This window comes from Lacerta agilis, chromosome 10 (genome assembly GCF_009819535.1).
Source record: "Lacerta agilis isolate rLacAgi1 chromosome 10, rLacAgi1.pri, whole genome shotgun sequence".
Taxonomy (NCBI): Eukaryota; Metazoa; Chordata; class Lepidosauria; order Squamata; family Lacertidae; genus Lacerta; species Lacerta agilis.
In genome coordinates this window covers 14,900,937-15,179,038 of record NC_046321.1, presented here as the reverse complement: position 1 = coordinate 15,179,038, position 278,102 = coordinate 14,900,937, and the positions used below count along the sequence as shown (strand labels likewise).

At 44.7% G+C, this 278,102-nt stretch overlaps 11 protein-coding genes across 26 annotated transcripts; 5 read left to right on the top strand and 6 right to left on the bottom strand.

The window, feature by feature from the left end:
- The first annotated feature begins 34,554 nt into the window (after positions 1-34,554).
- On the top strand, positions 34,555-39,673 carry PEX26 (peroxisomal biogenesis factor 26). Its single transcript, XM_033162200.1, is given in 7 exon segments — positions 34,555-34,950; positions 34,952-35,121; positions 36,322-36,462; positions 37,290-37,606; positions 38,395-38,541; positions 39,241-39,264; positions 39,267-39,673. Coding segments are annotated over 7 exon segments (936 nt in total). The 5' UTR covers positions 34,555-34,890; the 3' UTR covers positions 39,344-39,673.
- Positions 39,674-42,263: 2,590 nt separating this feature from the next.
- Positions 42,264-49,066, top strand: LOC117053887 (tubulin alpha-4 chain-like). The gene is given in 7 exon segments (XM_033162198.1): positions 42,264-42,416; positions 45,475-45,592; positions 45,595-45,693; positions 46,303-46,451; positions 47,552-47,693; positions 47,696-48,231; positions 48,749-49,066. Coding segments are annotated over 7 exon segments (1,341 nt in total). The 5' UTR covers positions 42,264-42,413; the 3' UTR covers positions 49,043-49,066.
- Positions 49,067-54,608: 5,542 nt separating this feature from the next.
- On the top strand, positions 54,609-67,343 carry LOC117054055 (tubulin alpha-4 chain). 2 transcript variants are annotated; one of them, XM_033162495.1, is made up of 5 exons: positions 54,609-54,776; positions 61,050-61,272; positions 63,320-63,468; positions 65,027-65,707; positions 66,923-67,343. In XM_033162495.1, exons 1-5 carry the CDS (start codon positions 54,774-54,776, stop codon positions 67,214-67,216), a joined length of 1,350 nt encoding a protein of 449 aa, XP_033018386.1. In that variant the 5' UTR covers positions 54,609-54,773; the 3' UTR covers positions 67,217-67,343. The 2 variants fall into 2 exon arrangements, with proteins under 2 accessions (XP_033018386.1, XP_033018387.1); XM_033162496.1 differs by lacking the exon at positions 61,050-61,272 and having other exon boundaries at positions 54,610-54,776.
- Positions 67,344-72,632: 5,289 nt separating this feature from the next.
- On the top strand, positions 72,633-82,860 carry USP18 (ubiquitin specific peptidase 18). Its single transcript, XM_033163028.1, has 11 exons — positions 72,633-72,808; positions 74,348-74,518; positions 75,414-75,510; positions 76,418-76,563; positions 76,871-76,950; positions 77,822-77,968; positions 79,156-79,251; positions 79,755-79,922; positions 81,173-81,304; positions 82,176-82,225; positions 82,565-82,860. The coding sequence occupies exons 2-11, from the start codon at positions 74,356-74,358 to the stop codon at positions 82,617-82,619; spliced, it is 1,134 nt and encodes a 377-aa protein (XP_033018919.1). The 5' UTR covers positions 72,633-72,808; positions 74,348-74,355; the 3' UTR covers positions 82,620-82,860.
- A 4,679-nt stretch (positions 82,861-87,539) lies between these two features.
- LOC117054595 (aldo-keto reductase family 1 member C3-like) lies at positions 87,540-96,894 on the bottom strand. The gene is made up of 9 exons (XM_033163561.1): positions 96,771-96,894; positions 95,143-95,310; positions 94,232-94,348; positions 93,466-93,543; positions 93,156-93,278; positions 89,998-90,107; positions 88,940-89,105; positions 88,201-88,286; positions 87,540-87,831 (listed from the first exon to the last, which is right to left on the bottom strand). Exons 1-9 carry the CDS (start codon positions 96,855-96,857, stop codon positions 87,789-87,791), a joined length of 978 nt encoding a protein of 325 aa, XP_033019452.1. The 5' UTR covers positions 96,858-96,894; the 3' UTR covers positions 87,540-87,788.
- Positions 96,895-100,934: 4,040 nt separating this feature from the next.
- On the bottom strand, positions 100,935-146,861 carry LOC117054593 (aldo-keto reductase family 1 member C3-like). 13 transcript variants are annotated; one of them, XM_033163559.1, is made up of 9 exons: positions 133,460-133,666; positions 131,200-131,367; positions 130,160-130,276; positions 116,582-116,659; positions 104,744-104,866; positions 103,252-103,361; positions 102,325-102,490; positions 101,601-101,683; positions 100,935-101,230 (listed from the first exon to the last, which is right to left on the bottom strand). In XM_033163559.1, the coding sequence occupies exons 1-9, from the start codon at positions 133,544-133,546 to the stop codon at positions 101,188-101,190; spliced, it is 975 nt and encodes a 324-aa protein (XP_033019450.1). In that variant the 5' UTR covers positions 133,547-133,666; the 3' UTR covers positions 100,935-101,187. The 13 variants fall into 13 exon arrangements, with proteins under 13 accessions (XP_033019450.1, XP_033019443.1, XP_033019447.1 ...); XM_033163552.1 differs by lacking the exons at positions 101,601-101,683; positions 102,325-102,490; positions 103,252-103,361; ... (3 more) ...; positions 131,200-131,367; positions 133,460-133,666 and adding exons at positions 123,485-123,567; positions 124,244-124,409; positions 126,401-126,510; ... (3 more) ...; positions 144,675-144,842; positions 146,707-146,860 and having other exon boundaries at positions 100,938-101,230; XM_033163556.1 differs by lacking the exons at positions 130,160-130,276; positions 131,200-131,367; positions 133,460-133,666 and adding exons at positions 143,755-143,871; positions 144,675-144,842; positions 146,707-146,860 and having other exon boundaries at positions 100,938-101,230.
- A 2,442-nt stretch (positions 146,862-149,303) lies between these two features.
- On the bottom strand, positions 149,304-160,183 carry LOC117054102 (estradiol 17 beta-dehydrogenase 5-like). The gene is made up of 8 exons (XM_033162564.1): positions 160,078-160,183; positions 158,526-158,693; positions 156,355-156,471; positions 154,972-155,049; positions 154,726-154,848; positions 151,890-151,999; positions 150,187-150,352; positions 149,304-149,390 (listed from the first exon to the last, which is right to left on the bottom strand). The coding sequence occupies exons 1-8, from the start codon at positions 160,162-160,164 to the stop codon at positions 149,304-149,306; spliced, it is 936 nt and encodes a 311-aa protein (XP_033018455.1). The 5' UTR covers positions 160,165-160,183.
- Positions 160,184-163,755: 3,572 nt separating this feature from the next.
- LOC117053739 (biorientation of chromosomes in cell division protein 1-like) lies at positions 163,756-164,783 on the bottom strand. Its single transcript, XM_033161809.1, has 2 exons — positions 164,233-164,783; positions 163,756-163,900 (listed from the first exon to the last, which is right to left on the bottom strand). Exon 1 carries the CDS (start codon positions 164,781-164,783, stop codon positions 164,289-164,291), a length of 495 nt encoding a protein of 164 aa, XP_033017700.1. The 3' UTR covers positions 163,756-163,900; positions 164,233-164,288.
- Positions 164,784-165,702: 919 nt separating this feature from the next.
- On the bottom strand, positions 165,703-172,452 carry LOC117053737 (perilipin-3-like). Of its 3 annotated transcripts, none has more exons than XM_033161805.1 (8): positions 172,361-172,452; positions 171,028-171,121; positions 170,645-170,840; positions 169,908-169,990; positions 169,330-169,594; positions 168,082-168,278; positions 166,388-166,516; positions 165,703-166,308 (listed from the first exon to the last, which is right to left on the bottom strand). In XM_033161805.1, exons 2-8 carry the CDS (start codon positions 171,094-171,096, stop codon positions 165,961-165,963), a joined length of 1,287 nt encoding a protein of 428 aa, XP_033017696.1. In that variant the 5' UTR covers positions 171,097-171,121; positions 172,361-172,452; the 3' UTR covers positions 165,703-165,960. The 3 variants fall into 3 exon arrangements, with proteins under 3 accessions (XP_033017696.1, XP_033017697.1, XP_033017695.1); XM_033161806.1 differs by lacking the exon at positions 172,361-172,452 and adding an exon at positions 172,024-172,096; XM_033161804.1 differs by lacking the exon at positions 172,361-172,452 and adding an exon at positions 171,835-171,961.
- An 8,785-nt stretch (positions 172,453-181,237) lies between these two features.
- Positions 181,238-202,315, bottom strand: AKR1B1 (aldo-keto reductase family 1 member B). The gene is given in 11 exon segments (XM_033161808.1): positions 181,238-181,805; positions 184,101-184,183; positions 185,833-185,916; positions 186,591-186,672; positions 187,839-187,945; positions 191,288-191,410; positions 192,739-192,775; positions 192,777-192,814; positions 194,330-194,440; positions 196,221-196,388; positions 202,159-202,315. Coding segments are annotated over 11 exon segments (942 nt in total). The 5' UTR covers positions 202,225-202,315; the 3' UTR covers positions 181,238-181,762.
- Positions 202,316-206,477: 4,162 nt separating this feature from the next.
- Positions 206,478-220,757, top strand: BPGM (bisphosphoglycerate mutase). The gene is made up of 4 exons (XM_033162272.1): positions 206,478-206,538; positions 211,258-211,318; positions 214,444-215,099; positions 218,904-220,757. The coding sequence occupies exons 2-4, from the start codon at positions 211,299-211,301 to the stop codon at positions 219,083-219,085; spliced, it is 858 nt and encodes a 285-aa protein (XP_033018163.1). The 5' UTR covers positions 206,478-206,538; positions 211,258-211,298; the 3' UTR covers positions 219,086-220,757.
- Positions 220,758-278,102: the final 57,345 nt, after the last annotated feature.

Genomic DNA, 278,102 nt, shown 5'->3' with positions numbered 1-278,102 from the left:
GAGGAAAAACAGAATTTTACAATTCCACAGAACCTCCACATAAGAGTTTTAAGCCACCGCCTCTAGCAGCCGCATGTGATCTTGTTAGGGCATGTCTCTGTACACTATAGTTTGCTGACAACTGTCCTATATAAGGGAATATCTATTAATTTAAAAACTCTATATGGACACCTTCATATTTTTAAACCAGGAAGGGAAAGAAGAAGCTATCACCAAGGCATTATCATTCTGCCTGAGGAACAACCAGCTGTAGCTGACTAACTGTAGTCTAGGCAAACTAAGGCCCGGGGGCCGGATCTGGCCCAATCGCCTTCTAAATTGGGCCTGCGGACGGTCCAGGAATCAGCATGTTTTTACATGAGTAGAATGTGTCCTTTTATGTAAAATGCATCTCTGGGTTATTTGTGGGGCCTGCCTGGTATTTTTACATGAGTAGAATGTGTGCTTTTATTTAAAATGCATCTCTGGGTCATTTGTGGGGCATAGGAATTCGTTCATTTGGTTTTTTCCCAAAAAAATATAGTCGTTGTCCCCACAAGGTCTGAGGGACAGTAGACCAGCCCCCTGCTGAAAAAGTATGCTGACCCCTGCTGTCAGCCAAATGAAGGAGGCCTATGGAGGTTGCCCTTGGTTACAGACCAGGAGGAGGTTGTAGAGGTGAATTATTGGGGCCTTGTACTTAATGACTATTGAAACATCTCTATAGACTGGACCACGCCAAAGTAAACAGAGAAGAACATTAAGAATAAAACCTACATTCTAGGCTGTTTCCCCACTGCTCAGCCTTTTCACTGCTACCACACTTCATAAGATGATTTTTTTAAAAGCCAGAAAAGTGACAAATATATACAGCGCACTATACCAAAACACTAAATTCCTATTATGATTTAACGTTTTATTTTCTTGTTTTCCCGTGTTAATTGGCAGCCTCAACCTTTCTGTTCCCTACCCATCCATTATCTCAAGCCATCACATTGCCATAATAGATCACTAGTACCCGTTTTTCTCACTGTGGATGTCAGGCTTGTTGCACACTTACTTGTCTTGTGGACTGGAGGGTCACCTCTCTGAGCAAAGGCACCCACACAGCAATTTATAGTTTTAAAAACCAATACGGTTCAAAGCGATACAATAAACTAAAACACTCAGGTTTGCAGGAAAACAAAAATGATTGGGAGGGAGATGGGGGCAATTCTTAGTTACCAAGTTCTTATATGTATTCTTTCTAGCAGGGAGACAAAAAACAAACCTTTGTTACAGCCCCCCAGGTCCCAGGACATTAAGCCTGTAACCAAGCATAAGTATATGCTATTAAAATAACTGCATGTTTTTCATTGTTTACTCTTCCTTCCCCTTCCTTTGTTTCTTCTTTGTCAAATTTTGGATTTTAAGTTCAAGGCAGGGAGATGTCTTGACTAATGGCTCTATTGCTCTAAAATAATTACATAATTTTGAACCAAATAAGTTTGTACTCCCCACTCCAAAATTGTGTGTGTGTGTGTGTGTGCATATACACATAACGGAATTTAGACTTTTTAGTTAGGTTTAGGTACAGGTACAGCAGATTTCACCAATTACTACCTAATGGATTTTACAACATTAGATGATCCTGGAAAAGATATTTTAAGACTTCTGTAACTGGCAGACACATAGCTTTTTTCTGGGTTGTTTTTATTATTTTTTTAAGTGAGGTCTTAAAATAGCTTTCTGTGATAAATCTTTCTTTGTTACAAATACAGTGACTCATCATACCCTAATTCATGTTCAATAACAGGAAAATACTGAATGATTAAATTGTAGGATGCATGCCCCAGACTACAATAAGGAATTCCCCCTGACTCAGATTACCTTTGTAGAGAAAAAGGAAGAGGAGAAATTGATACAAAGCACAACAACTGTACACATCTGATACGTCAACAGAACTAGATTTTACCATAATTTTATTTTAAGCATCAAATATCTCCAATTTCTCCAGCGAAAATGCTTCAATTCTAAATTCAGTTTAGCATTTAAGACCATTTTATTCACTAGGTCAACATTTTCTTAGCTTTAATAGTTTTGATTAAATATAAATTCTGTGTTAGATTTCAACTCAACACAAAAGAGGTTAAATTTGACCCATCACCCTTTCCTACAAATGGCCACTCTCCCTTTCCCCGCCCACTCCAACCTATTACACATAACACTTCTCTCTTACAGCCCACCATGATGGAAAGAAACTCCTTCTTAGCACGACTGTTAAAGTCCTGTGTAGAATACTTATTTTGTGCAACCCGGCAGTTTTGATCCAACTAGCAGAACAATACTTGGTGTGTTACAGCCAGGAAAGATTATTCCTAATTTGACTGTCTAATGAATGCGGCGGGGGGAAATGATTGCAAACTTGCTCCCTTTCTGTATTAAAGATTTGCATGAATGCTGCCCATTTTGAAAGAGCACAAGGTTAACTTCTAGCAAGTAATAAAAAAATAAGCTCAGATGAGTTACATTGCCACCAGAAAGACAGAAAGAGAATGTACTGTATACAGGAGCTGCACTAAAGGATATAAAGCAAACAGAAGCCAGAGAAACAAACAACAGAAGAACACATCCTTTATCACAGACCATCGGTCCAAAAACAAAATTAAACTTTAACTACCTAAAGCTCCAGGTTTTGGAGGGTCCAATACAAGACCCCCTCCACGGACTCCTGTTTCTTCAGTGTGTGTGTCCACTACCTCATTGCTGCAGGTCCACTAAGCCCCTACTGGGGTGTAGGGCCATAGCAAAAGCATACCAACCCTTGACTCAAGCTCAAGTTAAAGATACAAAACCAAGATAGCTAAATTATACAATGCCAAGCCAAAATATGTTATCAGTGGCAAACAAGACAATCAGTAACCACGGAATAATACGACCGCCCCTTCAGAAATACAAGCAGGGAAAGCAAACATTGTTTTCTGTTTACCTTTTTTTTAAGCGAAGAGAAATCTACCTTTGAAACAAATCCGTTGGGGTGAAACAGATGCTGATTTGCAATAAACACTCTTCTCATATATTTTTCTTTTTATCACTTGGATTCAAATTCTTATTCTCATTACCTGTAGGAAAGGAAAAAAAAGTCTAAAACTACTAACATAAAAAGATGTAAAGGCAACCCCTGCTATTTTTGTTATCAAAACGAGCACACTCAAACTTCCTAAGGGGAGGGGAACTCCTTCCTTTGCCCTTTTAATTGATCCATACGAGCTGCTACTCTCTAAGGGGGTGGGGACTCACCAAGGGCTCAGGAAGACTCCACCCCTTTAAAGAAAGGAGCCAATAAACAAGATCCCTGTAGAAGCTGAATAAGGTTGCTTTATTGCAGAAAAGGGTTTCTGGTTCTGGAAATTAGAAGTCACAAACTGTAAGTACTTCCAAATTTCATGGAGGAGAATAAGCACACTCAATCATGTAACACACCTAATGTGCACCGACCACCAATACACATTGCTGAATATGGTTGTGCAGTATATTAATTGTAGCCTGCAATAACTTGGACAGCAATGGCTTCTTCTGAAGCAGGGCATGTTAGTAAACTGAACACAACAGTTTCCTTTTGTTTAGAATGGAAGAATGTTTAACAGAAGGCTCAGTCCCCCAGTGTACTTGCTTGTACTTATTATAGAAGCTGTGTGACTCAAAACACATTCAGCAATAACAAATAAAGAGTCTTGTGGTTGTTGCATAAATATATGCTGTATCGTAAAAACCAACACATTCAGCATAAGCTTTTGTGAACTACAGTCCCCTTCATCAGATACATGCAGTATTATCTGCAGCTGGCAGATATAAAATTAGAAAAACACAGTCATGTTTTTTATTTTTTGGCATTTCAATTAACACTGCTGCAAATGGTCACTTTAATTAACATAGCATTGACACAGGCTTTGTTGGCTCCAGTCTACCCCCAACCCCACATGAGCATCTGATGAAGGGGATTCTAGTCCACAACAGCTTATGCTACAATAACAGTGCAACCCTTGCCATGCCCATTCAGCACTAGGCTCCATTGAGTTCAATGGCGCTTAAGTAAATGTGTATAGGGTTGATATAGTGTTAGTCTTGGTGTCGTGTCGTGGGTTCTGGTAGCAAGAAGTCCAGCTACACGTCTTAGTGAAAACAGCTCTTTATTGTGGGGATTAGACAAGACTGGGGATAGGGGGGAAAGCTCTATTTATAGACACATTGGGACTGGGGGAAAAGATACATTTTAGTGGGAACCAATAATATTCAAACTTTCCGGCGGGACCCAATCAGGCTGTGGATTGTATTTGTACACTTCAAATTGACCAATAACAATACTTTACCCTGCTGCCAGAATATCTTATTTAATACACAACACTCCCCCGCACCCAGTTGATACTATACACATAATCTTTCAAGTGTTGCGGAGGTCTTCGAGTCCTACCGGATCGCCTAACCCCCGGTGTGTCACTCCTTGGACTGTCCGTGGTCAGACTTCTCTCCCCAATAACCTCGGGTACCTCAGCTGGAGCTGTGTCACTAGCTGACTCTCTAGGCTGACTAGTTGTCCCCGGGTTAGGTTCATCAGTGGTGATCTCGGTTTCCTGACTCTCTGAGCCCTCCACCTCCTGTGGCCCGGAGTCATCCTGACTAGACTGCTGCGATTCACTGGACGCCGGCAGAGTTGTGCGCGGCTCCTCCCCACTCGGGCTTACCCTGCTTGGAAACCGGCGCCTTAGCTGGTCAATGTGGCGGCGCATTACTCTGCCATCCTCTAACGTCACAAAATATGACACTGGCCCACTGGGTCGGGTGACCACCCCCGGCACCCATGCTGGTCCCCTTGCATAGTTCCGGACCCAAACCAAATCCTCTGTTGACAGGTATTGGGTTCTGTCACCCTCGGCAGCCGGTGGTTCTCTTGTATCGCGGCCCGGCACCTTGTCAGGGTGGACATAGTCTAGGATTGTGGCCAACCTCCTTCCCATTAATAATTCAGCTGGGGACTTGCCTGTGGATGCACACGGCGTTGTGTGCTGGAGGAACAACATCCTTGCAATGCGAGCAGACCAATCCCCCTCCAGCAGGCGTGCTATTGAACCCTTGGCCGTGCGCACCATCCGTTCGGCTTGTCCGTTCGAGGATGGGTGAAAAGGAGCAGAAGTTACCCCTCCAATGAAGTTATCGGCCAGGAATGCCCTGAACTCTTGGGACACAAAAGCCGCCCCGTTGTCAGATACTATGGTCTCGGGTAACCCATGCGTTGCAAACAAAATGCGCAGGGCCCTGATTACAGCAGCTGAGGACATGTTTGGAACAATTGAGACCTCCAGCCATTTCGAGTAGGCGTCTACTACAATTAGGAACACCTTTCCCTGATACGGCCCTGCAAAATCTACATGGAGCCGACTCCACGGTTTCTTAGCCCGCTCCCACCAATGCACTGGTGCCCTGGGCATTTCTGGGTGCACCTCCTGGCACGCTCGACAGGTGCGCACCCATTGTTCAATGTCCTTGTCCATACCTGGCCACCACACATAGCACCTGGCTAAAGATTTCATCCGAACCATGCCCGGATGACCCATGTGTAATGTGTCTAACACCTCATTCTGTAGCGACCTTGGAATAACCACCCTATCGCCCCACAATATGCAACCCTTATGGAGGGACAGCTCATTTTGTCTTGCCATGAAAGGTCTAAATTTCTCTTCCTGAGTCCCACTTGGCCATCCCCTCCCCACCCACACAAGAACACGGGCGAGGACGGGGTCCCTTTTAGTTCTCGCGGCGATGTCGACGGCAGTCACGGGTGGTCCGGGAAGTGTCTCCATCATCATGAAGTGCTCGGCCGGAGCTGGGTCGTCGTCGGCTGCTCCAGGTAGTGGTAGACGACTCAGCGCATCCGCATGGCACAACAGCTTACCCTTCACATGACACAGTTCGTATTGAAATCCATTCAAAAAAATGGACCATCGGAGCATGCGTGGGGACAAGATTTGGGGCGTTTGTTTATGCGGGCAGAACAAACCCAGCAACGGCTTGTGGTCCGTTTGAATTGTGAAAGGGCGGCCGTACACGTAGTCATGGAACTTCTTGATTCCTGTGACTATAGCCAGTGCCTCCTTATCAATCTGGGCATAGTTTCGCTCTGTGGGGCTCAAGGTTCTTGAATAGAATGAGATTGGATGCTCCGACCCATCCGCCTCCCTGTGACTCAAGACAGCCCCCACGCCATATTGTGAGGCATCACACGCCAACACCAATGGTTTAGCAGCATCATAGTGGGCAAGTGTACTTTCCCTTGACAGCACGCCCCGCAGCGTTTCAAAAGCTCTCTGTTGCGGTTGCCCCCAACGCCATGCACACTTCTTTTGGAGTAGCCGATGCAGTGGTTCGGCTATCGATGCCTTGTGTGGCACAAAGGCGTGATAGAAATTGACGAGGCCCAAGAAGGACTGCAGCTCAGCCTTGTTACTAGGTGTCGGTGCTGCGGCGATAGCCTTAACCTTGTCTTCCATGGGGTGGATGCCAGCAGCATCAATTCTGTACCCAGCAGGCTAGTGCGCTTCCCTTTTGCGATCACCAGCTTTAATACGGCCTCCCTCTCGCGGAACTGTACGTACACTGCGCACATCCCCAAAATGTCTATGCGGCCGGCGGAGTAGGATTGTAGAGTAGCCGGGAAGGGCTCCAATCTCGGAAGCTTACCTCTCGGAAATAACGATCTGGCCGTGTCCTCCGAGACGATGGAGAATCCGGATCCGGAGTCCACCTCCATGTTACACGGCTTCCCTTCGATTAGGACCCGCACAGCTGGTTTCCCTTGGGCTGGAAATTGCACAGTTCTGCCCTCGATTTGCGTGAGGTAGTTGCAATCGTCGAGTTGGTGCGTCGCTGTGGATGTCCTCTGACCTCTTGATTTCGCGGACCCCGATGTGCCACTCGACTTGCAGACCCTGGCTATGTGCCCCGTTTTCCCACAAGCATGACACGTAGCATCTCGGAACCGGCACTTCCTTCTCTCATGTGATCCGCCGCAGCCAGAGCAGACCCCCTGCCGACCTTTATTTGCTGTGCTCTCCTGTCGCACCATCTCTATTCCCCGCACAGGGCTTTGGTTGGGGCTGACATCCTGGTTGTCCACGGTGTTGGTTGACTCTCCAGCTCGCTTTTCGGCTCGCTGGCCCGGGTTTTGCTCCTCTCTCTCAGCGCTCTCTGTCGCAATGGCCTCACGGAGCGCTGTCGCGAGATCCATGTCTTGTTTTGCTGCAATCCGCCTGCGGCCCTTGCTGCTGCGAAGGCCGCACACAAACCGATCCAGCAGGGCCTCCTCCAAGTTGGCGAATTTGCAGTGTCTCGCCAGCTTTCTTAGTTCGGTAAGAAAAACTGCTACCGTCTCACCAGGTCGTTGTTGCCTCTTATGGAATTCGATGCGCCATGTCATCTTCGACGCTGTAGGATTAAGGTGACTCGAGAGGCGTTCCGTAATGCTCGCGAACGACGCCTCCCGCAGGGTTGTGGGGGCCAGAATTGCCCGAGCCAACTCAAAGGTCTCTGCCCCGCAGCAACTCAGGAACAACGCCTTTTTCCTCTCCTCGTCGGTGACCCCTTTTGCAGCCACGCTGAATTCAAAGCGCTCGAGGTAAGCATCCCAGGCCTCAGTTGCTCCGGGCTGAAATGGTTCCATGAACCGTGACGCAGCCATCTTAGTGGACTGATCTGTCCTGTCAGTCACAGGGAGTCTTGTCGCCAGAATCAGGTCGCTAGGGTCCACAGCCCTCAGCCGGCCTAATTCAATCCCATCCTCGTCGCCAGTATGTCGTGTCGTGGGTTCTGGTAGCAAGAAGTCCAGCTACACGTCTTAGTGAAAACAGCTCTTTATTGTGGGGATTAGACAAGACTGGGGATAGGGGGTAGGGAAAGCTCTATTTATAGACACATTGGGACTGGGGGAAAAGATACATTTTAGCGGGAACCAATAATATTCAAACTTTCCGGCGGGACCCAATCAGGCTGTGGATTGTATTTGTACACTTCAAATTGACCAATAACAATACTTTACCCTGCTGCCAGAATATCTTATTTAATACACAACACTTGGAACACAAGTTCTGATCCCTGCTGAAGTTCTCTGGATGGCCTTGTGCCAGCCTAAGCTATCTAGCAGTGATGGTGTGATGACGAGACAGTGGCATAGCCCCTTGTGCACTGTGCTAAGCTCCTTGGTTGGAACAGCAGGAAACAAGATGTGATGAATAAAACAAACAGAGCTGGGGAATGATGCAGGAAGAGACTTGGATTCAATCAGAACTGGCTTGCAAGAGTATCTGTTGCCTGGATTTGCTGAGCTTTCTTAAAAGAGACTGGGGAAAGATTAGTTTTGTGTGTCTGTTTGTTTCAATACTGAGCGGACAGGACTCCCCAAAAAGAGAAAGCAGATAATAATTCTGGAGCAATTTCCATGGGGATGGGCAAGATGAACAAATAATTCATGTCCATTTCTGATGTCTATTATTCTTCCACATTAGGCCCTCAGCCGTGCCAACACACACACAGACACGTCTTTATGCTGCTTGCACATTGAGGGGGCGGCTTTGGCTCTTGGTGCTTAGGGAATTTCATCTCGTGACTCCCATTAGCATTGACAGGAGTTATGTGCATACATTTCCCTTTTGTCCGTGGACTGGGTTGAGCTAGTCGACCCCCTTCTTCCCTTGCTGATCTGAGGTCTGATCTGTTTCAAACACTGAGGTTTTCAGCTGTCATGGGATCAAATATGGTCCATCCATGAGTAGAGAATCTCTGTTTCGTTATCTGATTTTTTTTTTTAAAAAAGTTTTATTTTGCTGCATATTTGGGATGCAGCCCTAAACACACATACCAGGCAGAAAGAACCATTTTGTACAATGCAGCTTATTTTTAAGCAAACAAGTTTAGGATTTCACTGCATATTTTGCAAACCACCCTGGAACCAAATTTGGTGAAGGGCATCTATTAACAATTTTTTTGAGGGAGGAAACCACGCAAAGAAAATGAAATATTTCAGTGTTTATATGTTTATGTATATATGGGTGCATATATAACTGTACTCATTCGCTCACAGTCAACTCTTGGCTCTGTCTTCTCTTTGTGTCTCCTTGCCTTCTACAATTAAGATTCTAAGTTCATTGGAAAAAGGTCCTGTCTTTTTTGCTATGCTACTCTGGAGTTATATGGGTGTGTGTGCAGGGAGAGTATTGTTTGGAGGATTGCCACCTGACTTGCTCTTGTGCCTTGATTTGTAGCAGGTAAATATTTTCAAGGCACAAAAATTAGAATGATCACCTGCCAGCAATTGTACCTGAAGTAAGGGACTACAGCTTGCTGGCAGAACACCTGTTTTGCATGCATTCAATCCCTGGCATCTTCAGTTTAAAGGGATCAGATAGCAGGTGATGGGAATAAATCCACCTTACACTGGAGAGCTGCTGCCAGGCGCTGTCATGACATTTCACAACACTATTTGGGCTGGAATATTTCCCACGTTGCTTTGAAAGCCCTGACTGTGCTTTACTATTCGCACACCTTTCCCCTTAAGAAGTGAACAAATGTAATGTCAAAAAGCTCGCCTGCATTTCAGACTGCTTCCAAAGAAGACATGCAAGGCATAAAACATGTAAAACTCCTCCTGTCTTTCAAAATTCACATTATGATACACAATGAGCTTTGCTCCAAGTTTCATAGCCACTGCAGGCAGGAAATAGACATATCCTGCTTTGGATCGCAGTGTTTTCCCTTTACTTCCCAGTGGGTTGGGCCACATCCTTCATGCACAGCTGTTAGGGACAAGAAGGCCCTCCAGATGGTGGCAGGGCAACACCACCTTGCCTAATCAAGTGATAACAGCTGGGCCAGGCCACTGGTCCACCTAGCAAGTCCAGTATCGTATTTCTCACAGTGGACAGCCAGATGCTTCCAGGGAACCCAAAGGAATGTCATGAAGGCAACAAGCTCTCCTCAACAACTAGTATCCAGTAGCATCTTATCTCTGGATGTATTTAGCTCTTGCGTCTAACAGCCACTGACAGACCTATCCTCCAGCAATGTGTCAAACTTCTTTTTAAAGCCATGTCATCAGCCAGGGGACATCACCGCATCCTTGGTAGATAAGTCAGTACATAAGCTATCCATTTAGTGAAGATGACCCAGGGGTGTTGGAAAGGAACAAAAGGTGGTGGTACAACTGCTTAAGCACAGAAGGGAGAGCACCCCAGGCCCAGCCATGGAACAGAGGCCGGCCTACCGTCCTGTACGTCTCTCCCATTTTGTACTGAACTCTGGTAATACAATCCTTAGCAGGCATGCCATCCCTTTGGAGCTTGTGCATGCTACAAGTCCATGCCTCTCTGTGTGCATGTGTGTGTATGCACATGAGAAGAACTGAGCGTGTTGCTCCTAGGAACAGCTGGCATGGATCCACGCTGGCATCCCTGGGTCTGTAAGGCACAAATCACTTGAGGCTCACTGTAACATTATCATGCTGGTATGAAGCAACGACAACCCTTTGTGCTTCAGTCCCAGTGAGCTGCGGCTATGCACTGCCACATAAGCTCTTTGATCTCAAAGGACACCAAAGAAATAAAATGCATACAGTTGAGGCTGGATGTGTGGACACCAGTACACTTTGGACTCTCGTATACACACTGCTGCAAATCCCCTAGGGCTGGGGTCTGCTCTCATCAGGGCTCCAGAAGCGAACTTTTCCTGGAATGGATAGCTATGGTCTTTAGTCCTCACAGCATACAGAAAACTAAGCCCAACACTGCAATAGTTTGCGTGTTTACTCTGTGTGCAATAGGTAAAGGTAAAGGTAAAGGGACCCCTGACCATCAGGTCCAGTCGTGTCCGACTCTGGGGTTGCGGCGCTCATCTCGCTCTATAGGCCGAGGGAGCCGGCGTTTGTCCGCAGACAGCTTCCGGGTCATGTGGCCAGCATGACAAAGCCGCTTCTGGTGAACCAGAGCAGCGCACGGAAACGCTGTTTACCTTCCCGCTGGAGCGGTCCCTATTTATCTACTTGCACTTTGACGTGCTTTCGAACTGCTAGGTGGGCAGGAGCTGGGACTGAGCAACGGGAGCTCACCCCGTGGCAGGGATTCGAACCACCGACCTTCTGATCAGCTAGCCCTAGACTCTGTGGTTTAACCCACAGCGCCACCTGGGTCCCTAGGTGTGCAATAGGACTTACTCCTAATAAGTTTGTTTTGCATTGCGGCCTTAACCTAAACACATTTACTATACAGTAAGCCCTGTTAAGCACAATGGAACCTGTTTCTGAATAAGCATGCATAGGACTGCATTGCCCCATAACCACATTTGTGTATACATAATATGTCCCCTGTTATAGCTGCCTTTGTCTCCCTCTGTCCCCTGTTTACTTGAAATTTAGATTGCAAAGTTATTGGGGCAGGGACCTGTCTCAGATTAAATTGGTATTTAAGGCACCATGCATGCATGCATGCATGCATGTGTGTACACACACACACATAATACTAGTGAATGTCCCTGCAAGACCTCTTCCCTTTTTAATGTTTTCTCATCCACTGCTGAAATGTGGATTGTATGCAAGCTTCAAAATACATACATTTACTTATGAAACTCTGTAAACCACAATACACATGCAAGTGTCAATTATCATTATCAAACCAACTCCAGCGTAGACCTCTAGCTTCCGTTTACAACACTGACTGTATGCCCTGACCCACCTCTTACAGTGTATTCACAGAATCCCTCCAACAAAAGGCATTATGCCCAATTATTCCCCCCCTAAAGTCACCAACACATGGAACAAGGCAATTAAACATTTTCAGCTTCAAAATACATGTGATATGGTCAATACTCACAGAACAGTGATGAAATCTATTTCTTCTTCTCGGAGATTAAAATCCTTGTCAGTAAGCAGAGCACTCACAATTGTTAACAACCTCTGACTTGGTGAATCTCCAGAACCATAAATTCCCCTGTTGCCTGCTTTTGTCCTCAGGCTCCAGCACTGCAAAGGTTCCCTTTGTGAAAACCTACAGGTACCATTTCCTCCCTTCACTTCTATTTGTGGGTGTGAAGCATGCTGAAAATCGAGGTGAAAGGGAAACGGTATTTTTGATGTATGTCTCCTTTGGTAAGCTTTTCCCAGAGCATCTCACCAGAGCATCTTGTGGAGATGGTGTGATGATGCAGCAGGCTGCCATTCGGTCACTGTTGTCATGACAACCAAGATGTGGTCCCCTGTGGTAGAATAACGCAGATGCAAAGGTAGGACAGAAATTATGTGCTGAGCATCCTTTTGGAAGGCACCAGAGACCTTTCCATTTACATACATCCTCCCCCTTTTTTTAATGAATCCCTGGAAATGACTTTCCCCCCTCTCAAACCAGGTGTCCTATTTTTGAGGCTCTGGAGCATCCCCTATCATTTGATACACAGAAAACCAGGCTGAACCCTGAGTGAATTCTCCATTTTCTTTGTGAGAATATTGCAGGTATCTGAGAACATAAATCTAAATATTTCTGGGTGAGAGGAGATCCCCATCGGAGCAGAGGAACTACTGTATTATTAACACATTAATAATATAAGGCAGCAATTCTATGCACAGTTACTTGGCTATTAGCCACAGAAATAAGTGAGGCTTACTTCTCCATTCTGTTTTGAGTACAGGAAATGGCCAATTGATGCACATCCAAAAGACATGTGATTGTGCATGCATGCACGCATGGTACCGGACTCCAAAGTGACTCGAAAATGTCACTCAATGTGTCACAAAAAGGGAGGGATGGGGGCATCTCTCTTTGATCCCCCTTCATGTTCCCAGCACACCTTGCTAAAGACACTCTTTTCCTGTCACCTCACACCATCACCTTGGCAACCTCTGCCACAGGCCCACGGATTCCTCTTAGATGGCCCATCAACACCTTTTGTCTCATTAAGGGCTTAGCTTATCCCCAGCTAGCTATGTGAAGCTGCCTGAGATTGTGATCCTAAACTAGGGGTAGACAACCTAAGGCCCACGGGCCACAAGCGGCCCACAGGGGTCGTTTAACTGGCCCACGAGCCGCCCCCGAACCGAACCACCCGCTCAGTGAGTCCCCGCACGCTGTGCTAAACCGGCGCAATGCGGGGACTCACTTCTGTGGTGCCAGAAATCACGTCTGCGCATGCTCAGATGCTGGAAATTGCGTCAGCGCAGATGCAGATGCCAGAAATCGTGTTGACGCAGACGCTGGGAATTGCGGTCGCTCATGCTCATTCGCGTGTGCGATCCAGCCCACGGAGGGATCTCCACTGAAGTGGACCAGCCCAGGCGAGGTAAACCTTGCTGACCCCTGTCCTAAACTTAAAGCAACACCACTTGGCTTAGTTTTAATTAACCAAACTTTGCTTACTTCATAAATGTATGAGTTTGCTCAGATTCTGAATGTAGAGATTATGGCGAGCCTGCCCCTCTGCCAAACTCATAACATTATTTTTTTTAAAAACCAGAGGTGTTTGGAAGTATGCATGATCACATACATGTACACTAATTGGAGAGCCAAGGTTGCTTGTGGCTGTTTGTGGTACATGCAGTGGCAAGCATGGGGTTTGTTGCTCTGCAATGGTCCCTAGAAACACTTTGGGCCTCCAGAAATGTTCAGGGTTCTCCAGCAGGTGGCTGGTGCCTGTGGCTCCCTCCCTCCCACATGCACCACCACTCTGTGGATGTTTTCTTGGCAGCAACAGCTCCTTAGCAGGCCCAAGGACCTTGCGGAGGTGGCTAATGGGATCAAGAGGCCTCATCTGCCCAGTCACTCACAAAGGAGGACATAAAAGTGACAGCTGCTAATGGCCGCCAACATTCTCATCAACTGCCTCATCAGCACGATTTCCCAAGCAAAAGGTTGTGGTGGCTGAAGGAGCAGAAGCGTCACTGAAGCAGCTGGCTCTCTGCCAGCAGCAGAGAGAAAGTGTGTGTACGTATGTAGATGTGTTTGCAGCCACAGGGCAGAAAAGCAGGGGTGCTTCCAAATATATATATATTTTTTCTTGCTTCCTCAAGTCCTCTGCTGCTTCCTCAACTTCTGCCCACATGGAGGAAATGAAATGCTAGGGGCTTAATCTGAATCAGGGTAAAGGCTCAGCACAGCTCAATTTGCAAAGCCCATAGTTTAGTGGGAGAGAGAGCCAGAGGTATAGTGGCCCATTACTATTTTTGCAGCAGGGACTCTGTCTTCAGTGTCCTAGAGTCGCCCAATCAGCAGGAAAGGGGAGCTTTTTAGCTGCTGAGAAGTCTTCTCACCCTCACGGGCATCACGAGAGGGGCGGCGGTGGGGGCGGTACGCCCTGGGTTCCAGGGGAGGGGGTGACACTTGGACCAGCCCCACCCTGCTGGCGGACCCAAGCAAGCCGCGGAGCGAAGCCGTTCCGCCCTGCAGCCTGTCCGGGGTCTGCCTGCCGGCACTACTATGGGGCTGCCGCGCACGAACGGGACGGGGAAGCCCCAGGAGTCGCGCTCACTCGGCGGGTCACCGCTGGAACAGCAGTGCTGGCGGGATGGACTGCAAATGCCCGGATTTCCGCGCATGCGCAGTCTGTCTTGACGCATGCATCGTGACGTCATGACGCATGCGTCAGGTCACCCCGCCCCCAGGGGGGTGCCTTGGCACGGCAATGCCGTCCCGGGCACCCAAGAGGCTTCCTATGCCTCTGCTCACCCTTTGTGCTGATTGGAGCTAATCAGAGTCAACAGAGGTTAGGATTGGCTCCTAGTGTGAAGATCACAGAGTGGGGTTTTCCCCCTGTATGCTCTGAAGTTACACATTTAGGAACACATATAATACAAGGTGCTTCAGTTTCAAGCAGTGTTCAAAACTCCCAATTGTTCTAGGTACATTTTGCAGCAGGGAATTTCATTAGCATGAGCAGTTTCTGAGCTCTGGGCATAGTACTGCGCCTAAGATTTCAGATTAAAACTGCAAAGTGGAAGGAAAGGAGGACCTTTTTCTGCCCCCCTCTTCCAGCTACTCTCTGAAGACTGGACAAAAGACCCTCTTAAGAATATTAGGGGGGTGGGCAGGGGAAGGACTAGACCATGTGAAAAATGAACATAATATTTTAGCTGCAGTTCATACATTTTCAGCTTTGATTCAATGTAATAAAAAAGTGTGCCTAGACATTCTGTTGTTGTTCCCATAGCCTAGGTTTAAGGTGCTATTTAGCTCCTAGCTTTCACATCTCAATTTCTAACACTGCTTTCAAGAGAATGGTGCGCAAGTTCTGTTAAACCCAGCCAGATGGGCGGGGTACTACTACTACTACTACTACTACTACTAATTATTATTATTAATTAATTAAACAGAACTGCAGTGAAAACACAAAGTAAGTCACCCTGAAAGATGATAATAATAATTTGCCCATGTATGTCCAGTAGATCTAGAAAACAGTAGCTGTAGCTGAAAGACAACACATGGAAATCTGCATTGGTTGTTGCGATGCATCCCTTATCATCATTATTGTATAATTATCAGATTATAATATACTGTTAGAAGAGAGTGTGACTGTAAGGGGATGTGGCTGTAAATACCAAGAAGGTAAACATGCACAATGTCCCAGGTTCAACAGATAACAGCAAGTCTCAAGCAACCCCAGTTAGCTGGCAGGACAGTAAGGAGGACCCACATCACTGAGTTTGAATGGACCACAGATCTGATTCATGCATCATTCCAGGACTTACTTAAGATGACTGAGGTATGAATTCTCATTCCTATCCACCCACATTGTCCTAGACCTAGGACACAGGTCTCTCCAGAAAAAGTGGCTTCTGAAAACAAAAGTTAGCCCATGTAGAAGAAGCAAAACTCTGATCCTAAACATCTGCTGCTTTGCAGGATATCTTCGGGAAGAGAAAAGTCTAAGGAGTAAACCCCACCCAAATCCGGAGAGGAGTCCCTAAGACAGATCACACCTTGTAGCTTTGTTCTAGCAACTCCTGCAGCTAAGCTGGTGCCAAACGTATTGCTCTGCTTTCCTTTGGACCACATCCTCGAGGCCAGGGGCGTTCCTAGCCCCTTGGCCGCCCGGGGCGGGAAGCCAAGAGGCACCCCTGGGGGCGGGGCATCGTGACGTGTGCGTGCGTCATGACGCCACGCCCCCAGCACGATGCCACGCCCCCTTCCCTTTCGGCTTCTTTCAGCGCCGAAAGGGGAGAAAAAAAGGAAGCGAAGCGGCGCGTTTAAGCGCCGGCTTTGCTTCCCTGGACCCTGCCCACTTTCTCTTTCGGCGGGGAAGGGGGGGGAGCAAAGCGGGCGCTTAAACACGCCGCTTTGCTTCCTTTTTTTCTCCCCTTTCGGCGCCGAAAGAAGCCAAAAGGGAAAGGGGGGGAGCAAAGCCGGTGCTTAAACATGCCGCTTTGCTTCCTTTTTTTCGCCTCTTTCGGCGCTGGCTGGGCTGCAGAGTCACAGCCCAGCCAGCGCCGAAAGGGGAGGAAAAAGGAAGCAAAGCGGCGCGTTTAAGCACCGGCTTTGCTTCCCCGCCCGCTTTCTCTTTCAGCGCTAGCTGGGCTGTGACTCTGCAGCCCAGCCAGCGCCGAAAGAAGCCGAAAGGGAAAGGGGGGGGGAGCAAAGCCAGCGCTTAAACGCGCCGCTTTGCTTCCTTTTTTCCGCCCCTTTTGGCTGCTTCTTTCGCCGTTGGCTGGGCTGTGACTACACAGCCCAGCCAGTGCCGAAAGGGGAGAAAAAAAGGAAATGAAGCGGCGCGTTCAAGCGCTGGCTTCACTTCCCCGCCCGCTTGGCCGCTGTTCGTCCGTCGCCCCAGGAGCACTGTGCGCTGCTGCTCCCATGGCGACGGAGCGAGCGGCGGTGCGTGGGGGTGACAAGCGGCGGCCCCTCCTGCCACTCCCCACGCACCACCGGTCACCCCGGGAGCAGCAGCGTTGCATGGACGGGGTGCTCGCGAGCACCCCGTCCATGCAGCGCTGCTGCTCCCGGGGTGACGGAGGGAGCGGCGGCGCGTGGGAGTGGCGGGAGGGGCCGCCGCTTGTCACCCCCACGCACTGCTTATCACCCTGTCAGTGGGGGCGTCCCGCCCCCACCGCCCCTCCCCTACGACGCCCCTGCTCGAGGCCGGTCTTGTCATCTGGGCAGCCCCACAACTCCATACACACTGCCCAGGCTTGCACCCCAGGGAGGTCACTTAATGCAGCAAAAACAATGCGGGAGCCGGAGGCAGCAGTTACGAGTTTGCAGTCTCTGTAGCCACAGCAGGCACTGTGATCTCCAGTGGTTTGACTTCCCCCCAGAGGCACACTCCATTGTCTCTTGAGACAGGTGGGCACCAACAACCAATAATATTAATATTAATATATTAAATTTATATACTGCCCTATATCCACAATAACTTGCCAACTTTGGAAGAGGGGGGTGATGTGAAGTGGATAAGTAGCTGCAGGGGGAGTGGCTAATAAATTATCATCATTTCCCCTAGTAGTGATTTGGCTGGGTGGGTGACTGCCAATCCTCATGCAGCCAAAACTGTACCACCCATACAAAAGAGAGAAGTAGCCTATCAGCAATCTCAGGGGAATCCCATGCTTTGTAGAAGTTGTCCAGGTTGGGAAAGGGAAGGCAGCCAGGGAAGGTCGCAGGCACCTCAAGTATGTCTTTCTTAACTCTTTTCAAATGCTCACAAAAGCTTGACCCTTTTGGGGGTTGAGCATCAGGGTGCCTGCAAATCCCTACTTTCACAGTAGCTTCCACTCCTGAGCCAGTCTGCATAATTTCTCAGGCTGCCCTTGCCTGGGGCCCACCTTGAATGAGTCAGTAAGCCTGGAAAGGCAAGATGATGCTCCTGAACTATTAATGTTGGAACTAGCCTGGCCATAACAACATCAAGATGTGTGACCGTTTGCTCTGCTGGGAGGATGGGTGAGTGCAGTAAACAGTTGGGCCAGAGATGCTTTGGATTTGTACAGAGAGACTGCACAGGCGAGCTCTGCTTTGGCTTAACACTGATTTGTACTGCTAAATAATAGGAGACAATCTCTTCTCTCCGATGTGTCTCTCTAGCGTCATACAGCTGTACAAATATTTTACCATGTGACTCTCGAAGCACAACACTGAGAGCCTCTGAGCTGTGCCAAGAGAGAAAATGCCCTGAAACAAAAGGCAGAAGCCTGGATGAGACCCGGCTGCCAAGATCCTCCATCCCCAACAGAGTTTGGCCAGGCTGAGCGCTCCGAGTAAGTTTTCCTTTCTCTTGCTGCAATAACTGTCTGCAGTGAGGGAGGGAATGAGTTCTCACCCTCTCTAGCAAGCAGAGATGTGGCAGGCAAGGCAATAGGCCGGACAACCAGCTCTTTGTTATGCTGCTGCGTTATCCAGGAAAGTTGGCACTATCTGTACCGCCATCTGCATGTATTGGTACTGCTTAAAAGGCCTTTTTTTTTCCTGGAAGCAATTTGAAGGGCCAGTTCTAAAGGGATGCTGAATCAGCACCAAGCTCAGGAGCCTCAAATTTCCCTGAAATATGGAAAAAAGCACTGTTGCCAAGTTTATATGGTTTGGCTAATTAGAATGATAAATGTAGTACCATCCAAGCTATCACCAGTGAAAATAGGCACTCTCTGGAACACTTCGAACATGTCTGTTATCACATCAGAAACACTCAGGGATGAAGTAAATATTGCAAGTTGTCCTCCAGTGTAACATTCTCCCGGTGCATTATGAAAGCTGCAAAAGGCAACTTCTGGAAACTTCAGTTGTGGAATATCTGTTGGTGCTTGCTTATTAAACTCTTTCCCAGTTAGCAGTTGTTCTGCTAAAAAAAGATGGCTTTCCTATCTTCTCTGTCTCCTCAGCATGGGAAAAGATACATATCTATTTCCCCACAAGTGTAACTAAGAAGAACCCTCCTGTGTCAGAACAAATGCTCTTCTAGCATAAAAATTATGTTTTCATCAGTGCTTTTTTTTCTAGAAAAAGAGGTGCCGGTACTCACCATGAAGTTGTTATAGTAACCGCCACACTTTTTAACCACAACGAAAAGAGCGACCGGTACTGTGTACCCTTGTGTAACCCCTGGAAAAAAAAGCACTGGTTTTGATAGATACCTATGGGAAACCCATAAGTAGGGCATGGGTGCAATGAACCTCTCTCTCTTGTGAGAGTTCAATTAAAACATAAATAAAATCCAGGAGAATGTCACACGTCTGCATGACATACATACATACATACATACATACATACATACATACATACATAGTTTGGCTGTCTGCCTGGAGATGCTTCTCTGCCTGCTTGTATATACTGTATGTATCTGCTTTGCAATAGCCCAATCTACACTGATTTAAGAGCAAACAAGACAGTTGTCTTTTTGGTTAAAGATTCACTAGAAAATTATAATGGCCTTATAATAAATGCTATGAGTAGTTCGTGGTGAATCTCATCAGCTGCAGTGTCTGAAATGGCAAGCTGTGTACTGACACGATCTGGTAAGCTGCATTCTTGTGCACATTTACCTGTGCAAATAAGGCTTGGTGGACACAATGGGGCTTCTCAATGGTTTGCATGGTTAGAGCTTGTGTGTGTGCATCATATTTACATACGCTGTAAACAAGAATAATAATCCATGCCCTTGTCTAATATTTTACTTCCAGAGATTTGATTGCTGGGGATGGAGCCTGCAGACAGACAACTATAGCAATTCATCCTGAGTTGAAACAAAAAGCTTCCCAACTGGCAAAATAAGGGCTGTAATTTATCAGGGGTTTGTACCAGAAAATCGGGTCAGAGTACATTTAATACTACTCAGAAGTTTGCCAAGTGACCTGCAAGTCTCATTATTATTTATCAAGCACCAGAACTACTTGATGTGCAAACAATATATAAATGGGATGGGTTAAATTGCTCAGTCATAAAGACTCAGAGAGAGAAATGGAATTTAACAGGGCAATCATATACATGTGTACTCAGAAGTAAGCTCCATTTTGTTCAGTGGGAGTTACTCCCAGGTAAATGTGTATGGGATTGCAGCCTCAGATATTAATGCCCAGAATTTTATTTTTACTAAACAACTGGATGGGTTCCTAGAAATACCTCAATGGATGAAGTTTTCAAGGCCTGCTCTTCCATTAGCATTGCAGAGTATATTTTAAAACTGCTTGAAAGCTGCAAAATGAAAAGGTCTCTTGCCCAATACTAATTAAGAGTATTTCCCTCCTGCTGCCAGGCTCAGGTTCCAGTTTTACTGCAGGTATCTGTTTTCAGAATCTGCACTTTGGTGACCAACAACAGGTGGAGACCGTCTGTGCCTCAGCATAATGACAAAAAGCAGGGGGAGCTGAACTCTCTCAGCACAAAGTAATCCTGACAGCCATTCTGGTTGCAAAATAAAGCCTAAGCAGGGCATTTATTCAGTGGCGGAGCTTCATGGTCTGGCACTGGGGGTGGGGAGCAGGTGGGGGCGGGGCGCGCTACCCAAAGGGCCGGAGGACGCATCCTGGGGGCATGGTGGGCTGCCCGCAGGGGCATGGTGAGCATTCTGGGGCGGAGCGCACCGCCCACAGGGGCGTGGTGCGCATTCTGGGGGCGTAGAATGCAGCCTGCGGCGGCAGGACACCCAGCGCAGGCGGGGGAGGGCAGCCGCGATGGAACCCCACCGGGATCGCGCTGCCCGGGGCGGAGCGCTCCCATCACCCCCCCTTCCTCCGCCCCTGCATTTATTACCGATATTGGGTATCTTTCAGGGCCTGTAGAAACCAGTTTTATTGACCCCCCCCCCTTTTCACATAGTAGAGGGGTTTTTTCCTTAGTGGCATAGTTTCTATCTCTTTGCCAGATCTGAAAGGCCTTCTTTTACTTGTCGATCATGCGTTAAATCTTACTGTCATTCTCATCAAACCAGTCCTGGTGTTTCTTGGTTTGGTATCCAATAGTTTGTTCACGGGCTGCAATAATGGATGTTTTTAGCTTGGTCCAGTGTTCCTCGATGTTATCAGGGAACTCTGAAAGCAGATGGTCCTTAGGAGTCGTTTGGAAGCAATCCCGCTTAATAGGATCTCCAGCACTGCTTGAGCTGTGCAAGCGCAGCTTTCTCCCGATTGACGTACAGAATGTTTGAGGACCAGGACACTCTCAGGGAAACCAAAATGCTTGTTTACAAAGCTATTCTATTACCAACTTTACTGTACACTTGTGAAACATGGACCACTTATAAACACCATTTCCAACTCCTTGAAAGATTCCCTCAAAGGTGTCTCCAAATTTTTTTACACATCACTTGGGAAGACAGACAAACAAATGTCAGTGTACTGGAAGAAGCAAAGATCACCAGTGTCAAAGCAATGATTCTTCAAGATCAACTTCATTGGACTAGTCATGTTCAGATGCCTGATTATTGTCTTCCAAAGCAACTACTCTATTCCCAACTTAAGAATGGAAAGCGAAATACCAGTGATAAACAAAAGTGGTTTAAAGATGTCCTTAATGCAAATAATAAAAAGTGGTATAAACAGGCATCCCCAACCTGCGGTCCTCCAGATGGTTTGGCCTACATGATCCCTAGCTAACAGAACCAGTGGGCAGGGATGATGGGAATTGTAGTCCAAAACATCTGGAGGGCTAAAGGTTGGGGATGCCTGGGTATAAAGCACTGACAAGTGGGAAACGCTGGCCTATTAGCACTCCAAATGGAGAACAGCCTTTACCAAACGTGTCATGGACTTTGAAGAAGCACAAACTCAGGGTGAAAAGGAGAAACATGCTAAGAGGAAGGCACGTTTGGCAAACCCTCACTGTGATCAACTCCCACCCAGAAACCTATGTCCCCACTGTGGAAGGATGTGTGGATCCAGAATTGGCCTCCACAGTCACTTACAGACTCACTGTTAAGACCGTGTTCATTGAAGACAGCTACAAGTGATCGCCAAAGAAGGAAGAATGCTCACTCACATTCCCTGGGTGGGGGTGGGAGATGTGCAGGAAGTGGAAGTCCCTTTTCCTGGGAGGAAATCCTTAGGAACAGCTGGTGACAGAGAAAGCTATCTGTAGGGTTGGTGGGAAGGGGTACAGGGAAGTGTGTAAGTTCACATTTGTTACACAGATTCAAATCTTGCAAGCAAATGCTTCATTGCAGTTTCCTGAAGCCATTTAAATAAAATAACTTACAACTTTTGCTCCAGCCATGAAGTTCATTGGGTGACCTTGGGCCAGTCACTGCCTCTAAACCTAACCTACCTCATAGGGTTGTTGTGAGGAGGAAATAGAGAGGAGGAGAACCATTGTACACCACCTTGAGATCTTTGGAAGATAAAAGTGGTATATAGATGCCATAAATAAAATATAATAAAATAATCTCTAATAAGTTGAACAAAGAGCAAAGGAGACAGTATCTTACCTGCTAGCTCAAGTATTATACATATGGCACACTAAGGTTGCAATCCTAACTCCTAATTTACCTGGGATTAAGCCCCGTTGAATTCAGTACTACTGAGTAGACATGGTCAGAATTTCACTAAGTCTTAATATGGATTTGATGCCTGGTGCCAGAGAAAAGAAAATTATTGTTAAGTGTGTAAATACACCTTCTGGACCAGGGGATGGACGCTTGTATCTCATTAATAATTTTCATGGGAGCCATACTAATAATGAAAAAAGAGACCACGGGTTGACCAGAGAGATGTGACCCCTTAATGGAATTTTCCCTTACAGAAGAAACTCCTTAAGAATATGGTGCTTAAAGTGATATTCCTCTTGCCCCTTCTAGCCCTGTCAGAACATCCTTTAAGGGTTAAATATGCAAAAAACGAGAGGTGTGATCCAAGTTGTAGTAATCCTTTCTGGGACAGTCTGAAAGAGTCCTGGCGGGATTCTCCGGAGGCACAGAAGCAGTGAATGGCAGTTCCAGACAGGATAAAACCTCTTAAAGCTGCTTTCCTCCTCGTCTGGCCCACTGCCGCTAACCCAAGATTAGTTCTGAGTTGACAAGTCAAATGGAAAAGAAATGAGCCAGAGCTGTCATTTTCTCACTCTCCCAGAGGGGAGAGTTACCACGACAAGTGGGACACAATTCCTAATATCATTATACCATACAGAAAAGTGTCAATAGCCTAAGAGGTCACAAGAGAAGGTTTGTTCTAATTAGCCCTGCCCCCAAGTTCCCCAATAATGCTATAGGCTTGTACACACACACACACACACACACACACACACACACACACCCTGAGCACACATAGAGAGCAGGGTTCGAATCCCCACTCAGCCATGAAGCTCAGTGGGTGACCTTGGGCCAGTGACCATTTCTTAGCCTAACCTACCTCACAGGGTTGTTGTGGGGAGTGAAATGGGGATGCGGAGAACCATATGCACCACCTTGAGATCCTTGGAAGATAAAGGTGATATAAGAATAAATGTAATAGATAAGAATAATGTACAAGTGTTTACGTGAAAGAGTGTACACTTATTGACTTGTGGTTTGCACAGATACATAGACTGTACACTCGTTAAATATTACATGTGAAAAACTATGAGTGTTTAGCTCAACTGTTTGCATACACAAATACATTACACACTCATGGGCTGTAATGTATGAATGTCACCATCGTCTCCCTTTAAGGCTCAAATTCTGTAAGGCACAATTTAGTTAACTCTACCACGGTGATGGATGCTGGCATTTAGCTTGTTGGGCCACACAATACGAGCAGGCCTCGCTTAAGGGCTGAACAATGATGGCTACAACAGGCTTTTCTCCTCATCCACTTAAAAGCACCACGCAGTCCATATTCACACAAAGTGTACCTGCCATGCAGGTTGGTCTGTTAGGGCAAAGGGGCACTGCCACACCAACTTTAGTCTGCCCCCACCTGCCTGCCTCCTTAAGTTACAACCACCAGTTGCACTGCCTATTGGCTTCTTCCTCCCTCGTTTCAGCCTTGTCCTTGTGCAACTCGGCATGGAGAAGGAGGACAAAGCCAGAATTAGTTGTCTCTGCCAAATGTTAGCTTAGGCTCCACCTAGTGTTGGTCTCCCTGACTTCCACTCCATCTGTCCAGACACTACTGGACCCAGGGCTAAGCATGAAATCCATACAGGGACCATTGAAGCCATACAGACACAGAATAATTTTGCTAGTGAATCCTTTTCTCCAACATGCCTCTGTGGCCTCCAGATCACATGGGTCTTTTTTCATGGCACCCACATTTCAACAGCCTTTCAAGGATATGCCTTATGGGGCTTCTTGATAAAAGGAACTAGTGCATGCAATGTTAAGTGTCACTTGACTGTCAGAGTGAGGCAGACATTGAGCATGAGCCCCGTACGGAAGCCAACACCTCCAGACTACTCAGAGCACTGTTTGAGAACTTCAGAACCATGGGCAACACTTCTCTGCCAAATGACCTGTTAACCTTCCTCCCCAATTTCATTTAAATTGCAAAAGAGCTGTAGGCATTTTGGCTGAATTTGGAACACAGGAAGCTGCCTTGTAGGCGAATCAGGCAATTTGTTCCGCCTACCTCAGAATTGCCCACTCTGATTGGCAGCTGCTCTCGAGGGTTGCAGGCAGGGGTCTCAACTTGCCCTACCAGGAGATGCCAGGGATCAAACCTAGGGGCTTCTGTATGCAAGGTAAACACTCTTACCACCTTGACCTTTCTGCTAAGCTTTGACCAGCGAGCTGCAGCTGTTGCCAGCTCTTACACTAGACCAGGCATGTCCAACAGGTAGATCATGATCTACCGGTAGATCACTGGATGTCTGCAGTAGATCACTGGTAGATCATTGGCTCCCTCCAAAGAAGCTGAACAACTGTGGCTCCCTTAAAAAAAGCTCAACATTTTACCTCCTTCCTAAAAAACAACTTTGACCTGCCTGAACCCCAAAAAAGGGAGTAGATCACTGCCAGTTTCTAACTCTGTAGTAGATTGCAGTCTCTTGGGAGTTGGCCATCCTTGCACTAGACTATTGCAATCACAGATATTGCTACTAAGCACATCACGAGAATCACAGGCTTAATTTTTATTAAAAAGAGCCCAGAAACTTTCTAGCCCTTAAGACTGCAAATATAACCTTGAAACTGTTTGGATAATAGTTGGATAATAGTTGATGAGATTTCAGGAGCCGGGGAGGGGCAGAGGATTGAGCGGGATTTCTAGCAGAGAAGGCGGGGAGGGGTATTCAGTCAGGGCAGTGTGTATTTGGCACTTCCAGTACAGCAGAAGCAATCTGAATTATGCAAAATAAGCACTGTTATGCAAACATGCTCTATTTGCATTATTTAGCCAAGGCTCAGAATTTTGGCTTCTTTTCAGAGGGTAGGATATTTTGCACATAATTCCATTCCTTTTAATGCACAGTATACAGAGGTATGCAGGAACCCTCTGTCCTTGAAGCTCAGGTTTCACTTACAGTTGAAAGGTAGGAGAAGAAGGTCAGGGTCAGATTTCTTGTCGCTGCCCTTCCCACCCCCACTGAAAAGTAAGCAACTGTGTGCAGAGACAGTTAACTAATTAGAAATCTAATCCCAGTTGCAGCTGTATCCAATTTTGCTCTAACACCTCTTGAGGAAAAAAGACCTGGGCGGTAAGGAGAAAGAAAGTGTGGTTTTACATGCCGAAGCATGCAGTCAAGTCTACTCAAAAGTAAGACCTGCTGAGTTCAAGGCATTTTATTTCCAGGTAACTGAATACAGGATTGCAGCCTAAAAAGAAAAAGCCACGTGGATCGTGTTTTACCTTCCAGTAAGCAAGCATGAAGGCTAGAAACTTCTTTTTGGTAGGTTTTTAAAAATTAAAATTAAGCCCAATTTTGAAGATGTACTTAGTAGAGCTCTATGCTTGTAAGAGCCTTTATAGGGATACATGCAAAATGTGACTTACAAAAATGAATAAACTACTTCCAAATATCTATTGCGTCCACAGGTTGAACACTACAAATTTTCAATCTGCCTTTAAGGCTGAAATCCTGAATTACCTTTCTTGAATCCCACCAGGACTTGCTTCTAGATAGCCATGTTTATTAGAACTGGGATACAGGGGTGAAAAAATTACTAACACAAGCAATACACAGCAGACGCATTCAGTAAATTACAGAATTCCACCCAGATATTCCCCAGCTGAAAACTTGAGTGACAGTGCCGTTGACCAATGGAACACGAATATAGAAACATTTCATCATTTCATCATCAGAACAATCTTTAATTAGCTGATCCTTCCTTGAGAGCAGGGCAATGTATCCTAGCAACCGCAGAGAACTGCCAGCTTTTGCAAAACAGACTTTCATTAACCACCTCAGGGTGGCAGACAGCAAGAGAAACAACAGTAAATAAAGGCAATAGTGGCTCCTGGCTCTTTCTTGGTTTCTGAGTTCTTCTAAGCTCTTCTGACATTCCATCTGTACAATGTAAATAAAGATACTACAGTACTAATTCACGCAGCCTGCCAATAAATCTGAGTTTAAAAGGAGGACCACGGGTGAACTTCAGTGAAAAGAGCCATGAAGTGGAGAAGTATATACCATATACATGACAAAAATTAAATAGTGGTGGCCTGCAGAGATTAGAAACCAGGCAGGAACCGGAGTATTATAGAGGGAAAGACTGGATGAAATTTCTACCAGATCAAATGGACTAGAAACTCTATAGGCTTAGGGAAAAAATGAAGGTTGGGTGGCTTTAAATAGGATTAGACACATTCATAGAGGACAAGGCTATCTGTGGTTACTAACCCTGAAGGATATGCTCTACCTTCCACAGCCCAAGACAGTATGCTTCTGAATATCACTTGCTGGGAACAGCAGGAGGGGCTAGAGCTCTTGTGCTCTGGTCCTGCTTGCGGGTTTCCCACAGGCATCTGCCTGGCCACTGTGAGAATAAAATGCTGGCCTAGATGGGCCACTGGCCTGATCCATCAGGGCTCCTCTTATTCTTAATCATACATGGATGAAACTGTAAGAATGCCAATGGGAACACAATTGGGAGTTGGCTAAATCTACCCCAATACATTCTTATTTTGCAAAACGAGAATGCATGCACACCAAGAATCTCTTAATAGTGAAGGCATAACTAATCCGTGTCAAATGATCCTGGGTGTACATTCTTGCTTTAAAAAGTGCCTTGCACTGGATTAGATTAGTGCAGCACTCTTTGTAAGAATTCCAGTGCTCGGTGGTTTACCAAAATCTGGCTCATGGTCTATCAAATCTATTGTTTACTCTGCCCACATCCTGATAAGACTTTGCCTTCACTATTCTTACTGTTTGATAGAGTTGGAAAGGTTTGTGCAGGGCATCCAATCCAACCCATGTAGAGTCTTTCCAGATGTCCTTTTTATTGTGCTGTCATGATTATTTGTACTCACGGTGATATCAGGCCAGTTGCATGATATCCTGCTTTCAATACTCTTAGCAGCTTCGAGGTTTTGGGACAGTCATACTGCTTTGTTCCCAATCAGTGCATCCCACCCACACCACAAATGTTCTGGGTTATTTTTTTATGTCCTGCTTTTGTTGTGTGGGAATATTGGGGAAGCATCACATAACAACTAATAAAGTGGAATGATTTGTGGGTGGTCCTGTATACTAATGCATTAATGCACTAGTATTGTGCCAATGTTGCAGGGTATACCCGCAAAACGAAACAACAGCAACAACAAGACAGAAAACAGTCAGGAGAGGCCCACACATAGAGTGGAAAAATGTAATTCCAAAGGCTGCACTGATTGGCTGCATTTTTAGCATGCAATGATAAATCATGGTTTAGTGCTACATGGATAGACCGTAACAAGCTTGAGGGAAGCATCAGGCTAGCATGCTCTCCCTCCCCTCTCCTCATCCCACATGGCTAAAAGGACATCTCCCAAGTTTAGCTGGGATACTTTAAAGTAGGTATCTCAGTTTAGCATTACAATTGAAACAGGGATCCTTGGTTTTTAAAAACAAACAAACATCACATCTGTTTTCTAATAAGCGTACTATAGTTGGATTATGAAATCAACCAGGAAGAAGAGTTTGGATTTGATATCCCGCTTTATCACTACCCGAAGGAGTCTCAAAGCGGCTCACATTCTCCTTTCCCTTCCTCCCCTACAACAAACACTCTGTGAGGTGAGTGGGGCTGAGAGACTTCAGAGAAGTGTGACTAGCCCAAGGTCACCCAGCAGCTGCATGTAGAGGAGCGGGGACGCGAACCCGGTTCCCCAGATTACGGGTCTACCGCTCTTAAACCACTACACCACACTGGCTCTCTACCACTACACCACTCTTAAACCACTACACCACACTGGCTCTTAAACCACTACACCACACTGGGAAGACAAAGAAGGGAAAGGAGAGGGGTGGCATATGAACACCTTGTTGGGCTCATTGAGCCTTCGCTGCCTAACGCTAAAATTTAGCTGCTAAATTATGGTTTAGTGTTAAGTAGTGCAGTGTTTTTCAACCACTGTTCCGCGGCACACTAGTGTGCCGCGAGATGTTGCCTGGTGTGCCGTGGGAAAAATTGAAAAATTCAAGAGAATTACTTTATATATAGTCAATATAGGCACAGAGTTAAATTTTTTTAACATTTTCTAATGGTGGTGTGCCTCGTGATTTTTTTCATGAAACAAGTGTGCCTTTGCCCAAAAAAGGTTGAAAAACACTGATGTAGTGAACCAGGCCACTATCAACAGCAAAGAAGGGAAGACAATCCAGACCCTATTAATTAATTGAACTTGCCTGCTGGTCCATTACAAGATGAAAGGCATAGTTGTACACTGTATGCCAAGCATGCGCTAATCACAATAATCCATTCTCATAGTTGCTGATGAATAACAATTAGGGTCTCCAATATACATCCTGGACTTCAGTTCAAAGAGCCAAAACATTCCAATCAAAGCGGAGATTTGCATTCAATGAGCTAAACATGCCTGCAAACTACGCAGTACAATTCCGTGATCCCTACCTGTCTTTCATGCTCATCTCAGATGGATTTAAGGTGTGCGACCCCTCCTGATGACATTGATATGGCTGCCTCTTCTTTTCAACATGAGAAGCTGTGACTATTTCTTTCTCTTCAAACTTAGCTGCATGGCCTTGCTCCTTCCAGCTCAGAGTATTAGTGTTGCTAATCTCTAATTAACAGCCCACTAACACAGAAGAGGCCAGGAGCTCGAAAGACTGCCCACCCCCAACCCCGTGGCCCTGTGACCGGTACTGTTCCAATCTGGATTAACGTTTGAGGTGATTTGTCCTAGAGGTCTTACTGCATGTGCCTATATTTCTAAATACCCTTGAGCTGCACTGGGTGATGGGGTATTATAAACCAAACCAAATGAGTGATTAAAACCACATACAACAATTGCACAGCAAAGGGTCAAGCTTTTCCTTCTACTCACTGGTTTCTTCGGTTACTGCACCTTGTGGCTACTTTGGTCCAAAGGGTTGGTTTTTTTTAGCAAAGATACTAAGCAAAATGCAAGATCACAAAAACGTGAGCAAGGGAGCGAGGAATGCCTTCTGTACACAGCAAGATGAAATGTTATTTTCTGCTTTAAAAAAGAAGCTACGGTTAAATAAGTTGAGAGAAATGTAAAACTAGTAACTTGAAAAAAATAACAAAAAGGAAGAACATATTTGGTAACACTGGAGGACTACCAATGATGTGGATGTAAAATAACAAGTTTTAAAGCTTTCTCCCCAGAGTACTGATAATCGGAACTTGCTGCTATAGAACCGGAAATGGTTAAGACTATAACTGGGTTAAACCAACTATCAGCAGAGATACTAACAGATCTTAAGAAATAATGATTATTATGTTGGAACAGGCCAAAGGCCTGTCTTAGTCCAGCATTCTTTTCTCACAGTGGTCTATTGACTAAGACCTGTGGTCTATTGACTAAGGTGGTAGCCTCATGTCTGGGCTGTAACACTTCAGATTGCAGGTTGGGACTCCTCCAATTATTAAGTTCTCTTACACAAATGTGCCCCCTGAAAACAGAAAAGGGTGTGAGGTAAAAGGGTTTTAGACTATCCATCTTGACATGCTTGTTTTCTATATAGAAGGGAGAACCACACAAATTTATGAGCTCCAAGCTGCAGATATAATAGCCCAAATACAGGGTTTGGGTTTTGTTTTTTAAAGTAAACATGAGTTTGCCACTTCAGTGAAAAAATAGGTAAAGCAAGTATATATTATTTTGTTGAGGAATGGACCTACTGATGTGAACTGGGAGTGGCTGAAAGAAAATGTCTTATTAGTGACCTTTGCTATACCAGTTGTTTTGGATCGGAATCTTACCTATTCCTGTTTTTTATGTATTGTTCGTATTTCACAAGCCCTCTCCATGAGCAGAAAATATAGTATGTGCAGAGTTTGTCCTTATTTTTAGTGAAAGCGGAAATTGTGTGTCCAAACAAATTTCCTTCTGCCTTCAGTTTCAGAAATATGTGTTGTGGGGAGGGGAAAGGAGGGGAGAATTCAGAGGCAGTAAAAAGCAATAACAAGTAAGCTATCCAAACCTAATAAGGAAATGTTGCTTTTTGGAATAAAAATATAATGCATAATTATATTTTGTGTGTCATACCCTGCCTGAAAAGTTGGAATTGTCTTATGCATTAAAGCTTTCTTTAGCCGAATGACACCACTCGTCTATCTATCCCAGGGATGGAGAACTGGTGGCCCTTCAGATGTTCAAAGTCCAGCAGTATTTGTTCAGTTCAAAGTCCAGCAGTATTTGTCTCTCCATCTCTGATCTAGTTGAATCCTGTCTACTCCAGCCTTTCCCAAACTGGTGCCTTCCAAACCATGTTGGCCTCCAACTCCCATCAGCCCCAATCAACTAATGCTCAAGGATGATAGTTGTTGTCCAAAACATGTGGAGAGTGCCAGGTTGGGGAAGACTTTTCTACAACAAATCTCTGGGCTCTCCAGCAGAGGTTTCCTCCCAGCACTTAGCACCGTTAAGTCCTTTTAGCTGGAAGCAATTTGGTATCTGAACCTGGGGATTTCTGTATCCAAAGAATAGGCACTACCGCTGAGCTGTGTATCCAACACCACAATCCAATAGCCAATTTAGCATGTGGGTTTCCAGTTCCTATGGAGAGCTTTGAATCCATGTGAGGTAGTCATCTAATTTTTCACTGCATGACATGTTGTTTCTCATGTACAGTGGTACCTTGAGTTACAAACACCTCAGGTTACAAACGCTTCAGGTTACAAACTCCGCTAACCTGGAAGAGTTACCTCGAGTTGAGAACTTTGCCCCAGGATGAGAATGGAAAATGTGTGCCAGCAGCACAGCAGCAGCAATAAGCCCCATTAGCGAAAGCACGCCTCAAGTTAAGAACAGTTTCAGGTTAAGAACAGACCTCCAGAATGAATTTAGTTCGTAACTAGAGGTACCACTGTATAGCTCAGTTGGTAGAGTTTGAGAAAGATTATTGCATTGCAGGGGATTGGACTAAATGACCCTTGTGACACCCTTTAACTCTACAGTTCTGTGATTCTGTGATTCATGTAACTTTCCTCTAAAGAGATTTTGAAAGCACATATGGGAAGTGGCCAGAAAATGACTAAATGATAAGTTTTTGTCATAGAAGGGCATAAATGCATTTTCTAGTTCACATATGAAAATAATTAATAGAACAGCTACAGAATGTTCCTATTATTTTATTCTCTTTGAGATAATTCCCTAGTCCGTTTTGTTGTTGTTGTTGTTGTTGTTGTTGTTGTTGTTTGTTTTGCATCAGGTTACCATACACTTGATTTTAAAATGAGCTCCCATACACATGTCCCATCCACATGAACGGCATTCCACAAATTACTTATTCCAGACTGAGGATACGGTTTATACACACTTACCAGGGAGTAAGCCCTGTTGAAGACAGTAGGCTGTACTTCTGAGTAAACATGCATAAGATTGCACTGCAAAGGGCATTCTTGTTGGCACTTGCTTACCTCCCTACAAAAAACATAGGTTACCAAAATCAGGATACTAACAACTTAGCTATTGCTTTGGTTCCCATGCAACTTGTTTTTTTATATTTATTTCAAAGTAAAAGCTCTTTGCTATTTTGCATGTGGTTGTGCATTAGTGATGGTTACCTGTTTGAATTCATATAAGCCTCTTAAAATCAAATTGCTGTTCTGGGTGGCAATCTTGGCAGTTGAAGATGTTGGCCTTGCATGATTCCACACTGCACCCTACAGGACACAAGAGCAAAGTACAAAAACACAATAAAAAAAATTCCTTCCAGTAGCACCTTAGATACCAACTAAGTTTGTTCTTGGTATGAGCTTTCATGTGCACGCACACTTCTTCAGATACCAACAAAAACACGTCACTATTAATTTCTCTTATAAGAGCAGGCTGTTCTGTTGCACCCTGGACTTGATTCCATGGACTTCTGTGGGAATGTTGCTGATATACTTACCAGTAGCTTTCTCCTACTGAAATAGGGTTAAATTAGAGGGGTTTATATGGACTATATTGTGTGTGGGGTTTGTGTGTGTTTTTTTACTAATGAAGAATGCAGTTTTTTGAACAAGAAACAAAAGGCTTGTGGTCAAAATATTTAATGCCAATGTGTAAATACAAGAGCTATTATTTGTACCGGGTGGCCCAACAACCAGTAGGACCAGACCGTGAGGCTCTGGGAACAGAACCACAGGCCCAACACAGTAGCTAGTACCCCCAGTGGCAGCCTTGGGGGGCTAGAGGAGGGAGGCGTCCCTACACAATCTGCTGGGAGACCCCAGAGGCATAGGATGCCCCCAGAAGGACTGAACCTGTGAATTAAGCAACAAGGACTGAGAACTGTGTTTGATTTACTCAAGAGTAGAAACTGTGGAAAACCAGCTACTACAACAAGAAGAGGGGGTGGGGATTTCTGCTCTTGGAACTGTGAACTGACCTACAAAGGGACTGTGCCTGCAAGTTCAACAATGACTTTGAAATGCTGTGCGCATACTGTGGTGTTGGGATAGTAAGGGCTTTGTTTCAATTACTCTCGTCAGGGATGTACTGATGAAAAACTGTTAATATGTCTGAGAATTGTTCTGATGAGGGGGTTGGACTGGATTACCATCACCTTGCATGCCAGGTGTGGGTGGACTGGGTAAGCTGCACTGGAATGACCAGAGCGGTGTCGCAAAAAGAAAGAAAAGCTTGGGGGAATCCAGGAAGCTGGGGGGCCGCTTAGAGAGGAACTGTTACTGTGTTTTTAAATGCCTTCTTGTGTTTTTAATGTAACCTCTGTTACCTTTCAAGCACAGTGGGAAGCTGGTTGTAACCAAGTTGGACAGTCATGGAAGACTGCTTTGCTAAGGAGGGACTGGTATTATAGAAATAGGGGATTTTCCCCTAAACTCTAGAAATTAATAAATGCTAGGATTTTGGGTTCTTTGTGATATTCAGGGAGAATGTAAGCTGCCAAGGGGATTCCTGGCTTGCCTTACTCAAACCAGCCTGGCTGGCCAAGGGAAGAGCAGAGCATTAAAATACGAGAGCCATTGAGGACAACTCCTTGTCCCGGGTGTGACCAGAGACAGGAGATTTGGAGGGTTGCCAGGGTAACTGCTCTGGGGGAGGGCAAGGGGCCTCTGGGAAGAAGAGGGAGAATGGATGACATCCATCTTGGCAAGGGTGAAGGAAAGACTGCCTGCTATGCTCTGGGCCATGCTGTAAGATCTGGACCCCCTCCATGCAGATGGAAGGTGTAAATAAGTGAATAAACCGTTTTGTCTTCTGTTCTCTGAAGGGACGCAGAGCCTGCAGGTGTGCCTGTGACCCCATGCGCTCTGGCCACTCCTTGGCAAGCAGGCGCCGGGCTTTTACATTAAAACCAGTTAGTGGGGTGGGGTGGGGTGGTAATGCCTTAAAAGCATCTTGAGTGTGGTGTTCCCAACCGAGCTGGGTTCACGTGTTCCGCGGCATGTCTGTGAAGAACACTTGCAATAACCTGAATTCTACATTCAGGTAGGTAGCTATGCTGGTCTGACGGGCAGTCGAAATAAATAAATAAAAATTGTCCAGTAGCACCTTTTGAAATTTATTTCGACCGAATTTTACATAAGTCAAATTGTAATACAATGTAAAAAAAGGAGGCATTAAATGCAATTACAATCCATTACGCATCTAGCCCAGAGCATTACAATTGCTACAACAGACAGGAGAAAAACAAATCACCAAGTTGTCCAACCAGAACCCTCAGAATTTCCAACTACCTACTGTATTAACGAGGAGGGACATTAAGAATTGAAGGTGGCCAAGGAACTAAGCTTAATTCCCCTCCCTCCTGCTCCCGTTACTTCCTGCCAGCGGGCTGCTTCCGGTTGTTGCAGTCCGGCCTCCCGTAAGTCAGCCTTTCCCGTCGTACTCTTTTTCCCTCGCGAGGACTACATTTCCCATCATGCTCTCCCGGCGGGGTGACTGTGGGCGCTCAGGTAAAGTGAGGAAGTCTCTGTTCGCAGCCGCATTTTTTGTTGCTCCTTTATGCAGAATTTGCAGGGAGATGATTTTGCTTCCTAGAAAGAAAGCGGGGTCTGCACTGCGTTGCTTTATAGGGCTTTATAGAAGGCGGACCCTCACCCGCAGAATCGCAGTTTGTGCAATTCTGCAGATCTGGACTTTCGGGATCTTCTGGATTCTGAAGAATGGTGCAACCGAAGACAACTTTTCTTTTTTACTTAGCTTTTTTCCTCCTACACCAGCCCTTCCGCTCTTTTCTAGCCGGTGGTCTGACTGCAGAGGGAAATAGCCTGCCTCTGAAGAAGGAAGAAGAGCTAGTGGGCCTAAAAATAATAAACAAAAACCCAAATTATTGAGTGCTGCATAATACTTTGTCCTGAAGCTGCTGATCGCGCGAGGCAACCAGGCCTATATAAGCGCAGCTCAGTCGGAGTGTTTAGTTTTAGAACCAGCACCTAGAGATGATGAGGAATGATCTGTCCGTGGCGCTTGCTGGCATCGGCGGGGCAGGGAGCCTTTTAAAGAAGCAGCGAGCCCGTGTCTCTGTCTCCAGTGGCGTCCCAAGCAGCTTCCTTACTGGAAGAGGCTGCAGATCTGCTGGTGATGAACAGGGACTTCGCGGCTGCTCTGGACAGGTGCGAGAAAGGCTGCGAGAGCCTCAGGAAGGACCCCGAGAATGAAGATGCTGACTGGTATGTGCTGAATTGAGGCAGAGGTAGGTGAGAACTGGGAAGAGTGGGATTGATTGATCAGTGCCAGATTTACGTATTTGCTAAACTATCTGCAGCCCATGATCTAGGGGGTGGGCTCATCCTCTTGCAAGAATTTTTAAAATAAAAAACCCAGGCAAATTTTATTATCTAGGCCCAGTTGCCTTAGTAATATTAAACACACAATGTTTTGTGTCTATGACTGTATAAGAGTTACACAATTGCGTACTTACTATTTAGTAAGATTGTGGAGGTTATAATGCTGCTCAGGATCAAATATAAAGCCAGCCATGAAGCAATACAAGCGTTCAGATCACTGTCTATCATTATAGAGTACATTTTGAGAACAAGTGAGGATTATAACATAGCTGTGATTCCCCTATGAATGTTCTGTGTGAATGTCTTCGATAATTCCATACCAGGGGTCAGCAAACATTTTCAGCAGGGGGCCGGTCCACTGTCCCTCAGACCTTGTTGGGGGCCGGACTATATTTTGAAAAAAAATATGAACGAATTCCTATGCCCCACAAATAACCCAGAGATGCATTTTAAATAAAGGACACATTCTACTCATGTAAAAACACCCTGATTCCCGGACGTCCGTGGGCCAGATTGAGAAGGCAATTGGGCCGCATCCGGCTCCCAGGCCTTAGTTGGGGACCCCTGTTCCATACTTTTGTAAACTTATTAAACTCCTAGCTCGTGGCCTCCAGTTGCTTTAATCCAGTCCTGGAATTGATGTCATTCTTCTAAAGGGAATTAACTAATGATAATTATTCCAGTACCTGTTAGCACAAATGGCAGAAGAATGCAGTTTCCTACAGAAAAAGATATTTTACCAAGTTACAGCAGAGGGACAGGAAAGGTAAAATGGCCACTGGCTGTGCTAAGAGACAGCAACTTCCTGCTGCTCCTCTCCTTGAACTTCTCCTATTCCATCCGGTTGTTATAAAACTTTGTAAATAATAATAACTACTGACTGTGTTTGCTCTCCCCCCCCTCCCTCCCAATGCCTTTTCCTTTTCAGTCATGCCTTTTAGATAGCCCTTGCCCCCAGACTTCCAATCTTGTTGCTGATCTTTGTATGGCACTCTGGGAGTCCTTTTCAGCAGCAGAGTGGGGTTAATTTTTAATAATAATAATAATAATAAATACATTTTGTGCATCTCTTTGCTGAATCAGCTCTGAAGAACTGAAATGCTCCTTATGCACTGTGGGTATCCAGGCCTTGGCTGAGATGAACCGATGGAGAGAAGTCCTCCCTTGGATTCTTCAGTACTATCACGATCCTGAATGTTGGCCTTCCAGAATTCTAGAGCTGTGGTGGGTTCTGCTCTTATAGACGCAGAGTTATATTATTGTATTTTGGGGATGGTAAGCCTGTTACTGGACTGTACCAGTTTAGGCTGCGGGTGGGGGCTTGCATAGCTGAATGCACCTCCATGCAGATCAGTTCCTTGCATACAGAAAACTAGATATCTGGGAGAAAGAGGCATTGCACCCTAGCCTTCTGCCACACATGCTAGTTTTCTGTGTGTATGGATTTTCTTTTTGTATGGAGATGCAGTAAGTCATATGAACTCTCGTGAAGGAGCTTCTCCACCCCTATCGTTCAACCTGGACACTGAGGTCCAGCGCCGAGGGCCTTCTGGCGGTTCCCTCACTGCAAGAAGCGAAGTTACAGGGAACCAGGCAGAGGGCCTTTTCGGTGGTGGTGCCCGCCCTGTGGAACGCCCTCCCATCAGATGTCAAAGAAATATACAACTATCTGACGTTTAGAAGACATCTGAAGGCAGCCCTGTTTAGGGAAGTTTTTAATGACTGATGTTTTAATGCATTTTTAATCTTTTGTTGGAAGCCGGCCAGAGTGGCTGGGGAAACCCAGCCAGATGGGCGGGTTGTTATAATAATAATAATAATAATAATAATAATAATTATTATTATTATTATTATTATTATTATATTATTGTGTCTGGGAAGGACATGTTGCTTGTAGGGTGTTCTGAGGGCCATAGAGCCCTGCACTAAATTATACTTGTTCCCTTTGTGTCAAGGGCTTTCTTGAGAATGCATAGGAAAAGTAGTATGCAAATATAATGGTGTCATTATAACAATATTAAAATGGCGGTATTGCTTTGTTTCCCTCTCAGCATCCTCCTGCATAGTAAAGTGGAAGAACCTCATGTGATGCTAGAAGTCACCAGGGACTGGTTACATTCCTCAGCCAATCAGCACCTGCCTAGTTACGGCCTCTTGGCTCAGCTGCACCTGTTCCATGTGCTGTTGCCGCTCAGGCTCTTTGCAGAGGCAGAGGAACTAATCCGAGGTTGCAAAGCATTGAGCAAAGAGCAACAGGTGGAGGCCTATGAGAGCATTAAGGAGAAGAGGCAACAGTGGCTGCAGAAGGAAGAGGAGGAGGGCCAGCTTCCTGAGGAGCACCCAGAAATGGTGTGGAAGCAACGGTTGGGTAGGCTTTTTTTTTTTTAAGCCATCTTATGTATTTTGTAGCTGAAACCATAGATGCCTGGAGTATATAAATTTTCTTGCCACCTAGTCTGGAAACAAAGCCTTATGAGTAGTGGTTTAAGGAGGTGGTTATGTTTAGCCTGGAAAAGAGGAGAACGTGAGGAGATATGATGGCCATAATCAAATATCTGAAGAGCTGTTACATGGAAGAGGGAACAAGCTTGTTTTCTCCTGCTCTGGAGGGTAGGACTCGAACCAATGGATTCAAGTTACAAGAAAGGAAATTCCGACTAAACATCAGGAAAAACTTTTTGACTGTAAGAGCTGTTCGACAGTGGAACAGTCTGCCTTGGGAGGTTGTGGACTGACCTTCCTTGGTGGTTTTTAAGCAGAGGTTGGATGGCCATCTGTCACGGATGCTTTAGCTGAGATTCCTGCATTGCTGGGGGTTGGACTAGATGACTCTTGTGATCCCTTCCAACTCTACAATTCTATTATTATAGTAAGAGAATTGCAGTCCTACAGCATTCAGACAGCTTAATTAAACTGTTGGGTGAAGGTGACACACTTCCAACAACTTCACTGGGTTTTACTGTCAGCATAGATAAAGCGTTTGCTAAGGGGCAAAAGCATTTCCTTGATCAGCCACAAGAAACTGTGGTGTCTGGAGAGCTTTTAAGGGAGAAAGGAGGTTATTTTTCATGGAATCGTCTCTAGAAATAACTTTTAAAAGTTTCTTTTGAGTGGTGCCTCCTTTCCCTGGCATAACGTCTTCCTTTCGTTTTGCAGGTTTGGTATCCCAAAAGGTGTTGACCATATTGGCACAGCTGGGTCGAGTGCTGGGATCCTTGGCAGGCCAGCTCTGTTCCATCTCCTACAGAAAGACACTCTTGGTTGCTTTCATGTTGTGTCTCATTGTCGTGAGACTTGACCCAGGTATACTTGAGAGAGGGGAGACAGTGGGAGGGGAAGGGAAAGGAGAAGTCTCCAGCTGTTACTGTGTGAAATATTTAACCTATGTGGCGATGTATCTGGAATGGCGGTGTGTGTGTGTGTTTTGACACACAGTGCTGCTTGGCCAAGATTGGGATTTCAGGAATGACTTGTAGCACAGACTATTGGGGATATGGTCAAGTCTGCCATATCTGGAGTGGGGTGGAATGAGAGCCCCAAATTCAACCAAGGTCCAGGAGCAATGGAGTAGAAGGCCTGGCAGGGAGTAGCTGCATAAGAACCAAGTATACGACAGCTTCTTGAGTTAGACTCTTGGCCGATCTAGCTCTGGCAATGGCTCACCAGGGTTTCAGGCAAGGAGTCTCTCTGGGAACGGTAGTTAGTTTTACGTGCTGGGAATTGTAGCTCTGTAAGGGGTCTTCTAACTACTCTCAGCTACCTTAACAAACTACAGTTCCCAGGTTTTTTTTGGGGGGGAAGCCGTTGCTGTTAAAGTGATACAACAGTGTTTTAAACATATGGTGCATGTGATACCTTAGTGGTTTATTTTAGTTGTATGAAACCCTTGGGACATTGGGGTGTTTACATTTGGAGGAGGAATGTTCGACCAGTGTCGTGAATAATATTGCTTATTGTTATGGGTAGATATGAGAAATGAAAGTCATCTTCTTCTCTTTCCAGCATCTCCCACTTCTCTCTTCCTCCTAACAGACTAATCCAGCTTTTCCATCAAGCCCGATTGGCTGCGTTTTCTCCACACTACAGGCCTCCAGTTCAAGACTAACTGACTCCACTGCCTTCTGTATGATGCTGAAGCAGTGCTTGTTGAAGGATCGTGGAGAAGCCACTTGCAAGTCAATGAAGGCGGCTGCAGCTGTTGAGAGAGCTCCTGCAGTGAGGCAGAGACTTCTTCGAGAATTAAGGATGGTGGCAGTGCAGTATCTGGGCGGGGCATCTGCTGTGTCATGACCACAGCAGTAGGACTGATAAAGCACTTCCATGATAGATAGCTGGAATTTAGTGGCTTTGTATATGATCACTTAGAAACACTTGCCAACTAGATATCTTTATGATTGAGTTCTTGGAGCTTCTGTTTAAGGCTGATTTTTTCCCGTATTTTGATTCTGTGGTATTGATTTGCGTATTATATTTATATATATTTGTAACATTAATTTTATTTAAATCACTTCCGTCTTGCTTTTTGGTCCCAGTTAGGAAATGCCCCTGTCCCCCAACAGATCGCAAGCTGTGATCACATCCACACCATTTGTTTAAAGCAGAGTTTCCCAAACTTGGGTCTCTTGCTATTTTTTTTTAAACTACAACTCCCATCATCCATAGCTAGCAGGACCAGTGGTCATGGATGATGGGAATTGTAGTCAAATAAACAGCTGGACACCCAAGTTTGGGAAGCGCTGGAAACAAACAGGTAGGCAGAGAAGACTGAACACAACTGGAGTTAATACCTGTAGGCTAAAAAATGCAAGTCTAGCTGCTGCATTTGGCACCAGCTGAAGTTTCCAAACACTTCAGCAGCCCAGCAAAGTGTGCTGCAGTCATCTAATCTGGATGTGACTAAGGCATACTTGATGGCAGCAGGATCTTCATCCAGGAAAGAGTGCACTTGCTGAAGCTGGTCCAATGGCACCACCACCAGGAGCAAGCCTGGATCCAGAAGCACCCCAGACTACAAACTTGGTTTTTCAAGGAAACTGCTATCCCTTCCAGTAAAGGAGTGTGTTTAATCTTGGATTGGCTTTCTACTGATCCAGAAGTGCCTCTGTCTTGTCTGGCTTAAAGTATCAACTCATTAGCCCACATTCAACCCACCGCTGCTCTCAGGTTGCAGTTCAGGATCTCCACACCCGCCCTGGACGGAAGGAAGGAAATGCAAGCTAGAGATGGGTGTCCGCAGCATATTACTGACACCAGATAACCTCCTAGCTGTTTCATGCGGGTGTGAAATAACACAGAGGACACACTGGAGTCCTTTGTGATGTAGGACAGAGGCCAAGGAATTAAACACGAATCCCTAAACACCATGTTCAGCAACTGACTTGCAAGGTAAGACTACAGCCACTGCAAAACAGCACCTCCCACCCCCAAAGGGATGGTCAATGGTATTAAAAGCTTGTTGCAAGGTCCAACTGGCCTGCTGTCCCCTTGTCCAGCTCACAGCGCTGGTAATCCACTAGTGTGACAGATATATCATTCCCAAAACCATACCGCAAAGGATAAAGATCATAAGTTTCCTCCAAGAAAGCTTCGAGTTGGAACACTGCTGTGCACTTGAGCCCTTTGCCCAAGTAGCATAAATATGAAACCAACCTAGGATAGTGGGATCCGATGAAGACTCCTTTGATAATGCCTTTCATCTTCTTCCTTCAGTCCCTATGGTACTTCACCATTCTTTACAACCTGCCCCATCCAATTGACCTGCCCTGCTGTGGCTGCCTTAAGGAGTCAGGACAGGCAAGGGCCAAGAAGACAGATGATCAGCCTAACATCTCCAAGCACCTTGTCCACATCCTCAGGCTGAAGGAGCTAAAACATACCTATTAAAACAGGATGAGCAGGTAACAGTATAAGAAGTGCCCTTGCTGGATCAGATCAAAGGCCTGTCTTAACTCCACCTCCAGTTCCCACAGCAGCCAACCACATGCCTATGTGAAACCTGCAAAAAAGTTATGAATGCAACAGCAGTACCAGATACAGCAGGGATAGCTCAGTCTCGAGAGCACGAGGCTCTTAATCCCAGGGTTGTGAGTTTGAAGCCCATGCTGGGCAAAAGATTCCAGCATTGACTAGATGACCCTAGAGGTCCCTTCCAATGCTACAGTTCTATGATTCTACCAAGGCTTCCATAGACTTCACATTGAGAACAGGATCTATTTTGAAACGAACATGAATTACTTTTCAGCAAGGTGCCTTGCAAACTGGTTGCTCTAGGCCAGCACAATGCCCTTTCCCCCCTCAGAATACTTACCCCTTGGAACAGCTCTGCTAGATGACAACCCATTGATAGGAAGATGGCAGAGAAAGCTCATGGCAAACAATAGGTGCTAGCTGAGGGATGGACAACCTGTGGCTTCCAGATGCTGCTAGACTCCAGCTCCCATCACTTCTGGTCATTGGCTGGTGGAGGCTGATGAAAGATGATGTCCTACAACATCTAGAGGGCCACAGGTTCCACATACCTATGTTTTGTTGGATTTGTGATGTCTTCCAAGGTCTACTCAGCAGATTCAATGTCCTGAACTCAGGAAAAAACCAGAGCATTCAGTAGAATCAAATGGGAAAGCTTTTCCATGGCCCCTACTACTTCAATATGCAGGTGGGTATTTGCAAATTTGAATTCTTCCCAGTGGGGGCAGGTAACTCCCTCTACATAGGAAACATTCAGCCCAGCTTCTTGGAATATATTCCCTGCATGCAAGGAACTCCCCCCCCCAAAAAAAAAACCTTGTCTATGGCAGAAGCATCAAACAAACCACCCCTACACAAAGCCAGAATGCAGAGTCCAGGAAAAGACCTGGTTCTGCTCAGAGAAAAAAACAGAGCCAAGAGGAAGAAGCTCCTCATTTCAGGTGGGAAGGGGCATGGGCAGATAGCTTCTGCTGAGCCCACCACCTGAGAGTGGGTGAGTGATGTAAATGGCAGGAGCAGGAAAGGGGAGGTTGCCAAGTGATTATGACCTTCCTCCCCTGCACTGTGATGCTCAATGGCACTCCCTGGGGTGGCAGCATGGCTTGGGTCCTTGGCACCCAGCTGCCTAGAGCAGACAGCAGTGGGAACATCACATCCACAGCTGCTGTTGCTTATCGGGAGCGAGAGTGAGCACTGCTTGAGGCACCATGGTAAGGGGAAGGGGAGCTTCCTCCTGCACATGGAAGGTGCCATGGGGAGAGAGGTTTTCCTTTGCCACTTGCTCTGCTTCAGAACTATTGAAAGGTAGAAGAAGATCAAGGCAGTTTGACAATACAGGATTGGTGTGTAGATGTCAGGGTGTAGATCAGGGTTGGGGAACCGCCAAATCCTGCTGGGCTTTAAGTCCATCCCCTGACCATTGGCCCTGGTGGCGGGACTGGTGGTGTTAGAAGTCTAACAACATCGGGAGTGGTGCAGGTTTCCCTTCCCTGATCTGCACCCTGACATTTTATCCACCATCACCACATCAGTTCTGTGATGGCAAGGTTGATGCTGCAGAAGCCAAGTTGTTCCAGGCCAGCAGCTGAATGACTGGATTGCATTTGTATCCCACCCTTTTCTCCAAGGTGCCAAGGAGAAGCCCACAAGCAGGATCTGAGTGCAATAGCACTCCTGACTCGCGATTCCAAGCAACTAGTATAAGACCTCTGACATTGGGGATAGAAGATAGCCAGCATGACTAGGAGCCATTGATAGCTTTCATAGAATCATAGAGTTGGAAGAGACCACAAGGGCCATCCAGTCCAACCCCCTGCCAAGCAGGAAACATCATCAAAGCATTCCTGACAGATGGCTGTCAAGCCTCCGCTTAAAGACATCCAAAGAAGGAGACTCCACCACACTCCTTGGCAGCAAATTCCACTGCCGAACAGCTCTCACTGTCAGGAAGTTCAGCTCTCAGGTAGCTTTATCCTACCTGAATTTATCTAACATTATAAAGGCATCATAGTTGGTAGCTATCACATCTAGCGAGTTCCATAGTTTAACCATGTTCTCCCCCCCTTAATTGAATTCTTTATTAAACATATTTTACAAAATTATACAGCAATATATTGCAATTTGTATCCCATCCCATACCGCAGAAAAATTTAAAATAATTTTTTTAAAAAGACCTTAAACAGACTTCCGATTGTTCTAAAAAACAAAAACTAAATTACACTTGTTCTGTTTTACAGTATCCTATTAATATATTTTTAAAATCTTTTTGATAACGAAAAAAAGAAAAAGAAAAATTAAACAAAAACATTAAGTTACATATATTGTCGGACTGGATGGCCCTTGTGGTCTCTTCCAACTCTATGATTCTATGATTCTAAGACTCATTCAAGATATACCAGGAGGTTTTTGCTGTCACAGTAGTTTTTCAGGTACTCCTTGAATATAATCCATTCTTGGTTTACTTTTTACATCATGTTCTACTATGATGATAAATGGGAGACAGCTGTCAAATTTGGTTAGGCTTTCAATCCCTCTCTGTTTTATTCAAACATTGCCAGTTGATGTTGACTGAAGCTTTCCCCTTGATTTTATTTATGCCAGCTGTCAAAAATGCACACTGTAGCAAAACAATGCCAACCACATAACTCTAATGGCATCTGAACTGGTCCAGAAAAAGATATTGGGGTTCAATATTGTTGTTTATCTATTGTATTATTATTATTTTTTAAAAAAAAAATCAATAAAAATTGCCTAAAAAGTTAAAAGTGATGGATAGCTTTATGTGCAGCAGCTGTGAAAAAGGTTATTTCCATGTTAGAGATCACAAGGAAAGCAACTGAAAATAAAACTGCAAATATAGCAACAATAAAAAGGTAAAGGTACCCCTGACCGTTAGGTCCAGTCGCGGATGACTCTGGGGTTGTGGTGCTCATCTCGCTCTATAGGCTGAAGTTTGTCCGCAGACAGCTTCCGGGTAATGTGGCCAGCATGACTAAGCTGCTTCTGGCAAACCAGAGCAGCGCACGGAAATGCCATTTACCTTCCCGCCGGAGCGGTACCTATTTATTGTATAGCAACAATATTGCTATACAAATCAGTGGTATAACCACATTTGGAATACTGTGTACAGTTCTGATCACCACCCCTCAAAAAGGAGAATGTAGAAGGGAAATGTTAGGAAAGGGCCACCAAAGTGATCAATGGGATGGAGTAGATCCCCTATGAAGAAAGGTTACAGTGTTTGGAGCTTTTCATTTAGAGAAAAGGTGACAAAGGGCGGATTTACACACAGGGGAAAAAAAACGCTATAAAGAAGTCAGAAATTAAATTGTTTTATAACAAAGAAGAAAAACCTATGTAAAAATCACATAGAAAATTTGTTTGCTCTCTGGCGCCATCTGGTGTTGCAGGTTTATAACACTTCAAAGTGTTGTTTTTTGACTAATGTAGCTGAGTCCTAAGTAGGGGACAACAGAGGTATAAAAATTGCATGGTATGGAGAAAATGCATAGAAAAAGGTCCCCTCCCCCCCCCAGTCTCATAAAACCAGAACTCGGGTTATCTACTGTATTTTGAACCAGTTGAAGTTTCCAAATTGTCTTCAAGGGCAGCCCTGTGTAAAGAACATTGCAATAACCCAATCTGGAAATTACAAAACGTGCAATACAGTGGCCAGGTCATTTCTGTCCAAAAGGAACTAGAGCTGTAAAAAGGCACTCCTAGCCATGGAGGCCACTCCAGTGACAGTGTTGAATCTAAAAGCACCCCAAACTGAGGACCTGCTCCTTCCAGGGGACTGCAAAGCTGTCCTGGGCAGGCTGCCTCCCCACCTCCTTGACATGAGAACTCGCAACACACAGTACCTCCATCTTTTCAGGATTCAGCCTCTATTTATTAGCTCACATCCAGCCCATTACTGCCTCCAAGCACCAGTCTAACACCTCAATTGCCTCTCCAAATTCAGATGGGACATATAGTGGAAGAGAGATGTCCCTTTGGGTCCCTTCCAACTCTGCAGTTCTTTGATTCTAAGACAATTCTGGTCCAGCGGTCTCAGCGAGCAAGCAACTAGGTCTAGCTACAATTTTAATTTGACTAAGTGCTTCAGAGTGACTCTGCATCAGGTTCATTGTGGGAAATCAAACTTAAAAAATAAACAAATCATTCCAAGCATTGCATGCAACTACTTACAGGGTGCAAAAACGAATTCACCTGTCCCAAAGAGTCTGTGTCGTGTCCTCTGACTTTACCTTGTTCTCCATTCTGTAGCGTGAGTGCATCTCCATTCACGTTGGCCAGGCTGGAGTTCAGATCGGCAATGCATGCTGGGAACTCTTCTGCCTGGAGCATGGAATTCAGCCAGACGGCACCTTCGCTGAAAAGACCATCTCAATAATGACGACTCCTTTGCTACGTTCTTCAGAGAGACTGGCAGCGGGAAACATGTGCCACGAGCTATCATGGTGGACTTGGAGCAAACTGTAGTCGGTGAGTTAAGTCTGTCTCAGGTCACATGAAATGCTTGGAAGATCATATAGGGGCGGGGGGGGGCACATTCCTCAATGGGCCTCAGGTTTCCGAGTCCTGAGATATTCCTTAGGTGAATAGATGAATCTTCAGTTCCATGTGTGTAGACAAGCCCTACTGAATTGCTCGGCTGTAAGAAAACAAAAGTTTTCTAATGGTATGAAGAATCAAGCTATTCAGCTCTTTAAAGCAACAGCTTTCTATGCAATGCCCCAGCTAACAGATACTTGGGAACTTGTAGCCCAGCAGATGTTGTTGGACCATCTCAGCATCTCTGACCATTGACCATGCTGGCTGGAGCTGATGGGAGTTGGAGTGCAACAGCTTCCTCACCACTGAGTTGAAATACCAAGCATGGTTTTCTAGAATCATAGAATCATAGAGTTGGAAGAGACCCCAGGGCCATCCAGTCCAACCCCCTGCCAAGCAGGAAACACCACCAAAACATTCCTGACGATGGCTGTCAAGCCTCTGCTTAAAGACCTCCAAAGAAGATTCAGAGCTGGGCCGTCCTTGTATTAAAACTCAGCTCCTTTTGGAAGGCCTTACGCTCCCTTTCCCCTTTCACAGATGAAGTGCGGGCTGGCACCTACCGACAGCTTTTCCACCCGGAACAGCTGATAACTGGCAAGGAAGATGCAGCTAATAACTACGCCCGTGGTCACTACACCATTGGGAAGGACAGGATTGAGCTAGCACTGGATCGCATTCGAAAACTGGTAAGGCACAATGGAACTGAAAGCATGTTTTGGTAGGCTACAATGTTTTATTGAATGGCACTTCAAAGAGACCAGAAACGCATTGGCTGGGTCCTGGAGAACCTGAGGACCAATCAAAAGAAGTCCACCTGAGTCAAACTCCACCCATCAGATATCTCTGTTAATTAGGAGATTGTCATAGCTATAATTTATTTGTTCATTCTAATGATTATGTTTATGTCAGTCAATATAAGTCATACCTTGGGTTGTGTTTGCTGCGGGTTGCGTTCGCTATGGGAAACGAATGCGCCGAACCTTGAAGTACCAGAATGGGTTATTTCTGGGTTTCGGCACGCGCGCATGCGCAGAAGTGCTCAATCGCACTTTGCACATGCGCAGAAGCGCTGAATTGTGCCACGCATATGTGCAGATACGGCGCTTCAGGTTGCGGTCTTTTCATGTTGCGAACGGGCCTCCAGAATGGATCCTGTTTGCAACCAGAGGTACCACTGTACCATCTTATTTTACAATAGATATTTATGCCAATCAATAGATTTATTGATTGAGATCTATGGGTATAGGATGATATACATATTTAACAAAAATTAAAATAAAATAAATACATAGAGACACACACACAGAGAAACGCACTCAAACATATGTATGGACACATACACCATCCATCCCTTTCTCCCAGCCACTTTCTGATTGGCTGAGAAAGGATGTGGAGAGGCCAGTTTGTACCACAGTAAGGAGACACCTGGGAGTTTCTTTAATTCAGATGGAGAAACATTTGTTTTATAGGATGACTAGATAAAATGGAGGGCCCTTTAATACAAGGATGGGGAAGCAGGACATGGATCCTAATATCACATTTGCTAATTGCATGGAAAGAAAATAAAAATTCCCTCACCTCCTAATGTTTTTGGTGCTGAATCTCCACCCCTCTGCCTGCCTACTTAAACAGACCAAAATACTTTTCACAATGTACAGTCCTTTCTGGACTCTAACATTTCAGAACTCAAGAGGGGTATCTTATTTATGCAGGATCGTCAGTGTAAAAAAAAAAAAAGCTCTCTGCATGTGTGAGGAAAGCACCTAAATGATTGTTCCCTTTACAGGCTGACACCTGTGCAGGGCTACAAGGATTCCTGATTTTCCACAGCTTCGGAGGAGGCACAGGTTCTGGCTTTACCTCCCTGCTGATGGAGCGCCTGTCTGTGGACTATGGCAAGAAGTCCAAACTGGAGTTTGCCATCTACCCAGCCCCCAGGTTTCCACTGCGGTGGTGGAGCCCTACAATTCTATCCTGACCACCCACACCACCTTGGAGCATTCCGACTGCGCCTTCATGGTGGACAACGAGGCCATCTACGACATCTGCCGTCGCAATCTGGACATTGAGCGCCCTACGTACACCAACCTGAACCGCCTCATCAGCCAGATTGTCTCCTCCATCACCGCTTCCCTGCGTTTTGATGGCGCCCTCAACGTGGACTTGACTGAGTTCCAGACCAACCTGGTGCCTTACCCTCGCATCCACTTCCCCTTGGTGACCTATGCGCCCATCATCTCCTCCGAGAGGGCTTACCACGAGCAGCTCTCCGTGGCCGAAATCACCAGCTCCTGCTTTGAACCCAACAACCAGATGGTGAAATGCGACCCCCGCCATGGGAAGTACATGGCCTGCTGCATGCTCTACCGAGGTGATGTGGTGCCCAAAGACGTCAACGTAGCCATTGCTGCGATCAAGACCAAGAGGACAATCCAGTTTGTGGACTGGTGCCCAACTGGCTTCAAGGTGAGGAGAGATTAATATTGCCATGAAGTCTGGGTCCCAATGCAATCATTAAGGTTTATCAAGAGAGGAATCTGGGGAAAAGATTCAGAAAATGGCTTTTTCTGAACACCTGAAGCTTTTTAGTTTAGAAAAAAAGCAAATTAGGGGAGACATGTGGTGTGGAGAAGGGAGACGCCATAGGAATTGCTGGTGAACATACCGGTGCCTGTGGTTTGGTGATTCCAGAAAAAGGCTAGAGTCACACTCCATCACATTACCTATTCATATTTCCCATATAAAACAGAACTGCCTTGCAAACTATTTCACCATAGGGTTGCCAACAAATAGAGGGACATCACTCAGTTCCCATAGAGAATTTTGATGGAAGGTATCAGTCTTTACCAGAAGTACAGGCAGTATGTCACCTCATTCTTATTCTACCTCTAAGGTTCCAATTTAAAGGTGGTTGCTTGAACTGATACTATCTCTCTGTGTGTCTATATGCTTGCTTTCTCCTCTTTCCTTCCAATCCTACCAGGTTGGCATTAATTACCAGCCGCCAACTGTAACCCCTGGAGGAGATCTGGCCCAAGTCCAGCGCGCTGTCTGCATGCTCAGCAACACCACTGCCATTGCTGAAGCCTGGGCAAGGCTAAACCACAAGTTCGACCTGATGTTCGCCAAGAGAGCGTTTGTGCACTGGTATGTTGGTGAAGGCATGGAAGAAGGGGAGTTTGTAGAAGCTCGAGAGGACCTGTCCGCCCTGGAGAAGGACTATGAGGAAGTGGCAACTGACTCGTTTGAGTCGGTACTCGACAGCGAGGAAATCTAACAGTTTGCTCCTCTCTGTGCACCACATTGTCTCTTGTCTGTTTCTTCCCTTCCTTTGGGCCTTTGTAGACTTTGTGGGAGAAATTCCCCTTGGGGGTTCCGTGTGGAGGCTCATGAAAAGTTCCCAATAGGTCAGACCTTATTCAGTAGTGCATTACCGGACAGAGTCAAAAGAGTTTGTGAGAGAGTTTTCTTATAGAAAACACTATATGTATCTGAAGAAGTGTGCATGCGCACGAAAGCTCATACCAAGAACAAACACAGTTGGTCTCTAAGGTGCTACTGAAAAGAATTTTTATTTTGTTTCGACTATGGCAGACCAACATGGCTACCCACCTGTAACTGGAACTATATACGAAAAATGTGTTGTTTTAGCTGTTTCAACCTCTAGCCCAACCACTTCCACTCCACCATGTTTTCACCCAACCACAGCCCTTGAAATGCAACTTTACCCAACCAGTTTCTTTTACTCAATATGCAGAGCCCTCCTTGTACCTTATGAGGAGTTGTTTTCACTCTAACAGTCAGTGTTATGTTCCTCCTAACTGGTTCCTACCAGTTTTGTGGTCAGGCCACACTCTTGCATACATGATGACAGGCATTCCTTTTTCAGGCATTCCACGTCAACCTTTTAGACAAGCCTGTGTAATGTGGGCATCCAGCATCATAATACAAGCCTACAGCGAGTCTTGAAATGGGTGAGCTGAAGAAAATTGGGCAGGGATTCAGCCCATGTGAGATCATCCTCCCCTGGCCAAAGGAGAGAATTGGGAGGCAGCCAAGGAAACCTCCTCCAATTGGGTGGCCAGAGCAGGTCAGGTGACTCCTATAAAAGCTTCCATATCAGGTTAGTTCTCTGAGCAACTAGGAGATCTGGGCTGCATATGCACCATACATTTAAAGCATATGACTCCCCCACAAAGGATTGTGGAACTGTAGTTGATTAAAGGTGGCTGTTGGAAAATGTAGATCTGTGAAAGGTAAACTGCAGTTCCCAGGATTCTTTTTTTGGGGGGGGGAGTGGAGCCGTGTGGTTTAACTGTGCTTTAAATGTATAGTGTGTGTGTAGCCCTGATTTTGTTGAAGACAAACCACCTTCTGAGTTCTGCTCTCAGCTCTACACAAATGGGGTCTGGCAGCCTGGCCTCCTGGCTAAAGCACAATCCACCAGGAAATTATTCAGCACAGGCCAGTTTAAATAAATGGGAGCCATTCAAGAGCAGCAGAACTGGTTTCGTGTTTCTAGGGACCCTTGGGCACAAGCTATCAGAGGACTCCTTGCTTTCCTCCTGGCACCTCATTCCTTCTTGGCCTCACTGCTTTAAAATGAAGCAAGTCTTAAGCAATATGGCAACCCCAATTGTCAAAGGAAAACAATAAGAAATGTTGAACTTTTGAAATGATAATTGCCATTTCATCATCGTTGAATGGATTCACCACTGCCACACATTTTAAGTTAAGCCCTGGGTCTCTCTACTGTAATCTCACTTCATACTTCATTTTGGAGATTAAAAACGTAACCTTTTAGTATAGGCAAAGTGAGTGTGTGTGTGTGTGTGTGTGTGTGTGTATATATATATATATATATATATGTGGTATTGTAGCAATATCCATAAGAACGTAAAAAGATGGATCAGGCCAGAGGCCCACCTCATCCCACATCCTGTTCTCACAGTGGCCAACCAGATGAGCCAATGGGAAGCCTGCAAGCAGGACCAGGTGTCACAGCACTTGTGATTCCCAGCAAATGGTATCCAGGGGCAAATTGCCTTTGATAGTAGAGCCTGAAAAAGCCATCACAGCTAGCAGGCACTGAGAGCCTTAATTGTTTATGAAATGTGAATTCTGTAGCATTCCAAACAACAAATTCATATATACATAACGTAAAAGTATGAGCCAAATACTCCACACATTCTTAAAAGATTACAATTTTAAGACTGCAATTTGCTGGAACCTGTCTTTGCATGCAGTGGAAGTCCCTAACTCACTGAGGGTTCGAGACCCATTCAGCTACAATAACGTATAATAAACAGAAGGCAGTGAATTTCATTTACTCCAAATTTACCCCAAATGTCAGATAACTTTTCCATTTTTGAACTGTTGCATGACATGATTATTTGCCTTAATTTCTTCATTTACTCCATTGAACAAAGAAAGCAAACCCCCGATAATCTTCTTTATTTCTGTAAAAGCCTTTAACCAAAATTGCTGCACTCCCACCACAAATGGAAATAGGTACCCTTGCTCCCGCATTCCCTCCAGCACAAAGGAGAGGAGATGGGAGTTATGTGGGAAAGCTTTTTTGGAGAATAATACTACATGTGGTGCTTTTTTAAAGCCAATTTGCATTCACTAGCAGAGAAATGTTCCAGAAGCGTTTGGAAAGAGGTACCATATTGATATGCTTATGCTATAAGCCTTCAAGCTGAGATGGATCAGCTGGAGTGCTTAGATTTCAATGACGTCATGGAACAGAAACCTGGTGGAATGGAGAGAACCAGTCAGTAGCAGGAAGAGAGAATTGGCACTTGCCTCACCAGCCACTGTTCACCAGCCACTTCCCAATTAACACCCATTGTTCAGTCCCCATTACCAAGGGGCTAAACTCAATTTGAGACACATCTCCTGACCTCATGGGCTTCTACAGAAACTGGGAGAAACTAGCCTATCATGGGGACTCCCAGCAGAAGAAACATTTCAGCCCCAGCAGAAAAAAGTGTCCAGGGAAGTTAAACAGATCTGCAAAGTTTGGCAGCGGGTCAGGTTGAGAGGTTTTATTATTATTTTCAAGTTTTCAACTTTCTAAAAACAATTCAAGAAGAACAACAAACCAAGAAATACAAAGAAACCAATAAATGGAACAACTTGCATATCTGTGGATCAATACATAAAACTGGAATTACAGTGGTACCTCGGGTTAAGAACTTGATTCGTTCTGGAGGTCTGTTCTTAACCTGCGGTACCACTTTAGCTAATGGGGCCTCCTGCTGCCACCGCACAATTTCTATTCTCACCCTGAAGCAAAGTTCTTAACCCGAGGTACTATTTCTGGGTTAGCGGAGTCTGTAACCTGAAGCGTCTGTGTCAGGGTGCTGCCCTCACCTCACGGCAAAGGGTTGCCAGGGCTTTCTCACTATCGCAAGCCCCCGCCCCACCTGCTCAGCAATTCGTCTTCCTCCAGTGAGGGAGGCAGTGATCCCTCTAGTGGGGAGGGAGAGACGGGAAGGGGAAGTAGGAGTCAGGGCTCTGACAGGGAAGGAGAGCCCTCACATCAAGCAGGGACTGGAGGTGAGGCGCCTCTTCCGTCTCCCCACTTGCGCAGGGGGGGGGGGGAGGACGCAGAGGGGGTAGGCGGGGGTTCCGCATCCCGTGGCATTTATGCTGGGCAAAGAACCGGAAAGAGTCATTCCCGGACTCTGCCGAAGGATGAGCTTGACGTACTTTTGTTGCTGCACAATAAAGAAACTTAGTTTTAGAAACCTCGGCATCAGGCTGGTTACTCATGAGCAATCACTGAAAACCCTTACAGTCTGTAACACGAGGTACCACTGTAATACCAACAGCGATTCTTGGATGATGTTATATTATCATAACATTGTCCAAATAGCTGCAATTGTTTTCATGCTATAATGCTGCAGGTCACTGTTAGATGCCTAGGTAATAAAGGACCACCAGGTGGCCTAAAAGGACTGTGGCCATTCTTTACCCTGCATTACTTGTAGTATATGGAGTGTAATTTTTTCAGCTATAGTTACTGACCAGACATTGCTATACCATGCAGATAGGTTTAGGTTGTTCAGAGATTTCCAGTGTCGGGTGAAGATCTGCCCCCAGCCGCTACCAGCAGAAAGGGTTAGGCTGAGAGTTGGTGACTGACCCAAGGTCACCCATCAGACTTCACGGCTTAGTTAGTGCAATAGAGCACATACAGGTTCAATTTTTAAGGGGACTTCACAGGCTCCATCTCTGCAGTCCCTTCTTCACAGTACTTTTCTTTTGGTTCAAAGATGACATTTGCTGGGAACTCTTGGTATCATTTTATGTCTTGCTTCATTTCATCATAAGACACTGGAGACTGTCTTAACTGGTTTTACTATCACAGATTACATCCTTAAATGACCTGGTTCTTGAAAATGCTTCTAACCATCCCCAGCTTACTTTCACAACAACCAGTTCTATGTTGTTGACATAACCTGCTTCTCACAAAGGGGCAGCTTAATTCCCCATGTGAATATAAGGCAACAATTTCTGTTCTTGTCTATATGTATCACAATCAGTTCTGTTTCTCTTCTGGAGATATGATAGCCATCTTCAAATATCTGAAGGGCTGTCACATGGAAGATGGAAGTGGGCTTGTTTTCTACTGCTCTAGAGTAAGACTCGAAACCAATGGCTTCAAGTTACAAGAAAGGAGATTCCGACTAAACATCAGGAATAACTTTCTGACAGTACGAGGTGTTCAACAGTGGAACGATCTCCCTGGGGAGGTTGTGGACTCTCCTTCCATGGAGGTTTTTAAGCAGAGGTTGGAATGTTGTCTGTCATAGAAGCATTAGTTGAGATTCCTGCATTGCAGGGGGTTGGACTAAATTACCCTTTGTTCATGTCCCTTCCAACTCTACAATTCTATGATTCTATGGTTCTATGATTCTATGCTGCAGTTCAGTTTCCACCAAATACTATGTTACTCATCCTTCTGCCTTCCATTTAAGGTACACAATGTAAAGAAAATGTCAAAACGATTATGTATTGTTTACAGACTTAAAAAACACACCACCACCACAAAACAACAAACAACAACAACTTATCATTCACATTGATGTGAATGAGTACCAACCATATTAGCTTGACTGATTTCCATTGCTGACCACAGACAAACACACAAACTGTAGCAATTTCCACTTCCATTTTCATCAGAATTCTCTGACATCCCTACATAAAGTCTATAACCCAATCTTATCTAATTTACAATTTAGCCCTTTCTTACAGGTTGTCAAAAAGCAGGTAGGTCTCTCTCTCTCTCTCTCTCTCTCTCTCTCTCTCTCTCTCTCTCTCTCTCCACACACACACACACACACACACACAAAACACCCACCCCCAAACCACAGAAACAACATGCTGCAGTTGAGGGCATGACAAGCTTTCCTAACTGGGTACTCACTAGGTTCTGATATATAATGTTTTTATATATGTTGGAAGCTGCCCAGAGCGGCTGCAACAACCCAGTAAGATGTGTAGGGTATAAAACTACCACTATGGAATGGGACGTCCCTATTTCGATAGGAGAAATGTTGGAAGGTGTGCTACCCATAGACATCGGCCCCTAAAGAGCCAGTGGAATGTATTCAGTCACAGCCACTAGCCACTGAAGGCCTTTAAAGAAGCAAAAGCCCAGAGGACAGGATCTTAATCAGAAGTCTGTGTGACATGCTGGAAAACACACAAAACGCACAGAGAGTAGAAGAGCAGTGCACCTGGGTTACACCGTTGACTGTTTATCTGCCTGGTGATGTAATCAGGCATGGGTTGTGCATGGTGGGAATTGTGACCTCTTTCCTCATCTGCTCTATGACACTGAAGGGCATGAGCAGGTGCTTGGTGCCAGTGCCACCTCTCCTCCTGCATTACAGCTCAAAGTGATACAGCAGGAGTAGGAGAGAGACGGAGAGAACAGAAACGAAGAGCCTTCTAACTGTTCACCAAGAAGGGAAGTGAGAATCAGTCAGAGCATTATGGTAAGCAAGAGGGGATACGAGGAAACCACAGAACAAGGGGAAACGAGAGTCTCTCTGCTGCCACTTACTTGGCTATGCAGCCGTGGCTATCAAGAGGCAAACTCAGATTTATTTCGGACAGGATAGCTTCTTCTGCAGCCCTTGGCTAGATTTCAGTGTTTCTGGCGCAGACAGCAAGCTGGAAGAAGTCACCGGGACTGCATTCCTGTGCGTCTTTAGAGGCTGGGTGGGTAGGTAGTCCCACTCAAATCAGAAGGCATTACTTCTGAGTAAACCTGCTTAGGATTGCACTCTAAGTAGCTACATTTTCACCACGAAGGAAACTGAGACACTAAAACCTGGGGTGCTTGCCAATACATTCATATACCGAGATTAATCATGCTTTCTTGCCAATTCAGCTGCGGGGGGCAATTTCTAAAAAATAGATGAAGTGTTTCATATTCTCTCCATTTTAGAGATGGGGCTGAAAGCAAGTGGCTTGCTGAGTCACACTCCTTGGTTATGGTGGCTTGGGTTTCCAGGTCCAAGTCTCTCAATCTTACCTTTGGGTCAGCTATGGATGCTCCAAAGCATTCTTTTTTTGGCAGAGCCAGAAATTGAACTAGGGCATGCCTATTATTATTTTATTATGTATTAAATTTATCAGTTGCTTTTCTTGCTGCGGGTAACTCAAAGTGCCTTTACAAATAAATGCAATGTCTCTACACTAAGACCAGTCTCACACCAGTTTAATAGTCATGGCTCACAATCAAATAAAAGTATAATCTCTCAGAAGGGGCAAGGGATCTCTTGCAAAGCAACAGAATTCTCAAGCCCCTTTCCCAAGATCATTTGGGCAAAGACGTAATTAAATTGGTTTCCAACTAGTTTAAATTTGCAGCCCAGAAGCGCCCTTGTGAACAATTACTATTGGAAAGGGCTATAGCTCAGAGGTAGAGCTTGCTTTGTATTCAGAAGGACCCAACTTTAACTCTTGGCATCTCCAGGTGTGGCTGGGAAAAAACCTCTGTCTGAAGCTCTGGAGAGGGCCTGCCAGTTAGTGTAGATGATGTTGAGCTGGATGGATATATGCTCAGACTGTTATATAGTTATGTTGCTTTGTTTGATGCTATCCCTCCTGGTAAGGCTAATTTTTAATCCCATCCAAATATTAACCGATTTAGATTGCGGTGTTTGTTTCATAGAATCATACAATCTTGGATCTCAAGGGTCATCTAGTTGGAAGGATCTCAAGGGTCATTTAGTTCAATCCCCTGCAATGCAGGAACTTCAGCTAAAGCATCCATGACAGATGGCCATCCAACCTCTTCTTAAAAACCTCCAAGGAAGGAAAGTCTACCACCTCTTATGGGAGTCTGTTCCACTGCTGAACAGCTCTTAATGTCAGAAAGTTGTTCCAGATGTTTATTCATAATCTCCTTTCTTGCAACTTGAAGCCATTGGTTGAAGTTCTACCCCCCAGAGCAGGGGAAAACAAGCTTGCTCCCTCCTCCATGCGACAACCCTTAAGATATTTGAAGATGGCTATCATATCTTCTCAGTGTCCTCTTTTCTAGGCTAAACTTACCCACCTCCTTCAAGCATTCCTCATAAGGCTTGGTTTCCAGACACTTGATCATCTTGCTTGCCCTCCTCTGCACACATTCCAACTTGTCAACATCCTTCTTAAATTGTGGTGCCCAGAATTGGACACAGTATTCCAAGTATGGTCTGACCAAGGCAGAATAGTTAAAGGTAAAGGGACTCCTGACCATTAGGTCCAGTCGCGGATGACTCTGGGGTTGCGGCGCTCATCTCACTTTATTGGCTGAGGGAGTCGGCGTACAGCTTCCGGGTCATGTGGCTAGCATGACAAAGCCGCTTCTGGCAAACCAGAGCAGTGCACGGCAACGCCGTTTACCTTCCCGCCGGAGTGGTACCTATTTATCTACTTGCACTTTGATGTGCAGAATAGAATGGTACTATTACTTCCCTTGATCTGGACACTATACTTCTGTTGATGCAGCCTATAATAGCATTAGCTTTTTTTGTTGCTGCATCACATGGTTGACACGTTAAGCTTGTGGTCCACCAAGACCCCTAGGTCCTTTTCACATGTACTGATAGTAAGCTGGGTGCCCCCCATCCTATATTTGAGCATCTGGTTCTTCTTGCCTATGTGCAGCAGCTTACATTTGTCCCTATTGAAATTCATTTTGTTAGCTTGCTTGCACCCAGTTCTCCAATCTGTTAAGGTCATTTTGAATTCTGATTCTGTCTTCTGCGGCATTAGCCACCCCTCTCAGTTTGCTGTCACCTGCAAATTTGATGAGCCTCCCCCCCAATTCCTTCATCCAAGTCATTTATAAAGACTTTAAACTACAACAGGCCCAGGACAAAACCCTCCGGCACCCCACTTGTCACTTTTTCCCAGGATGTTTTACATGACATCGGAGCAATACTTAATTTCCAAAAATGTTGCTGGCTGGAGGTCCCTGGAGCTATGTTTTCTCTGTGATTCACAAAAAGCACTGTATGCTTACATTACAATCATTTTCTTCTGTGTTATTACGTGCAGCTTAAATTGAGTCCTGAATCTAAGGGGCAACGAAGGTGCTGAGGATGAATTCCAGTTCTGTTTTTCTGACAAAATGCCAAAATGAAACAATTGTTTCTGCTACTCAGAGCTAACAGCCACAGATCAAATAGGGCTGGGAAGAGACTTGTCTCTGAACCCCTGGAAAACCACTGCCAATGTCAATAATACCAGCCTCAAGAGACTAATGGTCTGACTCAATATAAGGCAGTTTTCTATGTTCTGATGTAATCAAAAGCTTAAAGATGAGCTTATACCTCTTCTCTCACCTGATACATTTTCTAGCCAAACAGCATAGCCACGTGCACTCTAATGTATTCTTCAACCTGTGTTCAGGTGAGAACAGCCAAATTTGCATGAATAAACTTACCTTGGGAAAGGAAATCAGCTTCATGTTTCTGAAATAATTCACTTAGCAAGACTAAGGTCAATGGAATTTTGCCCCTGTCTAGGACATCCCCATTGGCTCTGACCTGGAAGCATAATTTTTCTTGGCTCACCATGGGCAGCCTATTGGCCACACACATAGTTCATAATTTGAGAAGCAGAGACCTCTGTTTTCTCTTTTGCAAACAATGCATTACTTCCTCCATCACAAGCCTATAGGAGTCTGAAAGATACCCTCTCATCTATTTATGACACCAGACACCTGACAACGATTAGCTTTTGTCATTAGAAGCTCTTGGCTTCACTGAAAGATTGCCAAGAAAAAGGGATGGATCTTGGGAGTTACAAACTCACAAATACAGACCTTATAGGATCATCCATCCCTATATATGCAGTAGTTGGAGAGTCTTTCCTTGAGAATCCATAAAGCAGGGGTCAGCAAACTTTTCAGCAGGGGGCCAGTCCACTGTCCCTCAGACCTTGTGGGGGGCCGGACTATATTTTGAAAAAATAATAATGAACAAATTCCTATGCCCCACAAATAACCCAGAGATGCATTTTAAATAAAAGGACACATTCTACTCATGTAAAAACACCAGGCAGGCCCCACAAATAACCCAGAGATGCATTTTAAACAAAAGGACACATTCTACTCATGTAAAAAAATGCTGATTCCTGGACTGTCCGTGGGCCGGATTTAGAAGGCGATTGGGCCTTAGTTTGGGGAGCCCTGCCCTAAAGTATCAGAAACTGACTCCACAGCAGCTCAGAGAAGGGCTTTCGATGTAGCTACCCCTTGTTTTGTGGAACAGTATCCCTGTTGAGATAAGACAGGTAACCACTATTTGTGGGTTCCAGAATAATTGTAGATGTTTAAATTTGTTTTGATAAGCTTTTCCAGCAGCATGGCAATAATTTTAGCAACAATTTTTTTTGGGGGGGGGGGTTCCTTTATTGACCAGCTGGAAATCATGCTTTCCCAAAAGCTCAAACTTTTTGCTACAAGGAAAGTGACAGGAATAGACACTGGAAAGTGTAGGATAACACTTGCTTTGATGCAAACAAATAAGGAGAAATATTCAGTAAACTGGTGATCTGGAAGTGACCTTAGAAAACAGCATGTTATTGTTTGAGGAAATCAATACATCAAACAGCTTTCACATTTCTTTTCCAGAGTACTAACCAGGCAGTCATGAGGAGACTCTAGGACATTTCATTTTGGAGAGCAGAAGGGTAGCAAAAACAATTAGTGTGGCTATAGTATTTAAAAGAATATGCCTTCCTCCAAAGGCAACTGGGAGCTGCAGTTTATGCCTCACAGAGCTACAATTGCCAGCTTTAAATGTACGGTGTATGTGCACTCTAAGGTAGCGCAATTGCTGTGTAGAAGAGTGATTTTCAGCAGGTGAAATTCCTTATTCTGTACACCTATCAAAGGTGCAGGAAAGTCTTGTCTTCTATTCCACCTGGCCACCCTAAATTATTAGGGGAGCAAGAGTTTATTGTTAATGGTGTTTCTGTCCTTGGCTAGACTACTATGTGAGCTAATGGTCTGGCTTTCAAGCCCGTGAGCTAGGAAACTGCATCTCTCCCATCTAGTTTTATTAGTTTCTGGCTGCTAAGTTTGAAGATTTGCTGGAGACAAGCAGAGTGAAGTGTTTTTAAAGTTTAAACCACCAGTTTTAAAACCAAACTTCTCTATTGTTGAGGTTCGATAACAAATTTTCCCTGATTTGTGAGAATCAATGCTACTTTCTGGATCAGAAAGTATTTCTGGAGGGGCACGAGCTGCCGCTCTTGTCACCAGAAAAAGAGTTAAGAAATCAGAAGGCTTTGCACCCTTCTTAAGTTACACTCGGTGGAGAAATACCATCAAGCTGCATCAGGTCCCAGTCAGGAATAAAAATAAACTCACTTGGCACACAGTATCCTTTCAAGATCTATCAAAATCCATATGGGATCAAGAGTGCTCTTTGTATACCTGTACAGTGTTTGTACATGAACACAGCCAGAGAATGTGGAGCCCATCTTGGAATGTGCAAACTTTTGCCATATTGCCAGACCGAATAATACTTTTGTGGCAAACTTTTTCATGTGCTGGCTTTGCTCTGGTTCCATACTGTCTAGCTTGCATTTGTCAGATGAGAATAGATACAGATTTGGCTCTGTATTATTGAAATAAATAGTCATTGTAGTACAGATTCAGATATTTTTAAATGAAGATGTATAATTATTATTAATAATAATTCTATCAAGTTCAGAAACTGAAGTTCTACCAATATGTATCTGTCAATATACCTGGATATAATCAATTACAAATTAATTAGATAGCAACAACTGCACAGATAGTGATAAAAATAATTATTAAAGGACACTGTATTCTTACAAGCTTGTCATGACTTCGTTAATAATAAGAGTATTAATGGTGAACAAGATTTTATGAAAGACAGTATGTCAATCTGTCTGCAATGTTGAGTCATGGGGAATATTTGCTGTGTTCTACAGCATTGGATCGAGTGACTTGGGTGGCGCTGTGGGTCAAACCACTGAGCCTAAGGCTTGCTGATCAGAAGGTCGGCGGTTCGAATCCCTGTGATGGGGTGAGCTCCCGTTGCTCGGTCCCAGCTCCTGCCCACCTAGCAGTTCAAAAGCATGTCAAAGTGCAAGTAGATAAATAGGTAGCGCTCCAGCGGGAAGGTAAACAGCGTTTCCATGCGCTGCTCTGCTTCACCAGAAGCGGCTTAGCCACATGACCTGGAAGCTGTATGCCAGCTCCCTTGGCCAGTAACGCGAGATGAGCGCCGCAACCCCAGAGTCAGACACGACTGGAACTAATGGCCAGAGGTCCCTTTACCTTTACCGCATTGGATAGGTGAAAGTCATTTGGGATCTACTGGTGATTTGCCAGAGTTGGCAAGAGTTTGTGACTCCCAATTGGTGGTTCTTCTTTTTCTTCTAAATGAGGTTGATGAAATGAAGAAAGTTGGAAGGGTAGGATTCACACCAGGAATATAATTTTGTGTTGAAGAACTGTGAGCAGTGGTGGCTGATGCTCGTTGGGACTGGTGGGGTGAAAAGCAGAGAACCTAACAGTGGGTTCAGCCAGAGACAACGAAAAGAAGAGAGAAGTAATTCCAGTCTTACCCTCCTTCTTGTTGAGCCCTGTAAGGCAAAACTGAAACTAAAAGGGAGGAAGCTGATAGGAAGTTCTGTCCCTGGACTTGAGGTTGAGGAAGAACAAGGGAATGGGCAGACCCAATGTGTGCTCTTGTTCTACTGACCTTTGCTCTGTTGTCCTCCTTCTTCCACAGCGTGAGTGTATCTCTGTACATGTTGGGCAAGCTGGAGTTCAAATTGGCAATGCATGCTGGGAGCTTTTCTGCTTAGAACATGGCATCCACCCAGATGGAACTTTCCAGGAAGCAGCCAACAAATTTAATGATGACGATTCTTTTACTACATTCTTCAGCGAAACTCGCACAGGAAAACACGTGCCGCGGGCTGTCATGGTGGACCTAGAACCCACTGTAGTAGGTCAGTGGAATAACTAGCAATAGCAAATGCAAATGAGACCGCTTAATGTATAACAGTGCAGGGGACCAACGTAGAATGACTTGATGTGAGTACAAACAGGGTTCCTTCATCTTTAACTGAACTGAAGAAACTTGGTGTCATGCAAGTATTTGGGGGGCGGGGCGGTTATATCTTTCAGAAGTCCTCCTCATGTAATCATAAAGGCACATTATAAAGATCTGATTGTGCTATCCAGAGGTCTTCTGTTCTCCAGTAGAACCCTGCTATGAGGCTGTTGCATATACTGAGTTCATTCATATTCCTTTATGGGTCATTAGTCATCATAGCATTATCATAATAAAATAAATTAAAATAAAATAAAATAAATAAATAAATGCCAATGCTGCATTTGGAACACCAGTTTGCACAAGGCTGGGCACAAAGAGCTTATCTTGCTTGTTGAAGAGCGCATAAAACATTGGTGCACCAAGATCTATTTTCAAGGATGTGCCCCCCCCCAAACGTTGAAAGCTGCATATCCCTCTTAGTGTGTGTGTTTGTGTATGATAACATTTCTTCCTGAACATTTCTTTGTATTTGTTCTGAGAATAACACAACTATTTGGCACAAAAGAAGAGCAGCTCATGCCATCTTCTGTTTGCTCCCACATGCCCGCCCTGTGGAACGCCCTCCCATCACAGGTCAGGGAAATAAACAACTACCTGACATTCAGAAAAAACCTGAAGGCAGCCCTTTTTAGGGAAGTTTTTAATGTTTGATATTGTTGTATTTGGTTTCTGTTGGAAGCCGCCCAGAGTGGCTGGGGAAATCCAGCCAGATGGGCGGGGTACAAATAATAAATATTATTATTATTATTATGCATGTACACCCACCCACACCCACACCCCAAGCAACAGCTGCATACCAAATAGTTAGTATCAGCTCAGGGGCTTCTTTTGGCATAGCAATGGCTGTCTTGGGCTGCACACCCAACATTAATCTCGCTGTTCCCTGCCCTAGTCTGAACCAGCAGGGATTGCCTTGGGTGTTGACACAGCCCCTGTTTGGCTTGTAAGTATCATGCATGAGTATGCCTCTGTGGAAAAATGCTGGATATGCATCTGCTTGTTTCTGTTTAGTGCTTTGAAAAAGATTCATGCCCTCTGTTGCATATCACTGCCATGGTTCAAGACCTTGCACAATAATAACCGTGTTTAAATACTGTTTAGCAGTAGCTGCTTGGTGACATGTTCTGAATGCAGTGGGTGGGGCTGGGGAGACAGTCATTTTTAATATTGATGGACTGGGCTTGGATCAGGTAAATTCATTTTAATTTCTCTATTCAACTGTGCATTCTTTACTGACGGAAACCTCCACAGGGCGAACTTTGGTAATATGGTCCCCTGAGCAAGGACAAAATTTGACACCACCCACACTAAATATTTCATTTCCCCCCACAATAATTCCCTTTGGTATAGTTGCTTTTTATGGATCTTCTCAGTAGGTACCGATATACATATAGGTATCAACATTGCCATCAATGTACGCCCCCCTTGCCTTAGCACCCAATGCGGAGACCCGCCCATACCACCCTAAATCTGGCACTGACTTGCAGCCAATAAGAGCCTTCCATTTCCCAGGCTAATCTGAATTTACTTGATCCATCCCGTCTCTACATATTACGTGCAGTTCTCTCTCTCTCTCTCTCTCTCTCCCTCTCCCTCTCTTTCCACTTTTGGGAGTTGTTACCAAGCAGCTACTGCTAAACAGGCCTGCAACGTGGGAACAGCACAAGGCCTCGAACCCCAAAAGTCCTACTCTGACATCAACAGGAGCCACCAATCCTTTCTCAAAGCATACAAAACGTAAAACATATACCCAGCATTCCTCCACAGACCTGACACTCCACAAAATTCTGTTCAGAATCACAGATAAAGCCAGAATAATTTAATAATTTTAAAGTTCATCTGGCTTACCACAAAGACGGCATCCTATATGACACACATCAGCATTAAAGAAACATGTCCACAACAAACTCTGACCATGCTCTGCTTACTTTCCTTAACAGATGAAGTGCGGGCTGGAGCTTACCGCCAGCTTTTCCACCCAGAGCAGCTGATCACTGGCAAGGAAGATGCCGCCAATAACTACGCCCGCGGCCACTACACCATTGGCAAGGAGAGCATCGACATGGTACTAGATCGCATTCGCAAGCTGGTAGGTAGAAGGTTGCCATTGGAAAGTGATATGCGGTTTGGGAGCAGGATGAGGCAGAAATCTGGAGGGCTATAATTTTTTATTTCATTCTCAGAAGTTAGGTCCATAGTGGACGGAGGTTGGATGTTTCATTATTCAGAGATCAGTGGTTTTCCAAAATTAGGAAATATTTCCTCAATAACCATGAGGAAATATTGTCCACACCACCTTCTTGACCAAGGAACCTCTGCATGCTTGCCACATACCTCCTGTGCTATAGGAAATCCTGGGGCATATTCTAAGGAACCCATGAAGACACTGGCCAAACCTCTTGGTCCTATAGCAGAGTCAATGGAACTTACTTCTTCCTCTACTACTACTACTACTACTACCACCACTACTACTACTTTATTATTTATACCCCACCCACCTGGCTGGGTTTCCCCAGCCACTCTGGACGGCTTCCAACAGAATGTTAAAAGCACGATAAAACACCAAACATTAAAAACTTCCCTAAACAGGGCTGCCTTCAGATGTCTTCTAAAAGTCTGGTAGTTTGTTGTTCTCTTTGACATCTGGTGGGAGGGCGTTCCACAGGGCGGGTGCCACTACTGAGAAGGCCCTCTGCCTGGTTCCCTGTAACTTGGCTTCTCGCAGTGAGGGAACCGCCAGATGGCCCTCAGAGCTGGAACCTCAGTGTCCAGGTAGAATGATGGGGGTGGAGACGCTCCTTCAGGTATACTGGGCAGAGGCCTTTACGGCTTTAAAGGTCAGCACCAACACTTTGAATTGTGCTCGGAAACGTACTGGGAGCCAATGTAGGTCTTTCAAGACCGGTGTTATGTGGTCTCAGCGGCTGCTCCCAGTCACCAATCTAGCTGCTGCAATCTGGATTAGTTGTAGTTTCTGGGTCACCTTCAAAGGTAGCCCCATGTAGAGCGCATTGCAGCAGTTCAAGCAAGAGATAACCAGAGCATGCACCACTCTGGCGAGACAGTCCGCGGGCAGTTAGGGTCTCAGTCTGCATACCAGATGTTCATTGAGCTTCTTGGGGGTTGGGGTTGGGGAAAGCTGATTTATTTAAAATACTTATAAACCTATTCATATTTTAAAATCTCAAAGCATTATATAAAAGGATGAAAACCAGACAGCACATAATAAAATAACATAAAACCAGCATAAAATACAATTCCACAGCTTCACAGTGATGAATATCACTAATCTAAACACTTGAGCAAAGAATAAAGTTTTTAGTATATGCCGAAAACATAAAATGTTGCTGTACCATATTTCCAAGGTGAGGATGTTCCACGCAACAGGTGCCATCACACTAAAAGCCCTACTCACGATAGCCACAAAATGGATTTGGTATGCAGATGATTGGATATTAGTGCCCCAGGAGATTACATCATTGTGCAGGCTGTGAATCAATCAGTCAGTCAGTCAGTCAGTCAGTCAGTCAAACAATCAAATTTCTATACTGCCCTTCATCCGAGGATCAGTGTGGTGGCCCTTCATCCCTGCCCCAAAACACCACTGGTTAACCCCTAATTATTATTCATTATGGTTCCCTTTTCAGACTGACGCCTGTTCTGGGCTACAAGGATTCCTGATTTTCCACAGCTTCGGAGGAGGCACAGGTTCTGGCTTTACCTCCCTGCTGATGGAGCGCCTGTCTGTGGACTATGGCAAGAAGTCCAAACTGGAGTTTGCCATCTACCCAGCCCCCCAGGTTTCCACTGCGGTGGTGGAGCCCTACAATTCTATCCTGACCACCCACACCACCTTGGAGCATTCCGACTGCGCCTTCATGGTGGACAACGAGGCCATCTACGACATCTGCCGTCGCAATCTGGACATTGAGCGCCCTACGTACACCAACCTGAACCGCCTCATCAGCCAGATTGTCTCCTCCATCACCGCTTCCCTGCGTTTTGATGGCGCCCTCAACGTGGACTTGACTGAGTTCCAGACCAACCTGGTGCCTTACCCTCGCATCCACTTCCCCTTGGTGACCTATGCGCCCATCATCTCCTCCGAGAGGGCTTACCACGAGCAGCTCTCCGTGGCCGAAATCACCAGCTCCTGCTTTGAACCCAACAACCAGATGGTGAAATGCGACCCCCGCCATGGGAAGTACATGGCCTGCTGCATGCTCTACCGAGGTGATGTGGTGCCCAAAGACGTCAACGTAGCCATTGCTGCGATCAAGACCAAGAGGACAATCCAGTTTGTGGACTGGTGCCCAACTGGCTTCAAGGTGAGAAGGGACAAGCAGGTGCTCTCTTTTGTAGGACTAAAACCTTAACACCCACAATGCTAATACAGGTAATAATAATAATAATAATAATAATAATAATAATAATAATGGTGATGAAAGTGTTGTTTGCATGTGCTGCAGTCATATCAAGAGTTATTTTTTGAGCGGACCCTTGTGGCTGGGGACTGCATTTGAAGGACTAGTTTTGCCCCCCCCCCCTGCTCAGTCCTGTAAGGGCAATTTTGAGATCAAGGAGGAGGAAGGTGACAGGCGGTGCCACCCCCCACTCCGGAATGATCTCAAGTAGGAATGCTGACAGATGGGTTAGAGCTCCATTCACCTGAACTGTCCAGCCTCCCCTATCCCACCCTTGTTGAAAGGGTTTGAGGGGGAGCACTGCAAGCCTAGCATGGAGAAGGGCCATCTCTCTATGGCAGAGCATCTGGTATGCACACAGAAGGTCCTTGATTCAATTCCAAGCATGTCCAAGTTAGACTGGGAAATGCTGCCAGCTAGTGTAGGCAATAGTAGATGGACCAATGGTCTGACTCCGTATCCGGCCTTTTCCTATGTTATTATTAGTACGACTTTATTAAATTTGTATACAGTCATACCTTGGTTGCCGAACGCCCAGGAACTTGTAGGTTTTGGCTCCTGAACGCCACAAACCCGGAACATTCTTTTGGAACCCGAACGTCCGACGGGGCTTCCGCGGCTTCCGATTGGCTGCAGGAGCTTTTGGCAGCCAATCAGAAGCCATGATTTGGTTTTCGAACGTTTTGGAAGTCAAACGGACTTCCAGAACGGATTCCCTTCGACTTACAAGGTACGACTGTACTGCCTTCATCCATAGATCTCGGAGCAGTTCACAACATAAAATTACAATATAGAACCTCAAAATACATAGTAAAAAATAAGAACCACAACAAACCAACCCCCCCTATGTATATTCAGTCCTCATCAACTAATTTTTTTAGGGGGTTCAGGGCTGATTTTAAATGCAATGCACTTCTGCATATCCCAGGCGTAGCGAAACCTCAGTTCTGTTTGTAGCTGTCCCCACTCTGCTTCCCCCGGGGAGGCTTGAGTTTGCTATTTGCGGGAAAGATGACAATGGGCCTTCACAAGCCAGTGGTTATCAGCTGAGGAGTTCCGCTTCCCATGCTTAATTTCTGTCTGTACAGTTGCCTTTTCTTCCCTCCTCTTGGTTTCCAGGTTGGCATCAATTACCAGCCGCCGACCATCGTTCCCGGGGGTGACCTTGCTCAAGTGCAACGTGCCGTTTGCATGCTCAGCAACACCACCGCCATTGCCGAGGCCTGGGCAAGGTTGGACCACAAGTTTGATCTGATGTACGCCAAGCGAGCTTTTGTGCACTGGTATGTTGGTGAAGGCATGGAGGAAGGAGAGTTTGCGGAGGCCCGGGAAGATTTAGCTGCGCTGGAGAAAGATTATGAGGAAGTTGGAACAGATTCCTTTGAAGAAGAAAATGACGGGGAAGAGTATTAAAAATTCTGGTCCTGGCAGCTCTTTATTGCACCGGGGATACAGCTCACCAAACTCTTTGCTGCACAGCTTCTGATCATTTCATGGGGGGTGGATGGAGGAATGGACAGTAGAAGGGTTTGGTGGATTGCACCCTGTGCCTACTCCTGCAGCATATGTAAAAAATAGACCACCCATCTGCAAAAAACAAAACAAAACAATTTCCAGTGACTTCCTTTCTTTATTATGCCTTATATTGTGAGGGGGGAGGAAATATTCTGCTCCTTTCTTAAAGCAGTCCCAAGAAAAAAATAATACTGGTACCAGTTAGTATCAGTATGGCACAGGTGACACAGGACTCAGGGGCTGTTGCAACATCCCTGGTTAGGACTTATGCTTCAACTGTCCTACATTCCAGGTTCATAGCCAGAAATTTTGAAGTGAGGAGGCTGAAGTCAGTAGGGAATCATTGCAAAAGATGAAACACAAGTAGTCTAAAAGATCTGGAATTAATTAGTCTGCGTTATTTCTTCGTAAGCAATTGGGTAAAATACTGGCTACGCACCTGCTTATAACTCAACAAAAAAGGCTACAAAGTTGAATTTAAAAAGGAGAAAAGAACATTCAACATTCTGGAAGGGGATATCTCCAAGTGAGCTAGGCTCCTGTAGTCTTGCCATCTTCTTTTTACCTTGCCTTATAGCTACAGCAGTATACAGCCTTATTTTCTGACTTGTGCCAGGTAAAACATTACCCGCATTTTATCTTCTGGAGATATGTCAGGGGTGCCTTTAAAAAGTTTTATTACTGTGCACTCGCATGTGCTAGACTTCTGTGCGTTTCAGCCCCCTCCTCGTTCCAGGTGACCTGTTTATTGAGCATTCTTCCTGATTTGTTTGCACCCACTTTGCAAGGAGGTTAGAAGACCTTGACCATTTATTGAGCATTCATTCTGATTTGTTTTTGGGGTGGTCTCATGACATTGCATCAACAAAGTGTTACTCCACTTTTAAGCACATTTCCCCATCCTTTTTACCAAAAATAAAAATAAAAATCCATTTTTTTGGCGGAGAAACAAGTACTGTTGAATGTACATAAGGAAAATCTTCTATCATTTCAATGCCTTGGTACATAAAAAGTGATGCTGTCGTTACTATCAAGTAATGTTGTTAATCATAAAATATACATCGTAAGAATATTTAAATATGTATAATGTTACACAAGAATGTCTTGTTTAATTTTCTAACTTAGTGAGGCTATCAGTCCCAGAGAACTCAGCTCGATGGGCTATTTGTAATTAAATAAAATCATTTCATTGAGTTTACTAAGTAATTAAGATCCCAGAAAAAAAATCAATCAAATCAGATATCCCAGTTTAAACTAATCCCAGAGATTACTTAATTTAATATCTCCCCAAGCAACATATGTGGATTTATTATATTTCACATTATTTTCTTCCAGTAATAAATGGGCATATTTTTTTAAAAAAACAAATCTATTACCCTGTTTTCAATCTGTTCTAATTATGTTTGTTTTATCAGACCTTGGCAAATTTTCTAATTCAGGAGGGTCTGCTTTTCTCCTCATCACTGACATACAGTGGTATGGGTTACTATTAGAAGATTAATGATCATTCTTGAGCAGTGGTCAGCAAACTTTTTCAGCAGGGGGCCGGTCCACTGTCCCTCAGACCTTGTGGGGGGGGGCGGACTATATTTTTTGGGGGGGGGGGATGAACAAATTCCAATGCCCCACAAATAACCTAGAGATGCATTTTAAATAAAAGCACACATTCTACTCATGTAAAAACACGCTGATTCCCGGACCGTCCATGGGCCGGATTTAGAAGGTGATTGGGCGGATCTGGCCCCCAGGCCTTAGTTTGCCTACCCATGTTCTTGAGGAAATTATTTCATTTCTGTTGCTAACAATTCTTAGAATACACAGATACATTTGACACTTGTGACACATTTATTATGGCACAACTTTTCATGGACTACAGCTAGGGATGGATGAACTTGTCAGTTTCATTTTCTCTCAATTTGTAACCCCCCCCCAGTCTTGCTAAGTTTAGTTCTCCAAATTTCTGCATTAGTTCTTTAAAAAAAAGACTCATGAAAATTTATCAGCATTTTAGTGCAAATTTATCCTAATATTCATATTTTTATATGAAATTTTGCTGAATATACATGTATTTGCAATTCATTTCCCCATATAAAATGCATTTTTGTATTTTAGTTTCACCAATATATGCATTTTTATTTACGCTTTACCCTGGCACATACATTTTTGTACACATTCCTTGGCTTGAAAACCACATTGCATAATTCAGAGAAGTGTAAATTTTGAAAGAGGGCTGTGTTTCGTTTTGCATATTGCTTCTGAGAACGCAGTTTGGTAGATGCATCTTTACATGAATGAAATGGATTAAATTTTCCCCTCACCCCTAACTACTGTCCACTTCATCAGGTGCATGAAATTGGATTTGATATCCTGCTTTTCACTACCCGAAGGAGTCTCAAAGCGGCTAACATTCTCCTTTCCCTTCCTCCCCCACAACAAACACTCTGTGAGGTGAGTGGGGCTGAGAGACTTCAGAGAAGTGTGACTAGCCCAAGGTCACCCAGCAGCTGCATGTGGAGGAGCGGGGACGCGAACCCGGTTCCCCAGATTACGAGTCTGCCGCTCTTAACCACTACACCATGCTGGCACATACTGAGTTGCAGGCACCAAATCTACATAGTTGCAGGGGGGGGGGTTGTAAACATGAAGGTCAGCAAGAAATAAAATGTAGAAAGGTACAGACCTTGATAATGGCCTTATTAACAGGGACTATTCACTGTGGCAAACCCAGACACCTGTTCTTGTCCCCAGATCTACTGTGGCAGCACCTCTGGGGAATACTGTATATTCTGGCGTATAAGACTACTTTTTAATCCAGGAAAATCTTCTCAAAAGTCAGGGGTCGTCTTATACGCCGGGTGGAGAATCTGCGGTTGAGTATATCTCAAACTCTATATTTTAACTGGAAAAGGGTCATCTTATACGCTGGAAAATACGGTATTCCATTTCTGGATTTCCTGAATGCATCCCCTTCGCCTCTGCGACTCTATGAAACGAAACTTTTGTCAAGCTACCTATCATGAGGGCTGGGGAAATGCTCTGTTCCGTATACTGTAGTCTGAAGCAGTCAGGTGGCCAAACTGGTGAGGACATTTTTAAACCTCTCGGCATTTGCCACACTGTCCAGCTGGGTCTCTCCTAGCCCTATTAGGAGATGCAGGGGAAATCGGCCTTTGATCTTTTGCATGCAAATCATGTGGTCTCCCACTAAACCACAGCCTTAGCGCATTAAATGAAAAACAGACCTGAGGTTTGACAGAAACCTGCTGAGACCAGGAAACATTAGTAGCTGAGCTCCCACTGTTGACATACGCAGAAGCTGAGAAATGAAACTTAAAGGCTGTGGGGAGAGGTCTGATCACTGCTGATGGAGGCAGCTGTCACTCACACAACCCAGCGGGGGGGGGGGGGGGCGTGTCATCCAGTCCCAACAATTGAAGGCCAGTGGATTAGGTGGCAGAGATCATATAATTGTTCTCAGTGTCAAGTCACATTTCGTGAAAGAATCAGTTGCCATAACTTGCCTTACGATGAATCTTCTGAAATCTATTTTGGATGCAGCGTGGCATGATAACTTGGGGTGGGGGTAGGGGGGTGAGGAGTCCAAGTTATGCCAGTGAGATTTACCATACTTTAATCCTTCCTCAGGAGGAAGTCACATTGATCTCAGTCAGGGCTTATTCACTAGAAAGCATACACTGGACTGGTCATATTTAGGAATGACAGTTCAATCCTACAATCAGAAGTAAGCCCCATTGACTTCAATGGCACAGCCAGGTAAGGTATAATGGATGTCAGCCTCATTGAATTCAGTGGGCACTTCCCTCTGTGTAAAAGCAATATAGGATCAGGATCAGGGCCGGATTTAGGTTTGATGAGGCTCTAAGCTATTGAAGGTTATGGGGCCCTTTATATTTGGTATTTTAGGGAGCAGGCTAGCAGGCAGGGCCCATTACTTACATCATAGGAGCCTACACAACACAAAACACTGTTGCCGTATGTAAGTTTTATTTTATTTGTTTTATCTTATATTCTGGAAATGTACATCCAGTTTTTTTTCTTTAAATTTTTTTTGCAGCCCCCAAGAGAATGGGGTCCTAAGCTATAGCTTGTTTAGCTTATACGTAAAACGGGCACAGGGACGCGCGTGGCGTGGTGGGTTAAACCACAGAGCCTAGGACTTGCTGATCAGAAGGTCAGTAGTTCGAATCCCCACGACAGGGTGAGCTCCCGTTGCTCAGTCCCTGCTCCTGCCCACCTAGTAGTTCGAAAGCATGTCAAAGTGCAAGTAGATAAATAGGTACCGCTCCGGTGGGAAGGTACATGCGCTGTTCTGGTTCGCCAGAAGCGGCTTAGCCATGCTGGCCACATGACCCGGAAGCTGTACACTGGCTCCCTCGGCCAGTAACGCAAGATGAGCGCCACAACCCCAGAGTCGGACACGACTGGACCTAATGGTCAGGGGTCCCATTGCCTTTAAATCTGGCACTGATCAGGCTCAAACAACACAGGTGCCAGTCACCAACATTATTTGAAATCGCCATGATTAAAAATCATCCCAGGACGGCATTTATATAAAAGGCAGTCTGCAGCGGCATAGCATTAAACTTAAAACAAATAGCTGCTCACCCCTCCATGTGGGTGTTAAAAAAACAATGTAGCGGACCCTACCTAGCTTTTGCAAATGTGCAAGCAGTTTTATTGCTGGTCCCAATGGAGAAAAGCAGGAATAAATCTGCAGTGTTATCCCTTCTCTCAAATTCGTAGTCCCCCCCCCCCCCAATCCCTCTTTAAGCATTGAAAATACACATGCGTGACTAAAGTGTGGTCCAGTGCTGGATTTACATACAAGCTAAACAAGCTATAGCTCAGGGCCCCATTCTCTTGGGGGGCCAAAAAAAAAATCCTAAAAGAAAAAAACAAACACTGGAAGTACATTTCCAAAATATAAGATAAAAAACAAATAAAATAAAACCTACATACAGCAACAGTGTTTTGTGTTGTGTTGGCTCCTATGATGTAAGTAATGGGCCCCGCCTGCTTGCCTGCCCCCTAAAATATCACTGGTTTGCTCCTATTAGGTCCATAAATTACCACATAGCATATATTCAACACAAAAAGCAGCGACTATTTGTTGTTGACAAGGACAGCTGCACATATAAAGGGCCCCATTACCTTCAGTAGCTTAGGGCCCCGGCCTCATCAAACCTAAGCCGGGCCCTGGCGTGGTGGTCCCTTTCCAGGAGGCTTCTCGAGGCGGGTGGGGGCGGAGCTGCTCCGGAGCCGCGCTTAAGTTTCACTTTCCAAGCTGTTCTCTCAAAAGGGGAAATGAAAACTCATCTCGGCTGCTCCGCTCTGCCCTCTAGCCGAGGCGCGGCGCGCTCAGAAGGGAAGCTTGGCAAGCGCGGCGCGGACGGGCTCGTTTCCACGCTCGTGGAAAGCGAAGTGAAGCGGGGCACCGAGGACACCCGGGCGCCTGCCGGTCGAGGCGCAGTAAGTCCCAATTCTTCTCGGACTCGAAACGTTGTATATCCCGTTTGCTTGCTTTAAAAAAAAAATTCTAAAAAATATTTCGGCTCTTCGGAGAGGGTCGGTGATCCACTTGTTTTGGGAAAATAGCGCTGTTTGCACGAGACTCTTAGTCTCAGGGTCGTGGGTTCGAGTTCTAGATGTGGACTAGATGACCCAGTTCTGTGATTCTAGGAAGAATCCTTAACTTTATTCTACCGGGATGCCTCAGCGATCAGGAACGCCTCCCCAGACTTATTAGCAGGTTGTCAAAAGCTACTTGTTGAGAAACAAAATAATAGGAAATGATCCCATGCCGCGTTTTACTCAGAAATGAGCCCCACAGGGTTCATCGGGTGTGTTGTGGCTACAACATCGGGGATCACTCCAAAATTAAAGGGCGCAGGGTTAACTGAGCGACATGGTTAAGGGATCATATTCTGCCTTTGTAACTCAGAATCTGGCGTGCTCCAATAGCAGAGAAAAATTGGTCGGTCCTATTTAAAAGTGCATCAACAGGCTGAGCTGAGAGAGTCTCTTGCTGAAGTCCTGCTGAAGTCAGGGTTCACTTAGTGCCCTCCAAATGTCTCTGACTTCAATTCTTTCCAGCCACAGCCATCACCTGGCAAAGATTTAGACCCTGATTTGAATGCTCATGTTTGCAGTGCTTACACAGGTGAAACTCTAAAAATTAGAATATCGTGGAAAGGTCCATTTCTTTCAGTAATTCAACTTAAAAGGTGAAACTAACATATGAGATAGACTCATGACATGCAAAGCGAGACATGTCAAGCCTTTATTTGTTGTAATTGTGATGATTATGGCGTACAGCTGATGAGAACCCCAAATTAACAATTTCAGCTTTGGGGTTTTCATCAGCTGTGCGCCATAATCATCACAATTATAACAAATAAAGGCTTGACGTATCTCGCTTTGCATGTCATGAGTCTATCTCATATATTAAACCTCAGTAGCTAATGAAAACAATTGCTTACACAAATGGACTTTTCCACGATATTCTAATTTTTCGAGTTTCACCTGTAACCACTTCTGAACCACACCATTAATATTTATCTTCTTCCTGATAAGTTAGATCAAAACCCCCAAATTTGCCAGCCAGCCCTGTGATGAGGGGGAAAGAGAAATAAATACTCTGAGCATGTGCAGGTTTTCATTTTAAACTCGCGTACATCATAGCACCATTGTGAACTTCAGAAATAAAATGGCATTTCCTGCTGCCGCCCTGGTGCTAAACACATTTGCATGGGAGTAAACACCATTTTGCTGTAGGAAAGGGTAGTATATGTTTAAAGTGAAAAAGAATAACATGTACCTGCCTGGCCAACTGCTCCAGGTATATGACGTTAAAGACAATAAAAATAAGAAATTATGATGTACGGTGACCAGCAACCCCCCCTCCCCCCTCTTGGAAAAACAGCAGCAGCAACAAGCCATGAGATAAAATGAGGTTCTTGTTTTGGGGATTAAGTGATTTGCATGTTGTCTACTTGTGTTGCATTATAGTACGTTTGATGGGCCAGAGAGCTGGACGTCCAAAGCCAAAAAGGACATTCAAGCTGGAGGAATATCAGACGATGACGGCCGAGGCAGATGAGGAGAGCTCTACAGAGGAAGCTTTGGAGACGTGCAGCCAGAAGCTCCAAGAGATATGTGGGATGGCAGACTTAAGAAATGGTACTTTTTATTTTTTCTTACATTTTCATTTCGTAGGGGTGGGGAACCTTAGGCCTGAGGACCGATTGTGGCCCTCTGGGACTCTCTGCCTGGCCCTTGGCAAACACATCCCAGGCCCCACCATCTCCCAAGCCACGCAGCTGTCCCCAGTCCATACCCCTCGCCAACTCTGCTTCATATCCTCCTCAAATGTTTTTGCCTGGCTGAAATGTGTTCTTGAACTCTGATAATACTTCTTGCTTGTCTGAGTGGAAGGTGAAGAGCAGGATGTGAGTGTGTGTAGAAATTACCCTAGAGCACAATGGTATGTTTATCTTGCTTGTCTTTGGCGATCACTCGTAGCCAAGTAAAATTGTCTTCCATGAACACGGCCTCAACAGTGAGTCCATAAGTGACTGTGGAGGCCAGTTCTAGAGCCATACGTCCTTCTCCTTCCACAGTGGGGACATAGGTTTCTGGGAGGGAGTTGATAATGGTGAGGGTTTGCCAAGCATGCCTTCCTCTTAGCGCATTTCTCTCTTTCGTCCTGAGTTTGAGCGTCTTCAAAGCCCATGACTCCTTTGGAAAAGGCTGTTCTCCAACTGGAGCGCTTACAGGCCAGTGTTTCCCAGTTGTCGGTGTTTACACTACATTTTTTAAGATTTCCCTTGAGAGAGTCTTTAAACCTCTTTTGTTGACCACCAGCGTTACAGAGAATATTCTCACCTCGCATCACTAGTTTTGGCTTGTGCATTGTTTTGAAAATGGTGAACCTTTTAACGGTGAACTTAATCAAATTAACCCCCCCCCCCGCCCCAAGTTTCATGTAATTTAGCCTTAGATTCTATGCCTATGTGCGTCATTCTTCCAGCCCTTAACCAAAGCTGCATGTCTGGGTGTTGTCTCTTATGTCCAGGAGCTGTTGGCCTGTACAATATTGGACTAAGCTGCTGCCTCAACTCCCTGCTTCAGGTCTTCTTCATGAACAGACATTTCACTATGATACTCCGGAGGTGAGTGAGACCCAAATAGTCTGCTTTCCTGTTTTCATGGTGACCAGTTGGATACCTATGGGAATCCTGCAAGCAGAACCTAAGTGCAACAGCCCTCTCTGCACTTTTGATTCGCAGTAACTGGCTTTCAGTTGCGCTGTGGGTTAAACCACAGAGCCTAGGGCTTGCCGATCAGAAGGTTGGCGGTTCGAATCCCTGCAACGGGGTGAGCTCCCGTTGCTCAGTCCCTGCTCCAGCCTACCTAGCAGTTCAAAAGCATGCAGTGCAAGTAGTTAAAAGGTAGCCTACTGCTCCAGCGAGAAGGTAAACAGTGTTTCCGTGAGCTGCTCTGGTTCACCAGAAGCGGCTTAGTCATGCTGGCCACATGACCAGGAAGCTGTACGCCGGCTCCCTCTGCCAGTAGCGCCAGATGAGCGCCGCAACCCCTGAGTCATCCGCGACTGGACCTAATGGTCAGGGGTCCCTTTACCTTTACCTTTACCTTTAACTGGCTTTCAGAGGCATACCACCTCTAACAGTTGCAGGAGAACAAGTCATCATGGGTAGTAGTTACTGACTGACTTATCCTCCATGAATTTTTCTTACCTGCTTTTAAATCCATGCAGGTTGCCATAGCTACATCCTGCAGATGTAAATTCCATTGTGGAAAGTCAACTGTGGCTAACAACAGCAATTACTAATCGAAACCTTTGCTAGGTTCCTGCTTAAACTTCCATTTAACGAATGCATTTGCAAGTCATTAAATGTGCGATTACACTTAGTTCTTAAAAAAAACAAAAACCCCTTTCCTGTAGTGACTTTTCTTCAAGGAAGTACCAGTATGGTTTAGATAGCAGCCTTCAAGCATGAGGCCCCGTGTTTTCTGACTGTAAAGTGTGGTGATAGCTTTCCTTCTTTCTGTTGCCAGGATCAAAGTGCCGTTTGAAGCTGCGGAGCAGAAAGCAAGCGTCCCTTACCAAATGCTCTTGCTTCTGGAGCAGATGCAACGGAGCAAGAGAAAATCTGTGCATCCCTTGGATCTTGCCCGCTGCCTCTCAATGCACAATGTGAAATGTAAGGAGCAAGCGGAGTCTTTCTGTTCCCATAGGGTGTTGTCATTTGCAGGGTGGGGTTTGCTTATTGTTAATAACTGCCCTCCCCCTATAGCACGCATGCAGAGGTGTTTTGATAAACGACTTCAGAAACGTTAAGTCAGGCTGTGTTTGTTGATTGATGGGGCAAGAATGGAAGGTTGGCTGCTAAAAATATAGAGAGAGCATTGGAAAGGGGTGAAAATATATGAATTTGGGAAAGGCACAAACAAGCCGCATAAGCAAGCAGTTGTGCTAAAATTTGCTTGTGCCTCTTCCTTTTTGTCTAGTGCTTATTCTGTATGATGCTGCTCAACTCTTCTTGATCCTCTGGAACCTAATTAAGGACCAAATCAAAAATGTGAATCTGGTAAGAGTCCGGATTTTGCAAAGGAAAACATGTTCCTTCCACGTTGTATGCAGACACAATGAGTTACCTGCAGAGGCCCTCGAAGTATAGCCAAGAATACTTTTGTTCCTTGTTGAAAAAGCAGAACTTACGGTGCAGGCTTATGTTCGGAGCCCTGCCAGAGAGTTCTGTATAACTCTGCAAATAAATCAGTTAAGGTAGCAGAAATGGGATCAGCTCCCCTGGATCTCTCCCCACCAAGACTACTGTTTAAGAAAACATGCAATTGAAATCACACTATCATTCTAACTTGTAATATGGCTCTGGGTTGTGCCCTTTTAATTTGCAGAGTTTCCACCACACATAAAATACAAAATCCAGAAGCACATAACCAAGACTTTGATAGCAAAAACTTAAATATACCGAGTACACAACTCTCTCCAGGATCCTTTAATCTGATTCACCTTCCCCTGTCCTGCTCTCCATTTAAAGTACACTGTGATCTCGTATTCTGTTTATTAACTAACGGCTTTTTTCATTCAAAAATGGTGTATTTAATAATAATAATAATAAATTAATCCAACCATTTTTTTGGGGGGGGGGGACCCACAGCCTAGTAATAAAACAATAGTAAACATAGACAAGAAAGCAGGATAGCCACCATTTGGATGGCTTTAAAAGAAGATTATATGAATGTCTGGGTTAGATCTGCTGAAAAGAGGATTCTGTAGTGAGGCAGATAGTTGGGCTTGGTGATGGCTTTCTGCTTGTTTTCACTCTAATGGGAACCAGTTTGAGGCCTGTCAATGGAATCACGCATAGAGCAGCGCTTGTTGACAACACAGAGCGCATCATTTATTTGCTTCTGGTTTTCTCCTCCCGTCTCTTTAAGGTTGAAAGCCTGGCTTTCCTGCACACAATCCAGCTGCAGCAGAACCTAGTGTGTCAAAAGTGCTCAGCTGAAATGAAGAAGGAGAGCAACTTGCTGATGTTTCCACTCCCAGTGTTTGATTCTGATTCTCAACCAGTCAGGACATTGGTATGTGAACAAGGTCTCCGTTGTACTGTGATTAATCCTATTTATGCAAATAGTTCAAAACTGGGTTTCCAGTGCAGTGCTCCCTCCTGTCCTGTAGAGGGTGTGCTCATATTGAAAGCTTAATATCAACACAGTGTTTCTGCTGGGGAAGGGCCCCAGAAATGGAAAGTGGGGCAGAGGACGCTAAACAAGCAAACAAAACTCCAGAAAGATTGGTTGGGAAGGAAGGGGAAGACTCTTGCTGTACTCAAGACTCGTTAAATGGTTTCAGATCATTTTCTAGGGCTCCACAACCAACTGCACCACCTTGCTTGGTGGGCCTGGGGAGCAGAGCTTTTCTGTAGAGGGGTGGAGTTCTGACTTATGGAGAGAGCGACAGACAGAGAGTGGAGGGGCTGATCCCCAAACTCCTAGAAAAGTGCTTCTAGTTCTTCAACATGTCCAACCTTCGGGGGTGGGGGGAGAACAACTTCTGGTTCTGCCAGTGTCTCTCTATTTCAGTATGTGACGGGGACTCTGCAGGAAATGGAGGCCATTGCCTATACAGTCTCTCTCTCAGGCACCACACGGCCATTACTGTGGTCATGGCTTCAAGGTGATGCTCACCTGTGTCAGGTGTGCATGTGGACAGGTGGGCCAAAGCAGTGGCCAATAGGGCAAAGTAAGAGGCAATGATGATGATATAATATTAAATTTACATACCACTCTTCACCTGAAGATCTCAGGGCAGACAGATGTGGGAGAACTTGGCAAATATGGCCTGGCATATGGGTGGTGGTGGGTACTTACCTTGTCTGAAGGTAGACTGTGAGACACAATAATCCAGGGTAGTAGCATATCTGAAATCTAGGCCAAAGCCTAAATGGAAGGATTAGCAGAAAACCACATGGATGCTGCTCCAGACTCCTTGGATGCAAGTGTAACAACTTTTTTAAAACCTATGGCTCCTACTGGGTTGAAGACCTGTGTATTTTCAATAAATACACACAATGTGCAATGGTGACTGAAGGTAGGGATTTGGTACAGACACCTTGTTATCATATCAGGAGCAAGGGGGCTGTCAGATAAAGGCAACTTGTAGCCCTCCAGATTCTTCTGGATTCTCACTCTCATCAGTTCCAGCCAGCAGGAATTCCTCTGGGCATGTGGGACTAATCTCTGCTCTTTGCCTTATTCAATCCTTCTAGGGAGATTCATTGCGTTGTTTCTTTGCACTGGAGCAGCTGGTGGATGAAAATGCATGCCACTGCGAACAGTGTGGCTTGAAAACGCCACATCTACGGGTAATGTTGCCTTTGAACGTTAATTGGCAATTCAGTCCTTGGAGCTTCATGTTGTTTCCATGTTGGATGAGGATAATTTGTTCATAGAAGAATCATGGAGTCTGCCTTTTGGCCATTATTGGCAGGGCATTTTCTTTGAATACAGAAGGTCCCAGATTCAATCTCTGGCATCTCTAGGTAGGGCTGAAATTCTGGAGAGCTGCTGCCCGTCAGGGTAGATGAGACTCAGCTAGATGGAGCAATAGCCTGGTAAGGCAGCTTCATGTGTTTCTAAGGTATTTACACCCCAATTCCTTAATGTTGGAAAATTCAAAAGGCGGTTCCCACCCTGTATGACGTGGTTGAGGTGACTAGTTGCAATTTGGATCCAAATTTTCAGAAGGGTGAAAAGGGCGTAATCTCCCTGGATCAGTAGTCCCTCCCTTCTAGCTTTGCAACTATTTTATGCTGACCTTTGTTTTCCAGTCTTTGTCTTTCAATATTGGTATGCATCGATTTTGCAGGGCATGAGAGTTACACGTCTGCCACAGACGTTGATGCTGCACCTAAAGCGTTTCTGCTGCAAAGAAGGCAGCCAGATCCGGAAGATCAGCCATTCCTTAGCCTTCCCACAGAGCCTAAATTTCAGTGAGATCCTGACGCCAGAACAGTACGACCAGGATACACAGGAGGTGGGACACTTGCCTGCATCATCATTCACTTTGGACTTAGAGGGCATAATGAAATGGCCCCAAAGCAGATGTGGAGAACTTCTGGCTCTTCCAACGTTGATGAACTGCAATTCCCATCAGGAAGCATGGTCAATGGCCTGGGATGAGGGGGCTTATAGTTCAGCAATGTCTGGAGGACCCCAGGAGGGTGCCTTGCCTGGACTGAATGTCCAGTTCTCCTGAGACTGCATCTGTTTCCCCCATGGTCAACCAAGTGCTTCCACCACATTCTGGGATAACTTATTCAAGAACTGCAGAGCAATGTTAGTCCCAAGAGAGGAAGTTTGCATTTTGTCCACCCTTGTTTCTGTGGACGCTGTTCTAGATGCCCTGAGTATTATGAAGCGGGAATTAACAGGTCCAAGAAAGGGATATCATTTCAACTTCAAGGTTGCTATACTGTTTGTTCTGCAACAGTATTTGAGGAAGACCTTGTTGTCTCCTATCCCCACCCCACATCAGAAATTCCCCTCCTTAAGAGGTATGTTCAAGGAAGACATAAGGATGAAGCACTTTGGTCAGTGGGGAGTCAGAGAAGCACCATGGTCTAAAAAAGAGAGGGTGGAATAGGTAGTGCTTTTTCTGGGGGTACTCAAGGCTCTGCAGTACTGGCACCTTCCCCCCAAATGTTAAAAGTGTGGCGCTTACTGTAACAACTTCATGGTGAGTACCAGCACCATTTTTTTTTATATTTAAAAAAACATTGGGAATAGGGAATTAGAAGTGCTATGCAACTTAAACAATGGAAAATGGAAAGCATTTCTCTAGATTTGAAATGGAGGTTAAGCCTGCCGAAAATGCTGTTTTGGGTATATTGGACCCCGAAACATACATTTATTTGATTTACATTTCCTCTGAGGAGCTCAATGTGGCATTCATGGGTTTCCCCCCTCCCCATTTTATCCTCAAAACAATCCATGATGTGGGGTAGGCTAAGAGACAGTGACCAGTCCAAGGTCACCCAATGAGCTTCATGTCTTAGTAGGGTCTTGAACCCTGGTCTCCAGGTCCTAGTCCAACACTCGGTAACCACGGCACTACACTGGATCTCTATCTAAGGAAGGCACTGTTTGATTCAGAAAGATACTGGAGGTGCAATGCTGGAAAGGCCTCGTTGAGGCATATGATGTGGTCCTGTCCAGTGATAGTAATTCCACGTTTTGTGTGTCTCCTGTCTTCCATTGAAAATATCTCTCTATGACTCTTTCCAGGATGATGGGTTGTATGATCTGTTTGCGGTTGTTGCACACTCGGGATCAGCTCACTTTGGTCATTACTCTGCATACATTTGGAGTCTCGCGGAAAGCAGGTGGTATTGCTTCAACGACTCGAGCGTCTGTCAGGTGAGGAAGGCAGCCTATATGTGGCGTTGTGCCTGCTTCCCTTCCCTTCCGTCGCTCCCGGCAAAATCAGGGTCTAAGATCCAACCACAATGTGTGTCAGCGCATTGAAAAAGGTTGCAAGCCATGCTGGACGATGGTCCAAATCCAGACCTAATTGTGCACAAACAAGGAATGAGCATTTGAATGGATGTCAGAATGCACTTCCCATTCAAAGCCATGTAGCAATACAGATAGACTGTGTGGATGCACCTCTGATTTATGCTAGTGGTTCCTGATCCAGCTAGGGCCAGTTGTGAATAACGGTGCATGTCTACTCAGAAGAAGGTCCCATTGAGTTATGGGACTGGAGTCTTGGGCAATTTTATAGATTTTATATATAAAATCATGGGTTAAATTTTGGCTTGAGCCTGAAGCAGCCCTAATTAAAAGATAACCAAGTCCGGTAGCAGCAAAAATTACATAGAATCATAGATTTGTGGAGTTGGAAGGGATCCCGAGGGTCATCTAGTCCAACCCCCTGCAATACAGGAATCTCAGCTAAAGCATCCATGACAGATGACCACCCAACATCTTTGGGGTTAATATTCAGAACAAGATGTGTGTAAAAGGTTTTAAACCTCTGCATAGTGGTCTGTGAAAAGATCTTTACTTTAAAAGTGAATTACACATCTGCTTCAAAGGTTAACCCAATATTTTTTCAATAAAAAAACACAGTCATCTATCAGCTGTGTCATCTTTTAATCATTCTCTTCATCTGTTGTAAGAAAAAAGTTTTAATATTAGGTCTACATTTTATGTGCTTTCGCAATGGATGTGACTGGGGTTTTGAATCTGTCTCATGCGCTTGCTCCTTGTACTGTGTATTCTGCAGGTATCCTGGGATGATGTCAAATGTACCTATGGAAAAGCATATCTCCGCTGGTAAGGCGGGCTGACTGTTTTTTCTCTTAATCCTACTGGAAGAACTGGGGGTGGGGGTGGGTTGCACACGCTGGAGGAGGCAGTGAAATGAGTATGGCTGGCTGTGTGGAGAACAAAATAAAAAAAATCATTGCATTTTGTTTTGGAAAGAGCTGGTTTCAAGATGAGCTTTTCCCACCCAAGGCATTTATTGTTGGGAGGAAATTGGATCAATGGTCCAACTAGGTATAGGGCATCTTCTTAATCCTATGCAATCCGTTGGATAGAGATTTGAGGACTAACTACAGGTTGACCACTGTGCTGTTGGGTTTTGACTTGCTTATTTTCTCCTTCCTGTAGGGGTGAAACAGCCTATCTCCTGGTTTACCTGAAAAGGAATTGCAGGAAGCTCTGATCTGATTGACTCAGGGCAACCAGAGGGAGGTTGCAATTTATGTGTCCAGATTCTCCAAATACCAGATGACTGACTTTCCATCAGATTTGTGCAGGAGAGTACAAGCGATACGTGAACTCAAGGCACCAGGAAGGGAGACCTTTTGGAAAGAAGGCTCAGGAACACACATTTTTACCTGCAATCTGTCTTTGGAAGTTACAGAGCCTCACTTTCAGACCCTCTGCAGCTGGCTAGTACAGTACAGGAGACAAGGACAGTCTTTTAAGTATCTTGAGACTTGTATTTTTACGAGGATATTGAGAATTGTTCTAAGAGAGCCTATGCTCTCACACCACCACACACACCTCAACACACTTTTCATAAAACTAGTTCCCAGGATTTTCTGCACAGTTGAGCCAGCTTATATGCAGCATAGAATTACCCTTCATCTCCCCATCCCAACCTCTCCGTTGTACCTCAGCCCTGATGCTTCTTAAAAAGGTAAAGGGACCCCTGACCATTAGGTCCAGTCGCGGATGACACTGGGGTTGCGGCGCTCATCTCGATTATAAAGCAGAACTTGCAGGAGGGTAAAGAGGATGGCAGATCCTCGTATATCACATGCAATGGGCGTCTGGACCCAAGAAGCACAGAGGTTGCCATCTGCTGTGCATATCAAAGCCAGCTGCATTATTCAATCTCCTTTGCTCAGACACTAACATGGAAGCATTTACTTAGGGTAGGTGGTGCAATTTTATTTCTGCCACCTGCGTGTTAGATGTTTCTGGGTATGGGTGTCACTAGTAGATGGTGGAACTCATTTAAAAAACAACTTAAGCATTTGTCCTACACAGCGTTCAGGTACTCTTAAGCACATTTGATTTCAGTGACTTCAAAACAAGCAAAATAGCATGAGACCACACAATGTAGCTCTCACAGAAACATCTGTCTGGATAATATTATTTTCCTAGTATAGATAGGAGTTGCATAGAGTCTCGATGTTAGCATCTCATGCCTTATTCTAGAAGTCAACTGACATGGTTATTTAGTACATATTTTATATAAGCTGCTTGCATGAAAATAAAGCAGTTTATTGTAAAGCAGCCCTGCTGTTGGCAGATTACCTCATTTTCCTTTAAATTAAATTGACAACTTGGGGAAATGTGCATTTCTTGCTATGCCACAAGAATATTTGCTTTTATTTATTGAATTTTTCTGTATTTTGCTTTGCCTTGTAAGGCAGCCTAAATAAAATTAAAATAGCAATGGGCTGCAATAACAACTCCAGAGTAAGACTAATTTTTCCAGGCTATCGGCTAAACTACTGTATTTTATATTTATGCTCCGTGTTATCCTATTTATACTCACTGGAAATACTTATTAAACCAACATGTGTGCAGTGCTAAATAGGTGCTTATGAAAACAATGTCAGCAACAAAAATCCTCTTATTTCTCCTCCACTTCTGCAGACAAAATCAAAGAATCATTCACACAGCTGGGCTAGAATAGTTTTCATTTGTGCTGAAATGTATTTTTGATACTGCGAGTGCTGTGGAACTATGGTGGTTCCTTAGAATGGGAGAGAAATTGGAGATGGGGGACAGGACAGGACGAGTTGTCATTCATCATCTGGTGGCTGATAGTTTGGGTGCTCAGCAAATCTGAAACAAAACCAAAGAGAGTCGACCCTCAGGGCTATTGCAGATGTAATATTGATGAGTTGCCAGCCATTGCCTCATAAGACCATTTCACACAGTACATAGTAACCTCCCCAAGTTTGCCACTGAATGCCCACTCAGCAGGGAGGCTGACAGTTGATCCTGCATTCCCAGTTTATGCACATGCAGAGAAAATCAAATGAGACAATCTCTACATATGGGTTGCTAGCCCACTACCAGCTCCATTCCTTCCTAAAGGTAAAGGGACCTGAAAGATACTCGGAGTCGAGTGTGAATTTCATGCTCTTTATTCAGCTCATAGTAGTGAGGAATGTAGTTTCCCCAAAACGTTTGCTTTATATACACTATTTACACAATGGGCCCCACGTGATTGGCTAATTCAGGGATACTCCTGTATGCCAATCAGAGTGCAGATTCACTTCCACCTGGAGCTGGATTGGGTGGCTCCTGCGGACCAATCAGACTGCTGCAATCTCAATCCTATTGTTCTGGGACCAATCAGACTGCTGCAATCTCAATCCTATTGTTCTGGGACCAGTCAGACTGCTGCAATCTCAATCCTATTGTTCTAGGACCAATCAGCCTGCTGCAGTTTGGATCCTATTCAACTCAGTACATAACAGGACCCCTGACCATTAGGTCCAGTCGCGGACGACTCGGGTTGCGGCGCTCCTCTCGCTTTATTGGCCGAGGGAGCCAGTGTACAGCTTCTGGCTCACGTGGCCAGCATGACTAAGCCGCTTCTGGCGTACCAGAGCAGCGCACGGAAACGCCGTTTACCTTCCCACCGGAGCGGTACCTATTTATCTACTTGCACTTTGACATGCTTTTGAACTGCTAGGTTGGCAGGAGCAGGGATTGAGCAAAGGGGGCTCACCCCATTGCGGGGATTCAAATCGCCGACCTTTGATAGGCAAGCCCTAGGTTCTGTGGTTTAGACCACAGCGCCACTCGTGTCCCTGGACTACTACTTCCTAGAGGCTTCTAAACACTGTGGGGCACATCCTGGAATTCTCTCAATGGTACTATAATTGCCTTTACTTGGGGTAGTTTCGAGGGCAGTTGTGAAACAATGCATAGGGCAGCTAGTTTAATTTCCTTGTCTTATTATTTCAAGCAGTTGTACCAATGCATATATTGCTAGATAAAGAAATAGCATTATTTGTCCTCTTTCTGACTAAATGGACTTTGGAGATGTACAGACAAAAGTACCTACATCTTTAAGTGACAGCCTCTTCATAGCACCACAGCTTATAGGAGTCCCTGGGTGGAGAGGATGACCAACAGTGTATTGGAGGGGGAACACAGGGGAGTGTAGATCCATCACCTTTTCCAGAGCAGATGCAATGGCCTCATCAGATGCAAGTCACAGGATAACTGATGGAGCTTTCTTGGTCTGACAAGTTAGTGATGTGATAGAAAGGGTTTCAGATTTCCCTTTTGTTTGTGATACAATAGAAGAAATTAGAGAATGGGGGAAATAAGGCAGCAGAGGCTGCATACTTTCTTTTCTTTAATGAGGTTATGACTTCGTGCTAGAGGTTTCAATGTTAATGGTTTTTTTTTCAAAATTGTATGCATTTCTAAATAAAATCTATGGGTTGTCTGTCAGTTGTCTGAAGATGATTAAAGCTCAATCTGTTTAAAACTCAACAGAGTTATATGACTGCCAGCAGATCCTAATGAAATATTATGCTATATTCTGAAGCTTTTTTGGAGTGTAGGCATGCTTGTGTATATGAGGATTAACACACTTGGCTGCATTTCTGCACAGTGCATGTGGATGTGCCTATAAGCTTCGCCACTTCTAAATTTGCCACTCCAGCCCAGGGAATGCTGCTTATTAAACCAATATGCATGCAGTGGAAACAGGTAGCTCTGAAAACGTCAACAGCAAGGTTCCTTGTATTTCCCTATTTCCCCTCTACCTCTAGATTAAAGCCAGGAATCATTTGCAAAGCTGAGTTAGAGTAGATGTAACTCTTGCTGAAACATATTTTTGAATTTTTAAAAAGAAATTACATCAGAAGGAATCCTATTGGATATACAGATTTGGGTCCTTAGCCCCCACAGGTTTAAATCTTAATATTGATTTTAGTCCTTATTTGTAAGCTGGTGAAACCTTTGTGTCAGGAAACCCCCCTCCCCACGACAGGTAGCATCCCGGGAGCGCTTGGAGTACAGGGAACCACCCCCTTTGTCCACCAGTTCGTTGTCCCCCTCCTCAGGAGACAGCGACCATTCCTCCAGTGGGGAGGGGTAGTCAGGGGCAGGAAGCCGGCGCAGGGGCTGTGAGGAGATCGCAGAGCCTGAGCACCAAGGGGGAAGCGGGGAACAGGGACAGTTTCCCACGCCCCGAGTTCGCAGACAGGAAAGACGTGGAAGGGGGAGGCGGGGGTTCAGGATCCCGCCCCTCTTTTGCTGGACCAAGAACTGCAAGGGTTCATTCCCGGACTCTGCGGAGGGATGAGATGGACGTTTGAACTTTTGCTCCACTGTAAATATCTGCACAATAAAGAACTTAGTTTTTAGAAGTGCTGCGTTCGACTGCTTTCTCATGAGCAACCACTGAACGTCCTTACACTTTGAATACAAATTTGTTGTTATTTATACAAATCTATCATATATTTATATAGTATCTGACAGCAATGACGATGCTCGGTCTATATAAAAATCTCTATAGGATTTCTAATAACCTTTTTATAAAGAAGTTGTTGAAAGTCTGTATATCATGTACTGATGTTTTTAATGGAGCTATACCTTTTAATGGAGCTATACCTTTAAATATCTACGGTACATCAAGCATAGTAACAATAGTATTCTGTACCTTTAAATGTTAGCCTGCCTGGAAGTATTTAACCTGGAGAGAGTTTGAGTCCACATTAGCTATATTGGAATGATGGGAGTCTGAGACACTTTGAATAGCTTAGCTATGTTTAATATCCTAGTTCTGATTTGATGGTGAGTACATGAATCTTTATTAAGCCTTTTTATTGTATATTTGAACTCATATTTCTAGTAAGTTGATGGTTTGTACTGTTGTTATCAAAGAAAAAGTCCAGACCTTGACGAAACTGCTGGTGAAACAGGAAGGTTTGAAGCTGGCCACCCGTTGGGAGGACATACCCACACGTCTGAATGACTTTGTATAACCTTCTCCAATATTGGGAAGTTAGACTCATACGTCTTATAGACTTTTGCATAACCATCTTTAACATTATATTGCACTTTGTATATTGCACTTTGAATCAGCACTTTGATGTTTGAAAGCATATATAGACTTTGCCTCTGAGGAAATATCTATGTATACTTTTTGTATGATTATATTGTTAGTTTAGTTCTATAATCAATACATTTCTATCCAGAGATATACAAGGTTTTGTATTTTATCTGAGGAATCATTCGCAAAGCTGAGTTAGAGTAGATGTAACTCCTGCTGAAACATATTTTTGATACTGTGAGTGCAATGGAACTATGGCGGTTCTAAGAATTGGAGATGGGAGACGAGTCCCTATTCCACATCTGGTGGGTAATACTGTGGGTGACCACCAAAGCTGAAACAAAACAAAAGAGAGTCAACAATCAAGGGTGTAGAAGATGCACAAGCAACAAAAACTGATCTGTTGCCAGCCATTGCCTCATGAGACCATTTCACACAGTGCATGGCAACCACCACGAGTTTGCCATCAAATGCCCACCCTGCTGAATATCTGGTAGGCTGAAGGTCAAAATGCACCCCAGTACAACAATGCATGGGGCTTTGGTACTAAGTATCCACAGTAATTCCTTTCATAATTTGACCTATGTCTATATAAAGAGAAGAGATGAATGCCATATATTTTCTTCCTTTTCTTCTTGCAGTATTAATTCTTGCGTGAACCACTTTTATGTATTTATATGCATACTATTTAAATATGACTTACTAAGTATCCATTTTTATGAAGCTCATGCCTTTGTGAAGGCTATCAATGGATTTCATATCCTCCTCAGACAGCTGGAAAGTAAATGCCTGTCAGGAGGAGAGAAAAAAAATGCTGAGGTGCTTTTTACTCATGCCTTCTTTTTGCACCTCAGAGCTGTGCACCTTTTTCCAGCAACAGAGATATCAAAGCAAACTTTGCTACCACCTTCCAAAGTTTAATTCCTTCATTCAACAGCTTCAGTCCAGATGTCCTCCCACTGAGGGAATTAAATGTATAGTAATGTAGGTTTGCAATAGAACAGGAATGGGGAAACTGTGGCCCTCCAGATGTGGATGGACTTTAATTCCTCATCAGTCTCCGCCATCATGACCAACGAGGGAAATTATAGACCAGCTAATGAGGTTCTTCATGCAGTGCATAGCTAAACTACTGAACTTGCTCCCATGGGAGGCAGTGACATCCACCAACCTGGATGGCTTTAAACATTAGAAAAATTCATGGTGGATAAGAATACCAATGGAAGCTAGTCATGATGGCTACACTCTGCCTTCATGGTCGGAAGCAGTGATGCTTCTGAATACCCACTGCTGGAGACTCCTCTAACTTCTTGTGTCCCCAAATCAAGATGTGCACATCTTCCTTCCCATACGAGTCATGTGACCCATGAGATCACAGTGTCCAAATGATGTGCTTTTTCAGTATTTTTTTTTAAAAAATGGATTTATATATGCTGCTTTACCTGGGTATTTTCCTCAATTCGCTTTCTGGTGTAGGTCTTCACTAGGACCACCAGGCCGCGCTGCAGTTGGTAGCGAATAGCCACGAGAGCTGGGCTTTTGTTGTACTTCTTGGCGATCGCAACCAACAAAGGATCTTCAAGCAGGGGAGGAGTGTCTGGATTTAACCTGTTGGAGAGCAACATGGTGTCCAGAATATATAAATCTCACTCTAAAATTAATACAGTATTGGCCTAGTTACGTACATCCAATATATGCGAAGTAATTTGTATTTAAAGGCCAGTTAGCTGATTTGAATTAATGTAAGTTTTTAGTATCGTGCTCTACCACTTCACCAATAAATCGCAAACTCATATGTTGCACGTGGATCATTCCGTAGGCAAAATGGTAGCATCCATGGACAAAAGAGGTCTTTTTCTTTGCTTAAGTACAATCAGTCTTGGGGTGGGGCTAAGGAGGGTAGGAAAAGCCCAAAGAATCCCATGTGCTTGTTGGAGAGTCGATGTGGAAAAGAGGGAGGGAGTTCGAATGAAACGGAGGATCCTAGAAGAATGCACAGCTCATTGTCTTCAAGGAGAACTCAATATATGTTGCTGGTCCCACTTGTAAAGAATAAGCATTTAAGTGGCTTCCAATATAGATAAAAACAATACAATTCAAAAACTGAGACACATGAAACAAGCTATGTAAAAAGAGAAATGCTATAATTGTTTAAATGCAAGCCCGGATGCTGGGTCCTTTTATCCCTACCATTCTACTGCTTAAAGCAACATTAAAGATAATGTAAATATGATTTAAAAACAGTACAAATTATGGGACCAAGAATACAACCTTCAGAGCTGGTTTGGATCCTGGGGAACAGTGGGTCTAGGTCAGGCATAGGCAACCTTCGGCTCTCCAGATGTTTTGGCCTACAACTCCCATGATCCCTAGCTAACAGGACCAGTGGTCATGGATGATGGGAAATGTAGTCCAAAACATCTGGAGAGCCGAAGGTTGCCTATGCCTGGTCTAGGTGGTCCCTGAGGTGGTCCCCAAATGTTTTGGCTTCATCTCTTACCAATTTGAGTCCCTTTGGAACCCCAGGACACTGTATCCTTCCAGGACGATATTGTTTGACTTGCAGAAGGCCAGTATCTTGCTTTGGTTCCGATAAGGATGACATTCAACCTGCAGATTCAAAATCCCCCAACATAGCCCAAAAGTGAGAATTCAGATGAAACAAAGAATACAGTGAAATAAAAGAAAGACAGGAAAGCAGAACCATGCTATTATTTCTTGAAATATCCATGTCAGCGGCACTTAAAACGCACAAGTCCAGCTAATTAAAAAGGATGATTTATTGCAAAGAACCAACAGAAAGGCCAGAATCTGGCTCCCGAGCAGCCTCCATTACAGCCTACGATGACTCGACTGGACTCTGGTTTCCCTTTCTCTTACTACAGAAGAAGCAACCCCTCTGGCAAAGTTTGTAGCTCATTGGCCCAGGTTCCCTTTCTGACAAGCTGTCACTCTCTGTGGGTTCCCTCGCTCTATCTACTCAAGACGACCCCCAGAAACATCATGCAAATGTCACAGAAGGGGTGTAACCCAGGACCACTTCCCAAATACATCATAGCTACATCACAGAAAAAGGCGGGTCTACAGCAGAATTCTGAGAGCGTTGTTTTTCTCCTGCCTGCCAGTTTATATGATAATGTCTTATCTGATTGCCTTTCCTGAGTAGCCTGGCCATTCCTTTGAGATGGAAAATCATTTTAATTCCTGAAACAATGGGAAGGTTTTCTCACCCCCTTCTTCCTTGCAGAGAAACAGTTTGTCAGTTTGGGAGTCAGAAATGGTGTCAGGAGTGTCTGCCTCAGGCATGTGGCCTATACATTCATGTGCGTGTTTGCTTGGTACACTTATGAACAATTATTATATATATAAGACCTTGAAATTCTTAGAACAGTAGCTTCGAGAACACTGTCCAACCATCTCGTCTTCTGTCATCCTCTTCTCCTTGTGCCCTCAGTCTTTCCCAACATCAGGGTCTTTTGTAGGGAGTCTTCTCATGAGGTGGCCAAAGTACTGGAGCCTCAACTTCAGGATCAGGGACACGGCTTATTCCCCCACAATCTCCTGGCACTCCAGACCTGTTGGAAATATCCTGGGCACACTGTCCTACCTGCAGTATCTCTACTGTATTTCTGCCCACTCAAGTCTCAATTTTCTATGTTGAGCAGAAAGGTCTGATTGGTTACATGCTTTACACCAGTGTGCAAGTGAATCAGGGTTGCTTGGGTCCAATAGCTTTGCCCAGATGCCTATATCAAAGGCCCCTCACTCCCCCCTTGATAACTTCCAGAGTCCCCACAAGAGGCTGTGTATGCCCTGACAGCTTGCAGGCCTCCTTCTACCTGAGATGCCTGTTTCAAACATTATGGACTTCTCCACATTTTCTTTTGCCTGAGGATTCAGAGGTCTTGATTAAATGAGAACCCATTATTGGTTCCAGGAATTTAGGGCAGTCCACCCCACAACTCATAACCATATCTTCTTGTGAATGGATCTGTGTAACGGATCAACCCGGAGCCTGGGCAGGGTCAGTTGCCCAGAGCATAAAGAGTTAACACCCACTCTAGATGACTGGCAGCTCATTCGCAGAGGCGGGGCTTTTCGACCTTTTGAAAGGGGGAGAATGGCAGTTGGGCGGTTGGTCAGGGCTGGAGGGTGAGAGGGTGAGCGGGTTGGAGGTTAGGCTTAGGAGAAGGGAAGGAAAGGCTTTTATCCTTGTTAATGTTGTAACCAAGCTTACGTACCCGAAAAGAAGAATTTGTAACCGCATTAAACCTGAACATCCATGTTATTTAAGTTACCTCAATAAACTTATTTTGTGTTTCAACGTTGGTGGACTCTGGCAGTGCGTCAGTGCCTCAAGAGGTGTGGCTGAGGGGAAAAGCACAAAGGGTTTCCTGTGGAAGAGGGAACGGGTGGCTTATTTTCCTGGCATACAGAGGGCTGGGCAGTGAAGCCAAAGGTGCCACGCAGTTGCCAGAAGGAAAAGGAAGCTGCAGTAGTTTGGGAACCCAGGGCGGGAGATCCCAAGGTGGCAAGAGTTTTTTCGAACGTGGAGCACTGAGGTACCCCGAGGACATCTCTCATATTAACACTTTAGGATTCATTTTAGTCGTCGGTGAAACCTAGGGAGAGACACGGTCTGGGGAAACGTTTTAAAGTGTGAGGGCTCTTTGGAGTGAAGCGAAGGGTCCCTCACAATCTGCAACCTTATAGCCTTAAGCAAGTTTTTTCAGGGAATGGCTTTTTGTCAAAACAAAGGTCCTCTCACAATGATCGCTCCCCACATCAAATGGGGGGTTCCTTTTGCGTGATCGCGTACAGCCCACCCGATCCCATGTGGCTCCAGGCAGTACTACCTGGATTTGCCCCCTGCCCCACCTGGACACTTGTAGGTAGCCGTCTACCTCTGCCAGTTACCCAATCCCAGCGGGGGAGGCGTTGCCAGGAGAGAGTTGGCCAGGTAAGGGGAGGGATCGCCCTGCCCCCACAATAGTGGGCAGAACTTACCTGGAGTTCTCAGTTAGCTTCAGAGCTTCTCCCATCCTGCCCTCCCTCAGTTAAGCCTTGTTTTGCAGCTTAACCTCTTCTTCACAGGTACGCGGGTGCTGCTACGTCATGTTTGCTGTTGAAGGGCCGGAAAGGAATTTTCCTGCATTGGCAGGTTTTGCCTTCCCTGTAGCAAAACGTCACAACTTTTGCCATTTCAGGCCTTGGGCGGAATCCTTTAGTTTATCTTCCCTAAATGGGAGGGGGGCGTGAAGCAGTGACCCCCCCCCACGGGGATCCCAGGGTTCCCTGTTAAAGGGATTGTTTTGAGGGGAGGTATTGGCCATACGCCAATAGGTTGTCATTGCTCTCCCCTGCGATGGCGGTGAAATGGGGGGTGGGCTCTCTGCTTGAACAGATGTTCTCCAGAGCCAGCCCAATCCCCACACATTCTGGATAACCCTGGCCAGGGACTGGGAGGCCCAATGCTTAAACCAATGTCTCCCTACATCTGAAGCGTTAATAAAGTTGTGGCCAAATTTCAATCCCATAACATGTTGTCTTGAGTCATTATTCCACTCGGATGTCATCTGTGTGCACAAAAAGAGCTTAAATAAAGAAGCTTTGAACAGTGTTTGGAAAAAACCCCTACAAAAGGCAATCACACTTGACCTGGTTTATCACTGGCTTGTGTTTCAATCCTGGCTTGTTCAGGATCATTTCCAGCTGCTTACGGGTAAAGTTGGACACTCCGATGGACCTCACCAAGCCGGCATCTTTGCACGCCTCCATTGCCTGGCAAAGAAAACACGACATGTTTGTGGAATGGTGTTTGTTGAATAGCGGAGGCCACACTTTTTTCCAGATTAAGACTGGAGACTCACTCGTATGCTCCCAAGAGTGTGCAACAATTTACCTTTTGGGGGAAGTGCTCTGTATCTGAATGACTCAAGGGCTGGATTTCCTAATCCCAGGCACCTACCTCCCATGTCTGCCAAAGATCTACGTTGTCAAAAATCAATTTTTTGTCTTCTCCCATGGGAAATAAATCTGGTCCAGGCTGGAAAAGAAGGAGGGGGAGAGAATGAGTGCAGGTCAGGCCTAGAAGTTCAATTATCTCTGTAATACTATCTAATACTAATGGACAGTGATAAAAAAGAGAGTTAACCTTGCAGGGGCCGATACCACAGTGCAAGGATCTGTAGGAAACTCAAGTCACAAGCACCACATTTGACATTCTTGTTTATTCAAGAGGGATGCGGTGCTACTTTAGCCAGGAAAAAATAGTAATGTTGCAATATTAAATCAGTATCGTCTCTTTTAATGCAGAGGTGGGGAATCAGTGGATCTCCAGGCTTGGCTGGCCTCCAAGTCCCAACAGCTGCAGCCAGCAAGGACAATGATCAGGGATGATAGGAGTTGCAATTCAGCAACATCTGCAAGGCCACTGATTCCCCAAACATGCTTTAATTCTTTCTGTGCCCCATAAAGCAAACTGTCTTCTCTCTCTGCACAGGTCTGTCTCCTCACCTCTCCAACCCTTTTATTTCTTCCCTCTCTCCCTCGCCAAGTCCTGCTCTGCAGATGATTTCTTTCTTATGATGCCCATGTAGTTGAGCAGCGAATTGTCAGCATCTCTAGGAAATGACAATTCCCATTGTTCCTTTAGAGAATCAAATATTTTAGTAGTTCCCCCCAATTCAAATATTATACTCAATTCTTGATTTACGACATCAATAATTATTTACCTTCAGAGAATACGGATTGTGAATTATGAACAGATCCATGTAGTCAAACTGGAGTTTCTTCAGCGATTCTTCTAAGCATTTCCGAACCAGCTCAGGGCGGTGGAAGGTACTCCAGAGCTGTCAAAAATATAAAGAGATTTATATTTTCACACAGCCATAGAGTTTTTGGGTCTCAGGACAGTTTAGCTGTGGCAGATGACTATTCTGGTGTGCACGGTGTTAAGGACACACTCAATTATTGTTCTGAGGAGTATTTTGAATTGCTGTGGTGAGGTAAAGCAATTTTAAAATCATTATTGCTTATAAACAATATTTTTACCATTTATTTATTAAATTTCTATATTGGCCTTAATCAAAAGATCTCAGGGTGGTTCACAAGATAAAGCACAAATAAATACTCAAAACAGAAGCAACAAAACAGGAATCCCTCCTCCCACAAACAGATTATAAAACGCTGTATAATATTAATCAGTCCAAGGCCTAGTTGAAGAGGAACGTTTTCACTTGGTGCCTTGAGGTATATAATGAACCTCCCTGCAGAGAGCATTCCCCAAATGGGGAGCCATGCAGAAAAGGCCCCGTTCTCGTGTTGCCGCCCTCCAAGCCTCAAATGGAGGAGGCACACGAAGAGCCTCAGAGGATGAACACAGAATCCAGGTAGGTTTATATAGGGAGGTTACAGGTAGGTAGCCGTGTTGGTCTGTCATAGTCAAAACAAAATAAAATAAAAAATTACTTCCAGTAGCACCTTAGAGACCAACTAAGTTTGTTCTTGGTATGAGCTTTCGTGTGCAGCATTTTGCTCTGATTTTGTTAAATAATGTCTGTGAAATATGTAATTTCATCATGATGCAGGCACTATATTCTACCCTTTTTAAACAAACAAACAAACAAATACTACACTCACTCACTTTTCCAGTGTAGAAAATGTCTTCCCTTTTTACTGTTCCATCTGAAATCTTTGCACGAATGGCCCGCCCAACTTCCTCCTCATTCTGGTATAGATATGCGCTATCAATATGACGGAAGCCGAATTCTATTGCTGTCTTTGTAGCCTCCTCACACTTACTTTTTGGAACCTGGCAGTTGAAAAGGTGAAAAGGTTAGTCAAGGTCTCTGCTTCAGTGGGGAAATTAATATCAAAGGGTAACTGTAAGTAACATTGAGTGTCGGTGGACATTGTCTCGTCCGTGTGGCTGCAGCAGAGAAGCGCCCTTACTCAGCCGCACTCTCACCGCCCTAGCTTGGGGAGGAAGGGAGGGGGGAGTAGAGAGCATGACTGAGAGGGGATCGGGCAGGGGAAGGAAACGCGGTTCGTTTGAAGGAATGCAGAGGTGGTGGGGGCAGCAGGAGGAGGCAGCCTCCGTGCAAGGCGGTGGAGAAGCAGGGGAAGGAGGGAAGAGTGCTGGGGGCAGCAGTTGCAGCGTGTAGCCTCAAGCACAGGGATCTTTCGAGGAAGAGTGGATGGGGGAGTGGTGGTAGAGTCATGTTTATTATGCGCAGAGCTTGGGATGCAAGCACACACCACGCAGCTGAGGAGGTGGTATGTCGTGGAGCCAGCGGAGAGAGCTCCGGACTGCAGGAAAGCATCCGGAGCCTTCCTGCCTCCGACAGGCACTGGAGGCTCACAGGAACCAAGCCTCTGCCTCACTTACCTCCCCGCTCTCCTCTCCCCAGACTCTCCGCCTGGCGCCCTCCACTGTTTGGCACCCTGGCTTGCCATGCCACTACGCCCAATGGTAAAGACGTCCCTGATTGTTACTCCCAACAAAACTAATAGTGGGCACTTATAGTTCTACAGAAAGATATTTTTTTTTTTAAAAAAAAAATATCACTAGGGGACTTTGCACTGGGGACTTTGAACCCTGCAACAATTCACACTGGAAACTGTTTCTCAGCTACAAAGCACCCAAGTTTTGCACAAAACATTATTAGCTCCTGAATCTGATGGCTGAGGACCCTTGTTGAATGAGAAGCAGTGCTTTATGTGCTGCAAAGCATCTGTTGCATTCTTGTCTGCGGTGACACAAGAAATTCTCGTGCACAATTGGCTTCTCAGATCAGGTGAGGTATCACGTGCTGTGCTATGCAATGTAAGAAGCATGCTGCAGCTCTTCAAAAACAAGTTACTACAATTGTTATGTATTGGTTTAATATGCATACATGAGTTTCACTGCTAGTTCTGTAACTACCTTTCCCACTCCAGGGTGATTCAAACGGGTGAGGTGACAGTTGCTATTGGTTAACTTGTTGGCACAATTTGGATCCTTACTCTGATTAGGTCCCGCCAAAATCTAAATGTATCCTTTCCCCAACTCCTGTTCCTGAGAGTATAAAAGGAGCTTGCCCTTCCCTCCAGTCAGTCAAGTTCCTACTGCAATAAAGGAGATTGTTCTTGTTAGATTTGACTCCTAGCATATCCTTGCTAGCATGCTGAATCACTACCCAGAGCTGATTACACGAAGAGATGAAATCATACACATACAGACGCTGCACCCGCGATGTAACAATAATTATGAGAGTTAAATGTTTTACTTACAGTTTCTGGGGAAGCGGTTCCAAACCCCAGTATGGGGATTTTGTTCCCATCATTCATTGTAATGCCACGGTCTTTGCTAAGTGCCATTTTCTGCTTCTATGCTTGTTGAATTCTTGGCTTCAGGCTGAAACTGCACAACACTTGTGGCAAAAGAGTGAGAAAAATGAAGTTCGTGTTTCCAATGAAATGCCTTCTGTTGGCACGATAGGAGGAGATTGCTTAAATACCTCAAAGAAATGAGAGAGGAGGGCAGGGAAACACAGGGCCAACTTTTAATCAGTAACTATCAGCAGAATGTCCTTTGGCACACCAGCAGCTTTCATTGTCGACTTAGCAGCATAGCTTTCACAGGATAGATAAAAGCTTTCTTCTTGTTCTTCTTGTTCTTGTTCTTGTTCTTGGAATTCCAATAAAGGAAAGCATATGGGTGAGTGGACCTAAGCATTTGTCCTACGTAGCATTCAGGCACCCTTAATAAACTGTTGTATTTTGATAGCCAAAAAAAGCAAAGGAATAAAAATATTATGTTTAAAACAACATGTACATATATTATTGCTAATTTTTTTAAAAATTTATTATAATATTTTAGCCAGCATATTGCCCTTTCTATGTTACGTAATGCCTGTGAAGCAGTATGTGGACCGAGAACTCCCAGAAGTGCAAGCTGGATTTCGAAGGGGCAGAGGAACCAGAGACCAAATTGCAAACATGCGCTGGATTATGGAGAAAGCTAGAGAGTTCCAGAAAAACATTTACTTCTGCTTCATTGACTACGCAAAAGCATTTGACTCTGTCGACCACAGCAAACTATGGCAAGTTCTTAAAGAAATGGGAGTGCCTGATCACCTCATCCGTCTCCTGAGAAATCTCTATGTGGGACAAGAAGCTACAGTTAGAACTGGATATGGAACAACTGATTGGTTCAAAATTGGGAAAGGAGTACGACAAGGCTGTATATTGTCTCCCTGCTTATTTAACTTATATGCAGAATTCATCATGCGAAAGGCAGGGCTGGATGAATCCCAAACCGGAATTAAGATTGCCAGAAAAAATATCAACAACCTCAGATATGCTGATGATACAACCTTGATGGCAGAATGTGAGGAGGAATTAAAGAACCTTTTAATGAGGGTGAAAGAGGAGAGCACAAAATATGGTCTGAAGCTCAACATCAAAAAAACTAAGATCATGGCCACTGGTCCCATCACCTCCTGGCAAATAGAAGGGGAAGAAATGGAGGCAGTGAGAGATTTCACTTTCTTGGGTTCCATGATCACTGCAGATGGTGACAGCAGTCACGAAATTAGAAGACGCCTGCTTCTTGGGAGAAAAGCAATGACAAACTTAGACAGCATCTTAAAAAGCAAAGACATCACCTTGCCAACAAAGGTCCGTATAGTTAAAGCTATGGTTTTCCCAGTAGTAATGTACAGAAGTGAGAGCTGGAACATAAAGAAGGCTGATCGCCGAAGAATTGATGCTTTTGAATTATGGTGCTGGAGGAGACTCTTGAGAGTCCCATGGACTGCAAGAAGATCAAACCTATCCATTCTTAAAGAAATCAGCCCTGAGTGCTCACTAGAAGGACAGATCCTGAAGTTGAGGCTCCAGTACTTTGGCCACCTCATGAGAAGAGAAGACTCCCTAGAAAAGACCCTGATGTTGGGAAAGATGGAGGGCACAAGGAGAAGGGGATGACAGAGGATGAGATGGTTGGACAGTGTTCTCGAAGCTACTAACATGAGTTTGGCCAAACTGCGAGAGGCAGTGAAGGATAGGCGTGCCTGGCGTGCTCTGGTCCATGGGGTCACGAAGAGTCGGACACGACTGAATGACTGAACAACAACAACAAATGCCTGTGAAATATGTACCTCGATACTGATAATTGTCCATAAAAGATATAAAATTCAAACTCACTTACCTTTCTGCAATGTTATGTTGAAATGTATGCAGGATTTGAAGTAAAGCAGCAGATGAGAATCACAGTTTAATAATTTATAATTAACTAGCTGGCCCGTGGGGTTTTTTTGCTTTTTTAAATTCTGACCCCGAGAGTATTCTGGAAGCTCCTGTTTTCGTTCTTCCCTGTCCCTCTAGAGGAGGGGTCAGCAACCTTTTTCCATTGAAAAACTGAGTGGTAACTTTTATTTGGTAAAACAAAATATGGCAGACCAACACGGCTACCTACCTGTAACTTTTATTTGGTAAATTCATGATGTTCCTAGAAATTAATTTAATTTCAAAACAAGAACTGACACCTTAATTTGCATTGCTGATGATATGGAATGGACCAAATTGGATAAAGAACTGATTCTATATTTATTGTTATTGTCCAGAATAGTTAGCCAATGCCTGGTGATTTTGGATAATATTGTTACTCCCAACAAAAGTAATAGTGGGCACTTATGGTTCTATAGAAATGTTTTCAAAAACATCACTAGACATTTTGCATTGGGGACTTTGAACCCTGCAGCAATTTACACTGAAAACTGTTTTTCAGCTACAAACAATCCAAGTCTTGCACAAAACATTAATTGCTCCTGAATCTGCTGACTCAGGACCCTTGTTGAATGAGAAGCGGTGCTTTATGAGCTGCAAAGCATCTGTTGCATTCTTGGCTGTTGTGACCCAAGAACTTCTCATGCACAATTGGCTTCTCAGATCAGGTGAGGTACCTCATGCTGTGCTTTGCAATGTACGAAGCACCCAGCAGCTGACAGGCATTTTGCTCCTCAAAAACAAGTTGTTGCTACAATTGTGAGAGTTAAATGTTTTACAAACAGCATCTGGGGAATACAGGTAGGTTCCAAATCCCAATATGGGGATTTTGTTCCCATCATTCATTGTAATGCCACGGTCTTTGCTAAGTGCCATCTTCTGGTTCTGTGCTTGTTCAGTTCTTAGCTGCAGGATGAAACTGATCAACACTCTTGTGGCGATGCCCCACAGTTTTCATTGTTGACTTAGTAGCATTGCTTTCACAGGATAGATAATAGCTGTCTGATTAATAATAATAATAATAATAATAATAATAACAACAACAACAACAATAGCGTTCCAATAAAGGAATGCAGAGGCCTATTGCAATCTTTGATCAAAAAACATCACCTCTTTGTTAGATTAGCAAATGTTAGACATAGGAAAAGCAAGCCTAAAAGCTATGCAAACCTTTTCTTCAGGCTGTAGTATTGAAATGAAAACACATGTGCTCAGGTGAAGCTGGGTGTACTGAGTGGAATGTGGTGCCGTGTGCACAATGCTTAACAAACCAGCAGTGGGATAACGCTGAACACAGCCCCAGCCTTTACTGGAGGGTTCAGGTTACACAACGCAGGGGCTAAGTGGGACACAGCAAGTAGCAACAAATGATTTCAGCAAGGACATTTTGAATATTGTTACAGATTCCAGAGGATAAAATGCATGCATATAACATGGTCAGAAGTCATTTCAGGTTGAGCTGGCAGACAGTTGAAACCCTGTGCTCTTTACTCCTCATAGCCAGCAGAGGACCTCAGAATCAGCAATGGTCATTCCTGCCCATCCCATCCTCAGAAGTGGAAGCAGTGACTTTGTAATTTAAAAGTTTCCCCTCATGTCCTGCTTCCCACATGCATTTGGTTGGCCACTGTGACAACAGGATGCTGGACTAGATGGGCCACTGGCCAGATCCTGCAGGTTCTTCTTATTTTCTGAATTTATTTCAAATCATCTTGGCAATAAATTTCAGGTTATGCAGCTGCTTCTTTTTATGAAGGTTAATCCTCCCCCCGACTTGTGATATTTTCAATATACGACTCACCCCCTTGAAACTGCTATCTGACACATTAGAAAGAACTAGGGATGGAGGAGGAGTTCAGTTTTGTACAGATTTTAATGAGAAACTACACAGCTCACACTTCTTGAAGCAATATTCAGATTGAAATGCAGTTATCCTGAGAAAGTGGCAATTCTCTGAATTTTGTGATGCAGTTGTTCAGCTACAGAATCATTACAAAAATGCATATAGTGGGGTAAAGTATGCATTAAAGAGGATATATTAGTGAAAACACGATGCAAAAATGCTTTATTTTAGCCAAAAGTGCAAAGAAAAATGTGTGTGGTAGGAGAAATTTTGTGATGCAAAAATGCATAAACTGGGCTAAAGTATGCATTAAAAAGCATATATCAATAAAGACACTGTGCAAACATGCTTTATTTCAGCCAAAAGTGCAAAGAAAAATGTGTATGGTAGGAGAAATTTGAACTGAGGAATTTTCATGAGATTATTTTCCATCCCAAACTGATATGGAGATGTGAGAAACTGAAGAGTGGAAAATGAGATGCTGGGAGGAACTGATACTGGCAGATTTGCCTAGTGTTTTCCATGAAAAAGGACCCAGGTTCAGAAGGAGATAAATTGGAGATGGGAGACGAGTCCTTATTCCACATCTGGTGGGTTATACTGTGGGTGACCAGCAAAGCTAAAAACCAAACAAAAGAGAGTCAACACTCAGGGGTGTGGAAGATGCACAAGCAACAAAAATTGATCTGTTGCCAGCGGTTGCCTCATAAGACCATTTCACACAGTGCATGGTAAGCTCCCCGTGTTTGCCATCAAATGCCCAACCTGCTGAAAATCTGGGAGGCTGAAAGTCTAAATGCACCCCAGTTCAACCATGCATGGGGCTTTAGTACAAAGTCTCCACTGTAATTCCTTCTATAATTACACCTTATTCTCTATGAAGAGAAGAGATGGATGCCAGATCTTTTTTCCCCTTTTGCTCTCGCAGTATGAATTCTTGTGTGAACCACTTTTACGTATTTATATGCATACTGTTAAAAATTACTTACATTTCCGCTTTTAAATAGCTCATGCCCTTGTGAAGGCCGTCAATGGATTTCATATCCTCCTCAGACAGCTGGAAAGAAAATGCCTGTCAGGAGGAGAAAAAATAATAATGCTGAGGTGCTTTTTACTCATGCCTTCTTTTGGCACCCCAGAGCTGTGCACCTTTTTCCAGCAACAGAGATGTCAAAGCAAACTTTGCTACCACCTTCCAAAGTTTAATTCCTTCATTCAACAGCTTCAGTCCAGATGTCCTCCCACTGAGGGAATTATATATGCATAGTAATGTGGGGAAAACTGTGCGCCCCCCAAATGTTGATGGACTCCAATTCCCCATCAGTCTCCGCCATCATGAACAATGGTCAGGAATGAGGGAAATCATAGTCCAGCTAATGAGGTTCTTCATGCAGTGCATAGCTAAACTACTGAACTTGCTCCCATGGGAGGCAGTGACAGCCACCAACCTGGATGGCTTTAAAAATTAGACAAATTCATGGTGGATAAGAATACCAATGGAAGCTAGTCATGATGGCTACACTCTGCCTTCATGGTCGGAAGCTGTGATGCTTCTGAATACACACTGCTGGAGATTCCTCCAACTTCTTGTGTCCCCAAATCAAGATGTGCATCTTCCTTCCCGCACGAGTCATGTGACCCATGAGATCACAGTGTCCAAATGATGTGTTTTTTCAGCATTGTTTTTTAATGGATTAATATATACTGCTTTACCTGGATGTTTTCCTCAATTCGCTTTCTGGTGTAGGTCTTCACTAGGACCACCAGGCCGCGCTGCAGTTGGTAGCAAATAGCCACGAGAGCTGGGCTTTTGTTGTACTTCTTGGCGATCGCAACCAACAAAGGGTCTTCAAGCAGGGGAGGAGCATCTGGATTTGACCTGTTGGAGAGCAACATAGAGGGGAGGTGTGTTTCTGGTGTCCAGAACACATATATCTCACTCTAAAATTAATAGTATTGCCCAACTCCATCCAATATACACTAAATATTTTGTATTTAAAGCTTGGTTAATTGTGCTCTCCCCCTCCACCAATAAATCGCAAACTCATACGTTGCACATGGATCATTCTGTAGCCAAAATGGTAGCATCCATGCACAAAAGAGAGGTCTTTTTCTTTGCAGATAAAAACAATACAATTCAAAATTCTGAGAAAGCACAAAACAAGCTATGTAAAAAGAGAAATGCTATAATTATTTAAATGTAAGCCTGGATGCAGGGCACTTTCATCTCTACCATTCTACTGCTTAAAGCAACATTACAGTTAATGTAAATATGATTTAAAAACAGCACACAATTTCAGAAGCAGAAATTATTAAATAACTCCCTGCCCACAACATTTAAAAACATACGTTTGGGAGAAGTCAAGCAGTTATATATATAAAAAAAACACTTCAGTAATGGGAAGGTTTCTGAGAATGTCTAAAATGGGAGGGGAAGAGCTTTGTAAATCTCTCTCTGGAATGAGTTCCCCCAATTGTGGGGCCACTGCAGAAAAGGCCCTGGTTCTGGTATCCACCACGAGGATCTTTATTAATTGTGGGGCCAAGAATACAACCTTCAGAGCTGATGTGGATGCTGGGGAATAGTGGGTCTAGGTGGTATCTGAGGTGGTCCCAAAACATTTTGGCTTCATCTCTTACCATTTTGGGTCCCTTTGGGATCCTAGGACACTATATCCTTCCATGAGGATATTGTTTGACTTGCAGAAGGCCAGCATCTTGCTTTGGTTCCGATAAGGATGGCATTCAACCTGTGGATTCAAAATCCCCCAATACAGCCCAAAAGTGAGAATTCAGATGAAATAAAGAACACAGTGAAATAAAAGAAAGACACAAAAGCAGAACCACGCTATTATTTCTTGAAATATCCTGGTGTTACTTTTCTTAAAGTGTGTTGTGTTTTCTGTTGCATCAGAATCTTTAGATGACCATTCTTGCATTCGTGGTTTCCATTGCCACGCTCCTCATCCGAGAAATGTCTGTTAGCAGAAGATGGGGGACAGGGCTTATTCCCACACAATCTCCTGTCACTCCAGCCCTGTTGGAGATATCCTGGGCACACTCTCCTGCCTGGAAGTGTCTCTATTTCTCCCCACTCAGTCTCTGAATTTTCTATGTTGAGAAGAAAGGTCTGCTGGGGGATTTACCTGGCTTTCCATCAACGTGAGAAGATGCCTGTATATCATCTGGGACTCTTCTTTATGAGGGTCTCAAAAAACTTTGGTCTCATTGGTTATATGATATACATCAGAGTGCAAGTGAATCAGGGCTGCTTGGGTGCAACAGCTTTGCCCAGATGCCTAACTCAAAAGCCCTTCGTTCCCCACTTGAGAACTTCCAGAGTCCCCACAAGAGGCTGTGTGGGCCCTGACTGTTAGGATTCTTGCCCCGTGCTTGCAGTCATGGGATTGGTTTTATCACGTGACGGTGTATGTTTTCGTTCCACAGTGTAGGAAGTGACCAGGATGTTTCGTTTTACTGTGTTCCATGATGTAGGACTATTGTCCTTTGTTCTCTCTCTTTGCAGTTTGATGCTGATGTGGAAGGAGCTGAGTCAGAATGCTCCAAGTGTATTATATGTAAATGACGTAGTTTAGCCAAAATGCTGCACTGCTGAATCTGTCATGCGAACTGCTAACACTCTACTTTTCCTAAGCGTGCTGATGCCTCTCGTTATCAGTCGCTGTGATGTTCGGGCTTGAGAAAGCTTTTGAAGCTCCCAAACGACCGACCAGTAAAGAGAGAAGATGCCAGTTGGGCATCTGTCTGTATTGGATTCCTACTTGCGTGTAGGATGATCCTGACACGGACTGCTTGCAGGCCTCCTTCTACCTGAGATGCTTATTTCAAACATTATGGACTTCTCCACACTTCCTTTTGTCTGAGGATTCAGAGTTCTTTATTAAATGAGAACCTATTACTGGTTCCAGGAATTTAGGGGAGCCCACCCCACAACTCATAACTATATCTTCTTGAGACTGGATCTGCCACCTTATAGCTTTAAGGAAGTTTTTTTCAGAGAATGGCTGTGTTCGTCAAAACAAAGGTCCTCTCACAGAAAGATCTTACAGTAAATAAAGAAGCATTGAACCGTGCTTGGAACAAACCCCTACAAAAGGCAACCACACTTGACCTGGTTTATCACTGGCTTGTGTTTCAATCCTGGCTTGTTCAGGATCATTTCCAGCTGCTTACGGGTGAAGTTGGACACTCCGATGGACCTCACCAAGCCGGCATCTTTGCACGCCTCCATTGCCTGGCAAAGAAAACACGACATGTTGGTTGAGTGGTGTTTGTTGAATAGCTGAGGCCACACTTTTTTCCAGATTCTCATAAGAGCCATTGTGTGAGTCATGCCTTGTCTGGTGTAAGGCTACTGTGCTCTGTATCTGAATGACTCAAAGGCTGGATTTCCTAATCCCAGGCACCTACCTCCCATGTCTGCCGAAGATCTACGTTGTCAAAAATCGGTTTTTTGTCTTCTCCAATGGGAAAAACATCTGGTCCAGGCTGGAAAAGAAGGAGGAGGAGGGAATGAGTGCAGGTCAGGCCTAGAAGTTATCTTATCTCTGTAATACTATGTAATACTAATGGACAGTGATAGAAAAATGGAGTTAAAGTTGCAGGTGACAATACCACAGTGCAGGGATCTGTGAGAAACTCAAGTCACAAGCACCACATTTGCCATTCTTGTTGTTTCAAGAGGGATGCAGTGCTACTTTAGCCAGGAAAAAATATTAATGTAGCAATATTAACTCAGTATTGTCTCCTTTAATCCAGAGGTGGGGAAACAGTGGATCTCCAGGCTTTGCTGCCCTCCAAGTCCCATAAACTGCAGCCAGCAAGGACAATGATCAGGGATGATAGGAGTTGCAATTCAGCAACATCTGGAAAATCACAGGTTCCCCAAACATGCTCTAATTGTTTCTGTGCCACATAGAACAAACTGTCTTCTCTCTCTGCACAGGTTTGTCTCCCCATTTCTCCAACCCATTTTTTTCTTCCCTTGCTCCCTCGCCAAGTCCTGCTTTGCAAACAATTTCTTTCTTTAGGAAATGAGAATTCCCAATAATAATAATTATAATAATATTTATTATTTGTACCCCGCCCATCTGGCTGGATTTCCCCAGCCACTCTGGGCGGCTTCCAACAGAAATCAAATACAAAAATATCACACATTAAAAACTTCCCTAAAAAGGGCTGCCTTCAGGTTTTTTCTGAATGTCAGGTAGTTGTTTATTTCCTTGACCTGTGATGGGAGGGCGTTCCACAGGGCGGGCGCCACTACCGAGAAGGCCCTCTGCCTGGTTCCCTGTAGTTTTGCTTCTCGCAGTGAGGGAACCGACAGAAGGCCCTCGGCACTGGATCTCAGTGTCCGGGCTGAATGATGGGGGTGGAGACGCTCCTTCAGGTATACAGGACCGAGGCCGTTTAGGGCTTTAAAGGTCAGCACCAACACTTTGAATTGTGCTCGGAAACGTATGTTTCCTTCAGGGAATTAAATGTTCCTTCAGGGAATTAAATATTTTTAGTAGGCTCCCCCCCCCCAATTCAAATATTGTACTCAATACTTGCATTATGACATCAGTCATTATTTACCTTCATAGAATATGGATTGTCGATTATGAACAGATCCATGTAGTCAAACTGGAGTTTCTTCAGTGATTCTTCTAAGCATTTCCGAACCAGCTCAGGGCGGTGGAAGGTACTCCAGAGCTGTCAAAAATATAAAGATATTTGTATTTTCAAAGAGCCATAGAGTTTTGGGATATCGGGACAGTTTAGCTGTGGCAGATGACTATTCTGGTGTGCACAGTGTAAAGGACACACTCAAATATTGTTCTGAAGAGTATTTTGAATTGCCGTGGTGAGGTAAAGCAATTTAAAAATCATTATTGCTTATAAACAATCTTTTTACCATTTATTTATTAAATTTCCATATTGCCCTTAATCAAAAGATCTCAGGGTGGTTCACAAGATAAAAGCACAAATGAATAGTCAAAACAGAAGCAACAAAACAGTAATCCATCCTCGCACCGACATGTTCAAAAAGGCTGTAGAATATTAATCAGCCCATGGCCTGGTAAAAGGGGAACATTTTTACTTAGTGGCTAAAGGTGTATAATGAATCTCCCTGCAGAGAGCGTTTCACAAACAGGGAGCCACGCAGAAAAGGCCCTGTCCTCATGTTGCCGCTCACCGTAGCCTTTCATGAAGGAGGCACACAAAGAAGTGCCTCAGAGGATAAACACAGAATCAGGGTAGGTTTATATAGGGGGAGGCATTTTGCTCTGATTTGGTTAAATAATGTCTGTGAAATGTGTAATTGCATCATGATGCAGGCACCATATTCTACCCTTTTTTACAAAAATAAATAAATACCAATCTCACTCACTTTTCCAGTGTAGAAAATGTCTTCCCTTTTTACTGTTCCATCTGAAATCTTCGCACGAACGGCCCGCCCAACTTGCTCCTCTGTCTGGTATATATATGCGCCATCAATATGACGGAAGCCGACTTCTATTGCTATCTTTGTAGCCTCCTCACACTTACTTATTTGACTCTGCCAGTTGAAAAGGTGAAAAAGTTAGTCAAGATCTCTGCTTCAGTGGGGAAATTAATATAAAAGTAACACTGAGTGTCGGTGGACCTTGTCAAACTAGACCTGAGTCTAGACACATCAAAGAAAAAGAAAGTAAAGGCATATAGAAAAAAAATGATTTATATGTGTTGTATGTTTGAAATACCATTGTGCCACCAAATGGCATGCAAGATTTAAAATGAGTAATCCATTAACTTGCCAGTTATTTTGGTTCAAACAGTGGAACACTGTGGAGACATACGGTTTGTAGAATGCTCTTTTCAAAAATATGGTTAAAATGTTTGAGAAATTGGAGAGATGTCCAAGACGGGATTGAGAAAGTCTCTTCATCAGCATGTATCTCTTTGTATAAAATAGATTCTACCCTCACTTTATGTATGAATGGAGCAGACATATGAATTGGAAAAATGGAAAAAGGAAAATTCCGTTGAAAAATTGAGTGGTAGTTTTCATTTAGTAAATTCATGATGTTCCTAGAAATTAATTTAATTACAAAATAAGAATCAACATTGATCCCTTCATTCTATATCTCCTTTGTGCAGGAGATATAGAAGCATGATAAGCCACACAAACAGGTTAAAGAACAGTTTTTACCTGTGGGCTGTGAGGCTGCTGAATGGAAGACAGCAAAATTGCAGCTTACGTTCGGGGTTGGAGGTTGTACGACAGCACATAGAGTGTAACAAGGACTGAGAGATTGTGGGGGAGTGGGGGGGTTGTTTAATCTCGCTGTAAACATGTGGTACAGTGACAATAAAGTATTTCTATTCTATTTCTATTTGCATTGCTGGTGATATGGAACAAATGATGGTTTGGATAAAGAATTGATTCTGTATTTATTGTTAGTGTCCAGAATAGTTAGCCTATGCCTGGTGATTTTGGACAACATTGTTACTCCCAACAAAATTGACAGTGGGCACTTGTAGTTCTATAGAAAGATTTTCAAAAATATCACTAGACATTTTGCATAGGGGAGTTTGAACCCTGCAGCATTGCAATTCACACTGGAAACTGTTTCTCAGCTCCAAACCATCCAAGTCTTGCAGAAAACATTATTCGCTCCCAAGTCTGCTGACTCAGGGCCCCTTGTTGAATGAGAAGCGGTGCTTTATCTGCTGCAAAGCATCTGTTGCATTCTTGGATGTGATGGCACAAGAAATTCTCATGCACAATTGGTTTTCTCAGATCAGTTGAGGTATCTCATGCTGTGCTTTGCAACGTATGAAGCACCCAGCAGCTGGCAGGCATCTTGTTCCTCAAAAACAAGTTACTATAATTGTGAGACAGTTACAGGTAGGTAGCCGTGTTGGTCTGCTATAGTCAAAACAAAACAACAACAACAACAAAAAATCCTTCCAGTGGCACCTTAGAGACCAACTAAGTTTGTTATAATTGTGAGAGTTAAATGTTTTACTTACAGTGTCCGGGGTATAGGTTCCAAACCCCAATATGGGGATTTTGTTCCCATCATTCATTGTAATGCCACGGTCTTTGCTAAGTGCCATTTTCTGCTTCTGTGCTTCTTCAGTTCTTGGCTCCAGGCTGAAACTGAACAACACTCTTGTGGTGAAAGGAAAAACCCGAATGAGAAAAATGAAGTCCGTGTTACCAATAAAATGTCTTCTGTTGGCACGATAGGAGGGGAGTGTCTAAGCAAATGCCCTGAAGAAATGAGAGAGAAGGGCGGGGAAACCTATGGCCAATTATTATCAGTGATTTTCTGCAGAATGCCTTTTGGTACACCTGCAGCTTTCATTGTTCACTTAGCAGCATTATAGCTGTATTTATTTATTTATTTATTTATTTATTTATTATTATTATTATTATTATTATTATTATTATTATTATTATTATTATCGTTCCAATAAAGCAATGCAGAGGCTTATTGCAATCTTAAATCAAGAAATTTCACCTCTTTGTTGGATTAGTAAATGCTGGACTAGAAGGGCCACTGGCCTGATCCTGCAGGCTCTTCTTATTTTCTGAATTTATTTCAAATCATCTTGGCAATAAATCTCAGTCTACGCAGCTGCTTCTTTTTATGAAGGTTAATCCTCCCCCTGGCTTGTGCTATTTTCAATATACGAATCACCCCCTTGAAACCGCTTCTTAAAAAAACATCTCTAGACCCGGCCAATATGGCCAACTATCGCCCAGTCTCAAATCTACCATTCTTGGGCAAGGTGATTGAGCGGGTGGTTGCTGAACAACTCCAAGCACGCCTGGAAGATGCGGACCATTTGGATCCCTTCCAATCAGGATTCAGGCCTCATCATGGGACTGAAACTGCCTTGGTCGCGCTGGTTGATGATCTCTGGCGAGCTAGGGACAAAGGTGAGAGCTGTTTCCTGGTTCTGCTGGATCTCTCAGCGGCCTTTGACACCATCGACCATAACATCCTTCTGGACCGGCTAGAGGGGTTGGGAGCTGGGGGCACTGTTATACAGTGGTTCTGCTCTTTCCTCCTGGGCCGTGTTCAGAAAGTGGTGGTGGGGGATGAGTGTTCAGACCCCTGGGCTCTCACTTGTGGGGTGCCTCAGGGTTCTGTCCTCTCCCCCATGCTTTTTAATATCTATATGAAGCAGCTGGGAGAGATCATCAGGGGGTTTGTGTTGGGTGTTCATCAATATGCAGATGACACCCAGCTCTACCTCTCTTTTAAATCAGAACCAGTGGAGGCGGTGAAGGTCCTGTGTGAGTGCCTGGAGGCTGTTGGAGGATGGATGGCGGCTAACAGATTGAGGTTGAATCCTGACAAGACAGAAGTACTGTTTTTGAGGGACAGGAGGCAGGCGGGTGTGGGGGACTCCCTGGTCCTGAATGGGGTAATTGTGCCCCTGAAGGACCAGGTGCGCAGCCTGGGAGTCATTTTGGACTCACAGCTGTCCATGGAAGCGCAGGTTAATTCTGTGTCCAGGGCGGCTGTCTACCAGCTCCATCTGGTACGCAGGCTGAGACCCTACCTGCCCGAAGACTGTCTTGCCAGAGTGGTGCATGCTCTAGTTATCTCCCGCTTGGACTACTGCAATGCGCTCTACGTGGGGCTACCTTTGAAGGTGACCCGGAAACTGCAATTAATCCAGAATGCGGCAGCTAGACTGGTGACTGGGAGTGGCCGCCGGGACCACATAACACCAGTCCTGAGAGATCTGCATTGGCTCCCAGTACGTTTCCGAGCACAGTTCAAAGTGTTGGTGTTGACCTTTAAAGCCCTAAACGGCCTCGGTCCTGTATACCTGAAGGAGCGTCGCCACCCCCATCATTCAGCCCGGACACTGAGATCCAGCGCCGAGGGCCTTCTGTTGGTTCCCTCACCGCGAGAAGCAAAGCTACAGGGAACCAGACAGAGGGCCTTTTCGGTAGTGGCGCCCGCCCTGTGGAACGCCCTCCCATCAGGAGTTAGAGAGATAAACAACTACCTGTCATTTAGAAAATACCTGAAGGCAGCCCTGTTTAGGGAAGTTTTTAATTTGTGACTCTGTATTGTATTTTGGTATTTGTTGGAGGCCGCCCAGAGTGGCTGGGGAGACCCGGCCAGATGGGCTGGGTATAAATAAATTATTATTATTATTATTATTATTATTATTATTATTATTATTATTAACTTCCTCCGTGGACAGAGTTGTGGGAGGGCACCCAGGACCCTGTGACCTGGCAGTGGGCGGAGGGATGCCGCCCGCGTCATTGGGACTCCCAGCCACATCAGGCCCCTGGTTGACCAATCGAGTTAGCCAGGGGCATGTCTGCTTGCCATTTAATCTGTGATGCAGTTGGGGGGCGGCCTCCATTTGCCTCCTCATTGGATCTCCCAGTTCACCCACGCACTTTTTATGCGTTGCTTGACTTCAGCCTTGCTATGGACTAATGTCAGCTGCCTTATTGTTGGAGCCAGGTAGGAATTTTTCCATTTGGCAAACTGGCACATTTTAATGAGAAACTACACCGCTCACACTTCTTGAAGCAATATGCAGATTGAAATGCACTTATCCTGAGAAAGTGGCAATTCTCTGAATTTTGTGATGCAGTTGTTCAGCTACAGAATAATTGCAAAAATACATAAACTGGGTTAAAGTGTGCATTAAAGAGCATATATCAATAAAGACACCGTGCAAACATGCTTTATTTCAGCCAAAAGTGCAAAGAAAAATGTGTACGGTAGGAGAAATTTGAACTGAGGAATTTTCATGAGATTATTTTCCATCCCAAACTGATATGGAGATGTGAGGAACTGAAGAGTGGAAAATGAGATGCTGGGAGGAACTGATACTGGCAGATTTGCCCAGTGTTTTCCATGAAAAAGGACCCAGGTTCAGAAGGAGATAAATTGGAGATGGGAAACGAGTCCTTATTCCACATCTGGTGGGTTATACTGTGGGTGACCAGCAAAGCTGAAACCAAACAAAAGAGAGTCAACACTCAGGGGTGTGGAAGATGCACAAGCAACAAAAATTGATCTGTTGCCAGCGGTTGCCTCATGAGACCATTTCACACAGTGCATGGTAAACTCACCGAGTTCGCCATCAAATGCCCACCCTGCTGAAAATCTGGGAGGCTGAAAGTCAAAATGCACCCCAGTTCAACCATGCATGGGGCTTTGGTACAAAGTCTCCACTGTAATTCCTTCTATAATTACACCTTATTCTCTATGAAGAGAAGAGATGGGTGCCAGATCTTTCCCCCCCTTTTGCTCTCGCAGTATGAATTCTTGTGTGAACCACTTTTATGTATTTATATGCATACTATTGAAATATGACTTACATTTCTGGTTTTAAAAAGCTCATGCCTTTGTGAAGGCCATCAATGGATTTCATATCCTCCTCAGACAGCTGGAAAGAAAATGCCTGTCAGGAGGAAAAATAATAATAATGCTGAGGTGCTTTTTACTCATGCCTTCTTTTTGCACCTCAGAGCTGTGCACCTTTTTCCAGCGACGGAGATACCAAAGCAAACTTTGCTACCACCTTCCAAAGTTTAATTCCTTCATTCAACAGCTTCAGTCCAGATGTCCTCCCACTGAGGGAATTATATATGCATAGTAATGTAGGTTTGCAATAGAACAGGAGTGGGGAAACTGTGGCCCCCCAAATGTTGATGGACTCCAATTCCCCATCCGTCTCCGCCATCATGGCCAATGGTCAGGGGTGAGAGAAGTCATAGTCCAGCTACTGAGGTTCTTCATGCAGTGCATAGCTGAACTACTGAACTTTCTCCCATGGGAGGCAGTGACAGACACCAACTTGGATGGCTTTAAAAATTAGACAAATTCATGGTGGATAAGAATACCAATGGTAGCTAGTCATGATGGCCGCACTCTGCCTTCGTTGTCGGAAGCAGTGATGCTTCTGAATACACACTGCTGGAGATTCCTCCAACTTCTTGAGTCCCAAAATCAATATGTGCATCATCCCTCTCGAACGAGTCATGTGACCCGTGAGATCACAGTGTCCAAATGATGTGCTTTTTCAGTATTTTTTTTTTTTAAATGGATTTATATATACTGCTTTACCTGGACATTTTCCTCAATTCGCTTTCTGGTGTAGGTCTTCACTAGGACCACCAGGCCTCGTTGCAGTTGGTAGCGAATAGCCACGAGAGCTGGGCTTTTGTTGTACTTCTTGGCGATCGCAACCAACAAAGGGTCTTCAAGCAGGGGAGGAGCATCTGGATTTGACCTGTTAGAGAGCAACATGGAGAGAAGGTGTGTTTCTGGTGTCAAGATGCACAAATATATACACACAAATATAGAATGGGGGGCACTTGGCTTAACAGCAGTATATATGAAAAGGATGTAGGGGTCTTTGTAGACCACAAGCTTAACATGATTCACAGTGTGATGCAGCAGGAAGTGAAGCTAACGCTATTCTAAGCAGCATCAACAGAAGTATAGTGTCCCGATCAAGGGAAGTATTATGCATTGGTCAGACTTCACATGGAATACTGTGTCCAGTTCTGGACTCCACAGTTTAAGAAGGATATTGACAAGCTGGAACATGTGCAGAGGAGCCCGAACAAAATGATAAAATATCTGGAACGTGAGCCATGTGAGGAATGGTTGAAGGAGCGAAGAATGTTTAGCATGGAGAAGGGTAGACGGACAGGTGATGTGATAACCATCTTCAAATATCAGAAGGGCTGCCTCATGGAAGATGGAGCTCACTTGTTTTTTATTGCTTCAGAGGGTAGGACCTGAATCAATGGATTCAAATTACAAGAAAGAAGATTCTGACTAAATATTAGGAGGAACATTCTGGCAGTAAGGGCTGTGCAACAATGGAATGGACTCCCTTAGGTGGGTGGTGGTGAGGGGGAAGTATAAAAATCCAAGTAAGTAAGTAAGTTTTTTTTTTAAATTAACAGTTGTATGGTTGATTTGAATTAATTTAATTTTTTAATATGCCTTCCTCCTACATAAATTGTACTATACATACTACATACTACTATACATAGACAAAAGAAAGGTCTTAGCAGGCTTGAGGGAACCCAAAGCGTTGCATAAGTACAAAAATGTACTTGGGGGGAACAACCAAGAAAGAAAAGAAAAGCAGGCCAACGGGGATTGTGTCTGCTCTGTGGGTAACGAATCCTGAGTACGTGTTGGAGAGAAAATATAGTTCATTAGGGGGGTAGGTCAAGTGTAATGGAGTGTCCTGGAAGAAGGCATGGCTCACTGGACTGAAGCCAGAACAGGAGAACTCAGTATTGCAAAGGTTTGTTGCCTGTCCCACTTGTGAAAAATAATCAGTAGAGTGGCTTCCAATACAGATGAAAACAACAGAACTCAAAATACAGAAACATAGGGAACAGGCTATGCAAAAAGTAAAATGTTATAATAATTTAAATGCAAGGCCGGGTGCAGGGCCCTTTCATCCCTGCCATTCTACTGCTTAAAGCACCATTAAACATAATATAAATATGATTTAAAAAGAGCACAAAATTTCAGAAGCAGAAATTCTTAAATAGCCTCCTACCTGCAACATTTAAAAAACATATGTTTGGGAGAAGTCAAGCAGTTTTATACACTTCAGCACTGGGAAGGTTTCTAAGAGTGTCTAAAATGGGAGGGGAAGAGCTTTGTAAATCTCTCTCTGGGATGAGTTCCCCAACTGTGGGGCCACTACAGAAAAGGCCCTGGTGCTGGTATCCACCACGAGGATCTTTATTAATTGTGGGGCCAAGAATACAAGCTTCAGAGCTGATGCAGATGCTGGGGATGAGTGGGCACAGGTGGTCCCTGATGTGATCCCCAAACGTTTTGGCTTCATTTCTTACCATTTTGGGTCTCTTTGGGATCCTAGGACACTATATCCTTCCACGAGGATATTGTTTGACTTGCAGAAGGCCAGCAGCTTGCTTTGGTTCCGATAAGGATGGCATTCAACCTGCAGATTCAAAATCCCCCAACATAACCCAAAAGTGAGAATTCAGATGAAACAAAGAATACCGTGAAATAAAGGAAAGACAGAGAAGCAGAACCATGCTAATATTTCTTGAAGTGTAGTTTTGATTTCTGATTCATCAGAATCATTAGATGACCATTCTTGCATTTGTGGCTTCCATTGCCACGCTCCTCATCCATGAAATATGTGTTAGCTGAAGATGGGGGACAGGGCTTATTCCCCCACAATCTCCTGTCACTCCAGTCCTGTTGGAGATCTCCTAAGTGCAGAAAGGTCTGATGGGGGATTTACATGGCTTTCCATCAAGTTAAGCAGATGATCTGGGACTCTGTTTTATCAGGGTCTCAATAAACTGAAAGTTCCAATCAAACTGAGCAGTGGAGACATCAGAAAATAAAATTAGGGGCGGGGGGGCACACGACTTTCCAAAGGGGGCAGTTTTATTCCACATGTAAGGAAGTAATGGTATAGTTTTGAATAATCCTCCCTGTGTAAATGCATTTTGTATGTGAAAAGTGTCACCACTGTGGCTCACCAATGGCAGAAAGTATGGGGGGAGGACGTGAGAACTACCGGTAATTGTCTGGGGGACTGTATTCCCCCCCTTGCACCCTCTACTGCCATATATGAATTGGATAGTGCATCAAATGGGACTATCTGGACCATTACTAGTTCTGGGAATAAGGGGAGTCCACCCCACAACTCATAACCATATCTTCTTGTGACAGGATCTGCAACCTTGTAGCCTTAAGCAAGCTTTTTCAGGGACTGACTATGTTTGTCAAAACAAAGGTCCTCTCACCAAAAAGCTGAAATAAAAAAGCTTGCAACAAGACCGCTCCTCTTCTTCCGGGGACAGAGTTGTGGGAGGGCATCCAGGACCCCCCTGTGACCTGGCAGTGGACGGAGAGATGCCGCCCTCATCATTGGGACTCCCAGCCACATCACGCCCCTGGTTGACCAATCGAGTTAGCCAGGGGCATGTCTGCTTGCCATTTAATCTGCGATGCAGTTGGGGGGCGGCCTCCATTTGCCTCCTCATTTGATCTCCCAGCTCACCCGCCCTCTTTTTATGCGTTTCTTGACTTCAGCCTTCCTATGGACTAATGTCAGCCGCCTTATTGTTGGAGCCAGGTAGGAATTTTTCCATTTGGCAAACTGGCACCAGCCATTTGGTTTCTCCTACCTTGTAGCAATCGTCACAACTTAGGCATTGGTTAAGCCTCCTTCATGGGAGGTGAGGTTGCTGCCCCTTCCCATTAAAGGTACCCTGTTAAAGGGATCCGGGGGTGTGGATCCTGTCCAAAGCCTGGGCGTGGGCTAGGGCAATGCCACGATCCCGTCAGAGACCGTGGGGGTGCTCTTAATTGATGTACATCATAGGGCTCCCCCTAACGGTGGTTTACTGTTAAGAGACTTCCTGCGGATGTGCAGGAGTCAGGATATGGTCTGGTTTTACCCAATGCCTAAGCCAAACTGCTCACATTTGTAAACAATAAAGCTGTAGCCTAATTTATACCATTAACCCAAAATATTTGTGTCCATGGGTTTATTATCTAAGGGAACTGCGGGGCCCAGGGCCTCGCCACACAACACATGGAACAAACCCCTACAAAGGTCAATCACACTTCACCTGGTTTATCACTGGCTTGTGTTTCAATCCTGGCTTGTTCAGGATCATTTCCAGCTGCTTACGGGTGAAGTTGGACACTCCGATGGACCTCACCAAGCCAGCATCTTTGCACGCTTCCATTGCCTGGCAAAGAGAATACGACTTGTTGGTTGAGTGGTGTTTGTTGAATAGCGGATGCCACACTTTTTTCCAGATTAAGATTGGAGGCTTATAGTTCACCAGCTCTCATAGGAGCCATTGTGTGAGTCATTGTTCTGGACATGCTTCCTCTGGTGTAAGGCTACTGTGCTGTGTACCCAAATGACTCAAGGGCTGGATTTCCTAATCCCAGGCACCTACCTCCCATGTCTGCCGAAGATCTACGTTGTCAAAAATCGGTTTTTTGTCTTCTCCCATGGGAAATAAATCTGGTCCAGGCTGGAAAAGAAGGAGGGGGAGGGAATAAGTGCAGGTCAGTCCTAGAAGTTCTCTTATCTCTGTAATACTATCTAATACTAATGGACAGTGATAAAAAAGAGAGTTAACCTTGCAGGGGCCGATACCACAGTGCAAGGCTGTAGGAAACTCAAGTCACAAGCACCACATTGGACATTCTTGTTTTTTCAAGAGGGATAAAGTGTTACTTTATCCAGGAAAAAATATTTACGTTGCAATACTCAGTATTGTCTCTTTTAAGCCAGAGGTGGGGAAACAGTGGATCTCCAGGCTTTGCTGCCCTCCAAGTCCCATAAACTGCAGCCAGCAAGGACAATGATCAGGGATGATAGGAGTTGCAATTCAGCAACATCTGGAAAATCACAGGTTCCCCAAACATGCTTTAATTCTTTCTGTGCCACATAGAACAAACTGTCTTCTCCCTCTGTACAGGTCTGTCTCCCCATCTCTCCAACCCTTTTATTTCTTCCCTCTCTCCCTCGCCAAGTCCTGCTCTGCAAACAATTTCGTTCTTATGATGCCCATGTGGTTAATGTAATCATTATATGCAAAGGTTTTCTTTAACTGGCATGTTTCTCCCCCAAAATCTGGGAGTGATCATTCTTTGCTTAAGATATGTTTGAGCAGAGAATTGTCAGCATCTCTAGGAAATGAGAATTCCCAATGTTCCTTCAGGGAATCAAATATTTTTAGTAGGCTCCCCCCCACCATTCAAATATTGTACTCAATTCTTGATTTATGACATCAATAATTATTTACCTTCATAGAACACGGACTGTGAATTAAGAATAGATCCATGTAGTCAAACTGGAGTTTCTTCAGCGATTCTTCTAAGCATTTCCGAACCAGCTCAGGGCGGTGGAAGGTACTCCAGAGCTGTCAAAAATATATATTTATATATTCACACAGCCAAAACGTTTTTTGGTCTCAGACAATTTAGCTGTGGCAGATGACTATTCTGGTGTGCACAGTTTTAAGGGCAAACTTAGATATTGTTCTGAAGAATATTCCAAATTGCTGTGGTGAGGTAGTTAGGTAAAGCAATTAAATAAAACCATTATTGCTAATAAATAATATTTTTACCATTTATTTATTAAAATTATATATGGCCCTTAATCAAAAGATCTCAGGGTGGTTCACAAGATAAAAGCACAAATGAATAGTCAAAACAGAAGCAACAAAACAGTAATCCATCCTCCCACCGACATGTTAAAAAAGGCTGTATAATATTAATCAGCCCATGGCCTGGTTAAAGGGGAACATTTTCACTTAGCAGCTAAAGGTGTATAATGAACCTCCCTGCAGAGAGCATTCCCCAAATGGGGAGCCATGCAAAAAAGGCCCCGTTCTCCTATTGCTGCCCTCTGAGCCTCAAATGGAGGAGGCACACGAAGAACCTCAGAGGTTGAACACAGAATCCGGGTAGGTTTATATAGGGAGAGGTATTTTGCTCAGATTTTGTTAAATAATGTCTGTGAAATTGCATCATGATGCAGGCACTAGATTTTACTCATTTCATTAAAAAATGCCAAACTCACTCACTTTTCCAGTGTAGAAAATGTCTTCCCTTTTTACTGTTCCATCTGAAATCTTCGCACGAACGGCCCGCCCAACGTGCTCCTCAGACTGGTAAAGATATGCGCTATCAATGAGACGGAAGCCGAATTCTATTGCTATCTTTGTAGCCTCTTCACACTTACCGGTTGAAAAGGAAAAACAAAAAAATAAATAGTCAACGTCTCTGCTTCAGTGGGGAAATTAATATCAAAGGGTACCTGTAAGTGACACTGAGTGTCGGTGGACCCTGTCAAACTAGACCTGAGTCCCAGGGACTCAGATAGGCTGGGGAAAAGGCATCAAAGGAAAAGAAAGAAAAAGCGTATAGAAAAAGTGATTTATATATGTTACATGTGCGAAATAACATTGTGCCACCGAATGGCATTCAAGAATTAAAATGAGAAATCAATTAACTTGCCAGTTATTTTGGTTCAAACATTGGAACACTGTTGAGACATGCAGTTTGTAAAACACTTTTTTAAAAAATCATTTAAATGTTTGTGAAATAGGAGAGATATCCAAGAATGGATTGAGAACGTTTTTCAGCTACAAGATGATTGAATATATGGAACTCGCAGAACTGACCGGGAAACTCTGAGACCATAGGGAAGAAACGGTGCAGGAGAATTGGAAGAAATTTAAAGATTATTTGAAACAACGTGAAAAGATTGATATTTGAAATTGAAATCAAAGGACATATAAGGCTACAGTAATGCTATTAGTTAGATTAAGATAGGATATAAGAAGTAGATAGAAATATTTTACATTCATTTTTATAAGGATTAAGAATAGATGAGAATGATGATTTTATAATGTGTATATGGATTAAGACTAGATGAGAATGATGATTTTATAATGTTATAAAATTACTAAAGAAGATTAGAAATGAACGCAGAAGAGAGGATGTGAGGAGGTCCCTAAACAATGTGAGGAACATGATAAGGATAGTTCAATAAGTGTTTGTTAAGATTTATGTATTTTTGTGTTTAATTTGGTTATTTTTTGTAGTTTTGTAGTGTTATGTATTGTTTTGTTGTATTTTGTGTTTGTTGTTTTAAAAAAAATTCTTATAAAAAAAAGAGAGAAAGTTTTTCAGCTACAAACCATCCAAGTCTTGCACAAAACATTATTTGCTCCTGAATCTACTGACTCAGGACCCTTGTTGAATGAGAAGCAGTGCTTTATGTGCTGAAAAGCGTCTGTTGCATTCTAGGCTGCGGCGGCACAAGAAATTCTCATGCACAATTGGCTTCTCAGGTCAGTTGAGGTATCTCATGCTGTGCTTTGCAATTTACGAAGCACCCAGCAGCTGGCAGGCATTTTGCTCCTCAAAAACAAATCTGAGAGTTAAATGTTTTACTTACAGCGTCTGGGGGATAGGTTCCAAACCCCAATATGGGGATTTTGTTCCCATCATTCATTGTAATGCCACGGTCTTTGCTAAGTGCCATTTTCTGCTTCTGTGCTTGTTCAGTTCTTGGCTCCAGGCTGAAACTGCACAACACTCTAGTGGCAAAAGAGTGAAAAAATGAAGTTTGTGTTTCCAATGAAATGCCTTCTGTAGGCATTATAGGAGGAGAGAGCTTAAATACTCCAAAGAAATGAGAGAGAAGGGCAGGGAAACCTATGCCCAACTTTTAATCAGTAACTATCAGCAGAATGTCCTTTGGTACACCAGCAGTTTCCTTGTTGACTTAGCAGCATTGCTTTCACAAGATGAATAACCCATGGCCAACTTTTTATCAGTAGCTTTCAGCAGAATGTCATTTGCTACACCAGCAGTTTCATCGTGGACTAAGCAGCATTGCTTTCACAGGATAAAAAATAGCTTTCTTTCTTTCTTTCTTTCTTTCTTTCTTTCTTTCTTTCTTTCTTTCTTTCTTCTTTTTCATCCTCCTCCTCCTCCTCCTCCTCCTCCATCATGTTCCAATAAAGCAATGCAGAGGCCTATTGCAATTTTTCATCAAGAAACCTCACCTCTTTGTTAGATTCATAAATGATAGACATAGGAAAAGCAAGCCTAAAAACTACACAAACCTTTTCTTCAGGCTGTATTAATAAAACGAAAACATATATCCTCCAAAACAAAATAATAAATGAAATATGTGGAGGCATCTGTTAACCCAATGAAGCCGGGTATTCTGAGTGCCAGTGAACACTCAAAGGATGTAAGGAAGGAAAGGAGCATAGAAATAAGATCCCAAACTGCCTCTGGCTGTGTACACTTTGCCAGCACATGGAAAACACATTTGATGTGCACAGCATTCCCCAAAGAATCCTGGGAACAGAGATTTGTTAAAGTTGCTGGGAATGGTAGCTTTGTGAGGGGTAAACTACAGTTCCCAGAATTCTTTTCGAGAGGTCATATGCTTTAAAAGTGCTCTATATCATTGGATCATAAAAATGTAGACTTGGAAGGGACCCTGAGGATCACCTCTTCCAACCCCTTGCAATGCAGGAATCTTTCGCCCAACGTGGGGCTCAAACCCACAACGCTGAGATTAGAGTCTCATTCTGTACCAACTGAGCTGTCCCTCAGGGTGTGTTTGTTTACACAGTCACCTTCTGGTTTGGAGTAAACACCATCAAAATCCAATGCACCGTAAGAAATGTAAGGATGGATAAAGGATGTGGAATGTGGTGCCGTGTGCACAACGCTTTCCAAACCAGCCGTGGGATCACCCTGAATGCAGATTAAAAGGAAGAGTGTCCACAGCCTCAGCCTTTACTGGAGGGTTCAGGTTACGCAAAGCTGGGGCTGAGTGGGAGACAGCAAGTAGCAACAAATGATTTCGGCAAGGACACTTTGAATATTGTTACAGACTCCAGAGAATAGAATGCATTTGTATAACATCATCTGCAACCAGAGAAACAGTCAGAAGTCATTTCAGGTTGAGCTGGCAGACAGTTGAAACCCTGTGCCCTTTACTCCTCACAGCCAGCAGAGGACCTCAGAGCCAGCAATAGTCACTGCTGCCCATCCCTTCCTCAGAAGTGGAAGCAGCGAATTTCTAATTTAGAGGTTTCCTCTCATGTCCTTCTTCCCTCAGGCATCTGGTTGGCAACTGTGAGAACAGGATGCTGGACTAGATGGGCCACTGGCCTGATCCTGCAGGCTCTTCTTATTTTCTGAAGTTATTTCAAATCATTTTGGCAATAAATCTCAGGCTATGCAATTGCTTTTTTTTTTTTATGAAAGTTAATCCTCCCCCCAGCTTGTGCTATTTTCAATATATGACTCACCCCCTTGAAGCTGCTATTTGACACATTAGAGAGAACTAGGGATGGAGGAGCAGTTCAATTCTGTTCACATTTTAATGAGAAACTACACAGCCCACCTAGCAGTTCAAAGGCATGGCAAAGTGCAAGTAGATAAATAGGTACTGCTCCGGCGGGAAGGTAAATGGCGTTTACGTGTGTTGCTCTTGTTTCGCCAGAAGCGGTATAGTTATGCTGGCCATATGATCTGGAAAAACTGTCTGCGGAGAACCGTCGGCTCCCTCGGCCAGTAAACGAGATGAGCGCCACAACCCCAGAGTCGTTCACTACAGGACTTTACTGTCAGGGGTCCTTTTCTTTACCGTTACACAGCGCATACTTCTTGAACCAATAAGCAAATCAAAATGCAGTTATCATAAGAAAGTGGCAATTCTCTGAATTTTGTGATGCAGTTGTTCAGCTACAGAACCATTACAAAAATGCATATAGTGGGGTAAAGTATGAATTAAAGAGCATATATTAGTGAAAACATGATGCAAAAATGCTTTATTTTAGACAAAGGTGCAAAGAAAAATGTGTATGGTAGAAGAAATTTGCACTGATGAATTTTCAAGACTTTTTTTTCATCCCAAACTGATATGGAGATGAGAGGAATGGAAGAGTGGAAAATGAGATGCTGGGAGGAACTGATACTGACAGATTTGCCCAGTGTTTTCCATGGAAAACAACCCAGGTTCAGAAGGGGATAAATTGGAGATGGGAGACAAGTCCTTATTCCACATCTGGTGGGTAATACTGTGGGTGACCAGCATATCTGAAACAAAACAAAAGAGAGTCAACACTCAAGCGTGTGGAAGATGCACAAGCAACAAAAAATGATCTGTTGCCAGCCATTGCCTCATGAGACCATTTCACACAGTGCATGGTAAACTCCCCGTGTTTGCCATCAAATGCCCACCCTGCTGAAAATCTGGGAGGCTGAAAGTCAAAATGGTCCACCATGTTACAATCTAAAACTTGCAATATCGGAAGGATTCTGTGTCCATTTTCTTACTAGAGAAAATAACCCCTAGATGATGAACACAGTCCTGTTTGCTGATCAAAGTGGCACAAAAGGGTTGGGTCAAAGGTCTCCCTTCACTTCCCCAACGTCGTTTCAAGACTTTCAGGTAGGGGCAGAATGACAAATGCTGTTTTGGGAGTCCCTTCCTGGCAGTAATGCATGAGGCAGCCTTCTTCCCCCCTCCTAAAATGCTCCTGGGAATGTCATCACATCATCATATGGCATTGGTCTCAAGGGTATTTGCAAGCCTGGTTTCAAAGCACAGAGCAACTGTCAGGTGAGCAGCAAAGCTACAACTTGTTTTATAGTGGGAAAAGATCCTGAATTGCCATGGGGTAAATTGTGGGGAGTTTAGAAACATTACATTTTGTCAGAAACTGGACTAGAGGATGGAACTTAATCACAGGGCCATGGTTTCGAGCCGCACGCTGGGCAAAAGATTCCTGCTTTGCAGGGGGCTGGACTAGATGACCCCCGTGGTCCCTTCCAACTCTACAATTCTACGACATGGACACTTGTCCATACACTTGCACCCCACTCTAACCATGCATGGGGCTTTGGTACAAAGTCTCCAAGGTAATTCCTTCTATAATTACACCTTATTCTCTATGAAGAGAAGAGATGGATGCCATATCTTTTCTCCCTTTTGCTCTGGAGAGCCATTGTGGTGTAGTGGTTAAGAGTGGTAGACTCATATTCTGGGGAACTGGGTTTGCTCCCCCGCTCCGCCACATGCAGCTGCTGGGTGACCTTGGGCTAGTCACACTTCTCTGAATTCCCTCAGCCCCACTCACCTTACAGAGTGTTTGTTGTGGGGGAGGAAGGGAAAGGATAATGTTACCCGCTGTGAGACTCCTTCGGGTAGTGATAAAGCGGGATATCCAATCCAAACTCTTCTTCTTGCAGTTTGAATCCCAGCGTGAAGCACTTTTATGTATTCATATGCATACTATTTAAATATGACTTACGCGTCCGCTTTTATATAGCTCATGCTTTTGTGAAGGCCATCAATGGATTTCATATCATCCTCAGACAGCTGGAAAGTAAATGCCTGTCAGGAGGAGAAAATAAAATGCTGAGGTGCTTTTACCTGATGCCTTCTTCTTGTACCTCAGAGCTGTGCACATTTTTCCAGCAACAGAGATACCAAATCAACTTTGCCACCACCTTCCAAAGTTTAATTCTTTCATTCAACAGCTTCAGTCCAGATGTCCTCCCTGCGAGAAATGAGGTTACAGGGAACCAGGCAGAGTGGCTTCTCGGTAGTGGCACCCACCCTGTGGAATGCCCTCCCATCAGATGTGAAGGAAATAAAGAACAATCTGACATTTAGAAGACATCTGAAGGCAGCCCTGTTTAGGGAAGTTTTTAATGTTTGATGTTTTATCGTGCTTTTAACATTCTGTTGGGAGCCATCCAGAGTAGCTGGGGAAACCCAGCAAGATGGACAGTTGTTGGTTTTTATTATTATTATTATTATTATTATTATTATTATTATTATTATTATTTTCTTACAGTGTATAGCTAAACTACCGAACTTGCTCCCATGGGAGGCAGTGACAGCCACCAACTTGAATGGCTTTAAACAATAAACAAATTCATGGTGGATAAGATGTGCATCTTCACTCACTTACCCCCGCACTAGTTATGTGAGCCATGCGATCACAGTGTTCAAATGATATGCTTTTTCAATATTGTTTTTAATGGATTTATATATACTGCTTTACCTGGATGTCTTCCTCAATTTGCTTTCTGGTGTCGGCCTTCACTAGGACCACCAGGCCACGCTGCACTTGGTAGCGAATAGCCACGAGAGCTGGGCTTTTGTTGTACTTCTTGGCCATCGCAACCAGCAAAGGATCTTCAAGCAGGACAGGAGAGTTTTGATCTGTCCTGTCGGAGAGCAACATGGAGAGAAGGTGTGTTTCTGGTGTCAAGATGCATAAATATACACACACAAATATAGGATGGGGACACTTGGCTTGACAGCAGTATATATGAGAAGGATGTAGGGGTCTTTGTAGACCACAAGCTTAACATGATTCACAGTGTGATGCAGCAGGAAGAGAAGCTAACGCTATTCTAGGCTGCATCAGCAGAAGTATAGTGTTCCGATCAAGGGAAGTATTATGCATTGGTCAGACTTCACCTGGAATACTGTGTCTAGTTCTGGACTCCACAGTTTAAGAAGGATATTGACAAGTTTTTAGTATTGTGCTCTTCCCCCAATAAATCACAAACTCATTCTTTGCACGTGGATCATTCTGTAGGCAAAATGGTAGCATCCATGCACAAAAGAGAGGTCCTTTTCTTTGCTGAAGTACAATCAGCATTTTGGGGGAGGGGGGATGCGACAGCGCAACGGCACTTTTTCCATGGTGCCGTTGGGCCCGCCCTCACTTAAATATAGCACACCCACCTCACAGAATACCAATTCCACGAATTCCTACAAACTACTCCAGATTATTTTGTGGAGGATTTGTGTGAGGGAAAACTTAATACTTTGGAGTCTCAGGCAGGATTTGATCAAATAAACAACAAATATTTTGTAAAACAAAGGAAGTTTATGACCCAAGTGGGTAAAACATAGGATACTTCAGATTATAATGCTATTTCACTTCAGTTATTTCTCAGTTGGTGCACGGCTGTTGCCACTTAATACTTTGGTTCTTAAACAAAGCGGTTACACACCCCTTTGACAACCCTACTCCCTAGGTACTGCACGTAACAGACCCAAGGGATCTCCCCACCCCTCTTAACTGGTTTGGGAGTCTTCTCTTTTTGCAGAAGAATCTCTCCCCTCCTGACTGGAATTCTCACAGCTTCTACTTCTCCTGGCTCAGCTTCAGCCTCCCAGTTCATTTCTGGCCTATTACTCTTATAGGACACCACACACTGTCCTTCACACTAAGTTCAGAGACTCCTTTCTCTATCTTGTGATATATTCCTCAGAGTGGATGTTTCTACCCAGAAGCAACTCTGTCTCCTCTCACTCCTTATCTCCCTCCCTATTCTTCCAACCTACCAAACTGTCTCACCAAAAAAATCCTCTTCTTTTCAAGTCCCCCTCCTGGAACCCCAGCCAATCAGAGCCTGCCATTCGTTAACTGTTTGCTGGCAGGGAAAAAGAAAAACACTTGGGGACCAAACCTGTCCAGCAAAACAAACTTTTCCGTCACACGGGTACCTAAGGAGGGAAAGAAAGGCTCAGACAATCCTGTGTGCCTGTTGGAGAGTTGATACGGAAAAGAGGGAGGGAGTTCAAATGAAATGGAGGATCCTGGAAGATAGCACAGCTCATTGTTTTGAAGGAGAACTCAATATTTGTTGCTGGTCCCACGTGTAAAAAATAAGCATTTAAGTGGCTTCCAAAATAGATAAAAACAATACGATAAAAAATTTGAGACACACGAAACAAGCTATGTAAAAAAAGAGAAATGCCACAATCATTTAAATGGAAGACTGGATGCAGGGCCCTTTCATCCCTGCCATTCTACTGCTTAAAGCACCATTAAAGACAATATAAATATGATTTAAAAACAGCACAAAATTTCAGAAGCAGAAATTATTAAATAACTCCCTGCCCACAACATTTAAAAACATATGTTTGGGAGATGTCAAGCAGTTATACATATATATAAAAACACTTCAGTAATGGGAAGAATGTCTAAAACGGGAGGGGAAGAGCTTTGTAAATCTCTCTCTGGAATGAGTTCCCCCAATTGTGGTGCCACTGCAGAAAAGGCCCTGGTGCTGGTATCCACCACGAGGATCTTTATTAATTGTGGGACCAAGAATACAACCTTCAGAGCTGATGTGGATGCTGGGGAAGGGTCTAGGTGGTACCTGAGGTGATCCCCAAACATGTTGGCTTCATCTCTTACCATCTTGGGTCCCTTTGGGATCCTAGGACACTATATCCTTCCATGAGGATATTGTTTGACTTGCAGAAGGCCAGCATCTTGCTTTGGTTCCGATAAGGATGGCATTCAACCTGCGGATTCAAAATCCCCCAATACAGCCCCAAAGTGAGAATTCAGATGAAACAAAGAACTCAGTGAAATAAGACACAAAAGCAGAACCATGCTATTATTTCTTGAAATATCCTGGTGTTACTTTTCTTAAAGTGTGTTGTGTTTTCTGTAGCATCAGAATCTTTAAATGACCATTCTTGCATTCGTGGTTTCCATTGCCACACTCCTCATCCGTGAAATATGTGTTAGCAGAAGATGGGGGACAGGGCTTATTCCCCCACAATCTCCTGTCACTCCAGCCCTGTTGGAGATATCATGGGCACACTATCATGCGACGAACCCCACCTCTCAATTACTAAAAATTGTGTCAACAAGGGTACAGGGGTGAAACAAACCCCCCTCCACTTGGTTCACCTCGAAAACCTCTTACTTTAAGAAGAGGAGGAAGAAGAAGAGTTTGGATTTGATATCCCGCTTTTCACTACCTGAAGGAGTCTCAAAGCGGCTAACATTCTCCTTTCCCTTCCTCCCGCACAACAAACACTCTGTGAGGTGAGTGGGGCTGAGAGACTTCAAAGAAGTGTCACTAGCCCAAGGTCACCCAGCAGCTGCATGTGGAGGAGTGGAGACGCGAACCCGGTTCCCCAGATAACGAGTCTACCGCTCTTAACCACTACACCACACTGGCTCTTTAAGGGCTTATTAGTAATGAGAGTCTATTTCCAGCTTTTGTGGCCTGCTATCCTCAATACTCTGGGTTACTTAAATGAACAACCTCTTGCCTACAGTAAAGGGCCTCCCTCAGCTCGGATCCCCAATGTATCAATTTGCCTCAACACTCTGGCAACTTCGTGGAACTAGGTTTTCACCATCTAACCCTTTTCTGTGTGACTCTAGGACACCAACTATCACCCCCTTTCCTCAGGTAAGTTTTGCCCTTCCTTGAGTCCACACTTCTGTAAGATTTGATACCCTGCTGGACCAATAATGACGATTCCTCCTTGGCACAAAAAGAACTGAACTTTATTTTCTTGAGAACATAGTTGTTGGAAAGATTCATGCGTTCACAATCTTAGTTGAATAAATACAGAAACTATTTCACTCTATAGTTTCAAGTTAAACTAAACCTAACCTAAAACACCACTATCCTGGCCCCATACCCTTCTTCTTCCCTGTCTCCACACACACCCTCCCTCTTCTCAACTGCCAAAACGGCTATTCCCTCCTTTTAAACCGGGGACCGCCCCGCCCCCAAAGGATGAACTGTCAGTCAAGATGAAGGTGCATTAACTCCTTCTGAGCCGGGAGGTGATAACTCCTCCACCCTAGGGCCAATCCGTCACACTATCCCCGCCCCCAAAGGATGAACTGTCAGTCAAGATGAAGGTGCATTAACTTCTTCTGAGCTGGGAGGTGATAACTCCTCCACCCTAGGGCCAATCCGTCACACTATCCTGCCTGGAAGTGTCTCTATTTCTGCAAACTCAGTCTCTGAATTTTCTGTGTTGAGTAGAAGGGTCTGCTGGGGGGATTTATCTGACTTTCCATCAACGTGAGATGATGCTTCTATATCATCTGTGACTCTTCTTTATCAGGGTCTCAAAACTTTGGTCTCATTGGTTATATGATATACATCAGAGTCCAAGTGAATCAGGGCTGCTTGGGTGCAACAGCTTTGCCCAGATGCCTAACTCAAAAGCCCTTCGCTCCCCACTTGAGAACTTCTAGATTCCCCACAAGAGGCTGTGTGGGCCCTGACTGCTTTGCAGGCCTCCTTCTACCTGAGATGCCTGTTTCAAACATTATGGAATTCTCCACACTTCCTTTTGTCTGAGGATTCAGAGGTCCTGATTAAATGAGAACCCATCACTGGTTCCAGGAATTTAGGGGAGTCTACCCCACAACTCATAACCATATCTTCTTGTGATTGGATTTGCAACCTTATAGCCTTAACCAAGTTTTTCCAGAGAATGGCTGTGTTCATCAAAACAAAGGTCCTTTCACAAAAGAGCTTAAAGAAGCTTTCAACTGTGCTTGGAACAAAGCCCTTAAAAAAGCAATCACACTTCACCTGGTTTATCACTGGCTTGTGTTTCAATCCTGGCTTGTTCAGGATCATTTCCAGCTGCTTACGGGTGAAGTTGGACACTCCAATGGACCTCACCAAGCCAGCATCTTTGCATGCCTCCATTGCCTGGCAAAGAGAACACGACATGTTGGTTGAATGGTGTTTGTTGAATACCTTAGGCCACACTTTTTTCCAGATTAAGATTGGAGGCTTATAGTTCACCAGCTCTCATAGGAGCCATTGTGTGAGTCATTGTTCTGGACATGCCTTCTCTGGTGGAAGGCTACTGTGCTCTGTACCCGAATGACGCAAAGGCTAGATTTCCTAATCCCAGGCACCTACCTCCCATGTCTTCTGAAGATCTACGATGTCAATAATAAATTTTTTGTCTTCTCCCATGGGAAATAAATCTGGTCCAGGCTGGAAAAGAAGGAGGGGGAGGGAATGAATGCAGGTCAGGCATGGAAGTTCTCTTATCTCTGTAATACAATCTAATACTAATGGACAGTGATAGAAAAGAGAGTTCAACTTGCATGGGCTGCTACCACAGTGCAGGGATCTGTAGGAAACTCAAGTCACAAGCACCATATTTGACATTCTTGTTTATTCAAGAGGGATGCAGTGCTACTTTAGCCAGGAAAAAAATATGTTGCAATATTCAGTAAAGGTAAAGGACCGCTGGATGGTTAAATCCAGTCAAAGGTGACTATGGGGTTGTGGTGCTCATCTCGCTTCCAGACCAAGCAAGCCAGCATTTGTCCTTAGACAGCTTTCCAGGTCATGTGGCCAGCATGACTAAACCGCTTCTGGCGCAATGGAATACTGCAACGGAAATCAGAGCACACAGAAACACCATTTACTTTCCCGTCGCAATGGTACCCATTTATCTACTTGCACTGGTGTGATTTCGAATTGCTAGGTTGGCAGAAGCTGGGACAGAGCTATGGGAGTACAACCCATTGCAGGGATTCGAACCGCCAACCTTCTGATCGGTAAGCCAAAAACTTCAGTGGTTTAGACTACATCTCCACCAGCAACCCCCCCCCCCTGTTGCAAAATTAGCTCAGTATTGTCTCTTTTAACCCAGGGGTGGGGAAACAGTGGATCTCCAGGCTTTGCTGCCCTCCAAGTGCCAGCAGCTGCAGCCAGCAAGGACAATGATTGGGGATGATAGGAGTTGCAACTGAGCAACATCTGAAAGGCCACAGTTTCCCCAAACATGCTTTAATTCTTTCTGTGCCCCATAGAACATACTGTCTTCTCTCTCTGCACAGGTCTGTCTCTTCATCTCTCCATCCCCTTTTTACTTCCCTCTCTCCCTCGCCAAGTCCTGCTCTGCTCATTATTTCTTTCTTATGATGCCCATGTAGTTAATGTGATCAGTATATGCAGATGTTTTCTTTAACTGGCATGTTTCTCTCCCAAAATCTGGGATTGATCATTCTTTGATTAAGATATGTTTGAGCAGAGAATTGTCAGCATCTCTAGGAAATGACAATTCCCAATGTTCCTTCAGGGAATCAAATATTTTTAGTAGGCTCCGCCCCCCACCATTCAAATATGTACTCAGTACTTGCAGTATGACATCAATAATTATTTACCTTCATAGAATACGGATTGTGAATTAAGAATAGATCCATGTAGTCAAACTGGAGTTTCTTTAGCGATTCTTCTAAGCATTTCTGAACCAGCTCAGGGCGGTGGAAGGTACTCCAGAGCTGTCAAACATATAAAGAGATTTACCGGTATATTTACACAGAGCCATAGAGTTTGGGGTCTTGGGACAGTTTAGCTGTGGCAGGTGACTATTCTGGTGTGCACAGTGTTACAGGTAAACTCAAATATTGTTCTGAAGAGTATTTTGAGGTGAGGTAAAGTAATTTTAAATTCATCATTGCTAATAAACAGTATTTTTACCATTTATTTATTAAATTTACCGGGTATATATTGCCTTTCATCAAAAGATATTGGAGCAGTTCACAAGATAAAAGCACAAATAAATACTCAAAACAGAAGCAACAAAACAGGAATCCCTCCTCCCACAAACAGGTTTTAAAAAGTTGTAGAATGTAAATCAGTCCAAGGCCTGGTTGAAGAGGAACATTTTCGCCTCGCACCTGGAGGTGTATAATGAACCTTCCTGCAGAGAGCATTCCCCAAACGGGGAGCCATGCAGAAAAGGCCCCGTTCTCGTGTTGCCGCCCTCCAAGCCTCACATGGAGGAAACACACAAAGATGTGCCTCAGAGGATGAACACAGAATCTGGGTAGGTTTATATAGGGAGAGGCATTTTGCTCTGATTTTGTTAAATAATGTCTGTGAAATATGTAATTGCATCATGATGCAGGCACTATATTTTATAGTGGTACCTCGGGTTACAGACACCTCAGGTTACAAACACTTCGGGTTACAGACTCCGCTAATCCGGAAGTAGTACCTCGGGTTAAGAACTTTAACTCAGGATGAGAACAGAAATCGTGCACTGGTGGCGCAGTGGCAGTGGGAGGCCCCATTCGCCAAATTGTCACGTCAGGTTAAGAATGGTTTCAGGTTAAGAATGGACCTCCAGAACGAATTAAGTTCTTAACCCGAAGTACTACTGTACTCATTTTTTCTTTTTTTAAATGCCAAAGTCACTCACTTTTCCAGTGTAGAAAATGTCTTCCCTTTTTATTGTTCCATCAGAAATCTTCGCACGAACGGCTCGCCCAACGTGCTCCTCTGTCTGGTATACATATGCGCTATCAATATGACGGAAGCCCAATTCTATTGCTATCTTTGTAGCCTCTTCAACCTTACTTTTTGGAACCTGCCGGTTGAAAAGGTGAAAATGTCAGTCAAGGTCTCTGCTTCGGTGGGGAAATTAATATCTTTTTTTAAAATATCTCTCTTTATTATTTAAAAATACAAATACACATATACACAAACACACAAAATAGACATATACATACTACTATCCTTTTCTTTTCTTATTTAAAAACAAATTCTTGCACCTCCAATTATCCTCATTGCATTTTGAGCTATTATATTTATATCACGTACAGTTATAGATTTCATTTACAAATCATATTTTTCCATCCTTAAGTCTCTATTTATTACTTTAAAGGTTCAGTTTGCACCTGCCATTAGGATTCCACTTTTACCACTATTCCTTAAGTATTCTTTAAATATCCTCCACTCTTTCCATACTTCTTGGGTCATCTGTTTCCTAACTTTACTTGTTGTTTTAGCTAGTTGCAGATATTCTATCATTAAGTTTTGCCAGTCTGTTATAGTTGGTGCGGCTGGGTTTTTCCAGTTCCTGGCCACTAGCATTGTTGCTGCTGTTATACCGTACATACATAGTACTCTTTCTGTTTTTTTAATCTCTTCCGGCAGGATGCTTAACAAGAACATTTCTGGTCTTTTTTTGAATGTGAGCTTTAACAATTTTTTATGTTCTTCATATACAGCATTCCAATAATTACATATAACAGGACACGTCCACCACATATGTTTGTACGGCCCGATTTCTTTATTGAACCTCCAGCACAAAGGGTATCTATTTCTGTACATTTTGGCTAATTTTTCTGGTGTCTGGTGCCACCTATACATCATTTTTAAGATGTTTTCTCTAAGGTTGTAACAGGCAGTGAGGAAATTAATATCAAAGGGTACCTGTGAGTGTCATTGAACATTTTGAAACTAGACCCGAGTCCCAGGGACTCAGCTAGGCTCGATCGAGGCACATCAAAGGAAAATAAAGAAGAAGCGTAAAGAAAAAGTGAATTATATGTGTTGCATGTGCGAGAAACCGCCTTATTGACCATTGGGTCCACTAGTAATCTCATCTGTTCAATCTGCCAGCAGTGAGAGCAGGTGGAGGCGGGGTTGGCACACATCCTGGGGGTGTGCCATGAGTCCTGGGGGTGTGATGCGCCACCTGCGGAGGCGGGGAGCCCAGCGCGGGAAGGGAGGCAGCCATGATGGCACCCTGCTGGGATTGTGCTGTGGGGGCTGTGCGTTCCCCCCGCACTCCTCTTCCTCCGCCAGTGTCTGCCAGAGCTTCTCTTCTTCACATGCAGGATTGAAAATGAACAATAAATTAACTTGCCAGTTATTTTGGTTCAAACAGTGGAACACTGTTGAGACATAAAATTTGTAGAATGCTCTTTTTAAAAATTCGTTAAAATGTTTGTGAAATTGGAGAGATATCCAACAAAGGATTGAGAAAGTCTCTTCGTCTGCATGTATCTCTTTGTATGAAATAGATTCTACCCTCACTTTACATGTGAATGGAGCAGACATATGAATTGGAAAAATGGAAAAATGAAAATTCCTTCGAAAAACTGAGTGGTAGCTTTCATTTAGTAAATTCATGATGTTCCTAGAAATTAATTTAATTACATGACAAGAACCGACACCGATCCCTTCATTTGCATTGCTGGTGATATGGAATGGACCAAATGAAGATGGTTTGGATAAAGAATTGTTTCTATATTTATTGTTAGTGTCCAGAATAGTTAGCTAATGGCTGGTGATTTGGGATAATATTTTTACTCCCAACAAAACTAATAGTGGGCACTTATAGTTCAACAGAAAGATTTTTAAAAATACCACTAGACACAGTGGAAACAGTTTCTCAGTTACAAACCATCCAAGTCTTGCACAAAACATTATTTGCTCCTGAATCTACTGACTCGGGACCCTTGTTGAATGAGAAGCGGTGCTTTATCTGCTGCAAAGCATCTGTTGCATTCTTGGCTGCTGTGACCCAAGAAGTTCTCATGCACAATTGGCTTCCAGATCAGGTGAGGTATCTCATGCTGTGCTTCGCAATGTATGAAGCACCCAGCAGCTGGAAGGCATTTTGCTCCTCAAGAACAAGTTACTACAATCTGAGAGTTAAATGTCTTACTTACAGTGTCCGGGGTATAGGTTCCAAACCCCAATATGGGGATTTTGTTCCCATCATTCATTGTAATGCCACGGTCTTTGCTAAGTGCCATTTTCTGCTTCTGTGCTTGTTCAGTTCTTTGCTCCTGGCTGAAAGTGATTAACACTCTTGTGGCAAAAGGAAAAACTCGAGGGAGAAAAATGAAGTCTGTGTTTTTGTAATGAAATGTCTTCTGTTGGCACGATAGGAGGAGAGTGCTTAAATACTCCAAAGAAATGAGAGAGAAGGGCGGGGAAACCTATGGCCAACTTTTTATCAGTACCTTTCAGCAGAATGTCCTTTGGTACACCAGCAGTTTCCTTGTTGACTTAGCAGCATTACTTTCACAGAATAAATAACCCATGGCCAACTTTTTATCAGTAACTTTCAGCGGAATGTCATTTGCTACACCAGCAGTTTCATCGTGGACTAAGCAGCATTGCTTTCACAGGACAAGAAAAAAATAGCTTTCTTTCTTTCTTTCTTTCTTTCTTTCTTTCTTTCTTTCTTTCTTTCTTTCTTTCTTTCTTTCTTTCTTCTCCTCATCCTCCTGCTTGTTCGCGTTCCAATAAAGCAATGCAGAGGCCTATTGCAATTTTTCATCAAGAAATTTCACCTCTATGTTAGATTAGTAAATGTTAGACATAGAAAAAGCAAACCGAAAAACCATGCAAACCTTTTCTTTAGGCTGCTGTATTGAAATGAAAACACATATGCTCCAAAACAAAATAATAAATGAAATATGTGGAGGCATCTGTTAACCCAATGCCAATGAACACACAAAGGATATAAGGAAGGAAAGGGCCGTACAAATAAGATCCCAAGCTGCCTCTGGCTATGTATAATTTGCCAGCACATGTGCAGTAAAACACATTTGATGTGCATTGGTAAGGTTTCTGAGAACTCTGCTAATGAACTTGAGGAGAACCTTGCTGGGGAACTTGAGGAAATATCTGGAGAACAAGACACAGTGACTACGCAACTCCAAGAAGAAGAAAAACCCTGTTGGTGTGAGAGGCCCAGGGTTGAATTTGGGAATGGTAGCTTTGTAAAGGGTAAACTACAGTTCCCAGAATTCTTTTCGAGAGGTCATATGCTTAAAAAGTGCTGCATATCATTGGATCATAGAAATGTAGACTTGGAAGGAACTGTGAGGATTATGTCTTCCAACCCCTTGCAATGCAGGAATCGTTCGCCCAACGTGGGGCTCAAACCCACAACGCTGAGATTAGAGTCTGTGGCGGAGGAAGGATGGGGTGGACGGGGCGGGCCGCCCCTGGCACCATCTGCCCAGGGCACCATCTTGGAGAGGAGGTGACATTTGGCATGCCCCCCTTGGCCCCCCGCGACTCCCTGTATTGGCAAGCGTCGCGGCGCCCCCATCCCCCTGCAATTGGCATCCCCGATGGGTGGGCGGATGGCGCAGCTATTGCAATTGACAGCCCCGGCAGCGGGCAGGCAGATGGCGGGCCACACCTATTGGCAGCCCCCGCATGCGGGCTCAGGTGCGTCTGCACCAATCGGCAGCCCTAGCAGGCCCAGGCGTGGCTGCACCAATTGGCAGCCCCGGTGGGCCCGGGGGCAGCGGCACCAATGGGCAGTCCCGGTGGGCTGGCCCAGGCACACACAAAGGGAACATGGGAGAGGGAGCTTGTGCAGATGGGGATGCCCAGGAGCTGCATCCCTTCTCGGAAGTAAAAATAAAATAACGGGGCACTGCCAAGGAGGTAATTGCATTTTCATGGTCGGTCTTTATTTAGGGAGCCTGTCCACCACCAACCCTGGTGTCCAGGGCTGCAATGCTTCTGCACGCCTGCCTGAGAGCGAGCCTCCCTAGAGTCCCAGGGGGCTTCCTTCAAGTAAGACATGCAGAGGATCCAGCTCTTCCCCACCAAACACGCTGCCCCCTACCCAAGCATCACCTTTCTACACCAGCTCAAGGTCCGTCAAAGGCGATGTTCTGTTTCTTTTACTGGGAATATTTGGGGTGGCTATGCTGGATGGCTGGTTTTTAGAAAGAATAAAAATCATAAATAATAATGAATGCATAGAACCGACTGTCTCTTGGGGAGGAAGAGGCGGGGGAGAGAACAGAGCTTGTGATCCTAGCCATTGGATCCGAAGAATCTTTCAGCCTTCTCTCCCCACCCTACGCTGCCTTCCCACTAGCGGAGATATCTAGGAGAGAAAGAAGCAGAAGAGATAAATTCATTTTGTTCACATTTTAATGAGAAACTACACAGCTCACGCTTCTTGAACCAATATGCAAATCAAAATGCAGTTATCGTAAGAAAGTGGCAATTCTCTGAATTTTGTGATGCAGTTGTTCAGCTACAGAATCAATACAGAAATGCATATAGTGGGGTAATGTATGCATTAAAGAGCATATATTAGTGAAAACATGATGCAAAAATGCTTTATTTTTGACAAAAGTGCAAAGGAAAATGTGTGTGGTAGGAGAAATTTCCATCCCAAACTGATATGGAGATGTGAGGAACTGAAGAGTGGAAGATGAGATGCTGGGATGCTGGGAGGAATTGATACTGACAGATTTGCACAGTGTTTTCCTTGAAAAAGGACCCAGGTTCAGAAGGAGATAAATTAGAGATGGGAGACGATTCCTTATTCCACATCTGGTGGGTAATACAGTGGGTGGCCAGCATATCTGAAACAAAACAAAAGAAAGTCAACACTCAGGGATGTGGAAGATGCACAAGAAACAAAAACTGATCTGTTGCCAGCCATTGCCTCATGAGACCATTTCACACAGTGCATGGCAAGCTCCCCGAGTTCGCCATCAAATGCCCACCCTGCTGAAAATCTGGGAGGCTGAAAGTCAAAATGGTCCACCATGTTACAATCTAAAACTTGCAATATCAGAATGATCCTATGTCTGCCTAGAGAAAATAACTCCAAGATGATGAACGCAGCCCTGTTTGCTGATCAAAGTGCTACAAAAGGGTTGGGTCAAAGGTCTCCCTCCTCTTCACCAACGTCTTTTTGAAACTTTCAGTTATGGGCAGAACGACAACTGCTGTTTTGGGAGTCCCTTCCTGGCAGTAATGCATGAGGCAGCCATCTTTCCCCCTCCAAAAATGCTCCTGGGAATGTCATCACATCATTGTATGGCATTGGTCTCAAGGGTATTTGGAAGCCTGGGTTCAAAGCACAGAGCAACTGTCGGGTGAGCGGCAAAGCTACAACTTGTTGTATAGTGAGAAAGGATCCTGAATTGCCATGGGGTAAATTATGGGGAGTTTAGAAACATTACATTTTGTCAGAAACTGGACTAGAGGATGAAACTCTTAATCGCAGGGCTATGGGTTCAAGCCCCACACTGGGCAAAAGATTCCTGCTTTGCAGGGGGTGGACTAGATGACCCCCGTGGTCCCTTCCAAATCTACAATTCTACGACATGGACACTTGTCCATACACTTGCACCCCACTCCAACCATGCATGGGGATTTGGTACAAAGTCTCCAAGGTAATTCCTTCTATAGTTTCACATAATTCTCTAGGAAGAGATGGATGCCAGATCTTTTCTTCCTTTTGCTCTCGCAGTATGAATTCTTGTGTGAAACACTTTTATGTATTCATATGCATACTATTTAAATATGACTTACACGTCCCATGTTAAATAGCTCATGCCTTTGTGAAGGCCATCAATGGATTTCATATCCTCTTCAGACAGCTGGAAAGTAAATGCCTGTCAGGAGGAGAAAATAAAATGCTGAGGTGCTTTTTACCTCATGCCTTCTTTTTGCACCTCAGAGCTGTGCACCTTTTTCCAGCAACAGAGATGTCAAATCAACCTTTGCTACCACCTTCCAAAGTTTAATTCCTTCATTCAACAGCTTCAGTCCAGATGTCCTCCCACTGAGGGAATTTTATATGCATAGTAATGTAGGTTTTTATTGAACAGGAGTGGGGAAACTGTAGCCCTCCAGATGTGGATGTATCCAACTCCCCATCAGTCTCAGCCATCAAGTCCAATGGTCAGGGGTGAGGGAAGTCATAGTCCAGTGAATGTAGTTCTTCTTGCAGTGCATAGCTAAACTACTGAACTTGCTCCCGTGGGAGGCAGTGACAGCCACTAACTTGGATGGCTTTAAACAATAGACAATTCATGGTGGATAAGAATACCAATGGAAGCTAGTCATGATGGCTGCACTCTGCCTTCATGGTCGGAAGCAGTGATGCTTCTGAATACACACTGCTGGATCTTCACTCCCGTACTCCTGCATGAGTCATGACCAATGGTAGGGTTTCCAGATGTCCCCGTTTCACGAATAAGTCCCCAGACACATTCTATCCCCAGAATGTCCCCGGATTTCATCTAATGTCCCCGGGAAACACAGCAGCAGCAGTCTCAGCAGCCCTGAGAAGTTGGCTCTGCCTGGCTTCAGGAGCTGCTCGGAAGTCCCCATATGATGGTGGTGCAGGGGCTCCAAAATGCAGCTTCTGGGCTGCCTCCAACTTCCCTGACCCCAGCAACTAAGCTGCGAAGGGAGGCTTCACGCTGCCTATAAGAGCAGCCTCCCAACTCCTACTTGCGTGCAAGCAGGATCGGGACGAGGATCTCTCAGCTGTGATGGGAGGCTTCACGCTGCCTATCAGAGCTTGCATGCAAGCAGGAGGGGACAGGGATCTCTCAGTTAGGCAACAGAAAGTCTCCCTTCCCAGCTGAGGGATCCCCGCCCCCTCCTGCTTGCATGCAAGTAGGAATGGGATTGGGGCTGCTCCGATGGGAAGGGAGTCATCGTGCTGCCCGAACCCTGCCGCCACCGCCGCGTCAAGATGAGGGAAGTCACAATCCAGCTAATGTAGTTTAGTACTTCTTCAGTACTCACAGCTGTCCATGGAGGCGCAGGTCAATTCTGTGTCCAGGGCAGCTGTCTACCAGCTCCATCTGGTATGCAGGCTGATACCCTACCTGCCCACAGACTGTCTCGCCAGAGTGGTGTGTGCTCTAGTTATCTCCTGCTCGGACTACTTTGAAGGTGACACTGAAACTACAACAAATCCAGAATGCGGCAGCTAGACTGGTGACTGGGAGTGGCTGCCGAGACCATATAACACTGGTCCTGAAAGACCCACATTAGCTCCCAGTATGTTTCCGAGTACAATTCAAAGTATTGGTGCTGAACTTTAAAGTCCTAAATGGCCTCGGCCCAGTTTATCTGAAGGAGCTGAGGTCCAGTGCCAAGGGCCTTCTGGCGTTTACCTCCCTGCGAGAAATGAGGTTACATGGAGCCAGGCAGAGCGTCTTCTCAGTAGTGGCACCCACCCTGTGGAATGCCCTCCCATCAGATATGAAGGAAATAAACAACTATCTGACATTTAGAAGACACCTGAAGGCAGCCCTGTTTAGGGAAGTTTTTAATGTTTGATGTTTTATCGTGCTTTTAACATTCTGTTGGGAGCCGTCCAGAGTAGCTGGGGAAACCCAGCAAGATGGACAGTTGTTTATTTTTTTATTATTATTATTATTATTATTATTATTATTATTATTATTATTATTATTATTATTATTATCTTACAGTGTATAGCTAAACTACCAAACTTGCTCCCATGAGAGGCAGTGACAGCCATTAACTTGGATGGCTTTAAACAATAAACAAATTCATGGTGGATAAGATGTGCATCTTCACTCACTTACCCCCGCACCAGTTATGTGACCCATGAGATCACAGTGTTCAAATGATGTGCTTTTTCAATATTGTTTTTTTAATGGATTTATATATACTGCTTTACCTGGATGTCTTCCTCAATTTGCTTTCTGTTGTCGGCCTTCACTATGACCACCAGGCCGCGCTGCAGTTGGTAGCGAATAGCCACGAGAGCTGGGCTTTTGTTGTACTTCTTGGCGATCGCAACCAGCAATGGATCTTCAAGCAGTGGAGGAGCATCTCGATTTAACCTGTTGGAGAGCAACAAGGAGAGAAAGTGTGTTTCTGGTGTCAAGATGCACAACTACACACACACACAAATATAGGATGGGGAACACTTGGCTTGACAGCAGTATATATGAAAAGGATCTAGGGGTCTTTGTAGACCACAAGCTTAACATGATTCACAGTGAGAAGCAGCAGGAAGAGAAGCTAATGCTATTCTAGGCTGCATCAACAGAAGTATAGTGTTCCGATCAAGGGAAGTAATAGCAGCGCTCTATTATGCATGGGTGAGACTTCATTTGGAATACTGTGTCCTGTTTGGGCACCACAGTTTAAGAAGGATATTGACAAGCTGGAACATGTGCAGAGGAGCGCGAACAAAATGATAAAATATCTGGAACGTGGGCCATATGAGGAATGGTTGAAGGAGCGAAGAATGTTTAGCATGGAGAAGGGTATACGGACAGCTGATGTGATAACCATCTTCAAGTATCAGAAGGGCTGCCTCATGGAAGATGGAGCTCAGTTGTTTTTTATTGCTTCAGAGGGTAGGACCTGAATCAATGGATTCAAATTACAAGAAAGAAGATTCTGACTAAAAATTAGGAAGAACATTCTGGCAGTAAGGGCTATGCAACAATGGAATGGACTCCCTTAGATGGGTGGTGATGAGGGGAAGTAAAAAAATCCAAGTAAGTAAGTAAGTATTTTGTATTTAATGGTTGGTTGGTTGGTGCGAATTAATTTAATTTTTTAGTATCCCTTTCTCCACCATAAATTGCAGCCAGAATGGGAACCCCAAGCTTTGCATAAGTACAAAAATGTACTTGGGGGTGGGGGTAACTAAGAAAGAAAAGAAAAGCCCCAACAGGCCAACGGGATGGTGTCTGCTCTGTGGATAATGAATCCTGAGTACGTGTTGGAGAGAAAATATGGAGCATTGGGGAGGGAGGTCAAATGTAATGGAGTGTCCTGGAAGAAGGCATGGCTCACTGGACTGAAGCCAGAACAGGAGAACTCAGTATTGCAAAGTTTTGTTGCTGGTCCCACTTGTGAAAAATAATCAGTAGAGTGGCTTCCAATACAGATGAAAACAACAAAACTCAAAAAAACATAGGGAACGGGCTATGTAAAAAGTGAAATGCTTGTTGTTGTTCAGTCGTTCAGTCGTGTCCGACTCTTCGTGACCCCATGGACCAGAGCATGCCAGGCACGCCTATCCTCCACTGCCTCTCGCAGTTTGGCCAAACTCATGTTAGTAGCTTCGAGAACACTGTCCAACCATCTCATCCTCTGTCGTTCCCTTCTCCTTGTGCCCTCCATCTTTCCCAACCTCAGGGTTTTTTCCAGGGAGTCTTCCCTTCTCATGAGGTGGCCAAAGTACTGGAGCCTCAACTTCAGGATCTGTCCTTCTAGTGAGCACTCAGGGCTGATTTCTTTAAGAATGGATAGGTTTGATCTTCTTGCAGTCCATGGGACTCTCAAGAGTCTCCTCCAGCACCATAATTCAAAAGCATCAATTCTTCGGCAAGCCACTCCAGTATCCCTGCCAAGAAAACTCCATGGACAAAAACAACAGGCATATAAAAGTGAAATGCTATAATAATTTAAATGCAAGGCTGGGTGCAGGGTCCTTTCATCCCTGCCATTCTTGGTGATCGCAATCACTTCAGCAATGGGAAGGTTTCTGAGAATGTCTAAAATGGAGGGGGGGGGGAGCTTTGTAAATCTCTCTCTGGAATTAGTTCCCCCAATTGTGGGGCCACTGCAGAAAAGGCCCTGGTGCTGGTATCCACCATGAGGATCTTTATTAATTGTGGGGCCAAGAATACAACCTTCAGAGCTGATGTGGATGCTGGGGAATAGTGGGCCTAGGTGGTACCTGAGGTGGTCCCAAAACATTTTGGCTTTATCTCTTACCATTTTGGGTCCCTTTGGGATCCTAGGACGCAATATCCTTCTAGGACAATATTGTGTGACTTGCAGAAGGCCAGCAGCTTGCTTTGGTTCCGATTAGGATTGCATTCAACCTGCAGATTCAAAATCCCCCAACACAACCCAAAAGTGAGAATTCAGATGAAACAAAGAATACAGTGAAATAAAGGAGTGATAAGGTGCTCAAGTCTCTTAGGTGTCCACGTCTGTCATGATTGATGGTTTTAGAAAAATTGTATTTAACCTTGTAACCTTCAGTTGAACTTAGCTTTGACAACCAGGAACCGTTGAGGTTTGTGAGCATTTCAGCCTTGTTAAGTTTCTATGTACGAATATTTGAAGACCCTCCCTTGAAGAAACGATAAGAGTGAAACGGGGATAATGCAAGCTAGCCACCCGTTGGAAAACAGACGTGGACGCCTAAGAGACTTGAGCACCTTATCGCATTGAACTTTTTGCACATTGAACATTGCACTTTTGGAATCTTAATTGCCTCTTTTGAGACATTTGTACGTGTTATGGATTATATCCCCTCCGGTTGTGTATATATATATGATTGAATACTCTTATGGTTTGGGTTATTTGTATACATCCTGCAATTTTACCGTGTTGTCTGTTGTTTGTTACCTTATAGCCTTAAGCAAGTTTTTTTTTCAGGGAATGGCTGTGTTTGTCAAAACAAAGGTCCTCTCACAAAAACAGCTTAAATAAAGCAGCTTTCAACCGTGCTTGGAACAAACCCATAGCTGTCAACCTTCCCTGTAGTACTGATAGGGGAATTTCCCGCAAAAAAGGAAGGTTGACAGCTATGAACAAACCCCTAAAAAAAAGCAATCACACTTCACCTGGTTTATCACTGGCTTGTGTTTCAATCCTGGCTTGTTCAGGATCATTTCCAGGTGCTTACGGGTGAAGTTGGACACTCCGATGGACCTCACCAAGCCGGCATCTTTGCACGCCTCCATTGCCTGGCAAAGAAAACACGACATGTTGGTTGAGTGGTGTTTGTTGAATAGCTGAGGCCACACTCCCCCCCCATTAAGATTGGAGGCTTATATTTCACCAGCTCTCACAGGAGCCATTGTGTGAGTCATTGTTCTGGACATGCCTTCTCTGGTGTAAGGCTACTGTGCTCTGTACCCGAATGACTGAAGGGCTGGATTTCCTAATCCCAGGCACCTACCTCCCATGTCTGCAGAAGATCTACGTTGTCAATAATCAATTTTTTGTCTTCTCCCATGGGAAATAAATCTGGTCCAGGCTGGAAAAGAAGGAGGGGAAGGGAATGAATGCAGGTCAGGCATGGAAGTTCTCTTATCTCTGTAATACTATCTAATACTAATGGACAGTGATAGAAAAAGAGAGTTAACCTTGCAGGGGCAGATACCACATTGCAGGGATCTGTAGGAAACTCAAGTCACAAGCACCACATTTGACATTCTTGTTTATTCTTCAAGGGGGATAAAGTGTTACTTTATCCAGGAAAATAATACTTACGTTGCAATATTAGGTAAAGGTAAAGGTAAAAGACCCCTGGACGGTTAAGTCCAGTCAATGGTGACTATGGGGTGGTGATGCTCTTATTGCTTACAGGCCGAGAGAGCCGGCGTTTGTCCACAGACAGCTTTCCAGGTCATGTGGACAGCACGACTAAACTGCTTCTGGCGCAACAGGACACTGACGGAACCCAGAGCGCACGGAAATGCTATTTACCTTCCTGGGTTTCCAGGAGCTGGGACAGAGCAATGGAAGTTCACCCCATTGCAGGGATTCAAACCTCCAACCTTCTGATCAGCAGGCCCGAGGCGCTCAGTGGTTTAGACCACAGCACCCCCCGCATCCCACCGCTGCAATAGTAACTCAGTATTGTCTCCTTTAATCCAGAGGTGGGGAATCAGTGGATCTCCAGGCCTTGCTGGCCTCCAGGTTCCATAAGCTGCAGTCAGCAAAGACAATGATCAGGGATGATAGGAGTTGCAACATCTGGAAGGCCATGGGTTCCCCAAACATGCTTTAATTATTTCAGTGCCCTATAGAACAAACTGTCTTCTCTCTCTGCACAGGTCTGTCCCCCCATCTCTCCAACCATTTTTTTCCTTCCCTCGCTCCCACGCCAAGTCCTGCTCTGCAGATGATTTCTTTTTTATGATGCCCATGTAGTTAATGTAATCAGTATATGCAAATGTTTTCTTTAACTGGCATGGTTTCTCCCTCCAAATCTGGGAGTGATCATTCTTTGATTGAGATATGGTCTAGCAGAGAACTGTCAGCATCTCTAGGAAATGACAATTCCCAATGTTCTTTCAGGAAATCAAATATTTTTAGCAGGCTCTCCCCACACACATTCAAATATTGTACTCAATACTTGTATTGAAAGGTAAAGGTAAAGGACCCCTGACTGTTAAGTCCAGTCGCGGACGACTCTGGGCTTGCGGCACTCATAATTATTTACCTTCATAGAATATGGATTGTGAATTAAGAATAGATCCATGTAGTCAAACTGGAGTTTCTTCAGCGATTCTTCTAAGCATTTCCGAACCAGCTCAGGGCGGTGGAAGGTACTCCAGAGCTGTCAAAAATATAGAGATTTATATTTTCACGCAGCCATAGAGTTTTTGGGTCTCAGGACAGTTTAGCTGTGGCAGATGACTATTCTGGTGTGCACAGTGTTAAGGACACACTCAAATATTGTTCTGAAGAGTATTTTGAATTGCTGTGGTGAGGTAAAGTAATTTTAAAATCATTATTGCTAATAAATAATTTTTTTACCATTTATTTATTAAATTTCTATATTGCCCTTAATCAAAAGATCTCAGGGTGGTTCACAAGATAAAAGCACAAATAAATAGTCAAAACAGAAGCAACATAAGAGGAATCCCTCCTCCCACAAACATGTTTAAAAAGGCTGTAGAATATTAATCAGACAAAGGACTGGTTGAAGAGGAACATTTTCGCCTGGCGCCTGGAGGTGTATAATGAACCTCCTTGCAGAGAGCATTCCCCAAACGGGGAGCCATGCAGATAAGGCCCCGTTCTCGTGTTGCCACCCTCAAAGCCTCACATGGAGGAGGCATATGAAGAAGTACCTCAGTGGATGAACACAGAATCTGGGTAGGTTTATATAGGGAGAGCCATTTTGCCCTGATTTTGTTAAATAACGTCTGTGAAATACTGCATTTTTCGCTCCATAAGACACAGTTTTCCCTCCTGAAAAGTAAGGGGAAATGTCTGTGCGTCTTATGGAGCGAAGGCTCGCTGTCAAGCAAGTGGTGAGAGGCAGGGGCAGCGGCAGAGATGCGTTCGTATGTAATTGCATTATGATGCAGGTACCATATTTTACTCATTTCATTAAAAAATGCCAAACTCACTCACTTTTCCAGTGTAGAAAATGTCTTCCCTTTTTACTGTTCCATCTGAAATCTTCGCACGAACGGCCCGTCCAACTTGCTCCTCAATCTGGTATGCATATGCGCTATCAATATGACGGAAGCCCAGTTCTATTGCTATCTTTGTATCCTCTTCAACCTTACTTTTTGGAACCTGCCGGTTGAAAAGGTGAAAAGGTCAGACAAGGTCTCTGCTTCAGTGGGGAAATTAATGTCAAAGGGTACCTGTGAGTGTCGGTGGACATTTTGAAACTAGACCCGAGTCCCAGGGACTCAGCTAGGCTCAATCTAGACACATCAAAGGAAAATAAAGAAAACGTGATTTATATGTGTTGCATGTGCGATATAACATTGTGCCACCCGATGGCGAAACGGAGTCCCATTTTTCTCTACCTGTTTTCCCTGTTTAAATGTACAACACTTTAAACAGAAATGCTTCTTTGATGTGTCTAGATCCAGCCCTGATGATGCCTGGGTCCTCTTGTGGGATGTCTTTCATGAGGCAGGGTGGCACTGAGCAGCCATGACAACAGGGCTCCAATCCAGGTTGCGAGGTGGTGAGTTGCCATTTTAATTTCCCACAATCCCTCCACCAGCACACGCCAAGGCAATGTGGGGAATTAAAATGGATGCTCCAAGATAGCTGCCAGGTGGGAAATAGGGTGAAGTCATATCTTGTGTTCGTGGTATGCACAAGTATGGGAAATAGCAATTTCTGAGTGCTTGACCCAAACATGCCAGATTTATTCATGAATTTATGAATGGTCAGGCAAAATGGGAGAATTTTTAGGACTTGTTAAGATCACATCAATAAGTCAGCAGAGTTATTGCAACCCCCTAGAACACATGCATTGTATCTCTATGGAGAGGACTAATTAATTAGTGAACCTATTGTGTATGCACAGTACCTTGCCGTTTCGTAGCTGACAATATGTACTCCATGTTTTGGTTTGCATTTTATGTTATGTTGATGGTGTTACTGTTATAATACACACACAGAGAGAGACCTGCATGTAATATGTAGAGACAGGGGATGGATCAGGTACATTCAGATTAGCCTGGGGAACAGCAGGCTCTTATTGGCTGCAGGTAAGTGCCAGATTTAGGGTGGTATGGGAGGATCTCCGCACAGGGTGCCAAGCCAAGGGGGTGCACATTAATGATGATGATACCTATATTTATGTGGGTACACACTGAGAAGATCCATTAAAAATCAACTGTACTAAAAGGAATTATTGTGAAAAAAATGAAATATTTAATGGTGTGTGTGTAAAAATTGGATGTGAGTGGGGTTTCGGCTCTATGCCTGAATTCCTTCCAACTTCTGGATCCAACAAGGATCCAATTGCTGGAATAGGTATGCAAGTCTCTTGGCAATGGCCCCCTTAAGTATGAGGGGTTAAGGTAATAAATGAAGCAGCTCTGTGCCAGAGGGCAAATGGGTGGGTAGTTAGAAAGACAAAAACTAGGGTGTGTGCGTGTGAGAGAGAGCCAGGAGTTGTGAGCAGAAAGCTGGCTGGGCAGCTGAGAGATGGAGCCGCGCCTGATTTCTGCTGGAATCCAAGGCTATGGCCATGGGAGAAGCAAGTTAATGTTGTGAACCCCTCCATCCATGTTGTTGGCATCTGTCTGTCTCTAGAGACAATGGAGTGTGACTCCTATGGAAAGTCAAACTGTTGTGTTAGCAGCACCAAAGTGACTTCCCTGGGACGTAAGCCTGGGCAGTGGGTATGGAGGTCTTGGGCTGCCCAGATGAAAAGGCCCCCCCATATCCTTGCTGATGTGATCCAAATGAAAGCAGAGTAATATATTTGGCACCAGCTTGGCTGCAGGATTTGGAAGGAGGAGGCATGCAATGCACCACCCAACTGTCTTAGGAACTCCACCCCAGATTTGTGCAGGGTTTACTCCTTTTCTTCTCCTCAAGATATCCCACAAAGCAGCAGAGGTTTAAGAGCAGAGTTTTCCTTCTCCTAGATGGGCTACCTTCCTAGCTGAGAGTTAAATGTTTTACTTACAGTGTCCGGGGTATAGGTCCCAAACCCCAATATGGGGATTTTGTTCCCATCATTCATTGTAATGCCACGGTCTTTGCTAAGTGCCATTTTCTGCTTCTGTGCTTCTTCAGTTCTTGGCTCCAGGCCGAAACTGATCAGCACTCAAAAGGAAAATCTCGAGGGAGAAAAATGAAGTCTGTGTTTCTAATGAAATGTCTTCTGTTGCCACGATAGGAGGAGAGTGCTTAAATACTCCAAAGAAATGAGAGAGAAGGGCGGGGAAACCTATGGCCAGCATTTTATCAGTAACTATCAGCAGAATGTCCTTTGGTACACCAGCAGTTTCCTTGTTGACTTAAGCAGCATTGCTTTCATAGGATAAATAAGCTATGGCCAACTTTTTATCAGTAACTTTCAACAAAATGTCCTTTGCTACACTAGCAGTTTAGCAGTTTCATTGTGGACTAAGCAGCATTGCTTTCACAGGATAAAAAATAGCTTTCTCCTCCTCCTCCTCCTCCATTGCGTTCCAGTAAAGCAATGCAGAGGCCTATTGCAATTTTTCATCAAAAACTTCACCTCTTTGTTAGATTCATAAATGTTAGACATAGGAAAAGCAAGCCTAAAAGCTATGCAGACCTTTTCTTCAGGCTGCTGTATTGAAATGAAAACACATGTTCAGAAACAAAATAATAAATGAAATATGTGGAGGCATCTGTTAACCCAATGAAGCTGGGTGTTCTGAGTGCCAATGAACACTCAAAGGATGTAAGGAAGGAAAGGAGCATAGAAATAAGATCCCAAACTGCCTCTGGCTGTGTACACTTTGCCAGCACATGGAAAACACATTTGATGTATACGACATTCCCCAAAGAATCCTGGGAACTGAGATTTGTTAAAGATGCTGGGAATGGTAGCTTTGTGAGGGGTAAACTACAGTTCCCAGAATTCTTTTCGAGAGGTCAGCACGGACACTTTGAATATTGTTCCAGTTTCCAGAGGATAAAATGCATGCGTATAACATCATCTGCTGTGAAACAGAGTGACCAGAGAAACACAGTCAGAAGTCATTTCAGGTCAAGATGGCAGACAATCGAAACCCTGTGCTCTTTACTTCTGACAGCCAGCAGAGGACCTCAGAGCCAGCAATGGTCATTCCTGCCCATCCCTTCCTCTGAAGTGGAAGCTGTGACTTTGTAATTTAGAGGTTTCCTCTCATGTCCTTCTTCCCTCAGGCATCTGGTTGGCCACTGTGAGAACAGGATGCTGGACTAGATGGGTCACTGGCCTGATCCTGCAGGTTCTTCTTATTTTCTGAATTTATTTCAAATCATCTTGGCAATAAATCTCAGGCTACGCAGCTGCTTATTTTTATGAAGGTTAATCCTCCCCCGGCTTGTGCTATTTTCAATATACGAATCACCCCCTTGAAACTGCTATTTGACACATTAGGGAGAACTAGGGATGGAGGAGGAGTTTTGTTCATATTTTAATGAGAAACTACACAGCTCACATTTCTTGAAGCAATATGCAGATTGAAATGCAGTTATCCCAAGAAAGTGGCAATTCTCTGAATTTTGTGGTGCAGTTTTTCAGCTACAGAATAATCGCAAAAATGCATATACTGGGGTAAAGTATGCATTAAAGAACATATATTAGGGGAAACACCATGCAAAAGCACTTTATTTTAGGCAAAATTGCAAAGAAAAATGTGTATGATAGATCCATCTGTTGAAGGGAGTGAACAGCATTGAGGACGGAATCAGTCAAAGGGTTTTATTCATCTCCGAATGTATAGTTAGGATGGGAAGCAAATCTGAAAAATAATAATCAATGGAGCTTCTAAATTACAAGGAGAAAGAAAGGGTGAGATTCAGGCTTCAGAAGGAATACCCAACGCATTTAAAGCACATGAAGCCTAGCCACTGGAGTTTACCCTCGGAGAACTACAATTCCCTTAACAAACTAAAGTTCCCAGGATTCTTTGGGGGAAAGTCCTGTGCTTTAAGTGAACAGTGTGTATGCAGCCACAATGTTTGCTGGTGGGTTTGCTATCTATCTCAGGATTGTCATCCTTGGGCCGGCCCACCACAACTTGCTTGCCTGAGGCAAATTGCAAGGTGGTGCACATTTCATATACAGAAGCCAGCTGCAATGACAAACAAAACAAAACTAGATTGGTAGCAACATAGTGCCCTTCACCAAACCCGAGTGTCCTTCACCACAACTGAGGGCAGTTTTAACTGGCATACCAGAGGAAGGCACATGAAGACCTTTTGGTTTGGAGGGCAATCCTTCTTGAAATGTGTTGGGTGTAATAAATTGCTTCTTTTGAGCACCAGTCTGACATCTTGGCCCCTTGTGTGCAGCTTGTGTGCGTGTCCCCACCCCACTTCCCCATGACACTCCCCCCCCCAAAAAAATTGTCAGGGGTGCTACCACCCCGTCCCCAGGGCAACAAGGAACGAGGAGTGCTCTGGCTGCAACCACAAACACCTGATTCCCACCAGGAGCTGCCTCCACACGTGGGCTTCTCAAATGGCCACCCGTATCACTGTGTGACAATATGGATCGGGCTCAACTCTAACAACAGATTCCCTTGCCTTGCTGCCTTCAACTCACCCTGTCAGTTTCATGTAGCGAACATTTCTTTTGAGGCCATTGAGGGTTTTCATGTCCTCTTCAGGCATCTGGAAATCAAATACCTAGCAGATGTGACAGGGTTGCATATAATCAGCAAGGGCTATTTATTAATTATTATTATTATTATTATTATTATTATTATTATTATTATTTCAATTTATACACCGCCCTATACCCAGAGGTCTCAGAGCAGTTCACAAACAAGACCACAACATATAAAATCAAACAAAAAACAATACCCCCCCCCGCAAAGCCACATTCTAAAAGGGTGTTGGAGGTCAATAAGATCAACCAAAGTCCTGGTTAAAAAGGAAAATTTTTGCCTGGTGCCTAAAGGTGTATAATGAAGGTGCCAGGCGAACTTCCCCGGGGAGAGCGTTCCACAGACAGGGAATCACTGCAGAGAAGGCCTGTTCTCGTGTTGCCACCTTCCAGACCTCGCGAGGAAGGGCCTCAGAAGATGATCTCGGGGTCTGGGTAGGTTCATATGGAAAGAGGCTCTAGATTTTCTGAAGCTCAAGCGCTGAGACAAAGTGGACAGAAAAAGGAGACATTGGCCCCCCTATCCTGCAGAATCTCTCACTGATCTCACCTGCACTCTCATTGTGTTTTAGACTTCAATGGTTCTCATTCAACTCAGCTTACGCAGTTGAGCTCCTGTGAGTAAGATGGACCCCATCTCCACTATTGCTTATCCCACAACTTAACTCTGACAGACTGTTACTGGTTTGTGTTCAGTATGCGGTAGGTTATTCTACTTAAAGTACAGATATGAACAAACACTCAGCTCCCAATGTCTCACCTAAACCAGTACACATTAGACTTTGGGTTCACTGCATCTGCATACTGCCAGTTTACCTGGAGGTTTTCTTTAATGTGTTTTTTGGTGAAACTCTTGGCCAGAACCACAATGCCACGCTGCAACTGGTAGCGCAAGGCAATGAGCGCTGGGCTTCGGTTGTGCTTCTTAGCAAGGTCAACCAGTACTGGTTCCTCACGAAGAACTGGCGTGCTTGTGTCCATCCTGCAAGAGGAAAGCAACCTCAGGTGTCATTAAATAGCAATATTGTGATATATTCAAGTCAACATTTGAGCATATCTAGACACTGTAAGTATAAAGCTGTTTTAGACCAGATCATCTGGCATGGAGGAACCCAACCAAAGAACCCTGCAAACAGGTGTTCTGTGCAGAGGGCAGGGACAGAGGACCAAAAACACAATCCTATACATATTTACTCATCAGTCTTACTGGCCATTTTCATATACTGATAAACCATAGTTTGTTGTGATGGGACTGAGCCTAGCCTCCCTCTGAACTCATATGCTCCTTTCCTCCTTTGGTGCAGCTGCAAGGAGTTTAGAAGTGAATCCCTGAGGGATTTAGTCCACACTGCTTAAAATGGTTGGGTCCGGTAGACAAAATTGCAAACAGAAATGTGTGCATTAGCAGAAATGCACACTAAAATGCTGACAAATTTTCATGAGAACTTAAATTAAAAAACAACAACAACATTAAATTTGATGTGGAATGATGTGGAAACTAGAATTTAAGAAAAAGGAGAAACCCAAATTGTCAGATTCATCTACCCTTGTTAAGCACACATTCCTTTCCCCTAATTTCTATATGGCTTTGACTAGGTGCCACCTTTGCGCCCCTTCCCCTGATCCCATATTTGCTATCTTGGGTCAGATATTCTTCCTGGTTTGGCTGGTGCACTTTTCTCCTTCCTCTCTGATCCCTGATTGCTGCACTAGAACAAGCATGGGGAACCTTTGGCTGAGCTGCTACTGGCATAATCCTTGGCCATTGGGCATGCTTGCTGCAGCTGACGGGAGCTGTAACTCAGCCACCTCTTCAGGGCCAAAGGTTCCCCTACAGTTGCTGGTTAATGGTTGGCTAATCCTTGAAATACTGCAAGTGGATAGGCAAGTTAAACGAGTATTTGTTAACGGCAAAACTGACAGCAGCAATAAGAAACCAAACAAATCAAAATTTGAAGGAACAACGGGAATGTTATGAGGAGTATATGGAGAAACATTGCTCAAAGAAAGAAGTGCTAATATGCTTGGAGTAAGAGATTATGAAGGATTTTTTTTAAATATTAATTTACATAAAGAATTAAAGATGATTATAGAAATATACAGAAACTAAGAATGTACAAATAGTGAACAAATAGCTTCCAATGGAAGTCAAAAGAGTGACGGAGGGAAGTCAGAGGGGTGTTTGGTGGTGGGTGTGAGGATGGGATGGGAAAATGGGAAATGTATGATAAATATGATATTGTATGTTAATGCAAGAATATATTGGTTGCATTGTGTTTTAATCAATAAAAATTTTGTGGAAAAAAAGAAAGAAAGAAAAAAGAAGGAAAAGCATAGGGAACCTTTGGCTGAGCTGCTACTGGCATAATCCTTGGCCATTGGGCATGCTTGCTGCAGCTGATGGGAGTTGTAACTCAGCCACATCTTCAGGGCCAAAGGTTCCCTACAGTTGCTGGTTAATGGTTGGCTAATCCTTGAAATACTGGAATAAATTATCAAAGTTCAGTGTCTTCTCCTACCAAGCCTCGTCTCTCTGTGATCCTAAAGCAGAGAAAGCTTCCAGGACAATATCCTTTGATTGGCAGAAGGACAGCAGCTTGGCTTGCTTGAGATAAGGGTGGCATTCGACCTGGTAGAGAATTTGTGCACAAGCCGAGAGTAAGAAGCACAGTCAAGAGGAGCAGTCTTTACAGTCTTGTTACAAAATAACAAAAATAAATTGCTTCTTGAAGACAGAGCATTATGAATGGACCTGAACATCTGGAATGGGGAAGTGGGATTTTGCATCCAAGTTCCCTGTGCTTTGTGCATTTAGCAGAATTTTTCGAACAGAGCTCTATGTGGATACAACTGTGGCCAGGATTCCTGCACGATCAGGGCCCTCAGTTATTGTGAATTCAGAACCCACATTCACACTTTCCACTGATGCAATCAATCTCACTCCCCGTGTTCAGCGATTTATTTAATTTTAAAGCCTGTTGCCTCCTTTCGGAAGAACAGCTTTTGCATTCTATCACTGTGTGAGCAGGGAGAAGACGAGCCTTGCCCCCCTGATGTCTCTAGACAGACAAGAATGAAAATTTCCATGTAATGTGGAACCCTGCTCATTTGGGTTTCCAGATTGCATGGGAGCCTTTATGCATATAGATGCACCTGCAAAGGCTTCCTCCTGGCAGACATTCATGTTGGATGAGGAAATGCCAGGGTACATTTGGCCAGCTAAAATGCAAGGTGCCAGGGACAGAGCTTGCCAGCACAGTCCTGCTCCTCATTCTAACATTGATAAAATATATGAGCCATCATTCTGAATACAGTTCCTGTTGTCAGACAATCTTCCCTGAATGTAATTCAGACAGGGAGCAAAAAGCAAATTAATATTGTTGCACCGATCTCTGAGCATTGAGATGTTTTTGGGGTTCCAATGCGTGCCTCGGGGTTCATTTCCTTTGAATGAGGTCACTGGAGATTTGCGGAGTTTCTCTAATGTGAAGGTTTACTTATACATTATATAGAGGCTGAGCATAAGATGGAAGATTCCTGCATTGCAGGATACCCTTTCACATACAGAGATACTTTTATGACAGTATCTCCACCCAGGGAAGGGGCAAGAAAAAACTTGCTCTCTTTTGATCAGTGGTGGAGCTGCATGTTCCAGCAGTGGGAGTAGAGAACAGGCAGGGGCATGGCTGGTGTGCATCCAGGGAGCATGGTGTGCATCCCAGGGGGTGCGTGGTGTGCATCCTGAGGGCGGCCATGACGGCACCCTGCCAAGGATGGCACCCGGGGCGAACCGCTTCGTCCGCCAGTGTTTTTGATCCCCTTCTAGAAGTATCTACAACAATGGTTCCCAATTTGCTAATTACTGAGGACCCCCTAATTTAAAAAAACAAACAAACCGCGGACCCTCTACTTTTGAAAATTTTGATAACTATGGTGCTTACTTCTGCAAAGCAATTTTTTGAACAGAAAGCAAAGGATTTTAGGTATACTAAAAAAAAAAACCAGACTAGGGCTGAGCGATATCTGCTTTTCAACATCGTGATGTTGGACTGGATGGCCCTTGTGGTCTCTTCCAACTCTATGTTTCTATGATACATCAGCAGTTAAACATTGTGATATTCTGATATATCCCGATGTCTGAAAATGGAGATTGGGCGTGGGGATGAGGGAAGGAGCAGCTGCAGAAATCGGATGGGTGGGGGGAGGAGACAAAGCGGTGGCAGCCAGCGAAGATGCACATCCACTGTGGCTGCTGCTGCTGCTGCTTTCCTGCTGACTGAGAAAAGCTGCTCTGCCTCAGTGCCAGGGCAAGGTAGTGCCACAGTGCCTTGAAATCGGCTGCCCTGCCCTGCCCTCCCTCGCGTGAGGAGTGTTATATTGCTGTGGGTTGCCGGGTCAGAATCGTTATTGCAGTGTGATTTTGGCCAATATATTAAAAAAACCGCACAGTGCTAAAACAGACTGTAAAATTTGTGATATTACCATGCAAGAATGACAAAAAAAATTAGTTGGGGGAGGCAAGGGATGGGGCCGCAGACCCCCTGGGTGTATTCCGTGGACCCCTAATTAGGAACCACTGATCTACAACTATTGTGGTGACGTATTGACTCTGGCTTACATTACAAAAGCGCACACTGAACAAACCTGGCCAGGGCTACTGACTTGACAAAGGACCTGTTTTGAGTCATTCCAGCAGTCCCTTTTCACAAAGAGTGTCACAGGGTTGGAGGGAACTCTCAAAACCCAGTTAGATTAGCCTCAATCACGTAACAATACAAGCTATGTGGGATGAATGGATGGATTTTCCTGGGCATGTCATGGACCAATGAGCATTTCCTCAGGAAAGCAAGTGTGGCAGAGTGACGGATAGAATATCACAAATGGATTGGGAAAATCTGGCTTCAAACTCTGGCCATAAAACTGTCTGAGCCAGCCACTACCTTTCAGCCAAAACTACAACACTGGGCTGTTGTGAGCCTAAAATAGAGAAGCCTCTGGGTAGGCTGCCCTTAAGTTTTTGGAGGAGGGCTGGAATACAAATGTGACAGACAGATCAAGACTCAGTATTTTGTGGGAGGGATTCAGCTGCATACCAGAAAATTTAGGGTTGTGCTATGAAAGTGAATTTACGCGCTTCGGTGCAACAAATCAATTTTTAAAAATGCAGTTTGGAAGGTAAAGAAGAAATGCAGTAAAAGAAGTGTGGGATAATAATCAATTGAAAGGAAGATGTATAACCTCTGTGCAGGCAAATCAGAATGAATTCTATCATATGGCCTTCCTGCAAAGTAGAAGGAATGTGAATCAGAATAAATGCTCAATAAACAGGTCATCTGGAGGACCCCAGAATTATACCTGGTTGAGAACAGGCTTGTACTTGAGGCCAGGTTTGTTCAGGATCTTCTCCAGAAGCCTCTCGTTGAAGTTGGAGACACCAATAGACTTCACCAAACCTGCATCTTTACATAATTCCATGGCCTGCAGAAGATGATGAAAGTATATGCACAAAGCAGGCTGTATAAATTATGCTGCTGAAATAAGTGTACAGTTTTGATTTGGGGGACTGTCCTGCTGTTGCTACACAACCGCAATGATACACACCTCCCAGGTTTGACACAAGTCAACGTCGTCGAAGACCAGCTTTCCACTTTCATCTTTTGGTAGCGGATCAGCTCCTGGCTTTAAAATTATAAAAATAAAAATTTACTCAACATAGAAACAACAGCAACAAAAACCCATTTTACTTCCCATCTTTCCTCTATAAAGGCCTTTCAGATGGCATAAAGTTTGGGCTTAGGACTAGGGCTAGACTTAACTATGCTCAGAGAACCATTGAAAGCAATGGGACTTAATTTCATTAATTTCAGTGGTTGACTCTAAGCATGACTAAGGCTGCTATCACATACACAGTTACCTGGGAGTAAGATGCATTGAACTCAGTGGTGCTTATTTCTGAGTAGACATCTGCTGGTTTGTGATGTCAGTCTGGAAACAACCCGTTATCAATAAACAATTGTAAAAGCAGATTAAACAAAATGAAAGCATTGACCTTTTTTTTAAACATTTTGTTGATTATGATTATTACATTTCCAAACAAGGTTAAGCTATTTCCAGATGTAGATTATTTTATATGTCCTCCCCCCCTTGTGGTCCAAGTGGGGCTTGTCCTGGCTGCAATTTCTAATTGGTGAGGGAATGCAACTTATCTGTTATTATGGTTACACTTCAGTGCACACTTATGACTTCACTGGTCAGAGTTAGATGGAGAACCAAATTAACTCTATTGCAATTGTTGTTACTTTTACAGTTACTAGCGCTAACTAGAGTACTGTGAGGGGTAACCTTTTCCTCCTGCACTGCAATCTCAATGAAAATCCTACTCCAGGTTGCTATTATTCAAAGTGGTCTTGCTCCCATTGGGAGTTCCTTCCATCCCTCAAGTTCAATTCCCATATATCCAGCTAAAAAAGTTTTGGTAACAGGACTTAAAGTTCTTTAAAAAAATAATAATAATAAAGCCTCTGATATTTTGGAGAACTGCTGCCCATCAGAGACGACAACATTAGCCACTTGATAAACCAGTTGTCATATGAGCCAACTTCATCTCTACACTAAAACATTTCCTTTTGAAGACAGCAGTCATGGGTAGGTAAATACACTATTCATTTCCCCTTGATTTTGATAACATCTAAAGTGTGAAGGATAGTTAGATATGGTTGGAAACTTTGCTCCCAGCATTTGAAACAATATTGGCATCATTTCACTCTCTCTCTCTGTGTTAGTCATCTTCTGAAACCAACATGGGTATGTTTCTGATCAAAACAATTAATGTGTACGCTTAACATTAAATCCATCTTAATATATACTTTTTAAGGTAAGAATTTTACAAGAAAGGAAGGAAGGAAGGAAGGAAGGAAGGAAGGAAGGAAGGAGGGAAGGAAAGTTTGGTTTTGGTTCATCAACTAGTGAGGGGGTGGGAATTACCTTGAGAGGAAATGGCATGTGAATAAGAAAGAGATCCATATAATCAAGTTTAAGTTTCTTTAGAGATTCTTCCACACTTGTCCGGACAAGTTCTGGGCGATGAAAGGTGCCCCAAAGCTGTAAAGGGTTTCAAACAGCAGAACATGGATTCAGTTCACCTTCAGAATGAATGGTTCTAACTGAAGCGTATAGACACACTCCAATTAATTTCAACGGCCATTGTGTCAGATAAATGTCTGTTATCATAACTTCTTTTTCTCAAAGGATATACCTTCCCAGGTAGAGTTAAAACTAAATGAGCATACATAATGTGCTATTGGTTTATTGCCTCAAAGGAAAGGACCCTGGGCATTTCGTTTTCCAGTTGTAAAATTATATGTGACTAAATTATTAAGAGAATGCACTGTTTCCCCCCCCCCCCATATAGGTAGGGTACCAGTCAGTTGCAGTTTCCATAGTCTAACTTTCATATAAAGAGATCATTCTTAAAACAATGGCTTTCAAACTGGGTTCTGAGATACCTTTGCTTCACTGGAAACTTATCAGGTGCACTTCCAGGCTGCCAATATATTGTGGGTGGGAATCAAGCACATGCCAGAACTTTAATTAAAGCAAATTAAAGCACTCTATCACACTGGTGCAACAAATCTACAGTGTTACCTTGGTTCTCGAACTTAATCTGTTCTGGGAGTCTGTTTGACTCCTGAAACCATCCAAAAACCTAGGTGCGGTTTCTGATTGGCTGCAGGAGCTTCCTGCACTCAAGGAAAGCAATGAGAAAAATGCACAGATGAACAAATACTTGACAGGAAGACCCGTAAATACCGCATGAGCAAATCAGGATAATTGCTCATTCCCTTATAACAGGCATAGGCAAAATCAGCCCTCCAGATGTTTTGGGACTACAACTCCCATGATCCTTGGCTAACAGGACCAGTGGTCAGGGGTGATGGGAGTTGCAGTCCCAAAACATCTGGAGGGCCGAGTTTGTCTATGCCTGCCTTATAAACTCACCAGAAAAACATCGGAATGAATGCTTGGTAAAGACCAGATAATAATCTAACAGCAAAACAGGATGAATATTCATAAAATAGGTCAGGAGGAGCCCTAGGAGTTTTGCAAGAAGATAATCAGTGATGGGCAACCTTCCCTAACAGGCTGCTTGCCCATCAAGAAGATTATCATTCAATGGGCGGATACAGTGTAACATCTTCAGAGTTTTGCAATTGGCATTCAATGGCAAACTGCAAAATTCAGGTTGCACAATTCTAGTAGACCTGCTGCTCTGGTGCAAACAAACCAAACTTTTTGCAGCAAGGAAAGTGCACTCGAAAGTGTGGGATATCAATTGCTTGCCCTTGATCTTGCATAGGTAAAGGTAAAGGGACCCCTAACCATTAGGTCCAGTTGCGAACGACTCTGGGGTTGCAGTGCTCATCTCGCTTTATTGGCCGAGGGAGGCGGTGTACAGCTTCCAGGTCATGTGGCCAGCATGACTAAGCCGCTTCTGGCGAACCAGAGCAGCGCACAGAAACGTCGTTTACCTTCCCGTCTGAGTGGTACCTATTTATCTACTTGCACTTTTGGGGGTGCTTTTGAACTGCTAGGTGGGCAGGAGCTGGGACTGAGCAATGGGAGCTCACCCCGTCGTGGGGATTCAAACTGCCAACCTTCTGATCAGCAAGCCCTAGGCTCTGTGGTTTAGACCACAGCGCCACCCACGTCCCTCCTTGATCTTGCATAACCTCCCTGCAAACAAATCCAAATAAATGCTCATGTTGTCTGGAAATGACCTGAGTTATGTTCTCAGAGTAATGTTGGGCGGGCAAGTAAAACAAAACGAAGCAGGCTCTTGCAGCTTCATTAGTTGTATAGAGAAAGGATTTCAGCAGTTGTTGCATGTATGACAAGCAACACATTCTGAAATTCCTCTGTTGCCCAACTGCCAAAGGTGCAGGACCCTTGTCCTCTTTCCTGCTTGGCAATGGTGAGGATGTCTACAATACACAGGGATTCCTGAGGAGTCAAGTCTATTTGGAAAGGAAAGAAGTAAAATTTGGAAACCACTGAGTTGAATAAATGAACTTCCATGGCCTTAGCTGTTAGGAAAGGATGGTAGAAGCAAAGCCTGTCCACCAATCAACCAACTACAAGAGTTAATATTTACTGACCTTTCCAGTGTAAAACAATTCATCCCTTTTCACAGTCCCATCTGCAATCTTCGCATTAATCCCTCGTCCAATTTCCTCTTCATTCCCATAGACGAAGGCTCCATCGATAAGGCGGAAGCCAAGCTCGATGGCTACCTTTATAGCCTCCTCACACTTGCTTTTTTGAATCTGGTGGTTAAAACAACAAATAGTGTCAGCAATTTTCACTGGCTTTGGCAGGAGGGTTACATGATTGTGTTTCCTCACGTGCCACTTTTGCATTGAAAGACAGCTGCACATGGAATACCATGGGGCTGTACCCTAACATGGGGCTGTACCAGTGTAGCTCTAAGTAACCTGCTCTATCAGCGCAAGAATTCGCACTTGTGCAATATGTGCCTCGCCCCTCCCTGTGCCTCCTCACCACCACTTGCTTCCTGAAATTTGTTCTGGGTTTCCCTCCAAACCTCTGAAGTAGACTTGGGGAGGGTGCAGGGCAGCTGCAGAGGGGCGAGAGGGGGGAAAGTTCCACTGCTCAAGCACAAATCCTTGCACTAATAGAATGAGTGCATTGGATGCCGACCATGGTCATTTTAAGGCACTGTGGGCAATAATCTATATACAAAGCATTTGAGAAAATTGGGTTCTCTCCCAGTGCATGTTCTCTAAGGGTGGTGAAGCAGCAAGCTACCACCTTGCTTAGCTTCAACAAGTCAGAATCTTTTCGGTGTCTGCAAGGCAGAGCACTTGGGAAATATATGCATGCCACCTTGAGTTCCATGATGGAAGAAGGGTTCAGGATATAAATGTAAATCACTATTGTTGTGCAGCATTTAAAAATATTGGTTCTGGAATTCAAACAAGGTCTCTTTTCTCTGCTAGACCAGGATTTATTGCAGCTATAAAACAAGATTTGAACATAACTGAAAAGCATTCTGATCCCACTTCCAGAATGTTATATTGAAATAAAGGGCTAATACCAGTGTCAATAGGCAGGGAGTTCCAAAGTGCGGGTTCTGCCGCACTAAAAGATTGGTTTCTTACAAATGTAGAATGAGGCACCTGTAACAGTGCCGGTTCTGCAAAATGTAGGGCAAACCGATGTGAAATAAAGATATCACTTCATTGAATGCAACTGATTTTTCAAATATAAATACCTGCAGATTGGGACAATAGTGGACAGGCAGGAGAAATTCACACACACCTACACCCTTGCCAGCCACAGACATTGCAAAAATCATTCCTCTCCACACACAATGAAATTGCTATTTGCATCAGGAGAGATGCAAATAGCAACTTGGGATGGGTAAGCTGCCAGGGTTCGTGGAGTAGGGATAAGGGTTAAACTCTCATTTTCCGCCCACCGTGGCTCTCTCCAACAGCAGCTATTTGTGTTGTAAAACTCAGACATCTTCACGGAATGACATGTAGTTTGACCCTTGGGAGAGGCCTTGCAAAACCATGACAAAGGGTAGCCTATTTAGACTGCAGTTGGCTTTCCGTTTGAGAAAGGAAATTTCCTATATACACATAAAAGCGATATAAAAAGAAAACCTAAAGAAAGTTGACTTACTTCATCAGGGCAATAGGTACCAAGCCCAATCAAAGGGATTTTGTTTCCATCGCTCATCTTAAGGTAGGAGTTTTTGTCCAGAGTCATCTTTTTACAGCTTTGGTCTGACGTGGAAGCTAATGTACTCTGCCAGAGTTTTGGAGAAGAGAAGTGGAGTTGGCTACAACTCTCTTTATCTCTTATAGAATTACTTCCTCAGGGGCAAGGAGAAGCGATGCTGATGTAAGGTAGATGAAAAACAACCCTCAGAACCTTGACATGATAATAGATCCCTGAGGTGTCAAATACTTGGCCTTGTCACACTATCAACTCAGAGGTCACATGCTGTTTTCATTCAGTCTCCACCAGTTCGCTGGGCGACCAGTTAGAAGACAACGGAAAAACGCAGCTTACTTGACTGCGAACCCCCAAATTTGGAACCCCCCTCCAAACTGGTGCCAAAGTTTTGCAGTTGTCAGAAGGGTTTTGCGGCACAAACCCCATATTTTGCAACACTCCCACCCCAAACTGAGTAAATAATACATCAAATCAGGGTTCATAGTCAACACCCAAAAATCCATCTCAGTGGACAAATGACCAGATATTTATGCTGAAGTTTTTCACCCTGAGCCCTGAAGTAGGGGTGTTCACAGATAGTTGCTACGTTCAGGTCTGATTCAGAGGTCTTGTGCAACAAACCTGTTAACCCAAATGTTGCAATATGGAAAGTGATGCAAAAATGGGCTGGGAAATGTCTGGAATACTTGCTGAATGCAGCAATGCCACAATCATGCCTGACATTTATGCCACTTTAACAGTCATGCCTCACCCCAAAGAATCCTGGGAACTGCAGCTTGTCAAGGATGCTGGGAGTTGTTAGGAGACCCCTATTCCCCTCAGAGAGCTACAATTCCCAGAGTTCCTTGATGGTTAAACCACTCGGAACTGTAACTCTGTGAGAGGAATAGGGGTCTCCTAACACCTTTCAGCACACTGAACAAACCACACTTCCCATAATTCTTTGTGGGGAAGTCATAACTGTAGGCCTGCCAGCCTGCACCAAATTAACGGTTCTTAGGCAGCACTATTTTTCTAGAAAAAGAGGTGCCGGAACTCACCTTGTTCTCTTATGATGATAATGGCACCCACCTGAGAGGTGCCGGAGCTGAAAAAAAGGTGCTGTTCTTAGGGCAAAAGATAAATAAGGGTTAAAAATTAAAAGTGTGGCATAAAATTCACTTGAAGAATCGTGCTGAATCATAACAGCTGTGTGAGGGCCAAGCCGGGCTGTTGAGAAGTTAAACTCCAGTTCAACTCCCACTGAAAAATGCACAGGCTGCTCTAATGATCCCTGGGACCAATTAGAATTGCCCCTGCATGTTCCAGTGCGGAAGAGTTGAAAAGGTTACTCCTGCTTATGGCTCCATGCAGCAGCTGGGTGTCACAGCGAGGGCGAGGCAGAGAGCAGGGTCTGTATCTAGGTGAGAGTGGTGTCACGGCAAAGTTCCTGCAATGGCACACAGCTCCTGCTTAAGAACAACTTCTCACCTTTCCACTTGGACCCATCCATCTGCCAAAAATGTCAATGCAGATGTCCACACGATAACAACTCGGCAGTTCTGCACACCTCCCAGAGCGTTTCAATCTCTCCTCCCCTATCACTGTATTCTGGGGATTATCCTGACCCTCCAGAGTGCATTTGTTTTTCCATTGTGCTATTGGGAGTCCTTGCTCTGGCTTCTGCTGACAGAGCAGAGATGGAATTCAGTATCTGGAGGGCCACAGGATTCCTACCCCTGCTTTAAAGTGTCAGGATAAAATGGGAGAGATCTTTAGTGCTAACTAAACCAAATGCTTTGGAGACTGTTAGTGTGGTCTTTTGCTTCCGACAGGCTAGAGGTGAGCTTTTTCCTGAAGTTGAGAATGGAATGGCATTGCCCAGTGTCACAAATTTCCTGGGCACGTGGGAGGTGAGGGGTGATATGGGAGAAGCCATCTTTGATGTCTACATTTGGTTCCACATCTGTGTTTTGGGGTGTGATACCATATGCCTCTCACAGGCCATAACTCTTGTGAACTTTCCAACATTGGCAAGTTGAGATTGATAAGCACATTTTGTCATCTGCAACAGAGATGGGGAACCTGTGGCCCTTTGGATGCTGTTAAGAGTTCATCTCCCATGAGATCCTGCCAGCATGATCACAGGTTAGGGATGATGTTGTAATAAAACGTTATTGCCTTACATGATTCATTGTAGTGGTAGGAATTTGAGCAAGTATGGAGTTGTTTTCATTAATTAGCTGGATTTCTTTCAATGAGCTATATCTAAGCTTTGTTCCAAGAAAGCTGTGCCCGATTGTTGTTTCACACTCGGGTGCGTTATTTTTGCAAGATGGAAAGCTGCGACCCTCATTTATTTATTTATCTTTTGCTCACATTCCATCTTATAGGTTTGCCTTCTGTTGGTTGATTGCATCTCTGGTCCCATTGAGGAACTAGAGGTTGCAGGCCGGGTGAAATCCATAGGTATCTTCTTTAATTGTAAAAAGATAAGAGAGGCTCTGGAATAAACCCAGATTAAAATACAACCCAGTGAATAACCAGGTAAATTGCTCTCACATATTGATGTTGGCCAAGTACCTAATTTTTGTGAGTGTCTGGATCTGCTCGTGGTGCTTTGATATCCAGCTGAGCAGTATTTATTTATTTCTGTTTATTTAACAGAATTGGTTAAATAAACCACACATAACCTCTAAGCAGTTCGCACAGAATGATATGTGCAATACTCCTAGCTACAGAGTAATCTTGGCAAAGTAGCCTCCATGTTTTTCCTCCTTCAATGCTATTCCCCAGCCACAGGGCCTACTTGACAGCAAAGGTGTTCAGCCACAAGCCACCATTTTCAATTTCCCAGAACACTCAATAAAGGTATTGTGGGAAACTTGAATGGCACATGTGCGCATGCGCGCGCACACACACATACAGCGGAGGCTGCCATTTAAAATTGTATTATGTTGCCCATTTATTTTATTTTATTTTATTTATTTATTTTGCTTTTCTAGTATTTTATTGTTTAAAAAATTCTGGATATTTGCTAGTCAATACTTGAGCACAAATGCCTACTTGAGAGCTTATGCAACCCTCTAAGCAGCTTCTAACAGGCACCTGAAAAATCTTACAGACAAGAGAACATTCCCTCGGTTGAGAGGCTGGCAAAAGAAGTCTCTTGCTCCACACTCACTTTGATACATTTTCTTGATCAGCCTGGCCAAAGAGCTGAGCTGCAAGGCATGGCGCATACCACTTCCAGAAATCTGCCGAGGCTTGATTGCTTGCCCCTAGATATACCCAGAAAGCCAACAATGGACTATTTATGCAGTTGTGTCAGAGGTGGGCAGGCACTGTGAGTTATTACTGAATTTAATTAAGCATCTAGCACACTGTGATCCTTTGCTGGTAAATGATCAGCTTCATGCTCATACACTGAACGCTCCCTTGTCCAAACCCCTCTAGAAAGGTTTCCAACAGACTATAGCCTCCCAGGAAACCAAAGCATACCCCAAACCCCCTTATTCCTATTGCTACATCCCAACCACCACCAATTTCACTCACATCACACCAGAACCAATTTTCACCCTACTGCTTCCACAAAGGTGGCAACAATCCCCCAAATACAGAATTAGTGAAGACACATGCTACTTCTGCCCATAGCAATACATTTTCAACATTTAACCAATCCCTCCGCACTGCGTAGAAACCACATGTGACTTTTGCCAACACCTCCCTTCAACCACGGTTGATATTAGTTAACAAACTGTATTCCTGCAGATATGTATGTAGCCCACTGCCAGACAGGGCCGGAGCGTCCATTTAGGCGAACTAGGCAATTACCTAGGGCGCCAAAATGGATGGGGCACTGGCCAGGCTTGGGCGGAACAGGCTAGCAGCAGTTTCTCTGCTTTAGCGGAGAGGTGCTGCTTGCCCCCTACACACCCCCCAGCTCCTGCTAAATCAGGCTTTGGCGGGGGGCAGGGGGCGGGGTGGGCGAGCAGCAGCTCTTTGCTAAAGCGGAGAAACTGCTGCTTGCCTCTCCACCCCCCGGATCCTGCTAAAGCAGGCTGGGGGGGCCCAGAAGATGGTTCGCCTAGGGCACAAGAAGGCCTAGCACCGGTCCTCCTGCCAGATTCAGTCTGGGTTTTGCAACTGCAGCTGCTTTAACACCAGAAATGCACTTACGAGGCATCTTGAGATGGAGGGGAAGGATCCTGACTCTCCGGCTCCGGGGGAGGAGCTGGCACCAAGTCCTCTTTCTTCTGTGCAGCCAGGAAATCATGAATTGCCTTCTCTATCTGTGGCCTGAAGATGTGGTTTAGTTTTGGATCCACCACCTGAGAAATAATTCTGTCCACTCCAGCTTCCAGCACCCCCGACTGAATAACGCCATTCCGCAACTGGTTTTTGTTCATTGCTGGGTTCCATTCCTGCTTATCCAGGTGTGTAGACACAAAGTTGTCCACTTTCTGTCTCAAATTCTGGTAGGCTGGCTTGGTGTCGACATCGGCCACGCAGTCCCTGCGGAAGGCGTCAAAGAGGCCGCGGCTCTTGAGCTGCCCCACGATGAGCTGTGCATCGCCAGGGGGCAGTGAGGCCGGGTCCGTCGCTCCAGGCCCCGCCGAGCTCCCGATGCCTCCGCCCGTGCCGGGCGACGCCCCGCCCAGCTCTGCCATCCCCCCGGCACGGCCTTCCCAGCGCCGCCCAACGGGACAGCAGCGCCGCCGCCGCCCTCGCTCCCGCCAGGTGCTGCTGCAGGGGCTGATGGTGGCAACGCCGCCACTGCAGCACCCTCTGCTGATCACGCTGCGGCAGCTGTTGGTGACGTTGGCATCGCGGAGCATTTTCATGTTGCCCATTTATGTATTGTATTGCTTACTACCAATAAAAATAAAAATTGGCTGATAGTGATTGACAGTTGCCTAGAATGCCTGCTGCTGTAGCAGTAGCTCTGGGATATTGTGGGAAATTTTAAATGGCGCCTGATGTGGGGCTCCCAGGGCAGCTGTCAGCTTTCTAGGATGCCAAGGCCCCAGCAGTTGCCAGGTGTACCAGGTGCTGGTTGCAAGCCTCCGCTACAATGGGCTTGCACCTCCCACCATTAAATGCAGCCCTAGGCACTCCTGAACAATTGCAAACGGAGCGGCAGCGGTTTAAGTCATGTTCCAAATTGTGACTCTGCCTCATGCCCTGACTAGCTTATGCATGTTCAGGAATGCCTACTTGCTCATCAATTTTTGCTCTCCACCTGCAGTAGGGCTCTCTGGGGTGTGTGTGTGTGTGTGTATGGGAGGCTGTCTGGTAGCCAGCTTGTAGGTCACAAGCTGGCTACCAGTATTCTTCAAAAGGTCATGCCGCTGAAGAGACCCCTCTCATTGGTTTTATTATGTCCCAGTTTTCAGAGCACCTTACAACAGCACTTGGCAAAAAAATATGGGCCTTGTTTTGTCCGCAGCAGCCAGAGAGACACTGAAGACCAGTGTTGGAATGCAGTAGTGTTTATTTGGCCTTGTTTCAAACACTTTCCCCCAAAAGCAAGACGATTCACAGGATCTGACAACTACAAGTCATGTGTTGTTCCTTTGGGGCAGCGACAACAGGATTCCCAACCATACCAGTTTTGACCATTATTTAATTACCACCACTTCATTATTAGCAGCTTTGCTCTACAACATTTTGAAATATTCAATAAAGTTACTGTTTTGGATATTTACAATTCTGAGGTTCAGCCAGCACAAAGATGCTCATCTTCTACACTGTACAGGGCTCACCTGCCACGAAGTTATCGAAATACAGTGCTGACACCTAGAGCAAAAAGAGTGAATAGCAAGGTTGTTGCAAGAGGTCTTTGCCTTAATTTGCTGGTTCTGAAACTTCAGCAGGCAGCTTGCCAGAGAGCACAAAAGGCCCCACCAGCCAGGAGAGAGGGGTGTTGTGAGTGACATATTCCAGCAGCTCATCCATGTATTCTTGCGCTTTCTGCACTGTCTGGCGGCTTTGGGCCAGGAGAGTGCTGGGGAAGTCCTGGAAGGACCTGACCATGGAAGCGGTGGCATAAAGTTCTCCAGTGCTTTGGCCGACTTTCTGCACCTTATCCTCCAGGCTAGAAGGGAATCCTTGGATGCTGGACACCAGGGTTTGGCTAACGGTCTGCAGATGATGGATCAGGTACTGAAACATTGTCAGGGTTTGGCTTTCTACCTGTCGAGACAAGCAAGCCATTACTGACAACCCGTAGTTCCTAACAGGGACAGGCAAAAGCACCATTGCAAAGACATACCTCTAGCTGCGCCAAATCTTTGTTATCCTTTGCTTCTGGGTTTGCCTTGTTCCAGTCGATCAACATCTGGCTAAGCTTCTTTTCACCCTCATGAAAGGTCTGCCCCACACCTTGCTTCATGTATTCAATCTGGAGGGGAACGAGACACACTGGTTTAACTTTCAACAGGAACTAAGTCGTCAACATGGCCAAATTCAAATAAGCTCAGTAAAGTGTGTCCGACCACCCCCCGGACAAGTCCGTGTGTGTGGTGTCAGGAATGGCTTCCTTGGGCTTCTGATTCAAAAAGCTACATGCCACATTTAAAAAGCCAATTATATTACTATTGGGTTTTTTGTTTTTTTTCTCCAAGCCCAAATAGGAAAAATAGAGCTCATGAGATTTGTGGTTTTTTGCCCCCCCCCTTTTTGCTTACAAAAACAAATGGCAAGTGGCTGAAATTTGGGGATATTGGTTCCTACTATGCTGGTGACAATATGCTAGACCAGGGGTCAGCAAGCTTTTTCAGCAGGGGGCCAGTCCATTGTCCCTCAGACCTTGTGGGGGCGGACGGCGGACTATATTTTGAGGGGGGGAAATGAACGAATTCCTATGCCCCACAAACAACCCAGAGATGCATTTTAAATAAAAGCACACATTCCACTCATGTAAAAATATGCCGATTCCCAGACTGTCCGCGGGCTGGATTTAGAAGGCGACTGGGCCGGATCTGGCCCCTGGGCCTTAGTTTGCCTACCCATGTGCTAGTAGATTATGTAACAAGTCTACTTTCCCCAGGATAGGTTTACCCAAATGTGTTGGGACAAGGTTGAAGCGGTACCATCTATGGAACTCACTCTATGATGGATGGGGAAACTGTGGCTCTCCAGGTTGCGCTGGAGCACATCTCAACTTGTCCTTGACTATTGGGCCATGCTGGCTGGGGCTGAAGAGAGCTGAACATCTGGAGGGCCAGAGGTTTCCCATCCTTGTTCTGCCTTGCGATTTGTCACCCATCTTTTCTGGATAAGTTATCCAAGTCAGAAGAATATCGAAAGGCATCAGATGGAAACATCACTGTAAGCTTCATATGTTCAAGGGCCCTTTAAGATTTCTAAAGAGATATGTGTGTGTACGTACACAAAGCTAATGGAGCATTCCTCAGCTCAGGGATGGGGAACCCATGAATTATGAGCTTAGCCTAGTCGGGAATGATGGGAGTCCAAGAAACCACTGGAGGGGCCACAGGTTCCCCACACCCACACCTTAAGCCCCATATAAGTGCTTGCCACAAATTTGCATTTGGGAAACTCTGAAAGGGTCCAGTATCACATAACCTGGACTATGCATTCCTTGCATATAAGCTTCAAAGTTCATATAGTGCAGGTGTGGAAAACCTCTAGCTTCCCAGATGCTTGCTGAACTACAATTCCCATCAGCCCCACCAAGTCATGGCCAATAGCCATGACAGGAGTTGTAGTTCAGCAACGCCTAGAGGGCCAAATGTCCCCCCCCCAATACCATAAACTAAGCAAGGTTCCCCTTGGGAGTCAGATCATGGTCAAATTCCATTCCATTTAAAGAAAACGTGGACTCTGTTGCGGCTTTAAAATATTTGATTGCTCAGGTGCTTTTCTATAATTAAAAGGGTGATTTGCAGTGGCACAGGGTAGCCTTAAAAGGGGGATACAAAAAAGGAGAGACCAAGCTCATACCATGTGAATTATCTGCTGAAGCTGGGAGAGAGACTCGTGGATCCTTTGCCTGGCTCGTCTGATCTTCGCCACCGCGTGCAAGTAGGCCCTTTGGCGGAGTCTGCTTGAAAGGGAGCCCAAACGCACCAGATATTCCTGCTGCTCGCGCTGCTGCACAGGAACCACATTGCCGTCCTTTGCAGCTGCTGTAATCTCAGCTAAGGAAGACAGGACCACAGTGGATTCAGCAGGGGGCAGCCTTGGTGCATTACGCTCCTTTAGTAGAATCATGTGTAGCGAAGGAAAGTTGCACTGCCCATCTGAAGGGGCAACATGGCAGGGAATCTGGGGCCTTTTGGCAGGCCTGGTGTATTGCTTGCTAAGTTCACACCAGAAGGCAAGGACTGGTGCACAAAGTGTGCTTTCCAATCACTCCAGCATACAATACCGTATTCCGGTGCCTAGTGGAAAGCTACACCTTTCATAACAGTTTCTATTGTTCAGTGCAAGGCATGCAGCTGTAGATTTGGGGGAGGGGAGGGGAGTACAATGTGGGTCCCAATGATGAGGATATGAACAACACAGTACTCCCCAGATACCGTTAACTCCACAATGTCTTGCGGGCTTTTACATTTGAGGTTTCCTGTCCAAACGGAAGTCAGATGGGGAGAGACTGAAAAGCAACCCTGCTGTTCGCCTTCCCTCGCCCCAAACACCAGGCGTTGCACCAGTGCCCTGCTGCTTGAAAGAGTCAAGGGGATTCCAGCCCATTACAATTACACACTGAAACAGATTTCCAACCAGTTCGTAGAATCCAAAAATTGTAGAGTTGGAAGGGATCCTCCCCCAAGGGTCATCTAGTCCAACCCCCTGCAATGCAACAATCCTGCCTACGGTTGTCCCTGGGTGGGTTCGAACCACCAACCTTATGGCGAACAGCCAGGCACACTGACCCACTGAAAGACTGTTTCCTTCTGTATATACCTGCCTGCAGGTTGAGATCTTCAGAGGCCTTGCTGGATGCCCTACCAACTAAGGTAGTTTGTTTGATGGGAACATGAAACAGGGCCTGATCTGTGGTAACCCACCCCCCAAAGGAGGAAAGACTAGTTCCTTCTCTAGCATTTTAGGCAGGTAATGAAAACATTTCTGTTTGGAATGGCTTTTTAAAACCTCTGGCAATATATTTACATATCTGGCATTGAACTCTGTTTCTCCTTGACTTTAAAAAGTTTTAGGAAAGAGGTCGTTGATTTTTAAGTTACATACTCAGTTCTTCATCTGTTATGGGGAGATATTCATCTATCAGGTCTTCAGATCTGCCAAGCATTGCCTCAGCACCACTGACAGCTATCTGGCCCATTCTGGATTCCATAACGGTGGTCAGACTCTGGCCAATAGCAGACTTGGTCGCTTCCATGCCATCATGCACAGCTTCTTTCGTCATGCCTACAACTCCAGACAGCTTGACGCCAATGGCGTCCTTAGCGCTTGCCACTTTGGACGACACCATCTCCTTGGTGTCAGAAGCAACCTGCTAGGCAGCAAGAAACCACACGTTGTTTCCATACAAACGCTGGCCGGCAATGTAACAGAACCATGCCATTATCTTGTACATAGAAGGATAATATTTATTGAAAGTGAAAATAATAAGAGCAAGCACATGTAATCATGTGCACAGTTGGGCTGACATGTTACTTGACTAGAAAATGTTCTTGAAATAAGAAGAGAGGATGCCCAGGTGCCAATAAGGGCCATGGCAAACAGGCCTGACATTATCTGGCACTCTGGGTGGTCAGTTGATGCCCCTGATCTCTGCCTCCCTGGAGTTTGGCTCCACAGCTTACCTTATCAGCTGACATCTGAAGAATTGGCAGCTTCTCCTCCAGGGCATCCAAGCCCCGGGAAGCATACTCATTTGCTGCTGCAACTACAAAGACAGAAGATTGTTATCTTATTGCTTTCTACTACGCCAATGCGAAACCAAGTCTTCATTTTCACAAGCTTTAGCTTTCCCATCTACAAACACACCTCTTGCAGTTTTTAGAAGGTTGCAGCTTTAAGAGGCTGGCCTTATTATTCTAGTACCTTTCTGGATTTGTAAGGGCAATTTGAAAGCCTCACCCCAGGGATGGGGAGAGCTGCCATGAATGCAACTGGGATAAGTAGAGAAGGTGGGCACAGAAACCAGGGCAATGTCACCAGTTTTCAAGCACAGCTAAGAGCTCTTCGTGATGCTACACATTCATACATGCCCCACAGTGACAGAGTTACCAGTCCAGTAGCACAGAAGGATTGTATCAAGGACACAGACTACCTGAATTTCACCACTACTCAGTTGCTAGAAATGGTAGACCAGTTCTCAATTTCACTTTATTTTAAAGCATTTACTTTTCCCATGGAAAAATTCCCGTGGACACCCATGCATGCAACCATCTCACGATATAATCTGAACATGCAAACCACCTCAACTTAATAAGCAGGAAGTTACTCCATGGACATTGCACCAATAGGTATTTTTGTCCCTGGTGTTTCGCCTACACTGTTGGGGACAAGCTTGCTTAGAAGTCTGCCCTTCACTTACTCTGGGGTTCAAGTTTAGTCAGGATAGGCTGAGCAGTGCTGACCGCCACTTCTTTCAGGGTCTTCATCCCCTTCTCAGCAGCATCACAGAAAGACTTCACATAGGGGTGGCTGCCCTTGGTAGAGTTGTAGGCATTCGCAGCCATGTCATAGGCAGAGCTAACCAATGGCATGCTGGCTACCCTTCTCAAGACATTCTACACAGGGAGGAAATATTTCGTTAGAGTGTGGTACATACAACCTGTGTAGCCCTGCAAAGCCAATCTGAGCCAGGACTAGCCTACACTCGTCATTTAAAACACTTTGCACAATACAACCTGTAATAATGCATTTTGGAGGCTGTTCATGGCGTAGACTTGTTCACAGCCCATTTTCCGAACTCACCTCCTCCTGTGCAGATGCCTCCTGCACCTCCTCATGGGAAGACACATTTCCTTGACTGTTGGAAGACATAACTTGGCACTGCAACTAGCAAGAGCTGAAAAAGGAGGTCGACAGTTAATTCGCCACAGAAGAGTTGCATTGGCCTAACAAGTACTGAACAAGACAAGTCACTCTCATTTGACTTAGGAAGGCTGTCCTGTTTTGGCTCTCTTTAAGAACCCAAGTGAAACTCCTAAAACAGAAAAGTTTGCAGCTAGCAGCTCACTAAACCCATCACTACAATGCTGAAAAAGATGACACCCCGGTTCTCTCTTAAGTGGAGAGGACTATTCCCCAAATGGGAATAGGTCATTGCAACTTGGAACACTGGTCCATCTCACTTAATAGTGTCTACACCTGGGGTCACCAACCTTTTTGGGCCATTGGGCACACCTGGAACTTTGAGAACGTGCCATGGTCCCCAGTCACAAAATGGCTACTATGGGGGCATAAAACAAAATGGCTGCTGCAAAGGTGTGGCATAACACAAAATGGCTGCTGCATCTAAAACAGCAGGAGAGACAGGATCACGAAATGATCTGAATCAGCCAGTTCTAGCACCCAATGAAAAGCGGGCATATTTAAGAGAACCTATTTGATGTCAAAGAGACTGACCCATTGCAAAGAGGAACTACTAAGAAACAACAACCAACTTTCCACTGTAGATCTTTGAGGGGATTTTTACTGACATATTTCATGTGTGCCTTGCAGGAACAGGCACACTGATCCACACAGGTGCTGCAACAGGAGGCCCTGTGGTACACTGACCAGGTGTCTTTGCTCTTCCTGCCTGGAACTTCTGAGGTTCAAACTTGGGATCTTGTGCATGCCAGGCAGACTGTAGTGCTAAGTGACCATACTAAGATGTTATCACCAAGCTCCAATTAATTCAGCAAGATCTATTTTTGAATAAAGGACCACATTAGCACAAGGAAGTGCTGCAACATTACCACTTACTTATTAAGACATATTTGTCATTTCCTACATTTCTGTTTAAGTTCTCATTGCAAAAGACTGCCACTATACAGCAGTCAGAAAGAAGGCCTGGCTCTCTTGCTTTGCATCTGTAGAGCAATATACAGATATGGTTATCTGAAAGCGGAAGCTGCTGCTCTCAGCTTACTGGTACTTATATTTCCTTCCCTTCCCACAGAAATAAGCCAAAAAGGTCAACAGCCATACAGAGCCTGGCAACAAACACCTTCACAGATAGAAAGAAAATGGGACACACTTTCAAAACAATGCACTATGCACAGCTATCACAATCCCAAACCCTTTTTACTAACCCTCTTACCTGTAGGGGAAAACCACCAGAAGAACATGCTAGTCACCCATACATTTCCCCTTTTAAATAACTGTGACGATGTCCTGGAGTCAGGGTAAGGTCAAGAATGATCTTCAGAGAACCAATGAAAATAGTAGCTTTCTTTTCCCAATCAGTTAGGAATAGAAGACAGGTGGAATATGTCAAATAATGAACCCTGATAGAGGGTGAGAATGACATTGCTTCTCACCTGTGCTCTGTTTTGCCACTTCTCTATTAGTAGCAAAGCTCTTACTCAGATTTAATTCTCTCACTCTCTCTCTTTCTTTTTCAAATAAGATTTTATTAAGACATTTCATAATACGGTATAATAAAAACAAATTAACAGGGTTATTATGGTGCTAGTCCCTGCTGTTCCTAGTTTGTGTTATTGCTTTCCTAACCTATCCTGAGGGATCACCGAAAATCACAGAATATATTTGGCCCAGTTTATGATCACAACCACCTTCTTAGATGGAAAGGGAGTGATATGCCTTTTCAAAACAGAAATTATGTAAATTGGGAATAAAGCTTTAATAACCAGGATTACCTTTTTATATATTTTGTACAGGACTCCCCTGCTTTTGACAGCTTCAGGACAAACAGCACTTCAATGAATAAAACATCTGAGCATGAAAATGAAATATTAGCTTTACCTGATGAATTCCCGCCTGCCGTGCTTTAGTTAAAGAAATAAGCACCTTGCCAGAAGAAAATATGCCACCCAATCCTTCTGATCTCACGAAGGCAACAAAACACACTCCATTCCATCAGCCTGCATTCAAAATGTCCTGCTATAGCAGGATATGGGGAAGCTGTGGTCTTCCAGGTGCTGAGGGACTCCAACTCCCATCAGGCCCAGCCAGCATGGCCAATGGTTAGGGATGATGGCTGCTGGAGTCAAACAACATCTGGAGGGCCACATCCTCCCCACCCCTGCCCTAGAGTGAGAGCCCTCTTCTCATTTTCAAAGCCAGGGGATTTGAAAGTGTGGAATTCGGGGCTGGAAATCAAAGCACACTTACTATGAAGTAAACTTCACTGACTTCAGTAGGGCTTACTTCTGAGTAAACATGCTTAGGATCACAGTGTGAGAGTACTTGCACACCTTGTCTGGATGGAAGATGTTCATATTGCCACACTACATTCTGTTGTTCTATTTGGCAGGTTTGTATGCAATATGTTTTGTATTTTCTTTTCTTTTCATATTTTCTGTCTATAGTTGACTTACAACTCTGTGGCTTCCAATGCCACACGGTAGACAGTGAACTGTGTCTCATATGCGAAACAAAATAGAAAATTCTTTCCAGTAGCACCTTAGAGACCAACTGAGTTTGTTCTTGGTATGAGCTTTCGTGTGCTACTGGAAAGAATTTTCTATTTTGTTTCGACTATGGCAGACCAACACGGCTACCCACCTGTAACTGTGTCTCATATGGTACTTTCAGCCACATGATAAGCCAACTTCCATACTGCTGAGAAACTGCTAGGGCCACAGGAATGCTCATATTTTCACATGCTCAGAGACCATACATGACCAATTCTCCTTGTGACAAGAGCTACCAAGCTGCCACCAAGCAGTCACAACGTGACCAGTGCTTGTTCAAAACCACTGCTTTGTGGATGCTTCCCACTCACCAACTTTTGTGGCTGAAATTATCCATGTCGTCCAGCAGGGCAGAGCACCACTTGGGAGGCGATGCTCTGAATTCCTCTCCCTCTAGGCTTCAGGTTGTATATACGTGTAAATAAACCGTATATACTAAAGGCACCTCAGATCCCACTGTGCCTTATTTTCCCACAGGAAACACAAACCCTGGGATCTCGCCTAGCGCAGAGATAGAGGTTAACAATATTTTAACTCTTTGCAGAACCCTCTGCTGTTAGCATTCTGAACTCCCCCAATTAGCATAGCTTCCACCCTTATTTGATGGGGGATCCCAGCAAGAAGCAATAATAATAATTGTTATGCATTGCTCATCCCTTTTATACATCATCTTTGCACACTGAATAATTCCTCCCTAGAAGTGGACAGCACACCCTCTCGGTGCAGAGTGGAAAATTTCAATTGCGAAGGGTAAGCTTCCAGAAAGCTGAGGGCAAGCAAGGACAGCTGTTAAATAAAGAGCTCCTTACTGTACTGCTTTTGGCTGTACACGAGGCTGGCCTAACTTCTTGCTGAAGCAGAGACATCAAGTCAAGCAGAATACTTCTAAAATAGGTGAGAATTGAAAGGCTCTTTCTCTCTCCATTTTTGATACTTGTCTCTAGCAGTCTGTGTTTAGTCTGAGGCTCAGAGCATTTGCGGTTTGGGATTACATTTTTTTTTTAAATAAACATACACAGCTCAACCTCAGTTTTGCTGCCCCATTGTAGCCATGTAAGCAACTTTAAAAGGGGGGGGGGGTAGTTATGAATCGAAGCAAGCAAGGGCTAAGGAACCAGCTACAGGATCTGCCCTTAATTCTCCCCTCCTCTCGCAGAGTTAGGACTAGAAAAATCTACCTCACAGGGAGGTTGTGAGGAAGAAAAGCGGGAGAACCATGTACACCCTTTTGAGCTTCTTTGAGGAAAGGAGGGATGATTACTGTAACTAATAATTAGTATACAAGCAAATACATAAATATTCTTATTATGTAGCTCAGCCAATCAATCATGGGTGTTCACATCACATCACAGACTGTGTATGTCCTCCCATTTACTCTGCATCATCTAGTGCACTCTCACTTCTAATTTGGGGAGCAGCACATTATGGTAGACACCATCCATACCTATCCTGTCGTTTCTTACGAAATACTACATTTTGATGAGTTTCCCCCTAAACCAGCTGCAATCCAAACCGAGAAAAGGAACGGCCTAGCTGCGTTTTGAGCTAGTAACGTCTACTTCCAGATTCCCTAAAAGCAATCAACTTTAATGCAAGTCACGTGCACAGAGTCACTTGAGATTAAGCCCATTTTTTTGTCTTTTGCCTCCTCGTAGATAAAGAAAACAACAAAACATTGGATACTTGGGCTGAACGTTAACCTGGATTTAAAAATAAATAAATGAATAAATAAATCTGGATGCCGGTATTACTTTGTCCTCATTTTCTTAGCTGAGTAGATTTGGCAGGTTCAAGTTATTCAGCAAGGGGAAGATGGTTATCACCGATTAATTTCACTATGAATGAATGGGCACCATGGTGCTTATCTTGTATTCATTGGAGCTGTGCATAGAACTGTCACAAACTGTCCCATGGCCATTTGGTCCTACTATGTACAAAGGTAGGTCCCCCCTCCATCCAATACCCAAGTGTGTGTGCCTATTGGCCAAGTGATACACAGTTGGGGATAAGACTTCACATGCTTGATGAAGCGGCTTCTAGTGCATTAAAGCTGGCAATATATCTGTTAGTTGCCAAGATGCAACAATACTCTCTTTGTGTGTGTGTGTGTGTGTGTGTGTGTGTAACATGTAGTGACAGAAAGGCATTCTGATAGAGATCAAGGAAGTATTTTGATGGTGGAGGGTGAGGTCCGATCTTAAATTAAAAATTGAATCCAAAAGTGATCCAAACTGTACTGAAAATAATTGTAGAAGCTTAGTGCTCAGGGCTCACCATCTCTTGTGGCTAACACAATACAGTTACAGCATATCTAAAGCACATGAACAGGCCCCCCCACCGCAAGAATCCTGGGGACTCTAGTTTGTTAAGTGTACTGAGAATCACTCTTTGGATTCTACTCGCCTCAGTCTGCCTCATGGATGTGCCGGCCCTGGTAGGCTCTGTGGTGAACTGGCTGGATGGGTCTTGCATCTAGGAGGGAAGCACTTATCAGCTGGAACGCTGATAGAAAGGAAACTTAATTGAGTTATAGTTTCCACAGCAATGTAACTCTCACTCCTTGCTGTATACATTTACAATAAGGCCTTTCAAGATACTGTCAAAGCACTGGGGGATGTGACCTCCCTGCTTGGTAAACAGAGGCTAATGGAAAGCAAACAGGCTTGGTACCACTGCCCTTTTCTGATTCAAAGGCATATCGTGAATGGTTTCCTTGGGCTTTGATTGGTGTCCTTAGCGGGGTTAGAAATCCATCAAGACTTATCCATGGCCTTAGACAATCCACTCCTTTTTCAGCCTGCAGCCATGTCTATAGTATGATCATAGCTATAATGGGAGTGCAGTAACAATTGCTAAATTAATGTCCCCCAAACCAATTTACCTAGTTTGTTAGCCATCCTACCATATTTTAATCAATGGTGCTTGGTTTCATATCTATCTATCTATCTATCTATCTATCTATCTATCTATCTATCTCAGTGTTTTTCAACCACTGTTCCGCGGCACACTAGTGTGCCGCGACATGTTGCCTGGTGTGCCATGGGAAAAACTGAAAAGTAATTATAAAATACTTTCTTTGTGTTTATTTGATTCCTATTCAAGAGAATTACTTTATATATAGTCAATATAGGCACAAAGTTAATTTTTTTAACATTTTCTAATGGTGGTGTGCCTCGTGATTTTTTTCATGAAACAAGTGTGCCTTTGCCCAAAAAAGGTTGAAAAACACTGATCTATCTATCTATCTATCCATCCATGAATGAAGCAATGCATATCTGGCTATGTATCATTCCTTCTAACAGCAAACTCAACTGGAGGGTGATAACAGGCCTGTTGCCCAAAATGGGCCACTGAGGAAAAAAAGGGAAATATCAGCATGCTTGGGGGGACCCCACGGTTTGCAGAACTGCATGTTTATGATTTATTTCACAAGATTTATCTACCGCTTGATCAAACCTCAAAGCAGTTTACAAAAAGAATAAAACAATTATTTAAAACATCAAAAAATAAATAAATAAAACACTAAGCTAAAACCCAGGTTAAAGCACATGTTGACATTCTATATGTCTGGGTAGGCTTCCCTAAACGAAAATGTTTTCAGCAGACACCAAAAACAGTACATGTACAGTGAAAGCACTTGTCTGTTTTCAATAGGCAGGGAGTTCCAAATTTTGAGTGCTACCACACTAAAAAAAAAAATGATTTCTTACAAATGCAGAATGTATATTATGTGGCACTTCTTACAGAGCCAGTTCTGCAGATTGAAGTGTTTGAGGTATTTGAATAACCCACACCAAATAACACCCAGGACTGAGCACGCTCAGAATTTTTGAGTGACGATTTTGAGTGACAATTGAAAAGGAAAAACAGAGCAAGAATTTCTTTAGCTCCTTGCAACTTTTACTGCCATAAAGACCCTTCTTTGCTTTTTAGACAGCTTAGACTCAAAGGCTCTTAATGAAGCAGAAAAGCTTTTGTTGGCTGGTGACAAGGTTACATGAACTGATAATTATGTAGAGAAATGTTGCGTATATGACTCCCTATTTATCTTTCGTCCTTTGGAAGCTTTTCCTGTGACCTCGTTTTGATGAAGCCAGAGTGTGACTCTCAAGGTTTTGAGACCTTGGCAGTTGCTACTAATGTTTTGAGCCTGTTGAGCAGTTGCTTCATAGCAGGTTCTGAAAGCAGGGAAAGAGAGAGAGAAAGATTGTGTTTAATATCTATAGATCAGGTAAATTTATTTTGATTGGTCTGGAAACTCCCTTCGGGGGAGAAAAGGCAGGTAACCAAGAGTGGAGGTTAAAAAAAACAATAATCAATATGGGAAGTTGGTTGCTGACAGTTGTGTGAGGCAAACACCGGAGAAAGCTGAGGTGAAGTTGGATAGCTGAGGTCTGAATATTAAGCTATTCTTCTCTGGTGTGATAACTATTATTTGCTGGTGAAGAGCAGGAGGACGCAGAAGCTATCCTTCTGGACTTCTCTCTGCCACAGAATCTCCCTGCTCACTAAACCCTGTTACCTCTTCAGCTTCCAAACACCTCCTCCTCCCAGGCTCCCCCCTCTGACCACTCATTGCCATCCCACCACCAATCCCCAGGCTCTGAGCCTTTTGTCCCGTGGGGGATTCCCCAGCTAGTGCCTCCCCACCATTCTTCTGGGTCCATTCCAGATGACTCGGCCACAAGAAGAGACAGTGGTGGGAACCGTCTGCCAAGAAGTATAAAGGCATCTTATATGCCAGCTGGCCCTGTTAACTCAAGAAAAGAACAAGAACCTTCCTGGATCAGACCAAAAGCCTATCTAGTCCAATATCCTGTTGCCATAGTAGCAAAGCAGATGCTTATGGGAAGCCCACAAGAAGATGAGAGCAACACTTGTGTCCCCCAGCAGCTGATATTCCTATTGATTGAGTCCTATTGATACGGGGAAGTAGTAAAACAATCATGATTAGTAGCCATTTCTAGTCTTAACTTCTATGTGGATGATGCATTTTCAAAACAAATTGTAGATGTTTCAGGGAAGTGAGAATCAGCAGCAATGGGAAACTTCAACTGCCCTGAGAAGTCAGTGATAAAATTCGAAACGACATTGATAGAATGGGAAACAAGAGCCAAAACTAACATAACGAAATTTGCGAGAGGCAGATGTCATAATTTGCCTTTAATGCATGGTTATAAGATGGAAGATCCAGAACTTGGCCGCAGTACATGAGAGAAGCATCTTGGAAATCTAGCCGATCACAAGCTGAACATGAGACAAGGGTGTGATACAGCTGAATTAATGTGATTATAGGCTGTTCTAATGAAACCATCATTTACAAGTCATGGGAATTAACAGTTCCATTTTACGTTTGCCCTGTTGCAAACCTAAGGCCTTCTGTGTCCAATTATGGGTGCCACACTTTAAGAAAGATGAAGAGGAGGGTAATACAAAGATGGTCAGTGGTGTGGAAAACAAGTCTGATGAGGAAAGGTTGGAGAAACTTTGTGGGTTTAGCCTGGAGAAAACAAATCAAGACTACAGAAAGAGCGTAACACTGGCTAGTACTTGTCAAATACCTGAAAGTCTGTCATGGGTAAGAGGGCAGACTTGTTATTTGCTGCCTCAGAGAGCCAGACTAGATATATAATGGTCTTGGGGGCAGATTTTGGTTGAACACTAATAGAAATTTCTTGACAGTAAGGGAGTTTGACAGTGGAACCATCTGCCTGGAGTGGTAGTTGCTGGAAGTTTCCCAAGAAGCTCAACAGTCATCTCTTGGAGATGCTCTAGCTCTGTAGTTCCTGCATTGAGAAGCGTTCGACTAGACGACCTACCAGGCTCACTCCAACAGGGGCAGAATTTGGTAATCTTTTGTAATATGGCGCCCTGTGTGAGGCGAAAATTTGGCATCCCCTGAATGGATATTCTCAATTTAGTGCCCACTTTGCGGAGGAACTGCCTGCACCACCCTGAGTCCAGTGCTGCACTCCCAACTCTGTGTTTATATTTAAAAAAAAAATGCATTTTCAGCAGAAAATTCGTTGTGCTTATTGGATGCCCATAGCAGCTCCAGCACAAATTCTCTTTTTTCAAAGTTATTGGGTGTGTGGCAATAGGAGCCCGTGTGGCTTCATTTTTTCAGATTAATGAGTTTTGTTGGTTATTTACACCGTTTAGGTTAGCTAACCTGAGTTTAATTTATATTAAACAGTTTAGGAGAAATTCCCCCTACTGCTCTCCAGTCCTTTACTTTTTTGCAGTTTTGAAAGCTTTTCTCAGCTTCCTTTAGTCTCTAGAATTTAATTTCCCTCTGAGGAAACAGACTACATCCAGTGAAACGAGTAAAGAGCCAGCATCTTGTTAGGGTTTTCAGTTTAGTTTACTATTTGTGTATATTTAGGTTTAATTCGTTATATAGCTATTTAGGGGCACTCACCCCGTTTTTTGATTTTTGGTTTTGAGTTTAGTTTAGTTTGGGTTTATATCTTTATAGTATCTCTATCTCGTTTCAGGGATTGTCACGGCTGAGTTCTTTATACTTTTTGGTCATTATATCCCATGACTGTTTTTTTTGTCTTTTTGTTTTTTTTGCTCCCCAGAAACAGGCATTCAGTGACATTCTGCCTCAGTGCATAGAGGGTCCGATGCAGACATAATAGCTAACCGATTTTGATTTTATTTATTTAATGGCATTTGTATGCCTCCTCATAACTAAGCTCTCTGGGCAGACTGGTTTAGTTAGCAACGGTTTTGCAATTGCAGATCAAGCAAGCATATTGGTCTGGTCCCTCCCAGGACGGCAGCTATTTCTGCATTTGAATATGTTCTGAGAGTGATATACCTTCGGGAGAGGTCTAAGTTTTTGAACAACTGTGCTGATGCATTTTATTGCGCGGCCAGGCGAAGTCCCCCCGAACCCCGGGGTAGCCCCTGAGGGAATTAACAACTCATTACAACATTGTATGGGATTAAATTGGCCACAACTTTATTAATATTTCAGATGTAGGAAGACCTTGGCTCAGGCATTGGGCATTTATCCTTCCCAGCCCCCCAGCTGGGGTTCTGGGTAACTTCAGGGTTGTCCAGCATGATTGGGAAGTGGGCTAGTCTGGAGAACATATGTTCAAGCAGATAGCCCACCCCCCTATGTTCGCTGCCGCTGGAAGGGGAGGGCAGTGACGACCCTGGGCGTTTGGTCAACGCCTCCCCCTGAGACTCCTTTAACGGGAACCTTAACGTTAAAGAACCATTTAACGGGAACTTTAAGCTCTGAATCCAAACGGTCGCTTCCCAGGTATGACTCAATCTCTATTGTGTGTACTGCATAATCCCTCCTTCTACCTGGCCAATCCCCCTGGCAACACCTCCCCAGCTGGGATTGGGCGGCTGCTAGAGTAGGTGGAGTCCACAGGTATCCCAACCTGGGGAAGGCAAGCCAGACCAACTACCAGGAGCTGCCACCGTGATCCAATGGGTCTCCTCGCGACCTCGCAACATGCACACCCCATTTTATGTGGGGAACGCTCATTATCGGGAAATGATGACTCACACCATTATAGTAACCAGGCAAATTTTATTAGAAGCAACACTGTAACAAGAAAACACTTTAAATCCTTTAGAGATTGCTACCCATGTAGCAACGAACAGAATGCACACACACCTATAACACAGAAGCTCCCAGTGTGGTGCCAAGGCAAAGGTGTGTCCAGAAAAAAACACAGTTTTAAAACACAAAATGCATTACAACTTGTGTCTCCCAGAAAAAAGTGTCAACATATTCTGTCTTTTCAGATGAGGGGAGAAAACAGGGGAGAAGTGTTGGTACAAAAGTTGGATGTTACTATTCACCTCTCTAGAATTCCAACAGCTCATATTGGCAAGGATGATTCTGCCAACTAAAGATGACACATCGCTTTGTTCTTAAAAAATACCTCTGCTCAGAACATATTGTATCTAGGCTGGAAAAGGTTAATAGAAGATGTGTGGAGAGGACAGATTTATTATTATAATTTTTTTTTAATGCCAGGAAGTCTAAACAAAAAGTCCACATTTTCTGTTTTGAAAAGTTTCAGGACCAGATTTTAATATTCGGTTTTGAAAGGATAATCCTTGTGGTTGACACACCTATGAAAAGAAAAGAGTTAAATCAGAAGTTTGGTTTTACTTATGCCAATGCCTATTTTAGGGGACCAGGGCAAACGGGAAGCATGGAGCACCCTAAACTCTCAAAAAGTATCTATTTAGGCAGTACAATTTGTGAACCAACAAGTAAAATGAGGCCTACTAGTCATAATCCCAAGGCAAGATAAACCCCCCGTTTTTCCTGCCCCACTGAAAGTGCAAAAAGGGGGACTTGTTGAGCATCTGTAAAAACACAATATTTAGCTGGTGGGTCACAAGTTGTTAAGGCCTTATCTAGCATCGCCCCAGCAGACACCAGCTGGCAGCATGAACAAACTCAGTACTATAATGGATGTACTTGCTGTACGAGGAAGAATGTCCACATGGTTTTACAGCAGTGTCCAGAAATTGAACTTGAAATTTGAATGCAAAATGCCGAACCTTCAAAGTACGATAATACAATTCCACAAAGTTTACCTTTGCCTGACATTTTTGAAATTTACAGCAAGATCATCCATTTAAAAATCCTTAAGAAACCATAACCATATTGTAATCAGCAGCCTAAACCTCAAACTTCAGCAGAATGCTGAATGTTCACAACTGTGGAAGAAGTCACATGAAGAAAGTATGAAAAGAGAAACCATCTACACTTTAAATAAAGAAACATGGGGAAACAGCTGAGCAAACTTTCCCAACCCTTCTCTGCCCCTAGAACTGAGAAAAGACTCTTTGGATACATTCTGATAAACCAGCTCTCTCAAACAGCGGTGCTGTCATGGCGGGACTTTGGCACAAGACATCCAGGACTCCACTCAGCAGAATGAGAAGGAAGTCCCCCCCCAGACGCTGCAGGGATGGCTTCCTTTAACTTCTAAGCGAAGTTAAACATTACCATCTAAAGCGGAAGATCCCTGAGACACTAAGAAGTCCGGACTGCACCAATGATCTAGGAATTAAAGAAGGTCTCGAGATTGCCCTGAGAGATGGCTGATCAATAATTCTCCTAAAAGCGGCAGATACGTCAACAGAAAGTGGTGGTGGGGATTCGGTGGTAAGCTTACAGATGGACATCTAATGAGAAAACTGCAAGAGCCTGTTTAAAGGGGTGGTTTAAACGCTCAGAGCTTCCAAACTACAGCAGAGTGTGGCCAAGTCAGTAGTCATGCCTATCAATGGTAAGGATAACAAACCTGTTTCACAGGTCAGGCAATTGTTAACTTTATGCTAATCATAACTGCCAGTTGTCAGAAATGATTAAATGATAACCTAACCAGCTTTTTTTTAGCCACTGGGTGAAAACTGATTAATGTCCTCTAACATTAATGCGGGTGGTGTTGTGGGTTAAACCACAGAGCCTAGGGCTTGCTGATCAGAAGGTCAGCGGTTCGAATCCCTGCAACGGGGTGAGCTCCCGTTGCTCAGTCCCAGCTCCTGCCAACCTAGCAGTTCAAAAGCACGTCAAACTGCAAGTAGGTAGATAGGCTCTGCTCCGCGGGAAGGTAAACAGCGTTTCCGTGCACTGCTCTGGTTCGCCAGAAGCGGCTTAGTCATGCTGGCCACATGACCCAGAAGCTGTACGCCGGCTCCCTCGGCCAGTAAAGCGAGATAAGCGCCGCAACCCCAAAGTCGGACATGACTGGACCTAATGTTCAGGGATCCCTTTACCTTTACCTAACAAAGGGCCAGCATTAGCAATAATCACTACTGGCAGATCTCTGGGTTATTTGTAGTAGATCAGCAAGAGATTGCAACTCCCAGTTCTCTATAGCAGTGTCTACAACTGAAAACATTATGCCCCCCCACAGACTGCCCCATCTGCAAATTCAGATTCTGGAAAAGAACTCTGTGGGGGAGGAAACAGGAGAGGATTTTAGTGTGAAAGGGCCTGAAGACTTGGTTCTGATACTGATCACGAATTCATGGGCTGAGGAAATGTTTAGAATAATCTTGTACCGGCAATCTTAATGCATGTCTGCATTATATCATATCTCACAAGCTTGATGTCTGCCCACCCCAGAATAGAACAGGCTGGTCTTCCTCTCTGACCGCCCCAAATGCACCATGAAAAAGAAGGTTGGCACAAATGCCTTCTAAAAAAATGTAATTACTTTTATCATTTCCCCCCAAGAAGGTTGTTTCCCCAATCACCTTTTAACGATTTTGATTAAAAGCTCTTTTGATCTATTTAACCAATTGTCTGAATAAGCACTGTAGAACTGTTCTGCACTGATCCTGGACATGAGAGTCCGACAATGCTGTTTATCAACCCTTTTCGATTTTTCAGACCCCGCTACTTACGTGCTCAGTGCACATGCTCTCCAGTTCCTGTTGAAACTGAGAATGGTTTCCAGCTCCTGCTTAGTCAAGTCAAAGTCAAACACCTGGAAAGGAGAAAGACAAAGCAGAATCTCCAATTCATGGCAGGGTCACAAGAATTGTGGAGGTCAACATCACTTGTTTTATGTATTGATTACATTTGCAGACTGCCTCTTCTTCCCAAGTGTTCAATGCAGCACACACAGGAGCAGTTTAAAAATGGAGTAAAGAAGCAAACGCAAGAGTCATCCCATTTTGCCTTCACCGAAATCTTAGCCAATGGCCCATCAAATCCACCATCCTGTTCTCACAGTGGCCAACCAGATGCAAGCAGGAGAGCACTTTTCTCCTGAGGTTTCCAATTTTGCGGCCTCGGGTGGCGGTTTCAGGCCTTGGGTGGAATCCTTTAGTCTATCTTCCCTAAATAGGGGTGGGCGTGTAGCGGTGACACATGCCCCCTCCTCTTTGTGGTGGTGATCCCAGGGTTCCCCGTTAAAGGGGTTGTTTTGAGGGGAGGCATCGGCAGTACACCTAGAGGTTGTCATTGCTCTCCCCTGCGACGGTGTCGTAATGGGGGGCGGGCTCTCTGCTTGAACATATGTTCTGGAGAGCCAGCCCACCCCCCACACCCTCTGGATAACCCTGATGTTCCCCAGATCCCCAGCGGGGGGACTGGGAGGGATAACACCCAATGCCTGAGCCAAGGTCTACCTACATCTGAAACATAATAAAGTTGGGCCAATTTTAATCCCATAGCACGTTGTCTTGAGTCGTTATTCCACTCGGGGACCGCCCAGGGTTTGGGGAACTCCGCCTGGCCATGCAATTCTGAAGCATTGCTGCCTCCGAAAGTGACGTTGTCAGGTTGAGAGATGCCCAAAGGAGCCGATTAGAGTTGGCCTCTTTTACTGGTTTTGGGGTTGGCTCCAATTAGTTGGGGGGGCATTTGGGGCCAACTCTGAAATGGGTGAAAGGAGGCAGTTAAGTGTTTCATACCCTTTCTGGGGGAATGAGCTTACAGCAGTGGCAGCAAGAACTCAGACAGGATGACATTCCCAGCTCTACCTGGAGAGACCAGGGATTGAACTTGGGGCCTTGAGAAGAGGACATGGTGTGTGTGCGTGCGCGCAGATTTCCCAGCACAATTACCACCACCACCCTCTCAGTTTCTAGACTCTCCTCAACCTGTGGTAATGACAAGTTTCAGAAGAAGGAAACAGAATGACAGCCTTTGAACTGTTGGTCTTTATCACTCATTGCTGTCTTCTTTTGGTTGGCACGGACTCTCTAGGCTGTTTCTCAAACTTGGGTTCCCAGCTGTTGTTGAACCACAACTCCCATCATCCCTGACCACTGCTCCTGCTAGCTAGGAATGATGTGAGTTGTAGTATTTTGCAGCTGTTTTGCCTGGATCTTAAAACTGGAGATGTCAGGAACCTAAGCCCTAATGTGTTCTCCTGCTGAGCCATCTGCCGACAGATATGCAATCAAAATAGATCATTCCCTTAATGGTAGCTGTAATTCATATGTTAAGAGGACAAATAACCCTTTATTTGCACCAGCCTTCCCCAACATGATGCCTTCCGGATCTTGTTGGGCCTGTGGCTGCCATAATCTCTGTTCACTAGTAACTGAAGGGCACTTGTTTGGGGTGACATATGCCATGTAGGACCCAAGCTGATCCCAGTGGGAGCTGATCTACTTTCAATCTTACCTTGAAGTTTTCTTCAATACGTGCAGGAGTGACAGATTTGGGAATCACAATTGTATTTCTTTGGATATGAAAGCGGATCAGGACCTAATGATCAAGAGAAAGCCAAACCAAGTAAGTCTTCCTGTCCCAAGTCACAAATACATTAAAAATTAAGATTTGCCAGGGAAAACACACACCACATGCTCTTTAGGAAAATGGCACCCCTTTCTGCAGAGTCTGGCTTCAAGTCTCAAATTCCTGAATGGAGTTTAACAGCTGAGGGATCCAAGGGTTGTGGGTCTCCCTCAGTATTCCTGGTACACATCTGTTGCCAGAAGTTTACATCTTTAAATCCCCATGGCAAACTGGCTCCCTCGGCCTGAAAGTGAGATTAGCACCACACCCCATAGTCACCTTTGACTGGACTTAACTGTCAGGGGTCCTTTACCTTTTTTTTTTTAACCTAATGGCAAGGAGTGACCTCCCCTTTAGCCTAGTAACTACAACTGCTAAGATTTTAAATCCCCATTTCAAGTAGGAGCACTGAAGAAGTGAGTTTTTGATCACCACAATTTAACCTTGTATTTATTCAATAGGAGGAGATCTGGACATTGCAACACAGGAAGCCACCGTTATTTGTGCATCTGGCCTAGTCACATCTTCCTGCCAAGTTATTAGGCAGGTATTTCTCAGGTCTGCTTTCTGCCCACTGCCCTCTTTCTGCCAGTCCACAGGGTTCTTTGCTTATGCACTCAATTCAACGCATAAATCAAACACACCTGAGCTGCAGTTTTATTGTGCTTAGCAGCTATCTCTTTGATCTTGGGGTCATCCAGGAGAGAGGGATCCTCAGGCTTGGCCCTAGGAAAAGCAACAAAAGCCAAAGGGTAATGAATGGTACTAAGATAACTCGCATTTAACAAAAACAGAAAAGCTGATCAGATGCCGAGGAACAACAACAATTATTAATACCGCACTCATCTGGTTGGGTTTCCCCAGAGCTTCTGCACCTTTTAACAGGGAATTTCATTTAGGATTTTTATTCTCTACACTATTAAAAGTACCATCTGCAATACAGGAATAATGGTACAAGCTCACCCTAGAGTATTTTAATATTGTGTTGGAAGCCGCCCAGAGTGGCTGGGGAGGCCCAGCCAGATGGGCGGGGTATAAATAAATAAATTATTATTATTATTATTATTATTATTATTATTATTATTATTATTGCTAGAGGCTGTTACAAGCACATAATGCATGTGAATAGCACCATCTTTGAATAGATGAAGGTGCTAAGCAAATGCTAATTATAATTATTAAGCACAAGACTCCTACTTTGAATGCAGTAGCCGTACAAATAAATTAATAGGCAGATTTGCTGTATTTACTTCCATCAGTGGGTCTGGCGGCCAAGAAGGCGGTTTCTGCACGTGATATAAAGGGAAGTGAGGGACAGATGGGGCTCATCAACCTGGGAAGGCAGCCCATCTAAGAGAAGGAAAACTCTGATCCTAAACCTCCACTGCCTTGTGGGATATCTTCAGGAGAAGAAAAGGCTAAGGAGTAAATCCTACACAAATCTGGAGCGGAGTCCCTAAGACAGTTGGGTGGCACCTTGTACGGTTCCTTCTGGCAACTCCTGCAGCCAAGCTGGTCCCAAACATATTGCTCTGCTTTCCTTTGGACCACATCAGCGAGGCTGAGAGGGGGGTCCTGTCATCTGGGCATCCCAGGACCTCCATACCCACTGCCCAGGCTCGCGCCCCAGGGAGGTCACTTTGGTGCTGCTAACACCAGTTTGACTTCCCCTGGAGGCAAACTCCATTGTCTCTTGAGACGGACAGTTGCCAACAACACAACTTCCATCATAGTGGATAGCTTCAAATCTAATACTCAATATATCTGGGGCTGCTGGACCCAGGTTAGTTATCCCTTAGCCCACTTCCATTACCCATTTACTCACTATGATGTGGAGCTCCAAGCTCATGGCACATTTAGCTAAGCACTAAAAGACAACCCAACATTCTCACCATGGTCTGTCAGGGGAGCCGAGGGGGCTATATGCTGTGACAGCGATCCCTTTGGACTGACAGTAACTGATCAGTTTTTCCTGGGTAAGATATGGGTGGCACTCAATCTGTAAACATAGAAGAAAACAATTTGCCTTATTTGTATCAATCAACCGAATCAATCATTTATTTATTTATTAAAAAATTCACTGCTTGATTGTAAAAAAATAAGGGCAGGCTGCAATAAAAACAAACAATAGAGAATTTTAAGATTTACATTCAGAGATCAACTACGCATATAATAGGAAGTTTTCTGGCAGGTTTCCTGAACAGCTACTCGCAGTTGAACAGGCAAGCTGTAATTCATCTGCAAACATAGTTTGGCCTCTTCAGAAAACCACATGGTAGGTTTTACTTTCCCCCCAATGCCACAATCTCTGGTTGCTGCACTCCTGATTCTCCCATATAGCCTTTTCTTGGACTGCAGCACTTATTTCATAGCTGGTGGGATTTCACAGGGCACTCGTAATGTTCCCGTTTAATAAAAGACTAGCAGCTTTCCCCAATGATTTCCTCCTTCTCCAAGCAGCACTTTCAAATGCCCATTCAATTTTTCAACCACCCGAGCAGGACAGTTATGCTGGTCAAGGTTGAAGTAGAAGAACGAATTTTACAAAAACAAGGAATAAGAAATGGAATTAAGAAGGAGAAATGCAATTTCAAATAAACAAAGTAATCAAGCAAGCACCAAGCATGCAGACATTATTTTCTGCCACTGCCATCTCAGGTCAAGCTGGCTTTCAAGGTTTTTTCAAGGTGGAGAATTGTGATCACTGCAGTCTTTATTTATTGGTCTTAGTCTTGCTGACCAGCCAAGAAGGGTGCTGAACCATACTGGGTAGAGCTGCACAGTTGCTGGGAGTTTTATTTCTGGGTTCAACTGCTTTATTAAGGTAAGGCATAATGGCAACTTCCCAAAAAAACTCATTCATGAGTTTTGCACATACAGGTGAAACTCGAAAAATTAGAATATCGTGGAAAAGTCCATTTATGTAAGCAATTGTTTTCATTAGCTACTGCAGTTTAATATGAGATAGACTCATGACATGCAAAGCGAGATACGTCAAGCCTTTGTTTGTTATAATTGTGATGATTATGGCGTACAGCTGATGAAAACCCCAAAGTTGAAATTGTTCATTTGGGGTTCTCATCAGCTGTACGCCATAATCATCACAATTATAACAAATAAAGGCTTGACATATCTCGCTTTGCATGTCATGAGTCGATCTCATATATTAGTTTCACCTTTTAAGTTGAATTACTGAAAGAAATGAACCTTTCCAAGATATTCTAATTTTTCGAGTTTCACCAGTATATATTTTTAATCAGTTCACAGCCAGGTCCCTGTAGGATACCATGTTCTGGCAGTATCCAGAAATTCAGCTGCTTGTTTGAAGGAAGAAGCACATTGGTGAGGCCTCTGTGAAGACTTATGAATCTAGCAGAACACACAGACTATATTTAGAATGCAACAGGATCCCGAAGCATCCTTGTCTCTGTCACACGATACCTTGGTCTCAGTATGCATTGCTCTTTAGGGCTTAATTTCATGCTCACTTAGCATAAATAACGTACCCACTCACTCCATTCCAACCATCCTTTTGTCCACCCACCATCAAAAGGATTAAAAGCTAAGAGTTCAGATGCAAAATCTGAAGTGTTACCATTTAAAAAAAAACCACGACTCCACAGTTCAGACAATTATTTTGACTGAGCAATTTCCAACTGAGGGGAGGACACCATAGCAGGTGTTGATTCGTGGTAATTAATTCAGACAGTTAATTTTCAGTGCCAGCTGAAAACCTCCTGCCTCCAAGCCTTTTGAGGCTGATAAGAGCGTAAAGCAAGGGACAAGCTCTTGCATACTTTAAGTCTCCATGATTTCTGATGGGGAAAATTTGTGTGTTCTTAACTCTTTCCTCAACGTCAATGCAAGGCAGGGCACGTTGAACTCTGGCTGGATCGTGCCCTCAGTTTTCCTTTTCTGTTTGTGGTTTTCAGATACTCGGAAAGCAGAAGCCACGATGTCACCAGCTTCCCCCCAAAAAACACATTTCTGAACAAATTCGTTACCAGCCATGAACAAGTGGTTGAATTACCTCTCTCATACATTCAAGTATGGATGTATATCCCTATCAGTACAAAAACGTTGTTTCTCCATTTTTCTGAGCAGGGCAGGGCAGAATGGAGGGTATAACCTGAGTTGTGCAGCTCATGCGCAGCAACACGGGGGTTTAAATTATGCACCAGACAAGAGCTGGGCTTGAAACAAGTTGCACAAGTGAAAGTAGAGAACGCTTTGAGCTTGGTTGCACACACTTTAAAACCAGCACTCCCATTCAGGCATAAATTAACTTGCCATAAATCAGCAGGACTGGTTTACAGAAGCACCGTACGAGCAGCCAGCACTGATGCAAAAAATAAAATAATCAAGGCACTCTCTTCTTCAATGACTCAGCACAAGCTACAGGCAGCCCTTCTGAATTCGCTATAAAGTCCTTAACAACTTGGGCCAATTTAACTACAAAACTGCCTTGCCCCCTTATGTGCCCACTCAACCACTTCGATTGGTGGAATTGACACTATTACAGGTGAGACCTGTTCCACATTTGTAAGGAACTGGTTTTTTAAATATTTTTAGTGTGGCATCACTCACTGTTTGGAGTTCTCCGTCTACTGACACCATGCAGGCACTTTCACTGTACTCATTTTGGTGCTTGCTAAAAACATTTTTGTTTCGGCAAGCCTACCCAGATGTTTATTATTATAAAAATATTTGTATACTGCTACATCATTAAAATACTCCGAAGCACTTTACAGCAATAGAACTACATAGTAATAGGGCCAAAAAGAAGAAAAGAGAGAGACACACACACAGAGAGAACAAAAAAGTGAGAAACAAACACCAGTAAACCATTGTGGAAGGGTGTAATGTTTAGAAAGTTGGTCTGTTTTTAGTTTACTGTTACTTCAACTTTTCCAGTGTCTCGCATTTTATTGTTTTATCTTTTTGAAAAGTGTTGTGAGGCCTTTTGTTTGTTTGTTTGTTACAATCAAGTGGCACTTAATTTTCATGAAATGAGTAAATATAATCAACATGCTTTCCCAATCCCAGGTGTGGGTGCTGCAGGGAAACAGACTCAAATCTAAGTTCAGCTATGAAATGACACCTCATAGACATCGGCCAATTTCACAGGTCTGCAGTGAGATCAAAGATTCCAGCTCTGGAAATCACTGTGGACAAAGATTTGATGTGGAATAAGAAAAGCAGAACAGCCATAAATTCAGAAATCACTGAAATCTGTCCATATATATATATATTTTAATTCCCGTGTCTTCTTGCCACTGTAAAATGACCAACCCTTCACAATCCCCTAAAAAGCTTCAGTTTACATCGCCGGGCATCCTACCTGATTATTTGCAGGCTTGTACTTCAACCCGGGCTTGTTCAAGATTCTCTCAAGCTGATCGTGGTTGAAATTGGAAACTCCAATAGACTTCACCAATCCAGCATCCACCAGCTCCTCCATTGCCTGGGGGGGAATGACGACGACAACATGTTGTCCTTAGGAATTCCTCCTGGCCTGACTTTGGAAAGCTGTCACACTTTTGAGCCTCCTAAGCTCTTGTCTAATGAGATACACCTTTCAAAACTACCATATGCACCTCTCTGTGAACAGGAACAGAATTTGGAAATGGGGAACTCCAGACCAAAAAGCAGTTCCACATATTTGGTCAGGGGGGTGGGAACACATGTGTGTGGCGGTGTTTGGGGGTGACTACTTCCCACTGGCAGTTTCGGAGGAAGGGGGGGTGGGGCGGTCTGCCCCAGGTGTCATCCTGGGGGGGGGTGACATTCGGTGCGCCACCCGCCCACGACTCCCAAGCCTACCCCGAGCTGGGGAAGGGGGGAGCTGTGCCACTTTGCTGGCAGCCTTTCCCCTTCGTTTTGACAGCTCGGGAGTCAGGGGAGTCTTAGGAGTTGCAGGCGGGGGGCACGCCATTGCCCTGCGCTCCCAGCTGGAGGAGGCAGGCAGGGAGAGGACAGGATGGAGGCAGGCGAGCAAACAACAGAGGGGGGTGGGAAGGGGGAGGAAGGAAGTGGGATTGGTGGGTGCGCCTTTCTATATTCAAGGCAGATTAATTCCCTAAGCACAAGGGATGCGTACTGAAAATTGGAATTTCATACTCCCTTGTAAGAAATTGCGGCACTACATAACCACGGCTGGCTGCACCATTTTAAGATGTGATCTCTCTCTCTCTCTCTCTCAGTACATATTTTAAAGTAAATCTGCTTTCACACAGAAACCTGCAAATATCCTACCAAAGTCAAGAGCAGGGCTGGGGGACCCTTTTCAGCCCAAAATCCACGCTCCCTTTTAAGGAACCTTCCAAGATCCAGGACCAGAAGCAAAAGTGGCCAGAGCACTGAATGAATATTAGCTTTGTACAGCAGGCTTGTTTCTATAAACTCCTCTATCTTCCATCCAGAAATGCAAAAAGGCACCATCAGAGTTCGACACATTCAAGTCGGGCAAAACCACTCAAGGAGAGTGCAGGCCAATGAGATAAGATGCGTGCCTGGCAGAAAGAGGGGCTTAGAGGACGACATCTGGCTCCCTGGCCTGAGGTTTGCAAACTCTAGTCAAGGGGGACCTTTCTATAGTATTTGCAACTATTCTGTGTAAATTATTGAGCTTTACTTAGTGGAGGAGCCCTCCGAGGAACTGATATATAGCACAACTTCAGCCGATAGAAATCTGGATAGAAATTGCAATAAACAGATGCAAGCTATGCAAAAGGTGCGTGCAAGAAATTGCACACAGAACAAAGAGAAACCTTTAACTGCAGCGGAACATACTTCCCAGGTGTCCTCAATCTTCGTATTACTGGGTATTCATGCCCGTTTCATCAGTTGGGAATAGGTCCTCGCCAGCCTGTCAAGTGCAAAGCAAGAACAGAAACAGGTTTGCTTTTGAGTAGATGAGGCTGCCTTGTGCAGAGTCAGACAACTGGCTTCCCCCAATCCCCAATATACTTTAACAGGATGTGCCTGAAATTTAACCTGGGACCCTGTGAACCAAGGAATATGCTTTGTACCAATCCAGACCATATTCCTGCCTTACCTGGAGATGCCAGGGATTGACCTTAGCACATTCTGCACACAAACCACATGCTCTGCTACTGAAATACAGCACCAGTGTAAAAGGGACGGTGTGGCATCTTCTTTCTACAACGGGGCAAGAAAAACCAGGCTCTCAAGCAACACCACTGCTCAGTCAACCAACCAGATCAGCCAACCGCTTCAGTTATTTTTCTGAAAAACCATAATTCTAGAAGGTAACTGGAGCAGTCTCTGTAGATTGTTCCTCTGTCGTAAGCATGCCCGGAGGTGCGAAGTATTCTGCACTAAAATACTCCTGGCAGAATCATCACAGCTCCCTGCTCCAGGATCTCAGAAGCTTGAGTGTCAAGCTCACAGCTTTTTCAGACACAAGTGCAATGAAAAATACCAACCATATGCTCCTTTTTATACCTTTAGCCAGTGGTGCAGTGGTCCAGGGTCTTGGGGGGGGGGGAGGTCAAAGACCCCTTACTATTTCTGTAGAGGGATCCCTGTCTCCAGCGCCCAAGAGTCACCCAATCAGCATGAAAGGAGGCTTTTTTAAGCCACCATATTCTCCAAAGCTAAGCATTTAGGAACACTGAAAACACAAGGTGCTCCACTTTCAAGACAAAGGTGTGCAAGTTCTGTTATGTATAGTGGAACCTTGTGGAAAGCACGAACTCCGAAAGGAGGTATTGGAGAACTCCAAACCATTTGTCCATGTACATCCACAGAAAACAGCAGATCTAACTGAAATGCAGCACATGGAGATCTGAACTGATTGCTGTAATGCACCCCTAACCATTGTTGTATAATTATAGGATTATTGTACTGTATAATATTAGAAGGGTGGTGGCTGTGACCCTGCATTTTTGGATTTGCCCCTACACTTCTGCCTTTAGCACTTGCCTTTAGCAGAAGTGGCCAGAGGTTTCTAAATGTCGCTCTACCACTATAAAGACTTTGTGAGGTGCAGCCAGCAAGGATAGGAAATGCAGTCTGTGCAAGAGCTTCTCCCTTCAAGTTGCAAGGATACCAGATGCCTGACCCTCCTTAACTTGGGAGCAGGGCCTTTAGTGCAGCTGCCCCAGTTTTGGGGAGCAGCATTCCTGCAACAATACAACCGGTGTCCATTATCTGGAAACAACTGGAGATGTTTGTGTTCAGACCAACTTTCTCAGCTGGATGAAGAGGTCTCTGCCATGGGTGCCTACTTTTATTGTTTTGATTTATATGATGCAATTTGCAGTGTTGTTTTCAGCCGTTTTGATTTATTTGTGTGCGTTGCCTAGAGGTTAAGGATAGAAGCTGATAGACAGACAAACAAACAAACAAAAAAGAATACCTTGAATCCCACAGGCCAGTGAATAAGGTAGAGGTCTAGGTACTCCAGCTTCAAGGCTTTAAGAGTTGCGCAGGCCTTTCACCAAGGCTTTCTCGTGAATGTGCACCACAGCTGGGAGGGGGATGGGAAGAGGAAGGATAGCAAGAACACAGGTTAATTCACCGGACGACATCTATTCCACAATGCTTTTTTCTTTTAAAAATAATAATAATATTTTATTAAAGCTTTCTCATAATACAATAGGATAAAAGAAACTAATCTAAATAAAAACAAATACACACACAGAGAGAAAAGGAATAGTTCTCTTTCAAAACCCTTGTCTCACACAGAAAGTGTGTGGACCCTCCCAGCTCTCACCTGGGAACTACCATAGAATCGTGCAATTGCAGAGTTGGAAAGGACCCTGAGGGTCTTTCCTTTCTTCTCCCAGTCTCTCATCCTGGGAGAGGTATCCTCTTCCCTGCCTCTCACCCAGAGTTCCTTCCACCACCATGTTATCTTTCCCCCCTGAAAAATAGGTCTATCACATGAACTGATGGAAATGGCTCCATTAATCCGGCGATCTTGCAGGGCTGGGGAAGCAGTGGCCTCCAGAGGTTACTAGAATGCAACTCCTACCATCCCTGAGCACTGACCGGAGCATACAACGGTTCCTTCACAACACAAAATTCACTCCTGGTTTCCCCTAGTTCCTTTGTTTCAGCAACCTAGTCTCTTTTTTGATGGTGGTTGTGGAGCTTTTGCTATTGCTGAACAACTAGGAGTCAGAAATCCTCGGTAATGCCCTGCACATCGCTCAGAGATCTATCAACAGAACCTGATCCACCTTCTGCTCACCTATGCTCTAAAGCAGGCATGGCCAAACTTGGCCCTCCAGCTGTTTTGGGACTACAACTCCCATCATCCCTAGCTCAGTGTTTTTCAACCTTTTTTGGGCAAGGGCACACTTGTTTTATGAAAAAAATCACGAGGCACACCACCATTAGAAAATCTTAAAAAATTTAACTCTGTGCCTATATTGACTATATATAAAGTAATTCTCTTGAATAGGAATCAAATAAACACAATTTTTCCCATGGCACACCAGGCAACATCTCGCGGCACACTAGTGTGCCGCGGAACAGTGGTTGAAAAACACTGCCCTAGCTAACAGGATGAGTGGTCAGGGATGATGGGAACTGTAGTCCCAAACAGCTGGAGGGCCAAGTTTGGCCATGCCTGCTCTAAAGGATCGGACTTTCAGTTTGGGGTGGGGTGGGGCCGGGTTGCTATTAGATCTAGCTTTATCTTTGGAGGCCCAACCATCTTTCATCAGCTGGGGCTGGTATACTGGCTCTGGTCTCTCTTAGCCTGGCCAGTTACTCACATCCATGATAACGTCCCTCACTGCTACACTTCGTTGGGTGGCCATCTGTCACGGATGCTTTAGTTGAGATTACTGTACTGTGGGGTGTTGACCTAGATGACCCTTGGGGTCTCTTCCAACTCTACAGTATGATACTACGAAACCATAGGCTACAACCTGGACTGTGTGTATGGCATAAATCTCACTGGTCTTGAACAAACTGCACTGATTCCTCGTCTATTTCCAAACCAAATGCTCGGTGCTCATCTTAACATTCAAAGCCCTAAATAGCTTATGACCAGGATAACTCAGGAAGCACCTCCTCTCGCTGGAACCTGCCAAGGTAAGACGCTCCCCTCTGGATGTGTCATATATGCATTAACAAAAATATCTGGAAAGTGGCCCATTGGTAAAATATTATGGGCCCTTCTCTCTGGGGACAGTCAGCATCAAGCAAAAAAGAAAGTTGAGGAGTACAGTACAATCTTGTTGCAACCCACTTTTCAAACCCCAGCAGGTGGGAAAGTGGAGTATAAATGTAAATACCTTACTGACAATGAAAAGGTCCTCACGCTTTACAACCCCGGCCTTGATTTTCTCCTGAATTCCGCTGCCAACCTCTTCTTCATTTTGGTACACGTAGGCACAGTCTATGTGGCGATATCCCACGTCAATGGCTTTCTTCACAGCTTCTGCTACTTTCCCTGGTGGGGACTGAACAACAGAGAAATCCTGTTCAAGCATCCCATTAACTTGCTACACCTTCCTCTTTGCTCCACAATCCTGTATGTATCCATTGTCAATACTCTGGGCCTAGCACAGATACAATACTTAAAACATGAGCAGCGGCCACCATGGTTGGTCACTTTAGACTTGGTAAAGATCCTAAACCAGAGGTGGGAAACATTTTTTTATTTTGATTTTTTTGCCGTGGTGGGCCAGATCTGGCTTAGTATAAAGACAGCTCCTTGTGTTCTAACTTTCTTCTGCAGGCAAATTAAAAAGCAGCCTTGTCGTGCTCATAGAATCTTATATTCGCATCAAAGGCTAATATTGGGGGCAAGTGGGATGGTTTGAGTGGGTGGCAGGCAAAAGCAAAGGAAGCAGGTAATGTGCAAAGACATCTCTGGCGTGTTGAGCAATGTAAAAAATGGAACTTGAAAACACACGCATGAGGGAGAAGAAATGACTTTGCTGCCCTTTTAAGCTGCTAACGTGTAAATAGTCATTATCACCATCGTTTCTTTATACAATACAATTTTCTACATATTCAGCTGTGCTCAAAGCGCCTCACATAAAAAGCAGTCTAAATAGTACAGTGGCTATATAATAAAAGGTATAATATCACTACAATAAACACTTAATGAAACCCGTACCAACGGTTAACAGTTCATTTAACAAACATGAAAAGGCAAGCGAGCATATAGCTTATCAATTTTGTAGTCGTCTTAGTCGTGTCCGACTCTCCGTGACCCCATGAACCAGAGCATTCCTTGGAAACTCTCACTTTCTTCTCAAAAGCTTCTCCTTTTTATGTCCATGGAGTTTTCTTGACAAAATACTGGAGTGGTTTGCAGCTTATCAATAGGCACAACGAAAAATACTTAGCATCATAAAGTTGGGACCATGAGGGTCATCTAGTCTGACCCCCTGCAATGCAGGAATCTTTTGGCTAATGTGGGGCTCGAACCCACAACCCTGAGATTACAAATCTCATGCTCTACCAACTGAGCCATCTCAGTTACCAGTGTCATCAGTTTTGGGGCAGCTGTTGGATGTGACATTACTGGATAAGCTTTTATCTACGTCCCAGGAAATGAATGTAATCGAAATGCATTCGGCTGCCCAAATTATATTTTCAGGCGTGTGCTTTCTTTCCTCCCTCATATGCAAGGCACGTCACAGGAAGACTTGGGAGCGTGTGAGAAGTCCAGACCCTCAAGGGCTTGCTGGAACTAGTAGACCAGAGATGGATCTGGCTATCCCTCAAAGCATCTAGCAAATAGCAAATGGCAAATAAATTTGTAGGCCCGTTTCATTAAGGATGTTAGACGCCACCAATATTAAGGCCAAAGCTGCAGTGTTTATTAGATTGAAGAATTAGGAGAAGGGAATCTTGCTTAGAGACAGATGGGTCCCTACAGCCAGAGATCCTGCTTGACTGACTCTGTGTCACTGCTGATCATCGGCAGAGTGACTGGCCCAACATTTATTGGATTGCACCGAGACCTCTAGCTTACTGAAATGAACAAACTGCCAACAAAAGGTTGTGTATTGGGATGGTGGTGAATAATTTTCAGGCTGAAACATTGACATATTGTCTATGTGGTGAACATAGAAAACTGGCAGTCTTCCAGTGAGCTGCAAGGCCAGTCCAAGGTATTATATTAGTGTACAAGGTCCTGAATGACTGGCGATCAAAGTACCTAAAAGAGCACCTCTCTCAAAATAATCTCTGGCCCAATGATTGGCAGGAAAGAGCCAGTCCATGCCATTGAGTGCTGCCAGGCTGGGGCAGCCCTCTGACAGGGCCTTCCTGGTGGTGGTTCCCCACTTGTGGAACACAATTCCTGGCGAGGTGTGTCTGTCTCGCTCTTTATTAACATTCAGGAGGAATTTAAATACCAAATACATTTGCCGGATGAAAGATACTGTTTCTGGCACCTTGAAATTATTAATTATGAGGGTATGTGGCTATTTTTGAACACTTTTAGATGTTCTTATCTTTAATGTTTTTACTACTTTGTTGGCTCCTTTTCGAAGGAATGGCAGGAAATATATTTTAATAATAATCATGCAGCCACAGAATTCACGTGTGGCAAGTGCACAGCCCCCGAACCTCTCTGGTTCTGATAGGCTTTCTTCTATTTCTTTTGTTGGCACTGACTGTTCCACACTAAATACAAGTTATTGTATATATTATTAGCAAAGTTTGTTCTGAGGGCTGCTCCTTCTGCAGCTGAATTGGCATTACCTACACACAAGAGGAAGGCACCAACAGGCTACAAAATTTGCTAAAGTACAAAAGAATCTTAAGAAATAAAGATCTACAGGCAATCCAAAAAACATTGTTCTTTCCACGGTTGTATTTAATTGAAGTAACACATGCTTTTGAGAATTATCTGTAAGTTTTACCCATCTGCTCACTTAGGAAAGCATTTCTGGCTTTGCATTTTCACACTATGCCCTCAGAATATTTAGAAGGATGCTACAGGAAAATTTGGTGGTACTAAAAGTTTTGGTACCACGCAGCAGAAGATCTACACATTATGTACTATACTGCTGTCTGTACAGGTATTCTGAACCAAGAACTAAGTTTATCCTTGATTTGCTAAGCAAGAGGCTTGATGTAGCTGATCAAGTGATCACCTATTGTTGTCTGGTTTTGGCAAATTTGCGAAAGACAAATTTGTGAGGTCCGCAGTTGCTGCCCCATAATTGAGGATAACATGGCGGACTGTAAAGATTTAATTGGGAATGAAATATAAAAAAACTACTGTATTAGTATCACATTTGTGTGAATGTATGTGATTGTGTTTTAATGCCATATTTATGTATATACTATAAAGGACGTATATTCTTTTTTCCGGTGGTTGATATGACCATGATGGTTGAAACAACAATGAACAATAAACAAACTTCATAAACAAAAATCCTTTTGGGGGAGTAGAGCAAAAACAGTTTCAGTCTAAGGAATAGGTGGAAGAGAGAAAGCCTATCCATCAAGTTCTCAGTAAGGGTGTGTGTGGCTTGCTGCAGAGTCAAATGGCGGTTTCATTTCAAGTCTCCAGCACCCTTGGGAATGAAATCGCTATTTGTTACCTTTCTAAGCACACCTCCCGAAAGGTAATGCTGCAGGGCTTGCGGGGGCTGAGAAGCAAATCAGCAAGGCTTGACTGGCAGGAAGCTATAGCTCTCAAAAGAAGCTTGTGAGGAAAAATGGTTCCTGGGGCCTAAAAGGCAGGAAACCTCCAAGCAGCTCAGATATTAAAAAGTACTCAGTAGAGGTGAGTGAGGTTGCCCAGTGCAAGGCTCATCCTCTTGGCCAGTACGCCAGTTTCCTTCCACCTGGGTCCTTCCAGATGTTTTGTGCCCAGGGCTGATGGGAGCTGCCGCCCAAAACATCTGGAGGACACCAGGATGGAGAAGGCTGAACTATGCCAAGCCTCTGATTAGCCAAAACAGGCTGAATTGCAACACTGGCTTCCAGAAATTCACCAGCACGTTATGTCTTTTTTGTCCCACAAGAACATCATCATTTTAAGTCGACCCTTAGGAAGCTGATTATCTTCAAACCACTGGAAAAGAAGAAAAACAAGCAACCAACAATGGCGTTTTCCACTTTCTCCTCACTAAAATAAAATGGCCCTCTACAAAACAGAAGCTGCCGCTGCTCCTTGTAAGAAAAGGAAGTTATTTCCTCCTTTTTCCTTTGAGGCCCAGGCAACATGTTTGGCCAGGCAGAATCCCACCTGCCTCACAAAAATCTGCAACACGGATGTGTACACGTACTCCTAATCTGGAACAAGATTAAAGACGCCCAAAGAGTATAACAGGCAAGCACACGCCGTTTCCTTGTTGCACTTTCTCTACAAATTTAAGTGGAGCCTGCAGCTACACTTAGTGGTTGGGTTTTGCAGTTAATAGTGTTGGACTAGGACCTGGGTTCAAATCCCCAATCTGCCATGAAACTCACTGGGTGAACTTGGTGGTCCATTCACATTCTCTCAGCCTAACCTTACGAGGATTAAATGGGGAGGCGAAGAAGAACCACACGGAGCTCAGTGGAGAAGCAAAATATGTATGTTATAATAAACGGATAGATAGCTGCTTTTGTGAAGTGTTCCAATAGGCAACACCTTCCAGCACACTCCATTTCCACCCAGTTTTCTGTCCCCAACTCAGCATTTCATGGCCATTGAGGACACTGTCCTCATTAAAGATCAATGATCATTACATTCCTCTTCCCAGGTGGTTCCCCATCCCCCTATCCCCTTAGGGATTTTTTTCTTAAGCATTTCTTTTTTAATTTCTCCAAATCTCTGGGTTCTCCAATGTCTGCTGATACCTCCGCCCCCCTGAGCATGTCTAGTGCTGTTTTGGCTATATAAGCCAAGGCACTAGCCTCTGAACATCGAAATCCGAGGAGGCGATACTTGCAGCATCTCTCTTTCAAGCTGCAAAAATGCCTTCCCCTTTTAAGAAAAAAGATGTTTCTTTTCTTTTCTTTTTTAAAGAAATAAAAATAAATGTTTTCTTACACAGCTTAAACCCTAAAAATGGCATTAGTAAAGCTTGGGAGACCAAAAAGAGACTTCACAGTTTTTTTTACAAATAGTCTTGTTCAGGCAGGCAATAAAATCTAGCAGGATGAGAACTTTCCATGCCACTCCTTGAAAGGGACTCATTGAACTGAATAGAACTTCCAACTATGTGTGCATAAAATAATTCTGCATTACTGTCAAAAATTTCCCCAGTGAAGCTTCTTTACCTTCAACTGCTGCACATTCTGCAAAAATTCGGAAGGCAAATATTTTCCCCCCAGCAGCCAGAGCGTCAAGACAAAAGCAATCTTCCTGCAGAATTTTTATGTCACATATAAAACACTTAAGGGCCCAACAGGGAAAAAAAGAAGTTGGCAAATGTGCACTTCACCCCATTAGTTCCATAAAGTTGGGGGGGGGGGGCTTAATGCCAAATTATAGAGTTTAAGAGCAGCAGCCCTGGGCATGGAGGTACATCAGAATTATTGGCATTAGGGTTTTTTTGTTTTGTTACGGTGGTAATGGAGGAAAACTGTTAGAAAGCAGTCTTAAACAAAGTTGAAATCAGTTATATAAAATAGGTCAAACCATTTCCAGAAACCCATTTTATAAACCAGTTTCACGCTAACCCTGACCAGTATTTTTTATGCCAGTAATGCCTCTGCCCCTCTCCCCACAAAAAATATCCAAGCACCACAGCACAAGGAATTTTATTCATGCAATTTACTAATCTTAACAAGCACGCAATGGACATAAAAAATAGGTATTCAAGGAAAGAGGAAGGAATGTTATGTAACAGCTGCTTGCATTTCACAGAATAAGGAATTGCTCCGCTCTCTACGCCACCAAAAAGACAAATTAAGCAAAATCTGCAAAATATATTAAAGGGGATACGGAGACCAAAGTGTCCCGAGAGGCAGATCTGATTTAAAGGCAAACCGGGAAAAGCAGAAATAAAGTAAAAACTGCAAAAGCAGCAAACGTGTACCCGATTTTTGGGCGTGCAAAACGAAGCGAAGGCGAAGCTTTTAATTACAGTAGGCTACTTTGGATGCTGCCAGAGGCAGTGGAAAGCTTTGTCCGAGCGAGGGGAGGAAAAAGATCGCCCAGCAAGCGTGAATTGGGAGGTGGCGGCAGCAGCAGGGTGGGCAGATGGAAGATGCCATCGGCCTCAAGAGACCCGCTTATCATCCCTCTTTCTTGACACGACAGACACCCACCTTCCAAGTGCCCAGGCCCAGAATGGGCATCTTCGCTTTGGTGCACAGCTCCACGTATTTGGCCATGATTTCCCGGGCGCCGATGGGGGGAGCGAAATGCCACGCTAGGCCGAGAAGCTACGCGGCATAAAGCGAGCTGGAAGCGCAGCGCAGCCGCCTCCAAAGCAGGCGCATTTAATTAGCTGTAGCCACGCCCCGGCAGGCGCTCGTCGCCCAGAGGGGGCTGGAAGAAAAACGTCGGGACATTGTATGTTTGGGGGCTGCTCCCTCCTGCCAACAGGCCCGCGCCTCCTCGTTGTGCGCTACGCAGCCCGGCGCCTTTTGATTCGGAAGGGAGCGCCGCTGATCCCCGTTAAAACAAGCGCGCGTAAAATTGCAGCGGGAGAAGTTGGAGAGGGGGGTGGTAAATGGGGCTTGCAGTTTATCAGACCCTCTTTGAGTGTTAGATGTTGACTTTTTCGCGGCGATCGCAGGGAAGAGCAGCTTTCCGCCTCCCCATCCAGCCGACGCGCATCATCCTTGCCCCAGAGTCGGGCCGGCTGCGTATGAAGGGACCCGGCGCCGGCCCAAGTGGGGTCAGGAAAGCGCAACTGCTTTGGGAAGGGCGTCTGGGGAGAGGGAGGGAGTTGCGGGGTCGCGGGAGCTGGGCTCGATCTGGGCGAAGGAGTCGCGGCCTCAGCAGCAGCAGCAGCAGATTGGAAAGGATAAGGTGGAGCAGGCGCTTGCCCCGGGGTGCGCAAAAAGGGAGATGCTCCTTGCGAAGGGAGCCGAAATGGAGTCAGGCCCGCCCGGGGACGTGGGGGACACGGTCCGACTCTCGCTGGTCCCCAGGGAAGCGCCAGGCGATGCAAGTCGGCTTCTCCATAACGAAGCGACAGCGGGAGGGGTCCGGGAAGGAAAGCAGGGTTAGGGCCGCACCAAGGCATTTTGGCACCTGAGGCGAAGTACAACCAGGGGAGAATGAGGGATGAAAGATCTGCATCGGGAACAAGAAGAGAATAAAGAACGGTGGTGGTGGGGAGGCGAAGTCAAATTAACCTTGCAGGATGGTTGAAGTGGGGATCAAGAACCATGGGGAGGGTTGGGGTTGGGAAGGGGCTTGTTTTGAATTACACCAGGCAGGTGCAGAGCCCAGGAGACCCCAGAGGGTTCCCTAGGGGTGAGAGGAGACTTAAACAGCAGAAATCCAAAGAGGCAATGCCTATTTCCTATTTTTGTTTGTTACAGCCAGGATCTCTAGCCTTGGGGGTGGGTGAATGTGTGTGTACACTCCATTCTCCCTGCCCAAGAATTTTGGGTTAGTCTGCTAGGGAGGGAAGTATCTTCACTCCAACTTCTGTTTCACCCTTTTCCAGGTTTTAAATATTTTTAGGAAATAAAGCTTTGAACCTTCATTTTTGGCCTGGTTATTTGTCCTTATATTCCCTCTCAAAGGAAAACCCAATGTGTTGGGTGGCCTTTCATCCTGGTACCCTTTCATCCCCTGTGCAAAGAAAAGATCCCAAGCTGTCCGTGTCTACAGCGCATCATCACCTTGACACACAGCAAGGCTGGTTTTTTTTTTTTTTTAAAGTTCACTATCTAGTTCCACTCCAAATCTGTTGGCTGTGACAAACTGGCTTTGGAGGACATGCATTTAAATTACAACCCCCCTCCATATTTTTTAACCATGAAATGTATTCCTACTTGTTCATAAATAATCCCAAGGTCCTTCCATCATCTAGCCATGGCAGTTAAAGAACAACAAGCTCAAAATTGATTTTAACCTCAAGGGGAAATTCTGCTCTGCTCAATGGCCTCATGGGAGATCACAAGCTTTCTTGTTTGATCTTCACCAGCTAAATCCTATGTACCAAATCTTTCTCAGAATTTTGTTTGATACCTCATGATTTTTCCTGGCTCACATTGCAGCCAGGAGAATCATGAGGGTGTATGGGTTGTTAGGGGAGGGGTAGTACCTCTGATGGGGGACACACCGTGCTCCTTCTGGGGTTGTTTGTCCACCTTTGGTCCCCACCCTGCACTCAGCTTTCACTTGTGGCTCCTAGAGGTTGTCAGCACGCAACAGCAGCCACACCCAGGGAACGGTTTTGGTGAGCTAAACCAGATGAAGGTAACTGATGGGTCTCAAACCCTCGGTGAGTTGGGGACTTCCCTTGCGTGCAAAGACGGGCTCCGGCAGATTAAGCAGACGAGACTCAATAGTGGGTCCAGTGGTCAAGAAGGTGGCTTCTGCACCTGCTGTAGAGGGAAGTGAGGGGCAGATGGGGCTTGTCAACCTGGGAAGGTAGCCTATCTAGGAGAACGAAAGCTCTGATCCTAAACCTCCGCTGCCTTATGGAAGAAGAAAAGGCTAAGGAGTAAACCCTGCACAAATCCAGAGTGCAGTTCCTAAGACAATTGGGTGGTGCCTTTTATGCCTCCTGGCAACTCCTGCAACCAAGCTGGTGCCAAAATGTATTGCTCTGCTTTCCTTTGGACCACTTAAGCAAGGCCACATGCAGAATCTCTGCAAAAGGCAGGGACAGTTATTTATCCGAGATAGATAAACACACAAACTCCATGGTAAACAGATGATTAGATAGGGAAATCTTTTGCTTTTGTTTATTACCGGTACTTCCTTAAATTAATGAAAAACTGACCTCCAGTGGCTGAAATGGGAAACAGCACATTATATCCTGTGGCAGCATGTTCAGCAGATGGATTGAAGAACCACAACTTACCACAACTGACTTTTTCTTTAGAGAATGAATAATGGTAATAAAATATAAATATAAAAACGCTGGAAAATTGCGCATTTCCCCACCAACATGAAGTTGTTTGGGTTTAAAGTGCCCCAAGATTCATAGTTGTTTTTGCCAAAAAGTAGTTGAGACGGTGACAGCAGTCACGATATTAGAAGACGCCTGCTTCTTGGGAGAAAAGCAATGACAAACCTAGACAGCATCTTAAAAAGCAGAGACATCACCTTGCCGACAAAGGTCCGTATAGTTAAAGCTATGGTTTTTCCAGTAGTAATGTATGGAAGTGAGAGTTGGACCACAAAGAAGGCTGGTCACTGGAGAATTGATGCTTTTGAATTATGGTGCTGGAGGAGACTCCTGAGAGTCCCATGGATTGCAAGATGATCAAATCTATCCATTCTTAAGGAAATCAGGCATCAGTGCTCACTGGAAGGACAGATCCTGAAGCTGAGGCTCCAATACTTTGGCCACCTCATGAGAAGAGATGACTCCCTGGAAAAGACCCTGATGTTGGGAAAGATGGAGGGCACAAAGAGAAGGGGACGACAGAGGACGAGATGGTTGGGCAGTGTTCTTGAAGCTACCAACATGAGTCTGACCAAACTGCGGGAGGCAGTGAAGGATAGGCGTGCCTGGCGTGTTCTGGTCCATGGGGTCACGAAGAGTCGGACATGACTAAACAACAACAAGAAGTTGAGACTGCTTTGACAGCCTTGAGCTGGTTATAGTACGTGTATGTGCCTATGTGCACAACGTGATCACACAGCTTCATATATGAATTACAGTACTTTGAAAGAAAAGAATGACATTTGAAGTGGCAAAAAGATTCATTTGTGATGGCTCTTTGCATTTTTGCAAGTATTCACCTGAATTTGCAGTTATCAAATACAACCCGGATGGGGCAACCCAGGGTGATGGGCGGGGTACAAATAATAAAATTATTAGCATTGAGATCCTCTTTGTGAACTCTGGTTTCCGATTTCCATTCCCGATGGCTGTGCTACGAGCAGGCATGACTACAGAAGAGCTAAAACACTGACCCCCCCCCCAATAGTGTCCAATCGCTCAGTACCTTCTTTGCTTAGGGGCCTCAATTATAAAGCCATTTAATAGAGAGAGCAAGTCCCAATGAGCTCAGCAGGGTTTACAGTACGCATGCGCACAGGAGCACATGCACGTGCAGAACTGCAACAAAGGAACCTACACAAGCGTCCTAGCTAGACCACCAACGCAAAGCTCCAAAGACGGCCCACAACAGGCGAACCAGCTGCTTATTGGCTTCGAACCACGTCGATCATCGCTCTGCCCAATCCAGCCCCTCTTTCCTCCCCTGGCGTCACCTGGTAGTTGATGCCGCGCGAGTCGTTCCCGGTCACGTAGTCCACGGCATCCCTCTCCGCTGTCGTCCTCGCGGAGTTCTTCCTGATAGGCGGCCGCTCCGCTTCCTATCTGTGAGCGGCAACCCAAAGCTCCAATCGGAGGGGAGGATCCGAGGGGGCTGGTTAAGTTCTCGCCCCTCCCACCAGCAAGACCCAGCCTGGAGCTGTTAGCAACTGTCGGCGGCCGCAGCTGCGTCAGGAACATTTGCACGGGTGCTGTCTTTGCTTTCGGCGGTCTGGCTTTCTCTTGTGCCGAGGTAACTGGTGGTCAGAGCAATTTTCAATATTGGCATGGGGATTTCAACCAGTAATGTAATGGAGTATAAATTAATGGTGCATGGCGGCAGTTTAGGCTTGCTTTGCTAGGCACCTTTTTAATTTTAGTCTTGGGCTTGGATGTTGCTCTTCCTCAGTGTATTTCTCAAACTTGCGCGGGCGGCTCTTGTTGGACTACAACTCCCATTATCCCTAGCTAGCGGGACCAGTGGTCGGGGGGGGGTGATGGGAGTTGTAGTCCAGCAACAGCTGGGTACTCAAGTTGGAGAAACACAGTGTGAGGCTTAAAAAGGATGCTGTTTGGAAGCTAGAGTTTGGAGACTTGGTCTTTAGTTCAGTGACCATTGTCATGGATGAGATTCTTGCATTGCGGGGGTGGGGCGGGGTCCACTAGATGACCCTCAAGGGTCCCTTCCAGCTCCATGGTTCTATGACAATTTGTTGTTGTTCAGTCGTTCAGTCGTGTCCGACTCTTCGTGACCCCATGGACCAGAGCACGCCAGGCACGCCTATCCTTCACCGCCTCCCGCAGTTTGGCCAAACTCATGCTAGTAGCTTCGAGAATACTGTCCAACCATCTCATCCTTTGTCGTCCCCTTCTCCTTGTGCCCTCCATCTTTCCCAACATCAGTGTCTTTTCCAGGGAGTCTTCTCTTCTCATGAGGTGGCCAAAGTACTGGAGTCTATGACAATAGGAAGCTGCTTTGCACTGAGCTAGGCCATAGGTCTAATCTAGCTCAGGACTATCTGTGTACAGGATTGAACTGACTTGCGGCCGTAAAAGGTGTGAGTGTCAGGGTGATTTATAGGTTGTTTCTGCTTGTGATCTGAGTCCGTGTTGGATCTCTGTATCCAGTGATGTATTTTTAAGTGCAATGTTGTGCCATTTTTGGTTCACCCGTAGAAACTGGTGTAAATATAGTTGGAAGTTAATGATGAACTTTTTTCCCCCAGTGCAAAATCACATGAATTGGAGAAGGAATTTTAGAATAGATTTTTTAAAAAATGTTCAAAGCTATGCTATCTGAGTAATATCAACCAACACCTTGTAAATATTCCTTTACCAGGCTTTGCTTTTGTGTGTGTAACAGCAGCTGGATTCACAAACAATTAGGGTATTGCAATTAGGTGATCATTCTGGGTTCTTCCTGCAGATTGCCTTTGATCAAACTGTTGTTTATACTTTAAAGGCTCAAGAGTAGTACAGGCATTTGACCCTTATTGGCTGGTAATCGCACCTGTTATGTAGGTCAATATGCAGCACGGGGGCTGAACTGAGAGTGGGATTGCCAGATGGAAGAAGCCTGAACATTTTATAGCTCTGTAGAAGAGATTATTTTGTCATGCAGAGTGTTGTTGTTCAGTCGTGGCCGACTCTTCGTGACCCCATGGACCAGAGCACGCCAGGCACCCCTATCCTCCACTGCAGAGTACATTTGCTTAAATTCTCTTGCCTACACCTTAAAAGGTGCAGGACCCCTGTCTAAGGCAGGGGCCAATGATTAGAGCGTTGGACCAGGACAGGGAAGAGCATTAAATTATTGGTCACTCAAAACCAGTCATTCCATTTTCGCCTGGTTTACCACATGGGGTTATTGGAAGGATAAAATGAGGGACTCAATGTCTGCTACCCTGAGCTATTTGGAGGAAGGGCAGATTAACACAACTGTTAAAAGTACTGGAGCCCTGTTCTCCTTTGCACCTGGGTTGGGAGAAGGAATAGAGAGCAACATTTGGTTCAAAAATGCCAATAGATGATAACTGCATGTGCACCAACCCCTTTCCAAACCATCCTGCCCATATATTTGTAATATTGAAGATGCCTGTCTTGTTTGTACACTGGTGTTCTTTGCAGAAACGGTTTATCCTGGATTGCCCCTGTGTTTTGTTCTCCAGGAGCCTCATGGGAACACTGGGGAGTTCTCCTTTAACCTCTTGGACAGATCAGGTGACTGGTAACAAAAAGAACACTCTCGCCTGTGTGTGCTGCATTTTAACAGAACCAATTAGTTCTTGTTTTCTGTCCTCACTAGTTTACTATGGACAGTTAGATAACTGCAGTAGTGCTGGGTGTTTCTGCAGTACTTTGAAAGCTTCCCTTTAGGATTTCCACCTTCTTTCCCCTTGAACAGCTGCAGAGAAAGCAGGAATTCAACATCAGATTTTTGTTTTATCGATGTAGAGATGTCGTGATTCTTGAAACGTCACTCGCTGTTTTTATTCTAAAGGTACAGCTTCCATGACAGAAATACGGTGATAGACCTTCTTCTGAGACTGAGCATGCCATGTGAGATGTAGAGTTATCATCTCTCTGTGGCCGTAACCTTGCACCCATTTTACAGCAGTTTAAGCAGGTGAAGTTTTTACAGAAATAACAATTTCTTCATAAAGGCACAGAAGCAGGACAACTGTAGCAGCAGTAGGAGCCTAAATACAATGCCTAAAGAGTTCCTCCAAAGAAAACTGTGTTTACTTGAACTTGAGAGGGGAAATGAAAATGGAAGCTATAGGGACCTGCCATGTTAAAGGTTAACCTTGTAGACGAACTTGGCAGGTATGACTTCTATTAATATCACTGTGAGGCTCTTAGTCAGCTGAAGGCGTTTGGATCCCTTCTCTGGGACTTCATGGCAGAAAGAGTGATACAGTACAGGAGACCATTCTGTTTCTTTCTGTATCATTCATCTGTACCGGACATGTAGTTTAACCAGTGTTTTCCAAACTTGGGTCTCTAGTTGTTGCTAGACTGCAGGTCCCATCATCCCTGACCACTGCTCCTGCTAGCTAGGGATGATGGGAGTTGTAGTCCAACAACAGCTGGTGACCCAAGTTTGTGAAACACTGACCATTTGACCAAGTTGATATCCAGTGACTGCAAGTAAGCAAGTGGTAGCTTGGCTCACAGAACATAAGCAGAAATCAACAGCAAGATGAGTGTTTGCGTGTTAACATTGCTGGATGCCTCCGCCCGGTGTCCGCATTGCCATGTAGCTGTGTGTGTTTGCCATCTCTTTCCCCTGCCCCATTTACCAGATTGCAAGTGCAATCCTATTCATGTCTACTAAGAAATGAGAATCACTAAGATTAATGGGGCTTGTTCCCAGATAAATGGGCACAGCATTGCAGCGTAAATGCCCTCACCAAAAGCTGCTATTTGTCCGGCAAGGAACAAATATACCGTATATACCCGAGTATAAGCCGACCCGAATATAAACCGAGGCACCTAATTTTCCTACAAAAACCTGGGAAAGCTTATTGACTCGAGTATAAGCCGGTTCACCCTTGCTGCTGTGGAGGAGGAGGAGGAACGAGCAGCCCGAAAGCAACCCTTTGGGCTGCTTCTTCCTCTTCTTCCTTTGCCAAGTTTGCATTTATGCGAGCAGTTCAGGAATGGAACAAGCTGCCTGGGGATAGTAAAGAACCGCCGTTCTTGTACACTTCTTAAGGAATGGTTGACTGGGGAGAGCGGGTGGCGGCTAGAGTGGAGAGAAAGGGCTTCTTTCTCGCCACCCCCACCACGCCACACCTCACTCGAGTATAAGCCGAGGGCAGCTTTTTCAGCACAAAAAATGTGCTGAAAAACTAGGCTTATACTCAAGTATATATGGTATGTAATATCATACAGGGACCATATGGGTACTGATAAATGTTTCTTTTGGAAGGCAAATAGCAGGGAGGGGAGGTGATTTAAATTGTGGATATATTGTGTGTATGAGGAGGGTTTAAAACCTCTTTCCACTCCAATCCCACACCTGGCTGCCTTCATCTAAAGGGAAGAGTTGGCAGATCCTATTCTCAGATCTCCAAAATCCACGTCTGTTGTGTCTGAATGTGTAGCTACATTCCATCTACTGTATTCCACCAATTCCCCATTGTGCAGATGGTGGTGGTAGATTAAGTCAGACCACAAAGAAATATCCCATTTCTGGATTATAGAAAATATTAGACTGTATGCCTCACCACTTCCATTAAAACTAACTAGTAGTCTTCAGAGCCTAGAAGTACTGCTTAATTTGGGAAGAAAGGGACTGAAACCTTAAGCCAATGGCAGCACACACACAAATCTCCTTTTGACGCAACTCAAATGTCTCTTAATGGGATGCCTGTTTGACAGTGGGCAGACTTGGTTTGCTTTGCGCTCCGGAGAAATTGTGGCGGCCCTGCAGCTTGGCTTCACTGGGAACTGCATGTCACAGAGAGCGCTCTGATTTTTGCAGGCAGCTGAACCTAGCGTTGGCCCAGCAGGAGGAACTGATTATGTAACAGGCCTTTCTCCCATCTCCATGCTGTTTGGGTATGAAAACTGGAAATCGAACAGCAAACAGGACTTAGGCTTTAAGCAAAGTTTGAACTTCAGAGTTGAATTGCCTGCAGTTTCTCAGAAAACAACAATATATTTATTATTTTTATGCACTAGCAAGTAGATCTAGCCCCAACTATGATTCTAGTATCATGTTGGGGATGTTGCAGGCTAGAATGCTTCTCCCTAACATGCCGGGTGCCAGTGTTCAAGGATTCATGTAATTTTGGTTTTGTTGTGTATGGAGGAGTATCCACTCATCTGAACTCACCTGAAGTGGCATAGCTTAGACACAGTTTTACCACCTCAGGGAATACTAATATTTGATTCTTCCCCCCGACCCCGATCCTAACTTCAGTCGCTTTCATTGTGTTGTTCATTTTCTCTTTTAATATTGCAGCCTACCTACAAAGTCCTTTGCCTCATATTTGTGTAGGATGAATGCATTTGCAATGGATAAGGTGAGTTTAAATTGTTTTTATCCTTATCTTGTTTTAAAGCAGATTGTTGCATGATTATTTTTTATGTGCTCTTGTCTCGTGCCTTTGTAGCTTGGCAGGTGTGTGGGATGGGTTGACCGAGCAAGCCATGATAAAGCAGTGTGGTTGGATTTGGGCAAAATGTCAGACCATACTTAAATAGAGTTATGGTTTGTAAGACGACAATAAACATAGATTAGCATCATGGGTTATTGGCAGAAAATAAACTAGGGCCAGCCCATTGACCTGGGTTCACATATTGAAACAAATCTGTAGTTAGGCTGGACCAGCGATGGTGTAGTGTTATGTGCAAACTAGGTTGTCAATGTCTAGATCGTGCACCAGCCCCATTTTGATTGCTAGCACCAGTTGATGTGGCACCCTGCTTCTTTTGGGTTTGAATTTCCATTAGGTTTGAGCATTCCTGTTAATTCGAACGCTTCTTCGGCGTTACAATTCCAGTGGTGCAGTCAGAGGGTCTATGATGAAGAAACTGTTATCAGTGAAAGGGCTGAAGAAGTGTGGTTTATTAAAAACCTGCAAAACTAAGCTGATTTATTGGGAATTAAGCTAGTTTATTTGGAAATGGTACGAGTCCTGCAGAGGTGCAAATGAGTCTCAAAGCAGCAGAAAAACAAGCACAAAAAAATGTCCTTGCTCAACAGCTGTATTTTTGAGATATGGAGAAAGAGGGTCACGCCCACCGACCTTCTCCCAGCAGTAAACAAGCTCTATTAGAAATACCTGTTGTATAAGGGGTATCCTAATATGGGCAGGTTCTAGTCAATGTATTGAGCCCTCTTCAGGGATTTAAAAGGTCTCAAACTTAGGAAGGAGATGGGAGCATGGAGCATGGACAGTCCAAACACACCAGGAGGGGCTGCTCCATATTGTTGCTTGTTGCAAGGTTGCCAACTGTTAAGTTGTATGTACTTCAAAGCCCCGTTCAGACCTTCCTGCTCATTGTGGGAGCAGGTGTGCGCACACACACCACCCAAACACACACAAACCTCCTTCACGGGTTGAATCTCAGATGTTCTTTTTGAACACTTGAAAAATGGCTACTGTGGGATGAAAATATGGCACTGCCTCCACACTTTTGAATCTTGGAACTGGCATTGTTTCCCCATATCACTCAGAAGAAGAAGAGTTTGGATTTGATATCCCGCTTTATCACTACCCTAAGGAGTCTCAAAGCGGCTAACATTCTCCTTTCCCTTCCTCCCCCACAACAAACACTCTGTGAGGTGAGTGGGGCTGAGAGACTTCAGAGAAGTGTGACTAGCCCAAGGTCACCCAGCAGCTGCATGTGGAGGAGTGGAGACACGAACCCGGTTCCCCAGATTACGAGTCTACCCCTCTTAACCACTACACCACACTGGCTCTCTAACCCTAACCCTAACCCTAACCCTAACCCTAACCCTAACCCTAACCCTAACCCTAACCCTAACCCTCAGACCTTGTATGTTATCTCACTGGTCCCAGACAACTAGGTGCCACTTCTGCTGTGCTGCTGCATCACATGGTAGCTTCTGTGCACCATAATGGCAGAGGCCAGGTCCCTGCACGTCTGAATTGAATCTGGACATGTCTGCTGCCTTGCGGGATATCTTTGGGAGAAGGAAAGGCTAAGGAGTAAACCCTACACAAATCCGGAGCGGAATCCCTAGGACGGTTGGGTGGCACTTTGTATGTCTCCTTCCAGCAACCCCTGCAGCCCAGCTGGTGCCAAATGTATTGCTCTGCTTTCCTTTGGACCACATCAGCGAGGCCAAGGAGGGTAGTCCTTGTTGTCTGGGCAGCCCAGGACCTCCATACACACTGCCCAGTCTTGCGCCCCGGGGAGGTCACTTCGATGCTGCAAACCCAGTGGTTTGACTTCACCCCCGGAGGCACACTCCATTGCCTCTCAAGACAGACGGGTGCCATCAACAAATGATTAGGTATGTTTAATACTGTAGCCTTTGAGATTTATATAATGTCCTGAATTGAGCTAGAGGCACATGATGGACTTGAGGGCACGGAGGTAGGGATCTTATTCAAAAGCAATATAGACAGCTGTGTTTGCTTGAATACACTTTTGTGTGTGTGTGTGTGTGTGTGTGTGGAACTGGAAGAGAGTCTAGGTAAGTTGTATAAGGATAGAGCAACGGATTACAAAATGTAATTGATATGTTTGTATTAGATTGTGGATAACCAGGAGTAAATAGAAATTACAGGGCATGGGAGGATTGACTGGAAAGGAGATAACATGGTAAGATTTTCATATGTGCATGAGAAGGAATTTGATAGATCAGGAGATGCACATCGCTGGTTTCAATACGCAATCCTGCATTTGCCAATTTGAGTGCCAGGTTTCATTGGGTGTGTGTTGCAGGTATTGTTAGACCGCAAGGAACTTTAATTGTGTCATCCTAGGTTGTCTTCTGCAACATGCACATTGAGCATGTTGTCGCTGATTGGATGGAACAACCTTCCCCAACCTGGTGCCCTCGGTTTTGGGCTGAGGGGAGTTGTAGTCCAAAACATCTGGACAGCACTACAAACCAATTACCCCCTCCCCCAAACACAGCTGAAGTTTCTGAAGCATCTTCAGAGGCAGCCCTACATATGACGCATTGCAGTAATCAAACCTATAGGTTACCAAAGCGTAGACAACAGTGGTCTCACTGTCCAGATAGGGGCACAACTGGGCCACTAGCTGAAGCTGGGGGGAGGCACTCTGCAGCAGCAGAGGACCCAGAAGTACCCCCAAGCTACATACCCTCTCCTTCAGAGGGAGTGTAACCCCACCAAGAGCAGGCAACCTCCCAGCTATCCGGTCTAGCAAACCACCCACTAACCGTGCTTCTAGCACTAGTCTTCAATTTACATGTAGCACTGGCTGAACGTATCAGTAATCGCCATTGCTGTGCTTGAGCTGAGAGTGCAGTGGAGGGAATGCCCAATGTTCTTCTACATGTTACAGAATGGTGGATGAGCTGCCTTCATCTCTCATTGCTGAAAATCTAATCGGGCAACTCGTGACAAGATTCTGTGGATCCCCAGGGATCCCCACAACACAGTGACCCAAAGCGTTTGACCTGTGTGTTCCATCTCTTTATTAGATGGTCTATCATTAGATGCTACTCCTGTCGCAAACCCAAGGAAGTTGCAGCCAAAATGGCCAAGTACAAACTGATCCTGCTGAGGCACGGCGAAGGGGCCTGGAACAAAGAGAACCGCTTCTGCAGCTGGGTGGACCAGAAGCTGAGCAGCGACGGGATAAAAGAGGCTCAGAACTGCGGCAGGCACCTCAAAGCTCTTGGCATTGAGTTCGACCTTGTGTTTACATCCATCCTGAGCCGCTCTATTCAGACTGCCTGGCATGTGCTGGAGCAGATGGGGCAGGAGTGGGTCACCACTGAATCTTCCTGGAGGCTGAATGAGCGGCACTACGGCGCCCTGATAGGCCTCAACAGGGCAGAGATGGCGCTGAACCACGGCGAAGAGCAGGTGAAAAGGTGGAGGAGGAGCTACGACGTCACCCCGCCTCCCATCACCGAGTCCCACCTTTACTACCACGAGATCTACAACGATCGCAGGTATAAGCACTGCGACGTACCGCTGGAGAAACTCCCGAGGGCAGAAAGCTTGAAAGAAGTGCTTGATAGACTCCTTCCCTATTGGAACGAGAGGATAGCTCCGGAGGTGAAGAGGGGCAAGACGGTCTTAATTTCTGCTCACGGGAACAGCACACGCGCTTTGCTGAAACATTTGGAAGGTAATGTTGTGCTATAAACATTGTGGACCATCCTGTCTCCTTTGGCTATTTGTTCTCATTCTCTCTCTCTCTCTCTCTCTTAAATTAAAAAGGGCACATTTATACTAATAGTTTTATAGCAGTTTTAACTGTTCTTGTGGCTTCTCTCGAAAAATCTTGAGGCTCCTAGGTCAGCAAGCATCCTGAGAATTCTCTGTTACAGACCTCTTGGAGGACTGCCTTTCCCTGGTTCCCTAGAGGGAAGGGCTGCCCATTGCGTTTCTTTGTCCGTAGTGTGGATAAGTTCGTAGAGCAGGAATGGGGAAATTTGTGGCCTTCACAAGTTCCATTGGCTTTCTTCTGCATGTTCCAGCAATCAAGGGTGATTGGATGTGGGAGTCCAACAGCCTTTGGAGGGCCACCGGTTCCTCACCCCTGCTTTAGGAAACAAAATGCCGTATACGCTTCTTTAGCCTTGCGAGCTAGCCAGCCAGATGGCCGTTGCTGACAACCTCTAGAGCATTCTCGAGTTTGGAGAGTTATTTACAGCGATCCTTGCCTTCGCCATCTTCCCAAGAAATATGTGGGCCTAAGTTATGCGGCGGGAGCTTGTGTTGCGTGTGTCTTTCGTGATGTTCTGACAGCCAAGCCTTTGCCCTCTGCCCTGCTCTCCAGCCCAGGAGACAAATGGCGAAAACAACCAAGGCCCAGGAGGCTGAATATGTACAGCGTGCTTGTCGTTTGGCTTGTGGCACTCCCGGAAACCACTGGAGCTGGTGCCACGTTTTCCTTTTGCGTGCGATATTTCCCCGTGACCGACTGATGAAAACGAAACGTTCGTATTTAGAAATGGCTTATTCAAACAGACCTCGCGGGAACAATGTTTCCCAATATCAGGCCTTTCCCAATACCAAACCTACCCATTGATTGCCAACAAAACATGCAGGCCTCATTCTCGCAGGTGTCAGCCAGTTCCTCAGAAGGCTGAGGGGGTGGACGTTGGTTATTAATGCGTCTAGGCTATTGCCAGACTTGGAGAAGGCCTTTTCAACAGAGGTGACTCCAAGTCTGGAGGCCTCTATAAATCAAAGCGACGTATCCTCATGTACTCCTTCGGTCCCTGCCCAAGCTATAGGCTGTAATACCTGATCTGACATTAGGTAACATTGCAGAAATAGGAGGTTGTTGTAAAAGTTGCACAGTTCACTTTGCTTGCTTGCTTCTGAGGCAGCCTGCACTACACTCTGACGTGACCTGTCGTCAGGAAGTTCTCCCCGATGCTTAGCCTGCACCCCCATTCTTCTAATTTGAACCTACTGGCTTCATAGAATCGCAGAGTGGGAAAGGACCCCATGGCTCACCTAGTCCAACCCCCTGCAATGCAGGAATCTCATCAAAGTCATCTTTATCACCCTACGCTTATCAGAAAATATGGTATAAAGCAGAGGCCTTTCTGGACCAATTGGGGGAGAAATTTTTGATAGGCCAGTGTCAATAGGAGGAGATTTCAGTGCAAGAATTGGTAGAGAAAGAGAAGAACAATCTAAGTGAGAAGGAAGTTAGACTTGCAGAGATTAACCAGTTAAACTTTGTTGCTTAGTTTTGGAGCTAGTAACTTCTGTGAACTTGCTTGCAAGGCTGATGCCTCCCCTTATTTTTGTGCTTTCCTTCCAAGAACCTTTTTCATTTGGAGCAGGTAGGGTGGGAAAGGCAGAATGTTCTAAAAAGACCAAACCAGGCCCAGTAAATGGTGTGTAATGTAGATGTGCCATTACATAGACATATGCTTCTCAGGTAGCTCAGTCGGTAGAGCACAAGACTCTTAGTCTCAGGGTCGTGCGTTCGAGCCCCACATTGGGCAGAAAAGATTCCTGCATTGCAAGGGGTTGGACCAGATGACCCATGTGGTCTCTTCCAACTCTACAGTTCCACGATTCTATGATTTCCTGTTGCATCCGAGCAGGCAATGTGGACTTAATTGCTTTTGCTCAGCTGAAAATTTTGGTATGCTGAAAATTGCTGGGGCCACAACCCAAAGAGAAATAGATGCACAAGTCACACGAAAGGTCAACCGTCTTGTGTTACGAGTTGTGTAAAGTAACCAGACCCTGGCCTTAGTTGACATTCATGTTGCCCTCCAGCGTGTCGTCATAGAAGTTGCCTGGTACAGACTTTCCATGTTTCGCTCACACTTTGAGGAGGCAAGGCAAGGCAGGAAAGAGTCCTAGGTTATCCAAGGCCCTTCAGTTTATTTATTTAAATATTTGTAAACTGTTCTTCCATTAAAAAAGAAAACATAGCAAGGCAGTGTGCAACACACACACACACACACACACACACACACACTGACTCTACAATAACACCCACAAAGGTATCTGAAGAAGTGTGCATGCACACAAAAGCTCATACCAAGAACAAACAAACTTAGTTGGTCTCTAAGGTGCTACTGGAAGGAATTTTTTTATTTTTTATTTTGTTTTGATCCACAAAGGCTAGGTGTTAAAAAAGAGATCACGTTCAAAAGGCCTGTCAGAGCTGTCTAGGTTTCAAAAGATGTCTGAAAGAAGACAGCGAAGACTCCTGCCAGGCTTATTGTCAGGCAAAGTGTCCCACAGGACCTGCCATGCTAAAACTTTGACCCCTGGTAAAGACCGACCAACCCTCAGGGACTGCCAGAGTGCCCCAACCTCTTTCTCCATCTCTTGAAACAAATCTGAAATTGTTATCCTTTCAAGAGAAACCTTTGGAAGTGCATTGCTCAGTGATGTATAATACTCTACTGAAGGAAAGGAGTGCTGTGTTGGAAAGATGGGGATGCTTGTGTTTGAAATGGCACGATGACTGCTCCCTATTCTAATTCCTGTCTGGAATGCTCTCCACAGAAAGGCTCGCCTGGCACCATCTTTACATGTCTTTAGGCACCAGGCAAAAACATTTCCCTTTACCCAGGGCCTATGGGATAAATATTCTATGGCCTGTGAAAGTGTGGGGAAGTGAACTGTTAGTTTTGATGATTATTTTACTATTAGGCTGCCTGACATCATTTTTAATATGTCTTTAATATGATGTTCTGTAATGTGTTTTTAATGGGATCTTATGAAAAAGGGTGGTATATAAATTGAAATAATAATAATAATAATAATAATAATAATAAAGGTAAAGGGACCCCTGACCATTAGGTCCAGTCATGGACGACTCTGGGGTTGCTGCGCTCATCTCGCTCTATAGGTCGAGGGAGCTGGCACTTGTCCGCAGACAGTTGTTCCGGGTCATGTGGCCAGCATGACTAAGCTGCTTCTGGCAAATCAGAGCAGCGCACGGAAACAGCGTTTACCTTCCCACCGGAGTGGTACCCATTTATCTACTTGCACTTGACGTGCTTTCTAACTGCTAGGTGGGCAGAAGCTGGGACCGAACAACGGGAGCTCACCTCATCACGAGGATTCAAACCGCCGACCTTCTGATCGGCAAGCCCTAGGCTCTGTGGTATAGACCACAGCGCCACCCACGTCATAATAAACAAACAAACAAACGGCCTACTTTTTTTTTTTAAGAAGGCTCTGAATGGTTCATCTGGAGGCAGGGACTGTCTCCCCCACCCCGGATCCCCATGATAGCTGCCCATTGTTCTGGGGAACAATCAAGGGCAACCTACTAAGCATCGTTCTGCATGAAATGAAGTATTCTTCCAGGTTATATGATCTTCACTAGATTTTGAAAGTTTGGTAAATAGGATGAGACTTCATGGCAGCTTAGGCCCAGGAGCCTCCCATGAACCAAGCACAAGAGGCACACGTAAACATTCCATTATTTCCTCCTCTGCAGGCATCTCTGATGAGGACATAGTCAATGTGACTCTGCCCACTGGCGTCCCAGTTCTCCTGGAGCTTGATGAGGATCTACGCTCGCTTGGCCCGCACCAGTTCATTGGCGACCAAGAGGCAATCCAAGCTGCCATCAAGAAAGTGGAAGATCAAGGCAAAGCCAAGCCCACTCTTGAGAAATGAAAGACTGCTTATGCAAAATGCTCCCCCATTTACCTCTTATCGTGTGCAGGAAAAGGGTAGCGCTTTGTGGTTGCCCTGTGAGGACTTGCTTAAGTTCCCAGTAAGTGGTAGATTTTTAGCATTTTAGCACACCATTTTTGGTTATTCCTTATTTCCTTCTAGCAGCTGTGTTGGATCCTGCTACAAGTAACAGTGAATTTTGTTTGAACAACAGAAAGCTGTTGTTATAAACTTTCCATATCCTTTGTATAAGTCTTACACTATTGGAGAAGGCCAGAGCAAGAACCGGTATTCTGAAGATTGGTGTGTGCTATATATATATGATTTTAACCTAGGCCTCAAGTGATATTTACAAGTTTTCAGGTTCACAGATGCTAAACAGCTACATAATTATTTAATTTAGAATACCCGCTCCCTACCTCCCGAATTTTTCTCCCCACTGTTTGCAATTCGACAACTTCTGGTATAGCATTAATCTCTGTTAAACTGATTGGTGTGATTTTTGATGCATTTGATGCATGTTGTTTTGAATAAAGGCCTTATATTTTTACAGGCATCAAAATGCTCACATTGGCTGAATTTTCCCAAGTTTTACTTCCCATGTTGGAGAGGACCATTTAAAAAACGAATCCCAGTTAGACTTGACCCATACGCAGTAATGAAGGGTGAATGTTGATGGTACCACTTCAAAATCTCATTTTTTATTTTATTTTTTAAGATTTATGTTCTAAATTTTGCTTTGGATGTCAGGACATAAGTTGTGCTCTAGGGAGAATGGGCAGTTTCCAACGAAGTGATGCACAAGGTGCACAAAGGAGCTTCCTCTTGCTGCACACTCCACATGCCATCCTCAATCTGCTCCGGAGGGTTAAGGAAACTTGGATAATTTTTTTTTTTTGAGAGGGGCATGCAAGCAGGAAGAGGAGATAGAGGGGAAATTCCATTGCACAGAAGTTCTTTCATTCCCGGGCCAGCAGCTCCTATACATTGTACCCTGTAGGAATGCTATAGGAACAGTTGTGGGGTTGGTGGCGTATTAGTCCAAAAGACCTGAAGACTTACCAGCTTTGTGAAGTCTGAACTACTGGAACATGCAAATGTAAACTGATGCTGTCCAGTAGAATGTTCTCGGGACAGTCAGGGCTGTGTTGAGTATTCAGTTTTTAAACAGTTGTGTATCACTTTTCCAGGTTCAAACAGAACATAGAATACTAATCTGTTTTAAGTACAGAACTATGTAAAACAATCACAGTCAATTAACAAATAGAAGGAAGCTCAGAAAGGGGAAGGATCTACAATCCCATTGATCATCGCAGCCAGTTGTTTAATTCCAGTATTTTCCTCTCTTCTGGGGTCACGACCTTCCAACAGGAAGCAGTGATAAAATAGCCTCCGGTGCCCCCAGTGTCCTACAACTTCCCCTCTAATAGACCCTTGCACTACATGAGACCCTCTGTCAGCATTTGTAAGCACAAATGCTTTTGTTTATATATATTAGAAACTTTGAAGACATTGCAGAGTTGTATCCTTGACAGGGTAGGGTTTCAGGGGAGAACTGTGGGGGAGAGATCTAAAATAATGTGCACTACTTGTTTGCTTATCCAAACTGAACTGCTTTTTTTGCACCTGTACAAGTGACAAATATAATTCAGTTTGCACATACAAAATGCTATCTCTGTGTGTATTCATCTTTGTGAAACAAGCAAGCAACTGTTACTACAGTAACTTCTTTCATTTGTTCCTTCCCTTTCTTCCATCTTGGAATCTGAAGCGGAGTTTACAGGGTACCTCAGCAGTCTCCGATCCAAGCACTGTTTAGGCCCAGTCCTGGTTGGTTTTAGCAAGATTGTTGTGTGATGTGCCTTCAGATCAAATCCTGATAATGACAAATATATGTAAGGGATGAGGTGAGGAGCAACATTTTGTTAACAGGCCCTACTTGTGGTGGTATTTTATTTATCACCAGAGCTTATTGCCCACTTTACTAAGGTGGCATACAAATTAAACCTACTAAAGACAAATCACATCAGGCCTGGGAAAATGTAGTTTTCACCTAGCACCAAAAAGAAAGACCACACCAGGAGAGCTTCTCTGGTAAGAGAGTTCCAACATGTGGTGCCACCACTGAGAAGGCCTTGTCTGTGATCACAACTCATCTTAACTTCAGAACAAGGGGCAGGACCTCTGAGGTTGATCTCAATAAACGGACATATTATATTGGAGCAGACAGTTCTTTAGGTAACTCCTGAAACATAAACTTTTGGTCATTCTTGTGGAATTGCTGGGTCTAATCACACATGTTTACATGACATATTGGCTTTAATTCAGGAGTGGGTAACTGATGGCTTTCCAGCTGTTGTTGGACTAAATCCCTTGTCAGCCCCAGCCAGCTTGGCCACAATAGTCAGGAATGATGGGACCTGTGCTCTGGCAATATTTGGGAGGTGCATAGGTTCCCTACTCCTACTTTAATTGCAAACACCCACACAAAATATTGCAATGGGAACTGCGGCCTGAGCATTGTTGAAACAGCGATTAGGGACAAATCTAGCACGTGGCAGAGAATGCAGATTTGCTGGAAAGAGCACAGGAAGTCATAAAGCAGCCAGGGCCATTGCTCCGAAAGAGTGCTGTCCTATTTACAGCCACCACAATCTCTAGGTGAATTACAAAATACAAAGGAACAGCAGAGGGAGCTGGAGTTTGGGGATTATTCTTTCTCCCACCAGCAAAAGGGAAAAAGTTGCAACAGCCCAGGTGTCGACAGAGAAGGGAATGCATGGATGAAAACAGACAATCACAAGTTTGCGTTTTTATTTATCATCCTACCCCTCACATCCTATTTTCTCCCCTCTTTTTAGGAAGTGCGGGTGAGCTTACATAGAGATCTCGGGTAGTCTTCCATCCAGGCACTAATAAGGCCTGTTTGGTTGTAACAATATGGTAGCACCAGAATCCAGCAGACCACTGCCTGGGGTTATGTTTTAAGAATATGAGACGAGCCCTGGTGAATTAAAACAAAGACTCTGCAGTCTGGCATCCTGTCCTCAAGCTGGCTAGCCAGATGCACTCTGGTCCTGCTTGCGGGTTTCCCATAGGCAGCAGCGCCCTCCCCACTTGGCAATTTCCAACAACTGCCCTATGCTGCCTCTGACAGGGTGGGTAGAACTTCGCCATCATAGCTAGTGGCCACTGACTGCCTCACCCACCACAAATTTGTCTAATCCCATTAAAGCCTTCCCAGTTGGTAGCCATCGCTACATATTGCAGGAATCATTTTGCTGGTTATTTGTAATTGCCTGGAAACCTAACCAAGTATTTGTAATATTTTTCACCCAAAGTTACCAAAATAAACCAATCATGCAAACCAGGGGTGATTTTTAAAATTTCACTTAAATATTCACTAGATTTTTATTCAGTCTTCCTCCGAGGAATACAGGGGTGTGTGTGCATGCATGCATGTATGTGTGTGCCTATTCTCACAATACAGTGGTACCTCGCAAGACAAATGCCTCGCACAATGAAAAACTCGCTAGACGAAAGGCATTCGCTAACGAAAGGGTGACTCGCAAGACGAATTTTTCTATGGACATGCTTCGCAAGACGAAAATTTCAATGCATTCCTATGGGAATTAAATTCCTATGCATTCCTATGGTCGTGCTTCGCAAGACGAATTTTTCGCAATACGAAACGACTCGCGGAACGAATTAATTTCGTCTTGCGAGGCACCACTGTAACCCTTTAAGGTAGGTTAGGCATAGCGTGTGACTGGCGCTAGCCCAAGGGCCTGCAGAAATCTTTGTGACTGTGTTGGGTCTCCCGGACCCCACACTATCCAATGTACCACACAACCTCTGGCTTTGCAGGGCTAGATGAATGGGCCAGAACAGGTAATAATAATAATAATAATATTTATTATTTGTACCCCGCCCATCTGGCTGGATTTCCCCAGCCACTCTGGGCGGCTTCCAACAGAAATCAAATACAAAAATATCAAACATTAAAAACTTCCCTAAAAAGGGCTGCCTTCAGGTTTTTTCTGAATGTCAGGTAGTTGTTTATTTCCCTGACCTGTGATGGGAGGGCGTTCCACAGGGCGGGCGCCACTACCGAGAAGGCCCTCTGCCTGGTTCCCTGTAGTTTTGCTTCTCGCAGTGAGGGAACCGACAGAAGGCCCTCGGCGCTGGATCTCAGTGTCCGGGCTGAATGATGGGGGTGGAGACGCTCCTTCAGGTATACAGGACCGAGGCCGTTTAGGGCTTTAAAGGTCAGCACCAACACTTTGAATTGTGCTCGGAAACGTACTGGGAGCCAATGTAGATCTCTCAGGACCGGTGTTATGTGGTCCCGGCGGCCACTCCCAGTCACCAGTCTAGCTGCCGCATTTTGGATTAATTGCAGTTTCCGGGTCACCTTCAAAGGTACTTTGTGAACTCGTCGTTTTGAATGGCTGGGTGAAAATTGGCATGGAGCGATGCCCTCGGAGGAACTTTGATAGCTGCTCTCCAACTCTGCAAGTTCACCGAAGCCCAAATAAAAGTGCGCCCCAAAGGCAGAGCAAGACATTTATTCAAGCAAAGGTTTCAGTGCCAGGGAGGAGCAGAGGGTTGTTCAGCAGCACATTGAGGCTGCTGTTTTATTTTGAATTCTCAAAAGAAACTGAGTGCAGGAGGGAAAAGTTGCCAATACGTACTGAACTGTAGCTACTGCTCTCTCATCCCACCTCTGATTTGAGCAATATATGTTTTTCTTTATTACCAGCCCAATCCTATGCATGTCTACTTAGAAGCAAGTTCCACTGTGGTCGGTGGGCCTTACTCACAGGAAAGTGTGCAGTATTGCAGTCTACATTTATATCCCGCCTGGTTGACCATCACTGACTAGAATCCCACCGCAGTGGGTATGTAATGTGGGTCTGTGCACATCCTCCAGGAGGCCTTCCTGTATATAAGTCCCACCACACAGAGAGGATGGATATTTTGCTGGTCTCTTACGGACCTGTGGGGAGCTTTCATTATACCTTAAAAAACAAAAACAAGACTTCAGTGTAGCTGGTTGGCTTAATGCTCCAATTGAAGATCTGCAGCCCCATTCCAGATTTCTGTTTATGCTTCTCTGGTATTTATTGAGCATATACTGTTTGTACAGTTGGCTTCCTTGTAAATTTCCATTTGTCTGGCAGAGATATGGGGAAGGAAAAAGGAAAACATCCAAGGGATATCCTACTGGTGTGCTGCTGCTTCATGGAAATGTACAACTAGGGTGTAACAACCAGGTATGAGCAGGGCCTAATGTTATCGCAACCCATCCACTTAATTTATTCCACTATCAATCACAATGAGACTTGTGCAGGTTGCCTTCCTGAAAGACTGCTCCAACACTGTTTTTTCAAAAGCCCTACAAGACTTTTTAATATTAAAAAATAGTGCTGGTTTTCAGCCGTTAAGCAGGAAAGATATCTGAGTAGTTGCTGCATTGATTTTAATGTGGACCAGAGCTCTTGAGATTGGCTGGGCCAATCCAATGAACAAACGAAGGACTTGTGATACCTGCTGATAGTTTGACTTATTTTGTTCTTCTCTGCCTCCTCCAAACTCCACTTCATTCCTAAAGACAAAATAAACACAAACTGAGAATAGAAGCACTGTAGAAGAAATATAAGGTACATACAGGATATAACCCTATGCTTCTGTACTCGGAAGTAAGTCCAATTCTGTTAAATGCAGCTTCCTCTCAGGTAAGAGTGCATTGGCTTGCAGCCTTTGAAGAAAACCTAAGGGCCAGGGGTCCTGGGAGTTACAGTCTAAGGAATACCTAACAGGCTCCACTCCCCTGCATTAGACCTTTGCCTTTTCCACAGCCCATGGTCTTAATGGCCATAAGAACAGCAAGCCTATCCGGTCTGAGGGCTGATGTCAACAGGCATCTGAGTAAAATGACTTAACACCCATTAAGTATATATCTTTTTAAGCCAGAGATGGAGAACCTGTGGGTCCCCCAGATGTTGGTGGACTCCATCTCCCATCATTCCCTGACTATTTGCCATAGTGGATGGGGATGACAGAATTTGGAGTCCAACCACTCCTGGAGGACCACAAGGTCCCCCAGAACCTGCTCTAAGCCTTTATAGTGAGGGGTCCATGCACGATTGTGTGCAGGCACTTGCCTTGCCCAACAACTCAAGCAAGGGAGGTTTCCCAGGTGCTTCTTATCGTTTGAGCTTCGCCACATCCTTTCCCCCTGTCCTCTCTGGCAGCAGCTGTTTCTCCCTGAGTGACTCAGCCGACTCCTTTCATCTGACAGCCAGTGGGAAACTGGCAGGAGAAGCATCTTGGTGTGAAGAGCAGAGCAAAGGAATGGGGTCTGGTGCTGAGTCGGCGTCAGCAGGAACAGCTGGGAAGCCTATATCCAGAAAAGGGGTGCTGAATGGGCCTCACAGTACCCCAGAAAGCAAGAGGAAACCAGCATAGAATAAAGGTAAAGGGACCCCTGACCATTAGGTCCAGTCGCGTCCGACTCTGGGGTTGCGGCGCTCATCTCGCGTTACTGGCCGAGGGAGCCAGCGTACGGCTTCCGGGTCATGTGGCCAGCATGACTAAGCCGCTTCTGGCGAACCAGAGCAGTGCACGGGAACGCCGTTTACCTTCCCGCTGGAGTGGTGCCTATTTATCTACTTGCACTTTGACGTGCTTTTGAACTGCTAGGTGGGCAGGAGCTGGGACCAAGCAACGGGAGCTCACCCCGTCATGGGGATTCGAACCACCGACCTTCTGATCAGCAAGCCCTAGGCTCTGTGGTTTAACCACAGCACCACCTGGCATAGAATAGCCACAGAGTCTAAAGAGCATGAGCCCTTCCTCTTGTTTCTCCTCCACATCCAACACCACCTCAGATTAGATCCTGCTAAGCCTGGTCTCTCTGTCTCTGATCCTGAAAATATTGCTCACTCGCAGCAGGCCTACTTGTTTATCTATGACCAGGCAGCCTCATATTTATTGGCATCACCTACCAGACTTGACCCTGCAAGCAGGACCTGGCTGTAACAGTACTCTCTTGTGATTCACAGCACTTGTTTCAGATTCCCAACTAGTGTTCAGAGGCACAGTGGAGAAAGAACATAGGCGTTGGGGCTTGTAGCTGTTAATAGACTTTTCCTCCATGAATGTGTCTCTAATAACATAAGAGATCTGGCACCAAAATGGTCTGCCATTTTGAACTGGCGCTCCAGTCAGAACCAGGGAGCCACCATTTAAGTTTCCCACACTGCCCCTGAAGTAGTATTGGTTTGAGTAATTGTGGATAATTTACAGGCCTCCGAGCACTTGGCTCAGCCAGGAAAGAGCCGCAGGACCCAGTGACAGAGGAGTTGGGGGGTTAGAGAGCATTTTGCTCCTTGCATGTTCACTTGCAAATAAGTCACACGGAGTGAAATGGGGGGGGCGGGGAGGCAGAGAGAGACTGCATGTCATGGGCTAGCTGGATGCAGAGGAGTGGTGGGAGACAGCAGCTGGGGAATCCCCCTAGGGGAACCCCCCAGGGGAAGAAGGCTCTGAGCTAAGGAACTGAGGGTGAGACGATGACTAGTGGTCAGAGGGGGAAGGAGGAGGGGTCAGCAGCAGAAGAGTTGACAGGGTTTAGTGAACCAGAAGAAGCTGTGGCAGAGAGCAGTTCAGACTCTGAGGCTGAAGCAGGGGCTGGAGGAGAGGGGGCCCAAAAGGCAGAATGGAGACGGGCTGCTGAAGAATCCAGGGAGTCTCTCCCTCCTGCTGCAACCAGCTCCTCTCCTCCCTGGTCCCCTAGAACTCGCAGAGAAATGAAACGGGCACATCACAGGGTGGTTGTGCACAGACACAGCCTGAGAAAGACCCAGGAGAGGAGAGGACCTTCAGTCCTTGCAAGTGCTTCATCGGGGCAAAACCTCCTGGAAAGTGTTGCTGAGATCCCTAGGGCAAAGCTGTGTTTTTCTTTTTCCTTGAAGAGTTTACTTCACTGGCCTCAGGTGAGTCGTTGCTTTGTTGATGACCTGTGTCTAGCTCTAGCCCTGACACTGTAGCTCACTGGGAGAACATCTACCTTGCATGCCGAATGCCACAGGTTCAGTCTCTTGGTAAGGCTGAGAATGTTCCCGGCCGAAACCTTGGAGAGCCGCTGTAAGTCAATGTGAATGAGATTGAGCTGCATGGGTCAGTGATCTGAGGCAGCTTCCTAGGCTCCTAACGGAATAAGACTGCACAGGTCTCCCAGCTCTTTCTCTTTAAGTCTTTTAAATTTCCAGTTACATGTGTTTTAATTATAGATGTGCATGTTTCAGGCAAGCAGCAGGTATGTTTTCTTAGAAATCTTAGTAATAATATGGTATTAATTCAAAACTGCGGCCTGCGCCATGGAAACATCCAGGGCAATCGCACGTTCAAATGTGCAAGAAATCTCTCCCCCTGCCCCAGGAAATTAAAACAGAATGGTTAGATCTATGACTGATATCCGTGAAGAATCCTTTTGACTAGTGTCTAGATTTCAGCTGCATCATCCAGCCTCAGCTAACCACCAAAAATGTCTATCCTTCTTCCTCTTCCTGCTTACCCCTCTTAACCCCAGAGCACTTTTTAGTAAATCAAAGAGGGCTGGGGGGGGGGCGACCCCTGTCCCATGGCTTTTACTGTCACTGCAAATATTTATTTTAAACCTATAAGGATATCTCACCTTTCTGCTAAATTGCACTCGAGGCAACTACCCTGTTTCTCCTAAAATAAGACATAGCCATAAAATAAGCCATAGCAGGATTTCTATGCATTTGCGAAATATAAGCCATTCCCCAAAAATAAGCCATACCCCAAAAATAAGCCATAGTGACGTGGTACCTCCCATTTAAACAGCCTGGAGAGGCGTGGCTATGCAGCGTACCGATGCAACGCGGTTAAAATAAGACATCCCCTGAAAATAAGCCATACTGTGTTTTGTTGAGCGGAAAAAAATATAAGACGGTGTCTTATTTTAGGAGAAACACGGTAAGTAAAAATGATAAGCTTCCCCACCCCAAGATAAACACATTCCTTTCCGCCATTTTGAAATCAAACTCATTCCGCACATCTGATTTTTACAAACCTCAAAAGGACCACCTAGCTATCTTTGCAGCAGCAGCCAATTATAACAGCAAAAATGACCTCTTTTATTCCACAGAGAGTGAGATGGGATTTGCCGAATACCTCCAGCTTGAGCTGAATAATTGTAAAAGAAGAAGAGGCAACAAGGCTTTATGAACAGGAGTTTGAAAGGATTGCAGGGACAGGGAAACCAAACAGGTAAAGTACCTCAGGTGAAGACATTCTTGCCCCTGCTCTGGTGTGTATGCTACTTGAACTGCAATGGCGGGAAATGACCTTGCTGTGTTTAAGCCACTAATGTGAAATTGTGCATGTAGCCTAACTCGGATAATGGGGATGTTGGAGACTTCCAGGGGGAGGAACATGGCAGGCTGAATGTCTTCTGGCAGAATGAAAAGCATGCTCTAATTCAGGCATAGGCAAATTGTAGTCCCAGTTGTTTGGGACTACAATTCCCACCATCCCTGACCACTGGTCCTGTTAGCTAGGGATGATGGGAATTGTAGTCCCAAACATCTGGAGGGCCAGAGTTTGCCTATGCCTGCTCTAATTGTTTGAACAAATAAATTTTTAAATGGTCAAGGGAGTTCTGAGTACTAAGAATTCTTATTGCCTTGAAACTGAAAGTAATTTTGCTACTTCATATTGCCTCTTTGGGAAAGGAATGTGTTCTGATAAGAGATAATGGTGTGAAGATCTTATGGTAGAGACTCAATTGTTAATAAGACCAAGAAATTTCAGTATCGCAAACGCTGGTGTAGGAAGCTGCTTAGGCACCTGGAGCAGCAAACCCGGGGGCACCTCTGTTTTTGTTTTTATTTAGAATAGTTTCTTTTATCTTATTGTATTATGAAAAAGGTTTAATAAAATATTATTTAAATAGAAAAGAACACGGGGATGATGGTTAGTGTATGACCCCTTTTTAAAAATAAGCCTACTTATTTGGAAGCTTATTCTTATTTCATTCCATGTTGACATGCTAACCCTCTCTTTTTCCTTTTTATAGAAAATCTCCAGCCTGTCTCATTTAGTAAATTATCTGTTCATCTTTACTTGGTCTTGGCATTGATGCTGATGTAGAGTTGCATCTACAAATGGGAATTGGAATTTCTCTGAATGCTTAATGGTCTGATATCCACAAAGCACTTGAAACAAAGTTCCTAACAGATTGCCTATGGAAGCTTCCAGCCTAGGGGTTTCAGACTTGGGAGCCTCCCCATCCCCTCTCACAATATTTGTCTGTAGTTCATATTTTGGAAATCTCTAAGTAAGAAAGAGGGCACTTGTCCATATTTACCAAGAAGGCCAAACTGCTTGCCTGAACAAACCTCAGTCAGGGCTGCCTTCATTTATATATTTTTTCAAATGTGTTCGGGGGGGGGGGGGAGGACGCTTGAAGGAAGCCAAATGCAACAGCAAGTCTGCTTCAATATTTTTTTTTTTTGGTAAGGAACTAATAAGTTGTTTTGTGGAAATATGCTTAGTATTGCTATTTAGTTTGCCATCATCACATTGAAAACTGAAATCGCTGAGACAGAGGCTTTTATGATAATTAGGCATAATAAACAGACTTCAGGGTGCGCCTGCTCCCATATGGCACACATGCATATCCATATGTGATTTGTTTGTTGTTTAGTCATTTAGTCATGTCTGACTCTTCGTGACCCCATGGACCAGAGCACGGCAGGCACTCCTGTCTTCCACTGCCTCCCACAGTTTGGTCAGACTCATGTTGGTAGCTTCGAGAACACTGTCCAGCCATCTCATCCTCTGTCGTCCCCTTCTCCTTGTGCCCTCCATCTTTCCCAACATCAGGGTCTTTTCCAGGGAGTCTTTTCTCATGAGGTGGCCAAAGTATTGGAGCCTCAGCTTCAGGATCTGTCCTTCCAGTGAGCACTCAGGGCTGATTTCCTTAAGATTGGATAGGTTTGATCTTCTTGCACCATAATTCAAAAGTATCAATTCTTCGGCGATCAGCCTTCTTGATGGTCCAGCTCTCACTTCCGTACATTACTACTGGGAAAACCATAGCTTTAACTATGCAGACCTTTGTCGGCAAGGTGATGTCTCTGCATTTTAAGATGCTGTCTTGGTTTGTCATTGCTTTCCTCCTTAAAAGCAGGCGTCTTTTAATTTCGTGACTGCTGTCACCATCTGCAGTGATCATGGAACCCAAGAAAGTGAAATCTCTTACTGCCTCCATTTCTTCCCCTTCTATTTGCCAGGAGGTGATGGGACCAGTGTCCATGATCTTAGTTTTTTATGTTGAGCTTCAGACCATATTTTGCACTCTCCTCTTTCACCCTCATTAAAAGGTTCTTTAATTCCTCCTCACTTTCTGCCATCAAGGTTGTGACATCAGGATATCTGAGGTTGTTGATATTTCTTCCGGCAATCAGCGGGTCCCCTGGATTTAGAGGTGTGGTCCCAGAGAGCCATGATGCCGTGTTGCTCTTGTCAGTGGGCCTTCTCCTGGGGAGTGAGTTCTTGCCAGATTCCTTTTTTTTTATAAGATTTTTATTATTTTCCATTAAAACAGAAGAAAAACATAACATAAACACCAACATTCACACCATAAAAACACACTACATAAACACAATCAAACAATAACAATAAAAAGAAAAAGAAACTTATACAAACCTTAAGCTAACACTAATCTTCATACTTTCCTTGTTTCTATCTTCTCTATTTGGGGGCTTCCCCCATTCCCTCCACAGTCTTCAAAATCATATATATCTTCTAGGTAGCTTTATATCTTATTCAATTAGCATTTGCCCGAATTTTAATATGCTTAACTTTACTTAATCAAATACCTAATCAACTATAAATCTTATCTTAACATCATATCTTAACACATCTTAACAAATGTATCCTTCGCATACAAAATTTCCTCTTAACAGTTTTATCTAGCATATGTCTACTAAAGCCGCTATTCAGTTTAATTCTGCTCAAATGTTCAATTTAACTGATTTAACTAAATAATCTTTAAATTTTTCCCAATCCTGTGACACCTTCTCCTCCCTCTGGTCCCGGATTCTGGCGGTCAGTTCTGCGAGTTCCATGTATTCCATCATCTTCATCTGCCATTCTTCCACCGTTGGTATCTCTTCACCTTTCCATGTTCTTGCCAGTAAAATTCTAGCCGCTGTTGTGGCATACATAAAAAACACTCTATCCTGACTGGGTATCTCTTCATTGGTTATGCTCAGAAGAAATGCCTCTGGTTTCTTACAAAAGGTAACTTTCATTACCTTCTTAAGCTCATTATATATCTTATCCCAGAAAGCGTTTACCGCTGGGCACAACCACCACATATGAAAAAAGGTACCTTTCGCATGTTTACATTTCCAACATACATCTGACATTTTGGTATTCATCTTAGCTATCTTAACTGGTGTCAAATACCATCTATAAACCATTTTCATTATGTTTTCTCTTAAACTATGACAAGCAGTAAATTTGATACCTTTCTGCCACAATCTCTCCCAGTCATCCATCATAATATTATGTCCTACATCTTTCGCCCAATCTATCATTGACGATTTAACCAATTCATCTTTCGTATGCCACTCTAGCAAAAGATTATACATTTTGGAAAGGTTCTTAAAGTTCGATTCTATCAGTTCTGTTTCCAGTTTTGATTTTTCTACTTGAAAACCAACTTTTTTGTCCATTTTAAATGTTTCATACACCTGATGATATTGCAGCCAATCGGGGACCTGACTTTTCACTTGGTCGTAGCTTTTTAACTTAAATGAGTCCCCTTCCTGCTGCAATATGTCCATATATCTTAACCAATTTGCAGACATATTCGGTCTCTTATAGGCCTTGGCCTCCACTGGAGAAATCCATCTAGGAGTCTTTCTCTCCAACAGATCTTTATATCTAGTCCAAACCTGATACAAGGATTTTCTAACTATATGAGTCTTAAAAGTTCTGTGAATTTTAACCTTGTCATACCAAAGGTATGCATGCCAACCGAACATATTATCGTGTCCTTCCAAGTCCAACACATCAACATTCTCTAATTTAAACCAATCCTTTAACCAGCAAAAGGCCGCTGCTTCAAAGTAGAGATTCCTAACCATGCTGACTCTTGGTGCTGTCACTGATATTGGTCAAGTCTGCTTCAGATTCTTGCCCAGTCCTAGTGCTAAGGTGGTAGAATGGACTATCACTTCAGGTGATGAGCAGCAATCGCATTTTTTGAAGGCTCTCCGACACTGAAAAATTCACTGCAGCGAGAAAACTCACTGCACAGCTGGCAAAGGGTGGATTGGACAGGACTTTTCACCATGCTAGCTTCATTCCAGATGCAGGGTGTTTTCTTTCCCAGTTTCTGGGAACTACAGGAGGCTGGGCGCATATTCAGGTCTTGCTTGTGGGCTTCTCACAAGCATCTGTTTGAGAAAAGGCTGCTGGCGTACGATGGGCCTTCTTATGCTGCACATTTTTGGACACCCCATGAAAATGGGCCACCATGAACTCATTCGTGATGAGTTCTCTCTCTCTTCATAACATTGGTGCTTCTGTTCTGATGCAGGCAAATTTTGTCCCTTGCTGACAAACAGGATTGTGTTGACCTCAGTTCAAGTGTTCTGTCTTAAGTGGTTTGTAGGGTGTGTTTTTAAAAGTCCCATTTGATTTTTTTTTTTGCAAGCTTGTGGAGATGGAGATGTTTGGGTCTGATTCTCCTTTCACCAGTGTTTCTTTTCTGAGATTGCTCTTTCTCCCCCTTAATTCCTGCAGGAGTCTTTCTCTCTAATGAACATTCCTAAGGAAATCTACTTCTGTTGATATTCCGTGGGTGGATTTATTCATTATGTGAAGTGGAACCAGGGGATTAAAAGGAGGAGGAGGAGGAGGAGAAAGAAACCCTAGACTGGATTTGAATGTTTGAAGCATATATGTTACCACCCATCTTTTTCTGTTACTGTTCAGAAGCCAAAAATACATTCTTTCTTTAGAAAATAAGGAACACAAGGGCACTAGATCACAGCTCTTTAAATGCAATTAATCTTCACAGAGGCCTTCATCAAGGACTAAATCTATGAGTCTTTTGGCTCTAGGCAGACAGACAGCTGGGACAGAATCCATTCAGGAGAAAAGAAACTTCTGCTCTGGCTGCTCGTCTTAATTAAACAGGGAGTTCAAAATGAAATCTGGTAGTCAGGCAGAAGCCGAATCCTTGCCCATTTGAATGCATTTCTGTACTGCTTTCCTGCCAATGCAGATGTGGTGACTTTAAAAGAAGGGTGTGCAGTTTTTTAACAAAACCAATAGAGGGGACAGGAGGGATGCTGAAAACAAGCCAGTTTGGTCCATGGCCATTGCAGGACGCAGAACCGGGAGGGCAGGAGCCATGTGGCATTTAACATAAGAAGATCCTGCTGGATCAGGCCAATGGCCCATCTAAGCCATCATTCTGTTCTCACAGAGGCCTACCAGATGCCTGTGGGGAAACCTGCAGGCAGGACCTGAGCACAGGAGTGCCCTCTCCACTCCTGTAGTTTCAAGTAGCCGCTAAAGAAGACAGCTCAGCGTATCACCTCTTTCTCTGATGCAGCCAGGTGGAATGGCTGCTAATGGGCGCCATTTTGGAAGGGGAGCTGGGATGCTGCTGGGCACAGGCCCCTGACACAGATCTGCACGGCATCTGCACACCCTAATTTTCAATATATAAAAGGATGTCATATGGAGGAGGGTGAAAGGTTTTTTTCTGCTGCTCCAGAGAAGCGGACACGAGGCAATGGATTCAAACTACAAGAAAGAAGATTCCACCTAAACATTAGGAAGAACTTCCTGACAGTAAGAGCAGTTTGACAGTGGAATTTGCTGCCAAGGAGTGTGGTGGAGTCTCCTTCCTTGGAGGTCTTTACGCAGAGGCTTGACAGCCATCTGTCAGGAATGCTTTGATGGTGTTTCCTGCTTGGCAGGGGGTTGGACTGGATGGCCCTTGTGGTCTCTTCCAACTCTATGATTCTATGGTTCTATGATTCATGTATATTTTCCTCTAGGAAATTAAGGTGATGGGTAGCTGGCCATCTTTCCCACACTGAACCCAGCTGCCCTATAAGCAAAGAAGATTAAAACAACAGCAGCAACAAGGAAGTCAGGGGCAAGAGACTCCTTCGCCAAAAAAACTGGAGTTTGCCCCCCCCCCCTAACATGAACATCACCCCCAGAGGGCAGGATCCTAATGGCTGTTGATCCCCACCAGGCTGATGGAAATGGCTTCTCTATGTCACCTCTCCCTCCTTTGCTGGTAGGTGGAATGCAAGTTCTTCTCACTTTGGAGGATGTGCTACCATTTAGTGCTGCTCCATGGCCATATAGAAAGAGCTGCAAAACTCAATCTGGAGTATGTGCAGAGAGGAGAGTAGCCATCACCCCAGACAGTGTAACCTGTCTCGCCTAAAGAGTCTTTGCTGTATATGGATTCAATGGCACCACTATTAACTACCATATAGTCCTAGACCAACACCCCAGTCACTGTGTCATATAAGAACATCAGAAGAGTGGTGCTGGATCAGACCAAGCATTCTATTATCACGGTGGCCAACCAGATGCCCATGGCAGGGGTGATTAGGCTGTGGTCCTCTAGATGCTGTTGGACTGCAGCTCCGGGCATCCCTGACCATCATCCCTTCTGAATGTCTGGAGGGCTGCAGGCTAGCCATACCTGGCCTATGAGAAGCTTGCAAGCACGACATGAGCACATTGGGATTCAATCCATACCACCCAACCTTTCTCCAATAAATAATAGGGGCGTGGGTGGCGCTGTGGGTTAAACCACAGAGCCTAGAGCTTGCCAATCGGAAGGTTGGCGGTTCGAATCCCTGCAACGGGGTGAGCTCCCATTGCTCAGTCCCTGCTCCTGCCAACCTAGCAGGTTGAAAGCATGCAGTGCAAGTAGATAAATAGGTACTGCTCCAGCGGGAAGGTAAACAGTGTTTCCGTGCGCTGCTCTGGTTCGCCAGAAGTGGCTGAGTCATGCTGGCCACATGACCCGGAAGCTGTACACCAGCTCTCTCAGCCAGTAAAGCGAGATGAGCGCCGCAACCCCAGAGTTGCCTGCGACTGGACCTAATGACCAGGGGTCCCTTTACCTTTAAGGAAAAGCGGGATGTTCCAGGATCAAATCAGAAACTGGAATGGTTTCTGTACATCAGGGACTGTCCCAGGAAAACAGGGACACTTGGAGGGTCTGTCCAATTTTCCTGCTTCTGAACTCCAGGAACTGGTTTTCAGAGTCTGGTTCAATTGCCCCTTGGGAACCTCATTAGCGGCGTAGTTATAGCTGGCCGGGACATTCAAATCAGATACTGCAAACCACAATTAGTCTCCAAACCAGCACTGGAAACCCATTTAAAATGATGGCTTGCAGTTCTGGTCTGGAGGCAAGCTGTAGTTACCGAGAACTAGGGAAAGAATTGGGAGTGTATGAGGAGAGATGGGAAGAGAGAGTACCTGAGCTCCAAGCCTTTTCGTGCTGGGCAGACCACAACCTCTACATTGCGATGTCCGAACTGGGCCTACAGCTTTCGACAGCTTGCATTAAAATATCTCTGTGCATGGGAAGGGTTTTCTTTCATCTGAAGATGTTCTAGGCTTTGCTTCCTGCTGCCTCCTGACCAACAGCTGTAGCCATACATGAATAATCTTGGTGCAGCCCAGCAGAGCTGTTAATGCTGTCTGGCTATGCATGTGGTTTATGGCAGAGTGTCAAGGTGGTGAGCATATTTAAGCCAGATGTGTGATGGCTGTGAAATGTGATAGCTACAGTGTCCCTCCATTGCATCGGAGGAAAGTCGGTGCCATATTTTGTTCTTTGAGGGTGGGAGGGAGGCGTGATTCCGAATTTCATTTGAAAGCTTTCAAGGCCAGATGGGCTAATTTTCCAATGCATTATTTGGACATTTGGAGAAATGTTATTTCAGCCTAGCAAATGTTTGCATGACTAAGGCCAATGTTAATGCTTTATTTTATAGCAGGGCTGTCAGACTCAAATGGGTTGGAGGCCCAAACTCCCCAAACAGCAGAGAAGGCCCAACATTTCCCACCAAAACACCCCCACTGGTTTTTATTAGGAAAGATAAGTGGTTGTCTTCTAGGAGAGGGTCCTTAGCTCAATGGTAGAGCAGGTGCTTTGAGTGCAGAAGGTTCTGTGTTAAATTCTTGGCATCTCCAGTTGGAAGCAGCAGATGAGATAGGACCACTCTTTGAGATTGTAGGGACACTCAAGAATAGCATACCCTCCAACATTTCTCTGATGAAAATAGGGACATCCTATTCCATCATCATCATCATCATCATCATTTTTATTATTATTATTATTGGTATTATTATACCCCACCCATCTGACTGGGTTGCCCCAACCACTCTGGGTGGTTTCTAACATATATAAAAACATAGCAAAACATTAAACATTTTTTTAAAAACTTCCCTATACTGGGAAGCTTGTATAGTTACTTATCTCCTTGGCTTGGGGGATTGCATAATTCTATAGCCTATAACATTTCTCCAATGAGAATAGGGACATCCTAAGGAAAAGCGGGACATTCCAGGATCAAATCAGAAACCAGGATGGCTTCTTTAAATCCGGGATTGTCCCTGGAAAATAAGGACACTTGGAGGGTCTGGAATAGACAATATTGGACTATTAACAGTCTGATTTGGCTTCCTACGTTTTCAAAAAAAATGAAGCAAACAGCCCCTTCCCCACTGCAGTAGTTTTGTGGTGAGGGTGGCTCAAAATGGTCGAATTTTAAACTCGAACTTAATTCAAAAGGGATCCCAGCTGTATTCAATCCTATTATAGTAGTATGTAAAGCTGTGGAAAAAAGGATACACTCTACCTAGGGGTGAATGCAGAAAGTACTGAGAAAATGTAGACATTGAACCTGGCCTTGGATGCTAGCAAATCTAGAAGCTCACTGTCATGGCTTCTAGTTCTCAACCAACTTTCCTTCTCCTCCTACCTCTCTTCCCCGACACCCGTGAAGCTTGACTATTAAGTACTGTAGTGGGTGGACATAGCAGACGACACAGTGATTTTCAAGCAGCTCTCTTTATTCTCAGGCTGGAGAAGAACTGGACTGAAGGGCTCAGCCAGCCTGCTTATATAGTACTCAGTAACATGCAACAGTAGCAACTCTCTCTCTAGCTACCCAATCCGTGAACGGCACTCTCAATCCTTCATTTGCATGTTGTGGACCTGAGTGAGAACTGCAGTCATGGTGGGCAGAGTGAAACTATATACACAACACCCCTAGTGGCCTAGGGTGAGAACTTCAATACATAACATTGACTATGCCTGAATTAAGGGAAAGTCTCTTAATCTCCACTTCTTTATTGCAGTTGGGCTGCTAACTTATCAGTAAAAACTATATTCCTTCTTCCACCCGAGATCTAAAATGGGTGAGAGGAACCAGCCAAGATCCAGAATACTGAGGTGTTAAACCTGTGAGGGAAGGGAGCTGTACTATTTCAGAGTGCAAACCCCTCATTGCTACACGTTGCCTACTCATTAATAAGCCCCAGGGACTTCATTGGGGCTTACTCTCAGGTAAGTGAGCTGAGCACTCCATCCTTAAAGCTCCCCCGAAAGCACAAAACAACATTGCAAAGGATGAACACAGAAAACTATCATTTTAGGGAGAGGTGTTCCTGCCTAGACTCCCCCCCCCAATACTAGACTCCCATAATTTGCTGGTTTGTTGAGTGCAGGGAAAGGTTTTGAGTTTTGTTTGTTTTGCATGTAGGGGTGTCCGGGTGTGTGGCCTCTCTTCTGAAGTCTAAAATGGCACTGCCCCTCCCGAACACAGGTTTATTACCTCGGCGAGAATATAGTAACAGACCTCATATACACATTTAAGTTGCTGGCAATCAAATCATATAGTTGAGGAGAGGGTGGGGGGAGCAGGATGAATTAATGATCGCAAATACAGCAAGGCATAGCCAAAACGCCCTGTTACATGAGCCTGCTGTTTAATCCAAAGGGCTGGTGGGAACTTCTGCGAACAATGGCTTCATTATTTATGGCTGTTTTTGTGTGGTTGGAGCGTTAATCCTTGCTTTGGGGCACAGACAGGGGTCATGGATGTCATAATTTTATTAAAATAAATGGGGGGGCGCCGAAGGGTGGGGAAAACAATAGGTCTGGAGTGGTAAGTCGCTCCTGAGCAGTTAAAAAACTGTCTGAAAAACCTTTGGCATGGGGTCCACCTACTTGCCCAGTAAAGATAACCAGGCATTTCCTGTCCAGGCAGAACACAACCAAGCCCTCTTAGAAACATTGGGGAAAGGCTGGGCCAACTGAAGAAACTCAAGAAACTGATAGGCAGTAGTTGGAAGGAGATAATTTGCAAGGAAGGCATGGAGGAAAACAACACACACACACACACACACACACACACACACACACATACATACACACACACACACACACACACACATGCAGAGTTAGAAGGAAAAAAGTGTGAAGTGCTTTTGAGTTAAAACTATTCCTTCCGAATAGCAAATCCAACACTTACCCAGCCATTTTTAAATGTGCTATAATTTAGTGAGCTTAAACTTAAAGTGTTTTTCTTTTCACAAAATAAAAATAAATGGCATGATTGATACCACTTACGGTCCATTTGTTTTAGTCACTCCTCCTTATGAGGCTTCCTGTTTAGGCAGAACTCGTTCCAGTTTAAAACCCTGATAGTTAATTTGGTTCCTTCCCATTTGTTTCTGATGCTGCTCTGCCTAACATGTTGATGGTTTCCCCCCTCCCCCTCCCCCCTGCCCTGTCTTTATTTTTTATTTTTTAAACATTGTTTTAATTGAACTGCGTTGCTTTCGTGTAATGTGAAATTCTTCAGGGCGGGAAGGCCAGGATAAAAAATATTCTCATAAATAGCAAAAGAAATAATCTGCGCAAAAGTCCTTGGAAGAGCTGGAACTTCTCTCTATTAATTGCATCCTGCCATTCCACTAAGTAGCTTGGTGTAGCTCGAAATGGGTTATTACACTTCATTTTTATAACGGTCCTGTGAAGCAACATTGCTGAAAGGTACAAATCTGTCTAAGAATGCCCAGTGAGTTGTTGTATGGTTGAGTGGACATTTGAACCCACATCCAAGTTTCAGCCTGTATCAGGCACATTAAAGATGACCAACAAAGGAAGAATGCCAAGCTAAGCTTATGGACTACGTGGAACTGGCTAAGCTGACAGAGAGGATACATGAGAGAGACAACATCGATTTCAAAAAAAGAGTGGGAACCATTTATAAACTACATAAAAAGACAGTATAAAGATTTGGACTCAGTGGCAGGTTTTGACTAAACTTTCACAACTATATAAGAGGCAAAATCAGCAGGATATAGAATTTGTTTAATAAACCAATACGGAAATACGGGGGAAGCCAAAGAGAGGGGAGGGGAGAAATATGGTTATATAAATGATTCAATTAAGATTTGTGGGAAATTTGTTGTTATAATCTGAAAATTTATTATTATTATTATTATTATTATTATTATTATTATTATTATAAACTTTTTAAACTTTGGAAGTTGTGTGCTGTATCAGTAAGCACAGTTGCCTCAGGGCGGACTAAGCACAATTCCAATTCTGCAAATAAATTCCTGAGCTACGAATGGGCTGAGTGCCACCCTGTACCTTCATTATAAGTGTCTGTCTGCTCCACTGTTGTGCACCTGGCACAGGTTGTTGGGCTTCGGGGTTGTTGCAAAAAAACCAGAGCAGATCCTACAGGCCTGAAGTCTGCCCACCTCAGGTATAGAAGAGGGAATTACAGGAAGTGTCTCTGGCAGGCCATGCCAGGCATTCCCTCTCCTCTCCTTTTTTCCTTTCCAGCTAACACTTAATTTTCATCAGAGTTTTGTCCATTAGGGTTTTATCCGTATGTGCGTTTTTGATTTATTGTACTTTAACAAACCTTGGGGCTCCTCTTAATATGCTGGCATGTCTTCTTATTTCTCATTGGCCACATTTTGGCTCCATTTCCATTGGCACTTATCAGGTCCCCCCCCCCCCCCCCCGTTTGCTATTTGAATGAATCAAACCATAGTTCATATGAAGTGTGCCTGGGTTCCCAGCAGGTGGCACTGGTTCTTCCTTCTTCTTTTTTAACCATAGACATGTTACATAGTTTGAATATTGCAAACCTTTCTCGGAGCCTCATGAACCAAGCTGCTCGTTTGCAGCAGTGTACGTGATCACTTCCAACTTCTGCTCCAAGATGTTACTCCTCCTCTTCAGCCATGCCTTGGCTAGCAACTTTTTCTTGCATGGTTTAAAATAGACAGTGGGGGAACAGAGAGAAACAGCTGGCAGCTTGGGGGATAGATCTGTTCGCCAGAACTTCCCATCTAGGGTCCCTAGAAAGTGGACACACTTTCATTTTTTTTAAAATATAAAGCTATAACAGGGAAACCAGAGTAAAATACAAACATGGTTCTGAGCAATGCTTCTGATATATTGTGCTGATGCAAGATGACAAAGCAACTTCTTAGTTTTTTCTCTTCATTTTATGACTTGGAACAAACTTTGCGACAGGCACTCGGATCTTGCATCTCCCATGTAGAAGATGTCCAGTGTAACAAGGGTTCCAAGACCATTAGAGACAGTTTTGCTGGTCCCAGCTGGATTTTAATTCTCCTCTGTGGTTGCCAGAGCAAGAGACGCTAAAGCCAGAAAAATGCATTTTTGTTTCTCCTCCCTGTCATGTAGATTTACAGATAAGATATATATTACACATGCATAAGTGGTGTAACTTTTGGAACTGGTAGGGTGGAAGGGAGGGAGCCGAACAGTAGGTGGCGCCAGAGCCAGTGACAGGAATAGCCCACTAATTCTAGTTTTGTCCCCATCCTCCTTCCTGCTAAGTTCTACAAGGGCAACAAACACTGTAAGTAAGGAGGAAGAAGCAAATAGCCACTGCCCCCTGGACTGGTTGCAAGTAAGAAGGTAGGCAGGTGTAGTGGAAACTCGCGGAAGATCTTTGTAATCACGAGGAGTCAGGTTACATGTCCTATTCCCTTTTCCTCCTCTAATTAGCAAAGTAAGGTTGCTTGTGAGGAGGATGCAATTAGTCGAGAACACCTTCAGCTGCCAATGACCTTGGCCAAGCCACACTCAGGTGCCTGATTCCCTGACCATTCGGGAATGGTGCCTGATAGCCAGGTGAAAACAATCAAACTTAAGTCAGCTATATAAGCAAGGGAATGGAGGGGACAGATTGGGGCTTCGCCACAGACTAGGTCTTGGGTGCTGTGGGGTTTCTGGTGTGAGGGATCTCTCCCGCTGCTCTCTTGAAGCCCCGGGCGGCAGAAGAGGAGGAGATTTGTGTTTGGGCGTTGGTCAGGTACGCTACGTTTGTCTGATTGTATCTAGAAAATTAAAGCATACTTTTTTGTGTTCTTCTTCCATCTGTGTGTTTTATTGGATCCAGATTCGAAAAAAGGAGAACCCTGCCCCTTGGCAGAACATTTGGCGCTGTGAGCAGGATCTGGAGACAATGCCCTGGTGGAAGAAGAAAAGCCCTAGGCAGGAGGATGGCCAGAGCCACATCCCTGGTTGGCCCAGCACTAGTGCTTGGGCACCAGTGGCTCAAATTTTGAACCAGTTGACCCCACCAGTGTCATGGGATGCTGAGATGGCTGGGTTTGGAGGTGCTACCCCTATGGCTGTGTCTAAGTGTTTGCAGCTAATGGGGATAGAGAAAGGTGCGGGGCAGAAGACAGTGGGGGGGCTTGGATGGGTCCTACTCACTGCGCTCCGGAGTGTTTGGGAGCAATTAGAAGCCTCTCAGAGGAAGGTACAGCAGCAATTAGAGGACATCGCTGCTTTAAAGGACCAGCAGGCAATTCTTAAGGAGGTGCTAGAAAGCGCTCGGGGGAGGGAAGAACTGGCTAAGGAGCGGGCTGCCACTATGGCTATTCGCTTCGCTAAAATGAAACACCCAAAGCGGGTAAGAAAGAAGTGTATCCCTAACCCTCGGAAGGTTAGAGCCCTCATTGCTTCCCGGGAATGGGACCCCAAGACATGGAGTGGGGACATTTGGGATTCTAGTGATGAGGAGTCAGAATGGACAGAGGGAGAAGATGAGGGGAATGAAGAGGAATGGGTTGCTGAGGCACGTCCTCTAGTGACCAACAAGAGTAAGGGACCGCCAGGTAACCCACAGGCGGCCCAGGCCACCCGGATAGTACGGGATTACACTCAGCAGGAGTTGGCGGAAATGGCAAAGACAAACAGGCAAAAACCCGGGGAGGGGTTGAGCCAATGGCTGGTTAGGTTGTGGGACCAGGGAACTACCAGTCTTTACTTGACGGGGGAGGAGTTGGTAAAATTGGGAACCCTATCTCGTGATACATTGGTTAATCAGTTTTTGCGCATGCCTAATTTGGGTGCAACAGGTTCCCTATTTCAGTGGTGTGTAGAGGCTGTATACGCCAGATACCCCGCCCCAATGGATTGGGAAGAACAGCCAGGCCCCTGGCAAACCATTGAGGAAGCCATAGAACAGCTGCGTGGCATGGCTTTGCAGGCTGGGATCTATCAGCAAGGGTTCCAGGGACCAGAGAGTCAGCGTCTCACTGCCGGCATGAGGGCGCGGCTGTTAAAGGGCGCACCTTCACATATGCGTGGCCCATTGTTAGCGCTGCTGGGCCCCGCCCAAGGGAGACCTGTTGGTGAAGTTGCTCTCTTGATAGGACAATTAGGGGAGGCAGAGAGAGAAAATGTCGCTAAACCCCGCGCCCGAATAGCACAGGAGAAGGGAAAATCAGGGACTGATAAGAAGTCCTTCACCAGGACAGATAAAACATCCTCCACCCCTAAGGTGACGAGGAAGCAGATGTTTTTGGAACTATTGGAAGCAGGGGTTCGCAAGGAAGATATAGATGGCATTCCCACTGCAGAAATGTACAACTTGTGGAAGCAAAAATGTGCAGGGAAAATTAAAAAGGAGGGGACTGGCCCCCGGGTCAGGGGCACGGTTACGCCGACTGCCCCACCCCCGGAGTCACTGTACCCCTCTTTGTCAGAACATAGGTGGGAAATACCCCAACCTACTGGATAGGGGTGTGGCAGGGCTCCAGCGGTGAGGCCAATAAAGACGGCTATCCCTGGGGACCCGCGCCCACACATTCCCTTAACCATTCATTGGTCCAAAGCAAATGTGCAGCGAGTGTTAGCTCTCATGGATACTGGAGCTGAGGTCACTCTGATATATGGTAATCCAGCAAAACATAAGGGAGAGATTGTATATATTAACGCGTATGGGGATGGGGAAGAACTCACCACCCGAGTAAGACTGCGTGTGGCCTTGGGGGATTCGCTCCCCTTTTGGGCAAGAGTCTACATATCCCATGTACCAGAGTACATCATTGGGATAGACCTGTTGCAAGGTCGGGAGTTTTATACCCCGCTAGGAAGATACGTTTTTGGGGTCAGAGCAATCACAGTAGGTAGGGCCAAGTGGACCCCACTCAAGATACCACCACCTGCCAAGCCTGTAAATGTTAAACAATATCGGCTTCCAGGTGGCCATGAAGAAATATCTCGTACAATCCAAGGGCTCCTTGAGGTGGGGATATTAAGGCCGGCTGCATCTCCCTTTAACGCCCCCGTGTGGCCAGTGAAAAAGCCTGACGGTACATGGAGGATGACGGTAGATTATCGTCAGCTGAACAAACATGCCCCGCCCCTGGCCGTAGCTGTACCTGATATGGTAACTTTGTTAGAACATATTGAGAAGAACGCCGGGGTGTGGCATGCGGTAATTGACTTAGCAAATGCCTTCTTCTCTATCCCAATTGATGCAGAATCGCAAGATCAGTTTGCTTTTACATGGGAGGGAAGACAGTATACTTTCCAAGTCTTACCGCAAGGGTATCTGCATAGTCCCACCTTATGTCATGGGCTAGTGGCTAGGGACCTGCAGCAGATTACACTGAGCCTAGCCCTGTTTTTAGCCCACTACATTGATGATGTCTTTATCTCGGGACCCACGGAAGAAGATGTGCAGCAAGGGTTAATAACAGTGATTGACCATATGCAGTCCCGAGGGTGGGAGATCAACCCCAAGAAAATTCAGGGCCCTGCTCAGCAGGTACAATTCCTAGGGGTGGTGTGGGCTGGACCAGTGAGGCATATCCCTGAAAAAGTTCTGAATGTAATCGCTACCCTCCAGGCTCCTACGTCCAAAACCGAAGCCCAGCGGCTGGTAGGACTGATGGGGTACTGGAGACAGCATATACCACATCTAGCCCAGATACTAAGACCCGTGTATAACGTGACACGAAAGAAGGCTCAGTTTGAATGGGGGGAGCTGCAGGAGAAAGCTCTGTCTGATGCCAAAGCGGCCGTGGCAGCTGCTATGCCTTTAGGTCCTTACCTTAAAGGGCAACCATTTGAGTTACAAGTCTCTGCAAATAAGGAAGTTGCAGTCTGGAGCTTGTGGCAGAAAAGCCTGCAGGGGAAGCGCGTCCCCCTAGGATTTTGGTCTCGTAAATTGCCCACGGTTCAGTACACCCCTTTTGAAAAGCAGCTTTTAGCATGCTATTGGGCCTTGGTTGAAACTGCTAGGCTAACTGGATCCGACCCTGTTGTATTACGACCAGCCATTCCTATCATGGCTTGGGTGAATGATGATTCTACCAGTCCCAGGGTAGGGAGAGCTCAACAATCTTCCCTTATAAAGTGGAAGTGGTATATTGCAGAAAGAGCTAGACCTGGTTCTCATGGGGTGAGCGCACTGCAGGAGCAAGTGTTGGCTGTGACTCCTACAGGGGAAGAAATCCAAGAAATTCCTAGCTTAGAACTTAAAGATCCCCCAGCACAGGAAGCTCCCCCGTATGAGCAGGTTACTCATGACGAAGTCTGGTTCACCGATGGCTCCGCCCGTTACCAGGGAAATGAGCGAGTCTGGCGTGCCGCCGCTTTAAATCCTCGAAAACAAATTACTCTGACCAGAGGAGGAAAAGGGAAGTCCAGCCAATATGCTGAGTTAATGGCTGTATTAATGGTCATGGAACATGCAATTGAGCAAGGAGGGGATGTTGTATATATCTATACTGATTCTTGGGCTGTGTTTAAAGGGCTGACTGTATGGTTTCCAAAGTGGAAACAGGATGGCTTTTGCATCCACAACCGACCATTGTGGGGGCAGGACCTCTGGATAAAACTGGATCAGATGCTCTCAAAAGTACAAATACACATTGGACATGTAGATGGACATACAACAGGGACACCTGTTGCCCTGTACAATCAGGCTGCTGATCGGTTAGCAAGAGTACGGACAGCTACTCCAGAAGACGAAGAAGAGGAGTTATTGGTATTAGCACGCTGGGCGCATGTCAAGGCAGGGCATCTGGGGGCCAAAGCCACCAAAGAATGGGCCATCAAGAGAGGCATTCCATGTTCAGTGAGTGCCGCTGCCACAGTGGTTGCTAATTGTCAAGTGTGCTCCCAGGTGAGACAGATGCCTCTGTCTAAGACACCCATGGGAAAATTACATCGGGGAAGTGGTCCTGGGCAAATATGGCAGATTGATTATATAGGACCCTTACCCAAATGTGGACGTTGGCAGTATGCATTAACCATGGTAGACACCTTTTCAGGGTATCTTTTGACTTACCCCTGCGCACGAGCGAACCAGCAGAACACCATAAAGGGGTTGGAGATGTTAATACGGAGGTATGGAGCGCCCCTTCAGGTACAGAGTGACAATGGGAGTCATTTTGCAGGGGGAGAGGTAAAAGATTGGGCAAATGAATGGAATATCCAGTGGATATATCATATTCCTCACCACCCACAGGCTTCTGGGTTGGTAGAACGGCTAAATGGGTTACTAAAGCAAAAGCTTAAACAGTTGACCCCCACCCATACCCTGAAGGGGTGGGGTAAAGTTCTAGATCAGGCGGAATTTGAACTAAATAGCCGTCCACTATGCGCTGGCCAAACACCATTGCAACGAATGATAAGTTTGCCAGCGCCAGCACCAGTGGAGCACCTAAAGGTCTGGAAACTCCAACCTTATGGCCAGCCACCCCTCCGAGCGACGCCCGATAGTGCTGGGGCTGACCTCATAACCCCTAAGGATGTGGTGGTACCAGCCGGAGGGCAGGTACTAGTACCCTTGGGGATTGGGGTCACCGTTCCCCATGGAACCTATGGGCGCATCGCACCTCGATCCAGCCTAGCTTTAAAAGGCTTGCAGGTTTTAGGAGGGGTGGTGGACGCCGACTACCAAGGAGAAGTAAAGGTGCTCCTCCATAATGTCAGCACTCAAGATGCATCTCTGCTAACAGGACAACGAATAGCGCAACTCATTTGCGAGCGTATCAGTGTACCCGATATTCAGGAAGCACCAGGTCCACCTCCATCTACTGTCAGGAGGAGAGGAGAGTTTGGATCTACAGATACCACTCTCACCTCTGGACAGAAGGTATGGGTGGTATACCCCGATCAGCCAAACAGACCTGGAGAGATTGTTAGTAAGGGACCTGGGGCCACCTACTGGGTGCTTCTGGCAAATGCTACTGCACCCATATGTTTAGATGCAGCCAAGCTGAAGCGGCGAGAATAATGACTCTCCTATTTCTTTGTAATACGCCATAATAATTTTCTTATTATATGCTTCTAGGACACCATGAATTGGTGGTGGTGGGTAATAGTCTGCCTCTGTGCGCACATCTATGATCAATCGAATCCTCCTGAGTTGAACACGACTACGCTGCTGCTGTGTGAACAACCAGCTCTGTCTCAAAGGCGATGGCTCCCCGGCATCCATGGCAAATGTATGAATGTGACTGGACAGGGGACATGGATGATGTCTGGCAAACGACTGTACTTCTCCATCCCATGGACATATGATAATTTTATGCTGTCATGGTCCATTACATGGAATACAACGGATAACGCAGGGGAGTTGGCGGGATAAAGATTCCGGAGGACAGATTGAGGGGGGATCATATAGATAGTCATAAGTATGGTTTTTTCTTTGTAAATTTGATTAAAGGAATGATGTTAAAAATTAAACATGAGGGAGCAGAGTTAGTGCGAGTGATGCGAGATGTTGGGGATCTCACTGTGCATCATTGGTGGGACATATTCTCCGGATGGAGTCCCACCATGACCAATATTTTGAACCTGGCCTTGCATCCGGTTATCATTGTTTTGGTGATTATATGTATTTCCATGATCTTCACTTGTTTTTTGTTTGTTAAAATTAAGCAGCTGTATGCAAAGGTGCAACCTATGTGGGCTATACTCAATCAAATGACACCGAGGATGAAAAGGAAATAGGATATGTTAAGGGGTGGAGTGTAGTGGAAACTCGCGGAAGATCTTTGTAATCACGAGGAGTCAGGTTACATGTCCTATTCCCTTTTCCTCCTCTAATTAGCAAAGTAAGGTTGCTTGTGAGGAGGATGCAATTAGTCGAGAACACCTTCAGCTGCCAATGACCTTGGCCAAGCCACACTCAGGTGCCTGATTCCCTGACCATTCGGGAATGGTGCCTGATAGCCAGGTGAAAACAATCAAACTTAAGTCAGCTATATAAGCAAGGGAATGGAGGGGACAGATTGGGGCTTCGCCACAGACTAGGTCTTGGGTGCTGTGGGGTTTCTGGTGTGAGGGATCTCTCCCGCTGCTCTCTTGAAGCCCCGGGCGGCAGAAGAGGAGGAGATTTGTGTTTGGGCGTTGGTCAGGTACGCTACGTTTGTCTGATTGTATCTAGAAAATTAAAGCATACTTTTTTGTGTTCTTCTTCCATCTGTGTGTTTTATTGGATCCAGATTCGAAAAAAGGAGAACCCTGCCCCTTGGCAGAACAGCAGGTGGGGGGTGGCCAAGAGCAAACTGAGGTTGATGGCCCAATGGACCAGCCTGCATCAAATAAAAATACTCTATAGCACATGGATATGCATTAGGCTACTTGTGTGACCCCACTTTGAGTCGAGAGTGTATGCATACTGTGGCTGCATACATACCATGAATCTAAAAAAACAACCTTGACTTTCCACAAAGAATCCTGGGAATTGTCATTTACCCCTCACAGATCTTCAGTTCCCAGCATCCTTTGCAAACTACAGTTCCCAGGCTTCCTTGAGGAAAGCCATGTTTTTTAGATTTATGGTGTGTACACAGCCTGTGACACAGGGTACACATGAGTGCTTGCCGTGTGGCAACTGCCTTTTATAAGGCATACACTGGTATCAATTCTCACTGGGCAGTCTCTGTACATGTTGTGCTGTCTGAGTCGGTACACAAGCTGAAGCCAAGCCAGCCAGCCAGGCCTCCAGAGCATCAAGACTGTAATTGTTCCAGCAAAGCCAGTGCAATGCCTGCTTATTTCCTCCTTGGGTATTGTTCTTAAGGTGTGGGAGCAGACCCGAAGTCGGGGTGAGCACTGTGTTGGCTAATGACCTGAGACCTCAAGAGGGCCTATTGCCAGCCCTGGGTTGTTCTGACCCAGCATTCCTCTTAAAGGTAAAGGTAGAGGGACCCCTGACAGTTAAGTCCAGTCGCAGACGACTCTGGGTTTGCGGCGCTCATCTCGCTTTACAGGCAGAGGGAGCCGGCGTTTGTCTGCAGACAGTTTTCCCGGGTCATGTGGCCAGTGTGACTAAGCCACTTCTGGTGCAATGGAACACTGAAACCAGACCAGTGCACGGAAACACCGTTTACCTTCCCACTGGAGTGGTACCTATTTATCTATTTGCACTTTTTTGGGGCGTGCTTTCGAACTGCTAGGTTGGCAGGAGCTGGGACCGAGCAACGGGAGCTCACCTGTTGTGGGGATTTGAGCTGCTGACCTTCTGATTGGAAAGCCCAAGAGGCTCAGTGGTTTAGACCACAGCGCCACCTGTGTCCCTTAGCATTCCTCTTAGGACTGGGCTAAGTTGCCATTTTCATTTCCCCCACAATGCCTCTGGCAGGGATTTACAATGGCAGGTAACAGGGTTTACCAGCTAGGCAGCATATCATGAACTGACAGGACAACAGAGAGGAGGAAGAGGATCCTAGCTAGGGAGGTAGCCAGGATTGGGACACACCAGGGCAAGCCGAAGATGGGGAAGGAGATGTTGGCATAGGAAGTACACCTGGGGTGATACAGAATGATGAGGGGATGGGGGTCAGTGTACAGGAACCAGAGCAGCAGGACCTATCACCATGAACATGGTGGGCTCTGAGATGTAGGGAGCTCCAGGAGCCAGAGGCAGGCAACCACCCACAGCCCAGCTCCCTAGCTGTTCAGGTGGGGCTCACTAGCTCTGGGAGGAGAGGTGTGATTCCTCAGCTGGAGTTGGCTCAGAACAGGTGAGGGTCATATGCTTCATCAGGCCCAGATGCTGCAATCAGCATGCAAAGGGCAGCAGAGCTGAGTTGCTGTGTCTGCTCAATTGCCCATGTTGGTGGACCTAAGCTTGGAGATCCCAGGATCTCTACGGGACTGTGCTTTGTTTTGGACTTTGGACATGTGGATTGACCCTGGACTGGGGACTTGACATACTGACTTGCCGCCAGGTACGCCAGGGATTCAGGGCACCATATTTGTTGTTGTTGTTGTTGTTGTTGTCGTCCAAGGTAAGGGGACAGTGAAGGGTCCCACCAAGCCAAGGGAAGGAAGGGGTCTTTCCTAGAAGGAGGTGCCACTGACCCTGCCAAACTTGACATGGGTCCTGTGTAGGAGGGTGAAAAGCAAGGAAGTGTCAGACGCTGCAGGGGTCAAACGGGGGATCTGGTTCCCTTTGCCACCAGAGTTTATGGTGATAGCAGGGTCCTGCTTAGAGGCAATTCCTGTCAGTATTAGGGTGGCCATGTGTCCTGCTTTAGAGGAGGTAGTCCTCGGTGCTTTTTGGAGGTAAAAAACGAAACCTTTAAAAAAAATGGAGCTGCCAGTACTCAATTCTTGTTAAAAGTCTAGAGTTTGTTTTAAAAAGAAGTATTTTGAGATGGTTCCGTTTTATAGCACTATTTTTTTGTGGTGGTGTTATTGGTATTCAATATCAATTAAGGTAACGGTGAAATATCAGGAACATGGGTATTATTGATGTTGCTGATATTTCACTGTTACTTTAAATTGTGCTCTGTGATTTGTAATGATGTGATTTATTTACGTTTTTATGTAAACTGCTCGGAGGTGACTCGCATAAAAAGTGGGATATAAGCACATTAAATAGTACTACTCCTAGTGCAATGTGGGTGGCGGCACAAAATGGCTGCCTTGCCCCCGCCCCAAAGCACTGTGTCCGTCTGTTTGAAGGCCAGAATCTGCCAACTTCCAGGAATCATGTGACACCTGACCTGAGGACCAAGCTGGTGCCACTGTGTGCAATAAACTGTTGCAGCAAGGTTCAAACCACCAGGTTCTTCCTCTGTACTTCTGTACTACTATCTCCCACTCCAGGTACTTGTCTGACCTCAACATCTGACTTAACATAGCAACTGCTTCCAAATCGGAAATCTGGATGTGGAGGTGACTGGAAATGGAAAAGGGGAATCGTTATTTTTGCAATAGGGCTGTGGTGTAGTAGGACTTCATTTCTCAACAGCCCTTGAACCTTGCTAAGGGCTCAGGCATGGAGATGATGCGTGTTTGGGTTGGGGGACAGGGGTGCCAACTTGAATAGAATATTGTAGGGGGGAGGACACAGGTAAGCTCCACCTTGCATAATCAACCACAAGACATGGCATACACCATTTGAATGGCAATGCCCATCAACTTTGGGGCCCCTGGCACCCTCAGATATTTTATTGGGACCTCAGCCACTAGGAGTTAGCCCCTGTGGTAGTCCTGGCCTTGTTGCTAGACAAAGAGACTCTGTGGGAAAAGCCCTTGTTTTTAAATGCAGCATTTTTCATGATGAGGAAGTAGTTTCAGTGTGTGGTTGGTCTCATCTGTTGTTAGAAATCCCTACCATTTATGAATTTTCTAGCCCTGTACCAACTCCTGTTTAGGCTGTAGGCTGAACTAATAAACATTAGAAATACGGAACTCTCAGGAATCAAAAGAAACTGTCTGGGTCTAGAATTTAACAGTTGCCACAACCACTGAAGAATATCTTTATTAGCCCGTGAAAATGAAGAACGTACTTTGGGAAAGCTGCATGTATAGTTGCCCAACAGCTAGAACAGTCTGTTTTTCAGTAAGCGCATCGGTGAGCAATGTTTAAATATTACCAAAAAGAAAAGGAAAAGGCGGGGTGGGGTGGGGGAAAAAGTACTGGCAACAAAGACGCAGCTTATCATTTGCAACTCTAAAAAGAAGCCTGCAGCTATACAAATCTGGAAATAATATAAACGTAACCCACAGGACTGTTGCTTTGGTTTTCGAGAAGCTTACTTTAAAGCTGGTATGTAGGCTTGCTGAGAGACTGAGCGGTTGGCAAAGATGCTAGCAATTCATGGAATGTGTCTTTGGAGAGGATTAAAGGCAAAACATGCTCCTTTTTCTTTAAAAAAAGAGAGAGAAAAGAAGTTAGTTTTGAGGTAGGAATATAGCTTTAACGGGTGAACATGAAGCCTTAAAACATTCAGAACTTAAAGCTTTTAAAGCAATACGATTTATTTAAAGCCTTCCTCCTCCTCCCCGACTTCCAGCCCTTTTGTATAGGATTGAATTCCATCCCTGACTTGGCGAAGTTTGTTCCAGCGCAAAGTCCAGGGAAAGGGCAGAAGAGTTAAAGGTGTGTTGGCGAATTGTGAATCAGTTCTAAATCTGTACTCGTCTTTTCTGCGGCTTGTCCACAATTGCACAAGCAGCACTTTCAATATGAAAAAATCCCCAAAGAGGTCGAGCATGCATCCTGTGCCCTTTTCTCCCTTTCTGAAACCTGGCAGCCCTTCCCCCTCAAGTCCTGGTGAAGAATGACCTAAGGCGGAGATGGAGATCAATGGGGATCTTCCTTTCGACCTTTCCTTGGAAATCTGGACTTTGCCCACTCCATTTTGTGTCTGTGACTGTATTAATTCAGCCTGTCTATGGTGACCTCATAGGCTAATCAGACAGCATTTTCCTACAACCTTAATCAGAAACAACATTTACAATCCATCATTCTAATTTCCCAGCTTGCAAGGAAATTAATTTAATTGACTACAGAGTTGGGGGGGGAATGTTTGTTTGGGTGCTGGTGGTTTTGTTGAGTCTACGTATTTATTTAAGGCTGAGAATTGATTAAAGGCTTTTGTACCACCTCCTCTAGTTGATTACTTTGATTTAGCTGATAGGGTACAGTTCTGTGCTGACGTACCTGAGAGCAGGCGCCACTGAAATCAGTGGGGCTTATTTCATGGCAAACATGCATAGGACTGTGCAGAAAACCAATTTTTAAGGATTCAAATAGAAAGAACCCTCGATTTACCGTCCCACAGAGTTATGTTAAAAAGCTTCAAATACAGGGCAGCACTTACCTGTAAATGGGGGAGGGTTGAAGCTCACTGGTAACTAACACGATTAGCATGCAAAAGGCTCTCGCTTCAATCCCTGGTGGTTGAAGGAAGGACTAGAAATTATTTCTGCCTGAAATCCTAAAGAGCTGTTGACAGTAGACAGTGGGGATGTCAGAGAATTCTGTCAGAAACAGAACTGGGAGCAGAAATTGCTGCAGTTCCAGAAATGGAACTTATGCAAGTGAATACAAGTGATGTTGATTACTATTGTTTTGTCTGCAGAATTTACGTAAATTGCAGTATTTTCTGCATTGTTTTTGCTGTTTCCCATAACATCAAACATCCAAAGCTTCCCAATACAGGGCTGCCTTCAGATGTCTTCTCAAAGTTGTGTGGTTCTTTATCTCCTTGACATCTGATGGGAGGGCATTCCAGAAGGCCCTCAGAGCTGGACCTCAGTGTCCAGGCTGGATGATGGGAGTGGAAATGCTTCTTTAGGTATACAGGGCTGAGGCCGTTTAGGGCAGGCATAGGCAAACTCCGGCCCTCCAGATGTTTGGGACTACAATTCCCATCATCCCTAGCTAACAGGACCAGTGGTCAGGGATGATGGGAATTGTAGTCTCCCAAACACCTGGAGGGCCAGAGTTTGCCTATGCCTGGTTTAGGGTTTTGAAGGTCAGCACCAACACTTTGAAACTCAGAAACGTACTGGGAGCCAGTGAAGATCATTTGGGCCTTCTGGACTGGAAATAGTATAAAAGGCTTCCAGCTGAGCTTTGCTCAAGCAGCAAGATCTTCCTAAGCTCTGGCACATTTCCCTCTATTCTTGGTTATTATCAGAGTTCAGGAACTAGGAAAAAACACTCGGGGTATGAAGTATGAGGAGGGAAGGGAATGTGGTTTGGGGAGAGTTCAAGAGTCAGATAGAGATGCCCCCGGGCTTGAGGTTCCCCACTTAATTTTCTTTAAATGTAGATTAGGTGTCATTGGAAGGCCAGACTAATGGTGTTTGCACCTTCCTGAATGGACACAGACCATGAGAACTATTTAATCCATTTATTCCTCTTGGTCCTCAAGAAATGCTCCCGTGGAATGTGGTCTGAGAACTACTGCTGTATTGCTGGGATGACATATGCAGAAGGGATCTGTGTCGGGTCCAGAGGATATTTTATCACTAGCCATCTGCTGCGAGTGGGAAAAGCCAGGCATGTACAAATCCAAAGGCAACAACACGAGGGCCAGAGAGGTATCTTCCATACAGGAAGTGTGGCTGGGTTGGGAGGAAGTGTGAAGCAGACTGGTTGATTCAGGTGGGGCACCTATCCTGAGGAAGTGGAATGCCCATCCATATATCTGTTTGGGTGGGGAGCAGGAAAGGCATATTTTCAATTCAGGACAGCTGTTTTATTTTGGGATGGCAATCTTGATGAGATGAGTTGACACAGCTGTAGCTGTTGGAAGAGGCTTGTGTTTTAAGAGTCAAGAGGCCCCTCAAAATAGTCCTGCCATTTTGTTTCATGTCTTCTAGATGCCAGGAGAGAAGGCGGGTACCCCATTAAAAAAAGGGTGGCTCCTAAATACAGTGACCTGTTAAATGCAAAAAAGAGAATTCATTTCTAACCAGATTAGAAGGAACAAAATTCTTTCCTGTAGCACCTTAGAGACCAACTGAGTTTGTTCTTGGTATGAGCTTTCGTGTGCATGCACACTTCTTCAGATACACTGAAACAGAAGTCACCAGATCCTTAAATATAGTGAGGGAGTGGGGAGGGGTATTGCTCAGAAGGGTGGTGGGAATGGTTGATCAGCTGATAGGTGTGGAAAACCTGTTGACGACTCTTAATGGCTGTAATTAGTCTTGCAGGGAAAGGCAAGTGGTGAGATGGCTAAAGATAGCTTTGTTATGTATAATGAGATAAGAATCCAATGTCTTTGTTCAGACCAGGTTTCTCCATGGTTTTAAGTTTGGTGATTAGTTGCAATTCAGCCACTTCTCTTTCCAGTCTATTTCTGAAATTTCTTTGTAATAAGACAGCTACTTTGAGATCTTTTATAGAATGTCCTGGGAGATTGAAGTGTTCTCCTACTGGTTTCTCTGTCATGTGATTCCTGATTAGAAGGGAAAGAGGTGCTGAAAGCAAACAATACCTGCCCATGTTTCCATTATTTCAACAAGCCCGCCCTCTAAGAAACGTTCCGGAGCCACACTCGGAAATAGCAACAAGGTTGAATAAGTGCATATTTCTGGGAACTTGCTGATTTTCATTAGGAGAACTTTGAAAAAGTGGCAAGCTAATGTGGAAATGCGGATAACTGAATTTAGGATTGGAAAAATGAGAACTGAGAGAAACCGAAATTGACGTATTTGCCCATCACTATTGACTACCATACGGGTGAGATGGGGACCAGTATGTTCTGAAGCTGCAAAATGCTTGAACTACAGAGAGTTGAATTGACCCCTCCCAAGCTGACATGCACATGTACCCTTAGTAGTCATTATTTCAGCCTCCTAATGGCTAATACTCTCTATTAACCAAAAACCCGTCCATTGTGTAGCATGGAGAATAAAACAATGCAACATGCCTGCAAACTAAATCAACATTTGACTTTTTTAAAAAAATGACTTTAAGACCCCCGGGCATATGTAAGTCTTCAAAAGAAGGTTTGGTGATAACATCCGTTCATATATTTTCAATTAAGCCAACAAGAAAACTTTACTAAAACGACCAGCCGCCAGTTGTTATCTGATGGAACCCTCTCGTTTATTATCCTTAATGACATCAATATGTTGTCAGCATTTTTGAGACTTTGATGGCAACTGAAGTGGTTACTGCACAGATGTCAGAAAGCATGAGGTTTGTAAAGTGCTGCTGCTTCAACAGCTGATGGTTTCGCCTGGAAGGATTTGGGAGGCAGAGAACAGGATTAAAGGCCTCTCTTCTCGGGATGGGAGGTGTGAGCAGTTGCTAGGGAAGCACAAACTCATTCCTGATCCCTACCATGTTTCTGCCAGGAAAAGGCTGTTCTTGCTGAGAGACAACATTTCCATCCAGCTTCCTCACTGATAGTTGGAATCTGCAACCATTGACCATATGGAATCACCCGTTACAAGGGGAAGAATGCAGAGTTTCAGAGACCTGAACTGGCCACCGATTTATTGCAGGGCCAAATGAAAATGACATATGAAAATGCATGCCTTTAGGTGTCCTGAACCCCTGGCCTACTTAGTAACAAGTCCAGGAATGCCAATCTGGCACCATGACTGTGGGGTGCCTGGGGCCACGGGTGCCATGCAATTTGTGGGTGCCCAGCCCCCTTCATGGGGAATTTTGTGGGTGCTCAGGCACCCAGGGCCCCAGGGAGTTGGCACCTATGAGTGAATCAGTATGTCACCTCTTAAAGGCCATCAGTTTCTGGAGCACCATAGATTCCCCATCCTTGCAGTAGAAACAGTTGGAGTTAAATGAGAAAAAGAAGTGAGGAAACATCAGTAGACAATGTTATCTTCTTAACACCCTTGCATTCCCAACAGTTTCCACTTCTTAAACTGATAGCAACCAAAAATATTTTCAGGGATCTGTCTCAAACAATGATGATTATGATTACAGTAACCGCAGCAAAATGTGCCATACCTCCAGTCAGAGTTCTCTTCAGTGTAAATAATTTTGATTTTTGAACGACGGTAAGGAATTTGCAAAGACACATAAAAGACGTCTTTATGCTAATCCATATATCATTGAAAATTAAAACCTAACAGGAGTGCGTCATGGCATGCTTTAAAGTGGAACCACTGAATCATGTTTTGATTTTAATTGTACTGAACAACTCCTTAGATCCCCAATTAAGATATTTGGAGCAAGGGGCTGACTTCATGTCAATGGAAGGTGCAAATGCTCATGCTGGAGTCAAGGTGCTGTTGTGCATTGCAATCTTAAACTGACCTATCAGGGAGCAAGAGCCCTAGGGCTGAATGTGGGTTACTCCTGCGTAAACTAGTTTAAGATCAGTGGGCTATTTCCTGCGGTAAGTCACAAGCTGTGCCTCCTAACCTACTACAGTTGTATCTTGGAAGTCAAATGGAATCCGTTCCGGAAGTCTGTTTGACTTCCCAAACGTTCGGAAAACAAAGCGCGGATTTTTATTGGCTGCAGGAAGGTCCTGCAGCCAATCGGAAGCCCCGTCAGATGTTTGGGCTCCAAAGAACGTTCGCAAACCGGAACACTCACTTCCAGGTTTGCGGCGTTTGGGAGCCGAAACGTCCAAGTACCAAGGCGTTCGGGATTCAAGGTACGACTGTATTGAAAACCTGCAGCTCTGCTGCTGAAAATTGTGTTGTGTGGACATGCCGGTCAGGGTGGGGAGAGTCAGGAAAGGGAAATGCCTTATAACCATGATGTCATTCGGATTTTCGGTGAAACGCGGCTGAGTGCAATTTGCCTCTCTCCCCCCCCCTCTCTCTCAATAAGATCACCTCAAGAGCCTGAAATGCATGCTGATTAGAGAGGAAGTTAAGAGTTTCACATTGCTCGGATCAGGAGTGTGTGCCTTGGTGAGGGTGTCCATTGGTTCCCCTCCCAACAAAATAAACACAGGAGTGTCCAGCATGTTGGGTGGGTGGGTGGGGGGAGCGCTGAGAACAAGAGTTTGTATTATAGAAGGCCATGATGATAAATGTCTCCAGTGGCATAATCTCTAACTCTTACCATCTGTGATTCCCCTGTTACCATGGCAATATCAAGCAAATATTAAAAAATAGTCCAAAACCAGGAAAAGCACAGCTGGGAGCATCCATACTGAAGGAAAACGAGCCCTCCATGGGACAACCCACAGTAAAGGACAGATACATTCTGGAGGACTTATGCTGAAGCTGCACATGATCTTAATCACTTGTAGGTTCCACACCCCCTCCTGGGTGTTTCCTTTTTACTTGGAGCTGCCACCCAGGCTGCAGTTTTCCAATGGGAGGCTGACACAGGAGAGGGAAGAAGGAGATGGGTAGCTTGATCCTTTGCTCTCCACCCATTTTTCCTCCTCCAGGTTTCTCGTTCCGCCCCTGCAACCTGCTTTTAGCTCCGTGGGAAGAACAGATAAGTTTGAGGAGGGCAATTTGGAGGTGGAGAATGGCAGAGAGGAAAGGCTTAGCATGCTCTTCATCCTGCTCCCACACTGATCTGCCACTGGAGATTGCAGCCTGGGTGGCTAATTATTATTTTTTTTGGAAAAAAAAAATTCCCTGTGATTCTGATGTGGATCGAGCTCCCTACTGCTTTGAAAGCAGCAGCAACTAAGCCTAAGATAAATGGTACCATCTAGTCTGGGTCGAAAACTCCTGATGTGCCGCATAGCAGACAGGAGAGGAGAGTCAGGAGACATGACTAGGGGAGGAACAGTTGGCACTGGTAGAGACCCCAACTGTTTTCTCTTTCACTGCACCAGGGTGTTAATCTTAGCCAGGGTGCAAGCTGGATAAGGCTGATAGGACCCACAGTCCGAAACATCTGGAGGGCATGAGGTTGGTGATAGCTGTACTGGAAAGTAATGGAGAGTGAAGATGCAGCAAAATTTTGATGTCATCATTGGTCGTGATACTGACTTCCTACCCTTTGCAGCCTCCTGTGGTATGAATACAGCTCACTTGGTGATTCTTGACTATGGGGAATAATATTTGTATTTCAGTGTAGGACAGTGTAGGAGTTTAGAATAAGGCTTTTAGGCTTAACATTTCCAAGAGTGATTTATAGGGTGTTAATATGTTCTTAAGAAAGTGTTACTTTTTGGATGCTTGCAACACACAGCACTAATATTTGGGTTAAACATTTACACAAAGTGTCATAAAAAGTTTCCATCTTTTCTTGCTCTCTCTGTTTTTTTTTTTAAAAGAAGCCCTCACCTGAATATAATCTCTGTGTTAGCATCGTTTATAATAATGGTTAATGAAGAATAGCTGTGCAGATTAAACAGTTAAAACAGTTAAGCAAGCAAACAAAGGTAGCTAAGAAGCTGACAATAAACTTGACATGAGTCAACAGTGTGATGTAGACCACAAACTTGACATGAGTCAACAGTGTGATGCAGCAGCTAAAAAAGCCAATGCAATTCTGGGCTGCATCAATAGGAGTATAGTGTCTAGATCAAGGGAAGTAATAGTACCACTATATTCTGCTCTGGTCAGACCTCACCTGGAATACTGTGTCCAGTTCTGGGCACCACAGTTCAAGAAGGATACTGACAAGCTGGAACGTGTCCAGAAGAGGGCAACCAAAATGGTCAAAGGCCTGGAAACGATGCCTTATGAGGAACGGCTTAGGGAGATGGGTATGTTTAGCCTGGAGAAGAGAAGGTTAAGGGGTGATATGATAGCCATGTTCTAATATATCAAAGGATGTCATATAGAGGAGGGTGAAAGGTTGTTTTCTGCTGCTCCAGAGAAGCGGACACGGAGCACTGGATTCAAACTACAAGAAAGAAGATTCCACCTAAACAGTAGGAAGAACTTCTTGACAGTGAGAGCTGTTCGGCAGTGGAATTTGCTACCAAGGAGTGTGGTGGAGTCTCCTTCTTTGGAGGTCTTTAAGCAGGGGCTTGACAGCCATCTGTCAGGAATGCTTTGATGGTGTTTCCTGCTTGGCAGGTGGTTGGACTGGATGGCCCTTGTGGTCTCTTCCAACTCTATGATTCTATGAATATAGTATGAAGGTAATATATCTATTCTGGGTTAAAGGTGTTAGACCTACTATATGCTGCAACTTTAGAAAAGATGCATATAAGAAGAATATGTTTCTATAATGTCTGCAGATTTTCCTTCATGGAAAACTTGACAGCCTATTAAGGATTTGCACGGCTATTAAAAAAAAAAAGCCAAATCACCTGGCTTTCCAGCCATGAATTTATTCACATGCATAATCTAGCATAGTTTTGAGTTAAGGATACATTTACAGTACTAATATGGGTTTTAAACTAGTTTAGCTGTCATAGCTTCCCCTAACACAGGTGTATGAAACTTTGGCACTCCAGACATTGTTGGACTACAGCTCCCATCATCCCTGACCATTGGTTGTGCTGGCTGCGGCCGATGAAAGGTGGAGTCCAACAACAGGTTCCCCTTCTGTGCCCTAAATATAATCCTGGGAATTGTAGCTTAATAAGGGCATTGAGAATTCTCTGTTGCGGCCCTTGGTTACCTGGGGAGAAGGAATCCTGTGTATTGTTTAGTCAGATGAAAGGCCTGCCATGTTTGATGGATCTTACTTCTGCATGTGTGTGAATATGATTGCAGCCTTAAACAATACTAGTTGGCACTTGGCAGTATATGTATGTGCAAGTCTTAGGCCGACCTTGCATTTGCAGACAGGGGCGGCCCTTTCATTAGGCAGAGTGAGGTGGTGGCCCCTAGGAGATGTGGGGCAGTGGCAGCAGTCCCCTGACCTCCAGCCACTCTAGTTAGACTGTGACATTCTGGTCCAGTGGAGAATGCAGACCCATCACCAGTGTTGAAGGACGATTGAACTGCTGATCTGTTGGCTTCTGTACATAGATTGGGTTGGAAGGTTATCTTGCCCTTTACTTCAGGCAGCTAAATGTCTTGATTACTTCAGGTAGCTAAATGTCTTGCCCTGTTTGCAGGGCAGCCTGGCATTGGGTCACAACAACCGTCTTATCTCCAAGTGAGAAAAAGACAGCCGTCTGGAGAGTCTTAAGCATTTTTTGGGAGACAGGTTGCAAGGGATATCACAAGCATCCACCACTCAGTGTTTTGCATGGTGGAGGTCATGAATTAAAGAGCTCTTGGACATGTACTTATAAAATGGGGGAGGGGAGCCCCAACACCAACCAAACCCAAAGCCCCTTCTTACCTTGCAAGTAATTCGTAGCAATAAATGTAAAATGCAGTCTGCATTAGATCATCTGAGCAACCTACTGCAAGGCACTGTGGTTGCAAAGAAAAACAGTTGTTCCATTCCCCTGCTGTATATATTCCTGGAAAAAATGTTATTTATTTAATACATTTACAGGCATTTTGATGGTGCTCCCCACCAGCACATCCTAGAACGCTGCCATCAGGGAACTCATACCTTTAAAAAGAAAGAGGGAGGGAGAGAAGGAGGGATGGCTTGTGGTTTCCTGGGTCGAAGTTTGCAATTGAAGGCATGCAATGAAGCACAGCAACTCTTCACTTGGTTATTTCACTTAAATAAATTAAAAGAAATTGGGGTGGGGGCAGAGACCTATATCTACAGCATAGTAAGTGTTGCCTGAAGCGAAGATAATAAAGCCAAGATTCTGCACCAAGGCAAATCCAATTCCGCACTCTCGAAAGCAGAATTCTGCAACCTGTATTACGTTGTGTGAATAAAACATGTTTGCCCATTCCCCCCCCCCCCATTTTGCATTATTTGCCATGGTGAAAGAGCTACAGACTGAAGGTGCCCCCTCTGACCACTTGAAAACTCGCTCAGCAACCACTTTGGGAAGAAGTTGCCTATACATACTTTTACAAATCTAGGAATTTGTGTTTATTAAAATAAAATGAAAAGAAAAGAGAGATTCAGTTCTTTATCTGATTCCATAGTTTTGTTTTTCTGTGTAGAACTGTGGAATTGTTCACATGCCTGTGCCTAAAAAGTCTCCTCTCAGGTAATGCTTTTAGTAGCATTTCTTGAATGCTTGATTTTTCGAGTGTGAACTGTGCTGCTGTCTCAGTTGATCCCAGTGACCTGACTTCTTTGGAATGGGCATGGAAGCGCAGAGTGCTATTGCCTCTCCATCATCAGGGTAATCACTGTGGGCGCTTCCGCGTGGCAGTGTATTGCAGACTCAGTGATGGTCATGCATTGAAGTTTTGTACAGCATCTATGCGACTTTGCCTTAAAAGTAAAAATGCTGTCCCATATTATTTCCCCATTTATTTTGGAGTTACCCACCCCTGGCAAATGTGTATCTGCAGAAGGTAAAGTTTTTCTTTCTTTTTAAAATAATCTTTATTGATTTTAGATACACATTAAAAAACAATTTACAATCTCGACAATGTAAATGAGAAATAAAAGAAAAGAACATAAAGTTTTTCAAAGCATGGAAATAAGAATGAGATAGGACAGGCTTCCTCAACCTCGGCCCTCCAGATGTTTTGAGACTACAATTCCCAGCATCCCTGACCACTGGTCCTGCTAGCTAGGGATCATGGGAGCTGTAGGCCAAAAACATCTGGAGGGCTGAGGTTGAGGAAGCCTGACGTAGGAAGATCAGAAGTTGCCTTATTGTGCTGGCCCCAAGGGTTTGTCCGTGAAGCGAGGTCCAAGTCCAGTCCTGGGTCTAGGGGTCCAAAGGAGGTCAGTCCGGCGGGGAGCAAGGCAGGGAGCAGGTCAAGGTCCAAGGCAGGTTCAGGCACCAGGTTGCAGGTTGAGCATACGCTTGCAACTAAGTTGCTCACGCAACTTGGGCTGGGTCTGGCTGGCTTTTATCTGGCCCTATGCTTAGGGCGGCCCTGATTCTCCGGAGACTCGCCTCTCCTCCGGGCCTGGAGGCGAGCACTCCTCCTGTAGGCACTTAGTTCTCTTCGCCTCTCTGTCCTGAGCCTCTGTAGCTCAGGAGAGGCTGGTGGGTTACTGGACCCAGGGGCTGCCTCAGCTTCCTCTGAAGAGGCTGGGAGTGGAGCACCTGCAGGCAATGGGTCCTCCCTCCCATCAGGAGCCAGAGCAGACTCTGCTGATGCCTGCACCTGGGGATCCAGCAAAGGTGGGGATCCTTCAGGCTCAAGCCCTGGCCCCGGCTCAGCTGGTTCTGGAAGCGGGGAATCCTGTGCAGGCTGGGATCCCTCAGGTTCAGCATCAGAGTCTGACTCCCAGGCCATCACACTTATACTGAGTCAGAACACTGGCCTATTTAGCTCCGTAAAAGGTAAAGGTAAAGGACCCCTGGACGGTTAAGTCCAGTTAAAGGTGACTATGGGGGTGCGGCGCTTATCTTGTTTTCAGGCTGAGGGAAGCCGCCGTTTGTCCACAGACAGCTTTCCGGGTCATGTGGACAGCATGACTAAACCGCTTCTGGAACAACGGAACACCATGATGGAAACGCAGTTTACCTTCCCGCCACAGCGTACATATTTATCTACTTGCACTGGCGTGCTTTCGAACTGCTGGGTTGGCAGGAGTTGGGACAGAGCAATGGGAGCTCACTCCATCGTGGGGATTCAAACCGCCAACCTTCTGATCGGCAAGCTCAAGAGGCTCAGAGGTTTAGACCACAGCGCCACCCTCTAATAGTGACTCTCCAGCATTTCAAGTAGGACTTTCTCTTCACCTAGAGACGCCAGCGGGAATTGAACTTGGGGCCTCCTGCACACAAAACAGTTCCTTTACCCCTGAGCTATGACCCTTCCCTTAAGTCACCTGGTAATGTCTACAGATCAAGCTACAACTGTTGACAGGCATAGGAGCAGGGACTGGTAAAAAAGTTGGCAACTCTATGGACCATACCAGCACTTGGCATTTTCAAAATTAGCCATGAAATTAATCCTAGAAATTAACCCTAGAAATTCAAACGAGGGAAATTTCAGCTTTTGCCAGCTGTAATCATCATACCCACCTCCTGGGTCCATGAGATTTTTTTCCTGCTAAATAACACAATTTGTGTGCCATTTTCTTGGGCATGATCACCACTTGGGGGTCCCCCCCCCCGCCCTCTTCCCTGCAAAGATTTCAAGTCTGACACTTATGGCAGAGGTGACCTCACTGCTCAAGGAAGTCATATCATCAAAAAATATGGAGGTGAAAAGCTGTGTGTGGGTGTGTGGGTGTGTGTGTAATGGACAATTCTAGTAGCTTATAAAACATATTGCTGGGAATTTGACATACCGTCTGGAAAAATATGTCTGGAAAACCCTGGGTTTCCTATTTAATTCTGCCTTCGTATGCAGTCAAATGGATGTGCTTTAGTGCCTTGCCAGCACGTAATTTAAACCATTTGTAGAAGACACTTGTGATCCCCACCCATTAGACCAGCTTTTCTTTCTGTTATAATATTTACTGTCAGTGGCAATTTAATTTTTAATGTGACAAAAATTTGCTCTCCAGCAAATATTAGCCTCTGGAACTTCAGTCTGTATTAGAAGAGTACTTTACCAATGGACTTATAATTGCTTCTGTTTCATGATGTGATTTGCCGTTAATACTTATAATAGTGAAGCGCCTGTGTGGAGTGGGTGGGGGGTGGGGAGGGAGGGACGATTGTAATATACCTCTGGGGCAGTGTCAGATTGTATCCCCCCCCTTATGTTGCACTCTTCCAGCAAAAAAAAAAAAAAAAACCACAGTAAAGAGGGTGCAGCCTTTACCAAAGGTGTCATGGGCTTTGAAGACACTCGAACTCAGGACGCAAGGGAGAAATGTGCTAAGGGGAAGGCACGCTTGGCAAACCCTCACCATGACCAACTCCCGCCCAGAAACCTATGTCCCCATTGTGGAAGGATGTGTGGATCCAGATTTGGCCTCCACAGTCACGTACGGACTCATTGTTAAAACCATGTTTATGGAAGACAATCTTACTCAGCTATGAGTGATCACCAAAGAAGAAGAAGAAGAAGAAGAAGAAGAAGAAGAAGAAGAAGAAGAAGAAGAAGAAAATGGGACTTGCAGTCAACTAAACTGTCACAGTGTCTTTCAAAGGATCATGGGAACTGTAGTTTAGTGAGAACACTGAAAGGTTTATGTAACTGGAAAGACAGAGAGAGAGAGAGAGAGAGAGAGAGAGGGGGGGGGGGAGATTCTCCTCACAGAGCTAATATTTTAAATTTCCCCCTTGCCTCCTTGTTTTCCAAAGCTTCAGGTCATGGGTTCATAGAATTGTAGAGTTGGGAAGTACCACGAGGGTCATCTAGTCCAACCCCCTGCGATGCAGGAATCTTTTGCCCAACGAGGGGCAACCATATGATTCATGGCTCCATCCCCCCAATAACATTGGGAATTATAGCTTACCTCACAGAGCTACAGTGCCCAGCACCTTTAGCAAACTGTGGTTCCCAGGATAGTTTGGGTGAAGTCTTGTGCTTGAGATGTGCTTTAAATGTGCAGTGTGGAGGTGAACTCACTAACTTGCCTCTTCGGGACACTTCCAGGTTGGTGTTTTACTGTGGATGTATTTGGCAACATTTTCTTGACACAATAACAGTGCATTAGTGATGGGTTTACTCTGATTTACTAGTTGTTCCGTGATGCACCCCCAACTGCTACTGCATTGTTTTTGAGGTATAGCACAACAAAAACAGAGCAGAAATAAACCCAGAACGTTTATGGTGTGAAATGGTATGAGATTTCAGCAGGAAGTTACAGGAAGTGCACAGATTGGAAAGGAAGCAGTATGTCCAACCTGAAACTTTTGTAGGTTCAAACAGTATTAAAAACGGCACTGCCCATAACCCCATCAATACCATAACAGACACTTGGTGATGCCATGTGTGGGTTCTAGCTATAGATTCTGAATTTCTCCATCCGCAAATTTGAGCAGAGCACGGTGCAAAACCACACAACGGAACATAGAAGATAATCAATTTCTTACAGATTCATTTAGGCTCTCGGATGAAGCAGAGAACATCAAAGCTCTTAAGCTTTTAAGAAATCTCACATATATAAATATACAATATATAATATTAATGCAACCCAGATGAGCTAAACAAGTTTTGCCAAATGCTGGTGTTTTGGTGCTTAGCTGTGCCTGCTGATCAGACATTCTTTCTTTGTTCTGACTTAAAACTATTACTCATGCTTTCTGTGCAAATAAGGAAGACTGTATGTGTGCACGTCTTCTGTGGAAGCACTGAACAGTGAACACCCTTAATCAAATATCAGAACCTCTCCTCTCTATGTGGCAGCAGGGCAATACAAATCAGAGCAACAACCCCCTCCTTTCTTTTTGCATGACAGCCAAACAGTGTTATGGAGGACTAGGTGCTTGAATTCTTCGACAGATTAAATCATCATCATCATCATCATCATCATCATCATCATCATCATCATCATCTTATTTGTACTCTGCCCATCTGACTAGGTTGCACCAGCCACTCTGGGCGGCTTCCAGCAAATATAAAGTCACAACAAAACATTAAGCGCTAAAAACTTCCCTGTACAGGGCTGCCTTCAGATGTCTTCTAAAGGTTCTTTAGTTACTTATCTCCTTGGCATCTGATGGGACTGAATGTCTGATGGGACAATCTGGACTGAGAAGGCCCAGCTTTTGGAACTCATTGCCTAGGCATGCCTATCTGGTTCCTTCTCTTATGACTTTCCGCCTGCAGGTAAAGACAGATTTGTATGTAGACAGACCTTTATTCTCATCATAGGACCTGTTTCGGTCCTATGTAAATATGTTTCGATTGGTTTATATGTTTCGATTGGTTTAATCGGTTGTTACTCTTACCTGTTTTATTGAGTTTGCTAACATGTTTTGCCTGCCTCCTTTTACATTTTTGGCTGTTACTTTATATCTTGCTTTGTATTTTATCGCTGTTCATTGCCTTGGGTTCCATTTGGTGGAAAGGAGGGGTACAAATTTAGCAACCAAACGCATGCCAGACAATGATAGTAGTGGGATTGGGAGAGCTAAACCATGAAAATGAGTCATGTGCTTTTCAGATGAGCGGGTCTGTCAGGTTCACCTAACTCTTGGGAACCAAGAGTTTTGGAATGCATCCAAAAAGGTGTTTTGGGGGGTGGGATTGATGTTCTTCAATCATGTAAGTGTTTTACAGCACCCACATAATGTTGTTGGCATCCAAATGTCAGCCTACATTCCCCCTGCCCCCATTTATTCCATATTTACTCTTTCCAGGGAATATCTGATAAGTAAAAAAACAACAACCTAAAAACCCTGTTGCCAGTGACCTATTTGCAAATCAAGCTCCCATCTGAAAGCATCTTTGGTCAGGCTTTATCTGAGCATCAGAATAGGGCCCATATGTGTTTGTTCAATACTCTAATGTCGCTCTGGAAACCTTTCTCCAACAACCAGGAGTCTTTGCTTTCCGTTCAACCAGTAGCTAATCTCATACCTGGGGCTAGATTACAATATGTGCTCTGAGTTCAGAGTGCCTTTTGACTGCTGCCAAATCATGAGCAGCCGCCTTTGTTGTTCAAACTAAACAGAAAAGGCAGGGGGCGCGCGGGAGAGAAACCAAGAGAATCTCTTTTAAGAAACAAAGCAGCATTAATGCATTGTTCATGTCCGTATGGTTCATTCTTTTCCTTCTTTTTTTGTTCAAAGTAAGTCAGGAAATGTGAAAGCTAAGATCCTTGCAGCTATGCTTGAAGAGGCCAGGCCCAATTTATTCCATATTTCTGTGCTTACTCTTCCAGTGAGACATGTATAGTCTGGCACAGGACCCTGACTCCACTTGAATTAGTGGCAAAAATGTAATTAAAAGAAATGAGAGGGGTGGGAGTGTCGAACACTTCAGTGATTGCGTGCAAGGATCTCTGGAGAGTCCCCACAATCATCATATATCAGATCTTTTGGGGCTTCCCAGTCAATATAGCTACATTTCAAGGTTATAGGTCAGCTCTCACTCAGCTACTGCGTATAGACTCTACATGGGGAGGAGTGTTAAAGGAAGCCTCCCTCCCTCTGCCTAAAATATATAGTGTAAATAGAGGACAATGTGCTTACTATTGGAACATTGTGAACCACCCTGAGATATACAGATGAGGGGTGGTATACACATGTAATAAATCAATGATAATAATAAATACTGTTGGGTCCAAGAAGGCACAACCAGATGCACAACCAGAACTGTACACAGTATTTCCAAGTGCAGTTGTACCATAGATTGTCATCATGGCATAATTTTGACAGTTTTACTTTCAGTTCCTTTCCAAGCAATTCCTAGCGTTGCCCCTCATATTAACTTGCCCAGGTGTTGAGATCTGCTGGGGAGGTCCTGCGGTCTGCTCCAGTCCTATATGAAGTTTGGCATGCGCGAGAGACCTTTTCTGTGGTGGCCCCCCAGATTGTAGAACATCCTCCTTCCCTCTGAGATGCATCTGACCTTGCCGCTGTGTACATTTCAATACCAAGTCAAGACCCATGTTTTTGCACAGGCTTTGTGGGGTGGAAGGTGCTACATTGTCCATTGCATTATTGAGCAGCATGTAAACCACCCTAGGACCTCGTGATGAAGGGCAGGTTATAAATGCCTATAAATACATTAATAAAAACTTTTAATAAAAAAGATTTTTTTTTGATAACATCATCTGGGACAGTTCATAGGTTTCAGATAGGAGACTTTCCCAGCAATACTAGGAACTGAACTGGGGACCTATTGAATGCAAAGTATTCAAAAGAGATATGAAAAGGCCACTGGTAGTACCCTCACATTTCCTCACTCTATATTGCAATAAATACAGTCCTCTAAAGATGACTAGATTGCCGTATGATGACATGATTTCCAAAAGCTGATAAAGGAAGGCAAGAGTTTACATGACGTCCAGCAAAGTGAGCAAAGGATTCCATGTTAGTTTCCTTGTATGCAGATTCTATTCCAGGCTTTATGGTTTTGGTTAACTCATAAATTAAGATTCCAGATTAGTTGTCCAAGAAGTAAATAATTCTTTTCTTTTTTGTCATTTTTTTTGATATTTGGAATGGATCTCTATCTCCTGGGAAATGAAAAAATAAAGAATTGGAAGGGAAAAGCTGTTGAACTTGCTAACCAGCTACTGGATAATGGCAAATATTGCAAGCCTGTGCCATGGCCAATGGTGATGTAAGTGCCTACCAGAGGCCAACAGGTCTGGATTATAAACAGGCGAGCCTCCAGGGCAGCAAAGAACAGAGTGACTTGCCTTTGGATTGAGAGAGAATAAATACAGTGACTGCGGGGCCTCCTAATTACAAAATATTGGAAGCCAAAATGCATCTTAGAGTACTGTGGTTAAGGGCTATAATGCTGGTGAAATGATAACAAATGGTTGTTCTCATTTCCAAGTAAGGTTGAAAATTGATCTTGGTTGCTTTTAGCTCATCAGCCGCTTTGTTTGCGCCCACTGAATTATTTTAATCAACCAACTTAAAATAAACAGGACATTAGTTATGAGAGAGAGTGAGCAAAGAACAAAGGAAAATGGGATTCCTAGACTTTTAATAGTTGGGTATTTCAGCAGGGTATTTCAGAAGAATGTGTTCTTCCCATCTCTGCATAAATACAGCACTTGGCCAAATTTCATTTTCCGCAACAAAGGAATAGAGAAGCCTGATCACTTAATGCTGAAGTTCATGTGAGGGGAGCGAAAACATTACTTCTCCTTGTGCAGGCTGCAAGTGTCTAAGGAAAAGGAGGGAGATTTGCTCACCACCCATCTGTTGTTGAAAACTACTTCACAGCTACACAGCTACCACTGTAATTTATACCACAGCTTACAGCCTGAACCACTGCATGTTTACCAGGAAATCCCACTGAATAAAATGAGGCTTACTCCCAGGTAAGCATGCATAGGATTTCAGCCTTGCTGTAGTCGGGCATGGTGAATTAACAGTCCATTGCTCCCTTAAGGTAGGGGTGGAGATTCGGTACTCCTCCAGAGGTTGTGTGGCTACAGCTTCCATAATTCCCATATTTTTTTGGGGGGGGGGTTGTGGGGGTTGGAGTCCCACAACAGATGGAAAACCACAGGCTCCCTCATCCTGCCTTGAGCACAATCCAAGCTCTGGACTCCTCCTTCCCTACCTCCTCCAGCTGCTCCCTTTTCCCTAGTAGGGAGAGAGCCAGCCGCAGGCTAGTATTAAGTGTCCTGCTAGTTAACAACACAGCTGTGAAGAGTCCGAAATTTGATGGACAATACAGCCAACATCGACTTAAGTCTCCCTGCTTCTCTTCCACATTCTTAGCCACGGAGAGGTGGCTTAGAGAATCTCCACAGCACTGCAGAAAGACATTCCACGTTGTAAAATTGTAGGTGCAAGAGCTTGTCATGGGAATGGATTTTTTTTTTTAAACCAGCATCTCCACGGCAAGTAAAATATGTACGCCCAGGGAATTTGTGGCTAAGCCCAAGATATGAATCAAGGCTTTCCAAGGCATATGTTAGAACCCTATAGAGCTTCTTTTCCATACTGGCGTTTTAGCTGAATTTTGTAGAGCTCATAAAATGCCCGAAACTCCACTAATTAGGGAACAAAGGGTGGTTGCTGCAGGGAGGGGGAAATGCCTGAAGATATTGAGCAATGTGGTGACCCAAGCTGTGCAGCAACAACTTCTGCCGAAAACAAAACCCAAACAGCTATTTTGAAATACAAAAGGGTGGGTGGTGAGGAAGATTTACGAGCCCCTTTCTCACAGCAGTCCATGTTGCCAGCATACAGAGGACAGAGCATCTGGAAGAGAGAAGTTAGCATGGAGTGAAGGGGAAGATAAACAGTGCAATCCTATGCCCGACTGCTCAGAAATAGGTCTGTCTTGTGCTCAGTTGGTTTTTCTCCATGCATGCAGTGGGGGCTTGCAAAGGACTGGTGAATGTAGTGGGAGGTTGGTTGTTCTTGGCTCCCAAAATATGGGGAGACCAGCCACGCTAATTCCCTTGTTGTGGAGAATTGGGAAAGGGAAGTGGTGAAGAAATCACGACACCATTGAGCCAAATGCATTTACAATTCATGGGGTTTAAGATGCAAGCTTTTGCTTTAGATCAATAATCCCCCCAGAAATTATAGGCCCTGCTGCACAGCTGAGTTTATTGTGCAGTGAATGGACATGTTTTCCTCAATGGTTGTGCAGGCCTTTCCCCCCTCTTAAGCCTCACTGGAAAGCACCCAATTATTGGGGCATATTCAGGGCAGACAGAAGAGTACTTTCCCCAAACATCGCATCATATGGAATTCATTCCCACAACATATGGTGATGGCTACTAGCTTAGAAGGCTTTAGGAAGGGATTACGCAAATTCAAAGAGGACCACGTCAATCAGCGGCTGCTGGGACAAGCCACATGTTTAGAAGCTGCTATATAGCTAAACAAGGACCCTTCATGATCATTTCTTCAAACAAAAGAGCTACCAGTCTAAACCCACCTAGCTACCACACTGGTAGGTGGGCTTATTCTGCACCAAAATACCATTCAATGCCTACAAAATTATATACAATTTGTGTTTTTTAAGAAAGATTTTCACTCACTCTTCAATCCAAGTTGTTTGTATATAGGAGGGACGATGTTAATTTCTCTGGTTTCTCATTTTTCAAGCTTTCAGTTCAGCTTGCCCCATATCTGAACCAGTGTGAATCCTCACGAAATCTGTCAGTATTCCAGTGCACATTTCCCCAAATGAACACCTTTTTGCAATATCATTTGCGGCACTATCTGCAGGAAAAGAAGAGTCCAATGTAGGGCTGTGATTAAATGAATCCTATTAGTCAAAACTGTCATACATTAGATTTGAGCATTATGCAACTGCCCTTTCCATGTCTAGTCCCATACACATACTTTTTACAGCCAGCACAAGTACAGAAAATGAGAAGCAAGCTCTTTCTTTCTTTCATTCTTTCATTCTGCTTCAATTAAACCACGAAAAGCCAACTCTGTGTGGTAGCAGTTAACCTGTGGTTAAGATGTTGCCAATGCTCTTTGTGTTTTACAGCTGTTTTATACCTGTTTGTGAGGATGAGTATGATATCAGATGAAGAACATACCAAAATGGATAAATGTTTTCAATGGATTTTTTAAAAAAAAAATCGTAAAAATATTTATGCGCCACTACGTCATAGAAATACATCACAGCGGTTTGCAACAATATAAAACTTTACAGTAAAATCACAGTTAAAAGTTAAAAGTTAAAAGTTAAAAGCAACAAAATTAAGAGCAAACGTCAGTAGACCATGGTGGGTGAGTGTGTTTACTCTTAATTGACTGCGGAGCAGAGAAGTTGAAAAACAGAAAAGGCAGCTCATCTGAAGCCCTCCCTGTTGTAATATGGGCATGTGCAGGGCAAGTTATGAAGTTGGGCTCACACCCTAAGTGTAGAATCTGCTGTGGTTATTACATGCAGAGCTGGTACCAGAGCTGGTCTGGGCTATAACCTTCTCGAGAGTCTAGATGAAAGTTTTATGGACTTCAAGGGGGTTTGCAGTGATGACAGCAGGAATGACGACAAGCAATAAAATGTCATACTAAAATTATTTATGAGCATGGATTAAGTTCACATTCATCAAGGGAAGGCTGGAGGTTGAAAAAATGTAGTTATACTTCTCAAGAGCATTTTTTTTAATATAAAAAAAATAAAAATAAATGTTGGATATGTGCTATGATGGCTAGTGTACTCTTTACCGGTAAATTCCACTGGCAAGTGTCAAGGCTAACAAGACTTTGCTTGTGTCTTGGATTAGGTGATTTGCTCATAGGTGTCATTCAGCTGGGCTTTCTGTGTGTGCATGTGATGTGGAACGACAGTCGTACCTTGGATCCCAAACGCCTTGGTACTTGGATGTTTTGGCTCCCGAATGCCGCAAACCCAGGAGTGTTCCGGTTTGTGAACGTTCTTTGAAACCTGAACATCTGTGGTTTCTGATTGGCTGCAGGAGCTTCCTGCAGCCAATCAGAAGCTGCACCTTGGTTTCCGAACATTTTGGAAGTCGAACGGACTTCGGAACGGATTCCGTTTGACTTCCAAGGTATGACTGTATAGTTAGGCCGGAAATCAGAATTGGGGTGGGGGTGGGGGGATGGAGTGGGATAGGGATGGATCTTTTAATTTCAGCTCCCTCTGTTTCTCATTTCCTCCCATTTTAAATTCACATTTCTGCAGCAGTTTGCATTTTTAAAAACCCTCATGAAAACCCACCCACATTTTAGTGCAAATTTCTCTGAATAAACACATTTTTGGATGTCAATTTGAATAATGCACACATTCTTGGAATCAGTATACACTAATATAATGCATTTTGGTGTTATTTTCATTAATTTATGCATTTAATACACATTTTCTGGTAATACATGCATTTTTGTATACATTATTTGGTTGGAGAACTGTATCGCAAAATTCCTAAAAGTGCAAATTTTGAAAGATAGCTGTGTTTTGGTTCATGAGAAGTGCAAATTTGGGTAGTTTCTTATTAAAATGAAAACCGAATTGAATTTCTCCAGCATCCCTTGTTGGGGAGTGGAGGGAGAAGCACAGCGATTGAGGGTGATATGCCACTGTCACCCTAAAATGTCTCTACAGTCTTTTTTTATAGCACAAGCTTTCATGGATTAGAGTCCACAGTGAAGTATTGTCTGACCGCTCCCCCACTTCCTGAGGAAAAAACCCATAGTTTGGCTGCAGTTTGGTGTTAAGTCACTTAGGAAATATCTCACAGCAATCAAGTGATTGACTCCACTCTTACTTTATCCCATCTCTGTCAACATAAGGTTTCTCTGTGCCCTATGTGTCTCTGATGGCACCATGGTCTTTGCTGCTGTTGCATGAAGAGAGAGGGACCCTCTCTTATGTCATGCAGGGGTGGTAATGCTGAGAGATTTGCTCTAGATATGAGACACATTGCCCGGAGCAGGGGTGAATAACCTGCGAACCTTTCCTAGAATCCTCTTCCAGGGGTGCACCTGACTTAGGTACTGACCTTCCCAGACCACCGGACCCCTTCCTGAGACAATCCAGCAGCCACTCCTCTCCTCTGTCCTGGCCTGGTCAGCCAACCTGGATGGGGCAGAGAAACAATGCTAGCTTCCAGGCAGGCGGGTCATTGTTGCTTACTGGGTGGGAAGGCTGGCGTGGTGCAAACACATTGGCAGAACCAATATGACAATCTTGCTGGTGCATTTGCAGTGTCGACCTCCTTGTGCCTCCCTCTCTCCCACCCAGTAAGCCACTGAGTCATTTCCTATGAGGACAGCTCACCTTACCTGCTCGGAAGTGGTGTAGCAGCTCTGCTCCACCCACCAAGCCACTGATGAGGAGTCATTTGAGGATAGCTCAGGTTTGAAGTCTGGCCACGGCTGAACTGAAAGAGAGAGAGATTGATTTACTGTCCCACATGATTGCCTACTGGGTGTTTTCTAGATTGTTTTAGTTCCCCTTCCTCCCCTAGACAGCACTTCCATTTCTTTGAAGAAACACCTATGGATTGGGTGGAAGGGCTCATTTGCTTACAACTGTGCCGGTTCCAAGTGAAACAAAATTACATGTCAAGGTTGTTCTTTTTGCAGCCAAACATGAGGTATCTGGCCATTTTTTAAACACTCAGCTATTCACAGCCAAATGCTGGCGAGTGTCTGTGAACTGTGATCATGCCAGGGTCTGTTCAAACACTGTTTGAACTGTGGACACCTCTTAGGAAAGCTTTCAACCACAACAAACCTTTGCTTGAGTGGCTAAGGAGTGACGAGCTCTGGGAAGGGTCAGCAGCATCCAGTACTGGCATTTCTCTTAAAAAAGGAAAACAACAGACTACAACACAAGGCTCTAAGGCATCATGGCACTCTCAAACCACTCCATTTGATGTATATATGTATAAAGGCCTGGAATATATGTATAAAGGCCTCCATTTGATGTATATATGTATAAAGGCCTCCATTTGATATATATATGTATAAAGGCCTGGAAACGATGCCTTATGAACGGCTTAGGGAGCTGGGTATGTTTAGCCTGGAGAAGAGAAGGTTAAGGGGTGATATGATAGCCATGTTCAAATATATAAAAGGATGTCATATAGAGGAGGGTGAAAGGTTGTTTTCTGCTGCTCCAGAGAAGCGGACACGGGGCAATGGATTCAAACTACAAGAAAGAAGATTCCACCTAAACATTAGGAAGAACTTCCTGACAGTGAGAGCTGTTCGGCAGTGGAATTTGCTGCCAAGGAGTGTGGTGGAGACTCCTTCTTTGGAGGTCTTTAAGCAGAGGCTTGACAGCCATCTGTCAGGAATGCTTTGATGGTGTTTCCTGCTTGGCAGGGGGTTGGACTGGATGGCCCTTGTGGTCTCTTCCAACTCTATGATTCTATGATTCTATATCAGCAAAGAGTACAGTTGCAGAGAAAGACTCACAGCTGCCTCCCTTCACCATGAGAATTTGAACGGGACACTATATCCCAAAGTCTTCGTCATTCTCATAATTAATCTCAAGCTTCCAGCCTTGGTGTTAAGGCACTCCAGCCCAGTTATATTTTCCCCATCCCTTTGTGCTTCTCCTTGATCTCACCATTCCACACAGCTCCTCTGGGATCCTAGGGCCTCCCACCATTCGGCCCAGGGCGCTTGTGGCATTCTAGACATTACTGGACTACAGTTCCCATCCCCACTGACCACTGGCCATGCTGCCTGGGGCTGATGTGAGCTGTTGTCCCACAACACCTGGAGGGCCACGGGTTCCCCATCTACGATGTAGCCCCCTTTCCTGGAGCAAGCCCATTTGCCAAGTCAATTCCTTTTCTGCTTTCAAGGCTCACCTCACATTTCTCTAGTACGGCGGGTCTCAAAAGGCATGGCAGGAGAGAATGGCAGGTGGGAAGATTCAAAGAGACATTTAAACATTCCAGTGTAGCATAAAAGTGGTGAGCATTTTGCGTGTGAACCGATGGATGCACAACTGCTGATGTGCACGCTGCTTTTGGCCCTGGAAGGGTGCGGAACAGGGTGGAATGGAGCAGGGAGGGGGCGAATTGACACATGCAGCGACCTGGAATGCAGCCCTGGAGCAAATGGGGAGTTGCTTGTAGTGTAAAAATATTTTTTTTATTCACATAATATGGATAGATATTGCTTCAAAATGAGTGCCAGGACATCAAGTGATACTGAACACAACCGTAGCTGTGATCAGAATCGCATTTCAAACAGAATGCTGGAGAATAGTGTTGGCTAACCTTCTACAGTTCTCCACGACATACTGTTCTAAACAGATTTTCAGCTCTGACAAATAGAAGGCTTCTTTGTGTCGATGAAGAGATGAGAGTTCGTTTGTCTCAAATGAATATTAGGCCTAATATAAATGAGATTACTCGGCAAACGCAAGTTCACACCTCTCATTGAGTTTGTATACCTACTGAAGGTACAATACAGTATGTAAGAGGCTCGTTTATAATGGTATTTTGGGTAGGATTCATGTTCTTATGTAGCTGCATTGTTTTATACTTTCTGGATGCCCCGTGATCATATTATAAAGTAGTTGTCTTCTGTGTTGTCAATCAAGCACTGCTCTAGGAGTTTTCTGTTTGTTCCCCCATGTATTTCTTATCAATAAGAAAAATCAGTGTGGCTGAAAGTGTGGCCAAGAGAAAAACGTTTGAGAACCACAGATCTAGTATATTGTTTTCTGAATCAAACTACCGTAGTTCTGTGGTCTTTAATACCATATTTGGGTGGGAGGGAAATTCTGCAGAACTAGGATAGATTGATAGTAGGCCTAGAAGGAAAGCTTTAAATGTGAACTGAATTGAGTTTCTCCTGCATCCATATGTGCTATATCAACCTTTTAACTGGAGATGCCAAGGACTGAAGGGGAGAACCTTCTGCATGAACCTGTCGCTGAGCTGTGGCTCTTCCCTGTAGGAGAGTGAGACGAATAGCTGGAATAGCTAGCCAGATATTTAGAAAGATACAATTCAACAGATCAGAGTTGTTGTTGTTGTTGTTGTTGTTGTTGTTGTTGTTGTTGTTGTTGTTGTCGTCTTTAAAAAAACCCAACAACTATGCCATGAGAAATATGCAAGGATGCGGGGATTCTGGACTATAGAGTTATTTTTCTAAAAGAGAAAACAGCTTATTTTAATATTTGCACATGCAACTGAAAATGCTTCCTTCTCTGTGCAAAATGCTTCCAAAGCCCGCTAACTCATCTTTTTTCGCCCTCCCCTCCACTTTCCTTTCCCAGCAGATTCGAAATGATAAAGGAAATACTTCTAAAACATCTGGTATTCATCCCCAAAATACAGTGTCGCTGTATTTTGTTTGCGGCGAATGCCTTGCTTTTAATTTCATCCCACCTCCTCCTCTCCAAAACGAATGCATCAGTAAATATGCAGAGACCGATTCTCTCCCCTCACCCCAGTTTTCCAATATATTTCATTTAAAAAAAACACAAAATACACAAAAAACCACCCTCCATTTGTGTTCAACAAGAGAGCCTCTTTCTCCAAGATTAACATTTCTTATGATTGTTCCTGACAGAGGATTTACTTTCAGAGGCCCTGCTAAGGATAACCAAAAAAGGGCATGGAGCAAGACAGTTTTGGCAGCTTGTGCGAATTTTCGGAGGTTTTTAGGTCTTGGTTTTCTTATGAGTGGCTTCCTGAGCGTGCCTAGGGAATGACAGGCATCCCTTCAGGCTGGCTGACCCCACCTTTGGCTGAAGCCTAGCCATTGGCTGCTTATTAGAATAAATTGAGGACAATGCATACCACTGGCTGCCAATTTTAAACATAAGGGATATGTATTCACTTAGCACTGGCTTTTGGGAGGGGCCAAGGAGAGAGTTTAGTTCCATGGACTAGGGCTTGCGGGGCTTAGACTGCCTGGGTGCTTCTTACACTCTGCTGCTGCCTCTGGGAAACAGCCAGAGCCTCATTGCCTAGATCCGTCTGAGAACAGTTTCTGCTGCTGAGGTAAGGGCTCAATGAACAATACATAAATCTAGAGGGCTTTTTCTTCTTCTTTTTGCACTTGCACTGTGGCATTGCCATTAAAACAAGCGCAAAGCAAGCGTTGAGGTATTGCAAAGAGTGCCTTGCAGCTTTGCAATGATGCTCAGCGTTGAATTAACGGAGGAGGGATGCCAGAGCCTGATGTTTCCTGGAGATACGTGGGTTTTTTTAATTGTATATGTGTAAGTATGATGGGTATGTTTGCACAGGATGAAGACTGTGCAGCAGGATTTCTCACCGTTCTGTCACTGGGAGACGAATAACAACGACCCTATTAGATGGGGTGTTTTTATCTCCCTTTGTAACAGGGCTGTTAATCTCCTTTTTAAAGCGTGGGGTTTTTTGTTTTAAAACTTGAGGAAGAAAAGCTGCACAACTGGAAACTAGCCTCTCTGCTCCCCAGCCCGCCCCGCCTTTTTAAGAGTCCAAAACCTGGGCTCTGAATAGCTTAGCAGCAGAGAGAACGCAACTAGCACAGACCTGGCAAAGCTCTGGTTAATGTTATGGATTTGATATGTTGCTGAAACAGATGTCTCGCTCCGACTGTCTTTCATAAAAGAGGAGCTTTGTTGAAAGTAGTCTCCATCCGTTTTGAGTTTTTAGCCTTCCACATGTAATGTTGCCTATTGCCAGGATGTTTCTTATGAGGGAGACTTTCCGGTTAACAGAAGAAATGTTCATGGGTGGAACTGGCTGATAATAAACTGCGTGTGGGTGGGTGAGCCAGACTGTCGCTCTGCAAAGACTGGAAGCAGACTTTCTACGTTTAAAGCACTCCTGACATGCTCTGATGACTTTGTGAGTAGAAGGCGATGATATTTTGGAAAGCACAGAATTTCTCTTAATGCTAGTAATAATGGGAGCAAAGGGGTGGAAACGATTAAAGAAGACAATATCCTTCA

Excerpts from the sequence above, each read along its gene's own strand:
- LOC117054055 (XM_033162495.1), top strand. Across the intron at positions 61,273-63,319 it reads CCTAGAACCCACTGTAGTAG|ATGAAGTGCGGGCTGGAGCT; the intron begins GTCAGTGGAATA and ends TTTCCTTAACAG. Across the intron at positions 65,708-66,922 it reads GGTGCCCAACTGGCTTCAAG|GTTGGCATCAATTACCAGCC; the intron begins GTGAGAAGGGAC and ends CTTGGTTTCCAG.
- USP18 (XM_033163028.1), top strand. The coding sequence starts at position 74,356 with ATGGGCCAGAGAGCTGGACGTCCAAAGCCAAAAAGGACATTCAAGCTG. Across the intron at positions 76,951-77,821 it reads AAATCAAAAATGTGAATCTG|GTTGAAAGCCTGGCTTTCCT; the intron begins GTAAGAGTCCGG and ends CGTCTCTTTAAG. Across the intron at positions 82,226-82,564 it reads GGAAAAGCATATCTCCGCTG|GGGTGAAACAGCCTATCTCC; the intron begins GTAAGGCGGGCT and ends TCCTTCCTGTAG.
- LOC117054595 (XM_033163561.1), bottom strand. The coding sequence starts at position 96,857 with ATGGCACTTAGCAAAGACCGTGGCATTACAATGAATGATGGGAACAAA. Across the intron at positions 89,106-89,997 it reads TTCCAAAGGGACTCAAATTG|GTTAAATCCAGACACTCCTC; the intron begins GTAAGAGATGAA and ends GCTCTCCAACAG. Across the intron at positions 87,832-88,200 it reads TTCATAAAAATGGATACTTA|CTTTGGTGGTCACCCACAGT; the intron begins GTAAGTCATATT and ends GTTTTGTTTCAG.
- LOC117054593 (XM_033163558.1), bottom strand. The coding sequence starts at position 146,793 with ATGGCACTTAGCAAAGACCGTGGCATTACAATGAATGATGGGAACAAA. Across the intron at positions 142,564-143,754 it reads ACAATCCATATTCTATGAAG|CCTGGACCAGATTTATTTCC; the intron begins GTAAATAATTAT and ends CTTCTTTTCCAG. Across the intron at positions 142,271-142,485 it reads ATCTTCTGCAGACATGGGAG|GCAATGGAGGCGTGCAAAGA; the intron begins GTAGGTGCCTGG and ends TTTCTTTGCCAG.
- LOC117054102 (XM_033162564.1), bottom strand. The coding sequence starts at position 160,164 with ATGACTCTGGACAAAAACTCCTACCTTAAGATGAGCGATGGAAACAAA. Across the intron at positions 154,849-154,971 it reads ACTTGTGTCAAACCTGGGAG|GCCATGGAATTATGTAAAGA; the intron begins GTGTGTATCATT and ends CATCTTCTGCAG. Across the intron at positions 149,391-150,186 it reads ACATTAAAGAAAACCTCCAG|GTATTTGATTTCCAGATGCC; the intron begins GTAAACTGGCAG and ends CACATCTGCTAG.
- LOC117053739 (XM_033161809.1), bottom strand. The coding sequence starts at position 164,783 with ATGGCAGAGCTGGGCGGGGCGTCGCCCGGCACGGGCGGAGGCATCGGG.
- LOC117053737 (XM_033161805.1), bottom strand. The coding sequence starts at position 171,096 with ATGTCTTCCAACAGTCAAGGAAATGTGTCTTCCCATGAGGAGGTGCAG. Across the intron at positions 169,595-169,907 it reads TTCAGATGTCAGCTGATAAG|GTTGCTTCTGACACCAAGGA; the intron begins GTAAGCTGTGGA and ends GCTGCCTAGCAG. Across the intron at positions 166,517-168,081 it reads TTCAGCAGATAATTCACATG|ATTGAATACATGAAGCAAGG; the intron begins GTATGAGCTTGG and ends GTTCCCCTCCAG.
- BPGM (XM_033162272.1), top strand. The coding sequence starts at position 211,299 with ATGCATTTGCAATGGATAAG. Across the intron at positions 211,319-214,443 it reads ATGCATTTGCAATGGATAAG|ATGGTCTATCATTAGATGCT; the intron begins GTGAGTTTAAAT and ends TCTCTTTATTAG. Across the intron at positions 215,100-218,903 it reads TTTGCTGAAACATTTGGAAG|GCATCTCTGATGAGGACATA; the intron begins GTAATGTTGTGC and ends CCTCCTCTGCAG.